This window comes from Cyrtonyx montezumae, unplaced genomic scaffold (genome assembly GCF_038088225.1).
Source record: "Cyrtonyx montezumae isolate F1298 unplaced genomic scaffold, pur_monq_1.0 scaffold_14, whole genome shotgun sequence".
Classification (NCBI taxonomy): Eukaryota; Metazoa; Chordata; class Aves; order Galliformes; family Odontophoridae; genus Cyrtonyx; species Cyrtonyx montezumae.
Window position 1 is genome coordinate 4,611,631 of NW_027071870.1, and position 264,615 is coordinate 4,876,245.

Consider the following 264,615-nt stretch of genomic DNA (forward strand, 5'->3'; position numbering starts at 1 on the left):
AGTGGATGTAAATTATGCTATTGCAAAAAGCACAAGTTAAAACCTAGAAATATACCCATTAACTTTTGTGGATAGAAGTCAATACATGTATTTCAGAATGACCAATCACCATAAGGCACTTTTATTTGCTAACCTCTGGCTTTTTTCTTGACCAGCGGTGGCAAATTACATTTTCAGATGTAATCCTCACTGACAAATCCTTGTATTCCAAAAACATTTTTAAAAGTACTCTTTTTTTTCCCCAAAATGTCGATGTTACAGATACACATGACTAAAAGGGAGAAAACTGGTAACAGTTTTGTCCAAACAAACTGGTATGAAACTTACAGAGAAATTCTTATAAATCTACTTGTTTTCTAGGACAGGGTTTTTTTATTTGACTTTTTATACATTTCAAACATGTAAAGGTATTTAATTTATCTATTTTCATATTCAATGCATACATTGAAATAATAACTGTTAAATAGTATCATTAATTTATTTAAAATATTCTAAATTTCTTTTGTGTTTATTATATACAGTACTGCCAATTGATGCTGGTAAGCATTTCAAAAATAAACATTTCACAATACAACAAATGGTCCAATCCAATCAATTTAGAATCTGAATAGGCATTCACAAATCAGAAGAATTCTACCTGAGCAAATTTCTGCTGACCAGAGCTTATTCGAAGCCACTTCTAAATTGTATCTGTAACTCATCTTGCTGTTCTGCAGTTACTGAAATGAGAAAGAATACACACTAGCACAGTTACTAACAAGACATATGTTGTTAAGTGCCCTTGATCACTTCAGAAGTTATCCTACCAATGTGTACAAATATCTGAAGGGTGAGTGCAAAGAGGGTGGGGCCAGGTTCCGTTCAGTGGTGCCCAGTGCGGGGACAAGAGGCAGTGAGCACAGATCAGAACACGAGGTTCCCCACAAACCCTAGGAGCATTTCTGTGTGTGTAGGTGCCGGAGCACTGGCACAGGTACCCAGGAGCTGTGTGTGGGGTCTCCCTTGGAGATCTGCAGAAACCACCTGGACGTGGCATGGGCACCTGCTCTGGGCAGCCCTGCTGCAGCAGGGGACAGGCCACCTGTACTCAAAGGTCTCTGCCAACATCAGCCACGCTGTGGCTGTGATTCTGTTACTGCGGTAAGATCCTGTTTTCCTTGCAGGTTATATTATTCTCTGGATTAGGACTGGAAGAAGGAGAAAGAAAGAAAAGATTAGCCCACTGCTTTTGTGTTATTCAGTTTCATTCTCACTGGGTGCTCAAGAATGGATTCACCTTTAAGTGTTACTGTCACCTGGAACAATCCACACTGTATCTGATAAGGTAAGAAGGGATTTCTGGTAGATTTAAAGGGCATAATTAGGCAGAAGTGTGACTACTCAGATGTATTTTCACATGTAACTACTTGTTAAATATTCCCTTTAGGAAAGGGAGGCAGAGTCCAAAGTGCATACACTTTACTCCGCAGAATAGATAAGGCAACGAGAGAAAAAAAAAAAACACAAGGGAAAGCTGTTCATCATTTCTGTTTTGCATAAGAAGAACAAAGTCCACCCACGCTGCTTGTCCTAGTCATATTAATCTGTCGATTTTTGAATGATCTTTCAGAGAACTTGAAGCAAACTGAGAACAACTTGCATGGTGAGTCAGTGCACTTCTATTTAAACCTGAGATATTTTATTAAATTCACTAACATCTAAAACTCCAGATAGCTTCATTCCTTTCTAGTAAATATATATTTTCTCTTTTTTTTTTTTTAATTTATACTGAATTACAGAAAATATAATGCTTCTAGCATTCATGTGAGATTAAATGAAAGATCCACAGCTTTCAAGTAGGTAAAACAAAAAAAGTAAGCATTTGTAAGCAAACTCAAAACATCTCTGCTTCTTTCAACAGCTCTATACTTACCCATTGCTAGGATTCACCTGTGAAGTGTGATATTAATAATTTTATTCATTTCAATAAGTATATTTTTCTGTCAAAAAAGTGGTCATTGAGATTCCTGTCCTTTGCTTAATACTTGTATGTTTTTCAGTATTATTTTACAGATACCTATCCTAAATAAATTTAAAATGCATTCTGAAGGTGAAAAGCAGAAGTTTACTGTAGATGGAAATAAATATGAGATGGCTACCTCCATTCAGGATCAAGATCCAGAAGGCCAAAAGTAAATATTCTTAAACACTGTAAACATGTTCTTTACGGAAGCATATAAGATTACTTAGTTAATATTTTATGGAATTTCATATTTTAATTTATTTTATTTTAATGAGATAGCCTAATAGCAGAAAGCCCAGCTTACAATTAACATTTGTTGACATATTCACTTGGTGCAGAAGGATGAAGAAAGTTCTTTTTTTACTAAAGACAAATTGTCCACAGGACTGAATACTATTTATTGAAAAGCAATTCCAAAATATGACTAATTTGATGTTAGAATACACATTTGCATATGACATCATCAGACTAAAAAGATATTAAAATTCAAAATATGTCAGGGATCTGAAGTTTTACATACTTTTAATTAATTCCACTCTCCTTGTGTGAGAAAATCTAATTCTATAAGTTATCTTCCATTTTCCTGTTTTGAAATCTATATATTGCTTTAGTTCAAAGCTTCCCCACTCTGACAGTGGAACCACCAGCTCCTGTTGGGGTTATTGTAACCTTGAGATGGGATAACTGTGAAGGACTTGATTTGAATTTATAGTAGTCAGGAGCTAATGGGCTGATGCTATTTATGTACCTGGAGGTTTAAATACAATTCTTAATAAATCACATTTTTTTTTATACAGGCTTGTTTCCCACACAATTATTTCTTAATTATATTTTAACAGAATAGTATTAATATATTGCATTAATATTTTTTGGAAATACTGTTGGTTTTAAAATGCACTAAAAATATCACGTCTCTTAAGGGAGGGAAAGAAGAAGAAAGTGGAAAAGCCTAAAATGGTCAGCCCGTTAGCGCTGGTAAGATTTACGCTATACCTATATATGGGTACATGTATTTACCCACATGCACATTTTAAAGTTCAATATTTTAAATGCTTTAAATAATGTTGGAGTACTACATATATGGTCTTGTCTGTTACCAAATACTATGATACTACAGAGTATTGAATATACTATGGCAACTAAGCCGTTCTTTTGGTGGATGTAGTTGTATTAAAGAAATTATCTTACTACTGTTATGTATGCTTAGAAGCCTTCCCTGAATAGGTCATCATGCTAAATTTGTTCTCGATTTCTTCTTATATTAATATTTCCATGTTTCCTTGTTTCTTCCAACACAATGAAAATGGAGTCCTTATATCTAAGACTACATATGTCATACTGTCCTCTAAATTACCTAAGTCACACCCTAATCACACATATCTCCCTATTACTCATTAGGCTGTCACCAGAGTTGGTAGTAAAGGGTACCACCGTGGCACGCATTGAATTTAAGATTAAAAATTGCATAATCCAAGTACTTTAAGTTGCTGAAAGCTTGTTTTCTTTATATTTCAAAATAATTTGTTAATGTTCAATCAAATAAATCCCAGATACTCTACTAGTAAACTGAAATATTCTACATTTTGCAGATGTAGTGGGCATACTAAACAAGAATCATATAAAAATGAATAGTAATAAAACTACAGCCCAAGGTTTTGGCCCGTGATCCAGTTTTGTTTTGCTGTATCAGCTTGCACTTGTACAATTACAGTAACACTGTAATTTAAATCAATTCAAACACTGGAATGTGCTGCCTAGGGCGGTGGTGAGGTCACCAACCCTGGAGGTATTCAACGAACATTTACAAGTTGTGTTGAGGGACATGGTTTAATGAGAACTATTGATGATGGTTGGACTGGATGATCTTATAGGTCTCTTCCAACCTTGGTGACTCTATGATTCTATGATTCTAATACAATTAGTATAGTGCAGAATCCGCCCAATGGCTTTCCATCTGTTATCCAGCGGGACCTGGGAAGAATTTTTCTCTGCTATCCAGAGAGACCTGTACAGGCTGGAGGGGTGGGCCCATGCCAACCACATAAAGTTTAACAAAGACAAGTACAAAGCCCTGCGTCTGGATTGGGGCAATCTGAAGTACAGATACAAGTTGGGTAGAGAATGGCTTGAGAGCTGCCCTGAGGAGAAGGATTTGGGAGTGTTGATTGATGAGAGATTCAACATGAGTCAGCAGCGTGTGCTTGCAGCCCAGAAGGCCAACCGTATACAGGACTGCATCAAGAGAAATGTAACCAACAGGTCAAGGGTGGTGATTCTGCCCCTCTTCTCCCATGAGACTCCACCAGGAGCACTGCATCCTCTTCTGGGGCCCCCAACACAAGAAGGACATAGAGTTGTTGAGCAGGACTAGAGGAGGGCCACAAGGATGGCACCTTCCCTATGAGGACAGGCTGGGAAAGTTGGAGCTCTTCAGCCTAGAGGAGAGAAGGCTCCAAGGTGATCTTATGGCAGCTTTCCAGTACCTGAAGGGGGCCTGCAGGAAAGTTTAGGAGGGACTTTTTATAAAGGCAGATAGTGACAGGATGAGGGGAAATTGTTTTAAACTGGAAGTAGGTAGATTTAGACTAGATATCAGGAACAAATTATTTACTGTGAGGTTGGTGAGACACTGGAACAGGCTGCCCAGTGACGTTGTGAATGCCCCCTCCCTGAAACCATTCAGGGCCAGGCTGCATGGGGCTGTGAACAATCTGGTCTAGAGGGAGGTGTCCCTGTTTATAGCAGGGGTGTTGGAACTGGATGTTCTTAAAGGTCCTTTCCAACTCAAACTATTCTAAGATTCTATAAAAGAAGAGATGTTGAATTAAGTAGAAAGAGGTATTTAGCAATTCAGTAAGATTTGATAATATGTATGGTACATTAGGAATATTTTTTCTAACTCTATGTGATTAATTTATGATAAAAAATAATCGTTGCCTTAATTACCGCAATGCTATTACATTTTTCTATATTCTGAACTTCAAATAACATAATTCAAGAGAACAAATTGCATTGTTTTTATGTTACCTCTATTCCCTCCATTGATAATTTGATATGATGATAAATGTAAATTGTACAGATATCTAGATTGGAAAGCTCATTATATAGAAGTTCTTATATTAGAATAATTTATTTCTATACATCTAAGTCATTTTATAAATTTAACTGAAAAGTGGATAAAGTTGCAGCTCTGTGAAAACTAGGTATACATGTATTCATAGCTTTCTCTTGACTTTCATGATTTTGTAGTCATTACATTGTGTTAACATTTGAATACCCCAGTGAAAATTAATTTCTCTGCTTGTTCACAGTTTCGATACTCCAGTTGCACAGATAAATTATTAATGGTATTTGGCTCTCTCTTGGCAATAGCCCATGGAAGCAGTCTCCCAATTGCAATGATAATTTTTGGTGACATGACTGATAGCTTTGTTACTTCTGGTGACAGAAATTTTACAGGTAAAAATATGTCCTGTGCAGAGAACAATGACTCATATTTAGAAAACAACTAGGGAAATCTGAGCATGCTAACATACTGTGCTGTCAATTAGTAACTGTTCTGTTTGATCCAACAGAAAACATACTATCATAAATGAAAATATTCATTTTTTTCTTGTTTCAGTTTGGTCAGTAGCCTTCTTTGCTAAATCAGAAGAACAAAATCAAACACAGAGTGGTAGGCATGTACTGAATGATACCAAAGTGAGGAGTGATACTGACACTTTGGTATCAACTCACACTTGCATCAGATTGTCCCCTGAAATCAAATGTTAGATGTTGAACTTGTGAACAGGCTTGTTGCCTGGAATATTCCATAAAAAAATATTAACCATTTAAATATATCTCAATGGTGATACAGAAAAATCACATAATTATCTTCTGTCCCACATCAATTTTTATTATTCTTCTTTAAGACAGAAATTTGGGCTTATGAAACCTTTTGTTTTTGGCATTATACAAATGCCTTCTGTTTTCAGAGGAAAAAAAAGAGAAAAAAAAAAGAAAAAAAAAAACCTAAGAAGGTAATGAATATTGCTGAAAATAATGTGGGGAAACAAATTTGTTTAAACTTGTTCTATCAAAATTATTTACTCTTCTTTCCTTTCTAAGGAAACCTTTCTGGACTGAATTCCTCTGAAGAGTTTCTTAACAAGCTGGAAGAAGATATGACAAGGTAATTAGAAATTGACATTTCCTCTTTTATTTTTTTGACAGAGGTGCACATTTCTTGCTAAATTGTTCTTCTCCCATATATATATTGCATACTTGAAACATCATAAAAGCAATGGTTTTTTGGAATAATGTATACAACTGCAGATTTGCATATGAGACTACTGAAGACACTGGGAGGTTTTGTAAACATTCACAACAATTCACAAAAAATTCCCTGTCCCTTTTATTCTCCTTCATCCCATTCCTTTTTCACTGGTGCTCTATGCCTAAGCATTTGCTTCCTTCCTCTTTCCCTTCCTCTGAATTTATAAGCATTATAAAGTGTTATCAGCATTATAAGTGTTTTTTATGCTGAAAAATTAATTGATAATCATCCATCAATTTCTTCAGCTATATTGATTCTCTGATAAAAAGCAGAATCAAAATTGACAGATAGTTTCTTGCCAAAGCACCAAGTTTGGCTAAAATATCTGAGCTACAGAAAACACAGGCTTGGATTAAATGCAGCTTTAAACCTAGCATTTGAGAGCTGTCAATAGCAAAAGACAATTATCAGTATGTGCTTCTGCTACAAAAGAGGGATACTGAAAATTAATAGAGAAAACAAGCAGAAACTTCAGCTGCTAATGGGTGCACTTTGTTCAGGGTATTTACTAAGTGCTGTTAGAGGACTTGGTTTATGAAGGATGTCTAAAGTTTATATGCATTTTCTTGTACCACTTCAACTTCTTTTCTTTTGATTGAAGTTTGCTCCCATTAGGTGATGAAAAACATTTGAGATTTCAGGAAGCCAGTCTAATGTGGCCTTCAAGGCAATTGTTTTTTCAAATGAAAATATCTTAATCTCTGAACTCATATCATGTCTCACTTAAAAGGAATAGGAACCCTCCCTTCACCTTCAGCAACTATTGTCTAGGAGTCGAAACAGATTAAAGAACAGAGTACAGGAGAACAGAACTGACAAAAAGAAAGTGTAAATGTGAGTATAGAGTTCAGTAACTAAAGGTTGAGAACTACCTGTTCTCATGGCCCTAAGAGTTGGTCTGTATGAGGGAATGACTTGTTAGCATCCTGCATGTAACTGTGTCATTTAAACAGTAAGTCTGAAAGAAAGTATGCGTGCTCTCACAGCAGCCCGAACTTCTATTCAGAACGTAATTGTAGAACAAGGGCTCACAGAATTATAGAACTGTAAGGGTTGGAAGAGACCTTTGGAGATCACCCAGCTCAACTCTCTGCTAAAGCAGGTTCCCTACTGCAGGTCACCCAGGAAAGTAACCAGGAGGGTTTTGGACGTCTTCAGAGAAGGAGACTCCAAAACATCTCTGAGCTGCCTGTTCCAGACATTAATTCCTCACGTTAAGAGTTCTCTTTCATGGGGCCCTTGTGCTCATGCCCCTTTGATGGTGGTTTACACCACCAAAGAGATCCTGGCCCCATCTACTTGACCCCTGCCCTTTAGATATTTATAAGAATTGATAGGATCCCCCCTCCGTTTTCTCCAGGCTGAACAGTCCCATATCTCTCAGCCCTTCCTCATCAGGGAGACGCTCCCAATCATCTTTGCAGCCCTCCACTGGACTCTCTCTAGAAGTTCCCTGTTTTTCTTGAACTGAGGAGCCCAGAACTGGACCCAGCGCTCCAGGTGCGGCCTCACCAGGGCAGAGCAAAGCAGGTGAGGATCGCCTCCCTCAACCTGCTGGCCATGCTCTTTTTAATGCACCCTAGGATGCTATCGGCCTTCTTGGCTGCAAGGCTCATGGCCATCCTGTTGTCCAGCAGAACACACAGGTCCTTCTCCGCCAAGCTCTTCTCCAGCAGGTCATCCTTTCATCTGTACTGGTGCATGCAGTTATTCCTCCCCAAGTTTAGGACTCTGCATATGCTCTTGTATGGCTTTTTAACAGCATAGGTATAGGTTCACTTTTCTGAGGTCTCTGAACTTTCCAAATCATGTTCATTAGTTTGAAGAAGCAGCTGTTTGTACCCACCTTCAGTGTCTCTAAGTATGCCTGTCAGCAGGTATAGTAACAATAAACACTGTTTACAAGATCAAAGTTCATACACAGGTGTATTCAACTGTATATGCATATTTGGTTATGGTTTCTACTCAGATAATAGTTCTGTTTCTCAAAAGAAAATGAACAATCAATGTACAATGCAGGAGCACTTTCTGGTTAGTGAGTTTCAGCAGCAAAGTTATAGAATGTATTTCATTAGCGTGAAAGTTGTAAAGATATCAATCCCTTTTCTAACAATGTATCATGAAACAAAGTCTAAACATAAAACCATCCTATGATGTGATATAACATCATAAAGTAATCACCTGAAGTAATTACTGCTGAGTTTTCCTGCAGTATCCTTGATATCATTATTAAGGTAGTTTCTATGAAGAAGATCAAGGTCAATATTCAACTAATCAACCTTTACATGGATTAGATATTAACCCATTTTATTAATCAGTTTAGATACAGTTCATTTCATAATGATTGCAGTTCCAAAGTCCCTGACTAAAACATACAGCATTTTAGCCACTGGAAGAACTATACTAAAATCTGAGAAGTTTCAGTTATAAAGCCTTGTTTTCCTTCTCTGAGCAGAGCATTCTCACACAGACTACTATAAGTAGCTCCTGACAAATCTTATGCTACAGTTCTAGAGAATCAGAATGGCTAACCTGCTACTTGTGAGTGAAATCCAAAAGGTTTTAAAGCTTTTTTTTTTTCCCCCACCATCATTCTCTTCTATGTAGATGCAGTTTTTTATAAATATGTTATATGCACCATAAATATTTAGCGATTATCTTTGATCATACGTTCAGGGATCAGTTCAGTTACATTCAGCTACACTCAGTTATATTCAATTACATAGCCCTGTCAAAAAGGATCCGGGGATACTGGTGGATGGCAGCTGGACATGAGCCAGCACTGTGCCCTTGCAGTCCAGAAAGCCATCTGTATCCTGGGCTGCATCAAAAGCAGCGTGCCCAGCAGGTCTGGGAGCTGATCCTGCCCCTTTACTCTGTGCTGTGAGACTTCACCTGGAGTACTGCATCCACATCTGGAGTCCTCAGTACAGGAGAGATATGGTCCTGTTGGAATGCATGAGAGGAGGGCCACAAAAATGATCCATGGGATGGAACACCTCTCTTATGAGGACAGGCTGAGAAAGCTGGGGCTGTCCAGCCTGGAAAACAGAAGGATCCGGAGAGACCTGAGAGCTGCCTTTCAGTACCTAAAAAGGGGCTCTAAAAAAGAGGGGGACACACTCATTAATTAGGTCCATTGTGACGGGACAAGAGGAGACAGTTTCAAACTAAAAGAGGGGAAGTTTAGTTTGGATGTAAGGGAGAAGTTTGTTACAATGGGTCTGGTGAGGCACTGGCACAGGTTGCCCAGAGAGCTGGTAGATGCCTCATCCCTGTGAGACATTCAAGGTCAGGCTGGACAGGGCACTGAGCACCTGGTCTAGCTGTAGGCATCCCTGCTCACTGCAGATGAGGTCCCTTCCAACTCAAACAATTCTATGATTCTATGTCTTCCCTGGTTTTCTTCTGGTTTAAGTTCACCAGAAGCTGGTTCTACACCAGTTCTGGTTCAAATCAGATCTGATTTGATTCTATTTGAACCTTTGAAAATTGTGGATCAAAATCATCTTCACTTTGAGAAATTTAGTGGCTCACATGTTCCTTTGTTTTCATACGATACTTTGCTCATAGCATAGAACTGAATTCACTTAGAAGTAAAATATTTGTTACAATATTTTTACTGGCATTTGCTTGAAATAGATGTATTCTCAAATGGGAAAATATCTGTAGCATGCATGCATATATATATATTTATAAACAAGCATGTTGTATTATATAAATGCATGAGAATATAACATACAAGTCTATATAGGTAGGCCTGTATGTATTAAATAAAAAAATGCCATGGTGTTTATGGAAATGACATGACACATGTAATCAGAAAGGACATTGCATCTGAAATACGGTCCTAAAATCACCTTCTGAGATCATTTTAATTTTATATACTATACTGCCAAGAAGAAAAGGTAATTCCTGTCTAACAGCAGCATAATTTGTCTTATTATGTCTTGGAAAACCAGTATTAATTACTACGCATAGAAATCTATGACAGTTTAAAAAGAAGTATGAATTCTGATATAAACACATAAACTCTAATTCAGGTCTAAACCAGAAGCTAAATACAAGTCACCAAGGTAAACACAGACTAGCAAGGTAATTATTTATTTCTTCCTGCAGATATGCATACTACTATTCTGCAATAGCAGCTGCTGTTCTTGTTGCTGCTTATGTCCAGACCTCATTCTGGACACTGGCAGCAGGCCGACAAGTTAAAAAAATTAGAGAAAAATTTTTTCATGCGATTATGAGACAAGAAATTGGATGGTTTGATGTAAATGATGCGGGAGAACTTAACACTCGTCTCATAGAGTAAGTACACTATATTATCTGCAATGTTATTTTACCTTAATATGCTTGTAAGGATTGTAAGAATTTTCTGGTTTTGATTTTTTAAATTTATTTCTTTATGACTCTCATACAAATTATCTCATGGAAGGATCTGCATAGTGTGCAATTAACCTCATGAAAAGAAGAGATGAAGTTCTGTGCACACTGGGAGCTGAGCAAGCTGATGACGAGCCCCAGTAGTGTGAACAGCTTTAATTGCTTGACAAGCTATTCCTCCCTCCTTGTTTACAGGAATGTTTTAACTGCTCCTCCAGACATCCCACAGTTTCCAAATAGATCCAAAATTAGAGATTAAAAAAGTGAGAGTAACATTGCACTGTAAGCAAATTTTTGCCTTCTCAGAGGTGAATGGGTTTATAGCATTACATTCTCACATAAAACAAAAATTTCCTATGACCACATTATATACTGCTCTATCTTTAAGCAAACTGTTGGCAACTCACTGAACAATAAAGGCTTTTTTTCTACACAGATGCCCATGTAAAGAAATTGAAAACTTTTCTGTGCTTTATACATTTACCTTTATGTCTGAATGTAATTTGTTTTTCAGTGATGTCAGCAAGATTAATGAAGGAATAGGTGACAAAATTGGATTGCTTATTCAATCAGAAACTACATTTTTAACAGGATTTATTGTTGGTCTCATAAGAGGATGGAAATTAACCCTTGTAATACTTGCAGTCAGTCCTGTCTTAGGACTTTCAGCAGCCCTCTGGGCAAAGGTAGGTTGATACATGTTCAATGTTAGGTTTTAAGCAGGGTAGATAATTGCATGATTCTACATATCTGTATTTGTACAGTTGAAGTGTACTGCTTAGAACAATTACAGTGGCTTTAGAGAACATCTATGAACATAATCTGGATTGTGTATAAATGCCCTCGGGTTGTTTGAATTTTTTACCTCTGGTGAATTGTGTGACTGTGTGGTGATTGGCTTTAATTTGAAGCAGTTCTTGCCAATATAGCATATTTTATACAGAAAATGAGGCAAATCATACCAGTTAAATACACATCTCTAACTGTTAAGAATACATTTCTTCTGTATAAAGGAATAATTGCACTTCCTGGATAATACTCAAATAAATTACACCAAGCTGTGATCACTTAAATGACAGAAGTAACATGGGATTGGAGTGACTTAAATTTGCAGTTCAGACTTCTTCAGTTTGTATAGTCCTTCTGTTAAATTTCAAAGATGATATAATCTTATTTGTCTCAAGCATGTTAGGGAAGATGTCAGAGTAGAGAGGCATTTGCCACGTGTATTCTAGCTGACAGTTGTTTCAGACTATGACCAAATAGTATAAGTCTTAAGCCCTCTGGCTAAATTAGCCAATGATGAGAATGGGCTGAGGAGACCTGCATGAGGAGAACCCCACCAGCTCAGCATAAGTGGTCATCTACTCTCTTGCAATTGATGAAAGATTGGAAAATCCAGCCCAAAGATGATGAATTATCTGACTGAATTCGTAACGTAATTAAGAATGTCGATGTTGAACACTCCTGTGCTTGTACACAGTCAAAAGGCTTCACAATGGCTTTTATCAGTTAAGTGCTTGAGTTCATTCTGCTTCTCTTAAGTCATTCTTAAGAATATTTGATCCTGTATTAGATTCTCACTGCATTCACTGACAAAGAGCAAGCTGCATATGCAAAAGCAGGAGCTGTTGCAGAGGAAGTTCTGGGTGCAGTCCGTACTGTAATAGCTTTTGGAGGACAAGAAAAAGAAATTAAAAGGTAAGAACAATGCTCGCTTTCTTTGCACTTCCTGCACTTCTAGGGCCTTGGACTAGAAATTGTTTGTTACTGACTTCTATGTGTCAACTGACAATTCAATACTTTTCAAGAAACTGACAAATTAAGTTGAGATATTGTCTCTACTCTGGAAACTGCACAAGCTACTTCAAACAGCAAGTGACAGCTTTAAACAAAAGAAGTCCTGCTATGAGAAACAATGATGGCATCTTTGTTAATCTGGTTACTCCGTAGGGGTCTTTCAAACAATATTTCTATTTCCACTTCACTGCAGAAAAACATTGTTATGATATGTCTTAACCTTCTTAAACTAATAATGATAATCTCAAAACCTGTCACAAAGGGTTCAGAGTTCACTCAACTCTGGGTTATTTAAGGAACTCACATGCAATTTCTGAGTGCAATATCCTTTTTTATTTTTTGCCTGCCAGATCAACTGATGTTGGCATTTTTTTTATTATTATCTTAGTTATCCCTATGCCTGACTACCCGGCTTGCCTTTTTACCTCCTCAGGATTATATATTATACACTGCATACCTTGTGATACCTACAACAAATTCACCCACAGATTTTGGTGCTGCGTGCCATGGTTGATTCCTGACTGCATCTCAAACTCCTTGTTTTTTTTTCAGATATCATAAAAATTTAGAAGATGCTAAACGTATTGGAATAAGAAAGGCTATTACATCTAATATTTCTATGGGTGCTGCTTTCTTACTGATATATGCATCATATGCACTGGCCTTCTGGTATGGAACTACATTGGTCCTAACCGATGACTACACTATTGGCAATGTTCTTACAGTGAGTATTTATCAGTAACTTCCCAATTCTATTCAGAAATATTTCACTTTAGTGTATTTTGGGAACTTAATTGGGTTTATTCTTCCTACCAAAAAATATTCTTGTAAAAATGTCTACATTTTTTGTGATGGTATTTCAAATCAAACCAAATAAAACATATTGCTTTAATTTGTTTCTACATCTTTTCTGACTTCTATAACTATATGCTGATATAGAAACAGCTCAATTAGAAACTGAAGCATGGTATCCTTCCTAGCTGCTGTTTATTTTCAGATTTGTGGGTCTGAATACGATTTCAGGATGCAGAAAGAATTTTTTTTTTAAGTGAGGTGTGGTCTGATCTTGATACTATTCTTGTATTTTGCTCCATAAGCCTCTGGAATCTCTTCTCACAATTTTTAGAAAGCATTGAGAAGTAATATAAGACTAGAATATATGTCTCCATCTTACAACCAAGGGAAGAAAAGCATGATTCATTCATCATAACTTAAGCTCATCTCTTGATGTGGCAACCATTCTATTTTTGTATGAGATATCAAAGTAATGTGGCAAAAAATACAATTTCTTCAACCACAAGGAAGACCAGCCAGGACATTTCTTGAAAGCTACCTGCTTTTTTGTTTGTTAGCTTGTTTTGCTTATGTTTATTCGGATTTGATTAAAAAAAAAAAAAATCTGATATGAGATATTGGCTCTTTGGAACCTTTGCCAAGAAAGACTATTTTTTTAAGGGCAGACTGGCATACAGAACATTTCAATCACGTTCAGACAATTACTCATGTTCTTTTTTGTGCAGTAGGTAGTCAAGCTTTGCTGAAATCTTTGCCAAAGAATGTTTGAATGCTAGAAGTTTATGTGTGTTCAAGGGGTGGCTGAACTAAATATGTGAAGTGAAATTCGTTGAAGGTTATTAAATATGGAAGACCAAAGTGCTTCAGGAAATCCTCTGAATACAGTTAAGAGTCCATCAAAACAGCAGGGAGAAGTAGAACAGCACTCTGCTCTGTTCTTACATGCCTTATTTTAGGTATCACATCTGTGAATGACCACTGTTGGGAAAAAGTAATGGATGTGATGAACCTTTGGTTTAATGTAATAATAACATTGGTGTTGTTATAACCTCTCTTTGAAGTGTGCCTTTTGAAATTAGCAAAAAGCTAGTATGTTTCTCCAAGCAGATAATATATTTCTACTTCTGTTCTTTTTTGTTTATTTGTTTGCCTTGTTTTATTCTTCTTGGTTGCTTGCATTTACTCTTTAATTCCAACAGGAGGAATGTTCATTTGTGGTGGGAAAGGAAAAATAAACCCTGTCGCTGAATGCAGAATGTACTTTGCAGATCAGTTTTGTTCCATTAAAATCTATATCCACCTTGAAGCAGAAATATACTTGTAGGTGTTTGGATAATATATGCTTGGATATATTAAAGAATTTATTATAAATCCTGAAAAATCAAGTGTCCATATATGGACACTTTTTTGTGGCATAAATTTCAAAAGTTTCATTCTCAGTCATCAGTTCATTTGCAACATTCACATTGGGCAGGATTATGGTTTTCATCTGACTCTTAAAAAAGTCTTTTGTTACTCTCTATTTAAGAGAGAGCCTTTCTTTTTTCCTTTAATTCTAGATTACTTAAACTGTCCCAAAGTTATCTAATATAAATAAATAAATGGAATTCTCTGCTTAAATAGGTCTTGATGTATGTCACCATAAACATTTCTTTCAGGTCTTTTTCTCTGTATTGATTGGAGCTTTCAGTATTGGACAGACTGCTCCAAGCATAGAGGCGTTTGCTAACGCAAGAGGAGCAGCCTATGCAATCTTCAATATCATAGACAATGTGAGTATCCTACTGTTGTTCAGAGACCTTTCTTTTTAAACTGTAAGCTCTATTTATGGACATTAAAGTGAGTAAAATAAGAAGTAATTCAAATACTTAACCTGATTTGTTTGGAAAACATATTTGAATATCAACACAGGTAAAGTTACCAAGCTACAAAAAAATTGATGCTGCCATTAATTCTAAACCTCAGTTCCATCTGGGTGGCTTATTTAAGGAAGGATAATAAATATATTTTTATTTAAATTCTGAGCAGAAAGGGGTAGAAAATGAATCTTTCCTATATTCAAATCATTGACAATATTTATGGTAAGTTTTTAATTGCTAAAAAGGCTAATTTTATTGCTGCTACATCTTTAGTAATTGACTGCAATAGTTAAATTCTAATTCCAGCCCATTGCAACAGTGCTAAAATAATCATCTATTTTCTCATAAGTAGAAATATTCTTATAAAAGCATATAGAATTCAAAATTATTAGTCATTTCCACTTTGCTTTTTTAGACTCTTGTTTCAAAGACACGGTACTGGATCACAGGATCAGTTAATGTTGAGGATATCCTGTAATGTTTTTATCAGGACGGTGACAGATAGAGATGTGATTACAACCAATGCAGGTATATGAGATAGGCTTCAAGGATAGTAGTGGCACCACCAGCAGCAAGAGTGTCTGCAAATCTATAAAACTATCTGGTAACCTGAATTTGTGCTTTCAGAGTCTGAAATCAGGAATGCTGTGATTTTACGAGCTAATGAAGATGGGTAACATGCAATTACACGTTTTTAATTGTTAAGACATGCTTTGAGTTGTAGACCTACCCCTTGATAACAGTGGAAATAGTAGCAATTAAGAACTTTGTTCTACTTAACAGTCAGTGAAGCAGTTCTTTCTCACAAACATGGTTTCAGCAAAGAGCAAAGCTCTCAATGAGCAGAGTATGAGCAGCTCATCAGAGATGATCTGCACAGGTTAATCAGACAGTGGAACAAATCTTGAAGTACAGCTAGCAATGGATACACTCTTAAAGACAATATATTAAACTCACATAAAATGTTAAAAGGAGAAATTATAAAAAATATTTTTGTATTAAAAATTCAGCAATGTAGTAGTGAGGCACTTCATGCAATTTACATGCTTCAAAAGTCTCCTTTAAGTCAGTTTAAAATTCTATTTAATATCTCTATAGAACAATTATACATTCTAGGACTTTGTTATGAGCAACAAAATAGTCATTAGGAAATGAACGTTTCCTCTGCTTATTTTTCTTTCACGCAGGAACCTCAAATTGACAGTTATTCAGATGCAGGCCACAAACCAGACCACGTTAAAGGGAACTTGGAATTCCAAAATGTTTTCTTCAATTACCCATCCAGACCAGATGTTGAGGTATTGTAAATGAAACTTAAAATGTGGATAATATGCTAAGAAACAAAAAGTGAAGTAAATGAAATTTTCTTGAAAATGTTTCCAGGTTGATTCTAAGTAATGTAAAAATACTATGTCATCACAATGACTTAACCTAGGATTTTTTGCATCTTAGCAAACGCTGTCATAAATTCAGAGACAGACATCTAAATGAATTCTGAAAATACCTTAATAATGAGTGTCATTGCACTCTGTAACTATTTCCCTCTCTTCCTTAAAAGAAAGTCACAGATCTGGGGATTGGGATGTTTCTTACTTTGGGTAGGCCAAAAGAAAAGACACACTTTTATTGACAAGCCATTCTTACTCATAAATGTAAGAAGAAGAAAAAAAAATAAGAAAAAAAAAGACACTGGCTTTTCCTGTTAACAATAAGATGAATTTAAGTGCTTGTTTGTTCTTCACATAGAAATATGAATGGAAAGGTACCTATTGATCTCAAGGGATTATGTTCTAAGTTTATACAAGTAAGACATGAACAGAGGAATTTCTCCCCTCTGGTTTCAGACAAAATTATAGAATGTTAAGGCTACAGCAAGCTATTAAAAAGTACCATATAAATTAATTATAGTAAAAAAGAAAAAGAATTTCAAGTAATTCTGAGGAGTTCATTTCTGCTTGAGCTACCTGATGGTAAAGTTAACTCTTCTTTGCAACAGGATTAAGTACAGCAAAACAACTGTCAGGCATGAAGACTGCAAGATACTTCCTACCTCATTAGACAGATTTTTCACCTATCCATAATCCCTTCTATGTTTTTATTTAGAAGCAGCCTAAATGGATTTTATTTTAGTATAGGAAAAAAGATCAGATCAATCATACAGTGAAATCAGTTGTAATACAAACATTTTAGAGCAATTTCTACTGCTACTTTAATCACATTAGATTTGCTTGAGTTCTATGTTAGGTCTGTAGACTCAATGTTTTATAGCTTTTTGGCCAGAAGTTTAAAGAAGACTGTTTCATGTATTTTTAACCATTATTACTTATGTAGGACTTCTTGTTTTGATCTAGTATTATTATAGCAAAGTAAGACATACTAGAAGTTATTTATCTGTTCTTCTTGTCCTCAAAGAATGGGATATATTTAACTTGAGAAGCACAAATATTGGTAGAGGGAGAAGAGGCAGGGGTAGTACTGAGGGTAGAAAATTAGGAAGAGATGCTGACGAGGACACAGGGCTGCCGTGTACTGGGAACTTCATATGTGTCAAAGCATGTTTGTACATTCAGAATAAAAAAATGCACTTAGCCCTAATGTGGGTGCTGTCTGTCAGATCTGAATCGCTAATTCTTCCAGAAGACTAGCAGAAAATACTCTTTTCTCCATTTCAATAAATATTTCCAGCCACATTAGTTATATAAAGTAGTGAAAGCTGTGCTAACTTCTTTACACCTGTTGTCTGTATGAAGTAAAAGTAAAAATAAAAATATTATTTTGTAAGATATTCACACTATTCAGATGAGCATGTTAATGTTTGTATCTTCCATGCCTGTGAAATGAATATTTTATGGTACATGAAAGTTATACAATGTGCAATGAAATTTCACAATTGTAGAGAAACCCTTCCAGAAATTATAATCCACAGGGGAAAAAACAAGACAACTTCAAATTTAGCAAAACGACTTTCCCTCCAGGACAATGTGGAGTGTATTCTATCAGTTTTAAGCTGTGTCATTTACTGTACCGTGGCACCATACATATAGGCTATATGCAGCACTGAATGAAAAACTGAGGCAACATAATCTGGAAATATTGTTTCACACTACTATATTTTCGATGCATCTAGTAATCATATTATTATAATTTTGTCATATAAGTTGGTTCATTATATGGTTGACTGCAAAGTGTGTTGTACAGTGTATTTACATTGGTTTAGATGTGTTGTAAATATGAAGTAAAATTAGCTCAACTCATCAGTTATACAAAATTTAGACTCAAATGATTTTAAATTTTACATTGTGCTATATACTTCTGTAAATACGAGGGATTTTTCCTGAAGCTTTTAGAGTTTCTGCAAGCTTATACTGATGTTTTGCTTTCGCAACTTTTCTTACATGCACAGATTCTGAAAGGCTTGAATCTCAAGGTTAACTGTGGCCAGACAGTAGCCCTGGTTGGTGGCAGCGGCTGTGGGAAAAGTACAACTGTTCAGCTCATCCAGAGATTTTACGACCCCAAGGAAGGCACGGTATGACACCTCAAGTGAGCAGACTGCTCTGTATGTCCTAGTTGCTGGAAGTCAGCTTCTGGTGTCCCCCAAGGGTTGGTATTGGGGCCCATCTTGTTTAATATCTTTATTGATGACCTAGACAAAGGGATTGAGTGTACCCTCAGTAAGTTTGCAGATGACACAAAGTTGGGAGGATGCGTCAATCTGCTGGAGGGTAGGGAGGCCCTTCAGGAGGATCTGGATAGGCTGAATAGAGGTCAATGGGATGAGGTTCAATAAGACCAAGTGCCGGGTCCTGCACTTTGGCCACAATAACCCCATGCAGTGCCATAGGCTTGGGGCAGAATGGCTTGAAGAATGACGAGAGGAAAAGGACCTGGGGGTATTGGTTGATGCTCGGCTCAACATGAGCCGGCAGTGTGCCCAGGTGGCCAAGAAGGCCAATGGCATCCTGGCCTGTATTAGAAATAGTGTAGCCAGCAGGAGCAGGGAGGTGATTATCCCCCTGTACTCAGCTCTGGTACAGCCGCACCTCGAGTACTGTGTTCAGTTTTGGGCCCCTCACTACAAGAAGCACATTGAGGCCCTGAAGCGTATTCAGAGAAGGGCAACAAAACTGGTGAGGGGTCTGGAGCACAAGTCTTATGAGGAGCGGCTGAGGGAGATGGGATTGTTTAGTCTGGAGAAGAGGAGGCTCAGAGGAGACCTTATTGCACTCTACCACTTCCTGAAGGGGGGTTGTGGTGAGGAGGGGGTGGGCCTCTTCTCCCTGATAAATAATGACAGGACGAGAGGGAATGGCCACAAGTTGCGCCGGGGAAGATTTAGATTAGACCTGAGGAAACATTTTTTTTCTGAAAGAGTGGTCAGGCACTGGAATGGCCTGCCTAGGGAGGTGGTTGAGGCACCATCCCTAGCGCTGTTCAAGAAGTGTTTAGATGAGGTGCTAAGGGATTTGATTTAGTAGTTCAGTGGGTAGGGATGGTGATAGGAGGATGGTTGGACTAGATGATCTTGTAGGTCCTTTCCAACCTAATGTATGTATGAATCTATGGTCTCATTGCCCTTGTTCAAATGACATGGTCAAGTTTCCTCTGAAAAAGACAGGCGCTGGGCTGCAGAGAGAGTTCTTGAAAAAAACACTTAGTGAACAGTGCTTGTCTGCTTCCTCTTCTTTAGATTACCATTGATGGGCAGGATCTTAAGAGCCTAAATGTCAGATATCTGCGGGAGATTATTGGCGTGGTGAACCAGGAGCCCGTGCTGTTTGCTACAACTATTGCAGAAAATATCCGTTATGGCCGTGAGGACGTCACCATGGAAGAAATTGAAAGAGCTACCAAGGAAGCCAATGCTTATGATTTCATCATGAAGTTCCCCAAGGTAAGTGAGCCAGCTGTCCTGATGAAACAACTGCCCTTCAACCTACTCGCTTACTGAAGAGTTTCTTAGAAGGTCATCTCCTGAATAGAGGAAGCTGTTCCCAGAGCTGTGAATACACAGAGCTCTGCAGAGCTTCCTCACAACTTCTGAGAATAATGTTAATTTTAAAGTACTAAATAATGTCTGGATGAGCATTTGGGAAACCACGTGAGTTCTAGGGACACAAACAGGCAGGTATATTTAAGCGGGTGCTTACCGTGCAGCATTTTAGAGGAAAGAGAAGATGCTGCTGGAGCTACTAACACAGATGTGCCTTTTCTGTACACTGCCTTTCTTTGGTGAAAGGACTGTGCCATAGCATTGCGGAAATGTGTGTGGTTGTGTTGCAGAAGTTTGAAACTGTGGTTGGAGAAAGAGGGGCACAGATGAGTGGAGGCCAGAAGCAAAGAATAGCAATTGCCCGTGCTCTGGTTCGCAACCCTAAAATTCTCCTGCTTGATGAGGCAACGTCGGCTTTGGATACTGAGAGTGAATCCGTTGTTCAGGCAGCACTGGACAAGGTCAGTATTGATGGGAGATAAAGCAGGTGAGGAGGAGTCTAAGATGTACTTTTTTCAGGCTTTTATTGAAAGTATCACAAGATGACCCTTAAAATGCAAAAGGTAAACATTGATTTTGCAAATGCTCTCTGTGCAGGTAATTTTTGGGGTTTCTACGTAACAGAGAGGAATCTTGTTTCAAATGAGAGGTTAGAATGATATTTTCTGCGTTATTAATCTTACATTAAAAAATTCTTCATGTAAATGCTATCCCCTGCAATTATCAGTCCTACAGATAGCCATATAATTGTCAGTCACCTACTTAACTAATTTGTCTTAAAGCCTGACAGAGAGAATAAGATCTATTAGCTACTGCTACTGTTTGTAGCAGTGACCCAGCAGGACACATTCCAAGAAAACATTTCCTTCTGTTAATATGAATACCTCTAGATGCTGATTCTGTTCTCATGGTAGAGCATGAGATAGATGATCCCTCATGCAACACAAGAGTTTCTATGTTCATTCTGGGGCCAGTCCACCAAATGTTGTTTTAATTTTAATTTTAACCAGACAGATTCCATTTCAGCTGCTGTTCTGTAATGTTTTCTTCTGGTGCTACTTGGAATAATAGTTCTGGGAAGAGAGAGACAATTTCTGGAAAATTAGTGGCAGAAATATGCTTAACATATAAGTTACTCATGTAAGTTACTTATCTTTCCTTGGTCATCTTAATTCATAAAAATGGATCCTTCTAAGCCTTTGCAGAAGTCCTAGGGTTGTAAGACACTTTTTGAAACCTGCTTTTTCAAAATGCTTTAAAACTTTTTTTTTTTTGGAACCATTTTAATTAGGTCTTATTCAACCTCAACATGAACATGAACTCTTTCGAACACATTTAGAAATATTTATTTAAAATATTGTTATTTCTAGGCAAGAGAAGGACGGACCACAGTTGTAGTAGCTCATCGCCTGTCAACAGTCCGAAATGCAGATCTTATCGCTGTGTTTGAAAGTGGAGTCATCACAGAACAAGGGAATCATTCTCAACTGCTTGAAAAAAAGGGTATCTACTACAAACTTGTTAATATGCAGGTACTTTTTTCCCTGCTTTTGCCTCATTTACTTTTTTTGTGTTTTGTGCCCATAGTTACTATATGCTCTCAGAAGTATTCTGTAGGAATTCTGCAGCCTGCTTTTTCAAGAGTAAAAATACTGGAGAGATGAAACCACTGGATTTGATGTCAGAGCTATTTAAACCCGGGATAGTACATTTTAAAGCCTTTCAGGGACTGAAACTTAAAAGGCTACTCTATACTCACCTGTTAGAAAGCTAATGTCAGAAGCTCATCATAAAATGTAAAATATGGCAGCAGAGTACTAGAGAGATAGAGTATGCATATTTAAAGTATTTGATTATAATCCTTTATGCTGAAGATCTTCTTAACAAGTAAAAAAAACAGGAATAAAAGGAAAAAAATTGAGCTATGATGCATGCAAAAGTAGGTACACTTACAATGTTACGTAGCTGGAAACAAAGCAATTAGAAATTAGAAATGAAACATAAATATCAGAAATGTATTAAGTGAAGAAAAAGTCATTTAATACATCTCAATGTCATGTTATAATTAGGTTATACCTGAGATTTTCCATAGCTTTCTGTGTCATGGTGTCTTAAAGCATAACCACCACACCCACTGAGGAAACTGAAATAAATATCTCACTTTGTCATACTAAAAAGGGTAAACAAGGCCGAGTAAAACATTTCTTCATATCTAGGAGAAAGCATTTGTTCACCTCAGATTCGAAGTAATTTTATGTTCTGGCCCATGTGATAATGAGAAAAAGGTAGGAAATGTAAAATGGACTGAAAATAAAAACATTTTCTATAAATTGAAATTAATATAAAAATATAGAAAGAAAGAAAGAAAGATAGAAAGAAAGAAAGAAAGAAAGAAAGAAAGAAAGAAAGAAAGAAAGAAAGAAAGAAAGAAAGAAAGAAAGAAAGAAAGAAAGAAAGAAAGAAAGAAAAGAAAGAAGAGAAAGAAAGAAAGAGAGAAAGAAAGAGAGAAAGAGAGAAAGAAAGAGAGAAAGAAAGAGAGAAAGAAAGAGAGAAAGAGAGAAAGAAAGAGAGAGAGAAAGAAAGAGAGAGAAAGAAAGAGAGAGAGAGAGAAAGAAAGAAAAAAATGTAGTTTTTATTAATAGCACAAGAAGAAGTAAGAAATAAAAAATCTATTAAAAAAAAAAAGGAATACAAGCTGAGTGCAAATTTTAATCCAGTTGTTATAAAATTCTTTAATGATGGATAGATACTTATTCCTCCTGCCAAAGAGGCTGCATAAAATACCACCAAAACTTCTTTAGTTTATTCAAATTTTTTCAATCAAAATCTCTTTTTTACTTTCTTCATCCTGGGTTTCCCTGTTAATTTTAAAGTCAAGAACTGGTCATAGTGTCCTGCATTGACAAGGAGGCAATTTTCCTCACTTCATGGATGAACAGTGTGTCCCTGAAATCCCAAGATAAACGCAAACAGTTCACAGAACTCAAAACATTGTTAGGAATTCATATTTTCAGTTTCCTTATCTCCACTTAGCATAAATATTTTCTCAAGAGGCTGTGTACTCATATATTAATCTAGATCTGAAGATGGAGATCTTCTCAAATATAATTCACTATTTCTTATCTGTTTGTAACATGATGTATTATTCTGGCCATATCTCTTTCCACAGAATTGTGACTTCAGTTTGCTTGATTTTCTCATAATTTTGGAAGCTCAAAATACAAGATTCATGATTAATCTTAGCATTATGTTCTTCCTTGATTTAGGCAATAGAAACTGAAGATCCATCCTCAGAGAAAGGTGAGAATGCGGAGAATGTCAAAAAAAGTGGACCTGAATCAAATCTGGATGAATCCTTAAAGAAAGGTCTGAGAAGAGGATCAACTCAGAGAAGCATGAAAAACCCAGGAGAACCTAATGGTACTGATGGGAAAGGTAGTTCACCTGTAAGTATCTTTGCAGAACTGGTAGTAAATGTCAATTCCTTTCAACAGTGTATTAAAATTTATTTCATACTAGAAAGGTGCAAAAAGAAACAAGTATTGGATAGCCGTTAGTGAAACAAATTAGAAATCTTCTAAATTATTCTATTTATTCTAATTCCAAATAGTCTTTAACTAGTAATATTTTTAACTTGTTTTGTTATCATCACCATTAAAAATTATATAAATAAAAATGGACTTCTATAGTCTATAACTAAGCTAATTTTATTCCTGAAAACCGATTTCCCATACAACAAGTAGATGTATTTTTACAGCATACAAACTTTGTCAATATAACTTAAAAATTCATTTTTGGGTTAGAAACAGTACTTTTGCTGCAATCAATCTTTCAGCACATCTGGAATATCAGATGATTATTAGATAAATATCCACAAGTACTTTGGCATCTGTTATAAACTACTCAATGGAGAGCTACTTGAATTAATCTAGTTATGGGTTACACATTGTGAGCAGTGCACCACTGCATTAACGCCACCACTAAACAAAACCAAATGATCAATGAAAGTGGCATAATTAAGCGAAAATATTATAACAGAAATAACAGTTATGTTCTAACAATTCCTTATTATAGTAACATTACAAATATAAAGGTATCGTCAGTTAGTTATTTATGCTATTAAGAAGTATACACTTTGACTTTCCCTCAGTTGATCGTGGGAGCAGGAATTTGAATGCTAATTGCTAATTTTTCTCCATATTTCTCCACATGGATACATATATTTCCTAACAATTTTCCCATTTTTTTAAGGCTGAAGAATTACCTCCAGTTTCATTTCTGGAAGTTATGAAGTTGAACAAAAAGGAATGGCCGTACTTTGTAGCTGGAACTTTCAGTGCAATTGTCAATGGAGCTTTACAACCTGCATTTGCAGTCATATTTTCAGAAATAATAGGGGTAAGTTCAAATAAAATACATAAAAATCTGTGTAGCTCATTAAATTTATTTTCAACAAGGTCTTAATCACTGGATTATGAAACTGAGGAGTGGATGAAGCTCTGTTACAGAAAACTTAACATCTATATGAGATTTACAAAATACTAAAAATCTTGTTTTCTTCTATCCACAAGCACATTTAACATTTACTCAAGTTTTCTGTGAATGCAACTGGCTGTCAAATATAGGTATTGAGTAGCATTGGAGTATTTTGGATTATTTTTTGTTTAAACAGTTTGTGTTTCAAATATTATTTTATTTTATATTATTTTATAGATTTTTTCAGAAACTGATAAAAACATTTTGAGAGAAAAGAGCAACTTATATTCACTGCTGTTTTTAGCAATTGGGATCATTTCCTTTTTTACTTTCTTCGTTCAGGTATGTATTATTATAAATTTATTCATAACAAATATTATTATAATTTTTAACTTTATCATAATATGTGTGTCATGATTTCTGAATATATTTGTATAGTTTTATCTATTACATGAGCCTACGGAATTAAATGGTGAAGTGTACTTAGAAGAGCAGCATAAACATTCTATACAAATGTTTATGGAACCATCTTGCTTGCAAAAAGACCTTGAGAGTAGAGGACTGAGTTGTAGATATGATAGATCTGCTTAACCTAGAAGTGTTCAGATGATGTTTGGAATGGAATGGAATGGAATGGAATGGAATGGAATGGAATGGAATGGAATGGAATGGAATGGAATGGAATGGAATGGAATATGTGTGCTGTGAACCTACTACAGTTTATGAACATGAAACCTGCTTTTACATGCTTTGAGAGACCACAACAGCAATATTTTGTTTTTCGATATTGTAGATACAGCATATTTAAAACACTGATTGAGTAAATGCAAATGGTCTGGTATGTTAAGCACTGTAATTCTTCTCAAATAGGGTTTTGCATTTGGTAAAGCTGGAGAAATTCTTACAATGAGGCTTCGATTCATGGCATTTAAAGCAATGCTGAGACAGGTAAAGAAAACAAATATTTTAATTTCCTTTTTTTTTTAGGATATTATATAAGTACTGTAGCCTACCCATATTCCATTTTACTCTACCATATAATGACTTGTATACAGAGAAGACTATTTCCATTAGTTTAGAAATGTAATTCAGTTAGTTACATGGGGTTAAGTAAAGTATCTGTAAAGAAAGTGCCTTAAATCAGTTTAAGAACTTTTCTGTGTACTTTGTGCAAAGCCTTAGACTCACAGTCAAGTTACAATGGCTTAATGTTAGCATCGCCCAAATCCTACTATATTTTCATGTGTGTGCATTTCTTTCTTGGTGTCCTTTCTACCCTGTGCATCTTACTATGAACCTTTGTTCCTTCAAAGGTTACTTCAAATTTTGAAAAACTATGAATTATTGGTCAGCCTCACTGAAAACCTAAAGAAAGAGCAATATTACAATTGGGTCTTGCTGTTTACAGAAGTCTGTGCTACATCACCAGATCTCCATATGATTAGTATTACACACTGATGCTGAAATTAGATATTTGATCTCATGGTGAATAAGATATAAACTATGTAACTAACCCCAACAAACGACTTTGATCAGGTACACCAAAGTTGGTTGTGGTGTTTGTTTTGCTTGTTTTGTTTTTATGTATTTTGTTTCACAGCTTCCAAATAAGCCTTTCCAAAACGAGAGAAACAAAGCAATCAATCAGGAGTTTTTACCTTTAAAATGCTTAACATTTAGTCCCAGACAGCTTTGCAGTTGGTAAGGAATATGACTTTAGGGTCATATGCCTCAAGAAGCTGCAGTTTCAACAGCAGTGGGAGACTGAATATTTTGGTTTTGAGAATCCCACAGGTTGCTCTCCTTCCTCCTCCATAATGGCAGCATACACATCAGGTCATCTATAGCCACACACTTCATTCAATGTCCACTGAAGGAATTAGACTTAAATGTGCAAAAATGATGTACTGCCAGACACACAGTATTCTAACACTGAGTTCACTTGTATTAGGAAAACTTCACTTTTATGTTTATATTAAACACACCAAAATTGGTCCTAAGAAAAATGCTTCTTATTATAGGACATGGCCTGGTTTGATGATCCTAAAAACAGCACTGGAGCGCTGACAACAAGACTTGCTAATGATGCCTCACAAGTGAAAGGGGTAAGTAAAATTTATCTGGGAATTTCTCATACTTGATTTAGTGTGTAGTAAAGTTGCAGCAGGAATTTTATTGGTTTGTCAACAGTCTGGACTTCAACAGCATCAAATATTTTCTATTAGTGGTAAAATATTAACTTGTGCTCTATTGTGATTTTCATTATTAAACAAATTCATCAGGATTTGCTTTATCAAAGAAGTCTGTTTAGAGACATTTTATTTACCTAAAGATATGTATATAAATGTGTTTGGTTTGACAGGCCTCCATTTTTTTAATTTGCACAATATCAGTTAAACATTAAATTTTCTACTTCGTTGGGTTCTGTGTGATGATATATAAGCTCTCTCTCTATATATATATATATGCACGATCTAAAAAGTGTGACATATTTTAATGCTTAGCTGTAGATGTAAATACCTGATATGCTTAATATCTGTTTAGCTTGATAAGCCAAATAAGAAACTGCAGTGCAAATTAAAGTCATCAGAATATGGGAAGAGAATAATCAATTGTGAACCAGACAACTTGTTACAAAATAATTTAAGAATCTCCCATTTTGAAAGTTGCAAACCTGCAGTAGGAGGTTCTAAATATCTTTGGAGAGATATAAGTAATACAGGCGAAAATGCTTTTCTGATCTAAAATGCTGTTCTTTTAGCAAAAATTTTTTTCTTTCCCCAGGCAACTGGTGTCAGATTGGCATTAATTGCCCAAAACATAGCTAACCTGGGAACTGGAATCATTATATCTTTAGTTTATGGCTGGCAGTTGACCCTGTTACTTCTAGCTGTTGTGCCAATCATTGCAGTGGCAGGAATGATTGAAATGAAGATGTTGGCTGGGCATGCAAAAAAAGATAAAATAGAACTGGAAGCGGCAGGAAAGGTGGGTCTAGAGAATTTTGTCTATTTCTATGTAATACAAGTCATGTTTCTCAAGCCATTCATAATGGATATATATGTACGAGTGTCCCCTATCAAGGTAAGCAAGCACTAGGGCACAGCCATTTTATTCCACTACTAGAATGTTTAAAATTAGTTTTGTTCATAGTAAAAAGGGTTCTACTTGGAAAATTTGCTGAATTTGAATTACTAACAAAAATATGTGACTACTCCTTTGAGTATCGGTGCAATATAACTAAGAAAAATCTGTCCTTTCTTTGTAATCATTAACACTGTGTATTACGTTCAAACCGTTGTTACTTATTTAAGTGCAAATTTTCAAACAGTGGCACAAGCATTACCCAGGCTATAAAATAATTATATATTAAACAAAGATAATGGTACCACGGTTTAAAAATCTTTGGTGGTAGTTTATGGAACAAAAAATGCTTTTACATCTGAGTTTTAGATAAGCTAGATAAAAATAGTGAGGAACTGTTTTTATTTGCTTTTTTTGTTTCAAGCTGCAGGCATCTGAAATACAGGGTGAGTTATGAAAAACCTGGTGCCCAGAAATATATCACTTTTCAGAACAGAATTTCATTCTTTTACAGTACAATAACATTTTAGATGTGCTTATCTCTTTATCTGAAGCTTCTCTCTTGCTTTTTACATGCATTCTGTTCAGAAATCTTTTTGCAGAATGAGGACTTTGCTGACTTCTAGGCACAACCTGGTGTAGAGAAGGTTCAGGGAACTTGCTCCAGAGAAGCAGTGTACCAAAGGGCTTTATGAAAACTATGAGCCATATAATACATCAAGTGCAATAACAATAATATTTAAAATAAATGCATATCTATTCCTTACTTTCTACAATTACACTGAAAAATAATGCTAAAATTGATCTTGAAGCTTTCAAGTGTTAAAAATATTACCAGCGTGTTAGGAAAGTTTTTCCTCCTCAGCTTCAAATGTCTAGGTGCAAAGAATATGAGGACTTATTACCTGTATGGGGAAAAGCCAAGCATAACTTCAATATAACATAATATAAAAATATAACACCACAGAGTAAACTTCTTCATTTATAATCTAACTCTACAAGAAAATAAAAACGCAAGCAGATGTACCTGGTAGTCTACAATTCTAGGCAGGCTACATCTAATGGTTACTACAGATTTAAACTTTGTGTTATCTGAAGTACTCAAGTGTTGTACTTAATACTCAGTTCTGGTTATTAAGATGAGAATTTCACTCATTCTTAAGGCTTTTGCCTAGACGTACTTTCTTTTATTTTTTTTCCCTTGACATTATTTTATAGTCTTAAACTGAAAGCATAAATCATGAAATGTCTATTTCAGTAAAATTTGTTTTGAGTGCCCAGCTAGATTGTTCTATCTACTACAGGTGACGCTGCTAGTTTACCAAAATTACTACACCCCTGCTGCCATTCTCCCTATCCACTTGCTTATGTACACATTCTTGTACCTACAGCTCTGTGAGTTATAAACAGACATCTGCTGTGAATTTGTACATTATCTATGCTGACTAGAGAGATCTGCTACCTACTCATCCTCAGAAATGAGCCTACTGGGCAACTGAAAAAAACAGAGATACATGGATATAACACCATTTGAGATTCATTAGCATATGGAAGGCATCTATCCGCATAGGACTGTCAGATATAATGCAGTATGCATGGGAATCACTCCCCTCCCAGCAACAGCAGTTGGGGCCAACTGGAATGCCCAACACACTACATACTGTACTGGACACAATATGTGGGTCATGGACTCAAGCCCAGTGTTCCAAGCAGCAGTAAACAGAGATATAGCACTAACTCTAGTGTCAAACGAAATGTTATTCCAGGTGTTTTCTGTTGTTCCATTGTCCTATGTATGTGTATGGACTGAATTGGCCATGCAGGCTCATAGCTTCACTGTGTGGTCTTATGGGCACTAACATAGATGTAATAGATTACACAAAAGCCTTGAAGTGTTTCTAGATACCTTCATGTGTGCAAATGACCCAACTGTGAAGAACCTGCAAGCTTAAGGAAGGTATTATTGATCAGATGAAAGATTTACTGTTGTGATCTAAGTTAGGCCCTCAACATAAAAATAACCAAGACACTCTAAATGTAGCCCAAACTGAGAAGAACGGAAAATGAATGCTACATCTCCATTTTTCTCATCCAATATCTTCTCTTCAGTTCTTACTGCTGTCCAGAAGTTTTTCACACACTGCTGGGAGGCACTAGGGAAGTTTTATCAGAAAGTTCTGAGTGTCATCCCATCAACTGAAAAGAAAAAACTTATAAGGCTTTCTTTCATCAAAGATCCACGATTTTAAAAACAATTATAAAAAATATCAAGCTGTATTCTAGTAGATACTTACGAAGTTATGGTAAGGAACTGCAACATGATCTTAGCTTCCAATTAAAACCTTTGTGTTTCTATTGCAGATTGCCACAGAAGCCATAGAAAATATTAGAACTGTTGCTAGTTTGACTCGAGAAAAAAAATTTGAGCTCATGTATGGAGAACATCTGCATGTACCATACAGGTATGTTAAAAGTAACTGAAGAACTAAAATAAAAATGTGTAGTTTAATTATAGAATAAAATACACATTTTTACTTGTGCTAACAACTTTTTGTTAGCATGTTGTATTTACTTAATGAAATTCATGATATTAATAAAATGATCAAAGGAGCATGCTTGGGAGTTTGGATCGTGTTCTTTATGCCTAAAGGAAACAGAGTTATGACTTACGAATGGTGTCAATATAATTAAAATATTTTGATTTCTTTTTCCTGATGAAATTCATACTAGCTGGAAATATTCTCTCTGCCTTACTTATAGTTACACAAATAGTTTTATCATCCCAAATCTAATTTCTGCATCAGAAGTGCAGGCTTCATCTTATTTGAGCAAGAAAATTTAACTGCTTACACTGAAAAGAAGCATATTCCCAAGTGTGTAACACTGTAAAATCTGTTATTTGGTTAATCAAAAGTGGTCAGATTTGGCTGACCACAAGACAAATTATGCTCTTTTTTCCTTTTCTTCTTTTGTAGTACAGTAGCACATGTACTGAACTGTAAAGTATTTTAACACTCAAAGTATTACATTGTAAAACAATAAAACTTCTAGAGACGAAACAATTTTGGACATAGACTAATAGGAGATAAAGGTTTACATTACTTAAACATCAGTCCACTTTCATTCCTAGAAGCAACGTCTGAAGTTAATTAATTGCTGGGTTGGTGGGTTGGGTTTTTTTGCTTGTTTGTTTGTTTGGGGTTTTTTTTGCATTCTTCAGTATGACAGCACACTTCTATGAAAACATGCATTCTTTCTTACAGAAATTCTGTGAAGAAGGCACATATATTTGGGTTTTGTTTTTCCCTTTCACAAGCCATGATGTTTTTTACCTATGCTGGCTGTTTCCGCTTTGGTGCCTATCTTGTAGTAAATGGGCATATGGAGTACAAAAGTGTATTCTTGTAAGTATTTTTTTTTAATAATTTTTCAAGACCTTTGAAGACCTCTCATAGCATCCATGCTATAAGAAAATAGACAGATTTTATTTATTCTTTACTTAACTATAATGAAAACATACTACAGAGGATATTGTCGCCTTGATACAGGCTTGATTTCTTCTTTTCTTTAATAGTTTAAAAATAAATCACTAACACTCAGGAGTTATTGAACCATAGAGGGGAAACCACAGGAATAGTAGAACTGTACTAGTTTTGCTGCTCATTAACCACTTTTCACCTCACCTCAGTTGAAATTTAATAGCTAACCAGTACTATAATTAAATAAATTGGCGTTAATAAGTAACAAAAACATTGATTTTGAATCAAGGTTTGCTTCTCTCACTTCATTAGAAGAGAACAAAAACAAATTTCTGTAACTAAACGAGTAATAAAAGCAGTAATAGGTGGTTACTGTTTTGTTCTTTTTTAAATTTAGCCTCCTTCTTTAAATGAAAGTTGACTGCAGCTCCATTTCCTCTGTTCCTTTCTCCATCCTCTGTTGATTTTTATTTCTGATTTATTTTACAGAGTGTTTTCAGCTGTTGTATTTGGTGCTATGGCGCTGGGACAAACCAGCTCTTTTGCACCAGACTATGCCAAAGCCAAGATATCAGCAGCTCACTTGTTTGTGCTGTTTGGTAGAGTACCCCCAATAGACAGTTACTGTGAGGATGGAGAGAAACCTGTAAGTAAGCAACGTATAAAAGTTAATATTATTTATTGGCAATATGGGCAGCACTCTCTTACTTCAAGCTGATTTCTGCTCTCCTTCTGATTACCTCCTTATATTGATCAATTCTTGATACTTTATCCAAACACAACATGGACCAGATTTTCTATTGAGAGCCCAGTTATTGTCCACATTGTGTTAGAGCTTATTTGTTTTGAAAATCTGGTCTTACATAAGAACTTGTGTGTAATTCAAATGGCAGAATTAAAAGCATATACTTATATATGCTTTTATTTCAGTGCTAAATTTTGGTTTTATCTCTTCATGAAGATTCAGACTACAAAGCTAAAGCCAGCATGCAGAAAGTGCAAAACCCCACTAATTTCAGTGGACAAAAGATGATTTAAACAATTCTATTTGAATTATTTGTTATCCGTAAAACTGACTTAAAGATGTAACAGTGATACTATTTCAATTATAGGCAACATTTGAAGGAAACACAAGGATCAAAGATGTGAAATTTAACTATCCAAACCGACCAGAGGTCAAAATCCTGCAAGGCTTGAATTTAAAAGTAGAAAAAGGACAAACTCTGGCCCTTGTTGGTAGCAGTGGGTGTGGAAAGAGCACTGTTGTTCAGCTCCTTGAGAGATTCTATGATCCGCTCAGTGGAGAAATTGTAAGTATTTTTGTGAGAATATACAAAAATTTTAAGTGAGGATGTGTTTATTTTGTTTCATGTGATGTGATAAAGAATAATAGATAATTATAATCTTTTAAAACCATTTTATTATGGACAAGAAGTAAATTTTCCATGTTTGATGTACAAACACAGTGAAATGACATAAAGAAAAGTCCTTGTTACTCACCTTGTATTGAATTAAAGCAACAAAATCTGTGTGGTCAAAATATGCTTGATCCTCAGCCTAATGATGGCAGTGGAAAGAATGCTTTGAATTCAGAGCAAATTATGTAAGGTTTTAAAACATTATGATAAAAACTCTGAAAAGGTTGTCTAATAAATATGTATGCCACTGCATAATGTAGCAATAGAATTTTCCATCAATGTTTTTTCCTAAAACAGTGAACAATGATGAAAATCATTTTTGCCTATCAGAAATACCTGTCAGAGTATGCTCAGTTACTGAGTGCTAGGTGTTCATATATGCTTTCAATCATTTTGATTTAAATTTGGGACTAGAATTTATGGCACTACTTATTCAGCAAATTTGAATAATAATTATTATTATAATTTACTGCCATTTTATCTTTGACATTAATGTGCTCAGAGATACCATATTTCCTGTTATATTTTTATTCAGATTGAAAAGAATGATATAGCTTTGAATTTCATCTACTCAGATAGAAAAACTCTGTTGTCATTTATCTAACAGACAATGATAGCAACCCATAGCAAAATTTTTGTCACAGAGTTGTCAGGAAAGGCAACAAAAGACATCTTCAGGAATCCAGCAGTAAATCTGTTCACTGCCAGGCATTACAGTATCATTACATTTATTACTGCTTCCATGGTTTAGAAATGTATGAACAAATTAATCCAAATCCTCTTTTTATTTGTAATGGAATATTACTGTCTCTCTGTTCCTTTGGTGGGAATGTATATGCAAAAATGGAAGACTTATTTTGCTGTGGAAGAAAAAAATGAAAGAATTTAACTTAAAGTTCTACGAAGGAGCTCCAATATCTTCTTGATGGAAGCAAAGAAAATATCGAATCGAGAAAACAGAAGGGACCTGCCTCACTTGTATATAATAGTCATTAAATATTTTGGAACCCTGGGGAGAAGTTGGGGAAAGGATTATGTGAACTTGCAATCTGGTATCTCTAAGGAAAGCTCCAATTGCACCATTTTTGTAAATCCACTGTAAATCTCAAACACACGTCCATTCATTGTATATTCATGTGATTTACATTTAAAGTGTTTAATTTCTCAGGTGTTTGATGACAAAGATTCGAAGTCACTAAATATCCAGTGGCTGAGATCTCACATTGGTATTGTCTCACAAGAGCCAACCCTGTTTGACTTCACCATTGCTGAAAACATTGCGTATGGGGACAACAGTCGGGAGGTGCCACATGAGGAAATTGTTAGCGCAGCAAAAGCAGCCAACATTCATTCCTTTATTGAGTCTCTGCCTGACGTAAGTTATATTTTTTTCTCCCATTCAGAACTGCATGTGACCTACTGTGCTGTTGAAATTTGTATATATACAGCTGACTTCACATCACCAAGCTGCTTTTTGCACTGAAGTATATACAACTGTACAGACTTTCAGTTTTTTACAGCTCACTTTTGGTTTCTAATGACTCTTAAGATATACTGTTTCCTAAACTGTGTGAAGAAATTTTGCAATATATACTGATGTCTCATAAATTTTAGTGCTTTTTGCAACAAAATATATACTACATTGCAGACTACTTTGATCAACACATGAATTTGTCCAGGGGTCTGACTGATCTTCCTTAACTGAGATACCTAAATAAGCAACAGAACAGCCCAAATCTATAGTATATGTATAGAGACAGCATATAAATATCTCTATCTATTAACAGCATATGGCCTGAAACTCATATATATATTAGGCATTGCTGTGTTTTTCTTTAGGATGAATAAATGTTGATTAGATTAACTGATTGGTTAGGAGGATCATTTGGTGTTTAAGGTCAGAAGTTTATTCCCAGTCGTAGACTTTCACTGAGCTACAATAACTCAATCTCTGGATTAAGAACAGTGTTTCTTCCAAAAATAAAGGGTCATTGCTCTAAGAAGACTTGAAGTGCAAGATCTGTAGTGGTGGATAGAACTTCTGGTCATCTTTTTTAAGAAAGATATTGGCATGCAATAAACAGCTTGTAGATGATTGGTGCCAGGACCAATAAGCTTAAATAAATTCAGGACTGATTTGCATTCATATACTGAAATTAATGTGTTCTTTTTAGAAATACAACACTCGTGTAGGAGATAAGGGAACACAGATTTCTGGTGGTCAGAAACAACGTATTGCTATTGCTCGAGCTCTTGTACGAAAGCCCCAGATTCTGCTGCTGGATGAAGCTACGTCTGCCTTAGACACAGAAAGTGAAAAGGTAACTCGGTTGTGAGCCTGGAGCAAAAGCTAAATACATTTGTTTGTACTCAGATTACTGATTTTATCCCCACAGATTAAAGCTTAAAGCAGGAAATATGGTGTTTTGTGCAAGTTATATATTTCTACTAGTAAAAGACAAATACTAAGGTCCACCTTTGCCCCAGAAACACTTCTTTGTATCCTATATGGCAGTAGGCAGATTGAAGTAGCAGCGAAGAAGGCTCTTCTCTGCCTGGAATTTTTCAGGTTTCAATTGGAAACTGTTTGCCAAAATTGGATTAGTAGAAAATTCAGAAATTGAACCGTTTCAAGAAATCATCTGTAATAACAGTTTTCATTCCTTGCCAACACAGGCTAAATTTAAATCAAGAAGTTGAAGTTACAGCTTTTCCCTTTCTCTCAATAATATATTATAGTTTATTCCAGACAGCAACTGAAGTAATACAACTTCCTGAATAGTTGTCCCATCACTGCCTCCAAGGCCATAGAAATGTCACCTTACTCCTTGCTGCTCCACAGATAACACAAGTATGACCACACTCCACCACAAGGGGAAAGAGCAGCTGATCCTAATCTGCCTTTTGGTTTCTTCATTGCACAGGTGGTCCAAGAAGCACTGGATAAAGCCAGAGAAGGTCGCACCTGCATCGTGATAGCTCACCGCCTGTCCACAATCCAGAATGCTGACAAGATTGCCGTGATCCAGAACGGCAAGGTCATAGAGCAAGGGACTCATCAGCAGCTCCTGGCTGAAAAAGGCTTCTACTATTCACTGGTCAATGTTCAAAGTGGGTCATGCAACATGTAAAGTAAAGGCAGTACTTCTCTCTGAAGTGTCACTCTAATTATTTCAATACTACATAACATTATTGGTCAGTCTTGATACTGTTTTTTTTTCCTCCAAAACAAAAGACTTTTTATAAATGCTATGGAAACAAGAAATAACAATCTACAAGTTTCTCACTACTAGTTTTCATTATTCAAACTACTTTACTATGTGCCTATTACACCCATAAAAGTAGAAGCATGCTAAACCAAATTTAATTTATATTAGCTGGCTTTGCACTCAAGCAAAATCACATTATTCAGGCACATCTGGTAAACAGTACGTAAACATGACTGTACTCATTAAAACCAGTGTTGCTATTGCTAGGAACAAGCTTTAAGCCTTGTCTTCACAGTGTCTTATGCTGACTGTGTAGGGACCCAGTTATAGCCTACTAGGCTTGTTATCAACTTAGGAGAACTTGCAGACCAGCTGGACCTTGATGCCAGATGTCTCTTGTAGTGGAACTTTAGCCTGGGACAACTGCAAAGGTCTTAGAAATACGGGTACAGATAGAAAACAAAGGCCCCAGAACTATTAAGAATTATCTCACTCATGGTCACTTACTCATCATGGAAGAAATGTGACTGTAAGAGCTGGGAAAGACAGCTTTAAATACATTACAGAAAAGAAGCAGCAGATAAAAAATTACAATTGCACAGCATCAGCTCTGCGGTTTTGTATATTAATTGCTAATTTATTATATGGATTTTAAGAGTTAACTGCTTTGAATATGTAGTAATAGCAATTAAGAACTTACCATTAGCAATGTGTATTGTTAATGAATATCTCTGAAGTAAAGCTCTATTTTAAAGTTTAATCTGGCCTGATTAATCAGTCTTCTGCGTTTATGTCAGCAATTTCTAATTCCCTGAGATTTATATGTATAATCTGCCTACCTACATGAGATAGTTACACACACACACATATAAAGGTGTCAACAGACAGGTAAGATGGTCATTGTACTAACAACACTCTTCAGAATGATGATTAATGGATCCCTCTTCAGTCACGAATCTCTTTTCTTCTGTGCCTGTCTGCTTAAACACCGATTTGAGTTCCAAACTTGTTTGTTTCCTGAAAAATAACTCCTTGTCCATGAGAAAGGCTATTAGTCTGCATCATAGTATATCAAATATTTCAAACATTTGCAAGAATGGTACTGGTATTTCTTGACTGGTATTTCTTTTACTTTGAAGATTCAAGTGGAAACATTATAGATCGCTGTTTTTAGACTAAATGTTGCATTTTAATATTTTATTTTTAAAAGTAGGCTTTTTATTTTTGTAATGATAGAGTTTCTAATGTTTGGATTAGTGTTTACAGAATCACACTACAGATGCAGGCACCTCAGGATGTTATTTTGCCTAAGCCCTTGCTCAAGCAGGGTCACCCTGAGTGTTGCCCAGCGCCATTTCCAATGAGGAAAATCCACAGCCTTTCTTGGCAGTCTGTGGTGGTGCCTCAGCACCTGCAAGGCACAGAAGTACTGTTCAGGGGGAACCTCCTGTATTCCAGTTTGTGCCCACTGCCTCTTGTCATGAAATGCATGTGCCTTCCATCTAAGAATCTCTCATCAATACAGAATTTCTAAAAGATCATTCAAACTTTCTCTAGAATTCCTTATGAAAAAAGAAAAGATAGGAGGAATTTCTGTGTCTGAACTTTCACACCATCCTCCTTTGAGTCCGTGATGGAAGGTGTTCTCCTGACTATCAACAAAACTATTAATCATTTTTTCTCTCTGTAGCTGTATCTTTAATTTGCCACATGATGGCCTCATATGCTCAGACAACAACTACTTTAAAATTGTTTTAGATTTTCTTCTTTTTTTCTTCACATATGTTTTGTTCAGCTCTACATAGACAGTGTTTGTATTGAACCCGAAGAGCAATATTCTTATGATCTATTGGTTATGGGCCAGGATTCCCATCCTATTCTATTCCCACACTTTACTATCCTCTTTTCTATCAATTTGTAGTCCTGGAATTATTATCACTAAAGCCAGAGTTCTTAAGATCTACGATAGTGCTAAACTAAGACTATAGAAGTTAACTGCTCTTTCAAGCTTGTATTATGTTAAGCATTCCTACTGAAGGTGAGCAACGAGGACAGAGGAAGTTTATCTTAGCATTTAAGGGAGAGGGTTTTAATTTTTAATTTTTTTTTTTTTGTATGAAATGATTACATGTAAGCTGCTGATCCATATTTGGGTACTGCTGGGGCAGTCATCAATACTTTGCCGTAAATTTCCTTTGTGACATTGGGCAAAACTTTCAGGCAAGAGCAGCAATGGTTTGTGAGGCATTGTGCTTCTAGTGATGACACAGCAGGCACATAAATCATTTTCCAGCATAAGAACACATTCAAGTATCAAGCATCAGCCTATTTCTGTCATTGTCTCTCCACTACAAAAGTTGACCGACAAACATCAAACAAAATGTGAATCTTGTCCTCTGCAGCAGTCCTTGTGGTAATGTGATTTGAGATATAGAATTTGGGTGCCATTTTCCTGATTGAATTATTTCTTTAAAAAGCTTTATTTTCAACACCATTCTCATCCTACATTGACTTTCAGACAACCTATTTTTAAAGAACAGCTATAAAAATGTATAAAATTGGGTATTAATAAATGCTACAGTTACACTGAAGCATAGTTTTCCCTTCCAAAACACTACCATCATAGGCATTTTAACATGAGAAAATTCTTTTTTTATTCTGAGGGCAGTTAAGCACTAGAACAGAGGGTGTAGAGTCACCATGTCTTTAGATATTCAGAACCAGACTACACATGGCATTAAGAAACCTCCCAACCTCTACCATTCTCGGTCTCTGCAGGAAATGTTAGAGTGAACCAATTAATAGATCCACTCCATATGGCAGTTTCCAGAATATCAAAACAACTCAATTCATCACAAGAGGAAAACAGTTAGAAGAATAATGCTAGAAAATTACTTTCTCAACTTTTTACCAAAAAAGTATCCTGAACCTTAAATATGACGAAAGGAGTGAGAAATAATTTACCACGTCTCAGATCAAAGTCTCATCAAGAGATTGCATTTACCCATTGTGCTTTATTTAAGATGAAGTTGATTGATCTACTGAAAGTTATTACTCAATTTTCCATAGTAATAGAATAAATAACATACAAATATTTTGCTTAACTGTGCTAATATACATATTATATATTTAATGATTTATATATATATTCCATATTTAATAAAGTAATAGTATTTATGCATTCCAAATATTGTTCAATATTCTCCATTTAGTAGGACTAACAACTTTTAGTTCAAACAAAAAAATCTGTGCTGGTTCCCCACAGAAAAGCAGTAGAATTTCACTCGTGACACTCATGAAATGTTATAAATTTAAATTAAAATGTCTCTTTCTGTTTAATTTATTTTACCCTTAAACAACTCAGTTCCAAAATGCAGAGACTAATCTATAATTTTCTACTTTGTCACTTTGGTTTGAATCAGTGATGTGGTTGCGAAGTGCATTCTTTCATCATCTCCAAATATTGTGCATTAGTTCCACTCTGAAACCTTGTGTCATATGTGAACTTGTCTCCTTTCAAAGGAAAAAAAAAAAAGAGAGAGAGAAAGAGAGAGAGATTCCACATACTGTTTGCCCCACCTTTCCATGAAGATACTGGGTTTCAGATCAGTGCTACAGCAAGGTCTACCAGACCAGATCTGCCAGCAGCAGTTTCTTAAGCAGAATTCCCTCATAACATTGGAGAGGTTACTGTGCTGTGTGCAGGCTGGGTGCTAAATTCCCCTTCCCACTTGCTGTTCACCACTAGTCCTCACCAGATGCTATACTACTCTTCATTCCTTTAAATGTCTCCTGGTTTGAAGTCCTTTTCTTTACCTGTCCATCTCCTATTGCCTTTTCCCTTCATCCCACCTCCCGACTGCTTTATTATTTTTATTTGTTCTACTTATTTGTTATTTGGAGGGCTTTTTCTCCTTCATGCTCCGACTTCCACCATCTTGACAGTTTCCCTTCAATTCCTCCAAAAATTTAGAGAGGAACAACCCAGAACCATGCAGAAATGACTTTCCTAGTGAGCTGCTGCCATGAATGGTCCACAGGTTCCTCAAGCAATAAGGGTAAACCAGCATCCAAATCTTCAGGTTGCTCACATGCCACCTGCAATCAGATAACCACTGAGCTGCAACACAAAAAAAAAAATTCAAGAAAATGCAGAGGGTGCTCTTGGTGAGCCAGGATAGCCATGGGCCTCGGAGGGAGGGGCTGCAGCTGTGTGCTCGCTGCAGAGCTCGAGGACCTTTTGTGAGGTGTGTCTCCCCCCGCAGGCCTGGGGAGCATCTGCACGAGAGTGCGCTGTGCTGCTGGTGGAATCGCAGCGCTGGCACGGGAGAGGTGAAGGGCATCACTGAGTCAAAGGGCTATTGTACTTTCTAAACTGTAGAAGAAAAACCAATACAATTAACGAATAGCTACAGGAATGGGTAGTTAAGGGGCAGAGGGTTTACGTGGCACAGTTCTGGAAGCAGAGGCGGCTGCTGTCAGGAAAAGCCCCCCCATGCTGGTCCCAGCCAAATCCAGCTGGCTCCAACAGCTGTGCTGAAAGACACAGCTGAGACTCTCAGCTAATCTGGTGCCTCTGGGAGAGGACGTGTTGTTAAGAAAGGGCAACATGCTATAAAAACAGGGAGTAGCCATTTTTAAGCTTTCCTAGCTCAATCATCACAGTGATTCTCATTTGGTTGGATGGTTTCACCCTCAGGGTGAAGGTGGGGTCCAGTGTCCAGTGTGCTGGCCTGCACCACAGCCAGCCTGGGTGGCTTGGTAACCTTACAAGGAGTGAAGTATACATTCACACAGAGACCTCCTTTGGAAGGATTTAAGTGCACAAACTCCCTCACAGCCCTAACTGGCCCCAGGGGAAATCCTGGCACACATCCATTATCCTGTACTGACCCAAAACTCACTAGTTTCACATAAAATGAGCAAAGTCCAACCTCAGTACAGTCCTAGCCAAGCTAGATCTACTGACTGCTAAATAACCTTACAGAACAGGTGAAAACATTAGGATCTGCCCTCCTGGTAAGTCAGTACATTTATTTTGATTGAGACAGATGATCAATGTCTGATAATGAATATTTTAAAAGTGAGCAAAAATCTCCAGTGAAATTTCATTCTCCTTTAAAATGCATTCTACTGTTTATTTTGTATTAATTATGCTAACCTGCAGAAATGTACGTGCTTTGAAATGAGATACTTCCAAGGATTATGCAGAGGATGCCACCGGGGTCCTGCTTAAAATCTGAAGACAGGCTAGTTTCAAGCAGTGCATCAGGGCATATATTTTCAATTTGTTTTCTTTACATCCTCTTAAATAAATATTACTGGTAGTTTTTCCTGAGGTACTTTGTTTCTTGTGCAGATTAAAATGGGTTCTGAAGAAGAAATAAAGCATTACATAAATGGAAAGGATGATAATATTGCTGTATCATATCGGAATTGTGGATCTGAAGGCAAATGGTAAGTACAATCGTTGAATGAAAAATGTTCTACTGTTTTACCTTTACATGCATAGGCTTAAATTTTGTAGTTAAAGAACACAAAAATAAACAGTTTTCTTTGGAAAAGTCTTTTCTTTCCATTATTCTCTTTAGAGAACATAGATAAGCGTAGATGTAAAAGTGCGTAAATGCCTATACCTAAATATAGGTAAATATATCTAACTATATCTGAATGTAGATGAACTATTAACAGATAAATCCAGCTGACAGGTCAGAAGAAGTCTAACTGAGCAGTGGAAAGCTTTGGTTCTACCTTGATGCTATGATTAAGATTTTTCATTGGAGTTGTTGAAAATTTGGTTGCTACAGTCATTCTTCTGCAAAAAAGCAGTGGCAACTGTATCTGTCTAATTTTGTCAAAAGATTGAGCCAAAATACTGAGAAAACTGAATGAGAGTAGTTAAAGAACAGTTCCCTGAAAATAGTGTAACTTTCTTTACAAGAATTAAAGGCTAAATCAGGTCAGATGTCCTTCATGCTCTCCTCTCTATCCTATTCATCCCTTTCAAAAACAAACAAACAAAAAAATGTAGTGGAAAATGGAATCCATGATTTTAAGAACTGCATGACGTTGTATTTTACTGTTTGTCATGGTATGCAGTAGAAGTCCCTTAATCTCCACATGCCTCATAGGAGAGGATTTAAGATGGTTTGAGCAGCACTTCCAGCCATCAGAAACACATCTTTGAATATGGTCACTTTAAAAAGTGACTCCTCCCAGTTAGGATTGATGAGAGTTTATGAAACTTGACTGGTACAGTGCTTTTCACATCCTTTAAAGTAACTTGCATCCATTATAGTAGAAGGTTGATAAGTATTTGATCGGACATTGAACTTTGTAGTCAAGAGAATCCTCATTGCGAAAGGGGAAAAGAGTGACGGTTTACCTACCTTTGAAATGAGCTGCATGAGCTTAGTTGTATCTGGAGAACAAGGGCTATTTGGAGGCAAAACTCAGGTTATTCAGATAAGAGCACTCTCGTGCCACTGTTCTGATGGTTTGAAGACTCGTTTTGAAGCTCATCTTCCTCTTTTGCTAAAGGAGAGATATTTAATTTTGATTTAGACAAGAAGTTTTAAAACTGTAATGAATTGTCCTGAATTTGTCCTTGCATAGAAGTACAGTATTCTGACATATTAGCATTCACCAATTTGCATTCTTTGGAATGACAGAATAAAGCTTACTGTTATCACTGCTGGTTATACTGTACCAAAAAGCTGTGAAAATGTCAGGTAAAAAAAAATATCTTTTGTTCTCTGTTTGAAATTTAAAAAAGCAAACAAACAAAGAATGAAACAAAAAAAACAACAACAAAAAAAAAACCCAACAGCAACAACAACAAAATATACCCACAACTAGAAACTTTATTTCTCTCTGCAAATGAGGTAGTAAATACAACCACAAAATTGTACGGTATTTTAGCAGTATCTAATGATAGTCTTAAGCATTACTGCTTGAACAAACTACCTGTTTGTATTGACAATCACACAGCCCGTTTTATTGAGCCTTCCAGTTGTTGTTGGGAATACCCTAGTTGGGAGGAATACAATTTAATCCCAAAGTGCCAACAATGAGTAGAACAGTTTCCTTTATCTACGTGTAGGTAAATACCAATTATCTTCACGTTTCGATCTAAAACTGAAGCCATTCATAACAGCAATCCAATGAATACAGGTCTAATATGCCCAAAAAATAAGAGCAAACAATAAACAAATTAATGAAAACATGCTGATCAACCCATGATTTTCCCTTTAATAGGCTTAGGAGAAGATTAGTGCTTTAACTAATCTTTGAATTTTTCAAGTGGAAGCAAAACTTCTGCATCATTTCAACACTCTGGTTGATGTTGATCTTGCAGCCCTGTAATACGTGTTAATAACTCACAAGGTGTCTTGTGATAAGACATGACACTACCCTGCAAACTAAAAGTAATTTATCTGAAATTCTATCTGTTCAGTGCTTCTTCATAGTACAAGTTACCTGACCACTACAAAGCACTGACATCACTCTGACATCACCTCCACCTTCTCTAGGTTTGTTTCCTTTTCCCCTCCTTGCAGTCCACTACTCGTTTTAATGGAGTAGTTTCTTCCAAGATCAATTCTGCACATCTCATTTATGATGAGATGGACCAGCCAGTTCTCCTGCAGTGTAGCGGTCTGAAATCAAAGTACTGAGTTACGTATCAGTGGACTTTGACAGAAATCAGAAGTAACGTTGGGTTTGTTTTCAAAAGCTACTTAAAAACATTTCTAATAGCCACCACTAGGCTCTAGCCTAGTCTAGAAAGACTCAACAGACAGCTTTTAATAATCAGAGATCTTACCATTCTCTTCTTTAGGAAAGGAGTGTATAGGAGGAATAGGAGTGAAATTGCAGAGTGTGCATTAGAAGTGTTGCTACATTATCAGAGTCCTACTCTAGGTTTAGCTACAGTCATTCCTAATACTCTCTATAAAAGTGGTGATTTTAATCAAAAGTCTCACATAGGCAGCCTGGAAACCATTGGATATTTACCCAGGTAGACACTGTGTTAATATGATATGAAACCTGAAGGCTCCTTGAGAACATTTTTGACACTGTTCAGAGAAATGTACTAAAAGAACATTGAAAATTCTGATTTTATATTCCTCTATCTCCTCCCTACGTCTGAACACAATTAAGAGATGTGAGTTGTATAAACAATGCATGAGGCTTGCTTTGATGTTTTCAGTGCCCTTCCTTCTTAAAATACAATCATGATTTTTTAGCAGTGAGGACAAGAGGAAACCTGAAAAAATGAATATGGTCAGTCCATTAACGGTGGTAAGTTTAATGCTATTTGTGTATTTAGCAATCCCAGTCCACCATAACAGCTCCATAACAGTTGAAATTTTATATTTTTTTGTCTCACTCTACTTATGCTGAAAAGTTATACTAAACAGCACCTTGCTGCTCATGGCACAGAATTCTGCAATGGGAAGGGAAAAGGGAAGAGCAAGTAAAAAGGCGATATAGTGTGAGATGGAGTGAACAGGCTTAAGCCCTCTCAAAGCTGAAAATATTTGCTATCATAGCTACACCCAACATGTGCAGACAGAGCAGTATTTGCAGATAAGGGGGGAGGGGTTGTAACATATACTTGAAATGTGATTGTTTGGAAGCACAGAGAAAAAGAAAATGAAAGCTCCAACCATACAGGTAATGTATGCCAGAAAAAATGTCTCCAAAACTAGATGTATTTTCATAAGAGGAAAGAAGGAAGCTTCTATATTCAAGTCACTCTTTCTCAGCTGATTCTGATTTATCATTATTATACATTATATATAACAATTAGTCTTATCTGAGCCACTCCTTCACTCAAATCCAATATTTACATCCAGCAAGAAACAGGAGGGTCGCAGCAGATTTTACAATATAATTGCATCCATTTTTAAACAGTTGACTCAGAAGCAGGCTATTTTAATTCCTATAATCTCTTTGTTTACATACAGGCCACAGTATTTTTGCATTTTATGTAGTTAGAACAATCAGAGAGGAATTCAGTCTTGAAGGCACCTCAGGAGGTTTCCTGGCCCAATGTCCTTCCCCAGGCAGGCTAACCATCACAATGAGAGCAGGCTGCTCCAGGTCTTGTCCAGGCAAGTCTGGAGAATCCCCAGCAGTGACAATTCCAAAACTAAGTCCTGGGGCTTAACAATTTTTTGAAGTTCTCATTACACTCCACAGTAATTGTTAATATTATAGCTTTGCTTAGAACAATACTCCCCGCCTTCCTGAGGACTTTAAAATGCATGAGTTATCTGAATTAGCTTGGAAAGGAAAAGATTGGACAATTTCAGTACTTCACTCTCAATGATAACTGCAATAAGATTTAACAGGCCCATTTGATTTCATTGTTAACCATAACTACTGGTAGACTTGGGATTTAGTAAGGTTTAAGTCGAATCTGCATCTATCAGAACGTGAGGTAGCCTTAGGAAAAATATTTGTTTTGTATTGGAACAATTTCTCTTGGAAGCCATTATTTTATTCTTAAAACAACTATTGAGTTTTTGGTTTATGCGACGATTTTATTATTCTATATATTAAACTTTTGTGATTTTATTTTGACACATCCTTTCAGCATCGTTAACGCGGTGTTGTCATTCAGCACTTGCTGTAATTAGAGAAGTTTTCAGCACATTATTTCCACTTTCAGTTTCGATACTCTGACTGGCAGGATAAATTCCTGATGGCACTGGGCACGACCATGGCAGTACTCCACGGAGCAAGTCTACCCCTTATGATGATTGTCTTTGGTGACATGACAGACACTTTTATATCCTCAGAAAACATCACTTATCCAGGTAAAAGCTCCTAGATGGTGATGTTTTAAGAATGGAAAGTAGTTGTAAAGTAGTTGAATTTAGCTAGTGTTTTTACTGTGTATTATATTTGAGGTAAAATTTTCACTTCTGGATTCAGAAAACTCTTAGTAATGTATTACATATCTTAAACTCCCCTAATCATGTTCAGGCACTAAGCAGCTGCCAGCTCTTAATCTTCATTCAGTGTTGTGTGGATAGGATTTTAGAGAAGGAAATAATTATAATCTCTTTTAATAAAAAGAACTAACAAGCGTTTCTCTATTTTTTTTTTCTTTAGCAAATTTTTCTTTATTTAACAGCACATCAGTGAATCTTTCTATGGAATTTTTTTCTCATCTTCTTTTGGGAGAGTTGGAAGAAGAGATGACCAGGTAATAGGAAAGTTTTCATTCACTTTGTGGCTAATCTTTCACTGAAGATCTTAAGCAATTGTCCTCTAAAGATTATACTATCTAATCTCACTGTAAATACTTCATACAAGTGAAGGAATTTTTTTGTCTTTAGGCAGCATCATTGCATGAGTCAGGAGAATCTTGTAGTTTCCCACTAATCCAAATCTGTGCCAGATGGCTCCTGAAAACCTACAGCTTTTAAGAATAGAGAGAAGTTTATTCTTCCTTTTCTCACATCGGGACTGCTTGTTCTCCCATGCCAGTTCTCATGACCTCCCTCAATGTGTGCTCCTGCTCACAGGTCCCTCAGCCATGGAAACTGTGGATACTGCTTTTACATAACTTCATTAGCTAATGAAGTTCAGAGCCAGTAGAAAGAGAAAACAAGTTTCTTGTAACTCAAAGAACTTGCTCATTTTCTTCCCCTCTCAACATCAAAAGCTCATGATAACTTATTAGGCAAGTCATTTATTGGCTCCATGTTCCCACTTCATGTTAAGAATATACACAATATTGTGCATCACACAACACATGAATTGGCAGTTTGTTTTTGTAATGATAAGAAATGAAATTGTGAGACATCTCTTAAGTACTTTGTTTTTCTACAAGAAATGAAAAGAAAATGAGATGACCATGAAGTCATGCATGGTGGAGTTTCCATTCATTTATATTTTTTTCAAATTTCATTTAATCTTTGCCACTGCAAGCACAGTGGTCTATCCAGCTGAAGGTCAATCAAATAATGAATTCAACTTGAGAGGGTAAGCCAAGTATCCTTTTGTACCCTTTCCTTCTGTAAGGTGAAAAAATGGACAATGACGATAAGAGAGAATAAATTTGAAACTGATATAATAAATATTTTTATGTAATTCCCAGTAAACATGCAGAACTCAGAACTCAGAAATACAAATTGGGTGAAGAACTCACCAGTTTTGAGGTTTACAGTTGGATGGAGTCGTTGCTTTCTGTCTTCCCCCTATGCCCTCTTTTTATTTTCATTCTTTGCACTTTTCAGGTTTTTCTCCTGTTTCCACTTCAGTTGTCCTTTCTTTTTTTCTTTTTAAAACTCTGTTCATAGTACTTTTTTATGAAGTTCTTAAATTTAATAAAAATTTTGTAATGATAATGTAAAAATTAATAAATGCTTCTTTTTAAATGGGGGAAAGAAACTTGGTCTTTTTGTTCAACCTCAGAGTATGGTGTTTGTTTTGAGAAATCAGCCATGACAGCCTGCTCCTTGTAGGCAATGTATAACGACAGATGGCAGTTTCTACTCTTGTTGCACAAACCTCAGTATGCAGGATAAAAACTAGGAATTTTGGATCCCAAATTATATAGCTAAATTCTGGAATTGGAATCAAAATGTAAATACTGTACATAAGTTTCATACAGAAAGGTTGGCAACATTGAAGGCATAACTTCCTCTGCAGTTGTCATTGAATAAGTAGTTCACTATATGGTGTGTTTCTATTTTATTTTATTTTATTTTATTTATGTTACAAAATAACCATAAATTATAGGGATTTATTCAAACAACCTTTTTTCTCCCAGATTTGCTGTTTTTTGTAGCTTCTCTATTATGCTGCAAAAATTAAGAGCAATGCTCAACACTCAATTATTTTTAAGCTATTCATTAATGAAATTAAATATTTTTCATTAAACTGAAATATTTTTCAGTTTAAATTTATTTTATTTAATTGCAGTAATGATTAAAATGTCTTTGGCAGGTCTTTGTAACAGAGAAGTGTAGAAAGTATTTCCTCTTTCTTTTCCTTTTCTTTTCTTTTTTTGGATGTGTGGATCCTTATTTTGTTTTCCTCACACAAACTGTATACATTTTCCATCATGTAAGCATTTTTAAAATCCCGCCCTTAATTTCATTTATTATTTATTATAATTTCATGTTGGAAGCATTTCTAGGAGTAACTGTGTCATTCTAAACCCATTTTTTCATTGATTTTTTTAAATATATATAAATTTATGTCTTCATGGACATTGAGCCACTAATTTTTACATTAAGAACTTTGTGTTGATTTGTGAATGCTGTATAATAAGTAGCAGAATACAAACACTGAAATGTGATTCTGAAAGAACTTCAAAAATATTCTGAAGAAAAAATGGCAGACAGTTGTTATGGTCTTCAATTTTGTTTTGAATGCACATATAAAGAACTGAATTACAAACTACCTCTAGGAACCCTGTTTGAAGCAGAATTAATTCAGCTTTAAATCTCTTTTTTGTTTTCTTTCAGATATGCATATTATTATTCTGGATTAGGAGCTGGTGTTCTTTTTGCTGCCTACATCCAGGTTTCATTTTGGACACTAGCTGCTGGAAGGCAAATAAAAAGAATCAGACAAGAATTTTTTCATGCTGTAATGAGACAAGAGATTGGATGGTTTGATGTAAATGATGTGTGTGAACTGAACACAAGAATTGTAGAGTAAGTATTAAATATCAGTTAATCGCTGAGTATTTAACTATCACAAATCTGCTGTAATAGCTCCTTCAAAACAATGTTATTTTATCTTATTAAACACCTCTGTAAGCCATACTGTCACGTATGTAGATCCTGGGCTCATTTAGATGTATCCTGAGAAACAGAGATGTTGGAGAATGCTGCTCCATGATCTCTGTGGCCACAAACTTGGAGCTATGTTGAACCACAGGAGTTAGAAACATGAAATACTGACAGTGTGCTGTATCCAGAGAATTCATCTATACGATGTCCACACTTCCTTATTTGTTTGAATATCATTTGTTTTTTCAGTGACATCTCCAAGATTAATGAAGGAATAGGGGAAAAAATAGCAATGTTCTTTCAGGCAGTGGCTACTTTTTTCACTGGATTTATAGTTGGTTTTACAAAAGGCTGGAAATTAACACTCGTGATCCTGGCACTCAGCCCTGTTTTGGGATTCTCCTCAGCTCTCTGGGCAAAGGTAGGCAAAAAGTGGGAATTTTCCTAAAAACATCAAGGCTGTAAATCCTATGGCCGCGTTTGAATTTGGAAGTAAAAATATAATCTGGCTCCTAGTCTGACCTTGCCTACATGCAGAAGGCTGTAGATAGGGGCTCTTGACTCTGTTATAGCTGAGGAAGTGCAGTACCTCTGCCATGGACACTGATTTGCTGCTGTAAACTTTATATAAATATCACGTATTCTCATATGAAAGGGTAAATAACCTGTACCTTCGCCTTCTTCACTGTATTTTCATGCAAACGATGCCAAAATACCGAAGTAATGACAGTCAATATAAATAAATATACAAATGAGATAAGATTGCACAACTGAAGTCATTTCAGGCAAATTCTGGTATGAAACTGCAGTAAATTAGTTTTCTGTGATAACAGCTGTCCGTGGGCGCTGACACTAAGGTGAGGAGGACATTGCTTTTGGGGTCAGGCAGGCAGCCAGCACAACATGAACCCTGCTCCAGTCACCTCTGTGCCATCTGCTCAGCTTCCAATAATTTAGTGAAAGCAGTACACGAGAAGTAAATGCAAACCACTGTGAGAGAGAAACAGATGTCTATAGAACTGTTTCTGCTTTTGATCTAGAATTTTCAAAGAGACATCAGGGTGTTAAGTACCACCTGGCTGTTGAATTGCTGTGATACTGGGCAGCCTTGCCCTTAGAGCTTCAGTGAAAACTGTCACTCTATTTAAAATGTGCAATCTTTTATAAGTCTTTATAAATACAACAAACTAGAAAGGAAATTCAGTACAAAATAATTAAGTATCCACAAACACTTGAACAAAGTTCAAGCACATTCTGTTTTTCTTTGAGCAGGAGAGTTAAATTCTTTTTCTTCTACACAGATAATTTCCACATTCACTAACAAAGAGCTAACTGCGTATGCAAAAGCAGGAGCTGTGGCAGAGGAAGTTCTGGCAGCAATTCAGACCGTGGTAGCATTTGGAGGACAGAGAAAAGAAACTGAAAGGTGAGGGAAAAGTTCCCTTTTGTTGGCTGTTTTATAATGGTGTCTAAAGAGGTTTTGTCTTTGCTGCTGAAATTTTTCTCTCTTTTTTTTTTAATCATTTCTAAAGAACATCATAAGATAATGCAGAGATGCACTCCCTTTCCCTAAAAACACATGGTATTTCAGACTTCATACACTTATAGTGAGAGTTGTAAGCAAAAAGGACAGACATGTGACATGAAAAGGCAAGTATAATGCCAAGGTCACAAACCAAGGGCACAAACCAAAAGCAAGTAGGTGTATTTATTTATATTGTACCATGGAACATCATGCTTGCCTTCTTTTTTATCTTTTATCTAAAGATAACCACCATGACCACCAAAGTTGGCAGAAGTTTTTGAAATGCAAAGTTCAGTATCATTTGTGTAATCCACAGAAAATGTACACCATCCCTTCCCTGACTTTCTTTTCCCCTCTGTTCCAGCTGTCACTGCTCCCTGGTCAGGCAGCTAAAGGAAGTCCCTTGGGTGTCTGTGCCTGGTTTTCCAGTTCACCCCAGCATTTTTTCTGTTACCCAGTGCTGTTCATCACCGTTACACCTCTCAGCACCTCTTTGTCCTGCTTGTCCTTAAAGCACTTTCTATCATGCATCGTTCATTTCCATCTCTCATTTCCATGAGTGCAAGCACCATCCCAATAATCTCCTTTACACGCATTCTCCAAAGAGATATTGTCAGAAAATAATCCCATTTTCTCCACAACACCAGCTCTCCTTTCTTTACGATATACTTTAACACTTATGCAACTATTTTCTTTGTAACATCAGAAATATTATCTGGCATTTGGAAAACTGCAAAATCACAAGTTGACAGCTATTTAGCATTTTGACACAACCATTTCAAGTCATCCAGGACTTGGTCCAGCTTTAGCTGATCAGCTCAGTCTGCCATAGCATGATGGGCAGTAAATACATTTTCTTGTACAGGCAACATGAGCTTTCTCAGGATTTGATTACTGTTTACTAAAATATTTCATTTAGCTTTGATGTATGCTTTGGGGGTTTTATGAGTATACACAGTGAAAGAGTAATTCCCTGCACGTTCTGCTTTTTTACTTTATCTTTCAGATATCAAAAAAATTTAGAAGATGCCAAACGTATCGGTATCCAGAAAGCTATTTCAGCCAATATTTCCATGGGCATTTCTTTCTTTTTGATATATGGATCATATGCACTGGCCTTCTGGTATGGGACCATTTTGATACTCTCTGATGACTATACAATTGGAAAAGTCTTTACAGTAAGTATTTAACAGCAATTTAACAATAGTTATGAAAAATACTGAACTGAACCTGTGTAAAAGTCTTTACATTTTGACTCTGGATGATATTAGCTATCCAGACTGCATTTTTCACTTTCTCAGCCCTCCTAACAAAATAAATAAAATTACAGCTCTACATATATTTCTCTAAGTTGATAGCAACATAAAAATCCCCCACCACAAAGTGCTTGTTAAAAGTCAGCCTGGGTCAATAATAATTAGAAGTTGTTATTTTTATATTCACTGGATCTTTGCTAGGGGACTGAGGTTTGACATGCAGGAGTCTAGGACCATGCCAGGAGGTGGCAATCATGAGAGGAAGACCAGGCAGGCTTCAGGTACCATTTCCTTTGTAACTAATTCAGTGCTCAGATGCAGCTCACTGACCTGCAGTCATCACCTTCACTGATATCAGAGTGGACCTTTTTTGGAAAGGTTGGAATACAACAATGTGGCTGAAGTTTTAACCTCCATCAAAGCCTGTTTGCTAACAAGTTTACATCTGTGTTATCTCAGCAGCTCCATCACAGTCAACTACCAGGTGCTCTGAGAAGCATTTCGAGGAGCACTAACACTCTGCAGAAACTAGCTGGGAAAGGGCTTTGTTCTCACACAAGCAACTAAAGAGCAGAGGTTATTACTGGTCCTTGGAGGGACTTACTCTGGAACACTAGCAACTTATGCTGTAATGCAAGCTTGGTTTATTACTTAAATCTGATTAAGATAAAATGTAAATAAGCTTTTATTGCAAACATCTGAAGTGAGTGGTATAGTCACATGTGTTCAGAAAGACAAAAAAACCCCACAAAAAGTCAAACCTAAGGTTGAAAGATTACATCAGAAATTAGAGTATGTTGGTGTGGCAAACAATCTTAGTTTCACATAAAGAATTTTCCGGTTTCTTCAAATATTTTCTCCTATTCTTGCTTGTAGCACAATAGCGTGGATTATGATGTCTTTACCAATGCTTTTCTGTTACATGAACACAGATATTTCTTCTATGTTTAATCAAAAAGTAGTTGGTGGCTAATTTTTGTTCGGGTGGCATTGAACATTTTTTGTTGCTGCTCTGAGGAAGAATCGTAGCTGTCAGAAGCTTGGGATGTTTTCCCTATGGGCCAGTTGCGAAAGAGGGAAATTTCAGACTTTCTCTAAACACTCTTTTTTTTTTCTTCCCATGAATGTTCACTTTTTGTTTAAACGATTGCCATTTGTTTAATTCTCACTTTGATTCTACACTTTCTCATATCACACAGCACGCATGAAACTGCTTGAAGCAATGACAGCAAATGTTCTGAGGTAAATGAAGCTGTCTAAACAGAGCTATGAATTCCTGATGTATTATGTCTACTTTTTTCCTTTATTTATTTATTTTATCTTTAGGTTTTTTTTTCTATATTAGTTGGAGCTTTTAGTGTTGGACAGGCTGCACCAAGTATGGAATCATTTGCCAATGCAAGAGGAGCTGCCTATGCAATATTTAATATTATAGACAATGTAAGTATGTTTGCCATGGATGCCATTGTCATTTGAAAACGACTGAATATCAGGCTTCTCTTTTGAATAATAAATTAACAAGCTCAAAGAACTGTGTAGGCAAACACAGAATCACACAATGTCATAGCATTTAAAAATTGTACCTAACAGAGTTGTGTATGTGGGACAAGTGTCTAAGTACTAGGATGTGAGCCTGTAAATGAGCAAGATAAAAACTTCTGCCTGTTATAGTTTTAATTGGTAGTTCATAAATTCAAGTTAGAGAAGAAATTGTTATGATATTCATGCTAACTCAAGTAACTACTTGAGATAATGGTGACAAGAGCACCATGACTACAGATAATTGATGTGAATTACAACCATTAACTTACAAGGCTTCCGGTCCATACTGTGGCTGTCAGGGACTACAGACATTTTGGTACTATCAAACCACAGTGACAGTAGTGCTATTTTACAAGTAATTTGCCAAGTTGCTTGCAGATTCACCAGTGACCTGCACTGGTAACTTCATGAGTCAATCAAGCTGTTATTTTCAGTCTCCTGCTTTACAGTGAGGTTTGCTGTGAATGCCTTTACAAATGGTAACGTTAACTTCAGAGATTTCACAGCCTTGTATCATGCTAAAATGTTATCAGGAATCTAATATGTGTTTTCCTTTCTTTTTCTCTTTTCTTGCCTTGTTATCTACACAGGAACCTCAAATTGACAGTTCGTCCAATGCTGGCTATAAACCAGACCACGTTAAGGGGAATTTGGAGTTCCAAAATGTTTACTTCAGTTATCCTGCTAGGCCGGATATTAAGGTACTATGCATGGAAGCTATACAGATTTCATTTAAGATAACTTCATTGTCTCTTATAAAAGATTTCACATCCACTTTTTATCTTGCATGCTTACACGTAAGTAAATACCATAAAGATATTTTATTCTTCTCGTTTTATTAGAGGGAAGCATTTGGCCCAAAACTGAAATTCATGTTTCTATTTGAAACTTCACACTTTGGACCAGACTTACCTTACTCCCACAGCAAGCTTCCCTGTAAATGTCTCACTATGTAATGTGTTTATTTCCATGCAAAAGCTTTAAAACAAAGACTGAGTTCTAAGATATCTTGAAGGTTTAAACAAAGTTGTCTCTATTCATACTTGCTCATTATCATGTCACTGGAATCTCAAAATTCAAAATATTCTTGACAAAAATTGGAACTTTTCAGAAATTTTAGTATTACTGAAATAGAGGAGTGCTTGCTTTGCCTTATTCATTTGAAATAAGAAGACACACTGGCTCACACTGGCTCCTTCTGGGTTACTCATAATTAAATAATTTGAAGTTTTATGCTAATATGAAAAAAAATCTTTGCTTTTCATTGGCAACTGAAGAAGAAATATCCAAGAAAATATCTCCTTTTGCCTCATTGCACAGAGTTTTAGAGTTCTATCACTATCGAAGTTTTAGAGAAAGCTACAGGTAGAGCTCCCACAGGCTAACAGCAGTGTAGGTGGGAAGGAAAAGTTCTTTCTTTGTGATAGTTGGCATCTTCATCACCTCCCTGAGGCTGAGCAGCGGAGGGAGGAGAAAGTACATCTGCATGGCAAGCAGACCTTCACTTTTATAACTGATGTGAAATGTTGCATTTTGAAGATAGCAACAGAAGGAAAAATATCTTAATAGTGCAGAAAAACAACGTAGTCCACAGTTTCACATGCAATTTTTCCCTTTCCTTGCTAGAGCTCTTCTACAAAATTTCCCAGATTTTTTTTATAATCAGCATTCAAACTCCATGGAATTATCTACTTCACAGATCTTTTACAAAACAATTAAACATCTCCAATGGTATTACTTCTAATATCTTGATAATAGGAAGCTTAAGAATTCTATTGGTGCAGGCTGCTGCCATTTTTAAATGTTGACTGAGCCTGTTCAAACTTAGGCAATCATCACATTACAGCAAATGTTATGACTGCAGACATAAAAGGGCTTTATCAGTACTGCAGTTGCTGATAGAACATCGATGTGCCACAATAAGAGAAAAATTACAAAAAAAAATGTTTAATGACGTATCAGTGGAATAGAGCATGATTCAAAATGAAAAATACAGGGATATCCCTACCCGATTCTGTAAATGAGAAGAATGTTTCACTGGAGTCTTTTAAAGTTTCTGCAAGTTTACACTGATGATTTTACATCTTGTTTTGCTTTTGCAACTTTTCTTACATGCACAGATTCTGAAAGGCTTGAATCTCAAGGTTAACTGTGGCCAGACAGTAGCCCTGGTTGGTGGCAGCGGCTGTGGGAAAAGTACAACTGTTCAGCTCATCCAGAGATTTTATGACCCCAAGGAAGGCACGGTATGACACCTCAAGTGAGCAGACTGCTCTGTGTGTCCCAGTTGCTGGAAGTCAGCTTCTGGTCTTATTGCCCTTGTTCAAATGACATGGTCAAGTTTCCTCTGAAAAAGACAGGCGCTGGGCTGCAGAGAGAGTTCTTGACAAAAAAACTTAGTAAACGGTGCTTGTCTGCTTCCTCTTCTTTAGATTACCATTGATGGGCAGGATCTTAAGAGCCTAAATGTCAGATATCTGCGGGAGATTATTGGCGTGGTGAACCAGGAGCCCGTGCTGTTTGCTACAACTATTGCAGAAAATATCCGTTATGGCCGTGAGGACGTCACCATGGAAGAAATTGAAAGAGCTACCAAGGAAGCCAATGCTTATGATTTCATCATGAAGCTCCCCAAGGTAAGCGAGCCAGCTGTCCTGATGAAACAACTGCCCTTCAACCTACTCGCTTACTGAAGAGTTTCTTAGAAGGTCATCTCCTGAATAGAGGAAGCTGTTCCCAGAGCTGTGAATACGCAGAGCTCTGCAGAGCTTCCTCACAACTTCTGAGAATAATGTTAATTTTAAAGTACTAAATAATGTCTGGATGAGCATTTGAGAAACCACGTGAGTTCTAGGGACACAAACAGGCAGGTATATTTAAGCGGGTGCTTACCGTGCAGCATTTTAGAGGAAAGAGAAGATGCTGCTGGAGCTACTATCACAGATGTGCCTTTTCTGTACACTGCCTTTCTTTGGTGAAAGGACCGTGCCATAGCATTGCGGAAACGTGTGTGGTTGTGTTGCAGAAGTTTGAAACTGTGGTTGGAGAAAGAGGGGCACAGATGAGTGGAGGCCAGAAGCAAAGAATAGCAATTGCCCGTGCTCTGGTTCGCAACCCTAAAATTCTTCTGCTTGATGAGGCAACGTCGGCTTTGGATACTGAGAGTGAATCCGTTGTTCAGGCAGCACTGGACAAGGTCAGTATTGCTTATTTATTTAGAGCTGCAAGAAATAGTGATACCTAAAAGGCCTAAAGTAAACCTAGACTTGCAAATATTCCCTGCTCATTCAAAGATGGGGAAGCAGTTTACAAGTGACCATGGAATTAAGTTAGTTATATTAAGAGCTGGACTGAACTTCTGCAGGCTTTCCCATACAAACTTTAGTCTTTGGAAGAGCTCAGTGCAGACTACAATTCCCAAGCAGGGATCCATATGAGCTGTGTTCTTGTTATAGCAGTGTAATTCAAAACCAGCTTGGCTGTGTTTTCAAGAGTGGCTGCTCTATGTTGGCGGCCGTCTAGACATACCTTTTAAGATACCTAGAGAACTGAAAAAAAATAGCCAATCCTGTATTTCTTGTCTGCTCTACACAACTCTGTGAACTCCACCTGTTCCTCAGGCTGAATCAGGCACACATCATCACTTTTTTTTTTTTTACTCCCTCTATTTCTCATAAATCTCTGCTTATCATCCTCTGGGAAACACAAATTAATAACATTGCATACACATTTCCAGCACTGACCACATTTTCTGTGGACTGTATCTTTAGAAAGCATTTCATCTTCATATGCTCTTTTGCCTCTGTGAATGTGCCTTGCTTTACCCACTCTGCACGGTCATGTCTGTGAGAATCAGAGTCCATGTTCCCATCTACAAACAAATTTAGTCTGTTAATTTCTACTTGAACACCAAACTGCCACTAGCTGCAGTAACTGAGGCTCTGTCCACTAGTCCTAGTTCCTGATAATTCACAAACCATGCCCTATAAAGTGAATCCCAGAGACAGTAAGGCAGAGAACTGCTGATTATGACACATTTGATGGGATCCCAACTGATTGCTGCAATATAAGACTTATACAGCTAGTTTAAACAAGTTGCATAGCCTCTAACTTCTCCAACCTATCTTTAAAATGTCATATGATGAGATGACACTCCCTGTTGATGTGTCTGGCAGAACATACCAGAAAAACTTGCTCAAACTAGACGAGCTCTGAGATTGCTAATGTTAAGCAAGAGGAAGCCAAGATGTTGTGTGCCCAGTATGTAGTTGTCCTCCTGTTACCTACATTTTTTTTCTCTCTCTGTGGTGAACACATACCCCTGTGAAGGGTTTACATCAGATGTAAAGTAGACTACTTTTCCCTACAAGCTTCACTAAGCCTCTGCTGAATTTCCATTTACCGTTTACATGGATGGAGCATTCTGCTTTTAATGATTAAAGTCAATAGCTTGATTTTCTTCTACATTTTGATGTGATTTTACTTTTTTTAATATTGCCTTAGTAATAACAAATCCTCCAGGCTGCCAAGAAAAGGCATATCATTTGTTACAGAATGGTTTAAATGGGTGTAATTTCCAGTTTTTAAATCACATAGCAATATTAAGTAATCTGATTTAGTTTGAAATTCTTTCAAGAATATTCCACCCGTAACAGTTTTCACTTTTATTTCCTAACTATAAAATTCCTACTAAACCACTATCTTGATATTTCAAAGAGCCAAGTAAAGATTTTTAATCTGAATTATTTAAAGATTGGATTAACTCACTGTGTTATTAGATATTAATACCAATTTATCTCAGAGTACACTATCAAAATGTGCTGGAAAAATACCTTGTCATGTCTAACTAGATACTTATGGGATTTATGTTATTATTAATGAATGGTCAAAAAGATGTAAAAATCATGTGGTAATAGAAGTATGATTTTAAGAAAAATGTTAGATTAATATTTCCAACTAAGCAAACATAATTTACAGAATCAGAGAATTGTTTGTGTTGAAAGGGACCTTTAAAGTTCATCTAGTCCAACTCCTCTGTAATGAACAAGGACACCTACAGCTAGACTGGGTTGCCCAGAGCCTGTCCAGCCCGACCTTGAGTGTCTCCAGGGATGGAGTATCTACTACTTCTCTGGGCAACCTGTTCCAAGAGCAATTAAAATTTCTTTGTAAGTGACAAATTTGTAATACCTGTGATATACTCTGAAATACAAATGTTACTAACACACTAAGTATTTGTTTTTTCTTTTTCAGTAAAACTGGATACCTAACCTGGAAGAATATTGAATGAGAAATTAAAAATAAAATAAAATAATTTTAAAAACTTTTGATGTTAATGTTTAGAAGATTAGAGAGTAACAGTCCGGCAGGCAAAACCAGAGTACTTTAATTTATATTTAATAAAGATTTTATATTAAATATGTTTTACAGTATTTTATTTGTTACATTTCTGCTTTAGATTACCTCAGAACTGAAAAGTAGTCTGAAATTCAGTATTTCTCAAATTAAAATTCTGATCTTTATTAGAACACCATTTTCATGGCAAATTCATTTCAGTTACAATATTTTGTTTAGCCTTGATATGAAGTGAGGAAATATTAAACATACCTGACAATACTAATGTGGAGCCATCATTATGTCTGCAGATCAGGAAGGGCCGGACTATACTTGTTATTGCTCATCGTTTGTCAACAGTTCGAAACGCAGATCTTATAGCTGCATTTGAACATGGCATCATCACTGAACAAGGGACTCATGATGAACTGATGGAACAGAAGGGAGTTTACTACAAACTTGTTAATATGCAGGTAGCTTTTTCATTATTTTTTTTCTTAGCTTTCATTATGTTGTGTTGTGCTGCTGAATTGCTCTCAAAAGTGCATCCAACATTGCAGTGTTTTCTCAGTAGAAAAACTCAGGGAAAAAAACCTTTTCTGATGAATACTAAACTTCATAAGAGAAAAAAGAATTGAAGGAAAAATATGCAAGTTCAATTCAAAGCTCTGAAATACAGTAATTATGAACAGAAAATTTTTTAAGAAGTATGATATTAAAAATAGAGTACATGAGAAATTTAAATTGAAGACTGTGGTAACAAAAACAAAGTTCTGGAGCATATAACTCTTCTGATTCCTTTTCCAACTTATAGAATCATGAAATAACTCAGGTTAATGGATCTTGGTATCTTGTCTAGTCCAAATTCTGAACACAGGAAGGAATTTGAGGTCCAGGGTTGTCAGGGCCATGTCCTGTTGGATTTGGAATCCCTCCAAAGGCACTCTCCACACATCACTGATCCAGTGCCTCATTACTCTCATTGTGAAAATACAGACTCTTACACAAGTACTTTTCCAAATCACCAGCATTTTAGTTATTCAGGCTCCTGCAGCTCATTCAGATATGATCTATCTAGAATGTTTCCATTTTCTCTCAAACTGTCTTCTGAACATCTCAGTTTCTATCAGGTCTTAACTTTGGATTAGCTTGTAGTCTTCATGTGTCCTTCATCAAGCTGATGACTCTTCTCTTATTGACTTTGATTCTCTTTTACTTTAAGGCCCTTTCGTATTCTTGTATTTTAAATAGGCTTTCCCACACGTTTCTTCAGCTATACCTAACCTAGCTTTCCTATGTGTTGTCAGAACAGTTTAACATGACAACAAATGAGAAAAAAATCTCTATGGCTAATTTTTTTTTCCTTTTAAGTGTTAGCATAATGAAGTTTTTTTCCACTGAGTATAGAGAGGACTTAATAAAACTTACAAACCAGAAGCAAACACTGAAGATTGCACAGTTCCCACCAAATCTTCCATTTACCTAACAGAAAACTGTTGCTGTTTTTATTTAGAACTGATTATCATTTGAAAGTACAGGATAATATGGCCATAAATGATTTTTAGTGTCATACTGTGTTTCATTTCAGACATCAGAAACTGAAGATCAGTTACAGGAAGAAGAAGGTAATGCACCAAGTGTCTCGGAAGAGGCACTGAGTGGATCAGTACTGACTGGACAGAAAAGACAGTCCACTCGGAAAAGCATAAAAAGGTTCAGAATACAGAATGATGAGCTTGATGTAAAAGCTGTTCAGCTTGTGAGTGTCTCTGTATTCTTACCTGCATATGTTTTCCATAACTAATGGGACAAGAAAGAAACGTGATCCCACTCAACAGGGAGTGACTTTTAATAAAATCTATTGAAAACCACAACCTACACACCTAGTTGGCAGAATCACATAAGAAGAGGGTTTTATGGAAACACCCTTTTCCCCTGAAGCTAAAATCTATTCTACTGTGATACTAAAACAGTTTGATTGAACAATATTATGAAAGAAATTTACTTTAGTGTGGGAATAGCTTAAGTGGCAAGTTAGTTTATTTAGCTGTAGAACAAAACCAGAAACAGGTTATCAGTCTATATAGAGAATAATTATTATTTTTGTCTAAGTATCTTGTCTAAAATGTCTACAGCAGCGAATAAGTTAAAAAAATGAAGATATAGTTACCATTTTGGCTGAAGACCTAAAACTACAAAACATTATGTTCAGCAGTAAGGAGCAATGTATTCAACACTCAATACCATCAAATGGAAAAAGTGGTCTAAATTCCTAGTTTCTTTTTCAGGATAGTCTCACAAAGGGTAGGTGGAGTTTGTAACTAAGCCTTTCTGAGAAAGGCTCAAATCCTTGTTGCTGGAAGAAATGAGAGAACTTACTTATTAATTCATTGATCTTTTCCTTCTTTTTCATGTCATTAGTATTGATTACTGAGTTAACAGAATTTCTGCAATTCATTAATTTTTAAAGATCAAACAGTTCGGGTTTTCCCTAAATAAAATATGGGATAGAGAGCAGATTAAAAGTACCATACATAACCCTCATTTCTCTCTTAAAGTATTATATTTATTCTGATGCAATCTTTTTTGTTCCAGGATAAAAACATACCTCCATCTTCATTTTTTAAAATCATGAAATTGAATAAAACTGAATGGCCTTACTTTGCTATTGGAACTCTATGTGCAATTATCAATGGGGCCTTACAACCCATATTTTCAGTCATGATTTCAGATGTTATAGGGGTAAGTATAAAATAAAGAAGTAAAACTTTATCTGTTGTATCTTTTGTTGTTCATTGTTTTTATAAACCTTGAACTGGTTTAGCACAATCAAATTAAATGCTACATTTTTTTTAGTTTGTCTGTAAAGGTGAGGAGTGGGTGAAAGTCCCTGTTATGGAGAATGCTGAATTTCTGCTCAAAGACTCACTGAATGAAACATCTCTGTCTGTCTTTGAGCAGATCAGTTTTCCAACACTGAGGTGAGGAGAAGTTCTCCCGTGATCTCTCTGAAACTGCTTCAACCTCATTACCTTCAAAGAAGGCGCTCTCATTGGCCCCATTAACATGAGCAGTGCAAGAATGGAAGGTGATCCTAGTGCTCCCTTCCCTACCTGTGCCCACCGTAGCATTTTAGAAGGTACAGTGTGAATAAAAGCAATGCAAAAGCAAAAGGATGAAGTGGATGTAAGATAGACTTTCCATTATAGAAAGAATTTCTGTAAGCCTGAACGTATGCTGTTGGAAAATGAAATCATATTGTCAAACATAGGGCAGTTTATTTGCACTGGTGGGAATTTTTGAACATTTTCTGTACAAACACATTATTCTGTTGGAAATGTATTGATGTTGCTACAAGGCAGGATATTATTATTGATTTAACAGTGCAGGACAAGTGAGTGGAAGAGTACAAGCATTTGTTTCATGTGCAGTTTCACACATGCCATATACCACTCACATTTGATGACCATGTTTAAGTTTTGACTGTTTTCAGATGAGGCTCTCAATCTTGTTTTCTCATATCTTTCACTGTTTCACCACAAAATACCAAAAAAAGGAAAGAAAATGAAAACACAGGAGACATCTGCCTTTACTAGAACGTTTTTATAGCCATTTTAGCTGTAGTGGAATTGGAATGACCTATCTTAGGGTTTTTATTGTACTTGAATGTGAGGTGTTACCATCTGAAGAACTGTTTGAGAAGAGTGTTACACTAGTGTTGTACTTCAGTTTTTAATGCAAATAGTAGCAGGAAACATCCTTGAGAGAAGGGAAGCATGCTATGCAGTTGTGGTGTTCAAGGGCGAGGGATAGACGACCACCTCCAAGTAAAAAGAAAGAAAGAATTAAATTCCTTCTGTCCTAAGTTATTCATTTACTCTTAAAGCTTTTAATAATACTTAAAAGTGTGATAGGGCTTATGACAAATCCATATTGGAAACTTAAAATATTTGGGGTTTTTTTTGCTTTCTATAACACATGGTAAACTGGAGTCACTTTGAGCAAAGAGTATCCTCCAAGAGCTATATAAATGGAGACCTTGAAGATCTCAAATTTTATAAAACTTTTTTTTTTTAATTAACCTGGGGCTATTATCTTTATTGCTCTGAAAACATGGTTAAACCAAAACTGTATGTTCTTACATCACAGACTGAATATTTTACCATATATAAAGGTATAAGGATAGTATGAGCATACTACACCCTTAATATGTATTTTCTCACTGAGTAAATGAAGCACACAGAAGCTGTAATGCAAAACTATTTCTCTGAAGAAAACTGTATTCAAACCTAAAGCTGACAACAGAAATCTGTTTATCTACATAGAAAAAATAATGGTTTTGTAAAATATAGCACAAAACAGACTTCCACTAATTAGTCATTGCATAGTAATCTTCAGTCGCTGAATATAGAAACAGTCTTTTAAAGTCTTAAGACATGCATCAGCTTTTTGCAGGTGTAAATTCCAATAGTAATTTATGGATGTGGGTTTGTTCACTGACAGATGTTACTGATTCCTCTTGTGAAAAATACAAGCAAACATTTCATTCACGAGAACATGTATAATCACTTCACAGCTATGATCTTCAAAGGAAAATGCCTTAGCTCATCAATAAATTGATTTGTTTTTCCTTTAAGTGTACATCAAGAATACAGCATTCACGTGAAAATAACAAGAAATCATCACACACAAATTTAATAAATAATTATTTTCAAAATTTTCTCTTATAGATGTTTGTGGAAGAAGGAAAGGCTGCTATCAGAGAGACAAATAGCACTTATGCATTGCTCTTTTTAGGTTTTGGACTAATTTCATTTGTCACGTTTTTTCTTCAGGTAAGATTTTGATATCATAGTTGCATGATATTTCATATGCTGTATCACAACCGTGTTAAGCTCTCTGTGCCTTAGCATTGAGCAGTACATGAGAAAAATGGTGATGAACTTTCACTACCATGTGTAATCAAAAGGTTGTAAGAGTTTTAAAGCTGTAAGGGTTTTAAATATGCTCTGTGGTATAGCCTGATCTCTACCTCCTCAGTGAAGGAAATATTGGCTGTGAGGCCTACCTTTTGCACAGCCTTTGAAGGAAAATAGACAGTACAGAGAGTACCGGTAATACAGGTAGCAATTTGGCAGCACAGGCCTAGATCAGATGTAGGGCAGCATTTCTGTTTTGAGTAAATGTTTGCTTCATCACCTGCCCCACACTCTGTGCAGCAGCGCTGTAGGCATCTGGGTTGGTTGTGCTGAAGCAGCCCCCTGTGTAGATACATGAACTGCACTCAGCCCCTTCCACTTCTGAGAAAACTTGCACCAAAAGTCTCTGGTTAAAAACCACATAATAAGCTTAGTGTAAGATTTACAGCTCTGTACCAAGAAAGTTAAATATTTCATATTGCCCATCTAGAAGTGCATCCTTCCATTGTACCAGATCAAATCTTTTTTATTGTATTGTCTGAAACAAACTCTAAATTCACATTTGCACACTGTTTTTCTAAGGGTATGTGTGTTTACCAGTGCCTGGAATTATGTGTTGTGGGAAAACTGCCATATTCATAGGTAAATCAAGTCATCTGTTACGTGAATTGATGGATATCTCAATTTACATGCACAAATCCCTTTAACTGTTGCTCAATGACTTGTGTCAACCTTGCCTAAAGATCTGTACAAGTCTGAACACCATCTTTCCACTTTCTTCCCCAGTGCCCTTGAGGCACTTCTCCCTTCAAGCAGAGCTAAACTCAATACTCCTACTTCTCTGGTACACTGGAAAGAGAAAAAAAAAACATGGTGGAGTAGCTGTTATGGTTATTTCTGCCTGTATCCCCTCTCTCAGTTCCATGTGGTCTGATCCTGCATGACCCTAGCCTAGGAGGGACAGATTTGCCAGCACAACTCTTGGCACTCCAAGTTCTGCTGAGGTCAGTGAGTGTCTGTAGGCTCAGAGCTCTCCCTGGATAGTAATCAGTAGCACTACAATTTTTTGACTGTAAGCTCTTAGAAAGCAGCAGAACTCCTTGTATTTGTGCAGTGCTCAAAACAACTGTAGGGTTTTACTGGTTTTGCCACTGAGCCTGTCACCAGCTTCAGTTTCAAATCAGGTGTGAATTCCTGCAATTAAATCATTGTTTACTAGGGTTTGAAATCTGTTATGTGATATATACTTGTTTCTTAAAAAAAAAAAAAACAAACCAAAAAGCGCAACAGATTATATTCTGTAATTGATTCTGTATTCTAATTACATTCTGTACCCTTTTAGGTTCCAAATTTAGCTTTAAAATTCTTTGGTTACTTCAGTTGTAGCTAGAATATCTTTATTTAGTGACATTCTTTTTCATAATGTATGCAGATAGTCAATTTACTGTCTGAGAAAGACAAAAACTGCAATTAGGTAATTTTTTAAAAGAGACTTTCTCTCATGCAGGGTTTCACATTTGGCAAAGCTGGAGAAATCCTTACAATGAGGCTTCGGTCCATGGCATTTAGAGCAATTCTGAGACAGGTAAATGTATATTTACCAGGCATGATATATTTAGCTTTCTAAAGCTTTAGAAAAGCTTGTTTGTTTACATTCCATAACTGGGTATTTAAGTAGACACGCAGAGATCATATCCATAAAGATTTCACAATATTTTTTTTTTAATTCAGTTTAGAAACTGACTGGATTACATCTTCATAACAGGTCCAAGTAGATATTGTTTTAAATTTTTTAATTGATGTGACTAATGAAGGCCATCTTAAAACCAGCGTGAGAAAGTTCAATTTGATGGTAGTGTTTATTTAGTGTATTTAATTAAAAAAAAAATACACTTTGGATTGAGGTCCAGAGAAAGCAGACTGTACTTTAAGAGGCCAAATTTGAAACAGATCTGTCTTCAGACCTGCTACTGGGTAGGATCACTATATAATGCTTCTGAATGCCACAAGACCTGGATATCTCACAAGCTGCACACCCTGCACTGGTGGCTTCTCTTAGACAGCAGTCACACAGCCACTGATAACCCTGGCAATGAGCAGAGGTAGAAGAAGGTCTCTGCTGTCACTGGAAGTACATTCAGTAGCAGAATGAATCTCTTAAATATAACCAGCCTCAAACCCAAGTACAGTAGTCTGTAGTAGCTCCGCATTCAGTGTAGTGGCAAGGTATTGTGGTTTTGTGCTGATGGGCAGTTTGGCATCACCACATGGCTCTCTCACTTCCCCAAAAAGACAGGGAGAGAAAAAACAGTGGAAAAAAAGCTCATGGGCTGAGATAAGAACAGGGAGGTCCCTCATCAGTTACTATCACAGGCAAAACAGACTCTGCATAAGGAGATTAACATAATCTACTGCCTATTACTAACAGAACAGAACACTGATAAACTAAAAGCCCCGTTCCCCCATCCACCCTTTTCTGTCTCTTGCCCCCGAGCAGTGCAGGGAAACTGGGGCACCTGCTGGGCTCTGCTAACAGGGGCCATCCCTGCAGCCTCCTCACTACCAAAACCTTGCCATAGAAGCCCAATGCACAAGGACCCTATCTGTGTGCACAGTCAGCCTTATCACCAGCTTTTCATGGTCAGCCTGAGTTGCTTCTATGAGCTACAGCAATGCAGTGCTCTGCTGCACTATTTGTAACATACTGATGCAAACTGGTAAGCTCTAAACGTGAGGCAAAGACTGCACTGGGACCTACAGTGCAAGCCTGACATCACTTCCAGGTTGCAGTTCAGCACATCTAGTTCTAACTCAGGTATTTTTGCCCATCCTTTGCTCCCACTACCACCCTTAATCATTTATGTTCTGAATAACAATTTAAGTTCAGAAAGTATTTTGATGAAATATTGGTATTTTTTATATTGTCAGTCCACAGTGAAAATTCAAGTCTGCTCTGGAATTCTTTTAAATTTTACTCTCAGCTAACCCAACTGTAGGTGAACATGATCTTTTAGACAGTAGAAAGCAGAACACACTCTCTTGCCTTTCACACACTACAGTAAGTGGCATATTCCAGCCATGTTTATCTGATACATCAGTAAGTCTGGAACCAAAGAGATGTGCAAACAGGTAACTCCACTGCTCCTTCAGTCTGTACAGCCAAGTGAAGTCTCTCCTGTTCTCCACAAAGGGTCATTATCTCCTTGAGAAGTTCCCAGCACCAACTTGAGCAGTGTCAGCTTTCAATAGTACCTTTCACCAAGAGTCCAGATGCTCCTGCTTTTTAGTTTATATGGAGGTGGCCTATAATCCCCCCCCAAAGAGTGAGATACCTCATTGGAAATCACATCCCAGGAGATACTTTTGACTAGCCCAATGGGAAAGTGATGAACTGAACAGATCCCTAGAGAAAGGGCCTGAAAGTCTCTAAAGGTAACAAAAATGTTTTCACAGTGAGGAGTCAAGTAATCACATAGGTGCTATCCCCACTCTAGTGTGAAAATAGTGTCCCCCTGAAGTCAAGGGACAGGCATTGCAGCAGTGGGACCAGGGAGGAATTTGTATATTGTCACTAACACCCAATACATGCTCCGTGTCATGCAACAGCAAAGCAGCCATCTGTCTATGTGAGCCTACAGCCAGATTGAAGCTATTTATTTTACAACTTTTTTTTCTTATTGTATTTAAGAAAACAGTGTTTACCTTACCATAGTAAAAATTAATACTTCCCCCCAATGAAATCCCCAAGAAATTCAAATGTGGCATGTTTCTTAATGGCTAAGTATTATACTAATTAGGAAATATATAAGCTCTTACAGTAACCCTATGAACAGTTATTGCACAGAAATACAATACAGTTGCTAAGAATCATGTATATATAATATAAATAATATAAATAATATAATATAATATAATATAATATAATATAATATAATATAATATAATATAATATAATATAATATAATATAATATAATATAATATAATATAATATAATATAATATAATACATTGTTTCAGTATGATTTTGGGGTTTTATATTTGGCAAATCTGGAGGAAAGTTAGAGCGAATATTTTATTTTTGCTTTATGGATTTAAATAAGCCAAAGGCTTTGCATTTAATTCAGACATTATAGTTTTCAAGTGAGTGCTTTAAAGTCACTGATCCCTCTGAGAATTAATCTCAATTGCTAATAAGATACAAATATATATGACTGATAATCTCCTAGTACTGTATTATCTATCTAGATTTGTCTATCCAGACAGCGCATCAATGCTCAGGCTTTCAAAACACTTCAAAGCAGACTTAGAGATTTCACAGTAGTCATAACCAACAGAAAACTTAGATGTATTTTTAGCTATGTAACAGGAAAAAAAATATTTTTTGTTAGTAGTCTTTGCAGATGTCTGTTACATGTCTAAATAATTTTCCTCCAAATGGCAATCTCCTTGGTATTCCTGTTTAGTGAACATCTGATCATAAGAAATACATTAAATTCACAAGCAACGATATCTTGTAAAAATTAGTATATTATGAAATAATGAACAAATGTTTATGCTATTACAAGAAGCATATACAGATCGTTAGCTTAGCTTTGAGCTTTGGGATCCCATAACTTTATTGAGCCTAGAGGTCGATTGAATTTATAGTTGCACCTGAAGTACTAGAATACCCTATCACATGTATCATACAGTCGTAAGCCTAAGTGATTAAGTTATCTTAAGTAGCCTAATTAGGTGATGTAGAGATGTAAATTTTTAACATCATAATAAGTGTATTTCATATCATAGGAGATCAGCTGGTTTGATGAACCTAAAAATAGCACTGGAGAATTAATTACGAGACTTGCTAATGATGCCTCACAAGTGAAAGGAGTAAGTAACATGCACTGGCATTTTTCATACCTGATTTAGCATGGAGTAATTTACAGACTGGATTCAGTTGATAGAAACCCTGCACGCTATTCTCTGGGAACTCTTATTTATTTAGAGTGTTTGGGATATTTCAGGCAACCAAAACTGGTGTCCCAGTTCATTGCAGGAGAGTTCCAACTATAAGGATTCTATGAGTCCATATTTGGCATCACACATCATTTTAATATAATAGCAACAGTTAAGGTAGATAGATAGATATCTTTTCAGTATGATAATGTAGTAAGGATTTAGCTCATACTAGTGTTCAGTGCTGTTATCACCAGTGTAAATGAGCCATCCATGGCATTCATTTTTTTTTAATTTATCCAACCTGCTTAGATGTCTGAATGGCATCATGTTTCCATACTAAATGTCCAGCTCGAGAAAATGCATAAAAATACACCTCTAAATGAGGATTTTTGTCACTGCATCATTCTGTTTGTTCACGCTGAAAGTTTAAAAGTATAAAAAATTATAAACGTATATTTTATAAAAGTATATATTATAAAAGTATATATTATATATTATATAAGTATATATTATAAAAGTATATATTATAAAAGTTAAAAGTATAAAAAATGATCATTTCAGACTCCATATACAAAATGTCTGAGAGTTTTGAAATATCATTGTTTTTTCTTGATCAAAAAAAAACCTGAAAGTGAGGGCTGTAAGACTGAGTGAAGAGATAAAAACAGGAGCAAGGAGAGGACAGAGGACTTGTGGGAATGATCTGTGTACTTGAATAGTTTTCAAAAAGATAAGATAAATCATTCCATTTTGCAAAATATTTAAACAAATTAAGTACATTCAGATGTCTTCTGTTAAATAAATCATAACGCCTAATTGACAGATATTTTGTCTGGTTTCAAAATTAAGCCATTGTAACGATTTTGTTCTTTTTCAGGCTACAGGTTCCAGACTGGCATTAGTTGCTCAAAACATCGCTAACCTTGGGACTGGGATTGTTTTGTCATTGATCTATGGTTGGCAGCTGACTCTTCTGCTTTTAGCCATTGTGCCAATTATCGCTATTACAGGAATGATTCAAATGAAGATGCTTGCTGGACATGCAAAAAAAGATAAAAAGGAACTAGAAAGCTTAGGAAAGGTGGGTTCAACTGCATTTTTAATCTATTTTTATGTTGTGTTATATAGTGATAATTATAGGGACATTGGTGTTGCATCAATAATATACTCTTTCTCAAAGTCACTCTGCACTGTTGTGCTGACAAAATTGTGATATAGAAAATATGAAGCTGAAAATTGAAAACAAGAGTTAAATGTTAAGTGCAATTTGAATTTTAACAAGCAAGGTATTGCAAAGGAATATCCCATTGAATTCAGTGCAATTATTGCATGAAGAGAAGGCTGTGAGACCTCATTGCAACCTTTCAGTATTTAAAAAGGGATTATAAACAAGAGGAGAATCAATTTTTTACATGGGTAGACAGTGATAGCACAAGGGGGAATGGTTTTAAGCTCAAGGAGGGAAGGTTTAGATTGGATGTCCGGGGGAAGTTCTTCACGGAGTGAAGAGGTGCTGGCACAGGCTGCCCAGAAAGGCTGTGGATGCCCCATCCTTGGGGAGTGTTCAAGACCAGGTTGGATGGAGCCCTGGACAACCTGCTCTGATACTTGGAGGCTGGTGGCAGGGACCTTAGGACTTGATGATCCATGGGGTCCCTTCCAATCCAAGCCATTGTAAGATTCTATTATCTGGAAACAGACACAATACATTGATAGCAATTTTAACCATTAGTTAGCTTTTTGTTAATTTTTATCTAGTTCATGATGTGATTTTATGCACAGCCGAAAAAAACAAGCAATAATTATAGTATATATTGATTACAACCAAAATAATTATTTTTAAAAAGATTCTTTAAGAATAACATTGATTTCAAGGCCATATACATATGTATTTCATTTGCACTTTTGCTGAAAATTACAATATACGGTTGAGGGAAAAGAAAAGAGAAGATAATGCAGGATTCATAAATAAAACTTTGAAAAACCTGTGAGATGATAAAGAAATCTTATCAGACTCAAAGCATATTTAAACTGGCTGAGCATAATTTCAGTCAATACCTTCTATAAAACAGTTATTATCAGAAATACAGACGTGAAGATAGTATTGTGTTAATCTTTATAAGGGAGCCATTTACTATTTACGTGCAAATGGGTTAGATATCTCCATGTAATTTAATTATTTCAGTATCTTATCACTGATGTTACACAATCTGTTGGGTTTCTGACTTACAGATGGTCTAAACATTTATTTTATTTAATATGTAGAAGTAATGTTGTAGAAGAAAGGGTTTGCTAAGTGCATTAAGTACAATTAAAATGGAGTTCAGCTCTTGTATTGCGAGTTGCAAGGCTTTTCCTTTTTGTTACTGAGTCAAAGATTGAATTGATATTTGCTTCCAAGTTATTATTTATCTTTGCAGTAGGTGCTGTTAATTCACAAGCCTAGAGATATTCTGTTACACATTGAAATACAAAGCTAAAATGTGTTTATTTTTAAAATAATATATACATTAAAAAACAAAAACAAACAAACAAAAGCACTGATTCTTTTCTTGATAGGACAATCAAAGAGAAATTCAAAATGATGTCACTGATTATTCATAAAGTCTTGCCAAACAAGTTACCTTATGCTTTCTTACGCACTGGAATATATTAAAGTTATTTCATAGTCAAGTCAATTACAGCTGCCTATTGTTGTTGCATGCCAACTGCCTTAGAGGCTATTTGTAAGAACTGTTACATGATTGTTAGGCAATGACCTGAATACCTGCCTTTGACAGACTGTATAATTTTTTTCATCTCCACAGTTTCTGGCAAAATTTAAAGCATATTCATTCCCACAGCAAATCAGCAAAATGTGTCAATTTAAATATGTCAAGAAAATGAGAAGGAAAAGAAGTACCAAGCATCTATTTTAGCTCTAGGTAAAAATCTGCTCTTCTCTTTAGAAGAGAGGTTCCTTCTGAAAAAAAACTTTAAGGAAGAAATGGCATCCTAACACATCAGAGATAGAAATAAACTACTTTCAGTGTTAGGTGGTAAAGAAGCAATGTTCATTCTTTCCTCATCAGCATCAAAGGTATTCATACATGTATAATGGAACCATTTATACAAAAGAAGAGAATATGAAATGGAGTTAGGGTTGAGGTTATATTAGGTTTAGAGTGAAGGTTAGGGTTGAGTTAGTGTTGGTTTAAAGCTAGGGTTGAATTAGGGTTGGGTTAGGACTGGGATTGAGTTAGTTTTAGGGTTAGGGTAGAGAGCTTCTGCAGAGGCAGTGGGATTTTAAAGTGTACAAATCTAAGACTGGAAATAGTAGAAAAAGATGAGCTTAAGTCCTAGATGACTTTCTAGAGAGAAGATAAGCATTGTTTATGGGCTTTTTGTTTGTTTGTTTGTTTAATTTCTTGTGAAATCAGTACATTGGAACTAAATTATGAGCTGGAGTTAGTGTAGTGCTCCATGATTATACTTCACAAAAACATTTGCCAATACATCTTACATTTTGAATTTTTATGTTCTGGATTGTTTACCAAGCCTGAGTCAATATGAAAACTTTTGCTGATGATATTAATAAACTGCAAGTGAATCCCCTCTGTACTAGGGGTGTATTAAGAAAATGAAGATTTGAACTTCCACTTGTATTCAGTGAAGTTCAGCTACATAACATCATTAATCATTTTGGAAATTTCTACCCCTATTATTTATCTTTTGTATGGCAAAATGGGAAGATTTTCAGATATAAAATTAATAGGAATGAGCTTCCAAGCTGTCTTATGGGCCATAAAATGCGTATTTATATTTTTTATGAATCTGCAGTAGATTTGATTTTCTCCCGTAGGAGTTTTGAAAGACTTTTGGTGTTGCAAAAATGCTGGGAATGCAACCTGGGAAAGGCTGTTTCTTTTAAAATTTGTGGCCAAATCTATTTCAAGGTGATGCAGGCTTGTTCATTTTAGCCAGACTGGGTACTAACAGCAATTAAATCTGGATAGCAGTTGAGTAAGCCTGCTGCAAAATACGCTCCCATTGCTGTCTTGTGATAAAACGAACGCTGTCTCAACTTCACTGCTATAATACACGTTTATTGGATTTTATTTATCAGAAGCATATCTACAAATATTGCAGTCATGCACTTTCAGCAGTATTGTAGATATGGTCTGTCACTTTTATCACAGTCATTCTAAATTCTGTTTATCAGATTAGACTGAAAAGTTTCCATATAACCCTGTTTTTCTGATAATGCAGATTGCTTCTGAAGCCATAGAAAATATTCGAACTGTTGTTGCTTTGACTCGGGAAAGAAAATTTGAGTATATGTATGGACAAAATTTGCAAGTGTCATACAGGTAATAAAAAGCTCCTTGGAAATAAGTTATTAAAGTATATCTTTTTAAAACAAACATAAATCTCAATCAGCTGAATCACATTTATTTTCTAACACGTCATAAAGTCTAATTCCAAACAGAGCTTGAACATGGAAAATACAAATTATCTTCCTGCTTAAGTTAGTGGTCTTTGATTAAATGACAATTTTCTTGAACCCTGATACTACTAGCTGCCGTAATTCTTAAAATGAAAACCTGTAATATTTCTAATGATAATGAGGCCTTCATGCTGAGTAAACACATTAGAAACACATAACAATCCAGAAGTCAGGTTTTGCCTGTATGTTTGGGTAAGATCCCTGTTAAAATCAGTGGGATTTTCCCAGGAGGGAACCAGAATGGCATAGCTGCACAGCAGTTCAATTATTTGCACACTCTGATATTTTATCAAAGTGCTGTTGCAGATCATGTGAAACTTCCTGAATGCCATAGCCTATTTAAAGACTTTTGGTTCAGTGTATTCTGTTGAAGTAGTTTCTACTCTGTAGAAATTCTAAAGTTCTCGATTTTTCTCATCTGTTAGTTAGGTGAATCTTTAAATTGCACCTGTATTATAATTTTTTACATAATTTCAGTGAATGCATGCAGTGAAAACAATACCAATTGTGCATGTTCAAAATATTGAGTAATTTCTTCTTCTGTACCAATATGGTCATGAGTTTCTGCAGGCAGAAAGAAAACAGAAATGATAATGTTTTAGGTTAGGACTGAGAGCTGCAGATATTTTATTCTAAGCTAATAAAGACTTGTGGATTCCTCTGAGTTCTATGACACTTTTTATGTTCTTGGTTGCTGCAACTGAATTTACAATAAAATTCTGATAATATTTTTTGCCGTTTCAGAAATTCTGTAAGGAAAGCACATGTCTTTGGACTTACTTTTGCCTTTACACAAGCTGTTATGTACTTCACTTACGCTGGATGTTTTAGGTTTGGTGCATATCTAGTGAAAAATGGACATATGCGGTTTAAAGATGTGCTTTTGTAAGTATATCTTCTTCAGGTTCTTTTGGGTCCATGTGAGAAAATATGTTTGAATTTCCTATAGGTATAATGAAATCATTCCATATACAACTGAAAAAAAACCAACAGCTAAATACTTTCATCCTTACACTCCCTCTCCTTTCTCTCATTGCAACAAATCCAAAGTGTGTCACTTTTAGAATGCATACATTTTTTGTTGTGATCAGGTTACACAGAAAGGAAAAATGATGTTAGGCAAGGCAAAGCTGTCCCTCGTTTTCATGACCAAGTTTTCTTTAACAACAGAACCATGTGTCCTAGCTGTAAGGAGCGTAGGTGGACAAAATTTAAAGATAAGTGGAGTGAGTAATGGGTGAAGCAGTAGTGAGGAAATTATGAGCCCTGGGGCAAGAGAGGTGGAGAGCAGGAGAAAGATTCAACAAACACCCATTCTAAAAGATGCCCAGATAGAGTCTGAAAAGCGTCTTCAAATGATAGTAGTGAACTGGTGCTAATGCTTCTATCAACTGGCACCTTTCCACCCTTTTTCCTCCCTCCCTATCTCCAACATCTAACCAAGTCTTCCTTCAACTCCCTGCAGATGAAATTCCTATCTGTATTTGTCAATAGTCACGTTGTCTCCCATGCTTTGTTTTAGCACTTGCCACACTCTTGGCTGGCAAAAATTATTACTGAAGCTAAACGTTCATCTTACGCTGATTACTGCAACACTTTCTCAAGCTAAACCTTCATCTTGTCCTGATTACAGCAACACTTTCTCATGTACAAGTGTTAGCCTCCCTTTCACTATACACTTAAGTGAATTCCTTCTTGTGTACCTATTTTCGTACTGCTCACTGCTTCGTCCAGATATTATGTGTGCATCCTTTTCCCCTTCACCTTTTGTTCCTGAACACAAGGACTGGATTGCATAAGACTGAACCCTTCAATGGAAATGCTGAATGACAAATTTCTCTGTAAATCTCCACAGCTAATAACTACAGATTTACAGATTAAGAAACTGAACTGCAAGGAACAACACATCCTACTACATCTCATCCACTGAGAATAGAAATAGAAATCCAAACATAAGTTTCTAATAAATCCAGTTGAGTGGGAAAGAACAGGAAGCTACTGTCCTCCCTACAAATAAATTATGGATTTGCGAAAATCCAGTGAAGGAAAAATTCTCTAAGTTTGCAGTAAACAGCTTTTACTCTCTCTCAACCTTATTAAGGAAGTAGTTACATAGAAGTAGTTATTAAGGAGCAGTTATTTATCTGAAATCCCTCCTCTGGCCATACAAGCCTATTGTGCCTGTGCCATAACAGTATCAACATATTTTTATCCTGTTTATTTTTACAGAGTGTTTTCAGCTATTGTATTTGGTGCAATGGCATTAGGACAAAGCACTTCTTTCGCTCCAGACTATGCCAAAGCCAAGATGTCAGCTGCTCACTTGTTTGTGCTGTTTGAAAGAGTACCATTAATAGATAGCTACAGCGAGGAAGGGGAGAAACCTGTAAGTAAACATTATATGCACATTATATCATGCACAACTAATTTATTTTAAGCCTGCTTTTTTTTTCCTGTCCTTCACATAAAAGCTACTGAGAACAAGTACAGAGTGAGCTCATTTGCATCTGAGTCATTCAACCAAATTGGGATTTAGTTTTTGCTATATCATCGCCTACCATCCCCTCAGCGTCAGCTGCCTCTTGAAGAAGCATGTTTCAAATGCATCGAAAATACTTAATGTAACTGAGACAGTTTTTCAAGCCTTTCTTGTCTGAAGCTACTTGAGCATGGATCTTGAACCTATGAACAGACCCCCAATATTTACAACTGATTTTTGAGGTCTAACTAATTTGAAAACTGTCCATAATAGATTGTCATGTATTTTGATGAACAATTTTGTATGAACATATGGATATATGTGGCCTTTCATGTAATGAAGACAATAGAATGCATCAGAAATCAATCACGTATGTGTCATAAAAACAAGGTAATATATATATATACACATACGAGAGCTGCTCTTAAAATAATGCTTCCTATTTCATGGCACTGGCCCATGGTGTCAAAGGCAGATGCGGTGGTATGGCAGTAGAGGTTGAACCTTCCTGCCAGTATCCTGTTACATGTTGTTGCCATGTGACAGATGGCAGCAGAGGGGCAATCTGACAAAATGGAGCATGAGAACAGCTGGGCTGAGCTCAATGGGATGAGGTTCAATAAGACCAAGTGCTGGGTCCTGCACTTTGGCCACAATAACCCCATGCAATGCTATAGGCTTGGGGCAGAATGGCTTGAAGAATGTCGAGAGGAAAAGGACCTGGGGGTGTTGGTTGATGCTCGGCTTAACATGAGCCGGCAGTGTGCCCAGGTGGCCAAGAAGGCCAACAGCATCCTGGCCTGTATTAGAAATAGTGTAGCCAGCAGGAGCAGGGAGGTGATCATACCCCTGTACTCAGCTCTGGTACGGCCGCACCTCGAGTACTGTGTTCAGTTTTGGGCCCCTCACTACAAGAAGGACATTGAGGCCCTGGAGCGTGTTCAGAGAAGGGCAACAAAACTGGTGAGGGGTCTGGAGCACAAGTCTTATGAGGAGCGGCTGAGGGAGCTGGGATTGTTCAGTCTGGAGAAGAGGAGGCTCAGAGGAGACCTTATTGCACTCTACCACTTCCTGAAGGGGGGTTGTGGTGAGGAGGGGGTGGGCCTCTTCTCCCTGATAAATAACAACAGGACGAGAGGGAATGGCCACAAGTTGTGCCGGGGAAGATTTAGATTAGACCTGAGGAAACATTTTTTCTCTGAAAGAGTGGTCAGGCACTGGAATGGCCTGCCTAGGGAGGTGGTTGAGGCACCATCCCTAGCGCTGTTCAAGAAGCGTTTAGATGAGGTGCTAAGGGATTTGATTTAGTAGTTGGGTAAGGATAGTGATAGGAGGACTGGTTGGATGGTTGGACTAGATGATCTTGTAGGTCCTTTCCAACCTTATGAACCTATGAACCTATGGAAGTGAATATGAAGCAAAAATGTGGAATTGAGTTCCTCTGTGCAGGAAAAAAATCCACTCATTGACATTCTTTGACTCATGCTAAATGCCTATGGAGATCAAACAGTGGATGTGAGCGCAGTGAGGCGGTGGGTGGTACATTTCAGCAGTGTCAACTGCAATGAGAAAGACAAACTGTGTTCCAGATGGCCACGCAGCTTTTTACGAGCACAGTATGCAGGCTCTTCTTCATCACTGGTGAAAATGCAGAGCTAATGGTGGTGACTGTGTTGAAAAATAGCATTCTGTAGCTGAGAATTTGTTCTATCAAATAATGTTATTGTGCTTTGTATCTGTTGTAGTTTCCATGGAAATAATTAAAATAAATAGGAGATGTTACTTTTGAAGTGACCTACTGTAGCAGAAATGCTGTCATGGCTTGAAGCAGTGATTGAGCACCTGGTGGGAAGGCAGGGCCAACCCAGGGCAGCTCAGGTGCATGCAGTGCACTTGAGTAACCGGAAGGGGATCCACTCCTTCCCAGACCTCAATTAAGGGTTGGCAGTAGAGGCAAGGGGATTTCTCTGTGGAGATCTCTGCTTACCCGAGGCCTTCTGAAGGTAAGCAGCTTCTTTCCTTTGTTTCTGTGCCTCACTGCAGTTGCATTTGAGCAAACTCTCACTTGCTGCAACCTAAAACCTTATAAAGTGCTATTTTTCGATATAGTTACCACCATTAGCTAGCTGTTTTTTGCCAGCAATGAGGAAAAATCTGAATGCTGTGCTCTTAATAATCTGCACCAGTGGAGGTGACTCATTGTTTTACAGCTGCTGTGATGGCATTGTTGCTAAGAAAATGTTCCCTATGGATGGTGTGCATTGTCTCAGATGCAAGTCAGTAGGCACTCAATCTAGACTGTGTGGTGAGTGTTGTAGGGACACTCCAGCCAAGTGTGCTCCACTGTCTTCAAATGGGTATGGGGCCTGAAATTATTATCTTGTAAGAGAAAGGCTGCCTTCTTCTCTGGCCTGACTCTGGGACTTGAAGCCTTCAAGTGTCACAGTGTAGTGGTCAGAGTTGATGCTCTGTCCTGGCTCCAGAAAATCCAGTAGGATCACCCCTTTCTTATCCCAGAAAAAACACTGCACATCACTTTACTCACTGAGCGTTGCATCTTGAACTACTACTTCAATGGGGAATTCACATGTTGCCATCCCACGGACTGCATTTTTGGCTCTGCCTTATTGCGATGACCCAGTGCCTCATCACTGGTTCTGCCACACACAGAATTGTAGGGGTTGGAAGGGACCTCTAGAGATCATCTAGTCCAACCTCCCTGCCAAAGCAGCTCCCTGAGGTTGCTCAGATAGGTGCCTAGGTGGATCTTGAACATCCCCAGAGGTGGCATAATCCAGGAAACTGTCACCTTCAGCCTTGTAATGGTTCAATAGGTCCTGACAAACTTGCATATAATGTTCATTTTGCTCCTGTGCGAGCACCTGGCACAAACTTTATGATATTCCAACACTGCCACCATTGTTTCCATCACATTGAAGCTGATATTCACTGTTGGTCTCTGGAAATATTCAGCAAGCATTGATGAATGTCAATGGGTGATTTTTTTTTCCGCAATTAAGTTCCACATCTTTGCTTTATATGGCAGGTGCCATTTTGTCAGCCTGCCCCTCTGCTGCCAGGAGTCACATGGCAACAAAATGTAATAGAACATTGGTAAGAAGGTTCAACTTCTATTGCCATGCCACCAGCATCTACCTCTGACATCGCTGGCCAACATAAAGAAATAGGAAGCATTACTTTCCAAGCAGCCTTCATATGCATACATACGTATGTATCTATATATACATACACACTTGCCTCTATATACAGACATGTTTTAGGGGGACTAGCCATGATGTCTCATGAAATATAAATTTAAGCTGAAATGTTGATCAGTCACTTGCATGAGTATGTGTTTTCTTTTTATGTATGATCATTTATACCAACTAAGTTACTTCTTGTGTGGGCAACATCCACATCACAAATACCTGTTTTATAGTAAATTAACTGGAAGTAAATCTTTAAGTGGAATGATTATGCTTGTGGCATAGGATTTTAATTAAAATATACTTGTAGAGTATCTAGAGAAGCATTCGTATTTTTCTAACAGCTGTTCACTGCATGTTAATTTCTAGGGAGAAAAAAAAAGGGTCTGATTCATTGGAAAAATGGCCATTGATCTCTAAAATGCCCACTGTTCTCTTAGAAATGCTTTTCTTTGACTTGTATTATCTGTTACACAGTAGTTTTTACATCCACTAGATTGTCCTAAAAACATTTCATCTAATCCTACCATTTTGCTCAGAAAATCTTTGGTGGAAACATCTCATTCAAAGACGTGGCATTTAAGTACCCAAGCCGCCCAGAGGTTGAAGTGCTCCAAGGCTTGAACATTGAAGTAGAAAAAGGACAAACTCTGGCCCTTGTTGGTAGCAGTGGCTGTGGAAAGAGCACTGTTGTTCAGCTGCTTGAGAGATTCTATGATCCGCTCAGTGGAGAAGTGGTAAGTGTTCCCTGTTAATGTTAAAACATAATACATGTTTAATGAATTCTACTAATGTAATTTATTTGATATTTTTTCTTCTAAATCTCCTTAAGTATTTGCTAGTATAACTACTCACTTTTGTTGACATTTCTACATTATTTTTTAATTTTATTTTTAAGTAAAGGCAAGAACACGTGGATTTTCAATATTCTGTATTCAGTCATGGTGAAAGCGTGCTGTTTTGAGTTACTCAGAATAGGTCCAGTAGGGGAAAGCTGTCACATTGGCCTGACAGGAGACAGAACCAGTACCATGGCAGTTCAGTTTTGTTCTAATTGCTAGAAATCACTGGAAATATTTTTAGATAGATCAGTGCAGGTTATGATGTGTAACATCGGCCCCTTCTTTATGTTGTATCTGAGCACTATTTGCTGAAGAGATTTCCTTGTTCCTTTGTTTTTAATGCCGAGCGTGTGCTTTAACAAACAGAAAGGAAAAGGATACAAATGTACATTTGTAAGGGCTTAGGCCTGTTCTAAATGTAAAGGGCATTAAGCAGACTCTCTCACCTCATTTCTGTTCTGTTCTGTAGAAATCTATGATCACCACCCTTACCATAGCATACACATGTCTTGACAACTGATCCATTCTGAAGGCAGCACTGCTGACAAAATCCATTTTAATCTGTGACTGACAGCTTATTTTCAAGATTCATGAAACCATCTCAAATAAACACACTCTGGGTCTTCTACTTATCCATTCCAACCTCAGGGAGAGGCTGCACAGATGTGCATGGCATCTGCTGTGGCTGGAAAGAGCAGATCTTACACTTTCCCAACTCTTTACTGCCTCATAATTACGTTTGAAAAACAAAACAAAAAAAGGTAATTAAGACACTCTGGGTAGACACACACAGGTCCTGAAAGAGTTGTTAAAAATTTCTGGGTTTATTGGTACTATACCTATACAATAATTATACTCATATCCTTCTACTGCTATTAATAGCATGCAAGTCACCTCAGTGCACCATGATTTCTTGTAGTCCAGGAAGCTGTGGCTGCAAAGTTGCTCACAAACACAGCCCTTCTTCTCCTGAATGTGAGACAGGGATGCTAATGTCAGATCTGGGTAGCTCTAGCTACAGGAAGAGGAATAGTGTAAGACAAGCCCTGCTTTCAGCTCAGGGTCAAGTTCCAGACTAATTAGTTCATCGATGTAGTGCCACAGCTAGGTTTTTTTCCTGCAGCAGCAATTTCTCTAACAGCAGCACTTAGGTTAGACACTGAACTTTATCACATTATCATATATCAGGTACAAACTGAGTAAAGAGAAAATGGAGGGGAAAAAATAAATCTGCAAGGTCCGTTCTTGGGTCTTGAAGCATCTGACTCATTAGTTCCCCTTTAGATGGGAATCATAATGATAAAGCAGAAATACGGATTGATGTTTTGTACAGAATAAGTCATCCCTCTAACAGAGACAGTTAAGCATAGAACTGTGGCTACTGATGTCCAGATAAGTGCAATACGTGAAGAGAAGGGGCTCCAATGCAGATACTTCTGAGTTTCACACATTTCTCATTTTACACAAGCTAATGGTGGTAGAAGACTTCTCCCTGAGGCATAAAGATGATATTCAGTTATGGGATTAGGTCCATTACAGTCCCCCATTAAAGTCATTTGAGAAGCCAGGACATCTGACTTCTGGATTAGGAAAACAGAGATGGGAAAAAGCTGCTAATAAAGGGAGTAGAAACACTAGGTGGTATGGATTTTCTTTCTGTTTCTGAAATAGATATTTCTGTCTGTCACCACTGCACTACCAAATGTCTGTAGCAGTGATAGCAAGTTTGCAGATAAAGTAGATCCGTGCCAGCTCTTGTAGATGGGGTGACAAACAAGTAGGGAGCAGTGAAATGGCTTCGTGTAGCTGGAGTTTGTCTCGGTTTGTAGAGACTTGTGATGAGATTCTACTGATGGCAAATGTAGATAAGCTGTAACATTCATCTGCCCATCTCTGCTGCTGCATGGGAGTGTGTAAGAAAACAGACTGAGGGCATGAAATGCCCTGGCTGCTAAAGGCCACAATGTTGCTAGATAAAAAATCAAAATATGTGTTTAACAATAATAATAATAAAGCTACAGATAAAGTACTGTGATCGTAGTATCTTCTTTCTGACCTTTTAGCTTCTGGATGGCCAAAATACAAAGACGCTAAACATCCAATGGCTGAGAGCTCAGATCGGTATTGTCTCACAAGAGCCAACCCTGTTCGACTGCACCATTGCTGAAAACATTGCGTATGGGGACAACAGTCGGGAGGTGCCACATGAGGAAATTGTTAGCGCAGCAAAAGCAGCCAACATTCATTCCTTCATTGAATCACTACCAAAGGTAATTAGGCCTTCATTATCAACTTGCAAATGGGGGGAAGAAGAGCCTACATCTGTGTTTTTCTAAGGAAATACCTGGTAAATATATTTTGTTTTTTCACCATTTGCTGAATTTGAGATTCACATTTGTTTGGTTTGTATTTGAGATCTAGGCAGTGCCAGTTGTTGTAGGCATCAGCAGCACTGGAATTGAGTAATGCCTGAATTGGAGGGGCCTTCATCTCTGCGGGAGCAGTGTCAGTTAAATAATAGCCTAGTTGGTATTGGTACTTGGGCAAGTTTTAGATGCACTGTGTGGGATAGTGGAAGACATAGAAAGAAGTGCTGGAAAAGGAGATGGTGCTTTCCTCCAGTTAAGTGAAATTGATAGGAAAATGCTAAGGCAGCCCCAGAGCTCTGCTCCAACCCTCCTTTTTCCAACAGACACTTCACTGGCCAGGTGTATAAAGTCACTCCCAGAGCTGGCTTGTGAAACCAGGCAGAAAGACATCATCTTCTAACCACTTTGTTCTCTTGCTTTACTGTTTATACTATTTCCCCATTGTTACACCTGCTCTGATAAGTCAAGTGTTGGGTATGGTGGGTCTTTTTGCCACCCTGAAGGGAAAAGCAGTTTTGGTTGTAATAATGATGGGGAAAGATCCCAGATGCTGACCTGTTGGCGTCCCAGTGAGAACTGCTGCAGGCATGCAGGCAGAGCACCTTCCAGCTGCTGCTCAATAGGATGAAGTCAATGCCTGTCTATCTCCTTACTTGTGTGGAAAACACAGAGATATATATGAAGCAATGAGTTCCCACAGGTTTAGTAGACATGGGTTTTCCCTGCAAGCTCTTGATGCAAGATGTACATTTGTTTACATAGTGGACAGTCAAGAACATCGACAAATGGGGGCTGCTCACCCTCACCTGCCCCATGACTTGGGAAGCAACTGCCTAGAATTGTCCCTGTGTGGAAATGCAGCTGAGGTGTCATCCTAACAGGATCAAGTCCACATTTACGCTTCGTTTCTTTATTTAGAAATACAACACGTGTGTGGGAGACAAAGGAGCCCAGCTGTCTGGCGGACAGAAGCAGCGCATCGCCATTGCCCGAGCTCTGGTTCGGCAGCCCCGCATCCTGCTGCTGGACGAGGCCACCTCTGCACTGGATACAGAGAGCGAAAAGGTACGTTGGCTCTGCGAGCAGGAACTGCTATGTGCAAGCTGGCTGGGCATCTTGGGCTGGGATTTGCTCACCCCTGTGTTAGAGCTCCAACTGGTAGAGTTTTGTATTTTTTTCTTTATGCACATATCAAGCCAAAATGTGCCTCATGAATAACAGGCATTTGGGTAGCTGCTGTAAGCAGCCTCCGCTGGGCTGCAGTTGGAGGACTTCCAGAATGTCAGGCAAGCATGGGACCATGGCATAGCCTGGTCTCAGGGAGGGGCAGAGAAACTCCCCCACGCGGACTGCCTGACCTCTCCCCTGCAGCTTTCAGTAGTACCTCAGCTTCTCACTGCATTTCGGGCACAGACCAACTGCACAATGAAGAGAAGCATGAGACAATGATATAAGGCAGGGGGCAAGGAAAAATGAGACAGGAATTTGAGAAGGTGTACATAACCTTTAGAAATAATACATTACCAACACAGCAAAAATATTTTTCTTATATAAATACGCTGCCTGTCCTCTGTTGCCCACCCCGCCTGTACAAACAGGGAATTCAGCAGTCAGCAGGTGTAAATTTTTCATTGCAGGATAAATTTAAACTTGGAAGCTCAGAAGTCACTTCCTCCAAGGCCATAGAAATGTCACCTTACTATTCGCTGCACTACAGATAACCCAATAGGTGCCCCCAGACTGCACCACAGGGGGAAAGAGCAGCTGTACTTGATTCCAGTTTGCTTTTTTGTCTGTTCATTGCACAGGTGGTCCAAGAAGCACTGGATAAAGCCAGAGAAGGCCGCACCTGCATCGTGATAGCTCACCGCCTGTCCACAATCCAGAATGCTGACAAGATTGCCGTGATCCAGAACGGCAAGGTCATAGAGCAAGGGACTCATCAGCAGCTCCTGGCTGAAAAAGGCTTCTACTATTCACTGGTCAATGTTCAAAGTGGGCCTCGCACCGTATGACAATGGGCAGCATCTGTGGCTAAAGCACAGCTGTACAGCTGGTTCAGTATTTTATATGAAACTATTTAGGGTATTTCAGTACTTTCCGTTTTGTTAAAATCCTGTAAATAGCTTCCTTAAATCCCACAACTAATAAAGAAAATGTGCCTCAGTTATTTAAGAACCTAATGTTCTTTGATTGTTCTTCTGTCAACACCAAAATTCACAGCTGTTCCAATTAAAAGTTATCGTGTGATTAGGAGAAGCCCAGCAAAGAGCAGCCCCCCAGGTGCTGACAGCCCACTCTGTCTCATAGCAGTATGAGCAGAGCACTGCTGCCACTCAGCTCTGCTGTTTATACAGAGAGGGGTTGAGGGCAGAGGTATGCACAGATGCTCCCTAGCATGAATGGAAACACACTGCCCAGGTCCATGGCAGGAGGCTCTTAAATAGGGCACTAGTGAACAAAGGGGTGAAAAAGTTATTGCTGTTCAGGACTCAGTTTTCTCTATGGGATCATTGCAACTATACGTTGAAGCAGCGTTCTTCTCTCCCTCTACCCTCCAGAAAGTGAGAACTATGACAGTGAAATAGATGCCAATAGGCAACCAAAAGAACCTTAAAAAAGATTCCACACAGAAAATGAATAGCAATATGCAGAAACACAGCAGCACCCATCCACACATCAAATACAACACTGATTTTTTGACTAATTTTATTTCTTGAGAGAAGAAAGTTAAAAGCTGCCCAAGCAGAAGAATAAAAAATCCTGAGAATCTCAAACTGCAGTCAGTGCTTTCTGTTATTGTGTATTACTAGTGTGAAGCAGCAGAGAAATTCACAGCTCACAAGATGATGTAAACTCCAAAGCATTTTGAATTAATTTGCTACTCTCTGTCTTTATTACTGTGATTCAAAATACTTCACATTGTAGTGCTCATGTTATAAACGCAGTGGGAACATCCCAATACAGAGATGCAACATTTACTGTATGCAATCTGGGTAGCAAAAAGGAAAGGATTTAGAAAACAGCATATAGAAGGGCTGCCCCCATGCGGCCGTTCATAAACCACTACAGACAGCAGCACGGCCACCTAAGACAATAGTGTGGTTACTCCCAAGCACACAGTTAAGTGCTGCACTGGCACAAACGGTGCCATTAGACTACAAAGTGTATTCTATATGCTACTACTGAGATCATAAAGGTAAATCTCCCAGAAGTTCTCCATGTCCAACACTGTGTTACTCAGAAGTGTGTTTGCATTGTTGAGGCATATCATATTGCATAGTTCTGCATTCAGCAGATACTACCTCTTGCATTGCTGTTGCAGATGGCTACATTGATCAGTGTAGAGCCCACCAAAAGAGGAAGACTTCATGCAGATTATTACAAGTCTTAGCTTGAATACAATAGTTCTCTTACACAGAGTTTCATTTATAAGTACTACAACTAACTTGGGAACTTGCAAAGGCTCTTTTGTATCATCAGCAGTTTTATAACTGAGCTGTAACTGTTAACTGCAGCATGTCCTGAAAACACTGGAATAAAGTTCTGCACAGCACTTCAGCACAGGTCTCCGGGCACGACTTCCAGGAAGAACACAAAACAACAATCCTGTCAACACAGAAAGCAGTGAAGTTATCACTCTTAATTGTCACGGGCTTGGACACGTTACATAAGCTGTTCTGAGATGTCAAATCATCAACAAGCTCTGAATCAGAAACTAGCAGATAAACATGCTGTCTCCACACTCAGAAGATACAGAGATTCAGATCCCTGGGGCCTTCAGTAGTGACAGTGTTTGCAGATCCTGAAACAGGGTATCTACACATACAGTGACATCACTCTGAAAATACTTCTAATTTCTTCTCTGCAACTAATTCAAGGTTTAAGTACTTTCTATTTACCCATTAAATCTCAATTAAACCTTTATTTTAACAGAGCAATAGTGAAAGTGCATTGGTTTGTATGCTCAAACTGAACCCAACCTGCTATGAAATCTGCAGTTAGCTTTAGACACAAGCCATCCAAAATAACCAAGCATGAAAAAAAACAAAGTAGGTTATCTCAGTGCACTGCATTTGAAGTGATTTACTTAATTTGCTGAACAAGCAGTAATTGTTGCCCATAAGGTAAACAAGCCAAAGTTTGTTTTGTTGGTTTTTTTTTTTTTACAAACATCGCTGCAGTCAATCATCACTAAGAAGAATGCTTATTTTAAAGGTATCTCCTGCAGTTCCTCTTCTCGACTTCCTCACTCTCTGCTTTCTGCTCCTTGTCAGTATCTTCTCACTTCACCTCCACCATCTGTCCCTCCTTCCACTTCTGCCTTCCAGAATCTCAGTGCCTCTTTTCTCCTTTATCTCACTTCTCAACCTTTTCTGTTCATCTTTTCCTAACCCCATTCTAGTTGCTTGCTGCCTTTCCCATCATGACACAGTCAGAACCATGTCCAAAATGAACTGCTGTCCTTACCTGTCATCTCTGATTGCATAAAAAAAGCCGTAGCCGTGATGCACCATAGGGAGCGCGCATCCACTAAACCTGGTGTATCCGGTCAGACTAGTTGAAAGAACAAAGTTCCCACCTCCTCCACTGTAAAACATCACAAAAGTGAATTTTATCGTGCAGATCAAGAAATCATCACACTTCAGGACAGTGTAACCAAGCAAGTCTTTGGTATCAAGGGATACAACTGCCCCACAGGACAAGGCCACCAGCTACCTGGCTGTGAAGGCAGGGTCCACAAAGAGTTCTGGCACTGGCAGTCCCTGCTCCTGTGCTATGAGAAGGAGACCCAGGAGATGACGATCAAATCCTGTCAGAAGAAATGCAAGTTCTGCATCATTAACAGCAGCATTGCTTGGTTTTCTGCTTTTTCAGTTCTGAAGCTCGAAAAGCAGCTGAAGGACAGATAAAGTGACAGAGACCAATTTTAAAAAAAATAGATTCATACTGCAGAATACAAAAGCACTTCCCAAAAGCACGGCCTAAGATGCAGTCATCACTTTGAGCTCGCACCACTGAGCCCAAATGCAACGAGCTACGTGGTACAAACCGAGCACATACACAGCAGAAAGCAAAACCCAAGAAAGCTGTTTCTGCAGACAGGAGGAGTTTTGCATAGTGAAAGTGGCTCTCTGGCAGAAAACAGTACATTAATATTTAAAGTGAACAGGTCTTTAGGGCAGAAGGAAGGCACGAGGCCCAGTCTTTAGCTACTCTCAAACTGTTTAAATCTAAAATGCTGATGGGCAGTTTTTAATGCAGTTGAAAACAAGAAGATAGAAAACATGAGTGCACTGTTCCCTTTTCACCCACAAGGAAATAAATGATTTGTTATTCCCAAGTACCTCTTCCGTTCTCACAATCTTTCCTCATTCTATTGTGCTTCGCAAATGCCACGTGCATCAGCCGCAGGCGTTCATAGCTCTGAACAAAGGAGGGGGAAATGAGTTAAGAAACAAGAGAAAAAACATTCCAGATGAGTAACACGTCAGCAGACACAGATCAGCAAGTTCTTCCCTTTCACAGTTTCTAGCAATAGAAGAAAACAGAGGAATTGAAAGGTACATCAGAACCAAATTCCCTTCTCACAACCACTTACTCGTTTGTTCCCTGCATCTCTGTTCTGCTATCTGGGTCACTTCTGTATGGAACAATATTCCAAACCTCACACTCTCCCCCACACAAGCTGAAGCAATGCAAAGCAAACATTGTGAACTACAGAAATGTAACCCAAAATTCTCCTACAGTACCACTTATTTAGGAAACACGTGAGCTTTTCACAGCTCTGGCTGTCAGCATGGAAAAAAAACAAAAAAATAACCAGTGTGAATCATATCTTGTCTCTCTAATTGAAACACACACAGATGCCAACTGCATTCCCTACTTTCCTCTGCTGATTGAATGTTTACTTCCACGACAGTAGTCCTGCCTGTCATTGTGTGATTTTTATGCCTGTATTAAATAGAAACTTACACGTTAAAGAGAGAGAGAACAGAACACAGATGTATGTTTTGGTAAAAGAGGCCTAGGGAAACACTTTAGATACCCAAGGGCTTGTACTTATCTTGCTAGTACTTTAACAACTCCTTTATCCTCATGAGGTGGCAGCACTGAATGTGAACCACAGCCACTCCATTTGGACAGAAGCCTTGCTACTGAGCTCACTGCAGGCAGCAGAAAACATGACATACATGGATTTTCATCCAAAGTACCTAAATTCATGGGGGCTTGTTTACTTTAAAATTCAACTTCTGAGCATCTTGATTTCAATGCCATTGAAGATATTTAATGCTTTTTAAAGACCCCAACAATGTTATTACACACGGAAATACCACAACAGCACTAAGAAGACAGCACAGAATCATTAAGGTTGGAAAAGACTTGTAAGATCATCAAGTCCAACCATCAACCCCTCACCCATTCCCACCATCCCAAGTCCCTCCCCAGGCAGCGTGTTCCAATGCACTGCCATCACTCTTCCTGAGAAGAAATTTTCATTCACACATAGATTATTTCTGTTATATTCCTGTATGTTTCTCAGTACAGAATAATAGAACAATATAGAACTGCTGAATTTCCTTACAAACATGTAGCTCTTTGTTTCAGAGCCCTCTTCTTGCTTCATTCCTCAGACTCTAAGAAATGTGCAGTGAGGACAACAGAGCAAGTTTTTGTACAGCTTTCACTTGGCAAGAGCAGCATGAAATTTGCTGCCAGCAAGGGACTGTGGGGCATTTGCTGGGAAAAGGTCCCTGGCAGAGCTGCTCAGGCAAACTCTGGAACACATCCCTGTCGCCAATGGGACAACAAGCAGATTTTATTCTTGCTCCCAGACTCAATTAGATTAACATTTCCCCATTTCACTTGATATTAAAACAAGAGAACCTCTCCACAGCAGAATATAGCTGTTCCAAGGTAGTTACTTTCTGAGGTATAAAAATCAGAGTGAATATCACTCAAGACAGACCTGAAACTGAAGCGTAAAATAGAACAGAAAAAACAATATCTAAACAAGCCCATTTGTGACAGCTCACCTCTGTCACAACGACCACAGTCAGACCTCAAGCAACCTCAGCATTCCAAATCTGTCACGCTGGAAACAAGCCAGCCCTCATTAATGGGACCGTAATAAAACAAATGGTTAGCAATTAAGATGACAGGCCTTCTACATATACTACGATGTAGGTAGGGGGTCCATACTTACACTAGCAGAGTGATCCAACATGGATTTGCACCACTGCACTGCTTCCATGGTACACGGTCTTATGGTCTCTGTGCGGCCGTGATAGAAACGCCTGGTCATGGCGGTTTCGTAACAGCAGCCCGGGCTAAGAAGAAAAAGAAAGGAAGAGGATCTCATTAACTTAACAAAACTACTCGCTCTCTCTCCAAGGAAAAAGAAAGAAACAAAAAAGAAAAACACGTTCTGTGAAATATCCTATCCATCCAGCTCAGTTACAAGCATCAGTAGGACCCTAGTTTATTTATTTATTTTAATTGTGTGTGTCTGAAAAGGAACCACAAAGGAGCCAGAGGAGCTCTGCAAGCTTTTATATGAGACAGATGACTGAGGAAGTGCCAGTGCTGTATTTCCACCTTAAAAAATTTGGGTCATCATGCCTATTTTCTGCTAAGTGCAGATGTAGCTTAATTATATTAGAGCTGGTACCCTCTATGCAAAATTCAGTCTCACCACATATTTCTATCAAAGGAATCATCCAATCCTTCAAAGATTAAGTGATACTTTAAATAAGTGTCCTCAGTCCTATCCCACCATTTAATACACAATTTCACTGCAACATACCACCATGCTTCAAACAAACTTATGAGGGTTTTTTTAGTCAAATCATTTACTCCAGCATTTAGCAAATGACATCTGGCTTCCTGAGATACTGGCACCTGCAGTGATTAAGCAGCATATGATCATGATGAAACTCTCTTCTGCAGCAAACAATACTTGCCAGTAATGACTTGTACAAGGCGCCATCTAGAATAGTTAGCAGAGCAATTTGGAAACTCCAGTACAAGGAAGAATGCTGTCTCTTCCCAATCATACAAATTAAAATATCACAAAAATGCTGAGCCAAGCTTCTGCAGAGTCACTTTCTATTATTTTGCCTTGACTTTCTAATTGTGCTGAAGTGAGACTTGAGGCTTTTCACAAGTTTGGAAGACCAATATTTTTAATCATTTGCTGCAGGTAAAGATTTCTTCTCCACCTGAACAACTGCTCAGCATTGAAGAGTCCTGACCCACTCAAGTTTGGTATTTAACCTACTATTCACATAGTGCAGCACAAATCCGTGTTTTCATGGGTTGCTGTCTGCCACAGTTATGTACACACGTGATCCCATGGGTCACAAAGACAGTTGTTAGAAGTCAAGAGCAAAAGCCCCTTCAACTTCAGCAGCAAAAAAGAAGGCCCTATACAGCATTTGAAGTAAGCAAAACCTTACTTCGTTCTTTTTATCACTAGAGTGAGTTACACAGAGGCACTGCAAGGCCACCGTGTTGTATCTTCAGATCTATGCCTTTATTCAATAATCTACTTTTTCATCCCTAATCTGTGTAATGAGCTTTTCTTACCGGCCGTGACACTTGTAATAAGCCAGCTGAAGGGCAAGCTGCACAAATGTATCAGGATGAAGCTTCCTCTTCTTAATCAATGCTTTGCCAAAGGATGTAAAGGCATAACATGCTAGTTGCAGGTCAGATACCTGGCAAACCACAGGAGGAAAAAAAACACACAAATCAAGCAACTTCGAATATCACAGCTCAGTTTGCTCCACAAGACATTCAGTGTAAAACAAGGGCACAAACGTAACCATGGTTAAATCACAATTCACCAACTCATCAATAACATATTCACTCATTCTCTGGAATGAAGAATTAACAATGAACAAATGCAATGAAAAAAAATCAGTGACAATTAGGAGAAGCAGCAAGAAATCCCACCTTCTCATAATACATTTCTTTAGTTTGTCCAATTTCATCTATAATTTTTTGGTCTACTGTGAATACAAGTTCCTCTGGCCATGGAATATCCCTCACTTTATCTGATCCCTGGGAGCAGGCAAAGAAAGAAAGAAAACAGTTATCCATTAAAAAAAAACAACACAAAATACATTAACTGGTATAGCTGGAAGTTTAAAGAACACATACCTTCCATTTTCCCTCATTTTCAATAATCTTTTGTTCGGCAGAAGATAACATGGTGATTAAAGCCATGGCATCAAAAGGAGAATGCTGTAATCAACCAGGACAAGGCAGTACATTATTTGCATGACTGCAAGAGGATCAATTTTTTTTATTTTTAATCCCTGTCCTACTTATTCCCCCCCCCAGACTAAGAGCACTGCTGCACAGCGTTGTACTTGTTTTTCCAGTTCTACAACACTTCTGCAACAACTAATGCCAGTTCTCTCACTGTTCTGACTGCTCTGCAGCTAGACAGCCACTACAGCATTGCTACAGAGAAGCAGATTTTACGCAGGATGTAGGCTCTCCCATGTACTTAAGTATAAAAATAATTCAAGTTTAAAACCATACTGTCCAACAGGAAGAGCTCATTTTAAGCCTCTGTGCAATTTTATTATCTGTTTTTACTTTGGAACTCCCTCATTAAATAGTTTGTAAGATTACGATTTCAGAACTCATGCCCTTAATTCAAGTACAGTGCAATATCCAACACTGTAAAAACAAACTGGCTTTGGAAACCTGCCAGGCAAAATGCAAGACTACACTAAAAAGGAACTCATTAAGCATTTAACACTCTGAAAGAGAGAGCTTAAGTAAATACTCAAAAAGGTTATTATGTGAAATTTTTTTTCTCAAACTTACATCACAGAATGCACTCGAGGTTCCATTGGAGAAGAATATGCTATTGTAGGACTTATCTCCCCAGCGCACAGTTGGATCACCTGCCAGTCCCAGCCTCGTGATCTAAAGCAAAAAGTACACTCTGTGGGTTTCCAAAACCACCACACACATTGCCAACCTTTAGTACCTGAACCAAATCTTCACTAACATGGTGAAGAAACATCACAGAAAGAGCACGTGCACAAAAAGAAAAAATACAGAGCAGGTAGGAATGATCAAAAATCCTCAGCTACCTCTGTGTAGTCCTCAGGAGTGGCATGGGGACTAGCATCATCCAGGCTGACCACAAACAAACTTTGCTGAATTTTTTCAAGATGAGCGAGGTTCTTTGGATCCAGGCTAATTAAATACTCTCGTATCTAGAAAGCAAGAAATAACAGAGCTAAGTGAAATGATGTCTTTCCAGTGATCACATTGCTTTTATGAAGGAAAAAAAACTCAAAGTATTCCAACCTCTGCCCATTTCGTCCTTTCATTGCTTGTTAAGGCTGGCAGTCCTGGTCCATCTGGTTCACTGTGGCATCTATTCTGGATGTATGTAAGTTGCCTTTAAGAAGATTTCAAAAACTAAAGTTAACAAACAATATACAGAGGTTGGATCAAAATCACCCTTTTTCTTTTTTTTTTTTTTTTTTGTTCCACACTCACAAGCTGATGTGAAATGTAAGGAATACAAGCCAGATACTAAAGGCAGCTGGAAGCCTGCTTTGTTTTCAGTCACTAATGGTTAGCTCCAATTGTAGCCACCAGCTTAGTACAGACCTACATGCAACCAATTATGACCTTAAAGTGCAATAGATGTACTTAAAATTGGATTTAAGACTTCAACAGTGTAGATCAAACTTTCCTGAGCAGCAAATGTCAGCAGTACTGCAGCTTTGCAGCCTTCATAAAACCAGCTGGATACAACGGCAACACTGAACAAAAAGTCAGAAGCTTATAGCAGACCAGAAACTACTGCATACCTTGAATGGAGAGACTCAGTTACACAACAGTGCTTCTCTTCCTACCTTTTCCTTGCACTGTCCATTTGAGAAACTAAGATAATGTAGCCCAGCTGTTAACCATCAATTAACCAAATAACCATCAATCGTGATCATCCTGTACTTCTGTACAAGAATATAATCCAAAAGGGTTAAATGAAGCTGTCTCAGCAGGAATCAACACATACACATGTGATCACAGAGCTAACTTTTAGTTTGCAAATTCTTTTTTTCCCCCCACCATACTGTTCCAGGTAAACATCTGTAACTTGAATAGTTTCTTTATGACTGAAGACACTCATCTAGCCTGTCCTTAGTTCTGGCACTCTTTCCCATTAAGTGCCACTATTGAAAGCTATTAAAGAGCAAGACTTTCTCTCTGCTCCTCTGCAGCAGCTTAGAACTACAACTTAAAGACACAGTCATTCCTCCCCTGGTGAAAAGACAAGAAATGCAAGCAATATATAGCTGCTCTGCTCTCCAGTAAACAAAGCCAGTCTATACTAAGATTTCTGATGCTGCTGAACTCAACAACAGGAAATCCAGCCCCCCCACTCTGTTAGGACTGCAGTGTAATCAGGACAGCGGTAGTATAAAGCAGCAACAAGACCAAGGAGGACTGGTCCTCAAACAAATGATGTTACTTATAATCCTGATAATTCCTTGGTCAAGAAGCTTCACACATACATGACATATCCTCCTGAAACATCTTCACTGAGGCCTTTTGCATGATGTTCTATGGGGGTACTACAGAAGTATATCACCATGATTCATGGCAAGAAGACACCATCTGCTAACCCAAAATCTACCAAAATCTTGCTCTTCAGCTGCAGGCTCTCTCAGCCCTACTTCCTTAGGGTGAGAGGGAAAGAAAAAGAGACTGCCTTTAGTACATGCTCAAACAGAACACAGTATTTGAAACAAAGTAGTTTGAAAACCTGGAAATCTCTGGAGGAGTCAGCATGTTGCCTTCATGTATAGCATCAAATGCAAACACTCGGCCTCGACACAGGACTACTAAGTGAGATGGGCATTCACCTTCAGCCACTGAAACAAAGCAGAACAAAACATGAAAATCCAGTGCTAGGGAGAAAATGAGTGACATATAAACTGCTCAGCAAGTCCTACAGATTCTTTTTTTTTTTTTTTTTCCAAAATGAGGGAGACTTCATAGAGTTAAAAAGGGGAATGCATTAGGAAGCTAGTGACTGACTGCATAATCTTACTACAATTCTGAAGTTTTAAGGACTCAAAATCTATACAAGTACATAACCTTCACTGTTATTAACTAGTTTAAGTCACTGTTATTACTTAGCAGTAAATCTAATTCACCCATGCATTTTTTGTCAGCAGAAACACCCTCTGCTGAAACAAGTGTTAGTTACTGAAAGCTGATTTAAGCATTTTTCTCTTGCATTAAGTTTTGTTCTGTTTAAAAAACAGGCAGTGTAAGAAGTAGGCAGGAAGCATCATGAACTTTTCTGAAACTGAGCCACTGTACTCTGCCACAAGACAAAGAAGAAACATACACTACTTTGTCCACAAATATTTAACTGAACCATGAGGCCTTTATGCATCACGTTTGTGGCTCTATTAAAAGTACATAATATAACTCAGTATGTATCTGATCAAGGACATTACAGAACAGGGAATTCACCATTTAATATAAACCTCATTTTCACAGATCACAAACATTAAACCCAACATAATAAAAGTCAGAAGAGATTACATCAGTTTGGGGATATTTTTGATCCTCCTAAATGTAGCTGTTCAAGAAGCATTTAGATGAAGTACTAAGGGACTTGATTTAGTAGTTCAGTGGTTAGGGATAGTGATAGGAGGATGGTTGGACTAGAGGATCTTGTAGGTCCTTTCCAACCTAATGAACCTATGAACCTAAGCTGTCTAAAGCAAGAGGTAGAATAAAGTCTGGAAGTTAATCAAGAATTGTATCTGACCTCCCACTGCAGTTGAGGGCCATACTCAACACACCAAAATCTATGAGCTCTCATGTTCTCATTAAGGTTTCTGCTGCAAGGCAAACCAAACAACTCTCTACACACCACTGATCAAAGTCACTTGGGATCATTTTAGTGTGGTCTTTGACTGCAACCTGACATTACCTGACAAACCCTAAGCATCCTAAATCTTACTTTACGCGTTTATAGATTGTGTCAGTTCCCTCTGTAGCCAAGGGAGAGACACAAATCTCTCTCCAGACAGCAATTCCTCTGCTTCTCTTATATACCTGAATATCTGGAAAACCCAAATCCTTTCCTAGAGGTATATGTATTATTCCATGAACCACACAGAACAATGGTAACTAATTGGACTAAGAGTTTCCCCTGGAGGCAGACAATCTACATGGAAATGGATTTCACCTGCTGTGTATGACAAAAAATAACATATGCAATACAGTTAAATAAAGCTCTTGTACTATTTTAAGGGGGAAAAAAAAGGGATGTGAATTACTTGTGTATCCCCAAGATCCTACCTCTGTTCATTAAGTGTGATCATTGCATTGAATTTCCACAGTTTGAATGTTTTTTCTACTTTTGGTATTTGAGTCTTCAAACGGTAACCCTAAGAAAAGCCCACAAAACTTGCCTTCAACTTTGCATTTTCTCTATACTTTCTGTGGCACATAGACTTCCTTACAGATTTCCTGTGGAGCTTCTATCAAATAACTCAATTGCTGAGTCTTGTAGGAATTCATATCTCCCATGATCAGAGCAGCACACCTGAACACCTCTAGAGTCATCAGATGGTCAGAGGGTGTTATGACTTCAGTTAGCTGGTTGCCGACACTGCAGTACATACCAATGGAGGACTAATAAGAACATTACACTTATAGTCCACCTCTTGACCATGCAACCAAGATGTCAGAAACTTATGAGAACAGCTTCAAGAATTTCCAGAGTACTGAAAATAAGACCTGACTAAGTCAAGAAACACTCTGTAATAGAAAAATACCTAAGAATTATTCCAACAGAATATTCAGGAACACACTCCAGAAAAGCAATCTAAAGTAAAAGACCATTACAAATGATGCTGAAGTTCCAAATAATGTATCTAATCCACTCACATTTGTAACACACGGAATTTTTCTTTTTCCATTTCTTAACGTGCTCACACTTCTAACATGCATCAGGTTGGTAGCATACAAACTGAGGCAGAATCTTTTTAACCTTATTTAGAAAGGACTAAATATTGTACCAAGTAAAAGTAACCAGTGGATTAGATTGGTTCCTTATATAAGCACTCAACAAGCAGCACCTGATTTAGTTTTTGAAGAAGCATTTGATGGCTAAATTGACTGCTTGGTTAGCACCACAATACAAACTCATTTGCTTACATTAACCCACAATCTGCATTTACTTACCAGTCTTAAAATAGTTGCAGAGTGAGTCTCTGGTAAGGCCAGGAACCTTGCAAGTGTTAAAGAGCATTCGAAATTGGCTCATGTCCAGAACAGCATTCCCAGATCTCTCTATAGGCACTTTCTCTCTAAAAGACATGCACCAAATTATGCACAATGGATGATAATTATTCAAGTAAACCAAAGTAAGACAAGCCGATGTCTTACTGCGAAGAACTTAGGCCAATAAACATATTTCCACTACCGAAGTACACATAGATCATTATTATTTAGAAACAATGATTTCTTCTTAAAAGTCTTACGCTCGTAGTAGCTCCCAGTACTTCAGGGTGTGCCATATATTTATGCATGCTCTCTCTATCTGAGTGCCTTCTTTGGGTGGCCAGTAGTGTTCAATATAGGGACCAGGGCCTCCCATGTTACAGTTTATCTGTGTTGATATGCGAAGATCAAGATAAGCCACATTCAGCCACCACTCCTCCAGCTGGAAATGAAAAATGTTTAGTCAGAATAATTTTCAGACATTAATTCTCTAATAATCACTGCCTGATCTGTGCAATTTTTGTTTATTTTTTAATATTTTGAGCAGTAGCTCCTACATAATAGGGCAGTAGTTCTAATAATAATAGGCAGGACAGTAGTTCAAAAAGTAATGCTGATGCTAATGTCACACCTAGCTCTTCTTTTCAAGCACTTGAAATAAAATTCAATATAAAGTAAAAAAAGTAAATAACATTTTAGTAAGGGAACTTATCCACCCCATGTTGAAAAAAAAATCACACACACATAAGCATGTTCACATCTGTAGGACAAGTGGCAGACACAGGGAAGACCCTGAGATTAAAAAAAATCATAGCTAAGTGCTTCTCAAAATTAAATGCCAACCACCAACTCATTTGTTCTCCAAAGAGATACTGATACCTTCCATCCGAGCAAGGCAGATATGGTAACACACATACCAAACTAAGGAATAAGGTGAATTTTTTGCTTCAGTAAGGATTTCTTACATATCTAAATACGCACCCAATTCCTTCTGGTTTTAGCTCTTTCCAATAATTTCTGATGCAATTCTCTGCCAATCCCATTTTCAAATCTTTTAACAATCTCCTCGGTTCTTTGATATTCTTCTTGATTTAGAAATGGTTTCACTGTAAAAAGGGAACGTGTTTAAAAAACAACTGCATACTGAGATTTATTCCACAATTCAGATATCCAAAGGCAGAGGAATAGATGAAAATACTCAAAATGTACTTGTCTAAAACATACATTTTTGAGGGACAAGGAGTGGACACAACACCTTGTAAAAGCTAGAAATAAATCACAGTGTGTTCTAATACTGACATATGTTCGTATTTTTAAATAAATTCAGGCATTGGTAAATGGAATAATTGCTGAAAATCTGAAATGTTTAACAGATAACTAAATCCAATATGTTTTAAACTCTAGCTGGAAATACTATAAAGTTCTGTACTTCCACCAGCTGAATTCAACGGGAACGTATGAGAATGTTTGTCACCTTACTGCACCAACTATAAGCTACCTACTTTTATATTCAAGCCTATTCACAGACTACAAGCACTGTACTCATCGATTCTCCTATAACAATGGCAGTGCTACCCAGTTTTTATGTTTTAAAATTCCTTGTAAACAATTGCAGAATTTGTCATGATAAAAAGATTTTTAAGAGGCTTTTTGATGAAGGCAATGATACCAATGCCCAGCAGCAAGCACTGCTGACGTCAGTTTGTATACAGGAGCATCTCACCATTTTCTTAAAAATAATATGTTATACACTAGATTATTTATATACTTAGATTGGCAAGTCACTGGCCAACAGAATGGGGGTGTGGCAGTTCTGCTCACTCAATGCCTAAACAGTGAGGTCTGATTCATATTTGAGGCTGCTGGACACTACTGCCAGTTACTTCCTTGTCTGTCTTGCTAGTGATAAACTTACCATTAACGAGAAATGAGGAAGGATAGAGTTACTAAAAACTAAACAAATACCTGCACCATCTCTAATTAGCTCTGGGGAGAAACAAGTGAGTATCAGCAGGGCAAGGTCCCACTGCTACATCCCAACAGATATGACTGCTTGCCTCCAACCACTTTTTTCTTCTGCACAGAACCATGAAGCTGAAGTTTGAAGGGAACTTAGGAGACCACCTAGAAGAACACCCCAGCTCAGCTGGGTCAGCTACAGCAGGCTACTCAGGGCTTTACTGGAGTCTGAAAATCCCCACAGATGGAGACTCTACAGCCTCCCCAATAGAAATCTACTCCAGTGCTCAACCATCCTCACAGTAAAATAAGTTTTCCTATGTTTAAATGGAGTGTCTTGAATTCTAGTTTGTGCCCACTGCCTCTTGCTCTCTCACTGAGCACCACTGCAAAGAATCTGGCTCTGTCTTCCTTACCCACCACCAGCAGGTATTTATACACTTTGCAGAGTCCTTCAGGCATCCTCTCCAGGCTGATCAATAACATCACAGATAAATGAACCCTTAATCACCTTCATGGCCCTACACCATGCTTGCTCCTTCATTTGCATGTCTCAATTATCCTAGTGAGCCCACAAATGGACACTGCACTCAGTTCCAACATAAAATGGCTTGGGTTGGAAGGGATCTCTAAAGACAACCAAGCGCAAACCCCATGCCAGGAACAGGAACACCTTATACTAGGTCAGGCAGACCAAAGTCCCAGAAGCATTGAAAGTCAGCTGGTATAAGGATACAGGACTCGCCTATATCTGGTATGTGTGCTGTGGATCGTAAACCTTTGACCCCAGCAGCTGAGTCTTAAGTTCACCTGACTGTTCACTATCTAAGCCATACGTTACCAGTTAACCTATGAAGCCACTAAAGCTTTAGGTGTACCAAAAGCAATTTATGTTGACATATGACAATTATGTTCTTACACTGTATACCCCCAACCCCTCATCCAGTAGTCTGTAACAACCATACTAGGGCTGGAGGTCTTTCTGCTCTGGGTTGGCTCCCATCATCGTTTCTAGGCATGCTGATTTCTCCTATTCTCAGAGCAGCTGAATCTGCACAATGGAGTCTTTCTTATATTTCAGTTTGAGCTTGCTTCTACCCACTCAGAAGTTCAACAGCCTACATGCACCCTTAGGCTTTGGCAAATTTAGCTTCCTGTGCTAAGAAAGCTCTATACAAGATTTCTATATACAAGTAGCATACCAAATTGCACAACAGTCATCTCATCATAAAAGGAAAAAGGAAATCATGCTTATCAACCTGATAACCTCTTCATTAATCCACGCTGACTACTCCCAGTCACCTCCTTGTCCTTCATATGTTTGGAAGTGTTTTCGGGATTATTTGCTACCTTCCAGGGATGATGGTGAGGGTGACTGATCTGCAGTTCCCCATGTCCTCCTTCTTGAGCAGTGGTGGCACTTGCTTTTTTCCAGTCCTCAGGATCACTCTCCAGTTAAAATGATCCTCCAAAGATGATCCAGTATCTCAGTGACAAAGGACAGCTCCCTCAGCAATCACAAACACGTTCCATCAAATCCCTTTAAGTTATTCATGCCCAATTTCTTTTAGTATCCCCTCTGCTGATTCTCCTCCACCAAGGCTAAGTCTTCCTTTCTTCTTTTCAAAATAATTTCATTTTTATGGTCATCTTAAAAGGAATTTCAGTATTATGCATTACCTATCTTAAGGAGAAAAGCAAAGACCCTTTTCAGCTACATCCTGGCCTTCTTATGCCAGTCAACAACAGTACAATGAAAGTCTTATTGATATTTTATCGGTTCCATGGAAAAGTAATAACATGGACAGCTTAGGTGCTATTTGAGGGGTAACCAAGATGCCTAGGGGACAGGGGGACATGATGATCAGATGAGGCCAAGAACCAAGTCTGTTCAGCTTACAAAGAGAATGCAAATGGAAATGCAAAGCAAAAGAAAACAAGACTCATCCCAGATACACAGGAATAGAACGAGAGAAAAATGGACTCAAGCTGCAATACAGGAAACTTCTGACAAGAAAAATATGAGGATTTATTTGTTGATGGTGGGGTTTGTTTGCTTGTTTTTGTTTCTCCTCCTTCCCCAGTAATTGAGGGTGATCAAACAGACTGCACAGGGAGATTGTGGAATCCCCAGTATTGCAGGTATTCAAAACACTGCTAAGCAACAGCTGAGCAAACTGTTAACAATCTTTTCACAGTGATCTGATCTAGATTAACCCTTCCAACTTAAACGACTCTATGATCACGGACCCCTTTCCATTTAAAAGCAATTCAATCAAATGTAGAAAGGAAAGGCAATAGAAGGAAGGAACAAAACTCAGGCCTTCACTCAGTAGACTTCAGTGAAAAATCTGTCATCGCTTTCTCTGGACACATTTATCTTGTCCTCACTTCTGAATAGACATCAGCTCCACCCATGGACAGTAAACATCCCAAGAAAGACTGCTTCAGTTGGATAGTTAAGGAATCTTTATAGAAGGCTGAGGCTTAGGGTTTTCACACTCTTGAACCGAGTCAAAGCTTCTTGAGTCAAAACTTCACCTGAGCTGAAAGGCTAAATAATGTGGTTACATCCAACTTCTTTCCTTTCTTCAAAAGGAAGTTAATCATTCCAAATCCAAAGCAGAGAGAGCTACTGTAAAGCTCTGAATAAGGCACCATCTGAGATCCAGCCTTTCCAGTTGACTGGCTTTAAACAGATAAAGTGCTTTACCACCAGGCACTGACTCATGTTAAGTGCCCAGGGTCCTCCTCCGACCAACACAGGACAAGCGTTCCCAAGACATGATTCAGAGCACTGTAAAGGGTCATTTGGACGTTCCAAATCCTTCTGAAGAAGCCTGCGCTCCTCCTGTTGAACTCCAGTGAGGTTTCTCTCCACCCAACTCTCCAGTCTGTCCAGGTCTTGCTGAATGGCGGCACAGTCTTCTGGTGTGTCAGCCACTCCTCCCAGTTTTGTATCATCAACAAGCTTGCTGAGAGTGCACTCTATCCCTTCAAGATCATAGAGGAAGACAAAATTGGACCCCACACTGACTCCTTGGGAACACCAATAGCTACAGGCCTTCCACTAGACTCTGTGCCACTGATCACAACCCTTCTGAGCTCTTGTCAGTCAGCCAGATCTCAATACACCTCACTGTTCACTAATCCATTCCACGCTTCCCAGGCTTTCCTATGAAGAAGTTACAGCAGACAGTACTGAAAGAACACCAAACTAACTTTTGTTCAACTTGAACAGGAACTAAAGATGATCAATTACAGGGATCAAAAATACAGAATGGCTTAAGTACAAGGACCAGTAAGTAGATAACTTCAGCATGGTAAAAAAAATTTCAGTTGAGGAAAAATGTGGTAAGTTATTTACAAAAACACTGATCAGAAGCAGAAAACAAAAGCAAACAAATTCAGTCAGGTATCACCATTCCAGGAGAGAGCTATTTATTAACTTGGAAAGCCAGACAGATTTACAGAATTAAGCTCTGAAGGGTAATTCTATTATTGCACATTCACTACTATTACAGCACAATTTAAGTTAATCCGTGTTACAACAAAACAAAAGCATTTTGTTGAGACATAACTCTCACCCCTCTAAAAACACCATTTCAACATTCTGGATAAAGAAGTTATGTCATTAGGAACAATGAAGAAAACCTATAAATTGTTCCATTGATGGGAGATATTTTAATATGCATAGGAAAAGCACAGGATGAACTTAGGGATTTGTGTTTTGCGAAAAGGAAACTATGGTGTAACAAGTTTCAGCTGGGGACAGAACTTCAGGTTTTCCTGGTACCATCCCTCTATTCCACGTTGGATGGTAACATATAGCAGACAAGCAAAAAGCTCAATGGCTCCTGAGTTCTGAAAATGGTTAAAGGAGCATAGGAAAGAAATCTGAAGACAGTGGGGACCTTCATCCTCCCCAGTTTATCAAATTTCTCTTACACTATTTTCTTTAGACTTGTCAAAACAGACATTTCCCCAACTTAAAGTATCAAGAAAATACCTACTGATGCTTTTTCCTATTGCTCTACAATTAATAGCATTAAGAAAAAAAAATTAATTACAAAAAAAGGAGTATGAAATCACTTTTTTAAACAAAGATCCTGTGCAAACACAGTCAGTACACGAGCCAAGTAAGTCATTATGCAAAACAAAACCTGTATGGGCCAGAATATTTTTTTATTAGACACAGCTATGGGGAAAAAAAAAAAGCCCTCAGGAGGGGGAAAAAAGGCAAAACAATAAAAAGTAACCATCCTATATACTCAATTCCCTTCCATGCTGAAGACAAAGGGTAGAGGAGGGAGCTTTTATACAAGCTGCTCTGGGCACTCAGTTTCCTGTTTTGAACCTGGTAAAGCTTTTGTGCTCCAAACATGACTAGACTCCACGCCCCTCCTCAACCTTCAGTCATGACAGTTGATACAAGCTGCATGTCAATGTTACTTGGAAAATATCCTCTGACCAGCCTGGTTCCAGGCACACACACCACGCCACTGTTAAGACATTACCTGAGTCAAGGTATTTACTTAAAGATTCATCCAGAAGAGGTACTGGCAGTGGAGGCAGGGAATCTTGGTATTGAAATGTTCGCTCTTCAGAGGACTCAAGCACTTGCTTTTCCATGTTGCAGACCTGCAGCGCGGTATTAACGATGTCACAGATTAATAACATGTCACCTCATTATTCTTTTCTTTCTCTTTCCTACATCACAAAAATCTCTACGGACAACACCCAGACTGAGGATTCTCCTGGCCAGCAGCCTCGGAAGCGCACACACAGAGGGCTACCAATCACTTCTGTCTTAGTTAATGTCATTAGCAAACTCAAAGGACACCTTTCCTTCTGGAGCCGCCAGCAGCTCGCCCCTGACCCACCCAGCTACACCCAGAGCCCATGGGGAACACCAAAACCCCTCGCGTACCTCCACCCCACCGAGCAGCCGTTACGCGGCCGAGCCCCCGCTGCCCCGGACGGGATGAGCCCAGGCGAGGCCCGAGGCCGCTGCCGTCGCACTACGGCGATATTTACATGGGCTCGGGGCCCTTCCCGAGGAGGCACGGAGCCAACCCGGCCCCGCGCTGCTCCCCCTCCGGCACCGCTCACCTCCCCCAGCCGCCGCCGCCGTCTGCGGCCGAGCGCCTTTACCTCTGTCCCACTACCAAGCGGGCCCGGAAGCCGGGCGGGGCGGGGCGGGGCGGAGCGGGGCGGGATGGCCGTGCGCAGGCGGCCGGGGATGGGGGCCCGGCGGGGCTGCACGGGGAGCGGCCTCGCGGAGCCGGGGGGGCTCGGCTAGGGCTGCTGAGCACGGGGGAGGGAGGGTGAAAGGAGAAAGCAGTTTCTGCTTAGCTTGGGGAATGTACGTCCTGCGTGTGGGGTCCCTCAGGGAGCCATGCGTGGTCCTGTCCTGAGGTCAGACCCCAAGGGCTAACGCACGGGGTTCCAGTGGGACCTGCGGAGAGCTCAGGCCAGTCCTCAGTGGTTCTGCTGCTGTGTGAGTGGTCAGCCAGGGACAGTGTGCGGGGAGAGCTTTGGGGCTAAGGTTCCATGAGCAGCTCTGCAGGAGTGGGGGTGAACGTGAGCAAGCAGGGTGAGAATCACAGAATTGTAGGGATTGGAAGGGACCTCAGGAGATCATCGAATCCAACCCCCTGCCAAAGCAGGTTCCCTACACCAGGTCGCACAGGTAGGCGTCCAGGTGGGTCTTGAATATCTCCAGAGAAAACGATTCCACACCCTCCCTGTGCAGCTGTGCCAGTGCTCCGTCACCCTCACCGTAAAGTTCTTGTGCACATTCGTGCGGAACCTCCTGTGCTGCAGTTTCTGTCCGTTCCCCCTTGTCCTGTCTCCACACACTGCTGAAAAGGGTCTGGCCTCACCACTTTGTCCCCCACACCTCAGATATTTATAAAACTGGATCAGGTCCCCTCTCAGTCTTCTTTTCTCAAGGCTGAACAGATCCAGTTCACTTAGCCTTTCTTCTTAGGGGAGATCCTCCAGGCCCTTCACCATCTTTGTGGCCCTGCGCTGGACTGTTTCCAAGAGATCACTGTCTTTTTTTATACTGGGGAGCCCAGAACTGGACACAGTATTCCAGATGAGGCCTCACCAGGGCAGAGTAAAGGGGGAGGATCACTTCCCTTGACCTGCTCACCACGCTCTTTTTAAGAATCACAGGATGCCATTGGCACCAGGGCACACTGCTGGCTCATTGTCAACCTGTCATCCACCAGGACACCCAGGTTCCTCTCTGCAGAGCTCCACTCTAGCAGCTCATCCCCCAGCCTGTACTGGTGCATGCAGTTATTCCTCCCTAGGCGCAAGACTCTCCACTTGCTTTTGTTAAACCTCATCCAGTTTCTTACACTGCCCAACTCTCCAGCCTGTCCAGGTCTTGCTGAATGGCAGCACAGCCTTCAGGCATGTCGGACATTCCTCCCAGCTTCATATTGTCAGCAAACTTGCTGAGGGTGGCCACTATCCCCTCATCAAGGTCATTGATGAAGATGTTGAACAAGACCGGACCCAGCACGGACCCCTGGGGGACACCACTAAGTACAGGCCTCCAACCAGACTCTGCACCACCAACGATGACCCGCTGTGCTCTGCCAGTCAGCCAGTTCTCAACCCACTCCAACCCCCACTCAGGGTGGGGATTAGAGCAGTCCTCACTTCTGGGAGCAAATGCTGCAGCACACTTGTGCTCAGCAGCTAACACAGGGCCTCCCAGTCCTGCTTGGCTATGGTTAATGAGGTTTCTGCTTCAAGTCCCCTGCAGGACTGCCCTTTGGCATGCCAGAAGTGCTGCTGCCACCCACATGTGGAGGTGAGCTTCGAGCAGCAGGGAGCCGTGTCTCAGTACAGATGTACCACACTCGTCCTCTGTCCTTGGGGGACATTGCTGCCTGGAAGAGCTGCTGAGACCCTGAGGCTTCAAAGAACGCCTCTCAGCAATCAATAAAAAAGCTGTTGGACATGTCATTGCCATCGGGGACAGGAGGCTGAGGTGCACGTTAGGCTATCTGTATCACTCAAGAGGCATGCTAGGTTATCTGCATCATTCAAGAGGCAGGAGATAGGATCTTGTTCTTCAAAACAAAATGAACTATTTAACAAGAAGTATTATAGTATGCAATAGCTATTTTTAAGTAGACTTAAGGCTTAGTTGAGATTTCACTTCACAGTTGTGGATTGAACTTGGAACAAGGCAAAGTCAGCATGTGATAGAAAACATTGCATGTTGTTTTTGCAATCCTTGATAATTATACTATCTCTTGATCATTCTTGCCACTGAAGCATTAGTAATTGTGAAATGAGAAAGACCACTGTTTCATAAACTGAATCTCAAATGGCAAATTTTTGAAATGCTGCTTTAAATCCTATAGTTGTAGCAATGGGAATTGCTGTGCTGTTATTTGAGTTGGGACCTAGCCAAAAATTTTCCATCCACGCATTTTAGATAACACCAAGATATGCTAATATTCTGTTCAGACTGTAGAGATGAAAACAAGGAGAATTTTGTTTTCTGCGTTGTTCTTCAATATTGTACTTGCACGGGAGCACACCTAGCATGGGTGCTGTGAAAGCAAAGTGGGAAAACAGGAATTGTTATCTGCTAAATTGCTGCTTAATCCTACTCTTCTGCTGTGCCTCAGAAAAGGATTGTCGTCTCAAACTGCATTTATCTAGAGCAGGAATATTTAAGGACAGAAAATGTCATAATAGGGATCACATCCCCTTTATTTGCTTTCATCGTGGCTTTAGTGTTTCTGAGCAAAGTCACTGTGGTTTCCAACAGTGATTGTAACCTGTTGGCAAGGAGCTCTGCCACAGTATCCACCCAGCAGGAGGCCTTGTCCTCTGAGTCCTATGAGGCCCCTCCAGCCACAGCAAGCGATGCAGCCACACAGATTGAGCTCCTGGGGGAACGTGCGGCCATCCAAGTATTGAGCTGCAGGATGTGCCTGGACTTAATGATCCTTATGGGTCCCTTCCAGCTCAGGATATTCTGTGACTCTACATTCAATTGTAAAATATTTTCTGTGAGATAAGCTGCTGTGCTCAGAGTAAAATTTCAGCACTTCTCTAATGTCTTATCACTCACAGCCTATCTGAGCAGGACTTTGTTCCCTGATTTCTTTCCTTCTGTGTATGGTGCTTTCATCTGCAGCAGTGGCACCTTCCTGCTGCTTTCCTACTGCTGTACACCTTTGCTGCCAAAATGGCTTCCCATTGCCAATCTCAATACCCTCCTTCACTCAGTCACTTTCCTCAGTCACCTTTTCCTTTGTGAAATTACCAGTAAAGCAGCTACTTGTTGTTTAGCACATGTGAAAGTAGCTAGGATCAGTGACCTACTAGAATAGCATTGGTATGTTAAACATCCCCAAAAATTCATCAATAAATTCTATGAAGGTCTGCATTAGTTGTGCCATGAGCACATCAGCTGCAAGTCTTCCACAAGTAAGTGTATACTTTCTTATATTTTTTCAAGACTGAGTGAGGCTGTTTTTGACAGAAAAGAATTTCAATTGGTAAAGATGTGTACTTTTTGTTATCAGTCTTTGGATGCTAGCAACTGATTAACCTGTGTAGTCTGCTTAAAGTATAGGTCAGAGAGATAATGTACTGGGAAAAACGTACCAAAAATTTGAGGATATGCATAGTTGTCAGTTTATAGTGTCTAGGTGTAATAATGAAATATTACTCTTGTCTTAATCTTCCAGGTTTCCTGAGCCCAGGAGCTACCGAGATGTGGTTTCATACAGATTTTGTCTTGAAGTTTAATCATTTTGGTGTCTCCTGTGTGCAACAGCACGCCATTCATTTTGCCTGAGTAGAAAAACTTCTAGGGATAGTCCCACAAATCCTGTAATGAATATTACTGTTACAGAGTGCATTCTCTCTCATTGGACATATCTTTCCATGCCTATTGCTGGCTAAAAAGCGTAAGTACCTCGGAAAATAAATATTTTAAATTTTATTAAAGGTGATGTGAATGGTGAATGTGAATAAGCCTATATCTGATGTAGTTACATGTAAAGCTGTGGAACTGTTAGATCTACTTCTTTTTGTCTTGGTGTTAGGTCAGTGTGAGTCTTTTATTGTTTCATGTGTTTTCCGTTGTATTTTTCAGTTCGTGTTTGTCCACATAAGATGATGAGTAGCGCAAATGTAAAATCTCATCATGGTCTGAAAAGCCTGTGTCTCAAAAGTGTGATTAAAAAACAGTGTAAAATGTCTGTGTATGCAAGACCATGTCTGTGTCCATTTTGGAGTCCCGTGCACAAGTAGGCTACTGACATCCTGACAGGGGCTCCTGCCCTTGTGGCTGGAATGGGTGATGTGCAAGCAGAGGCTGAGAGTGCTAAATGAGGATTTAATTAATACTTTCACCTGCTTAATGGAAAGGTTCAAAAAATGAAGTGATATGCTCTTCTTTGGGGGCACCCAGCAAAAGCACAAGCAACAAAAGACACGAGCTGCAACGGGAATGAAAAATGGAAAGGAAAATGCCTTCACTGTTAGCCCTAGTCACACACTGGAACTAGGTTACCCAGGGAGGCTGTAGGGTCTCTGTCTTAGGAGATATTCAGAACTTAACCAGATATGGCTCCAAATGACTTAACCTAACTTTAAAATTGAGTCACAGTTCAAAGATGGCCCTGCTTTGTTTGGGGCTTTGGACTATGTGATTCCTAGAGATCTCTTCCAGCCTAAATTATTCTCTGATTATCTGCCTGCTCTTTTATTTTATACAGCTTTTTATACACCTAAAATTTTCAACATATTCAAAGTGTAAAGAGAATAATAAATATACATTCCTCCAGGGAATATTTTCTTAAAACAAAATTCAGAGTTTTTTCACACTGAACCATTTCTTTGTTGATAGCTCCATTTATATATATATATATTTTAAATACGTATTTAAAATATACGTATATTATACAAAATATATATACGTGTTTTCACTATGAACAAAAGCGTATTTTGGCTGCCCTTAATTGTTCAGATTATATACCTAACTTAAAATGTGTGGTTAAGAAAAGCTACAATCCAGGAAAATCTTGATTATTCAGAGGAATTCTTATATATTCTTATGTATCTTGGTGCAGTTGACTCCCTAGAGGGAAGGGATGCAATCCAGAGGGTCCTGGACAGGCCTGAGAGTTGGGCCCACGTCAACCTCATAAAGTTCAACCTTGCCAAGTGCAAGGTTCTTCACCTGGGTTGGGGAAATCCCAAGCATAAGTACAGGCTCGGCAGAGAATGGCTTGAGAGCAGCCCTGAGGAGAAGGATTTGGGGGTGCCGGTTTATGAAAGACTCAGCATGAGTCAGCAGCCTGTGCTTGCAGCCTAGAAGGCCAACCGTATCCTAGGTTACATCAGGAGAAGCATGACCAGCAGGTTGAGGGAGGTGATTCTGCCCTTCTCATGAGACCCCACCTGGAGTACTGTGCCCAGTTCTGGGGCTGCCAGCACAGGAAGGACGTGGAGCTGTTGGATAAGGTCCAGAGGGGGGGACAGAAAGATTACAAAACTTGAGCCTTCTCCGAGCCTCCCCTATGAGGATGGGCTGAAACAGTCAGCACTCTCCAGCCTGGAGAACAGAAAGCTCCAGGGGGACCTTATAGCGACCTTCCAGTTTCTGAAGGGGGTCTTCAGGAAAGCTGAGGAGGGACTTTTTGTAAGGGCAGGTTGTGACAGGATGAGGGGAAGTGGTTTTAAACTGGAAAATGGTACATTTCAACTAGATATTAGGAATACATTCTTTGTTGTGAGGGTGGTGAGATGCTGGAACAGGTTGCGCGGAGAGGTTGTGGATGCCTCCTCCCTGGAGGCATTCGAGGCCAGGCTGGATTGGGTTTTGAGTAATCTGGTCTAGAGAGAGGTGTCCCTGCCTATAGGGATTGGAATTGGGTTTTGAGTAATCTGGTCTAGAGAGAGGTGTCCCTGCCTTCCGGGGTTGGAACTAGATGATCTTAAAGATCATTTCCAGCCCAAACCATTCTATGATTCTGTCTTCCGTGAAACAATCTAAATCAGATCTTAGGTAAAGACCAAAAGATGGGAGCACTTGAAAGATAAAGACAATTTAGAAATAAACTATTATTTTTTTAGAACTCCTGCCTTCCCTAACTAGATTTCACATGAAATGAACATGAAATGCCTACATTTCACATGAATTCAGATTCATCTGAATGCCCCAACTTATGAACTTATGAAAAGATCATCTGTTCATGTAATAAGTCTTATTGTGTGTGGCTGTTTTTATTTTATTTTTTTCAGAGTTACAATGAAATCAACTGAAGGTGTCTTGTAACCAGTAACGCAGACTCTGCAAGGTTGTGTTTTTTAGTTTTTGTTTTGTTTTGTTTTTGTTTTGTTTTAAGTAAGAGTTGTAAAATAATTCTTAAGGGCAAATGACTCCATTAGGTTACCACAGACATATCTTTCACATCCAAATTTGGGAAGTATATATGTAATCTCGGCACACATCTTTCCAGCTGGCTTAAGTAGATCAGTTTGCAAAAAAAAAATGTCATGAATCCTTGTCCCTTTCCTCATATCAACAAGAGGATGGTGAAATTGTATGGGATCTGCTGACTGATTTATCTGAAAACTCTCCTACAAGTTAAGTATTAGTTTTTGGCTTGATAAACTGCTCTTACTACTTTGCTAACATAGTTGTTAGTGTTGACAAAAAGATTGGGATAGAAAACTGCTTTGGGAAGTTGAGAAGGGAAAGATTGCTTTTGTCATCAGCAAGATCAAAACATCTGTGAATTCATGCCTACAGCGTTCATTACTTTGTTTAAATATTTCTTGCCCAGTAATCCCTTTGGCCCATACGGCTGGTTTACGTATATCAGAACTGGAAGGTAAGAGGGCAATGAGGCCTTTTTTATGATACTGGGAAAGCTGTAGGTGGTGCCATGGAGCAGTAATCCTAACAGCAACTGGTAATGAAGGTAACACCTGAATAAATAAACTTTTTTCAAAGAAAAAAAAAGCATCAGATAAAAAAATATATATATCCAAAGTTCTTAGCACAAGCCCCTCAGCACATACGCTCTCCCTCTGACTGTGGTTGATAGGTGCAACAACACTGCCTATAGGAAGATGGAGACAGTTGCAAGCCATCACCCTCTCACCTGAGCAGAGCCCAGAAAGGGGAACGTTGTGCTTGGTAAACTCTAATGGCAACCCACTGCAGATGTTAACTGTTGCTCTGCTCAGTCAATATTTCTTTGTTGTGAGATTGCTCAAGCACTGTATGCTAACTGATATTAGGAGAAAATTAATTTTCTTAAGCGGGTGCAGCTAGTATCCAAGCCATGTACATACTTTTTGTACTTTTTGCTATTTTTTTAACACTTTCTTCGAAGTCATGTTTCTTCTTTCAATTTCCAGTGAAATGACTGCATTCCCTCCTTATTTGTAAAGGAATAGATTGCTGAACTACTGGACAAAAAGGCTAGGAATGAACCAAGGCTGCACTGGTGTCGTGGTTCTTACCACCATCCCGTAATTTTGTTTCTTTTACTGCTCTCCATGCAAGGTCTTGTTTCCATTCTGGTGTTGCATTCATTTTGTAGTTGATATATAGTTCAAGCATGATGCTTACATTGCCAAATGCACATTTGTTGTCCTAATTATAGATGCTGACAATCACATGTCTTTTCTCCTCCATCAACAAATTATCAAGGGATATCAATTTGTCATCTATGATTTTTTCCTTGATAATCCATACGTAGAATATATAACTTTATGCTATGATAAAAACAAACTATTATGACTTATTTATTTATAACCTTTTTCAACAAACATAATCCCAGTCTTGACAATTTCTGTTGGCCAACAGTGAATAGCTTCATCAAGTTAGCTGAAGGATGGAACACCTCTCCTACAAGGACAGGTTGAGAGAGCTGGGACAGTGCAGCCTGGAGAAGAGAAGGCTCTGGGAGGATCTGAGAGCAGCCTTTTGGTATCTAAAGGGGAGCTGTAAGAAGGAAGGGAACAGACTCTTTAGTAGGGTCTACTGTGATAGGACAAGGGGAAATGGTTTCAAACTAGAAGGGGAGGTGATTGGATATAAGAAGAAAGTTTTTTACAATAATGGTGGTGAGGCATTGGTACAGGTTGGCCAAAGTAATGGCCATTCAAGGTCAAAATGACATTCAAGGTCAGGCTGGATGGGGTTCTGAGCACTCTGATCTAACTATGGATGTCCCTGTTCATTTCAGGGGAATTGAACTAGATGACCTTTGAAGGTTCCTTCCAACTCAAATGATTTTGTGATTTTTTACTTCAGTGTCCAAAAGCTGAAGCTGTAATCTGCTGTGGTGAGGGCGCTGCTGCATTAAAAGTGGACGTATATCTCATGACCTTTGTCCAGGCTCTTGGTTGTGATTTTTGTTGTCAATAAATGCAGTCTGATACCTTTGTCAATCTGTGCATCTTTTCCTGACCAGCTGATATGTTCCTTATTGCACCGCATGTATCCACTGATTTATGTTTATTCTTTTATCTACTGCTACCACTGCTCTGGCCACTTTAGACAAAATCCCATCCTCCAGAGTTTATCAGTTACTACTTAGAGAAGTGCAGTAGGTGGTTCCTTGACATCTGCTTATACTTGCAATACTAATAGTTTTGCTGCTGTAGCACTGTGGAATTTTCTGGCTTTCTTGGAACCTCCAAGAATAAACATGAATATGTTGCAAATGTTTGTTAACACCAGTCCTACAGAGCCAGTTGTGCTATGCTGTGGAGGGTTAGCAGCCTACACATGAGAACTATGTGAAGACCAGGTTATGGTCCTGGTAAATACACTTCTATCAGGAATTTTTTATCCTCTTATAGAAGAACTTTCATGCTATTAATATGCCCGAGAGCATTCAGCCATGGTTTCCTCATTCCATTTCCTAACGATTTGTTATCAGATTGCATATTTGTTCCATGTAGTGATGGAATTACTACCTTCTGGGGTGTGCAGTCTGTTCTTTTTCTGTATGAGGCTCAGCTTTTTATGTCTGGAAGGGCTATTTTAGCAAAGGCTTATGGTACAACTTCTGGTTATCTTTTGCAAGTCTCTCCCTGTAACTTCAATTGCTTCATTTGTTTACTGTACGTTAGAACTAACGTCTTGATTATGATTTTTAAGCATTAGTATCAGGTCTGCTGTCTTTTTAATTCTTAGTTCATCTCTGTCAGTGATTTCCTTCTGTCATGGATTTCTCTGATTGCCCTTAGAAGAAATATTCAGGGTACAGTTGCTCAGCAAGTGCCTGGCTTAGATGTTTGTAGGTTTCCTCTGCTTCAGGCCCTTTCTGTCCATCCTAAAATGTGGTCTTTGACGCTTTTTAGGATTTTCTAGATTGTTGGCAGCTGACTGTATTTCTCATTCAGTCTCATCTCTAAAATGTTATTCAGTTTACAGTGGAGCACTTCAGCCCTCAAACTGGTGTGCATATCATTCAAACCCTGAGGTATCTACCAAAGGATTTGACAAAAATTTTCAGGAGTGTCACAGGTTGCACCTAAAGGAGATTCTTTTTTCTGACTTCAGGTTGGTGTTGAGTTCTTAAAAAATGTCTTTGTCTTCTCTTATGAGTGGAATGGAGTCCACAATGCCAATCCTCTTTCTTTTTTTTTTTTTTTGTACTGAGGATAACTCCGGTTTATAGGACTACAATTTCTTTTTTTTTTTTTTTTCTTACAAGGAGCAGAACACCCAAGGACCAAAATATTAGTTTTATTATTCTTTAGCTTTCTTACTGATAGTTTGCAATGCCTTAATACCTTGTAGCACTTGATAACTTTTCTCTCATTCATTATTGCTGCCTGGAAGGAAGTGCTGCAGTCAGTTTTTGTATCTTGTTCTACAGTAGTGGAGCTTGATAATGTTTGGATCTCTGCCTTGAACATTTACATTTTCTGTACTGATTGAAAGCATTTCTATAGAATAAGGTTTGTCCCCAAGCTGTTAACTAGTTTTCTGACACTGAAGACCAAAATTAGCTTTTTAAGATGTGTGATGTATATGAGACAACAGTATGTGGAACTTTTAAGCTTGTCTCATCACACATGCCACATGTTACTCTAAGAGGATGTGGCTGATTTGCAGTGTTCTACATCAGATGGACTTCTCAGGAGGGATGTAAGATTGTGCTTGGACTGGGAGAATCATAGCACCTTTGTGTAGAAGTTTAAAGACTGTGGGCTGAGAGGTAGAGAGTGAGAGTGCACCTTCTGCCCAGGTTTCTTTATCTGAACATTCATTGCTTAAATTTGGATCTTACAAGACCTGGTTTCTGGAACTCAGGCACTGTTTTCCTGGTTTTAGTGTTCACTGCAAAGAGGGTGTGCAGACAAGTCTCCAGACAGCTGGGGTCCTGCCACGATACCTTCCTGTATCTGTGAGTGAGCACAGAGCAGGGAGAGGTGGAGAGAGGTAGAGAGGTGGAACTGCTCTGCACAGAGCAGTTCTGGTGGAGTTTTGTTCTTTCTTGGAAGTACCACTGTGAATTTTGTTCAGAGCACCAGTGACACACTTCTAGCACTTACTTTGATACTTCAGATAGTGGTAGGTGACCACACATTCATCTCCTCCTGGGCTAACAACAAAAACATAGAGTCATAGAATCAAAGTTTGGAAAAGACCAGTAAGATAATCTGGTCCAGCCATCAACACATCAGCAGTTGCTGCCATCATCACCCATCCATATTTTCATCACTGCCACTGCTCTGTGCCCAGACTTCATCAGTTTCATTTCCTTGTATTTCCCATAGCCAGTCCTGTATACAGACTGAACATTTTTTGTGTGACTTCCACACATAATATTGCAGTGCAAGACTGGAAAGTCAGCTTTCTATGGGTCCTAGCCCCTTCAGATTTCCTGGTTTCTCTATTTTGAGTACTCCTTTATTTTATTTTCTCTCTTGGTTACCAGATCTTAGTGGTCTGGCTTTCCTGCATAGACTACATTCTGAATACAGTAATGAAAAGGGCTTTGTATTTGTTAAACTAAACTGGCCCTCTGTTAGCAGAACTATTCTTTCAGCGTTGCAGCTAGCTGGCTTTCTTTGCTTGTCTGCAGAAGCAGCCCTACGTCAAGCTGATGGCAGCGTGGTGCTAAAAGGCTTCACCTACATTTTATACTACCACTTTAATAACCTGAATTACCACCTTAACACAGCCAGTTTTTCTGCTCTTATCTGGAAAGCTATTTCCGAATGTGATGGGTTAAAATCCTATTTCAAGGTACAGTTAATTCATGGATATTCTGTACTCATTCAAAGTGCCCTCACTTCTCTTTCATAAGCTCTCCATTCTAGCCATGTCCTGCTTCTGATCCAGTTTGAAGTCACCTTTCTTGAAGAGGTTGACCATTATGATAAGCAGAATTCCAGGGGGGATTATTCAGTACTCTGTCTGGTGTCACTCATCTTTCTCATGTACTTTCCTGCTAGTACATCTCTGAAGTCTTCCATTTTACAAATTCTGCTTTTCAGACCATGTTTCTTCTGCATACTAAAGAGTAATAAAGTGACATTTTTTGTTTATGTAAGGTCGTCTCGGTACTGTCCTAGAGAAGAGGTTTACTGCAGCTCTTCCTTAGGTAGAATGCCAACTGCTTAATTGCATGTCTCTTCATGAGTACTTCTAAAAGCAAAAGATTTAAGTTTATCCTTTGAAGTAGAGTGACAAGAAAGTGACTTATAGTTGGAGTAAAGATGCTAAAATGGCAGAAGTTTGTTAAAATAATAATTTTTGATAGTATGTGATGATTTGCAGTGGAGAAAGCAAATTAAATGGCTCATAGTACACATAATCCAATGTATTTCACAATGGGCTATACCAAGAGCCAACCTATAATGAGCAACATACGTTACTTAGTTCTTTAAATCTTATGTGTGCAACCAAGAAACAGTGCTCCTCTGTTGCTTTACTGCAGACATCTGTATGTGATAATTTTAGTTTTCAAAATGAGATGTGTTAAATTACTATCAGCAAACTGTAACTGCCCCAGCAATGGTTTTATTTCATGACAAAGATCATATGGTTTGGTCTTCAGGATTATAACTTCTGTGTAAAAATTATGCTTGCTTTCATCATTTCTGATAGACTCGTACTTACCAGTTGTCTTGGAAGTGCTTCACCCACTTACAGTCATCCTGACTTACTGTTAGGGCCCTTTGTATTACTGTTGTTGTCCAAATGAGACTGAAAATCACCATTAGAGCAGCAGCTATAAAATCCTTAGGGAGGAGGAACTTCTGGACTTCTGGAGCTGACAAATTTGGTTCTGTAAAGACCCCATTTTCAGGGATGAAGATGAAAGAAAAAAATAATTTTGGTTGAGAGCAGCATCTCTGGGAAATCCTTCAGTTGTGAAAATATTAATTTTTGTTTCAAAAAAGAAAATTCTTTGATACTGAGAAAAAAAGGTTAGAAGGTAAGCAAGGCCAACTAGTATGTACAACTTGTAATTCATTGTTTTTAAGGATATGTTGTGCTACTTGCTTAATGCTGTGCTTTCAGAATCTTACTCTTAACATATTGTATTTTCAGCCTTGGTTAGAAAACAATCATTTCCAGTAATATTTTATGACTCTAGGAGCATCATTAGTGAACTTGATGTTTTTAACCGCCGGCTTTCAGGACATTAACATTATGTGTCGATTTTATAATTGCCACCATGTGAGGTTGGGGTAAAGAAAGCACATTAGGAGCTTTACTTTAAACTGTAAGTTGTAAGCAGATACATCTGCTAGCATCATGTGGAGAAGCCCTGTTGGGCATAACAGCACAGGTCAGGACTAGTCAGACAATATAAGCTGCTTTAAACTGTGCACCTTCCAAACATAGGTGTGCCGCATCTTACCTCATATTAATTGCAACACAGAAGTGCTATGAAAGAACCTTAGTGGCTGTTGGCATTTTGACTTCTGCCATCTGGAAGTTTGCAGAGCCCGTGATCAGCATTCACTGCCAAGCCCTCGCCTCCCCCACGCCTGTTCCCATGGATACGGCTGCAGCCGGGAGAGGAGAGATGGGAAAGGCTTTCTGGTTATCATTTGCATGAGGTCTTTTGTCCTGATTGAGGGTTCCCAGGACGCCAGGAAATCAGCAGTGAATGGAAGGCTGCAGACCTCATCTGGGGAAGCCCAGCTGACCGGCTGGGCCAGCAGGTACACTTTTCAACCAACAGCACACGTTTCTCAGTCTCCTAGAGAAATATAGGAAAATGGAGAATAATCAACAGAGTGATAGAAGCACAGAAAAGCTCGGGTTGGAAGGGACCCTAAAACCCACCCAGTCCCACTGCCCTGCCATGGGCATGGCTGCCCCTCACCAGCTTGGGCTGCCCAGGGCCCATCCAACCCAGCCTTAAGGGATGGGGCACCCACAGCTCTCTGCGAGCAATAGTGTGTAAACTACAGAGTAATCCAGCTTATGTATCTTAAGCTAAGGATCACAACACAGTTTGGCACTCTGGGTTGTTAGTTTTGGCCAGTGCTCTGGAATATCCTTACTTTTATTACTATTGCTGTTATTTTTGTTAGAGCAACACTAAAAAGAAGAAAATATGGCAATATTCCTAGTGCTACAATGCAGTTACAAAATATATTGAGATTTTTAGGATGCTGATAGCATCTTCAGGAGTGAAACATGAGAGATGACACAAAACCATCCCATGTAACTAGTGTGTTCATGTTTCCAGCTTGTTGAAATTATAACTGGCCCACTAAACAAATGTAGATTTTTATTTAAATCAGGCGATGACATTCACATTTTCAGACCCTTACAAAACTTCCCAGCAGTGGTTTGAGTGCTGAATAAACCTGAACACAGTTTTCCTAAATGGCTGGCTTTTCTTGGTTGCTTTGTAAAGGCTTTTTCTTCAGTTAGGATGTGGACTGCCAGCAGTAAAGTTGCTAAAACTTCTATGCTGTCATTGGTGTGCTAACCTATGCTGCATAAATTGCTGGGATTGATGTGAACATCCTTCTTACACCGCTTGATGTCACGCCCAGATGTCCCAGTCTCTTTTTGGGATGTTCTGTGCTTCAGTCCCTGCCTTTTTTCCTGTACACGGGCTCCTCCCATTAAGAAAAAATACATAAAGCAACTCTTCCACCTGGATCATATTCCTTCCTCACTTGCAGGACTGGCTTCACCTCCCATCTGCTGATACGTAAAGTTTGATTCTTTCTTCTCGTTACGCAGCACTGATTCAGCTCTTGGACTGTCATTTCTTGGCACTTGCAGTGGTGATTTTTCAGGTATTTTGCTTCTAAAGTAAGTTGGACTATAACAAGATAAACCTGTATGAATAGAAAGTGTGAAAGATTCTCAGTGACTGGTAATTGTATCATGAAATAGTTTAAGGACTTGACTAAATGCGCTTCTTTCTCATGCCTGCAATTTTGGTGTCACTTATAGAATCGGTTTGAGAAGGAATTCTTCTATTCCTACTTGTCTGTTAAGTTAGAAAGCTTCCAAAATGTTTCAGTTTCTGTCTTTGTGAGGAAGAAGTGTCCGTGTAAATGGGACTGGTGGTACTGATGCTGAGTGAATCTACCTGAGGAATTACGGCTTCTGCTGTGCTGGTTCCACCATACCTCACTGACTTTAAAACTCACATCTTCTGCCACTTGACTTTTGATCCAAGTTGGCTTGGCTTGGTTTTCTTAGAATTTCTTTGAAATAATTCTTAACAGATGTTGATGTTAATGTTAATTTAAATGTGCCCAAAAATTAAAAAAAAAAAAAAAAAAAAGGCTACAGCAACATCACAACAGATTATCTTCTTTCTTCTTTGCTTTAAAACTGGTGGGAATTGCCAACTCCAATACTGCCTACTCTGATCTGGTTGCACTCCTCATACTTTTGTGAGCAGGTAAAGAAGAAGACATGTAGGCTTATTTTAAGAACAGTCATCTTCTCTTGTGTATACTGAGCTGTGTTCACAATGAGAAATAATACCTGTGATGACTTCATGCATTTTGGAAATAATGTTGCCCTTTTTTTGCTACTTATTTTTATCTACTACTACTTTTACAGTCTTTTTCACAGGAACCTGTGAGTTCCTTCTACTGCAGATTTTCTATAAATTCTGTTTCACTGTCATTTCTAAGCAATATATCTGTCTCTGGTATTTCTGTGTGACAGAACAGAACCTGGCATGCAGTAAGCAGCGGGATGTCACCTCAGTGCTCATGTCCACCAGTCTTATCTGCAATAATAAAGGAAAGGAATATCAAGAAAGAAAAAGAACAGTTGAGAATAACTCCTCTGATAGTGAAGACAGTATCTGCTGCTTCAGAACAACGCAGTTGGCATCTTTGGTGCTATTTCTCCTCTCAGTGAGAATGACAGTAGTTACAGATCTTGCTTCAGTGTTACTTCTGTCTATCAGTAATCAAAAGCACTAAAGCTGCTATGCTGAAGCTGAGTGTGGTTCTGGTAACTCCACCATCTCAAAAAAAATACAACAAAATTAGAAAACAGGAAAGGGCAATGATCGTGGTCATGAATGTGGAAGCACTGCCATATGAAGAATACCAAAGCATGTCAAGCTTGCTGAGCAAGAGTGGAGAGAATGTGTCAGACCTCAGAAATCTCTGCTTAGCGGCAGATTCTGAGGGATGCTCATTCGCAGTCCTTGTACAACTACTCTGAGGGCACCAAAAGTTGTAGGGATCAGATTCAGAACAGAAAAGATCATTCTTCATGCAACGGAATATGGTGCAATTCACTGCAAGAGGATGTTGTGGATGCTAACTACATGAATAGAAGGGCAGATTGGATAAGTACACTAATGAGAAATTCATAGATGTTTTCTGTATATAAAGAAACTACATCCAGCTGTTCCCTGAAGATCCATTTTTACTGATTTTGTAGATAGAATACTGAACTATGTGATCATTGTGCTTTCTGTCTTATATTTTGGGATAGCTTCTAAAAGCCTGTGTTTTTGAAGAGCCATCCTGAAACCCCAGATCAATTTCTTTTGCTGCTTGCGATACTCTTTGTGGCCAATGACTCAAATAGAAGAAAATACTGCCAAAGGTGTTGCCCAATGCTATTCCACCATCTCTATAAAAGCATTCTATAAAACTGGTTCTATAAAACTGGTTTTCATTGTTGCATGAAGATTATCTCATATCTAACTTAGTGTTGTCACAGGACAAGCAGCTCTGATGAGAGAGGAAACATCAGCCCATTGTTATAAGTTAAACTTAATGCTGTTTAATTTTCCTTTAACTGAAGAGCCTTGCTCTAGAATAATGTGAGGTTTTTATATTGGTTACTTTTGTTTTGTTTTGTTTTGTTTTTTGTTTTGTTTTCCCAGGCATGGAGAAGGCGATCGTTCGTCCATTTAAAAGACCAAACGCTCTCTGTAGGCTGATTTGCTTTCCTTGGGCTGGAGGTGCAACTTCTCACTTTGCTCAATGGGGCAAACTCTTCAGCAGCTCAATTGAAGGTTTGTCATTAGTTAAAGCAGAAGAAAGCTGGGCAGTCTGAATTGCAGTTACCACTTTTTTTTTTTAACAGAATATTGTGTTCTTGAGAGCACTGCCATCTTTCTTCCTTATATCTGGAAAGGAATTCCACTGGGAATTCACCTTTCCATTAGGATTCTGGGTTTACTAGGCTTCTGTACCACCTCGTACCTTACACTTGACTAAGTTAAAAAGTTATATGCTCAGAGCTAGATTTCAGAAGACCATGCATTATGCTTGCTGCCTCAGAAACTGCTGGTAGGATTCAGAGGCAGCAACACAGTGGGGTATTGTTAACTGTCTTAAAACAAGGCATCAGTAGTGCCTTGTAGAAGAACACTGAGAATCTAAGATGTACCTTTTGAAACTGGGAGGTGGCACAGAACTGATTTCTGTGATCCAGAGCATTTGCATTATTCTGCACTCCTTGCATCAAATTTGAAGTTTAAACAGTGGATTTATAACAGCAACATTACATTTAGTTACAGTGTGAAGCAATTGTCATTGCTGCCAGGCTGTATCAGTGCTAAAATGATCCAATACTGAACTACTTGATGAGGAACCAACGCCTCATCCCGGACCTTCCACAAAGAAAAGAGGAAGTATTTAGCATTAACAGAGGGCATTGCCACTGCAGTTATACTGGTCCTCAAATCGCTTGCACGCTTCCTGCAAATTGTTGCATAAGTCACATCTAGCTTTCCTAGAAATAAATAAATAAATAAATAAAAACTTAAAAAGTAAAGGCTTTTGTTCAGAAGGAAATGCTTCCAATAGAGTTAGTGAGGAGAAGGCCTAGGAACAGCTGCAGGTCCTGATGGGTAAGATGGGATAGCAGCGCGATCTTTCGGATGTTTAGTTGTACTAAAAAAAAAAAAGGATTAGAAACATGATCATTTTTGTCTTGCTATCTATGGTGCTATGCAGTGACTTACTCTGTCTCTTGTAAAATACTTTGTGTCTTACCCATTACTTTCAGAATTTTCAGGAAACCAGCATTTTTTATTGATCTATTCATTCCTTGTTTTCTTTAAGCAGTGAGAGAAAAGTCCAGAATTTTGGAAGGAATGCAATAAAAAGATACACTATGCTCATCGATCTGTATGATGATTTTGCATTTTACTGTGTGCAGCCCTGGAGAGCCTTCCGAGGGGAAAGCAGGGACTGTATGATTCTAAAAGATGGCTAACTTTGTAATGCTGCCCTTGAAAGGATATTCTTTATTGATTTACTTTTATTGAAATTGGTGAATTTTTGGTTGTTATTAGTACTAATAGCAATAAAATTGCTTTGAAACCTCAGCTGAGATCATGACCTTGTCGTCATTTTAAGTGAATTTCTGACTCAAGGCATTTATAGATAATTTCAATGGGAGGGGCAACATTTGTGAGTAAAGGAAGGATGGAGTCTTCATCTGTCTTTAATCGTGGGATTAAATGATAACAGTAGGAATAGCGAACTCAATGTACCGACCGTAAGGATTAATTTACATCACTTGTTTATTTTCAGAACTGATGAGAAAACTGAATGAAAATGTACTGTCTGCACTCGAAATGGCTGTAATTCTTTTCCATCTCTTCTGTAGTGTCCGTTGTAAGGCTTCCCGGAAGAGAAAGTCGCGTTAAGGAGCCTTTTGCAAAAGACATGACAGCCGTCGTTAACGACATCACTAGTGCTTTGCTGAAAGATCTGCAAGAAAAACCATTTGCATTCTTTGGTCACAGGTGACGTTATACACATTTTCAGCTACCCCGGTGAAAGAACTTTGTGTAGTTATGCGGCTCTCTTCACAAAACCCACTGGCAGACACATTTCTGCAAAGGTTTTGTCAAGCCATACTAAAAGATGCTGCTGATCCCAACGAAAATTATATATTTTAAATTACTTCTATATGAAGTCAGGCACAATGTCTTCTGAAAATGGCAGTGCTGTGATTTATTTATTTTTACACTAATAAATTATAATTGTTTAGTGTTAACATTTGCGTCAGCGTTTACTCCTTAATGAATGCATGAGGTGAAACAGTTGTTAAATGAACATGCTCCAAAGATCACTTAGTTCTAATTGTTCAACGTAACTCTCTTTACTGCAAATTTGGGAGACTACTACAGTAAATGTAGGCAAAAAAGATCTGATTTGTAGAACTAGCCTGTACTGAAATGCATCTTGAGTTAATTAGATAATTTCACTATAATTCACATCATAATTACAGAACCGTAACATTCACTATATTTACAATTGCTGTCACTGTTAAAGATAGCCAGTTAGCACTAACATTCAATTTAGGTTAACATTCTCTTGATTTTACTTATACTTTTTACTTTATTTTCTCTTTTTGCTGCAGTTTTGGAGCTTACATTAGCTATGCAGTTGCGGTACACTTGAAAGAAAAGCATGGACTAGAGCCGATCCATCTTTTTTTATCAGGGGCATATGCCCCACATGTAAGTTACAAAATCATTATCAGTGCAAAGGAGAACAGCATATTTGCTTGCATGAGTAAAACACTTGTGGTATCCTTTTACAGTATTGTATATACCAAGTGCTTTAAAACAAAGCAAGCTTCAGACCATATGCAGAAAAAATGTTCTGATTTCTTTGAGGAAATCTTTCTGAGGTGGATGGAGAATTCCATTGGAGTATTTACCACAGCTAACCTTAACCAAAAGAGAACAATCTCCTTGATCTTCTCAATACTCTATTATTTACTATGGTCTTTGGCTTCATAGTAGAAAAAAGCAGCAAAAATAAAATGTGAAGTTACACTCCTTTGTAAGTGAAGTAACTGTCTTACCTGAATTCTTCTCAACCTCCCACACCAGATCTCAGTGTGTTTGCCCAGTTATTCTTTCCCCTTTTAATCCTTTTTTGCTTTCGTCATTTGCCCTCAGTACCTTCTGCTTCTGATTTTCTGGTTGTTCTGGTGGTTCTCCAAGTCCTTCTCAGTAAAGCAACAGTGACTGGGCTTTATCCCAGCCGCCCTGCATTCAGTTGTTTGTGGTTTCCATTCTTCTCTTCCCGGGGCTTCTTAACAAGTGTGCTTGAGTATGAGCTAGTGTTTCATGGCATTAACTGATTCCTGAACATTTCCATAACCACTAGGTCACTCCAGTCGTACATTAGTGGGCACTGTGCCCACGAGCTGGGCTTTTCTTTCTCTTCACTGTTTCATTCCTTGTATTTCAATAGCGAGAGTCAAACTTCAAACAAAATCAAATTCATTGTGATGTGTCTGGTATTCTCAGTGTTTTTCTCACCTACCATCAGTTAGCAAACACTGTCACCTAACCTGCTCCAAGAAGTGTTCTCTGCTAATGTTAAGCTGATCAGCCACCGAGTACTGGTGATAGATAATCTTCCTACTTTTTTACTATAGCAATTCTTAGTGAAAATATTATTTGAAGGGGTGTGTACTATGGTGTATTATTCATTGCACCTGATCTTTTTGTCTGGTGCTCACAGTCTGAAGCATTTCTTCTGATGGGAAAAGTAAATGAAGCAAAAGATGAAGACATTCTTGAACACGTCAAATTCTTAGGAGGAACTCCTTCTGAGTTTCTGAAAAATGAAGACATCAAGAAGCACTTGATACTTACTGTAAGAGAAGATGTTAGCATTCTTCAGACATACTCGTAAGTTCTATAGTTTTGTATTACATTCCTACTTAAAAAGCTTTAATTCTGCCTGATCCTTTCAGGTAGGCTATTTTTTTATTCCTCCGCAATTTGCTCTAGTTTCTGCTATTAAAATATATGAAACAGTAGACAGGTTTCTCCTTAGCGTGCCTTTCCTTTCTCTGTGGTACTTCTGCCATAAATGAAAACACTACTCAGTGAAACTGCTGCTACTGTTATTGCAGTAGTGAATATGTCATGGTAGAACTGCAGTTCTACGCAGCATCCAAAGTTAGTAGCCACAAAGTGGAACGGTTTCACATCCTTTATTGTTTTCTGAGGCTAACGAGCTCAGCTAACGATGCTTCAGGATCACACTGTTCAGCCTCCTGATCCATGGACCATTAACCTAACCAGATGAAAAGAATCCTTCTTCTAGGAACCAAGAGGAAACTTCTGTCCCACCTACATCCTACAGCTAGCTCACCTAGTGGAGCGGTTAAGCTTTCTCATCCTGGCAAAGAGAAGGACCCATTTTGGCCCTAGGAACCTGACACTGATAAGGCTCTGCAATATTAGAACTTTATTACAAACAGAAAGCATACTTTTTATTGTCAGGGAAGATTTTTGTTGCAGGTTGAAGCTCTTTTTTCCTAACTGTTGGGTCATTTTTTCTTAAACTTGAGACATAAATGCAGTAGCGTGAGGAGTTAAGAATCTTACAAACACATTAAATTCCATTTCCTGATGTTCTGCACAATTTAACCCATAAAGTTTATGTTGTTTCTGAGTAGAAGGATATAACTATTCTGTATGTAGAGACAAAAACCCAAATATAGGTAATTTATGGACAGGGAAAGTTATGGTAATAAAACTTTATTATGTTCACAGTTTTGAGAAGGTAGAAAGGAAAACCATCTTCTCTTGTGATGTCACCTGCTTTGATGGCTCTGAAGAAACAGTGCATGAGGCAGAAGGTACTTTGCTTAAATGTTTTTCCTTTTCTGGTTAGGTTAGGAATTTCCTTGCTGTAGCAAATCACTTAACGAGCAGAGTTGCAGAAAGCAGTTGATAAGGGATTTAAAACAATTACTAACCAATAATTTTGTAGTTGTTACATAAAATGACCGCAACATTTCTCTGACACTTTCAATATTTCTTTCAGCCTGGCTCAATATAACCAGAGGAGATACTTCCATTTACAGTCTTCCTGGAGGTCACTTTTATCTGCTGGACCCTTCTAATGAAATTTTCTTGATAAAACACATAACCAAGTGTATAGAAAATGCTGCTCTATGAGTATTACCCTCTATTTTAATAGCAGGTGTAAGATTAGTCCACGGCACTTAATAATTAAGTCATTTTTTTCTGCTGAATTACACTGTTATGCCTAAAAGTTACTCAGTTCCTCCAGAAGATCTTCGTTGTAATTCTTCAAAAGGGTTTAAAGAGTTGTTCTGATTTTTGAAAATAAACTTTTAGCTTTGTGTCTTAGAAATAAAACACTTTTTGCCTTTTCCCTCTCTTCTCATTCAGCACGTGCATAACTCTTCACTTCATTCAACATCAGCTGCAAAAAATGTCAACTACTATGAGCCACTTTACCTTTAGAGCTTCTCTGTGTGTACTGTAAAAAATACCGAATATAATTTGATACCCCAAAAAATCCACAGTTCTTACAGAAGCATTTATTTAATAGGCTCAGATTTATTTAGATTAAGATACAGGCTACAGATATAGTACGTGTGTGAACACAGTGAGGTGGCTCACGTGTAAGTTATCTTACTGTTAGTTTACACAACAACCAGTTAGTACTGGGATTTCCTCAGCAGAGTTAGTTCATTAACCACTGAGAGTTACTTATTAGTGTGATCTCCAAGCTTTCTAAATCCCATATTTTTCTATCACTGCTTTTGCTTTAGAAATATAGGCATTCATGGCGTCCTCCTTCGATATACCTGCAAAGAAACATAGGAGTCATTATATTTTCTCATTTGCCATCCTATTGAAGTCAATGCATGAGGTAAATTTAATTGCTGTAACACCTCTCTTCATGTTCCACGCCTCCCATTTGGCTTTGCCTTTCATATCTAGCATTCCTGGACATTCTGCCAAAACAAATGCAGAATTCATTCATTAATTACCATGCAGATTTAAAAAACATTTTCTTGTTTTCAAGATATGGGGTAAATCTGATATATATATATGAACAGAAATACCAATATTAATATCTCCAACAGTAGCTTGTTTGTAGAACCCATATAGTTCCTTCAGTTCTTCATCAGTCGGTCTTGCTTTCAATTTTCTTACATCTTCTGCAGCCCCATCAAAGTCAGCCTAATGCAAGAAGAACACAAAGTATTAGTTTGCCTCTGAAAATTAGTTTGCCTCTGAAAGGGTGCGCTTAAAACATTTATCATAGCAAGCAAGGTAGTTCATTAGATGGTTTCTATTACTCATACGTTTAGTGGTAAGTCTAGGATTTTCTCATGAACAAGGTTTAATAAAACCTTTAATAAAGCACTGGCAGCACAGGGGCAGAATTCAGGCGTTCAAGGCCTAAGATTTTGGTTAGCCCTGCAGAGGTCAGGCAGAGGGATCTGATGGTCTTGCAGGTCCCTTCCAACTGAACCACTTAATTCCAAAACAAGTATTTCACTCTTAGTCCCAACACCAGTAGATGTGACATACCTGGCCCCACGGACCAGCGACTTACACCACTACCACCACCTCTGTATTACCCATACAGTACCAACAACAGCACCACTCCTGCTCAGCTCAGCCACCAGCAAGATGAAGAATTGGCATCAATATCAATACACAGCCAAGTTGCCACAAGTGACTGAAGATTATGCAAGTTTTATCTTCATCTTTACACTGCGGCCACTGCAGTGTGTAAGCCCCTGCCAGGACAGGCTTAGAAGGACTGTGCAATTTGGTGGGAACCTCCTGTATGCCTCGAGTTGTTTTCTGAACTAAGGTCAGATAAAAGAATGAGCTAGAAGCATTAGACCTGTGCAGGCAAAAGACAAATTAAAAAACCAACCCACAATACGGATGCCATTGTTAGCTTCTTACTTTTCTGTACTTTTATTCTACTTGGATGTATATGAAATATGACCAGCTAGCGTTTCGAAAACATGCAGCACACATCTTAAACAGCAATAAGTGTATGGAAATGAAATTTCAATGTCAAAAATTCTTTTCTTCTCCCTCAATCCAATCATTGTGCATGGATTTTGCTGAGGATTTGCTTGCTTACACAACATGCTTAGGAGCGGCCTTTAAAATATAATATCCCTTAATCATGTGCTGATGGAATTCCCCTCTAAAACTCAAATCAAAAGCAGGAATGTATCTATAATTTATATATACATATGTGGACGTAAATGCACACACACACACATTAAAGATGAGCTCAGAAATTATCAGACTGTTATCATAAACAGTGATAGCAAAGAAAGAAGCCAGAAAAATCTCTTCATTCTCAGCAGATTTTAGCAGTTTGCAAAACTCAGAGATGCTTCCTCAACGCAGTTTGAGTCGGTGATCATAAGGGCTGCGGGCAGCAGCAGCCCTTTGAGATCTGAGCATCCCTTTGAGTACCGTTTAGAGCTGAGGCGGCATGGGTACAACGCATCCATAAGGTCTGAAACCCAAGCGGGCAGGGTTCCGTGCTCCAGACACCGACTTTTGGGCGATCGCATCACCGCGTGCAGCACATCCATCGGGGCTAACGCGTTCATTTCCTAGCGTGAATTTGGCGGCGTCCCGCTGCGGGCTTGGCAGCTCCGGCCCTCGGAAGGAGCTGGGTCAGAAGGAACAACGAACCCTCTGTGCCGCCCCACGGATCTGCAGCTCAAAGCGCTGAGCTACGGCCAATGCCCCCGCGCCTGGGCCTCTCACATACACACACAGGCAGGCATGGCAGCGAGGGCAGGACAAAGGGATGGAAGGTCTTATGGAGAAAGGAAAGCCCGATAGAGAATAACGGCCAAGCCCGCCCGGGTAAGGCGCGCATCCACACGTGCCGCACTGCTGGAAAGGAGGAAACGTCCTCAGGAGCCGCTGTGCGTGCACAGAGGGAGGCAGAAGCTCTCCTACCTCGAAACGCAGCTGCCCGAAGATGCGCACGCCCTAAGAACTCCCTCCAAAGCTCCGCACGCTGCCCAGCCCAAAGCCGAGCCCCGTGCCGCGGGGTCACCGCTCACCTGCAGGGCCATGGAGCGGCGAGGACGCGCGGTCCGGCGGTGCTGAGGCCGCGAGTGATGCCGCCCCGCGGGTCCCGCTGCCGTCACGGGGCCGAGCCGCTAATGCTGCTGCTGGGGGCGGCCCTGCCCGCGGGACCGGGCGGGATTGGAGGTTCTCTCCCAGCCAAAGCCATTCTCTTAAGGGACAGCGCAATCGGCTCCGTAACGCCTCGGCTGCCCCCGCCCGGCGGTGCCGGAGCACGGCGGCGGATGGGGCGGGGCGGGTTCGTGCTGCTGCCGCGCGCGGGCGCGTTCCCCCCCGTCCCGTTTTCATGGCGTTGTGATTTAGATGCGGTCTCGTCGTTCTCGGCGGGAGCCCTCCACGGAGCGTTTGGAAAGCGGAGCTTTCGAATGGAGGTAAGCGTTGGAAGTGCTCGGCGTTGTTGATCTGTGCTGGCAGCTGTGGGTCGTGAAACCGACAGGCGCGGAAGAAGTTGGGTTTTGCTTTCCTTTTTGCATCTTCGCTTTAATTCCTGTGCCTGCACGCTTGTTTTCCTCAGTGGCGTCCATTTTGAAGAGGCACATGCGGGGCTTTCTCGCCGTGTTCTGTCTGACACGCGAGTTTCCTGCAGCCCGTGCCTGATAGCTGCTGCAGGAGGTCACGGGGTTCTGCTGGGCACGCCTGTTCTTTACTGGTTTCCGCCATGATGGCGAGAGGGATAGCAGGCAGCAGCTCTGAAAAGGCCTGGCAGAACAAGTCTGCAGCTCTCACAGACTTAGGGTGACTGTCGTGGCGGTGCAGAGTCCAGCAGGAGGCCTGCACTTAGTGGGGATCCTTACCTCAGGGATCGGTGCTGGGTCTGGTCCTGTTCAACATCTTCATCACTGACCTCGGTGAGGGGATAGAGTCCACCCTCAGCAAGTTTGCTGATGACACAAAGCTGGGAGGAATGTCTGACATGCTGGAAGGCTGTGCTGCCATTCAGTGAGACCTGGACAGGCTGGAGAGTTGGGCAGAAAGACACTGGATGAGGTTTAACAAGAGCAAGTGTGGAGTCTTGCACCTAGGGAGGAATAACTGCATGCACTGGCACAGGTTGGGGGATGACCGGCTGGAGAGGAGCTCTGAGGAGAGGGACCTGGGTGTCCTGGTGGATGACATGTTGGCCATGAGCCAGCAGTGTGCCCTGGTGCCAATGGCATCCTGTGATTCTTAAAGTGCGTGGCCAGCAGGTCGAGGGTGGTGATCCTCCCCCTCTACTCTGCCCTGGTGAGGCCTCATCTGGAGTATTGTGTCCAGTTCTGGGCTCCCCAGTACAAAAAAGACCAGGATCTCCTTGAAAGAGTCCAGTGGAGGGCTACAAAGATGATAAAGGGCGTGGAACACCTCCCTTATGAGGAGAGGCTGAGATACCTGGATCTGTTCAGCCTTGAGAAAAGAAGACTGAGGGGATCTGATCCACATCTATAAATATCTAAAGAGAGGGAGGCCAAGGGACGAGGCTGGACTCTTCTCAGCAGTGTGTAGCAATAGGACGAGGGGAAATGGCCACAATCTGAAGCATAGGAAGTTCTGCACAAATGTGTGTGGGAACTTCTTCACAGTGCAGTGACGGAGCAGTGGCACAGCTGCACAGAGAGGTGGTGGAGTCTCCTTCTCTGGAGATGTTCAAGACCCACCTGGACACCTACCTGTGCAACCCGGGCTAGGGAGCTGCTTTGGCAGGGGGGTTGGACTCGATGGTCTCTAGACCCTTCCAGCCCCTACAGCTCTGTGATTCTGAGAGTGCTGAGGCATCAGCGTGGCCCTGGCTCTCCAGGCAGCCTTGTGGTGTTGGATGCAGAGGACAAGGTGGGACAAAGGTCCTGCAGGGCATTTTGTAGGCTCTTCTGAGAGTACTAGGAGAGTATCCCCATGTTTTAGTTTAAATGGTAAAGCAGTTTAGCAAGGAGATGAATGGTAACCCAAGCACGAGTACAGAGACTTAGCAGTGAGTGAGCTGGTAATCAGAGCATGCCTTCACTTGGACTGGGTATATCAGAACTGGAACAGTTATCCTTAATTTGCTCCAGTTAGATTTTTTCATAACCCTAAAGGCACAGCCTAGTTGATGCAAAAGAACCCGTTTGAACTTTCCCTGGCCTGCAGAGGATGGCTTTCCTTCACGGAGAACGTAATTAAGGGGCTCTGCTGCCTTCTGTCATAGCTTCTAAATGGAGACAAATGTAAGACATGGATAAGTATGAAAAGGCAAAAGAAAATTAAAAACATCATCCTAATTGAATCGAGGAACTTGGAGCTTGTTTCATGTTGCAATTCTGAAGCCTTTTCATGTCAGAGTAGTTCTAAAACACAACGGTGCAGCAGTGAAAACTGGTCTTAGAGAACTTGCACCTTTTTTTTCTTAATTTCCTTTTTTTTTTTTTTTTTTTAAATAATCTGTGGAACCTAGTGCTATTTTCATTCTGCTTCAGCTTCAGAAGGGTTTCCCATCAGTGGTGTTGCCTTGCTGGAAAAATGCAAGTAAGCTGTGCCTTGCTGAAGGGTTATTAAGGATTAGCACTGAGCTGGTGTGCAGATGATTGCTGCCAGCGTCACTTTTGAGCTGAGATCTTTCTCTTCCCCATTCCCAAGAGGAACTTTTAGTACTAAGTCCACAGTGAACAGTGTGGGATTTGAACTACTCTTTGCGTTTTTCTTCCTTCCACAGCTAGGTGGCGAAACAGAACAGAGCCTCGGGACGCCTGTAATTCCAAAAGGGACTGCGTCGCTTCGTAAAGCAAAGAAAACCACTGTAAAAACATGTCTAGATAACCCCTTCGTCATTCAGTGGAAAACCATAGATGGAGATGGTATGCATTTCATATTACAGACCTTGGAAGAAAAGATTAAATGTATTGGACTTAAAAAGATTGAGACTCCAAGAAAGAAAAAACGTTCCACTGCAAAAAACTCAACGGAAAGCAGGTGTGATGCTTCCAGCAATGAACTCCCTGCAGAAGAAGAAACAGAAGGCCGTCGACAGGCACCAGGATGGACAGACATGGGCATCAGAAGACAGCTTGCTATTGGAATTAATGAAGTTACAAAAGCCTTGGAGAAGAACGAACTGCTTCTCTTGCTGGTGTGCAAATCTGCAAAACCTGCCATGATCACATCCCATCTTATTCAGCTGAGTGCAAGTCGAGCCACGCCAGCAGGCCAGGTTCCCCGTCTCAGTGAAACGGTAGCGCCGCTTCTTGGCTTAACATCCATTTTAGCACTCGGCTTTAAAAGGCAGTCCGATCAGTTTACCGACGTAATAGAAGCAATAATTCCAAAGATACCCGCTTTGGAAGTGCCATGGTTTCAGTACCAACCTGAAGGATGTGTGAAGTCAGATGCTGATGAAGCTGAGCAGCCTGCAGAGACGCCGGAGGAGGAGCTCTCAAGCCAGAAGCGGAAGCGGAAGGAAAGCAATCAGCTCCATCTTTCACATGTAATATTGCAGCCTTTGAAAATCAAGAAGGTTGTTCCGAATCCAAATAAGATAAAGAAACCACCTCGCAGGAAGAAAAAAGCTTTTTCAGCATAACTGGTTTTAGTTCAGTTCATCAGATGACAGTGATTTTTAATGTACAGCTGTAACTGAACTACTTTGTTAAGCTTTAGCAGCATAAAGCAGGTGAACTCAAGGCTAACTCATCTACGACGCATCCAGGTGAAGTTCCTTCTGCTTCAATAAAGAATACGGCTCAAACTTGGCTGTGAGTCTCTATCTGGAGATAAGCATTTCATTGGCAGTTGGAGATCACAAAGTTGAAATGGTTAATGAATGTCACAAAATGATCTGAGGCAAAACAAGCACATCTTTAGAATTAATATAAAGTGCTAAGCAAATTTTTTTTTAAACACATGAACATGCTTCAGACAGAACTGATGTTAATGTAATTACACGTTAAAAAAAAATCAATACCAAAATCAAAAGTTTATTTAAACAAGGTCCATGCCAGTATAAGTTTTAAAGCTGGTTCAATGCTTGTTTCAAGTAAACAGCTGTAACAGCACAGGTAGACTTCCCCTCGGAGCTTTTGTCCTTTCCTCTGCTGAACGCTAAGCTTGTTTTGGTCAAGAATGTATGCAGGCTTGGACTCAACTCTACCTGCTGCCAGATACGCTGAAAGAAAAATGTTCTTTCATACACAGAACAAAATACTGCTGCATTTTTGAAAAACAAACTTCTATATGCGAACTATTAATGCACATATCCCATGAGAAAACAAACTAATCTACACTCAGTTTCTAAATGGAGTCTAAAATTATTCTCCAGGAAGTTCAGATATGCCATGTACCGCTGAATGTGAAGTAGCAGATGGCAGCTACAGTCACTACAACAGACTAAAAACTTGAGTTTCCTTTACTTTTACTGATGACTATGAGCAGTTTCTCAATGAAACTGTTTTTGTAGGAGGGAAATAAATAGTGTTGCAATTCAAACTGCAATCAAAATGGATAGTGCAGGAATGTATTAACTATTAAAACTAACAGTCGATACTGTGGTACTGTAGAAGAGCTGAGAACTCTGTTGTTCCTCAGATGGAATTTACATTGTGTAGGTTTCAGGGCTCTGCTAACTTAGTCTTCTGGTGCTATCAGCTGGTTCATCAGTGTTTTGGATTCACTGAGATGGTACCAACTACGAAAGGAGGCAGTAGCAATGGTTCTATAGTCACAATGCTCCTTGTAAACAAAGCAGACATTTAATGCCAAAGTTTTGCCCTTCCTTGCTGAGGGTGGCAAGGAGAAAGGTGATTTTTTTGTTTTGCCTTGCTTCATAGTCCTTCACTGAGGTCATTTACTTTGGCTTTTTAGACACATAAAATTGTGAAGGCATGCTAGAACCTAGCATTTTAATTCCCATGCTGCCTAACTGTAACATTTAGCTCCTAGTCTGTAAAGAAAGCATGAGGATTAGGCTTTGGTAAAGAACACAAACACAGCAATCGCTTATCAAGCACCTTGCTGCCTGTCCAGGTCTACAGCTCTCCCAAAGGATTTGAACCCCCCCCCCACAGATGCAAAGTTACTTAAGAAATTACAGATGTTTCTAAAGACTTAAGGAAAATAGAGTGAGCCTTTCCACTGCCTTCAATTTTGCCAATTTTGTGATACCATCTGTTAGTTTTTGCAGTCTTACCTGGTAACCATCCCTGTCAAGCCTAACGCACATGCAGGGTCAACACCTGGAACAACACAGGAGCCTCTGCCAGAGCTGACAGCAGCACCCACACTTAGGAAGCAAGGGTGAGTTGCCACAATTTCCCCTCCTGAGTAATGGCCAGGACACCTTTGAGACACATTCTCTTGAAGCTGTGATACTTCAGCAAAGCACTTACGGTAAGGAGCATGGCTAGCCAAAAGGGTTGAGCGCTTGGCAGGGACAGACCTTTTTGGATTAAACAACTATTAAGCAACGGTTTTGTGAAAAGGATTCTTCAGGAACTGTCCCAGCTTAGCCTCAGCTGCTCCCTTTCCTCCTCCTCTCTGTCCCTGCAGTTTTTCAGTTGTAGCTACAGCACTGCAAAGCTTCTGGAGGAGCGTGGCTCTGCCTCCTTTCCTGCAGTCAAGCATGCAGCTGGAGCCAGAAGACAACTCTGTACCCCACAGATTCATTGTGTTGTGGAGAAGATGGCAAAAGGGAAGAGTGGCCACGCTCCTTCCATCCTAGGCAGGCACCTGAGACCAGGGGAGAAAACCAGGTTCAGTTCTGTCTTTGGCCAAGGCATACTTGGTCTCACCACAGCCTAACAGCATTTCCAACCAATAGGACTGGGAGGATTTGCCTCATGATTTCACAGAACAGAGGAGTAAAGAAAAATAACCATCGACCATTTTTTCCACCTGTAAAATGAGCACATCATCCTGCCTGTGCCATCCACCTGAGGAGCAGCAGCCCACCGGGCCATGCCAGTCCTCACCAGGACACAGGGCCACACTGCTGGGCTGAGCGGGAAGAGCCGCCTGCAGCCGCAGCACGCTGCCACCGCCTGGGAGTAAAGAACTTCAGTCTTTGATGAAGTCAAGATCATATCCTTCCCGTTGCTTCTAAACCATCAGTTATATTTTCAGGCACTTAATTCTGCTGAGGCCGCAAACAGGGAGTCACAACTCCACCTACACAGTCTTCCTGTGACTGCTATTAGCAGGCAGGTATTAGAAAAGCCAAAGTTGTAAAGTCTGACTCCACTGCTAGAAGTCCAAAAGATCCCCTTCAGAGCCCTTGCATTCACCAGGCCCAAGCTGCTGCACGTGCAGGGACCAGACAGGCCACCATCAATCCCTTCCTTGGTGCAAAGGAAGCAAACGCTTTAAGCACACAGCTACAATGCAGGAAGGGAAACCATCACTGTTTCAAGGGCAGAACCTTCTTACTGTTCAACAATAAAAAGAAACCAAACCACAAACCATCCACACAGGGGAAATGGAGGGAGGACAGAATCCCCCGCTGCTATTTGGAGGCGGCTAGGGCTAGCAGTTACGAAGAACAGACAAACTTAACGTCGTCTAAATTGATGTTTTCAGGTACAGAATTCAACTTCCAGCAGAACCTGCTGTCAGAATTACAGGCATGTTTAAAAGGAAAGCTCAAACATTTGCATTTCATGAGATATTTGAGTCACATTCAAAAGATGCTCACAGCACAGAGGCTTCACTACCACAGTTTGGCACTTTCAGCTAGAACAGTTTCTTACTGCAGATTTTCTTGGTGCTCACATTACTGCAGTGTCCGCTATCGTATCTAACTATGATGCTATGCTGGAATGCATATAAAGTGCTTCAGAAGCCATTCTGGTTGCTGAGCGTTGGGGAGGGAGTTAACAACAGCTTACCCAACAACAAGATCAGCCCCCAGGAAGCAGGGTACATGAGGCTTCCAAGGACTGAGGGTAGAGCTTTTCTCTTCTGCTTACCAGCCACATAGAAAGCAAAACTTCTTGTTCCACAGTCAGGATAAAAACACTACCAGGAACTATTCATGAATACGTATTTACACAAGATACTTTTCATTAGAATTACAGACTTCATAGGAAATCAAAGTAGACAAAGGAATATGTGCAATTTTGCAGAAGCATTGAAAACATTCAAACTATAAATATCCTGATAGCACTACTAAAATTCTTAGTTTTACACACAGGCTGATGTTACTCTACTGAGGAAAAACTAAGGTTTTGTGCCACAACTGTAAATTAAGTACAGTAATGTATTTTCACTCCGGCAACACAGGTAACACCTGCACTGAACAGTGCGATACTGTTAAATCAATCCACTGATCTATTGAAGATCAAAATACAAATCTGTATTTTTATTGATTTGGCAGCGTTGCTTATGGAGAAACAAATGCACCAGTTAAACCAGTACATTGTCATACTGCTCCAGTTACAAAAAAACACCCAGGACTTTCATAGAGCTACAAACGTATCGTACTTCATGATTTTTCCCCAAATGATGATATCCACGTGAAGTAAATATAGCAAAGATACTCAAGTTTGTATCCTTCATTCTGTTACACTGACAAACGTACACCACCACTTAATAAATAGAAATGCAGCAGTTCATCCACATAATAGCAAATATTTTTGTACCCTAATCCACCACTGAAGTTCAGTTTGTACAAAACAGTCTTTTCTACAGAGTGGAAAAAAAATACCTTCTTCTCATCAAGGTGCAAGCTAAGCTTTGAAACTTAAATGCATGTGCTTTTATTCTTTTCATGGACAATAAAAGTTTCAAGGACCTTCTGATTTATCTGAAAATGCATAAATTTGGTCACATGTGGATTTCTTCATCGTTCAGGTCTAATGGACTATTTCAGTATCACTGACGTTGTGCTTTTACTCCTCTTGAACAATATCATTCCAAGAGTTATGGAGATCAAATTAATTCATAGGATGACCTCAGAGTTCTAGAAACGTGTCCTCATTGTAATACAAGACCAACCTAAAGAAGGATAAAAATGTAGCACTTTAGTTTACATGCAGCAATAAATCTAGGCATTATTCGTTCTCTCCACTGCGATTATGGATCTTAAGCGTGCCCAATTAAAACAGCTATTTTAAAACTCTTCTCATTTTGGCCAACGTAGATTAAAGCATTACTATACCTAGTAGAGTTCAGAAGCTCCTTTTTAAATCCTTTACCTTTTCAGATTCCATGCCAGGACACCTCCAGTTGTACAAATAATACTGCAGATTTCCATCTCCAATTCCAAACTTGAGTTTTTCCAGGAACGTTTTGTTTTCCATTAAGTCTAGTGCATTGAACACATCAAATCCTTTCTGGCAATAGCAAAACATTTTAAAAGTTTTAATGTTTCAAATGACACTTTCCACAGTTGGCACAACAATATCCATGAGACTAATCAAATTAAGTTGGTGAAAAAAGATACATGAGTAAATCTTTCCTTTTAATTAGACATGCATGGAAATTTTCCCAATGGAAAGAAATGCACAACTTTGCTTGAAGATTATCTCAAAAAATGAAGGAATGTTAAAGCTACTTTCAGGGCTGAAGGCCTGAAGAGTTCCTACTGCATTACCCTTTACGTATCTTTATGAACACAAGCATTTTTTACTGCATCACATACAGTGCTTTGATGCATGTGGGCTATTCTAGTTTAACACTGAGTTGAGCCCAGTCCATCCATGCTCATCCAAGCATCCTGCTCACCCTCTCCTAGGGGGTGGGGAGGAAACAGCAAAAAGACTTGAGAATCAAGAGAAGAACACCATAATAAAGAAAACTACACACATAAGCAAAGCAAGAAGTACTCATTCAGTACTTCCCATCACCAAGGAGATGCCCCATTGCTTTCTTGAAAGCAGGGTCTCAGCACACAAAACGGCTGCTTGAGAAACACCATAAACCAAAGCATACACCTTCCTCCTGCCTTCTGCTTTTACTGCTGAGCACAATGTCATAGTGTCTGGAATATTCCCCTGGACGGTCTGTGGTAACTGCCCTGCCTGTGTCCCCTCCCAGTCTCCCACCCCCAACCTCCTCATAGTGGGGATGTAGGGGAGAGGAAAAGTTTTCATGCTGTGGAAGTACGTGTACACAAAAAGCTGTGCTTAGGAATGCATTTATCATTTCTCTTCTCCTGCCTCTCCTCTCCTCATCTGAAAGTCCAAGTGCCAGACCTGCAAATGTACAAAGGCACTTAATGAACGTAGACAGGCCCAACAGGTACTTCGGAAACCCACGAGCAGCTTAACCTCAGTATTTGTACTGCATGATGACCATTTAAAGAAAAGACTCATGCAACATATTCTAAGAGAAACACAGGCATGGGAAGGTAACACTGGCTGCATGGTTACACTATTCCACAGTTCCTGACCCAATCATCAGTGGCCAACTGTATGGTCAGCCACTCAACTCCCCATGCCACACTTCACAACTGGAGACCAACCTTTCTATCTTCACTTTGACTTTTAGAAACAAGCAGTATGTTTAGGCACTCCTGAAAACTATGCTAACATACATCTTCATATTTTTCAGTACCTCTGAAAGCCTGTCTCTAAACTCTGTTTGGTATTACAGTGGAACCTGAGCACTGCGGTTCTGTGCTGCCTGTGACAACACAGGAGATCTCTCTTTGTCAAATAGTTACCTGACTCAGTACTGTTTACAGCTCAAACAAGCCTCAGCAAGCAGTTAATGTCATAGACAATAGCCCAGCTGCAGTGTTGCATGGCTGAGAGACACAAGATGAAGACCGTGCAGCTGTTTTCATGCTGCCTGAAGTCTGAACAGATAAAGCCTTTGCAGACCACAAGAGGCATAATAAAGGATCAGTGCAGAAATCCCCATGCCACATTCGGAGCACAGACAGGCAATGGCTCTGAACAGGGTCAGCTGGAACACAGCAAACACTTGCACTGAGCCATCATCTGCCAGATGTAACATCACAAGCAGTGTGGCAGCAGCACCTCAGCTGGCAGAGGCGAGTTTCTAGCAGAAGTAGAAATCATGCCATGCTCTGCACTGTGCTGGGAACTGCTGCTGCAATGGATACCATGGACTGGATGTGCAGCGCTGTTAACTGCCAGCTCTAAACAGGTCTCTGAGAATCCACTCAAGAGTGCTGGGACCTACACCCCCTGCACAGCTCTGTCCACTGAATACAGTGCCGTGGTGTTTGTGCCATACTGCCATGGAATCCTGATGGTTAAGGGCTGAGCATTTGCTTTTAATCAGACAGCACTAAACCCTTACAGTTCCTGTGTTTAAAAATTTCTCTAGTCCTCCCTTCCATTTAACTAAGTCATCTATCAGTTATTCCACCTACAAAACAGTGCTTAAGAATCACATGACATCATCTATGTAACTTCACATGCAGCAGTTCTTAACAAGATAAAAGTTGGAGCACAGACTTTTTCATTGTGTAGAAATAAAAAGAACACTATTTAATGTATTTAATAGAACTTGTTAATTCATCCAAGGTAAAATATTTTAGTGACATTTTCCATTCTTCTGGTACTGAATGAATATGCTCACCAGTGTGCTCTTGGATACTTACACAGTCAAAGGTATTGCAAATGCTTTGATCTTCATGCTCTTGCTAACATTACACAAGGTAAAATGGAAAAGTAAACACAGTGTTTTATACTAGTCTCATCATATGCACTCTGAGCTGTAGACATTAAAAGAAAACAGAATACAATAGGAGTGCATAAATTACTGACAGTTTTTACCTTGCCATTACTCCTAAGAATACTTTCATGGAAGTATTGGAAGGAAAAATACTTACCAACTTAGCTATTATGAGTGCATCATTCATTAAATCCAAGAGGGGGGTCTCTGTATGAATATTGTAAAAGGAATAGGCAGCTTTCAGGCTTTTATGAACAGGATGGTGCATCACTGTTGAAGGTAATGTGTAGAAACTCAGGAAATCTGTTAAAACCCCATTTGTGCCCTAAAAAATACAAACAAAAACCCAAAACAGTGCATTAATAAATAACCACTCCCTTACTGAGTGCACAGCACAGCACGATTTTGTACATCATACTATTATCCTATAACAGACTGCCTTGGCTAAGAATGGAAGAAACAGAATTATTGACAAGGATGTATTGATACATCGAAGTGAGACTGCGGCCAGAAGTGGTCACTTCAGAAAAGGACACCAACATTCAGATTCTTCTACTCTGTTACATCAGTAACATTTTGACAAACAACAGTCAAAGCATTTCAGTTTGTTTCCCAAGTTTATCTTTCCACAAAGATAACAAAACACACTTCCCATTAAAAAAAAAAAAAATTATAGAAAACTTCTCCCAATTGAACCAATTTTTAAAAGATTTTTTTAATCTGATGAAGTTCACATTGAGGAATCGCTTTTTCAACTTTCTGCTAATAGAAAATAATTCCTTTGCTTGGATATAAAGCATATTTAGATAAGCTCTGGTGATTATTAATCAGCAAGCCCAATCCATTTGCTAGACAACAGTGTTAAATTACACTGAAATTCTAGTACGACCAGTAGTCATCAAAAAGGTGATCAGAGAAAAATCCGAAATATCCTACAGAAACTTGCTTAACATTTAATGAACATAATGACGTTTAACCATTTTCAAGAGTGCATGCAATAGGAAATCATTAACACATGGGCTATAATTGACATGCTCAGCACAAAGAGTATTACTCAGATTTTCACTGTTTCTATTCTGACTGTGTTTCACGATTCCTCTAAGAAGATAAGGCAAAGGAGGCACACAGCTCTGGTACTTATGGACTCTTCTGTAGTTTCCGGGCTTGAATTCACCAACAAAGACAAAAAACAACCCAGAGGAAGAAAGGGTGGTGAGGAGAACAAAAGAGGAGCAATGAATCAAATTAAACCATGGAGAAGTCCAGTGAACACTAGACCCACTGCAAAGTAAGTTGCAAAGTAACTCTGGACAAAGATGACTGATGAGCAACACCTCTTATTTCCAGCAGCAGTAAGTTTCTAAATGAAATTCACACTGCAGTGTGGAAATGCTGACAACTGCTACTTGAAGCTTCTGTGAAAATGTCCTAAGTTGAATAAATTCAGCGCTGACCATTTTAAATAACCTCATCACTTCAAACCAAGTACTTCACTGACTGAAGATGATGCCCACGCCAGTACGGAGTCAAGGGGAAAACCCTATCTTCCTCCACTAGCTCAATCACAGTTACCTCCAACCACCCCCTGAGGACTTCCAATCCAAACAGCAGCCTATTCCTGTACTGCTTATTCTGTCACAGGTGTTGTCACCATAATTCAGGCTGAGGGGAGGAAGCAACAGATGATCACTTAGGAACCAGAGAACTGATCTCCTAGCTGACAGCAATCCACCAGAGCACTAACACACAAACACACACACAAAATAATAAATATCCATACAGAAGCTCTTTTAAATATATATATATATATTTTACTGAAGCAGACTATAAAAAAAACAACACAATTCCCAACAGTCTAGCAGGTGTCTCTAAAAATTGGTTTTAAAGAAGTAAAAATGTTGGACAGGCAGATTGCAGGAACATATCCAACACCTGTGGGAATGAAGCTGAATTCAAACCAAACCCTTTTATCAGTCATCAAAACAGTTTCCTGGAAAAGCAGATTTGAAGACCATTACTTACTATTGGGCGATTACTGCCACATCTCTACAGAAGTAACTGGGATCAGGGAGGCATGCAGGGTGTGGGAAAGTTGCTTTTTAAAATGTGTAAAGGTTCTTTGATATAATATTTCCAAGACAATGATATTTTGAGACTTCAAAATCCTTCTTTAGAAAACGGAAAGAGTGCTGCAGTTTATCACATTCAAACAAGCATTTCCTAACTACAAGGATGCAATATGAGGAACAAATCTTGGAGTCACAACACCAAACCTCAACTGCATTTCAAAATAACTGGATGCTGATGAAAATTTTTCACAAGCAGCATTCACACGCATGTTCTTGAGGTAGTTGGGGAATGTTTTACCTCTACAACAAAAGTGTCAATAATATGCTCCCGAGGCAGGAACCAGTGGGCCACCTCTTCTTCATCCATCACAGGAGCAAGATTAAACTGCTTCAAGTAAGTGTTGATTAATTCTTGTACTGCTTTAGTATCTTTTTGTTCCATTGGTCTCAAACCTGAAGTCTTCGTCGCCTTATTTTAAGAAAGAAAAATAAATGTTAAGACGTTGAAAGGAAAACTGCATATGCAGCAAGGCCTGGAAATAGGCTGCATAGCCATTCCACGTGCTCTAATGCATTTATCATTAGCCTACTTTACCCTAGCCACCTAATTCATTATGCTATTTTACAAACCACTTTCAATCAGAATTCCCCCTCTTCTAATTACTGAGACAGTCTGGAGCACTTCCATCTTTACAGCAACTTCATTTCTCCAGAGAAGGAGATGCTACTGCCAACAGTCCAGGCTTCACACATTTGTATTCCATTTTTTTTTCCCAGGTCAGTCTTTTATTTCTTGTCCTCTTCTAAACTACATAGGGCTCAGGCACAGAAACAAAATGTAAAGCAACTTACATAACAGAAGCTAATCTGAAGACAGCAACCCTTGTCATTCAAATGTAAAAATATTAGTCATGCTATAAACCGAGGTTAAATGCTAGTGTTTAATTAGAAATATTTTAACACAAAATTCCACCTGTTCTTAATGCTTGTAAACTTGCCTGCCAACTCACATTTCTAAATACACCCAACCACAGTCTACAAGGAAAGTTTCTCACAACTTCAAGCTTTCTAAAATTAAAAAAAAAAAGAAAGTTATGGTATTTTAATTTTATTGCAGTTTTCTTGAGTGTAAACACTGGAAGAGAAAAAATTGCTTTCCGGTACTATGTGATAAATGAATGTTTAAACAAGCAAAGGTGGATGAAGACTTCTCTCCCCAGTTTTTATTAGTTTTCTTCACTATTTCTTTTCAGGGAGAGAAAGGCTCATCCTCCTCCAGAGCTTGTTTATCCTGCTTCATCTGTCTGAGCCACATACTTGGGCATGTACCACATTAATCACAGCAAAGTCAATTGCAAGAGCAGCCAGGTAGTGACTTGATTACTGGAAGCCTGAAATTAGTGCAGCTGATTATGCCCTGCACAAAAAGGAGTTATTGTGGGGGAGGTCTTCATTCACATGCTCTGGGATTCAGCAGCTGCAAGAAAAATTGTGGCATATTTTGCCACAGTTCTGTACCGTGTTTAGTCTTCCTGCTTTCCTGAGCAGCCTGGGACAGTGGAGTGACTCCACAACAGCACCTCCTCTAGAATGCTAAGTGCTCTGAATCCATAAGGAGAATGACCCCATTATATGTTGTATTTTGTTCATAACCTCCTTATGAACAACAACTTGAAAAATTAATCGCTGCTCCCCCCAGGCCTTTGACTTCTAAAGCTATACACTGGAGCATGAAGGGATGAAAAGCAGTTGGGCTGGAACTTCTTTACAGGTGCTTAGAATGGCCAACCTGAGTGACTATTTATAGCTGCAGAAGTGAACACACAGAACAGGGCTAAAATGCATTTCTCTGCTCCACACATTGAGCTGCCTTGGGCATAGTCCCGTGTAAATATTCTAGCTCAGGAGCCCAGTCAGAAAAAGATACACTAACACACTCCTGTCCTTATTCAAAACACAGCCAAATTTTCTCCCTGTCAGAATACTCCTTGCTTAAGAGATTAAACACTTCTCCACCTCCACCTATTCTTTAATGTACCTGTAGATATATTCACAAATAGTCTTCAGTGAGGGTGATACTTTAAGGATGGAATTACAGTGTTTCCTCTATTATTTCTGAAAAGCTTTTCAGTTCACACTGTTTTTGTGATTAGGATTGATTAATTCCTATTAAAGGGAGATGAGCTCCCAGTGGCAATGATATTTCAAGGACTCTATGAAAAAGAGGTTAGAATGCAAGGAACACTGGCATTGAGGGACATTAAAACAGTGGTTAGGAATTCAGAAAGCTTTTATTTTAGACAGTTTGGCCTGAATGAAGCAATTTGTCTGACATAACTGTTTATAATAACAGCCTGAGTCTGAAGATGTGGATTTGCAAAATCACTTAGACCTTTCCACAGGAAAAGAAACTCTACAGAACCCAAAGCACAAAAACTGAGCAACAGACATTAGCAAAAATGTCAAGGCTAGGTTGGATGGGGCCCTAGGCAACCTAATCTAGTGTCAGATTTAGTAGCTGTCAATCCTGCTCATACCAAGGGGGTCGGTACCAGATGATCTCTAAGGTCCCTTCCAACCCAAGCCATTCTGTGCTTCTATGAAAAAGATTACATCTTCATTTTCCATAGCAGAATCTCCCAAGTTCTATATAAAAGTAAATGAATAACTGAGCCATAAGGAGTCCTAAGGCACTTTGTGTAAGGCTGACTGTACTTACACTTTGCTGAACGATCCTCATCTTATTTGTTAAGCTGTTCTTACCCTGTATTGCTTCCAAGAGAAACAGTACCAGTGTTGCTACTGAAACCTACATCTGAAATTGTCTATGGGACTTTTTAGACTTTTTAAAAACGTCTTCAGGTCTGATGAAAGCTATATTTAGTTCTCCAAAATTAAAACCTAATTAATAGGGTTATTAATTCTTCAGCTCTGAAAACGGCTGCCCTGCACGCAAGGGAGAACCCACACGTGCAGGCACAGGTAGCACGTGGGCAGCACAGGAAATGAGTCCCACTGACAGCAGCAGGAGTTGAGATCAAGCCGTGGCACGTGCTTCATACTGAGGAGTGCTTAGTGTATTACTCATGGACCAGTAACAACGCAGCCTGCAGCGTCAAGCTAAATATAAACAGAAACAATTCTCCAGAGACAGATAAATCATTACAAAGTGCAATATAAAGTAAAAAAAAAAAGTCTTTTTTTTTTTGTTTTAAACCCAAAGGGAGTTTGTTTACATAAAAAGGTTTACTTGATATGGCACTGGTCCAAAGGATAGTCTGCAAATCCCTCCAGATAGAAAGGTAGCTTTTACAAACGAAGGAATTGCTTTCAATCACAGAGCTTAGGCTAGCTTCCATAGGCTGTTACAGCAATGAGATTTTTTTAGTAGTTCATCTCAGACTACTTACAGAGACTTGCCCTGTCAAGGAAATGCAACTGAAGGCTTTTTGCCAGCCTCGCTATTAGCAGCAAATACGGAAAAAATATTTTTAACTGACCTAGCTAAGCCAGAACACTTTTTCTCTGGCCACAGAATGCAAATAACAGCACACAACATTTGAGACAGCTTTTGCTGAGTCTGCTTGTCGCAGAAGAACAACTTTCTCTGACAGACAAGAAGGAGCTGTGAATTAGAGTGGAACCAACCAATCCCACTGTACTCAACCAAGATTCTAGAGGACTTTTTCTAAGAATTTTAAGATGTCAGCTGTTAATTTTCTACTCCAGTAATTTTTTTTAATCAGATTAATTATACCTAGAATCATCTTACACATCTTCAACTCAATCCCACAGGTCTATAAAGTCAAGTGTATATTCTGTGTATATTTACTTTTTTTAAAGACTTTTGAGTTCACTTTTATGTTTTCTCCCTACACAAACCTACACTTCTAGGAATAGTCTCTTCTGTTTAGCATAGTCCCTATTCCTACTTAATAAAAAAGATTCTACTCTTCTATGTTCTGCACACACAAAAGCCTGAGCTGTCAGAGACAGATGGAAGGTTATTTTGGGCCTCCCAATAACTGTGGGGATTCTCTAGAAGACATACTGCTTACATCAGGAAGTCTGTAGAGCTTCATGGTTCTTTGTAGAGTCATATTTCTACTCAAATGTGAAAATTTCACCTCCACCAACTTTCTGGGATTCAGCGATCGATGCCAATACCTGGAGACAAAATTTGTGAGATTAGTTAGTGTTTTCAGTGTCAGCTTCACTTGTATCTGTTTCTCTAATTTTTTGCTCTTCTCCTTTACAAATTTATTTCCTAGGCAGCCTGCACTGACCTGATGTCTGTAGGAGGCTTGAACAACAAACAAACAAACATCAACAAAAAGTGAAAAGCTATACCTAAGCAATAGCTGTTAAACAAGCTTGCAATCACTGTGTTTTGGATCTAATCTCCTTAAGTAATGCGTAGCCCCAGGGCTAAACATTCTAGTATCTGCCATATGCCTGCCAATCTCTCCATGCTTACATGGTAGCATTTATGTTATTGAATAGTTTTCAAAGCTTAAGAACAGAGGTTCCCACTGCTCACATCTCTGAGCAGTCTGGTGAAGGGACTCTTCCCTGCAGACCATCATGCAACAGAACATCCCTGGTTACTCTAACACAACATGGCTTTCCTTTCATCCTTACCTACAGAGGCTACAGGATCTTTGGCATTGATACGTACAAACAAAATTTAAATCAAAAGGCTCACACATGACTATTCTGTTCTCAGGATACCATTAAAACAGAACTTTTCTCAGCAGAAATAAAAGCAATGAAATCATATTTTACAACTTACAACTATTTTCATGTGATAGTTTTCCCATCTTTATTCAAATTCCTTTCTCTGGGAAAGATTGGAAAAAGCAGATCACACAATTCCCAGAAAGGCTCTGCCATCTCTGGCAAAGAACCAGGTCAACAGGGATGCGTCCCAGCAGGGAAACAGGCCACTTGAAAAACACAGGTATACAATGCTGCCATTGCTAGCATGGCTTTCACCAGAAGGTCAACAGAAACACTATTAATCTATTTGGGGCACAATAAACAAACTCAGTATCAGATTTCAGTCTGAGGATATTTTATCCAAAGTTCCAAAGCAGGAAAAAAAAAAAAAAAGAAACTAATCAGAAAACCACATACATATACTGGTGCTTTTAGGTTAGAATCAAATCCACAGCATTCAATTTCTTCAAATTTTAGAAATATATATTTAATATACCTGCACTAGGTTTATGTGGTGAGGTTTTGGTAGTGAGGTAGCTGCAGGGGGGGGGGTCTCTGAGCAGAGCCCAGCAGCTGTCCTGTGACAGCTAGGACCCACAGCTGCCACAGCTGAACCACGAGTGACACAGGTTGTGCCTCTGGGAGAGTAGATTTAAGAGAAAAATTGCACAACAGCAGCTGGGAGAGAGGAGTGGGAAAATGAGAGAGAACAGCTCTGCAACCAGCAAGGACAGAGACAGAATTGACTGCTGTCCCCATTCCGTGTTCCCTTGCATTTCCTGGGGGGAAGAAGTAGAGGAGGGATGGATGGATGGGGGAGAGTGTCTGCAGCTGGCCTGTAGTTCTCACTGCTCTAGTCTATCAGTGGGCAATAATTACATTAATCTCCTTATGCTGAGTCTGCATTGTCTATGACAGTAACTGGTGAGGGACTGCCCTGCCTTTATTTCAATCCATGTGTTTTTTTTCCATCTTCTCTCCCCTTCCTGTCGTTTTGGGGAGGGAGGGTGAGAAAGCAGCATGGTAAGGCAGAGCTACCTACAGAGCAAAATTACCACAACGGCCAATTACACAGCACGCACTTATATGACTACTACAGGAACCAATGCTATTATGAACATCACCTAGGTTACCTGCAAGTGGCCACAGGTTTGGGGAGCACCACTCCAGCAGTGTAAACAGCCTGAAAAATCCCTTCCAGGTTTACTCTTCTGGTTATTTCCCGAATCAGTACAGGTGCCACCCGTTTAGATCTCAGTTTCTTATGGACACACAGAAAATTGATTTCTACCATTTTCTTCACACTAAAAGGACATTATAGAGTGAAAATGAATGAAAAAAAATACTATTGACAAAAACGAACAGTGCATGCTGCATATTTTCAATTACATAATGTTAGTTTTCCGTGTCATAACAGAAGAATTTGATGTAAAGATAGATCAGCCTGTGTCAAATTGCATCTGCAACAAACATTCATCTGATACAGTGACAGAAGTGGAAAACTGTAAGATATGCAATGCAGCATCTAAGGTGCCTGCAATACTCCATTCCCGATCATCAATGAGCCTCTCTGTAAGTTCTCCATGGTAATAGATGCCAGCTCTAAGATATGTAACATGCCCTTTTAAATTTTTTTTTGTACAAATATAAAAGTAATGGTGAGTTTTACCTGTCATAAATACGAATATTTGCAGGGATGGCACTTATGAATCCTACCAGCTTTTTGTTTGAAGACACTCTAACCCCACAGTGCCACTGTGGTAACCAGCCTGGAGGACGTAGAGCCCTAGAATTGATGACAGGAATAATTACAAATTACTGCCTAAGAAGATGTAATAAAAACACCCTTCTGTGCACTCCAGCCAGAGCAGAATGTAGCATTTGCCACTCACCACAGAAGAAATTCAGGGGAATAATCGAACCTAAACATATTATCATCATCTTCTACATAATTCTCATTCAACAGTGTGTATAACTCCTTCAGCTGAAAACAAAAAGCAGAAAAACAAAAGGTTTATCCACACACAATCAGAGTACATTTCAGTGATTTCAGGTACGTATAATAAACGTAGTACTTACAACTTCAGCATTGCTAAGATCCAATGTATCCCACATAAAACCTTGTGGCAAAGAATATGGCTCTAGACGGACATTGTCCTTATCTGGCTCAATTGCACCATGCGAAGTTACGACTTCGTCTTTTGAAGGAGGAAAAAAGCAAGGGAGGAGAAGAAGAAAATAAAGAGAACAGTTACACTGCTAGCTTCCCCATTAATTCTGTGTTCATATGAACTACTACTTCATTACAATATCTCCAGCCAGCCACAGAACTACTCCATCCAGTATTTCATAATACAGGACACCAGTTTATCAGCACATGCATGGCACGTGGCCAGCTATGAAATCCATGGTTTCATCATGAGAAATATGTACTGACAGCTAATGAGTGACGGATCCTGTTTACAGCTGCCTAGCACAGGCCTGAGCTCAGCAGTACTACTTGGGACCAGCAGCACTGCAAAGCCCACAGCTTGTAAGGAACACCAGAAAAATAGGAAACACGTCTTAAAATCCTACCTGAAATAGTATTTCTCCCACCCTAATGTACAGCTCTAGTTCATCAGTATATAACAATTGGCTATAACCAAAAATTGACCCTCCTCAATGGAGTGGCACCTGCCAAACATGGTCTGTATTTTTCCCAAATGATGTCCAATCCTGACAAATCATTATGGCTCTCTGTCCCATCTGGAAGCTCAGAACTAACAGCACCTTTATATAAACTTTGGAAGTATCAGCTGTCTCACTATACAGCAGACTTGACCAAATAGGATGTAGTAATGGAGCTATTGCTAACAGCTTTAACTGTAAGGCGGGTGGATTCTGAAGTTAATTTAATGCAAAGACTCCTACAGCTACTTCTTGAACCAACAGTTTCTTTTTACATCTGAACATAACCTGTGTATCAAACAATGAAGACCTCCCACTACATTCATTCAGCAGATAACGCAAAATAAAAATAAAAATTCAACAACAGAATCAAGAAGCAATTCAGAAAAACTGCTAAGAAAACCTCTGCCAGCTGAATTCAGCAAAGTGTATTTCTATTCAGCAGCCCTAACAAACCATCTTTAGAGCCATTCTGTTTGTCCTTTTAGGCTGGCAGGAGACAATCATCTCTACAGAGCTCCTTCAGGGAGTACTGAGCATTCCAAACTGAACTCCTGGAAATGCTGTGTAGACATCTGAACTGGCTCTGAAAATGCTTAGTGATGGCAGGAGTGTTTCTTGATTTACACATCAGCTTTTCTTGGTGAGGCTGTTCCTTGGCGAGGCTGTTCTTCCACCAAAGCAGCACTACTGCTAACAAATGCTATTAGTTTACAGACATATCTGAATGAAGTTTGTACAGAGGAGAATCCAGGCAGGTCAGTTCAGTCCAGTGGAGATCTCACTGCTCTGGACTTTTCCATGCAAGGAAGTCAGAGAAAACGTGATCACCAGGGACTGAACTACAGATCTGGATTAATGTGAAACACTGCCCTTCAGACAGACAGAAAGAAGTGCTCCTGTGCTTTCCACTCTTAACTTACTTCCAATTATTCTACACCAGCCTCCAGTGCCATGGAGACAAACATTCAGAACGGAACAATGACAGCTACTGCTTTATTTGTGGGGTCCCCAAGTTTCTCAGGCACTGTAGAGCTAGACAGCTTAAAAAAGTGAAAAGAGAAAATGATACAGAAATAAGTCAGGAAAAAAAAAAAGCCAATTAGAGAGGCAGCAGCTGTCTTCTCCAAGAGAGACTACGATTTACCAACCATGTGCAAACAGGGATCAGATCAATATAAAAAAAAAGTAATCTGACTCATTCCTTACAAAGTGAAAGGCAAGAAGTCACCTCACCATTTCACTTGGTGCCAAGAACAAAGAAGGGGCTCAGAAAATACCTCTTCAAGGTAGTGTATGCTCTGGAATAAACAGGTGAACAAAGAACAGTGGAAGAGTTCAGGCATGAGAGAAGCGTCATTAACCACTTAAATCTGCATGGAAACACTGTAGCCTGCACCAGGAGAGTCATCATCACTGTGACTCTGTACATTCATCTGTGTCCCCCTCCAAAAAAACCCAAAAAACAAAACAACAATAACAACAAAAAAAAAACCCAGGAAAATAAATAGAGTAAAAGTTTACTCCCATCACCACTTGATAGATTTTTTTATTTGCTCTGAAGTGTTCTGTTTGTGTTCTTTTGTCTAAGAGTTCAGACCTAAAATATACAAAGGAATGCTACTGCAGTAGAGTGGAGAACATCAGAATGAGATTCATTAACTCTGTGTTTTGTTGCATGTTATTTTGAAAGGCAAGTACTCACCTAGAGAATATCAGCAATTCCAACACAAAAGATTAAGGAACTCCACCACATGCAGTCTAATTTAACACCCATTTTAGAGAAGCACACAACTGGTATTTGCTCTTTCAAGATCACGTGCCCAGGCCCAATTCAACTTACTAAGTTTCGGAACAGGTTGCGTATCCCAAAACTGGTATTTACGTTTGGTAGCCTCATCAATGTTCTTTGCTGGACCTTGGCATGCAGAGAGCAGCTCCATCGCTCTCTGGATATCTTGAAGCTTCTGCATTGGAATGGCTGGGTTCTGCATGTGGAGACAAACAGAAGAGGTACCATTACTTGGGATGTGCTGTTTACTTTAGACCACTGTATAACTATGTGCATTTATCTCATTCTTATGTATTATTTCATAAGCTCTTCTTATCACAATCACTTTTGGTATTATCTTCAGCAGCAGGAGGAGGGAAGGGTAAGTGGGAAGGAGACATGCAGCTTCACAAAATACTTAGCAATTTTGAGTAGCGTTTGCATTTAGCTGAGAAAATTCAGTGTTGGAAACATATAACTGCAGCATTAAGCCAGGATACTATTACCACAATAAAATGCTAATTAGATCCCTCTCCCAGTGGTAAAATAGAATGAACAGCAAAAAGCAGATCAGCTTAGATATCTAACAATCTAAAGGCACTACACAGTGATATTTGAGGTTATACCTCATCTATATACTACAAAACATTACTTAAGTTCAGTATGGCTCAATATTTCAGTTGCTGTTTATATTAACATCCACTTTACAACCTTAGTTGTATTGGATCTACCTTCTCTTAGCTTACAAATTTTATAGTAGGCAGCTTACTGCATCGTATCTTACATAAAAGTTCACCATTTTGCCACTAATGCCCGCTGTGCAACGCTCACAACCTAAGGCAACTTTACCTTATAGAAGCAGACGTAAAATAAATTAATCTTCCATTTAAAAGCGGAAAAATCTTAACAGAGAGTTATCTGAAAAACATAAAAATCTAAGGCTTAGCATTTCTGAACTGAGCTCCTAAAACCTGGCTTCTGAGCATTCTGAGTACGTGTAACTAGAATGAGAATTCTACCTGCACATGAAACTGCAGAGGAATAATGTAAAGGAACTCACCCCTCTCTCCCTCCCTCCTTCTTTCTCTTTCTAGGATCATCTCCCAAGTGACAAGTTGAGCATACTAGCAGCATGCTTATGCTCAGGTTTTCCTAGACTTTGCAGTGGAATAAATACACCTGATGGAATAGTCTCAAATGGATTGGAAAATGTTACATACTTCTGGATAGAGATTTCAAGCCTGACGTTTTCTTGCTGAATATCAATCCTATTTCAGTATTTCGCTTTCTAACCATGATTTGTGTGTTGAAAAACCACCATAAGCCACATGTAATAATGAACTTAAAGCTTCACAAGGATGGGCAACTGCCTTCAGTGTCCTCACTCACAGAAGGAGTAGCTCTGCAAAGGCCTGTAGCTCATTCAGGCTATCATTTTTCTACACATTGTAAAAATGTGCGCTCTCTAAACATTACGCAATTTCTTTCACTAATTTAAGCATGGCTAAATTTGGCCTGTGAGCACGCTTTAACACCCATCATCTGAGCAATTGTGAACTAGCATATTTACACACTTCCAAGTAGTTCTACTAACTAGATCAGTGCCAGTGAAGCTTACGAATTCTACTCCCTTCTTAGATCCAAGTTATAGTGACATAGATTACTTTCATTAACTAAAAATCAATTTGACAACTCCTGCTGGCGTGGTACAAACACTTCTAATTCTGCTAAGAAAATTCAGAACCCTTATCAGTAGATTAAGTAATCATACATCGATGCTGACATACAAGAATTTATTATGTTTTAGATCTTTTTTTAATTCCAAATTTTTTTTATAGATAAGAAAACAGATGATCTACATAAGTTACTAATTTCTAAAAAAAAAAATAAATGTTCACTAGCACATGGAAAGTAGAAGGCCATGTTTTGCTACTAAGCACAACATGATTGGGACATTTGGAGAAATCTCCTCTCAGTTCTTAGAGGTTGAGAGGAAATCCTTTTGGTTTCCTTTAGTGGAAGGCAAGAAATGTCTACACGGAGCTTCAAAATGAATGAGAAAGAGTGACTCTGTTTAACTACAGCATAAAGGAAGCACAAAAGGTAGTGTAGTGCAATGGAGCTGAGGCAGTGCAGTTTCTACCCCAGTTTTGGTGACAGAACCTAACCTAAGATCTTCTGTGTCTTGGCCTTATGGCAGAGCCCAAGTCTCCCACTACCCAGAGCAGGAGAATGAGTTAGGGACCTCTCAGCACGAGTCACTTAGCACAAGCCTGTGAGGACTGTATTCCTTCCGATATTTAGAAGGGGATTATAAACAGGACAGGAATCAGTTTTTTACATGGGTAACAGGACAAGGGGAAATGGTTTTAAGCTCAAGGAGGGAAGGTTTAGTTTGGATGTCAGGGAGAAGTTCTTCACAGAGTGGAGAGGTGCTAGCACAGGCTGCCCACAGATGCTGTGGATGTCCCCCATCTGTGGAGGTGTTCAAGACCAGATTGGATGGAGTCCTGGGCAACCTGCTCTAGTAACAGATCTGGAGGCTGGTGGCCCTGCCTGTGGCAGGGGGCTTGGAACCTGATGGTCCATGGGGTCCTTTCCAATCCAAGCCATTGTATGACTCTATATGATATGCAGGATACACCTGAGAGTGCTTGAGAGCTGACAGGTGTTACTGCAAGATCACTCTATATAAAGCTTGATAGATTACAGCAATTCTGGACTTTTTCTGTGACTGGAAAAAAGGAAATATCACATTCATCTTCAAGAGGATTTTGAGAAATCAGGGGTGGATACTGCTTAATGATCTTGACACAGTATGCATTCTCCTCAAGTTCACAGATGATACCTCGCTGGGGAGAACAGTTGAGGTGCTGGACTACAGAGCTGCCATTCCAAGGGACCTCAACAAGCTGAAAGCAGTGATGTCATTAACAAAGGTAAATGGAGACAGTGAAAGCCCACACAACAGGAAAGGCTAGCAATGACTGGTTAGGATGAAGCTTTGCAAAACCTGGGAGGCCCTGGTGTGCAGAACTGAATGTGAACCAACAGTCTGCTCTCACAGCAGTGAAAGCCAACTGTATACTGGTTTGTACCAGCAAGAGTCTTTCCTTTCTCTCTCACCTTTGAGACCATAAACACAGTTTTGGGTTTCCTATCACAGGGAAACCATGTCAGCATAGTGCAGAGGGTTCAACAGAAGACCACCAAAATAGCTAGAGGGCAGAACCACATGACATGCATGCCTCAAGAAGGCAGATGACAAAAGGCTAAGGGAGTGAGAGATCTTATTTCTGCCTAACAAGAGGATATAAAGAGGACCCAGTCAAGTCTTTGCAGAGGGGCTTAAGGACAGAACAAGAAATAATGGACACGAGTTGAAAAAGATCAAGTTCCATTTTAGATACAAGGATTATTAATAGTAATAATATTCTAACCACACGAGTGGTCAAACACTGGAAGAGGCTGCCCACAGAAGCTGCAGAATCTCCATTCTTGGAGTCCATACAAACCCATCTATACCTGAACAACCTCACCTAATTAGATCTGCACTAAGCAGGAGGTTAGGCTGAAGATCTCCAGAGGTCCTTTCCATGCTATGTTAATTTTATGACTGAATGCTGTGCAGGTCATTGGTGACTACAACAGTCACTGACAGTATCAGAGATCTGGCCAGTTCACTTGTGCCAGTGTGGGAATTTTACATCCCTGGGGCTAGTACTGACAACAGATTCCACAAAGTCTCATGAGGTGGGCAGCAAAATGTCCTACAGGTCAACTTGAGCACACAGCTAGCAAGCATTTGTTGCTGTGGTTACACTCATGCCAGTGCTCAAGAGGTCCAGCATCACAAATGAGAGAGGGAGAAGCCAAGGAGACTCACTGTTCTGCTTTTCTCATCTGAGTGGTACACAGCTTACAAGTTCAGCTCACCTCAAAATTCTTTTTTAAAAGTAATTGTCAGTGAGTTCAGAAGCCATGCTGAGTATTACACAAGGATCTTGCATTTGTTCTCCTTGAGAGCAAGTGTACAACGTCCCTTTCCTCTGAAATCTATTGCAGAGCATCTTTCAACGAACAGCAAACAAATGCTAAACGCCTTCTTCCATACTTCACATAGTACAAAGAATACAAAACCTAAATACCACTAGAGTACTTGAGAAAATGTATTTCTCCACACTAACAGATGAGCAGCCTAAGATGCTCTTGAAAACAATCTAAAACCCCAAAGCTGTCCAAGACAGAAACCTGTTTACTAATGAGGCTGTACACCTGAAACAATGAACAGAAAGGGAAACAAACCAACACTGGTCTATTTGCAAGTACAAAAATGAGGAAGCTCTATAAGGGCAATAAAATAGCTTAGCTACACTACAGCCTGAGAGAAAAACTTAAATAAAGGCATCCCTTGTGTGCCTACAAAACAAAACATTAATATTGCTAACAGACTGGCTAAACTCGTTGTGTTACTGAAATATCACTAAGTGCATCACTGTAACAAGCTAAGTTCCCACGTTTGCAAAATACAGTGTGTGCTACAGGAACCGTGTGCAAAACTACAAGGTGCTGAGGACTGGTACCCTGTAGATCAAATGAAGCAGACTCCTTTTAATGCAACAACAGATTTGGACAGCAGGGCATCTAGGAACTCTCATGATACTGCAACAATTTATTATACCTTAATATTAAAACCAGTCCCACTCCCACTATGAAAGAATGTAACATTACTTGAGCTTGCAATCTTCTTGCATTAGCAATTCATACCACATACTTCAGAGGAAAGCAACATCAAAACACGTAGTGAGAAAAGAAACTATAAGATCGTTCTACATATATCTATAAACATCCCATGTGGCAAATGTAACCGTACAAAGCAATGGGTGTGACAAGTGATGATCCAGAGGGACAACACAAAAGGCCCACAAAGGCTGCACATCCCCTTGAGTAATCCTGCATTCTTACTTACAGTGGAGACTTTTCAGGCAGCAAAAAGTTTCTTCAGTCTGTACCTCCATGTTAAGAGTTCACTGCGTTTTATGCATGATATACTGCTGCTTTGCCCAAATGAGACAGGTTAACAAAGCAGGTTCAAACCTCGATGAGATTTTGCCTGAAGACTGGACTGGTTTGGTTGAACACTGGATTTTATTTATCTGTGTATATGTGTGTGGGTAGAAAGCTACGAAGCAGCACAGGCAGCATACAGTCAGCATGAACTCACTTGTCCAGCCCTCCACCTGCTGATGCTTGCCACAAGTTAATACTATGCTGTGCGTGCAACTGCAACTGCACTAAACCATGTCAGGTGGCATTAAACTGAACTCAACTTACCAAACGCAAAATGAGCTTAAAAGCATTACCAGTGCAGGTTAAGACTCTCTGCTAAAAAGCCTGAATTCTGACTGCCTTTAAAGAATACAGTGATTAAAAACTGCTGTGGTTCCAACTCTGGCTAACTTCACACAGTCAGCCAACACCAGGACTTACACCTCGCTTCTCAAGAGAGCTGCCTAGTCCAGATGCGTTAGGGCAGTACCACCAGCTCTCTTTTACAAAAAGCAACACATAAATTACAAAGCTGAAACAAAAAGCACACACAAACTGAAACAGGACAAGGCTCTCACTTTTGAAGGCTGCTGAATTTTAATCTCTTGAGAGTCAGATGCAGAATCTGATTTGGTGCCTCCAGAATTTGGCTTCTCCTTTTTTCTCTTCTGTTTCTTTTTCTTCTTCTTCGCTCCCAAATCCCCTCCAGGACTTCTGCCAGAAATTCAGAGAATGTGCAATGAGAAAAATCAATAACAACAGACTTAAAATTCATAAAGATTAAATATGGAAAAATCAGCATCATTATAAGAAAAATCTAACAGTAGTTTGAATCCGCAGCCAAGGCAGGGGAAAGGAGGTGGGGGGGAACCAAGAGTGCATTCACAAAGAGCTTTCTGCAAGCACCTCATTTGTTTTACACTCAGAGCCCAGCACAAGCAAGTATTTCGACACAGCAGTGTGAAATTGTGCTACTGTCAGAGCCACAGCTCAAACGTGAAATGACCACTCTCACACGTAGGCAGGAGGCCCACAAGCATAATGAACTGGTTACTCAGAAAGAAGCATTTTGCACAGAAAATTGAACCAAAGACTTCAAGCAAGAAAGGTGCCTTGGGGCGTTGCATACAGCAGAGCAAGAGTTCTCTGACTCTTCTACATGTGGTTGCTGGAGGGACAGATAAAAACCCCCTGACCCTGTAACCACACATTCCATCTGCCCTGCTCCAAGCACAGGGTGGGGTGGGATTTCCTGGGGAGAAAGAGGTGTAGAAACAAATTCAGCTGAGCTTGGAGGACCATGGGAAAGTGCAGGAATCAAGGAAGGCATCCTCCTCCAAAACTGGCTAATGAGTGATGGCCCAATATTTACTCTCCCTGATGTACAGACATCAAGGACAGCAGAATTAGGTTTGGATTGGATTCTTCTCATTCTTTTGTCAGGAAATTTTATTTCTAATTGAAGCAGTGATGAAAGTCTTGCTGAAATCTTATTAAGAATCACCACAAAACGATCCAAATATTTGTGCTTAAAAACAGTCAGTACAACAAAGCATACACTGTGCAAGCAGATTCTGACATATTTGGACTATCGATAACACAACTTCTATCTTCCTAAAGGAGGTTCTAATTTAGCAACTAATTGAGATATAGAATCAAGATTAGATTAGAATATGCAAAGAGTGGGAGGTGTTGGGAACTCTCAGACAGAAAGCAAAGGAGGGAATGAGTCAATTAACACAAAGCCTATTCAGGTTTATCTCCCAGCAAAGCTATGAGCATATTATGCAGCTCAATACAGACGTTAGAGTTTTGGGGCGAGGGTGTTTTTCAGTGGAAAAGAAAAAAGTTGAGGAAACTATTCTGGAGAAAAAAACAAAAAGTTAAAGAAAAAACAACAAAAAAAAGTTGTGACACTGGGAAACCAACAGGAAAAACTTAGAAGAACATTAATAAAATTGTTCAGGCCAATATGTTTGCAGTGGCCATGGTTTCACCATGAATGCCCATAAGACCATACTCAGCAGCTAAAGCTCATCAGAGCTCAAGTCAGTGTGAAAGTACCAAATTTTCAATTTGGAAGCCAAAAGCCTGCAGTTCATCAAGGATTTAACCAAAGAGAGACTTTGTGGCATCACTGCTTTTCTCAAAGAAAGATCAAGGCTGACAAGAGCCTACCATTCCCAGTTACACCAGACTAAGTCACTCTCCCACTGAGGTAAGAGTTGGAACCTCTGAACTTGAGATCAGCCCACAGGAGTTGCTCAGAGGACTGTGATGTAACAGAGCAACACAGAAGGGAGAATCTGGAGTATTCACCAGAGCTTTGCAGACAGAGCAGTGAAGTACATCAAGCAGAGAGCTTTCTGTGCACAGTGATGACACTGCTGGATCACTTAGATGATTCTATTAGCAGTTCCTAAACTCCAAGTGTAAACCTTTATGAAGGCCTGTATACCAAACTCACATTTGTGTGCAATCTAAACAAAAAACAGACCTAGATAATAGAATCAAAGAATTGAATGGTTGGAAGGGACCTCTAGGATCACCACCTTCCCACCTGCTGCCACAGGCAGGGCTGCCAGCCACCAGATCAGCACTAGATCAGATTGCCCAGGGCCCCATCCAACCTGGCCTTAAGCACCTCAAGGGACAGGGCATCCAGAACCCCTCTGGGCAGCGTGTTGTAACATCCCACCACTCAGTAAAAAAAATACCCCAACATTTAATTTAAATCTCCTTTAGTTTAAAACGATTCCCCCTTGTCTCATCACTATCTACCCATGTAAAAAGTTCATTTCCCTCATGTTTATAAACTCTCTTTAAATGCCTGGCAATAGGTTATAAATACAAGACAATGAAAAAAACAGACAAGACTTATCCAGGACTTCAATGTCTCTGGAAACACTGAAGCAAACAACAGAGCAAGTGAGATTTCCACCTTTGCTAAGGTGCATTTAACAAGCTACTGCTTTGTTTTCTTGAACTTAAACTTTTCCTAAACTTTCCCCTTTTCCAGTAGCATAACAAACACCAGGGAGACATCACCCCATGTCCCTGAGCTGACCCCACACCAAGTCACTGCCCCAGTCCCCGCTCCCCAGCAGCTCATCCTGCAGCAGGAGCTGCCCACTCGCACCCACCGGGCTCCTTTTCACTCCGGGGTCAACGTGCTATTTAGTTTGCTGAAAGGACTAGTGACTATTAACATAAAAATAAATAAATAAATACAAATAAGAAGTTTGGCAGCTGTATAGAAAAAAAAGCAGCTTTGTCAAAGCATAATTAATGTTACCCCAGTTCAACTGCACTTTTACCAGGATAATCGCAGTTTGTTCCTTGACCAGCTCAAGGCTTTCTCCACATAGAAATGCATATATGTTTTTAATTTGATAAAGAGAAAAGCCAGGAACAAGCTGCTACGAAGGCTGGACAGTATTTGAAACTACTCATATCTTAACTCTGCTTGGGGTTGGGGAGGGTGATCAGGGAGAAGTATTTGAAACCTCTTTGAATAATCTCCCCCCTCTTCTTTCTCCTACCATCTCCACACCTTCACAAGTCCCTGCCCTCAGCTACTGGCCTTCGCATGCAGAACTTTCTCAGTAGTGCCTCTCACAACATAAACATCTGCACCCCTTGTTTGACAGGTTACCGGGTCTATTCAGGGCTATTATTTTTATGCAATCTGCTGCTTAGGGTTGGTCTTATCACAGTCATAGCCCACACAAAGTTAAAACTGAACGCAACGCAAATCCCTGTGCCCTTCACCTCACTGAGCATGCATGCAGCTGAAGTTTGGCAGCAGGCAGCGTGCAGAAACTTGGGTCAAACCAACAGGATCATCCAGCACGAGCTGCAACCAGAGACACCAAATAAACTGGGGCAAAAACAGCGCATCTCCACACTGGTGGTCTTCCTCAGCCTCAGCCCTGGAAAGGACTGAAAGGTCTTAAAGCTGGGAAAGAAGAGGTGAGAAGGGAGGAGCCTTGTTGCTCAATATTCAGTAATTACACTGGACATAACGGCACAAAGGAAACAAGATTATTAGCGGAGACTCCTATTAACAGCTTTTCTTTAAATTAAACATTCTAATGTGCTAAGATCTGAGTTCTCATCTGCTCAGGCATGCCTGTAAGAGGTGAAACACACCTCACTCTTAAAAGCTGGAAAAAATGACTCCCACAGCTCAACAGAAGCTGACCTTCAGATGTGAAACTGCTCTTGCTTAACCAGCACAGGTAGGAGGATGAGGACCTGCATCTCACTGTGACGCTGCCTGGAGCAGCCCAGCCCCAGTGGGAACACTGCTCCTGGGCAGAGGTGTGCCTGCCCCACAAGCACGCTGCTGACAGGAGGGGGGCTGCACCCTGAGGGGTACCCCAGACCTGGTCTGTGGTATTTCAACTGCATCCAGCATGTTGGTCTGATGAAGGAGAAAGCAGAGAGGCCAAGTAATGTGTGATCCAACTGCAGCCAAGGGAAAAGAAGCATCAAGAGACTGCCTTCTGCCCCAAAAGCGCTAGTGGTTTGGCCTTGCTGCAGGAGCAGGCTGCAGGAAAGTTCCTCAGGCCCACATTTTCATGATTTTGTTACACATATAAGCCCGTGATCCCACCCACATACCTTTCCACTTATGTGCACACATCTGGTGTTTTGCATAGATGTGAAGAAAAAACTGTGCCTCTCTCAACGTGCTGGTTTTTAACCAAACCCTGTGGGGCGAGGTAGGGAACGCTGCGCAGAGCTCTGAGCAGAACGGGCAGCGCTCAGATGGAGCAAGTGGGGCCGGCAGAGCCACAGCAGCCAGGTGCTCACACTGCTCTGGCCCTCTGCTTTCATTCAACAACATCCTTCCTTCCCACTGAATATTCCTCAGTGCTGTTTTAATTGTCTTTCTGGACACTGAATCCTGCTTTAGCAGAAACAGCTCACTGTAATATCAGCATCTGCTTTCAGTTACACGGAGTGGCAATTTTAAGCTAACAATTTCTCAAATCTAAAACTAAACCTCTGTTTTGGCTGCTTATTTTGAAGCTGTGAAGGCCCAGGTCCGTACGGTTGAGGTTTTTGTCTCCTTCACCGTATTTTCTGTCTCCCTATGAATAAGTGAGGTCGCAAAAACTGTGTTTCTGAAGGTGTTGCACAGATCTTTTTGATCATAAAAACCAGATCAGGCAAGATTTCAACACATTTCAAAGTAGCATTACTTATACCAGGGCTGTCCTTGGTTCATACAGAAAATGGAGGCCTGGAAGCAAAGAGCTTTCCCCCTCCTGTATTAGGCCACTGCCACTTCAACAGCATAAGACCAGAGAGGGCTATTCCACGTCCTTCAAATTCCACACCCTTCACATTCCACACTTAGCTCTCCCATTCCTGACAGTCCTTCTGGTCTAACACTTCAGTTGTGCACATTTTGGTGCTTGGAAATGCAGGTTTCTTCAGCATGAAAACCCAGCAGCAGTGCAGAGCCCACAGGCACTCCCCACAGCTCTGCAGGCCTCCTGTCTGCAAGGCTGTGCGCCAAGATTTGAGTCTCACATGTTAAAACCAAATACTGCCTCCAGGCCTTAAAAATATACTATAACGTATCTGTATCTAAAAGTAGAGCTGTTTAGAAGGCTGCCCTTTAATGATAACTGAAGGAGTATACTACTAAAACATCCAAAGTAAATCATTTGTTCAGAGGAGGTGGGGTCTAAAGGTCATATTTTTCCTCATCTGCTTACGAAATCTTCTTTTCTGTCATAGAGCAGAAGCAGCTTCATAGAATGAAGGGAGAGGCCTCGCCAACCAGGCTCAGCAGGTGCATTAAAAGGTATTTCTCCACACACACACACTAACAAAGCTGCCTTGTAAACAACATTTTATTATGAAGCAGAACAAGTACAGCATAACGCATCAAGCAGGAGCTAACTGCAGACAGAACAGCAATGAGTCACACAACATACATAATCCTGCAGCTAAAAATCAGGACCAGAAACAGACAAAGACATTTGCACAGCTGAGAGCCAAAATGGGTATTTTCTGCTGCAAAGTCATGCTTACATACATACATACATATATATATATGCACAATACCTATTTGTGGGCAGTATTGCAATGACATGTTACGAGATAGTTTGACAGTAACTTCATTTACAAAGTGATCCTACCAGAGACCGGCACACAACACATACTGACTGTTATATATATAAAAAAATAAGTACAGGTAAAGACTGCATGAGATTAAATATTGATCAGCATCAACGACGACCATTCAGCACATAGCAGAGCCAGTTTTAAGTTGCAAGACTGCCCATACACTGCTTACCTATACAAAGCCTAACCTACAAACTCCACGTAAACTTCAAAGCTACCTCTAAAATGCAAACACTGCAATATGGAAAATACAAGGAACAATACAGGCTCCTAGAGCCATGGGTTAGCTTCCCTACTGGAGTGCAGGTCTTAAGGCATAGCTGCGTTTGCTGTAATGTAACATTTTTCTTTGCATTTGATGGAACTTGTTGGAATTCTTCAGCCTGCAGAAAGGTGTAGCAAACAAGGTTCTCAAAGACCTCATGAAAACAAAATGCAGTCATTCAAAAGTCAATATTAGACTTCATGCATCAAAAACACCACAGAAAACTGATACTCATACTTAGAGGCTTTTCTCTATGGCAGTGGTCTACCTCATATTCCACTAAATTGCGTACTGAAATAGGAAGTGAAAGCTCCCAAGTAAAGATGGATTAAGAAGCTTCTTTGAAATACTCCTTAAAGCACCTCTGGGATGTTCCAGAACGAGTTTTGGAGAAGACACTGCACAAATCCACAGCTGGACAAGGCGTCCCAGTGAGCTCGGTGGGGTACAGCAAGCACCCTGCGTCCACACTGCCAACACACAGACCCAGCAGCACACAGGGAAGTTTTCCCCTCGCTGCCTTTTAAAGCAGCCAGCCCTCCTCCACTCCAGGGCTCCCAGCCTCCTCTCGCCATAGGTAAGCTGCAGAGCCGCTTGTTGCCAAGCAAACCTCGGGCAGGAGATGACAAACAGCTTACATCTTCAAGCATCAGTCACCCCCAGGAACGCTCTCAACCAAACGAATCAGAAATTCGCGAGGAAGGTGTTCACGTAGCGGTATAGAAACTAACCCTATTTCTATTCCCGGTTGCGACAAAGGAGCATTTTCTTTACCACCCGGAGGCAAGAAGGCACGTCTAAACGAAGCCAGTTTTTAAACGCATCTCCTCCCATAAGCTGCAACGCGAGCCAGGCCCGTGGCACAGGATGCCCAGGTGGAAGCACGCCAGGGATGCACACGGTGCACGGCCCTGGGCCGCTGCAGGCGGTCCGAGGGGAGACGAGTCACGGCGGGCAGGCTGAAAACACCCGCTCCGCTCCACACAAGGCGCGGATTTCCAGCCGCTATTCCGATTCGGACAATAGAGGACGCCGAGCAGGAGGAGGGAGCGCACGGCAGAGGGACGCGGAGCCGCCCCGCAGCGCGGCTGTGCCGTGCCCGCTGCGCACCGACACACGCGGGGAGCCGGGAGCGGCGCGGCCGGGGCGGCTTCCACGGCCCGGAGCCCGAGACGGAGCCGCTCCGTCCCGAAAAAGCGCTGCACACAAATACAACGGAACGCGATTCCCTCCCGAGGCGGGGAACGCAGGCGGGCCAGCTTCCAACTCCACCGCCCGGCCGGCGCTCCGGGGCGGTCGCCGAACCCTCCCCGGCCGAGGCCCCTCCGCTCCCCGTGCCCGCCGCCCCCACGCTTCCTCCCGCGGCGGACGCGGCCCGGCCCGGCGGGGTCCTCCCTCCCTCCCTTCCACCCGCAGCCGGCGCGGGCTCAGGCGGAGCGCGGGCCGCCCATCGGAGGCCGCCCGCCGGCTGACAGCCGCCAGCCCCGCGCGGAGCACGGCTCTCCCCGCGCCGCGAACGGCCGCCGCGGCCCCGCCGAGCCCGCCCCGCCTCCAGCTGAGGGACGGAGCGACGGAGAACGGCAGCGCCGTGCCCGCGGCGCGCCCCTACCCCTTGGCGTGCTCGGCCTCCTCCTCATTGTCGCCGTCTATGCCGCAGGTGTCCTGGTCATCCAGCTCCAGGCTCTGCTGGCTGGCCGCGGACTCGCTGTCCTCCGCCATCACGGGGGAAGGAGGGAGGGACGGCAGGAGGCGGGGGAGCCTATGAAAGGAGCCGGGGCGCACGGGCAGATGCAGTCCGGAGGAGCTCCCTCTAGCTGCTGTCCTCCCCCGTGCCGGCGGTGGAGGCGGAGGCCGCGGGGTTTGGGGGCCGCTCCCCGCCTCCCGCGGCTGCCCGGGGCTGAGCCCCGCTGCCCCCGCTTCCCCGCACCCGCCGTGCGCCGCCTCCGCTCCGTCGCCGTTCGATGCCCCGCGGGCCCACCCCGAGCGGGGCCGTCCCCGGGGCCCGGCCGTGCCCCTCCGGCAGGGAGCAGCAGGCCTCGGCGGCGCGGAGCGGCTTCTGGCAGCGCCGCGCGCTCCGTTCTGCCGGCCGTGTTTTGACGCGGGGCTGCTGCTGGAGGTACCGCAGGGCCTTGCCACCGGCCCCCGCAGCGCCGCGGTTTCCTCCAGTGGGGTCTGTGCGACGCTGAAGGACACCCAGCACGAGTCGCTCTGGCTGATGTTACGAGCTTTCACGCCCGGCCCTGGGAGCGGCTTCACGGCAGAGCTGCGGGGGGACACGGCCGTGATGATGTTATCACGGGGCAGCGCTGGTGTGGGAGGGCACGGCAGGCTGCCGTGTGAGGAAGTCGTGCCGCTTCCAGGGCTCTTCTTTTCTACAGATTGCACGCTGGAAAAATTGGGAGTTGGGAGTCGTTAACAGTTCAAAACTAGGGAAACTGAAATAAAGAGAACCTTGCATTAGTGGTTTGAACTCTCACCGCTGCCAGGGTCGTGTCGAGATTTCTGGATGGAGTTCAGAATTTCTGAGAGCTTGGTTTGGCCGGCTGCCAAGCCGTGCATTAAAACCTAAGAATAATAACGCCCCAGTTGCAGTTTCTCCTTATCTCTGCCACCCCCTCGAAAGTCGTTTAATGTGAAGAAGATCCTACTTCATTTTTGCCGTTGCGATTGCTCTGCTGGGTATCGCGGATGCCACGTGAAGTAACGCAGCTCGCTGGCCTGGCAGAAGACAGTTACACAGCCATGCAGCTGTTCCCTCTGTGACACTGCAGATCTGCACGTGTTGAGCACCCGCTGAGGGCCGCTCTGTCCCGCTGTGGTTGGTCCTTACAGCGTGCAGGCTGCCACAGGAACTTGTAATTCAAATCCGTAATGTTCTCAAGGAGTCGAAGACAGAAAATACCACGATAAAAGAAATCAAAGGCTCAGATCATCCTGTCTGCTGTGCTTCGTACATGAGTTGTCTCCTAACCTGCAGAGGCACTGATGCTGCAGGTGGGTATGTCCCCACGTAGCTATATGGGGGCCTAGCTGTACGCTTCACCAGACAAAGCAGATCTTCAAAGGCTAGCAGATGTGTTTTATCTGAAATGTACCAGGTAAAGTGTTTGTTAAGATGTGAATTTACTGCTTCTCATTGATAAAAAGACCTCTCCCTAGAGGTACCAGAGAGGAAAAACCCTTTTATTTTAGGAAGACTTAAAAAACAACAAAGGATCAAACAACCAGGGTTACTGTGCAGAAAAGCTAAAAAATCAGTAACAAAGGAAAACAGATTTCTTAATCGGGAGGTGAACTTCAGTCAACAGCATATCACAAAAGTGAGTTTCTGTTTGCAGAAACACAGCCAAAACACACAGCCAAAATATCCAGTTGCTTATGGCAGCAGATTGGAAGGAAGGATGAGAGAAAGGTCGACACAAGCATCACAGCTGTGGCCCTGCCTTGCTGCTCCCACCACTGCCAGGTAACAGCAGTGTGTAGGGGACCCTCTGCACTGCTAGCAGTTTTCCCCATCTTTCCAGCTCCTACCTCTTTCCTCTGCTTTCCATTACAGATACAGCCACGAGCTTGTCTTGAGTACACAAAATTAACCTTTGCCTACAATTCTGAGAGGCTTTCAGCCAGCTTAAATGTGAGCGTATGAATATAGATCCACAAATAGACTGGGGTGATGAAGCATGTGACTCCCAAAGCAAAAATCCAGCGCTGAGAACACGGCTTCACAAACACCCAAATACTTGGAGCTGACAGGAATTCAAAGCCTCGCTGGGCTACTGAGTGAAGAGCCACCTCAACTTACCTGCAAGAAGGACCAAGGTTTGGGAAGTCCAGGCTGCAGCAGCTGTACAGGGCTCTGTCAGATCTTGCCAGTCGGATTAACAGCAGCTCAGACAGGCTAGGATGTGGTTTGTGGTAGAGCTTGGATGTTACCAGGCCCCGAGTCACTTCTGTGGATTTCATCATCTGTTTGTTTTTTGTTTTTATTCTTCAATATGCTGTTAGAATATGAAAACAGTAGGTAGCATCCTGGTACCGGTGTCTGTGGAAATAAAATCCTGTCAGCAATACTGCTCTGCTTTTAGGCCAGCACTAGGTGTTGCTATTGTAGGTATGACACTGGAAACTCGTGTTCAGAAGTTTCACCAAGCTCAGATAAAAGCATGAGGAAGAGACAATTGTTCCAGGAAAAGCCCCAGCCAGCTGCAAGGTCTTACCCAGAAGTAGCAGATCAGATGAGTTCAGTTTCAACATAGCTTGAAAGGAAAGATGGCCAGGGATTCTTTAGCAGGAAGTGCAGTGATAGGACAAGAGAGAAGAGCTTTAAAACAAAAGAGAGGACATTTGGGTTAGAGACTGTGAAGAAATTCTTCACTCACAGGGCAGTGAGGCAGTGGCACTGCTGCCCAGAGCTCTGTTTGCCCCATCCCTGGGAGTGCTCAAGGCCGGGCTTAATGAGCCCTGGGTCATCCTGAGCTGGTGGGGGCAGCACTTCACAAATGCACTAAAAGCACATCTGTATACTTGTTGCCCTGCCTGTTTCCCTGTGCTGCTGGGAGACAAGTGCTCTCACAGTGGCCCATCTCCCTCCTGTACATTCACCCGTGTTCTGTAACACAGCTCATACCATGCCTCTTCCATGTTAGCCCTTGAGCAATGAAGCACCTACTGGTGCCTACACAGCACTGAACAGGGGTCAGACATATACGTGCACAGTGAAAACATATTATAGCATTTAAAATGTGTACCATCAACAGAAAAGTTCATGCTGCAGGGCGTAAGTGATAAGGATGGAAAGACTTTTATCCCATGGGAGTTATTATCACTGGTAGGGATCTCTTTGTCAGTTTTCTGATGCATCTGTTTTTGATGATGGTGGGAGCAGAATACAAGGCTCAGATCACAGGTTTAGACCGGTTCCAGTGCTGCCATTCCTCTGGTGCTGTGCTCTCTATCCTTAAAGGATTAAAAAATAAATACATAAACTTGCAATGGTTTACATGCAAAAATACCTCTAACTGCCATCGGCTCTTGATGATTATTACAGATTGATACATCTTCTCAAACTGCGAATGAGAATTCGTGGTGACAGATGTATTGACAAGGATGGAGTTGACACTGCTCAGGAGCTCTGACCACTCATCGACAATTACTTCTGCACACCCAGTCTCCAAATCAATCCAATTTACCCCCATCCGCTCCCAGATCAGTCCTTCTGTCAACCTCTTGCAGTTCCCCCCATCCAGACTCCTGCTGTTCCTCTCTTTGCAGGGAGGCTGCAGGTACAGCCGAGGTGCTTTCCCTGGCTCTGAGCAGTGGCAGTGACAGAAACACAAACAACTCTTCATTTCCTGACCATTCCAGCCTAAGTTTCCCAAAGTGAAAGCTTTCAGAATTTCCTGTCATTCCAATAGCTGTTTATCCCAAAGCAGAAGGAGACTCTTGGTTATGACACATGAATTTTTCCTGATAGAGTGGAGAGGCTACAGCCTCACTGTGACTCTCAGAGCACCTGTGAAAGCCTACAACTATTAGGATTTTCCTACACATCTGGTTTGCCCTGGGGTACTCAACAGTTTTAGACACCTCATAACAGAGATTAGAAGATGGGACGGGAGCCTTGATGAACACTGGAATAGGTTTTGAAGTTCAGAGCCATAGAAGGAGACCTAGAAGTCTTGCTATCCCCAACCCTCAAACCAGCGGGGTTCCTGTCAGATGCTTCGGTATTGTTACCTGTTTGCTTTACCATAAACCAACAGACACTTCTGTTTGGAAAGGAGCTCTCCCAGTCTTGGGAAACTGCAGCCTAAAGACAAACGTACCTTGGGTGAGAACTGTGATGAGAAGCAGAACGCTCCTGGGGGTGTCACCCTGCTCGGGATGTGGACACTTCTGGGCATTTCCCGCATGACAGCTGACAGAAAATCATTTTCAATATCCTTCAGGTTGCTCAGGCTAGAAGCATCCCATTCATTTACAAATCAGATAAAGGGATAACGGTAACCGAGGTTCCTCGCACCTCCTGGGTGGTCAGCAGCACATTAGCAGTGTTGTTCAGGATGGGCACCTTCTGCTTGGGGAACTGCATTGAATTAAGAGATGTCTCATGGACACGGAATTTTCTCTGTGAAGAAAATAAGAAATCAGGCTCCATTATAATTCTTCAATTTCTATGCAACAGTTTTTTGGATATTTTTCAGTGAGATTTTCCCTGTGAGAATTTTACAGCTTTTACAACATAAAGAAACATTTCCACCTAATGTTCTACCAATTGCAGAGTAAATTGCTTAAAGACATTAGAGAGGCTTTAGGAACAAAGAAAATCTAGGCATTGTGTCTAGACTAGTAGGCGAATGTGAGTAAATCTCATCAAAGTCAGGGGCATAAGCACAGCACCACCTCAGCATCAAGTATGGCTTTGACTGCAATCTCAGGCCACAGGGACAATTAAACTAATTAATACAAACCTTGATGAGCTCTTGTGCTGGTTTTTCCAGTCAGCCTAGATGAGCAACATTTCCTCTGGCACTGCTTGATCTCCAAATGCTTAAGGTTGCATTTAAGCCAACTTTTATATTAAATGCATTTATGTATGTACACATGCACGTGCATGCACACACGCACATTTATTTAGGCAGACCTGGCTGATTTCAAGGGATAAAGCACCAATCCAGCTCTCACGAGGCAATTAACCCTCATATGTGGGAACCTGGCTGTGCTTCCCTCATTGTTTTTGGACAGAGGATTAGGAGGCATTACCATCAAGGTAAAGCTGTGGCACAGAGAGAGGCAGAGAGCTTTCTCAAGCTCACCCTCACCAACACCTAAAACTAACATCACTGAAATGTCATGAGGGCGTCACAGTTTGAGTTGGCCCCACAGCATGGCACGAAGCTGAGAATGGGCTGAAGGCAGAGAAGCCCACACACAGAGCATCTCTCCCCTCCAGGGGCAGGGGATGCTGGCTGGGAGGCCTTGCCCTGATCGTGTGCGTAAGGGCAACGCGTGGGCAAATCTACTGCACTGGTTTCTTTTCATGGAGATTTTCCTGTTGGAAGAGTTTGTGATGTGCTTGTGGGGCATATATTGCTGCTGCCAGACCCATAGCCCCTGGCACAAAAGTAAGATGATGACAGGCTTGTCCCCAGGAAGAGAAGCTCAGGAGGCAACACCTCTGGGAGCGTGCCTGAGAAAGCCTCCTGCAGGCTGGGAAGAAGGCAGTCCTGAGGCAATAACAGTGTGGCTTTTACAAACTCCTTACAATTCCTCAAGCACCAAAAAACCTTTAAAAACAATGCTTAAAAAAGGAGCTCATTGAAGTAATTTCTCCCAGCTTTGATGCTCGACATCTCTTGCAGCAGGACCGGGCAATCCTTTTAAAGTGGGATTTCTCATCCCACAGCAGTACTTCAAGCAGCATTTCTCACCTTCCTAATGTACAACTGGCACAACCATTCCTCATTTGGGTTAGTTTAGCAGTCTGCATCTCTGGTTATTTGAACTGTAAACAACGTATCTCCTCTGTAGCTCCCTATTGCCATCACACTTTTCTCTCCAGTGCCTGTAAGCTTCCAGGGCAGAAGAGTAATTTAAGGATGAAGTAGACTGGCACTGCTTATTCCTAGAAGAAATGCACATAAACAAGAAATGCTCCAGTTAAGTGATAAGAGATCAGGTTCCACACTTAGCAAGAGGACCAGGAGGAGTGCTGCTCAAAAGAACAAGACACTCTGTTTCCACTGTCAAACAGAAGACAGACCCAGGTGTCGTTTATCAGCTGGAATGACACGAGTAAGAAACAAATGCTCCTCTAGTCTGAAAATGGCCCTTGGCTGCTGCTTACTCTCCTACCCAGTGAGTCCAGCTCCAAGTGGTGTGCTGCCTAGCAATGAACATACCAGACACCAGTAAGGTTGGTGAGGAACCCACCAGATCACCACTGGTTCTAACAGGGAGATCAGTTAAGAGTAGCAACAACGACGCTCTTACTTTCCTCAGCTTCTGAAACAATCAGTAGTTACAGTTGTTTTATTTTTAATCTAAATCCAATGCGGCAATAATGAGCTGAGAGAAAACGAGCACAGTTACACTTTAACACACTACACCAGTGCTGATGCATTTTCACCAGCATGTTCCAGAGATGTCACAGGAGGAGAAGCACTGCAGGTACGCTGCGGGAAAGGGCTCTCAAGTCAACTGAGTCTCTGCACTTGGACCCACAGTTCCAAGCAACAAGTGAGAGTGCTGTGCCAGCTGCCTGCTGCTGTTATTGAAGTTATAACCGTGCTTATATCGAAGCCATAAACTGGGCTTCATACACAGCCGTAAAAATACTGCACGTATTTATCTCCAAAATTACTCCCACAAATGCCTCCCAGCTCTGGCTTGTCGCTCAGCAGCTCACCGCCAGGTGGCACAGAGGTGCTCCGACTTGGAAGGATTTCAAATGCTCGGAGACACAAACGACAGCACGGATTCAGAATCTGCTGCCCCTGTGTTTCAGAAAACCAAAGCGCCAGCTTCTTGTCTTATGCTGCCCAGGGCACACTGGAGGATGTCACCATGCCACACGGCCCAGCTCCACTGACAGTTCATGAGGTACAGCTTTAACCCTCAGATAAATTCTCAATGGTTAAGGAAAAAAAAAAGGTCATTTTGGATTAACTGGGGCTTCCTAGAGAAAGAATAATCTGCTTGGACTGAGATCACCTGGAACTGAAGCTGCCATCTTCACATTTTTGCAAAGTATCTGTCTCAGTATGTGTTTGAAACTCCAAACGAGGAACTTGTCACCGGGCTTCAGCATCAGACAAGGTGTGTACAATGGAAGCACTGATCTCACGTTTCCCATGCTTTATATTCTGCACAATCAAATTCAAACTGCCATACAGCTGGAGATAATACAGTAATTAAAAGAAAAACGCTATCTGTAAGAAGACTTTCCAAGTATCCACACTGGGTTCGTTCATATACATTTGCCATAGTAGGACCACAAATTATCAAACCATCAAAAAATGTTTTTGAACATAAGACCAACACGATTAAAGAAACAAACCACTGCAATTTAATAGCAACAATTTCACTTTACAACATAATAAAGGTGGAAACTTTGCAAAGGAATCTGTAAAAAGAGAATGTAATTAAAAATTACAGATTTAGGATAACAGAAAGTTGAAAATTAAATAGCACAGTAATTGTAGTAGGTTGGAATTGTAACCGACTGTTTCTTTGATACAGCATTCTGATTAGTGACTGTATTACCAGCGCTGACTGAAATCCGATGCACACCATTCCTTTCAAGCAGGATTCTGCTGTTCCACGACCTGGCACACACAGACAGAGTTACCCACACCACAGAGCCCGTTCACGTGCGGTCAGTAGCAGTTCCTACAGAGAACAGGACAGCCTGGAGTGCACGTAACCTCCAGAAGGTAACGTCCTGCTGAAACGATGATTTCAATATTTAATGCACCCCACAATACAAATGTTTTAGATTTCCTCCAGACGTATGCTACTGTCAGACAGGAAACAGAGGCGACGTGGTCTTGGGGATGGAGAGGAGCGCTGGACTGGGACCTATGAGATCTGGTTGAGCCTAGACTACCAGATTCATACGTTCAGTAAAACGGAAATCACAACACTGGCTTTGACATCTAGAGAAGAAAGAATCAAGGCTTATTAAAAATTAAATAGGAACTATACAACACTTTCTCTAATCACCTTAGAGATTATATAATAATTAACTTTATTAAGTGTGGCTGCTGGTAATGCTGAGTAAAAATAATCGAATGAAACATGACTGAATGTAAATGAAGGACTCCTCGTGAGCAGAAGTACTTCCAATTCTTTGAACCCCATTCATGCCGAAGCTGGAAGCGCCCAGTAAATGCAGGCAACCCACGGACATCTCAGAACGAAAACTGGTCCCACGTGAAGCAGACCCCACACACAGTCTGGTGATACCGGGACTTAGTGTCCAAAGTCCGCACTGACATGTAAGCAAATATTGAAGTAATTATCAAGATGGAAGATGCTTTTCTGAATGGAGGTCTGCATTTCAGCATTAGCTGAAGCTCATTAGAAGTGCTTAAGAAAGCTTAAATGTTAGTACGTCACATAAGCGTAAGGGAAACCAAAGTGTTGTGTTCATTAAATAATAGAAAAATAATGTAATGACCATAAACAGAGGAAAAAATGCACAAGGATTTCTTTTTGCAGTTTATTTTCCATTATAATTTTTGGATAACCAAGCAGCTCTGCATGGAGAAAGCACAGAAGAGTAATTCTGGCACTTTAGGATAGTACTTTTTTTTTTTTCTTCTTCAAAAAGTTTTCTAGACACATTCAGTCCACTTGCTCAGCCTACAGTCCATTTTATGAGCACCATTAGCTCATACGATTCCAGAGGAAGCTAACCATATATACAGTCAATGAAACTATCTTCTTGGCTACCCTGGGCCCTTTAAAATGTCTTCCTAAGTCTACCCTGGCTAAACAGAATCCACAATATACATGATAGCTACAGAATACACTGTACTGAAATGAGAAATGCTCAGCACAAAATGGGGCTCTTGGCATGCAGCTTAAAATAAAAGGTACAAGTTCCCAAGTTTATAAAATCCCAAACGGGGTCAATTGAAAGGAGTTAGCAAAAGAAGGGACTGTTCAGTGTTACTGTAAAAAAGGCACTTTGAGTAAATGGGACCAGAATTGGAGGAATCTTAGTCGACACAAAGTTCAGTTTGGTTTCATAAAAAGGCTTCAATGCTAAGGGATGCTACTCAAGTTTCCTGCAGTTTTACATTAAAATAAATTGCTGAGTAGTTCATAGTAAAGGACATAAAACGTTTACAACCGACTTGTAAAATTAAGAAAAGCATAGTATAAGCAAAATATTACTAAAAGCAGCAATGCATAGCCTTTCATTGAGATAATGCACCATTTTGGACACCGTGTGCCAAACTCTTGTTTTTAAGATACTTTCAGTAGCATTATCAGCATAAAGTTGGCCTACAAAACAAAAGCTTTACCAGCTCCCATTCTTAAGGAGATTGAGGTCATAAACCAACCCAAACGATTTGTCAGTATTTTCAACATCCTGGATGACCAACATCAAGTATATGAAATAACAATCACGCTCTTTGTTCAGCTATCTCACTGGAGGCAGCCGTTAAATCAGAGGAATGTTTTTAATTCTAACATTTACACAGTAATGCGTTTCAGTTCTTTCAAATGTTGCTCAACAAAGTTTTATTTTAATCTTTTCTCTCCACAACAAAAGAAAAAAAAAGAAAAAAAAGGAAAAGGAAAAAAAAAAATCAAGCACTTCCACAGAAAGAATATTTGGCAATTTTATACTCCACTGAACGGTGGATTTTCACAATAGCTTACTTCAGGTTGAAAGTCATTAGTGGTCTTTCCTCTCGTTTCTGCCAAGGACTCTTCTTATCTTCACCTTGGTCGTCTTCCTCATCCTCCTCATCCTCCTCATCTCGACCTGACCTTCCATGCTCAGGACTAGTTAATGGCTCTGGTTTGGTATCCACAGTTCTCGTTTCCTCCTGCAGGCTGGGCAGCTGCACGCCGCTCCTCTTACTCGTGCCCTCCAGTAGGCATCGCAGAGCATTGTCCTCAGGGCTACAAACCGCCGTCCCGCACTCGCTGCCGCTTTGGTCCATGTCATCCAGATACACAAGTTGCGTGTAAGCTGTGCTATCCGAAACCTTGCGCTCTCTCTGCTGGTGCTCTTGCACTGGTGGGTGACTCTGTGGTGCAGACAGATGATCTCTTCCCTTTCGTGCAGATTTTGGTTCGTTCATGTCAACGCCAGAGTCCAAACTGGCATCGTTACTCCCATTCCTCCCAGCTCTTTGGAGATCGATGTACGAATGTCTAACGTGAGCGTTTGAGCGTCCGTCCAGAGAAACAAACCACGCTCGAGGATGAGGCAATGGCTTCCCCCCTCCTAATTCCATCAAAGCCTTTTCTGTAAGGAGCTGCACTTCGCTATTCATTTGAGCCAGGGACGCATCGTTAAGCGAGGCAGGGATGGAAATAGATTCAGACATGGAAGCGTTTTGTTGACTCCACTCGGCCGCACCTGCATCTTGCAAATGTTGTTGAGATATTGCTTGTGATGTTAACTGCTGGGGCTGCAACTGTTGGGGGGGGTGTGGAAAAAGCCGTGCATGAGGATTGGGAAGCTCAGCCTGAAGTCTTTCTAGATCAATGGGCTGGTCAGCTGGGACAACCAGCGGCTGGCTAACGAAAGAGTGCTCTGGTAGTTTCATGTAATGACCTGGGATCACCAACGCAGGCAAAACTTTTCTGTAAACACTGTCATTAACTTGGTCAACAGAATTGCAGCAGATTAACTGACCCGGTCGAGGGAAAGACGTAGGCCTTTCAAGGTGATCGACTGAACGAGACATCATACATTCAGTAGGTCTGCAGTCCAGCAGCTCTTTTTCAGGAGCTGGAGGCGTGGGGTACATTTGTTCCTGAATATTGTATTTACTTCCAGTAGCAATATGGTTCATAGATACTTGAATTTCTCTCTCTTGCTTTTCAAATAAAGGCTGAGATAGCATTGCATTGTAACTTCTCCTGTATTCATCTTTGACAGGGGACTCGTAGCCTTCAGCTGTTTCTGTGGATTTTCTTGTCTTTAAAGGAAAACTATCTGCTGATTTGTGGTAGTCTTTTCTCAGAGACCCACTGGGAGTCAGGTCATTCAAGGAAATTCTGCTTTTGTCTTTCTCCTTGTCAGAGAGCAGTTCCTCCCGGGAGCTGAACTCCTGGGAAGTGCTGAAGGAGTGTTTGAGCATTGGTGTATGCATATCTGCTTCTCCACTAGGTGACACCATCTCCATGTGGACAGCACTGATTAATTCCTTCGCACCTGAGTTTTCAGTGTGTCCATTGCTAGCAACAGAGAGCCCGCTGGGAAATTCTGACTCACGGCGTGAAAATATTAAGTTTATATGGGACATAGAGGTTGCTTGATCCTTCTTAGAAGTGTCCAGTGCTGTGGGAAGTTGCAGTTTCTTATGATGCTGACGCGGTCTTAAACATTTTCTTCTATAAAAGCCAGTAAAAAAAGAATTACACAGTTAGGACTGTAGTGTGCAGAAACAAGTACAGCAAGTGTGTGTTAAGGGGAGGGTTTTAGGCAGTGATTAGCAGTGGGGGGAATTGAGCTTTTATTACATAACCTAACAATTAAAACCTTAGCAGCAAAGATATAATTACAGAGTAACTCATGTCAGTCAGCAAACCATCTCGAACACCAATTACAAATTGGAGCAATGTCTGCACGAGGCATACACAAAATCACTCCTTAACGTGCTGATCAAAGCTTAACATTCTTTTTAATATAGGACTGATTTAAAAAGGTCAGTTGGCAAGTGCAGAACAGGTATTATTGCAGAGATCTTGGACCAATACCTGTTTTTTAAAGGAAGTTGTAGAAAACACAGGTATAGGTGTGCACACTTGGCTTTCAGATTCCTTTAGCTACCATGCTACCAGAGATGGGGACTGTATGTAACCAGGAACACATGACATTTGATTTCAATATTTCTTTTCAGAAATGCTTGCTTTCTTTTCTTATTCCAAGTGCACAAGTTTTAACACATAAGCTTTTAATGTCATGAGCACAAACAGAGCTTAATTTCCAACATGACCTAAGTAATCAGGATGGGGATCTTACCTGCAGTAATACAAAAGGAGACACAGCAAGACTAGAAGTATGAGAGCCATCCCTCCTAAAATTGCCAAAAGAAACATGGTGTGATAGCTGGTAATGTCGTGTGTTACAACGGGACCTGGAGGGCCAGAAAAGAGAATTTAGATGTGTAACAGCCTGCGAACAAGAAGAGGAACAATACAAACAGAGAGGAACATCTTCCCTGCTTATCAGGATGCTAAGTGAGCAATGCTGCTGCCCATAGCACTGGTGCCTATCGAGCAGACCACCTCTGAAGAAGGGAGCATGTTGTGGAGAAAGCATGTGCTGGTTTTCATGACTGCAAGTCCATATAGATCGTTCTGTGGAAAAGCAGTCAGTTTCAATGGGAGCATGCATCAGTGAATGTTGCCTTCCAGGTCCTGATGCTGACACAGTGCACTAAAGCTCTCATCCCTGGAGAGAAGTCATCACTGCATCTTCCAGCGCTGCGATGCACACAGCAACACTGTAGCTAACAACTTCTCTCCAAAACAATTTGTGTTGCTGTGCACTAACCAGTACGTAGGTTGCAGTAAAGGATTCACTGAAGATGTGTGGGTGTTCTTTAGCCTAGACCAAGCCAAGCCAAGCAGATCTTCAGTAGCTTAAAAAAGCAGGGCACTAGCAAACCAGTGTTGTAACTCTGAGTTTCAGTAAAGCTTAGAAAATGTTTAACATACAAAGAAACGCGTGGACAGCATCTCTTCACAATTACACAAGTGTAACTCTGTTGGTTTGTAAAATCCTTCTCATGATTTTGAAATAAAGGCCCAAATTTCCATCTGCAGGTAAGGAGGTACAGCACCAGCTGACAAGAGTAACGTACGTGTACTGTGAAGGACAGCCAAAGTGAGCAACATTAAGGTTCTAAATCATGAGGTTTCTAAAACCTCATTTGTGGATCTTGAGTGGTCTGTAGAGCCGCTGCTAGGAACACAAAGCTCATTTTGGTCCATTTTTTTCAGACAAGAAATCCAAATAGATTCAACAAGGAGACTAAATAAGTGAAAATACATTAGCCTGATTAAAAGAACATTGACTAGATTACAGTTGGAAAATCTAAATATTTATACGTTCTATCCCACTCTTACCTTTACATAATTGATTGATACGGTGGCTTCAGGAGTTTAAGTAAAAGGAGAAGAGAAAAATCATTTGAATGTTTCATGAAGTTGCATTTATTGCAACAAAGTGTTAGGAGCTCTGATCTATCCCTCAGAAAGAAGAAAATGTAGAATACGAGCAGAAATTCTGCCATACAAGGTAAACTACAAAGACAACTGTAGGCCTCCTCCTGTTAGGAGTTACAGGCTGCCCCCTGACTAAAGAATTAGGGGCTGGTAACTTCCTTCCAGTCTGTGGCATTTGGCTCAGAGTGACTAACTTTTCTTTATGTACAGTTATTTTGTAAAATTCCGTTAAGTTCAATATGGTAGTGCAGTGCAGAGAAGGATAAACTATCTAACCTCTGATCTGCAACATATCAGCTGAATATTCCAGCAGTTTCATTTAATATAATCTTAAATTTAACACAGCAGAAGTCCCAAATCCTCTACATACCATGAATTGACTACATGGAATATACAAGCAGACTTTAAAAATGAAGGGTTTGTTTTGTTGGTTAGATATAGTTTACATAGCTTGCACAGCCAAGACAAGAATGTTTTCATTTCCACTGTATTTGGTTTTCATCCAGAAAACCTAATGCAGGCAATCTCTAAGAAGAGTATTTTGTTGCATTGATTTATACAGAGGTATCTCTGATTTCTGGTGGCTGAAGACGGGTACTAAGCAACCAGAGGTTGCCACAGACAGGAAAAGGGAAGAGCAAGCTACAACATTAATTATCTCCATGGGCACAGGGTTACATGTTAGTACACAGTTCAAAAGTTCTAATGTTAAGCAAAGATGCCTGCAGATGGCAACCAGTATTGCCCATCTACCAGTGTTGCTCTGCTAATGCACTTCCTGCAGCTCCTACCCTATGTTTTTCATGGTATAAATTAACTAGTCACCAAGATGATGCAAAACCTAAGGCATGGCCATCTTCAGTATATTAAAAAGAATTACTATCAATTCATTGGTAAACTTCTAACCTGGGATGATGTTGGCTTTGGGAATCCATTACTTTGAGTTTCTGTACAGAAACTGCATAATGCCTGTTTTTCTGCCTGCTGGATACCAATGCACTGATGTTACAGCTCCCCTCGTTTTCTAGCAATGGCTCTACCAAGCAGTAGTGACAAACACATCAAGGTGGGAACACTTGAAAAAGTTTCCCATTGAAATGAGTCAGAGATTAGAATACTCAAAACAACTCTGGAGCACAATGTTTGCCCCCCACATTCCCCAACGGACTTTAGCCCTTTACTTTCAGATTTCTGTTTTCTAATAATCCATTACCGATCAAGCTGTGGCATCTCAGATGAGGCCACTCTGAAAAAGGTAAACATTATATATAAATAAATAATTATTCAACGTTGGGCATCCCAATGAAATTCAATTCCATCTTACCTGGGATAGTAGGTGACATAGCTGCAACCCAGTAGCCCAGCTGAGGGGCAATGTAAGTCCAAGTCAGCTGATTTCCTTCCTGTTGCACAAGTCCCAAACTACTCTTCAGCCATGTCCCTGTAAGTATAAAGGTTGTTGAAAGGCATTGCATATATGTCCATACCTTCCTCTGCAAACAAGTGGAAAAGCAAATAGTAACCAACAGACGCGCTTTAGGAATTTGTGTGCATTGCTGTTTAGTGGGAGATCACAGCTTTCTGTCACTGGCATTTGAAGACTCCCTCAAACAACATTACCTGTGGCTTTTTCAGAAGGTCTGTACACAAAAAAGCTCTTGAAATTAAATAAAATTCAAAGTTTCCAAAAAGATTTATGGAATATTACTATTATTACTTTCCACTTCTTTAAAGAATGATTATATATAAACAGCACATTTAAAAACTATGCCAAGAGACTGCATATCTCTTAGACCACACACTTTTCTATCTTGTACACTAGCAGGAGATTAAGAGATGGAAAGACTAAAGAAAAATCCTCCCCAAAATGCCAGTTTTCCTGTATTGGAAACAGGTTTATGCACGGCACTTCCAGTAAATGTAAAAATAAATTGCATCACTGATTCGGTGATGTTAGTCATTCAAAGCATGTATACATTGGAGAATACTGTTTGCTTGGAAGCAGATGATGAGTTTTCTAAAATATGTTTCTCAAAGGAATACAATAGATTTTTTAGAATTAGCAAACGATTAAACATCATGATTAATACAGCAGACAGTTTTAAAGTAGTGTGTTCCAGTTAACAAAACTCTTAAATAAGCCAGACTGATCAAACGTACTAATTGAGATAATTTATGTTCCAGTAATAGAGCTACAAAAAAACTTGATGACAAAATCAGCCATTTTGTACTTGATTTAAGACCTCTAATTCTGGGGCAATCAGAGACAAACTCACTTTGGGCACTGGCACAGGCTGCCCAGGGCAGCAGGCACTGCCCCAAGTGCCAGAACTGATGGAGCATTTGGACAGCACTCTCAGTCACTGAGAGGTTGGAATTTTGGGTGGTCCCGTGTGGAGCTGGGGGTTGGACTAAATCCTTGTGGGTCCCATCCTACTTTGAATTCTCTAAGGTTCTGTGATATTAAATGTCCATTGTAGCTTGTAGACTGCTGCCACCTTTTTTTCTCTTTGAAAGTAGCATAGGATTGCTAACACTGTGCACTGCTGAGAGTTAAAGAATCAGACTGCAGATAACAGACCAGTTACCCACATGGGTCTGCGTGGCAAGTTATCCCAGCTGCAAGAAAACAGGAGTGAACATAGGAAAGTTCTGAGGCATTTCCCAAAGCTGCAGCCCTGGCTTGGCATCACCAGTGAGTCCTGCAATCACGGTATTAATGCAACTGCGATAAGGAGGTTCTCAGCATGCTTTGATGGCCACTACCACTACAGCTAATGTGCTTGCAGAGCAGGAACCAATGCCTCAGCATTTCTGTAGAATCAGTTCTGTACTTGTGTCTGAAGGCGGTGCATCTACCTTACTCAGCTTCAATGCTGTAAAGAAGAGCTGCATCTTGTATCCATGACAGCCATTCCTTTCAATAGTATCCTGCCTGGAGCTCCTGAGCTTTTCATCAGGTGTCACTCAGGCAAGTGGCACAAGCATTAGATGTGTGTCATCCATACATTTAGCAGTGAATGCAAACACTCGGAGGAATAGTATATGTATTTTTACTACCACCAAGACCCCATGATTTCCTCTGTTTCTTGGATTACCATCTGTGCAAAGCCCATACATATGAGCTTTTCTGATTCTTTCTTCTCCACTATTGATTTGTTCTATTAAGTATACCTTTCAAGTCCACCATCTTTGGCTAATAATAAACTCATGTGAACGTACCGAAAGGCTGTTAGAAAAATACACATTTAAGAGGATTTCTTGATCTATGTGACTGTCATTGCCACATAGTGATTCTGTATTTGTGGCCAGCAGGACAAAGAAATTACTGAGCATTTCCTGCTTTTCAAGTACTGTTTTCAGTCTGTACACAGTAATAACGATCTGTTATTCCATCCACAAAGTCCTGCAAGACAAGTCATGCTGATTCACAGAGACCAAAACCTGTGTGCATAGATTTACTTATACAGCATCCACAGACGTCGTACCAGAACACCCTGATGCAGCTGTTACTTCACCAAGAACAAAACTGAATTATCCACAGTTGTTTGTGGAGATTTATGGAAAAACAAGGGACATGTTCTTCCCCCGGATGGCCAATTTCCCTGCAGATTTTCTACCAATGCATTTTTCAGAATGTGTCACATCACCAGTGCAGTGACGGAGCAGTGGCACAGCTGCACAGAGAGGTGGTGGAGTCTCCTTCTCTGGAGATGTTCAAGACCCGCCTGGACACCTACCTGTGCAACCTGGGCTAGGGAGCTGCTCTGGCAGGGGGTTGGACTCAATGGTCTCTGGAGGTCCCTTCCAACACCTGCAATTCTGTGATTCTGTGAACAGCCCTGAGCCACAAGCTGAAAAATCGCCCATAGGGTCACTTCTACCTCATGCTTAAATGCCATTTGGGAAGAAAACTCCAAACTTCAACTTCACTTTTATTATTTTCTTCCCCTGTAAATTCTATGGAGCAAATAATCCAGACTAAAATACTGACAAACTGATACTCCAGACACAGAAAACAAGCACCAGCTACACAAATGCATCGCTAGCAGAATCATTAAGAGTTTCAAAAGTGCTAACTGAAAAAGGAATAGAATGACCCAGCTGATGAACTTCCTCCATTTCTTTTACAGTCTCTAAACGCTTTTGATTCACACACAAACCAAACACATACATATGTGACACTGCAAAGTCCACTATCTTTGTAGTCCGTTTTTACAGTTACCTCTTTCAGCAGAAGCTATTACCGATTTCTTCACTAGGGGGAACTGCTGTCCAGCTTGCCTTACATCACGCAGCGTGCCAACGAACAGAATCCCTGTGATGCCTCTTTAAAAGTCTTTTGCTCAGTAATACCCTGCTTGCATAATGCAGCGATCAAGGAGCTATCACAGGCTGCACTCTTATCGCGGGGAGCAGAGCTCAGCTGCCATCCTGCCAAAGCAGCAGCAGCTCGGATTGCTCATATTTTAGAAACAAAAGGAATCCCAGAATTTGCAAAGGAAACAAAAACAAAGTCGACTGCACAAGGTCAGCTGGGTTTCATGTTTGTCTTCTGCTCACTTTGATCACTTGTTTTTGCTAATCACTGGATAAGGAAATGTAATGTGAAAAAACACATTCCTTCCCTCTGCTACCTGTACCTAAACTTTAAAAACCTAAGAGATACACCCAGTATTGGCCATCCTCAGACAAGAGGTACGAGGTTTCTGCTGACCATACCCTACAGGTTAGTATGTGAGGACAGTCATAAGAGATTTTGTAAATGGCACTGACACAAGTTCCTTCACCAGGACAATGCCAAGCGTGGGCTCCTGGGGACACCACTAGGCAATTTCATCACCTGTGTTTCTTAATACTTTCCTTGTACACTGGTTTGCTGGTAAGCTTGCCTCATGCTTCTGCCATCTCTCACCTACAGTGCACTAATAAAGGAGCATCCTCTCACATGGTAGGATGAGGAAAAGGAGGAACTTCATCCTTCACAACAGCAGCAGCTGAACAGGTTTGAATGGAAGCAGCTGAAACAAAGTGCTGTATTGTTTCTTGTATGATCAAATAGCTGAAAGCCAACACAGTATTATTGGAGGGAAACGACTTTCAGTTTTCTGCAGTATGCTGCAGGCCCCTCAGGGCCTTTCCAGGCCTCTCTCATATTTCATCCTTTACAGGTTCTAATATCCCGGTCACTTTTCAGCTATCAGTAAACACCAAGCAGTGTTCTTGTACCTCTCCACATGTAATACCTCACCATAATGGCTAACGCTGTGCCTTCTACCTAGACAAAAGCCATCACACTGTACTGCTATAGCTATGCTTGTAGCATTTCAAGCTGCTCTGAGGAAGCAACTGCTCACTGCTGCACAGTGACAAGAATGAATTTCTTATTGCATCCTGGGTTCTTTCTTGTGGTAGGAAACCCAATCTTCTCCTCCAGAAGTCCTCCGCACCCTCCTGTGCTTCCTGGTACGCAAGAATGAAGATGGAGAGGCAGAGAATGAAGAACTTCCATTTTGTCCTCTCCTACCCACTGGTTTGCAAAGACAGTTGTATTCATCTCTTCTGTATGGGTAGGACTAGGGTTGCACAAGAGCTAAGCAGAAACATTTAGGAGGGAAGAGAGGTTTTATCTCCCTGCACAGCCAAGCATTAGGATAATTTAATTCATTATATCCCATACCATCTACTTCCTTTTCCCCCACAGGTCAGAACAACAGATTAGCTCTGCTGCTTGCTCAGTTAAATACCATTTGTAGCAGTGGTTAAGTAGTAAGCAATACGTGATTATAAACAAACACCAGCACAAATGACTGGATGTAATGGAACTGATGGTTTTTGTTCAAGATCGATTCTGAAGTTCCAAAGAAAACATACCAATGTATGTTTGGAGCAGAAAGAGCAAGTTCAGTATGGTTCATCAGCGCTGCGTGACTTGGGCCAATTTGCCATCAATTCTTAAAGAGTGTCTGGTGCTTCATGGAAAATTTCTATATATAGACACATTCCTCCTTATAGATCGTTTTTACATTTCTCTTCCACTTTTTCCTCTATTACTGCTCAGTGCAGCCAACACGCTGATCCAGGATTCAAGTCAGGGGAGCTGTCTGCTGGCTCAAACTCATGGTAGGGGGAGAACAGAGAAGTTGGGTTTTTGGGTTTTAACTCTTCCCTCCCAACAAAAAATAAAACATCTAGTGTTACTGACACCTTGGAGTGAATGTTGTCATTTAACAAATTTGTTCTTAAAAACCTTTCAGAACAGCTACCAGCACTCCTTCCTACATTTAACTTAAAAGGAAAGTAAGAAAACTACTACCATCATTAACATTACAAAGAATATAAAAAATGTGAGGACTTTAAGAGAAATACAGAGCAAAAAGTAATCAAATAAAGCTGAGATCCATCTGGCTGAAAAAATACCCTAATATCAGAGACAGCTTGAAAAAAAGCAAGAGAAATAGGTTCTGCCAGAGAAAAGCAACTTTGCAGCAACTTCAATTCTTCTATTTGGCTCAGACCACTTTCCAATGGCAGCAAGAGGTTCCTATCCAGAGTAACTTTAGCATCAAAAGGTTTTTATATTAGTTCTGCATTTCAACACACATTCTGCACAAAAAACGCCTTTTTCTAATTTAATTTAGCTAACTTCCAAATAAGATTGAAAAACAGCACTTTCAGGGGCAGCTGCTGCAGAAAATCCATTACAGAAAAGCTCTTCTGGACTATTTCTTTACACAATCAGGCCACAGCACGTACGTCCAGTCTGCCCAGAAAAGAGATGTCCATTGTCTTCGAAGACTCTATTCAATGTGACATTTTGCTGGCTCCTGACAGCACAAACGGGTCTGCTTTTGTAGTCTAGATGCACGATGCCTCTGAACAAGACACTACTTTCATAGATTAAAAGCTCGACCCTATTATTTTACATTAATCTGTAGTGAAATCCATGGAAACATACGGCCCTCTGGCTTCCATGTGTGTGACTGTGCACGTAGATAATCACACACTGCTCCATCTCAAGTAAATGGCAAACTTCCTATTGGCTTACGTGGCGCAGGACCGTGCTTAATGTAGGCAGAACTGCCACACGAGGCCATCTGCTCTAGAGAGATGCATGTGACTCCCATTAAAGTCAAGAATAAAGGAGACAAATGCCCCTCTTAGCTGTGTGTGCTGACTTCAAGGGGAGTTTGCACACTGGCATCTGAGCACAGAACTCAGCCCTCTGGGGGAATGTGTAGCATTGCTTGCTTCATATTAAACTTACTAAGCCAACTGGCTCAGAGCCTTCCAGATCATTACTGCTGACTTCTCCTTACTCTGATCGTGTGCTCTTCCTATCAATGATCAAAACGATTCTGGTAAATGACAGTGTGTGCTGCAGTCAGCAGTTCCTCCTAAGGACAGTTGTAAAGTCCAAGTAACACCAGTGTTTAAATTTACAGTAGCTATGGTTTCTTTTCCATAAATTACTTTTCCATGTGAGCATTTGCTAGGAGGCTCTTCCACTGACAGAATACTGATAGCTTTTTGTTTCCTTTGAACACCTTGGTGACAGGATCAGCCAATCACACTGAAATGTACTGCGCAGGGAAGCAAAACAGTGCCCCTTACAGCACAAATTATTTCCTTCCAATAGGTTTGACAAGTAAGAGGATTTAATTAGCCAGAGAACAAATTAAGCATAATCCCATTATATAAATGCATTTTTATTCACAAGATTATCTTCCATGGATAAAAGATTTTTGGAAAGAAAACACAGATGCTTTTAACAGTTCTATTTAACTATTCTAAATATTTTTTAATGAGAAGTGGTTTTCTTTCAGCACAGATCCCTTCTGTGCTGTCTGTGCTGTCTGGTAGGAACGCCCTCCTTAAGCAGAGAATCATGGTGAAAGGGAGGTGTATGTGCCAAAAGGAACCAACCAGGTTATTATCACACTGACTGTGGGACTGCAAAGCACATTCAGAGCACACTACCAGTGTTTCCAGAAGTAATTGATTTAGACACTTCCAATGGCAATGTTATTATGGAGAGTTAATCAAGGTCGAGTTTGGGAAAACAATTTCTTGAAGTATGATCTGATGTTCATAAATGGCAGCTTTTCATTCTGCCAGCTGAAAGCTGCTTATCACGTTTCGTTTTTCCAGCAGAAGATCACCTCTCATCTGCATCTGCATAGCAAGTTTAACTACAAAAGGACTGGATTTCTTGGTTTTACTTTTGTTCTTTTTCCAAGAAGCTAAAAATCACGGAAATAGACTGAACATTTCATTCTTGACTATTGGAAGAGATTACTCTCCTCCTCTCCCTCCCCCAGTGCACATGAGCTTAAAAATTCTTAGTATTTAAGTTAATATTACAATTTTGTTTTAGGAGTTGCTAGGCAACATCAAAAAATAAATGTCCCTGCTCTAAGCTCATACCTTTATTATTCTTCCCCTGCTACAGAATTTGTAACTCTAGCCTTCCATGGCTCAGTCCTGCCACTGATTTAGCAGCACCATCTTTATTTGGTGTACTGTAAAGAAAACACACACTTTTAACATATCTGGCAGATTACTGCAAAGTCTAACAGTTCAATTTGTTAACTAATGGCTGAGAAGCTTTGTAGTTTATGCAGCCTCTACTCATTTTTCCATTAAATCACCTGTCAAGTATTTAACAGGAGAACATGCAGTTTTTGTTATTTAGTAACTCTAGTTGTGTCTGGGTGGAAGGCAGGGCACACTGCACAGAGAATTGCTTGAATGGTTTTGGTCCCCGCGATATTTCCTTCCAGAATGACAGAACAGAAGTGACTTACTAAATAGAATTACTTCCATACATAATTATTGCTTAACAATCGTACTCTAAAAGGAAAAGCTTGGTTACGCTTGCTGGACCACCATCCTGGGCCAACAGTGTACCTGAAAGACACTGCCTTCAATTCTCACTTTCTCACATTAATCACCTTCAGTCAGCTATGGACAAAATTACCAGAACAAGTAATCAATAAGGATGAGTCAATTCAAAGCACTGCATGCTTTTTCCTTCACTCAGCCCGCACATCACACTCACGTTCTCAGGATGGCAGTGGAAGCAGAAGCACGCTGAGATTTGGTTTGCCACCCCTAGGCTGCAGAGGAAGGCTGCCCCACGTATTCCAGTCCCACTTGATGTTCTCTCCTGCTCTATGCACTCCTGCCTCTATTTCAATTCCTCTCCATCTCAAGATTGCTTACTTGTGCAACTGCTGTTCTCCACTTATTGAATTTTGATGTCTGTCCTGTCCCACCTTCTACTGCCTGACTTCTATAGGTGGAGCTACAGGGCCATCTATACGAAACAACATATAGTCCATTACAAAAACCTGTTCCCAGAAGCAATGCTATTTACTTCGTTTTATTTCTTTGACAACATAAAGGCTGATTATTTGTACATATCAGATTTTGGCACCAAACTGATTCTTTCAATATCTGCTTCATCACCACAAAACGCCATACCACATCTGCTATGCTCCCAGTTCCTATTTGCCACCACTCATACAACTCAGACTGTACAAGAGGTGAGAAGAGGATCAAACAATCCATTGGCATCACTTGTATGTTTAAGAACACAACATTCATTTTACAAACAATGTACACATCAACAAACTCAACTGCTTCCTCTGATATGCTGCACCTCTCCAAAAGGCTCAGGACAGTGAGAACATAGCTCAGTGAGCAATGCTGTGAAGCACTGGGGGAAGAGCTTTTCCTTTCACTGCTGAGCTCTCTCTACTACTCTGTAATTACATCTGCACCTATTATGTAGGCATCATGTATGGTGTAAAGCTGGGTTTGGTAGCTGCCATTTCTATGGCAACACATCAGATACAACATTCTTTGAAAGCAGTTAGTTAAAAATCTGTATTCCTCAGTGGATTTCGTTTTTAAGAATGATCTAACCTTGACAGTTCAGAGAGAGAGAATTCAAAATCAGGTTGTCAGGGAACCTGACACTACACAAACACCATAAACGCCTACTTTGTGAAGGCTTGGTTTTCTCCCTGCAGTTTGAAAATGGATCTCTGTTATCAGTGAATATGATCTAGAACCAAACATTCTGGATTTGGTTATAATGCTTGCTTAAATTCTGACTTTTTTGGACAGGGAACACGTTCACTGTGTTCATACACTACTGCATTTTTTGGTGGGGCTCGGGACAACACAAAAGACGATTACAGTAACAGTTATCCATATTTCTCACATGTAGCTAAGCCAGCAGAACCCAGTGAGAGCACATGAAGTCCCAGATGGCATAAGTAGCTGTGTGCAGTCCAAACAAAGTCCACCCGAGCCCAGTTCAGAGTCTGTTCATATCCCACCAAGCAACAGACTGCACAATTTTTTGTCAAATTATCCTATGTCTGTTGTGCAGTACAGAGATGTGGTGGCAAGCAGAAGTTAACTCAATCTACAACAAAATGAGAGAAGTTTTACTTTTAAGCTATAAAAATGTAAGTCATTCTGTTCTTTGGGAGAACTCCTATTATTACCAATGGGAAATTTAAATCAGACATCTATGAGCCTCCTTAATTGCAAATATTAGATCAGTAAATGTAGAGATGCTTACATTTTCTGCCTGACAGTAGCTGCTCTTCTTCCTATCAGTGCTATGAACAAAAGGCAAGCATCACTTCACCTACTAGAAATGCAACAAAACCGTATTCCAGTCAAAAGGTACTGACAGTGTTTATACATATGTATATTCCTGGAACTTCTTTTGAGCATAGAAGCATCACCTTTGTTTTGCTGAGGAACAAGCAGGAAATTGTGACTCTACAAAAATCAATGGGAATTTTACCACTGAAAGCAGTACGTCACCCAGAAAACTAAGTATTAGACTTTCCAATGTATTTAGACATCTATTACGACATTAAATGCAGTCAGAAACCACTGACAAAGCAGAGCAAGAGTACATAAAGTACTGTTCTTTATAAAGCTATAGTAAGAGCTCCCCAGGACACTCTTTTTCCATGTTCTGTAATCACTTTACATAAAACGTGGTTAAGCTTTCAGGCACTGGGGAAAACCTCCTCCTCTGTGAGGAAGCTAACAACTTACACACAACGAGGTCAAGATGTACACCAAGAGTTCAGGGAGGAGCAGGAACAGAGCAACAGCATTCTGAACTTCCTTTACACATCAGTACACAAAAAGGAACACATTTTAAGGAGGGAGGAGACAAAGGATGGAGGTTTAACCCCTTCACACCTAGAGTCCTTTGCATCCACCGTTGAAAACGCTGTTGAAAATACTGTCTTGTTTCGTGGTGGGATTAAGAAATGAACAGAAGCATTGGTATTGCCCCTGAAGAACAATAAACCCAATTTCTTCATTACACACACTGCAATATTTTGTAATATTTTAAAGTCCTTCCTATAGCTCCAAACATGCATCTAGTAGTCTACAGGCAATATAAAGCCTCCATACTACATAGCATGAAATGGAGAACTTAAAACGAAGAATGCTGGTCTTATAATATTGCTCACAGTTTCACACGAAGAAGGGGCACCTCACTGTAAAACAAAAACTGTTCATATGGTGACAGAGGAGAATACAGCTGAACCACTGCTGCGTTACCCAGCCCAGCTGGTGGGAACTGGAAAACATGCAGGAGGCACAAACTTTCATTCCTCCTGGGGTCTGCAGTATTCATTCCAGTACTCACGAATGGACAAGGCTAGAAGGAAGTGCTGGAGAACAATTTTATGTCCCGGAACAAAGAGATTAATGCAATTGTTGTAAATCCCACTGACGTCAAGGCAAACATACAGGGACAAAGTAACCATTCTAACTATCTGTTTATGGAGAATGAAAAAAAGAAAGTTTTTCAAACCCTTCAGATTTTGAGGGAGATAAGACAGCACTCAGAAAATGAAAAACAAAAGCCTCACTGAGCAATTCTGATGATGAAAAGAAGAATCTGCATCTCCTCTGTTCAAAACTTTGTGTGAATGATGAAATTAAAGCACTCTTCCAGAGCTGCATGAAATACAAGAGAGAGAGAGAGAGAGAGGGATATTTCACAGAGCAGGAAGATGAAGCTGTATTTTAGTGTATGTCTTCACATCAGTGCACCTACGCTTGTCATTGCCAACACTAACAGTTGCAGCAGAGAAAAGTGTCGCAGTACCTCCAACACGAGACTGGATGGATGCATTTATTTATCCTAAGACTTCTCTGTAGCATAGTTAGTTGCCGTTTATGCCATTAATTATTCAAAAAGGTACTGCTGCTTTAATTTGCCTGCTACGCACACAAGGCTATAAGTTTGTTTTGTAATGGAACACCTCATTTGGAATAGCATAAAGTAGATACAGCAGCTTGTCTTATTTTGATGTCAGCCTGCTTTTTCTGGCTGTTTCACCAGTGTCAGTGGAGACGCCCCTCAGCCTCAAGCCCTTCTCTCTCCAGCTCTTTCTCAAAAAGATAAACTCTGGGAATGGTAATTCAGATTGTTTAAGAGAAACATCCTAAGAAGCTATTAATTATGTTCAGCTGCTGTAATATGAAAATTGCACAGTTTCTGCAGAAACTATGAAAACCTCTGTGCTTCCAATCAGACACCACTGCGTTTATACCATCAGCATAACGTATGCTAGTTTAAGAATTCAGACATGTTTCTATTACTTCTGTCCCTTTTCCAATCCCTTTCCCTAAAAGTGAAAAAATATTCTGCTTTTTAGAGCAGAAATTATACTTGATACAGTAATGATGACAACCACATGGATTCTGAACAAAAACAATGGCTTGCACGAACAAACGCCCACTGTACAGCAACTACGCCAGAGAGAAGCACTGCATTATTGTCTGCTAATACATTCATGGTTTTCCATCTCTGGCGTTTACTCAATTTTCAGATACAAGTGTGAAAATTTAAGCCGTTGAAAAGCTATTAAGAAGAGACCACAATTTAATTAGCTTTGAAAAAAACACTCCTGAAATGAAAGACAAAAATCAGAATAATAGGGTAGGAGGGCCTATCCTGACAAGGCACAGAGCTGGCAGTGCAAAAGGGTTACACCAACTTACTTGCCTGGTAAGTGTTTCTCCAGCATGAGGCCATCCCAGTTACAATCCAACCTCTTCCCTTCAAACTCCAAGCACAACAGGCACAGAGAATGACTGGATACCCCCCTGTCCGTGCTACATAAGGCTAGTTGGACAGCCCTTAGGGTGCTAATGCAACCCATACAAGATAGAGTAGCTGCTCCACTTATTAAATTAGTCTGTTCTAATTTAAATTGGTTGGGATGCGGCCAAAATTCTGCTAGAACTGGCATGCTGCAATCAGGGCTTAAATAAGTCTTTGTTCATCATCTTTGGTTGTGTGGAAAGATGCTTACTTCAGCTGAAGTGTGAGCTGGAGCCTAAGGATAATGTCTTCAGTACCTTCCTCTCTACGACTTTGTGAAGTTAAGTGGCCAGACAAAGAACTTGTTTTGTTCAGTAGTCCTCATGCCTTCTCCTCCCAACAACATAAATGCTCCGTCAGTTTGTCACGAACTTGTGTCCAGACCAGGAGCCTCAAGCTGAAGCAGTAATTAATTAACCCATATTGATTTACATTACATAATATACACTGCATACAGTAGGGTAACTAGCTCTTTACGTGTAACAGTAAAATACATCCTCCATAGTAAGAGAAAGATTTTGTGGCCCACCGCAGGGGCATGGAAATTTGTCTGTAAATGAGAAAGCTCAGTAATCAAAATCAGAGTGTTTTGACCAGCAGTGAGTAACTTGCAGTGAGGCAGGCTTCAGATCTAACCCAGCTGGCAGGAAGGATTAGGGATGGACTGTTTCTTGTGGAGAAAGTAAACATGAGCCATTCTTACCAGTCTTGTCTTTAACAAGGGAAAACAAAATACTTTATAGCATCACAAATCAAAATCAGTGTCAAGCAGAAGGTAAGTGAAACTCACTGTGAGGGCACCACAAGAAAACCAACATTTCCGCTCTTATGGGAAACTCTGAATCCATTTATCACACACTTTTTCTACCACTCAATTTTGTACTGTATTTAAAACGACTCTTTATTAAATCCTACTGCTTAAATCCTACTAATACAACCAATTCCTGACAAGAGATTTATCAGGCATGCTATGTGAAAAAAAATCACCTATTTCAGCAAACAGAGGCAGGAAGGAAGCAAAAACATTATTTCCCCTTTCACCCCTCTCTTCCCCCCCTCCCCTCGCCTTCCTCCAGCACAATGGTTTCAGGCTGGTTGTTCCACTTCTGGATGTGATCACAAACTGGCTCAAAACCTGTGCTTTGCAGGGACAAAGCCCCATGGATTGTCTGCACAGCCCCTCATATCTGTTTCCTTTTTCTTCCTCTCTGCCTCACGTCCTCTGCCTTTCTCACCTTCCACTCTTCTTTCTTGACTCCTTTTTCTTAACAATCATCTGGTACATGCTTCAGGGGGCACAGTGAAATAACTGAATTGGAATCACCAGGACAAGACTTAAATGCCTGCTCCTTCACACTCTGAAGGTATAAAGAAGGCTAACATGGCATACCAGCTAGAAATGGAAAGACACACCTCTAACAACAAAGAAAAAGAGACTAAAACAACAGATTTCTGGAGAAATCCTGCTCACAGTGGCAAAAGTTATCCTGCAATACAAAACCTGGAGGGCACTTCACAGATTATACAAATTAGGCATTTTGTCCTACTGAAGTATTTTAAATCACCTACGTATACTTTCCTGATGGTATGAGTCAGTCTCAGAGTGATTTAGAAAAGAAGTCATTATTATGTTTCCTATCTGTCAGGCAGGAAACTGAGCTACAGGGACAAGAGATGGACAAAAGGTCAAATAGCTGACTGCTGGCAAAGATAAGGCTAGATGCCATTTCTCCAGACTTCCATTTCAACACTGCCACTGATACATCTCTCTGCTTCTCAGTCTCTGCCTGAAATCAATTTCCTCATGATAAGTTTTATGAAAAACATTTAATAATTGCAAAATGTTACACTTAAGAATGTTTTTTGTCATAAGTGGCACAGAATGCTACTCAAGTGTATTTGAGCAAATACTACATATTGCTTGAATAACACAACTCCATCTTCTTCTAGACAGAAAGCCTATTTTTTGTACACTCCAGTGAAGACTTTAATATGAAACATAACATAAGACAATAAATACAGTGAGACATTAGTTACTAGTTTTGGATAAATGAAGCCACCTAGGGAATCATAATTAAATGTGACCTACCAAATTTTTGGTCAAACCTCCATGCTGGAACATGTGCATTGTGCTTCAAATTGCTGTTTGTTGGCAGAGGCACTGTGACATAGATGGGGCCGTTCACTGGAACTGGAGTACCATCACTGTTCAGAAGATGAACACTGACAGCAGCGACGGGGGTGAGGTCATACCTAGTGCTGTTTCCTGTAGCAAAAGAATGAGTAAGAATTATGACTACAGATTTTCTCAAAATTTAAGACATATCCACGTGGTTCAGCATCACAACATCAAGCTGACATATTTCTCAAGGGAAAGTAGCATTAACCTCCCTAACATTACAAAATTCACAACTGCCAAGATGCATATACTTGATCATTTTGCAAAATCAAGTGAAAAATACAGAAGATAGAAAAATTACAATGCAAAATCTCCCGAATTTATTTTTGTATTTTCATTTCCTGTATCACAGCAATAATTACAGCAAAAAAAAAAAATAATCTCAGCGCCTTATTTGTATAAACCTACACTGTAACACTCAAACATGGAAGGACACTGCAAATATGACTGGTCATGTTTTAGAATGCCACAATATATTTTGTTTGGCCTTCCACTGACATAAACGAAGATAAATGGATTATTAGATGTCAACGGTTTACGGGCAGGTTCGGCCCGGTTCCGTGACAATTGGTGCGGGGGACACCAATCTCTTCTGAGACAGGTACACCCAGAACTATCAACAATCCACAGAGCTGGAGCATTAACTCTTTAACTCCCAATAAACCACATGATGTTATGATGTAGAATATCAATAATACAACAAAAATCATAAAACCATAACATTCCACCCCTTATTCAACATCATTACATCATGCTTAATATATATACATAAAAACACAATGATTAACAAGCATTAAATACAAACACATACAATATACATATATACATAGTAATAGAATTACTGAGGGCGCTCTCCCCACATCAAATTCCCTTGTGGTACACATTGAACATCCCCATTCTTCTGCATCACCCACCAGGTAGACCCAGGTCCCTGAGCATAAACAGTTCCATGGAGAGGTTTGCCCTCTCCAGAAGCTGGAAGAACCCAAACCGCTTTTCCCAACATGTTCTTCACATGTACTACAGGGACCTTATCTCCTTCTACAGTAGGTAGAGAGCTGGATTGGGCAGGACCATCGCGATTGATGGATCCTCTGGTGTTGACCAACCAGGTGGCTTCTGACAAATTCTTCTCCCAGTGCTTAAATGTTCCGCCACCCATTGCTTTCAACATTGTTTTTAACAACCCATTGTACCTTTCAATTTTACCAGAAGCTGGTGCATGATAGGGGATATGATAAATCCACTCAATGCCATGATCTTTGGCCCAAGTATTTACAGGAGAGTTTTTGAAATGAGTTCCATTATCGGACTCAATTCTTTCTGGAGTGCCATGTCGCCATAGGACTTGTTTCTCGAGCCCTAAGATGGTGTTTCGGGCGGTAGCATGGGGTACTGCATATGTTTCAAGCCACCCATGGTTGCCTCTACCACGGTGAGCACATAACGCTTAGCACTGTGAGATTGTGGCAAGGTGATATCAACCTGCCACAACTCCCCGTATTTATACTTTTGCCATCGCCCTTCCTCCCAAAGAGGTTTCATCCTCTTGGCTTGTTTAATTTTGGCGCATGTATCACAGTCATGGATAACCTGTGCAATGGCATCCATAGTTAAGTCCACCCCTCGGTCTCTAGCCCATTTATATGTTGCATCTCTTCCTTGATGGCCAGAGGTCTCACGGGCCCATCGAGCTAAAAATAATTCACTTTTGTGCTGCCAGTCCAAGTCTACTTGAGCCACCTTAACTTTGGCAGCTCGATCTACCTGATGGTTATTTTGCTGCTCTTCAGTTGCCCGGCTCTTAGGAACATGAGCATCACATGGCACACCTTTACAACCATATTCTTTATTCGGGCAGCAATGTCTTTCCACAGTTCAGCAGCCCAAATAGGTTTACCCCTCCATTGCCAAACATTTTGTTCCCATTGCTGTAACCACCCCCATAAAGCATTTGCCACCATCCATGAGTCAGTGTAAAGATAAAGCACTGGCCACCTCTCTCGTTCAGCAATATCTAAGGCCAGCTGGACAGCCTTTACCTCTGCAAATTGACTTGATTCTCCTTCTCCTTCAGTGGCCTCTGCAACTCATCATGTGGGGCTCCACGCAGCAGATTTCCATCTGCGGTGCTTACCCACAATGCGACACGATCCATCTGTGAACAGGGCGTATCTCTTTTCATTGTCTGGTAGTTCATTATATGGTGGGGCTTCTTTAGCACGTGACACCTCCTCTGCTGGTGTTGTTCCAAACTTTTTACCTTCAGGCCAGTCCATGATCACCTCCAGGATTCCTGGATGACTGAGGTTCCCCATCTGAGCTCGCTGTGTAATCAGTGCAGTCCACTTACTCCAAGTGGCATCAGTAGCATGATGGGTAGAGGGAGCTGTCCCTTTGAACATCCTCAAACATGCCAGCTCAGCACTGGCAGTCGAGGTGCCAGGAGGAGCTGCGTTTCAGCACCGATTACTTTGGAAGCAGCTCGAACCCCCTCGTACGCGGCTAAGATCAGACCTCGTGATCAACTGCTTTGAAATCGGCACAGCCGGAGCTGCAGTGGCTGATTGAGGTACAGGGCGGGTTTTCGGGAGGTTCCTGTCTCTCGGGAACCGAGTGAGAGCGGCCAGACCCTTAGGCTGTTCTCCCGAGAGGCTAACGAGGCGTTAACGAGGCGTAGGCATTGCCAGGGTTTCAGCGCCCTCGCCCACATCCCTCAGCTGAATAGGGCTCAGGGAGGGCAGCGAAGTGTCACTACCCACTGTTTGTTTGTGTTTATTTTATATATATATACACTTTAATTATTATTATTATTTATTTATTTTTAAGTTATTACAATTCGAACAGCTCGAACCCCCTCGTACGCGGCTAAGATCTCCTTCTCAGCTGGAGTGTAGCACTCCTCAGACCCCCTGTACGCCCGACTCCAGAATCCAAGGGGTCGGCCTTGGGTCTCTCCAGGAGCTCTTTGCCACAAACTCCAAGTGGGACCTTCCTTTCCAGCAGCAGTATAGAGGATGTTCTTTACATCCTGTCCCGTCTGCACTGGCCCCAGGGCCACGGCACGGGCTATCTCCTGCTTAATTTGCTCAAAAGCCTGCTGCTGCTCAGGGCCCCACACAAAATCATTCTTCTTCCACGTCACCCAATAGAGAGGGCTCACCATGAGACTGTAGTTTGGAACATGCATTCTCCAAAAGCCCACCACACCCAAAAAAGCTTGGGCCTCTGTCTTACTTGCGGGTGGAGACATGGCTGTGATTTTGTTAATCACATCTGTAGGGATGTGATGACGTCCATCTTGCCATTTTATACCTAGGAACTGAATTTCCTGTGCAGGCCCTTTCACTTTGCTTTGCTTGGATAGCAAAGCCAGCTTGCAGAAGGATCTGGATTATTCTCTCTCCTTTCTCAAAAACTTACCCTGCTGTATTGCCCCACACAATGATATCATCAATGTATTGCAGATGCTCAGGAGCACCGCCCTGTTCCAATGAAGTTTGGACCAACCCATGACAAATGGTTGGACTGTGCTTCCACCCCTGGGGCAAACGGTTCCAGGTGTACTGAACGCCCCTCCAGGTGAAGGCAAACTGTGGCCTGCATTCTGTGGCCAATGGAATTGAGGAGAAGGCATTAGCAACGTCAATGTCAATGTTTTTGTAGCAATCGGTACCTGTTGCTCCTCCACTTGGAGCAACCCCATAACAGACGGATCTTCTGATAGGCCAGGCAAAGCAGACAGCTGCTTAACGTTGTCTGCATCCACAGCAGCTATTCCAAAGGCCCATCGATACCCTTTGGGATCCTTAAAATATCCCCTTTTGAGGTAATCAATACCAAGTATACATGGAGCCCCTGTGCCAGTCAAAATAGAATGTTTTTGCCAGTCTTTACCAGTGAGGCTTATTTCAGCCTCCAACATGGTTAACTGTTGGGAACCCCCAGTCACCCCAGAAATATAGATTAAGTCTGTCCCTTGGTGACTTGAGGGCATTAGAGTGCACTGTGCACCAGTGTCCACCAGGGCCTTATATTTTTGTGGTTCTGATGTGCCAGGCCATCGAATCCACACAGTCCAACACACTCTATTATCCCTTTCCCTCCCCTGGCTGGGGGGCAGGGGCTATTGTGGCTGATAGGTACCTCGCTCAGTTCTGAAGGAGTACCGCTCAGACAGGAGGGTGTCTCGCTTGGACTGGAAGGCGTCTCTTTCAGGTTGGAGGGTGTCCATGCTGGATTGGAGAGCTTCTTGTTGAGACTGGAGGGTGTCTTTCTCAGTCTGGAGGGCGTCTCTCTCAGATTGGAGAGCTTCTTGTTGAGACTGGAGGGCATCTCTCTTGGTCTGGAGGGCGTTTCTCTCGGATTGGAGAGCATCTAGATTGGAGAGTCTGATTGTCAGCTAAAAGACTCTCTTTCTGGATCAGGAGACTGTCCCTTTCGGCTCGGAGACTCTCGCTCTATTTCAAAAACTCTATGTCTCCCTGGGATAGTATTGAATAAGGCCCGGTAAGCATAAGCCAGACCCAAAATAATTTGGGCCTCCTCAGATCTGTTTGAGCCGCAACATCCCTGTCTCAAATATCTGCTTAACTTCTCAGGATCTTGCAGGTGTTCAGGAGAAAAGTTCCATGACACCGGTGATGCCCATTTCTCTAAAGTCTCTCCTAAGTCCCTCCAAACTCCCTGCCAGTCAGTATTCTCTGGCTCTAGGGAGGGTTTTCTCAAAATATTATAAATACAAATACTGAGTAAAAGTACGTTCACAGGGAGACTGACACCACAATCATAACAAGCATTGGATGGGCATTCAGAAAACGCATAATGAATTCAAAGGAGAGGCCAGGAGTCTGTTTAAAAATCACAAGTTCCATAGAGTTAGCAACTTCATCTGGAGTTACTCCCTCCGGAACTGAATGCCACATCGTATACAAAAGCCAGGAAGGTATTTCCATCAGTGTTTTTAGTTTATCATACAAAGACCAAGCTCCATGGATCAGACTGGCAAACTTAATTAAGTCTCAGTACGTTCTGAGCATTACAAGGGAAAAACAATGAAATGCAGTCCCTTTAAGAGCAGCTTAAAAAGAGAAAGCATTTTTTTTTTTTTTTTTTTTTTTTTCTTCACTAAAACTAGCTGGCAGCGCCCAAAAAGTTTACAAATATCCCAGGACAACTGGCAGTACGCCCATACTTCAAGGTCGTGTTTTGCCGTACAGGACCTGCAGTACAGATAAGCTTCCTAACAAAGCTCTCTCTGAGAGCAAAGAGAGATTCGTTCTAAAAGTATGTCTCTGCCCAGCTAAGGCAGCTGGTCGTGCCCCACGTTGGGGGCCAAAAATGTCAACGGTTTACGGGCAGGTTCGGCCCGGTTCAGTGACGATTGGTGCGGGGGACCCACGGACCCACGCCCCAGGAAAGGGGAAGGGGGAAAGGGAAAAGGGAGATGGGCCTAGGAACAAAACAGCGGCAACGATCTGAGGAGGAAAGCTAATTTATTAAATAGATATCGGAAAGCAAAATAACACAATATAATGCAATATAATTGGAATTAAAGCTAATAAATCAAGTAAAATGAGCAAGAGAGAGTGCTCGATAAACCGAAGGCCTTACGCTAACGCTGAAGGCGGACGGCAGCGAGCACCCACTGCTGAGTCGATCCCAAAGGAAAGAGAGTGTCCCGTGACCGCAGACAGTTTTTATCTTTCCCTCTGAGCGGAAACACGTAAGAACACAAAGCATCGCAAAGTCCTCTGGGGAATGCAGTTCTTCTTCTCTTCTGAGACAGGCATACCTGGAACTATCGATGATCCACGGAGCTGGAGCATTAACTCTTTAACTCTAAATGCACTACATGATGTTATGATGTGGAATACCAGTACCAAAAATCATAAAACCATGACATTAGAACATGTACTATTATCCTATGTATGCAAGATAATAATTATTATTTTTGTTTAAACTGTATGCTAGTGGACATTACTTCCCAACACACGATTTAAAGCAATGTTATAACCCTTCTGCTATGTAATCAAATGAATTGATGACAGGAAGAAATAAGGAAAATATACGTACGTATTCAGGGAAAAAAAAAAGCTTCTCATACTGTTTAAAACCAAAACCTGGAGCTCATAGCAATAATACTGAAGACAAGGACCTTCCAGTCCTGCAATGGCTTGAGCCCACCTGGGATTACACCCTGCCTGTAATCCTGTTGCTTTATACCAGTGCAAACTTCCTGTAAAAGCACATTTTTACCCAACAGTCATTTGTCCATCAGCCACACCAAGTCACAACAAGGAGTCCTCAGGAACACACAGCATCTCAGTGCCAGTCCTCATCTGGCCAAACACATTCTGGACATCAGTGAGAAGGTACTAAGACCTTTATGACACCTTGTAACAGACAGCTTGTAGGAATGCCCTTACCAAATTGGATGTTTCCCAGTGACAGCCAGCTCACCCAAGCTAAGACACCATTGGGAAGAGACAGAAGGAGCAGAGGTGGCAAAAAGAAAAAAAAGACAGAACTTCTCAAAAGACCCAAGAATTTTAAATTCTTTGATTTTTTTTTCTAGAGATACAAAGCTGAAGACATGGGAAATAACCACAAGTAACTCCACATGTGGCTTATTTACTACAACATCTACTCTGACATGCCTTTCCCACATTTCAAGGACAGTGTTCTACAGCCAACAGGCCAAGGCTGGATGGAAACACATCCAAGGGCACAGATCTGCTTTGATCTCCTATAAACTGAGGGGGAGGGACCACGGCTTCCAGAGGGCCTGAACTGCTGAGAAAACAGGAGCATGAAGATGGCTGTACAAGAGAGCCACAGAGGTAAAAGGAAAAAAAAACAAACAGAAAATAAGATTTGAGAATTCAAATACAGAACAGGAGAAAGATGCCAGCCTACCTAAGCATGGATATTGTGAGCTCCAACAGTGCATGGTATCTCACCCTGACAGCCATACAACATGAAGCAGAGAAGAGGGAATTGGTAGAAATCTTGACTGCTTTCTAGCATTCACACACTCCTAATGACAAAAGCATAACTTCAGATTTAGAAATCTTTCTACTAATATCTACAACTAGGTTGTATTTTATACTGTACTTCCTTCTAGATAACAGAAGTTTTGAATTTTGCTTTTGTTCCTCTCTTTATAAAGCATACCTGCCTAATATCTGTAAAAATGAATATCCAGCCCCAAAAATACATCCTGATGGTGAAACAGTGCTTGCATTTTTTTTTACTTAAGGAGCACTGACACTTTGCTGAGTACTGGGCTGAAGTTACATTAGGAGATGAAGTTTCTGAAATCCACGGATCTCTGGCAAGTAGGAAAAAGATCCTTCAGTTTGCCAACTTGTACAGAGTGTAGATGTTCATTAAAAAGATAAATTTGTCCCCATTCAGTTGTGAAGGTAAATTAAAATCAATGCTTATGAAACTCTCACATGCTGTAAAACTGACGAGGACATGCACAGATTAAATGGGAATGGACTTCAATAAATGTCAGCTTTCATTTATTTGTTGCCATTTTTGACTTCTGGTGACCTGTAAAGAGCTCTAAAAAACATCAGAGGAAAATCCACTGTGACTCAGACGTAACACCCTACAAACCCAGCAGGAATAATGGTAATTAGCCTGCTTTGTCAATTGCTGTGTGGAAGGTTTTGCTCAGACTGGTCAGGAGGATATTTTGTGAAACCACCCTACTGCTCTCAGCCGGTGACCACTACACACAAGATAACACTATCTCATCACTACTTTGAGCAAAATTATTTGAACGCTTATGTTTGGAATTTTTACTGGCCCATGTTATTACTTCAGCATCCATTCAGGTTATGTAAAAATCTGCTGAACTCATAGAGAATATGTTTTAGTTAGAACAACTGTGAAGTCACTCCAAATAAATACCAGCCAGAGAACCAAGCTGGTTTAAACAAATGAGAGGACCGCTCTCAAAGTCTTCAGACCTATAAATATACTGTGAAAGAACACAAGAAAGAACAAGCGGGTAGAGTTCTAACAGTTTTCTATTCTACAGTTTTTCACATTTTTCTTCTTTCTTTGGAACAGGAAATTTAAAATCCCCAACAGATGATCTCATCTTTTATTCCTTCATAAGTTTTTTTGGGTAACATCTTCACCATGTCACTCAGAGATGAAGTCAATCCAAGGTGAGGACTTGGCAGTTAAATGTTTTCATAGCTGGAGAATCTCCTACTAAAAACAAAGGACTTATACTGTAGTGAATATATATATATAAATATATTCATAGATTATAGTATTCCATAGTAGATTCTACAGTATTCAGAAGACAAGACTCTTTAGAGTCTATTAGAACCCATTTATTTCCTACTCATTTTGGTCTTCTGACACAATAAAGGTCAAATCAAAGGCATCCATGCTCAGAAAGAGAAGATCCCTTCATAGTCTGTATATACAGACTAAAAACATAAGGGTGCATTAAGCTGTTTTGTAGGAGGCCAGGTGGTTAAAACAGGAGGAAGATGGTGCCCTAGTTGTACAGTTCCTGCAAAAATCAGTCTTGCCAAAACGTCACTGAATAAATGCAAGTGTGGGAAGCTGGTCTGCATGTCACTGAGAAAAGAATGGGGACACAGGAATTCTCCACACATTAACAACAGTTTGCTCAGTGTGTTTAGAGATAAAAGGAAAGGAGGTGAGGAAGTAGACAGAGAGACGAATGTGACAAGTATGTCCCTTCCTTTTAGAAAGAGATATTAGATGGTGTCTGAGTACAGACAGGCAGAGAAAACAGAAGGTTGAAGATGAGAATGAGGAAATGACAGGTTGAAGGGATGAGATGTACTCACTGAAGCAGACAGAAGGATTGGAATAAGATAGGAGACACATTTCTAATTGTAATAGAAAATGAGATATTCAGATATGTACAGAGGGAAGGGGAAGTTTGTTTTGCTTGGGTTTTTTTTTTCCTCCCCCTGAGGGAAAACTAGGAAGCTCAGTCACATACCCTTTACTCGCATGACCTAGCATTCAAAGTCACCTAGATCAAAACATCACAAGTAAACGTATCCTGAGAAACAGCAGGGAGGGACCTCAAGGGGCTATTTAGCCTGCTTCAAAGCAGGCTCAGCTATGCCTATGCCATCCTGACAGGTGATTGTCGAATGCAGTCCAACAGCCTCAAGCATTTGATTCCATAGTTTAAACAACCCAAATCACAGCAAGGTTTTCCTAACAGAAATTGCTTTTGCTGTACTGGAAGTCCACTAATTTCTTTCTAACTCAATGCGGCCACAGAGAACACACTGTTCTTCCTTTCACAGCAGTTGAAGCATTTCAAGCCTTCTATGCCCAATTCATCTGTTTTTCTTTAGCCTACACAACAGCAATTATTACAGTCAAGACTAAATGAGAAGTGCAAAGCAGAATTACAAGCAGTTGCAATCAGATAAATGTATTGTGGCTCTGAATTTAATACAGTATGTACTCTCCTTTTGGTGCTATAAGAATTAGCACCTTTTTGGCTGAAGCTAGATTCAGAAGCATTTTAAAAGGCACTGAAACAACACCTAGCTGAAACAACATTATCAAATCCTTGATATTTAGGATTTTTAGCTCTTTTTTATATAGAGATTGAAGAAGAAATTTTATCACATTCTTTATTTAAATTCTCTTTTTCTCCTTCACATTAATCTATTTCATATGTGTAAATGCAAAATGACAAATTTGGAGACTTAGCTCAAAAATACAAGTGTAACAAATTTATCTATCCTTCCAAGGCCAGGGAACCTTCATCTGCATTCTTCAGTCATTCCATTTAGAAGACACCTTGTTCTCTGTATTAATTTAAACACCGACTCCTGTAACTGCAATTATCAGTAGGAAAAATGGCTGATGTCAGTACTGTATGAATTCTGTTGCATCAAAACTCCTCATTAGAACAGCATTTGGACAAAGCAGTTGAACCGGAATGCCATTCAAATTTTAAAGAATGTTTACTGTGACAGGAGATGGAAAAAGATACATGGACAAAAGTTAGTTGGACCGATAAGAAATCAGAACAGAACTGAAGTGATGGGTTACCTGTTCCATTTCCATCCAGTCCCTGCAAATAAGGGAAACTGTCCACTTCCCAGGGTGAACTGGCTGCAGTCAGATATGCTGTCAAATCACTGTAACTAGTGTTCTCTGGTAATTTCACAGATCTTCTCTGAAAGTGAACTTGTGGCTGAGTCCGTGCACCTAAAAAGAAGTTAAAAATGACATTATATTCAAAGTGGGCAGAATATTTAAGAGTTCCTACCTATGGAAGCGCATTAAGAGTTTTTTTTTTTTTTTTTCCCATTTTCCAAGTAAAAATAGCTTGAGAAGGAAGACACCCAAAGGCTACAGTGCACATGGAGGAAAAGCAGTACTTTTATGCTTACTGTATATTGTATACTGTATTATGTATATTTATTTTTAGGATTCTTCTCCTAGAATCTCTGAGTAAAACTGTTAAGGACGATAATGTCAGAAGCTTTTCTAAGGATGCTTTTTCCTTGGATCACCTCAGATTTAATTTCATGCTTATTTTAATGAACGTCACTGAAACTAAAAATTCAGAGGTGTCGTGTGAGAAAGCTTGGAGAAGTATCCAGTTCACCTTCTTTGTTTACATTTTATCTCTCTTGAAATAGCAAGATAAGTTTAGTTTATGCTCTTTGAAGTGAAGTTCTGTAAAATGACAATTTTATTTGCAGTCCCAATTAACTTATGTAAGTATCCCACTTCAGTTTTACATAGCTTTGGCTATATACTAGATAACAACCACTTTTTATTCAAACCACTGGATAAAAACATTCTCTTGACAAAGTCTGGGTGAAAATAGTTTCCATATTTTTCCATACAAAAAACACATCTAAAGAGAAACAGATTACTTAGCATGCAATTTCTCATTTTTCCTTCATCTGGTACAGCTTTAGCAGCTTTTCCAAGGCTGCTAGGTGTTAATTGCAGGGTCAATTAACAGAATTTAGGACTGCTTCATTTTAGGTCTCATTTGAATCCTGAGTTATAAAGTCAAAGGACTTTTCCAATTGATGCTTACCATTAATACTGTTTAGCAACACACAGCAAGACTCCATCTGCAAACTTGTGTGTGCTACATGCAAATCAGTTTTTAAATCAGAAGCTATTATGTTGTCCAGAGCTCACTTTAAACACTCAAAGAACACTCCCCCAAAGCATGAAATCAAAAAGCTAAAAGGTTTTTTCTCCTTTCTTTGCATTTGACAATGTGGTTCAAATATGTCAATTCAAAACCAGTTTTGATTCTTTTCCCTTATTAGTCCGAGATAGCAGCTTTAAGTTGTAAGTTTGCTGAGACAAAGATGAAAGAGCTTGACTCAACTCCTGGAATTTGCAATTGCCAATGTCATTAGCCAAGTGATTTGCATCTTTTCTTGAATTATTTTCCAGCAGGAGTTCTAGCTATAAGAAAGAAACTCAACTTTGTGTTGGTCAGCCAAAAATGTCTAGTTGGCAGCAAGTATCTCCAAAGAGATCATCATTATTTAGCTGTCATTTCTTTGGTAATTCTGCAAGAATAAGCTGTAAGACCTTTAAAAAAAATCTGAAACTTGGAAATATTTACAGAAGGATCTTAAGACTCGCAGAATTCTTAAATGTTTAAGATAAGTCATTGAAAAACACACCTGTGAAGGGGGAAGAAATCTCTCATAGCCAATGTCTAGGTTTAAATGCAAAACAACAAAACTCTAAACGAATTGACTGAAGTGGACTCTGGGAAGACTCATCTCCCTCCTGCTTCACAATATCATTACAGTTTGCTGCACCTAGGGACATAACTGTTCTAACACAAAGATCACTGTCGGCACTGCTCTGCAGGTTCATAAGACCCACACCAATAAGCATCCACAGTAACAAAAGAGAAAAAAAATGCAACGAAGAAAATAATATCACCATCTGTTCCATGTAAATTTAGGATTTTCTGCTGTCTAAATAACTGATTAAGACAAATGATTTGAGTTGCCAAAAATGGGCATTGTATTTCTGAAGATACAAGTATCTAAGCATTCAAAACAAAATAACTGTTGTTGAATCCTTTAACACAGTAATTTGTGGGCAGGCTCTTGAGTTTTCTATTAAAAACTGGTTAATCTGTAGCAGCGGGAGAGCAGTGAGCTCTCCCATTGTAACTACACAGGGTGAAGAACTCCAAAGCAAGCCTCCATTTCTTGAATTCTACAGACACTGCATAATGTTCACATGGCTAAGTCTCAAAGCTGGCAGGAAACTTCCTCAAGACTAAATTTTGAAGTAAATTTTAAGGTGTACTCAGAAATAGCTTTCTGTGTAGATAGCCTGTGCTTACAAATACAAAGAATTAGTACATAGTAACTACTTAATTCTTATCCTAGATTAACAAGCTCTTTGATGTTGAAATGTCCCAAGGAATCTGGTTCCCTTCTATGAAGCCAAGTCCAGGACATCAGACAAGCCACTCACCCTCTGCATCTTGTTCTTCCTTTCTCTAAAAATTGGAACAAAGATATTCACCTCTCAGTGCCTCCCAGATGTGTAATGTGTTAATTAGTAGGTGTTTAGAGATCTAGATATTACAGTGAAGACTACAAAAGCAGTGCTTTCTTTACACCAGGAATGCTGCTTTCCCCTCCAGGGTACTGCTACAGCAACACCACTCTGTTCCACCCCCCAGCTGCCTTCTCCCTCCACACTGCTAGAAGATGCACCAATGCACTCCTGTAGCACAGGACATAGGGCACGTTAGGTCTTATGACTGGGAACAGACTTGTTGAAGGAATCAGAAGTGGTAAAACACACTTGTGCCGACCAGATTTTTGCAACAGAGCATTTTTCAGCAAGTCAATGCTTACAATGAGGAACAGGTCAATATTACAGCTTTTATTACTGAAGATAATAAAAGCTTACTTTTCTTGTAAGTTTTGACTTACGAGAAAAAAATCACACCCGAACAGACTTCACTATAAAAACAGCATGTGAGACTCTTCCACTCATGAGTGCTGTAAGGGAAAGGACTGCGAGCACTGATGATATCTGCTTTAGACATCCTCTTGCCAACACATCAACCACAATTTTAAAGCTGTCACTTCCCATTTTCCAATGCACATCTCAAGGACTTCCTATCAGGCATCCCCTACCACGCTGGATGTGCGACACTTGGCACCACACCAGTAGCTGAGCTTCAGTCTACATGAAGTAATACCAGAAATACAATCAATTAATGCCCTGATTGCTCATATTTCAGATACAGATAGATAGAGGGCACCAATCTAATTCCCACATACTGAATGCAGAAGTTCAGCTCTTCGCTGTGCTGGTATTACATAACTTAAATGACCCAGGGCTGGCAAGCTCTATCTCCTGCAATTACAGACAGGATGCAGCAGAGGATTGTAAGGCCATCATGAAAATGAGGTTGGCTGCATCAACACAAGCTTCTCAATTGCATAATAAGTTGCTTACACGATTTAATTATTCAAAAACAACCAGTAGCTTACTGTACTAGACATGCCTTTCTTTTCCTTTGATTGGTGCTTCAAACACCAGTGTTCCCAGTCTGTTCCTAGTATAATAAGTTCTGTTTTGCTCTCATTTCTGCACTAAGGTGACTCCTGATCAACTCTTTTGCAGCAGCTTGAAGTGACCAGGAAACAAACTGGAGAAGTTATAGAGAAAAACTGGGTCACAAGGACTTTGGATCAAGATTAGAGAAACTTCATTCAAACACTGCTACAATGTCTAGGCTTTCATTTTGGTTTCATTGTAAAACAATTCCCAGGAAAAAGAGTGTGGATTGGTACCATGCAATAGTTTTTACTGAGTAAAAATGGGAGTTCAAATTCCAATTCTTAGAGTACTCTGAGTAACATCCTCTTCCTTTATTTTCTTTCCCTATTATATCATCATAATCAGTTATGTTATTCTAATAAGCATACCTTAGATCAACTTATGAAAGGAACCAAGATTACACAGAAAACATAAGAGAATCACTTGGCAGATAATTTTCCCTCCAGCACTTACATGTCCCTGCTTGCTTTTTGTCCCTGATTTTTTTGTTTAAGAAAGGAGATTATAAAAATGGATATTTATAAGTGTGTTGTGTAATATTAGCACATGTGCATGAGAATTGAGTATTTCCTCAATCTTGTTAGAATACTGTTAGCAAACAATGTTTTATAGTTTGCCCAGTGGAATCCTTTATGATACAACACAGCTCACTGTCCATCTAATTTATTCCATTATTTAATGACACCTCTCAAGTGGCAGGAATATATGTACCACAGCTGTATTGCTCCCTAGCCCTTCCTGAGCATTCCAGCAGCTATGTAATTGTTTAGTGCTTTTTCAACTTCAGTCATATCTAGTGCTCTCATTAATGAAAAGCTTCTTGTGTCTGGATGGCTTCTATTCATAAAAATTGATGTCAGGAAGTCGTAATTGTATTATACTACTTCAGACAAAATAAGGTTATCTCTTTAGTATTACTGAAGGTACTATTCCCCTGTTTATTAACTATCTGCTAGTTTAAGATTATAGTACACAGAATGCACATGAATAAGATAGTTTATGCCCAATCTGGAGTGCTCACAGGAAGGATGTCCCTTTGTTTTGGCTCATTAAGGTATCTTTAAAAAGTTCTGTTCTGTTGCTAACAGACTTCCCTCGGCATATCAGGTCAGTTGTGCTAAGCGAGGTAGATCCCCAACAAACTAGATGAACATTTGGATGACTTACTGTGTAACTCAGAAGATGCACTGTGCTCATCTGACTGACACTACAGTTTCTTTTACTTCTGTGTTTGGCCTTGTGAATAAGGAATCCAGATTTTATTCTACTAATACAGTGAGTTTCATCATAATATGTGGAATTGCAGTCAGTCTACTAAGGGATTCACAGGAAGTAATTAAGGAAAGCAAGTTTATGTATTAGCAGTACATATATGAGGTATTTCCAATTTCTCTTTGCCTCTAGCATTCACAGCAGGAGACAAGAAAAATTAAAATCAGAGAAAATTCTTAGACAATAAGAACACCAGAAAATGTTTACTGCAAGGATGATTAGATGAAGTTAGATGATCTAACTTCTAGTAGATAACAAAAGAAATTTAATCTCTAGTTCTCAAATGGCACACTGAAGTTCAAGCCTGTTTATTACCAAGTATCTTCAATTCCCTAGCCACAGCAATTAGGGATGAATTTTGCTATTATCGATTCAGTAAAACCATCCCACAGAAGAGCTTATTCCTTAGGGAACTCATAAGAATTCCACATAAAATACTAGTCTCACACACGCTATAGTTCAAAAAATACCAGGTTGGCACCTATTTTGTTTGAAATATCATTTAAGTTTTAATTCCAACTTCCAAAAATCAGCATACCTTGAAATCCTGAGACTATCTGGACTACATCATCATAGACCATTAGAGTAGCTGAGCGTTCAGGAAGAAGTCCAAGACTCAGTGAAGAGAAGACTGTGGAAGAGAAGTGGTTTAAGTGAGATATATCTAACAAACAAAACTCAAGAACAACAGAACACACTATTTTATTTTGCAAAAACAGGCAACCCGAAGTAAAAATCATATTATATATGAGAGAAACTGTGCATTTACTAATCATGCACTGCAGCACGAAGTACAGACGGGTACAGTGGAAAGCATGGTTTCAGGTTATATTTCCCAGCTCCACAAAAAGACTTATCATTACATAAAGATGAGTGAAACACCAACTGGGTCTGACTGAATTAATTTTTCTGTGAAACTGTATACTTCTTACATGAGAAAAGATTTAATGAAACTTAACTTATAAATACTTCGAGATGCTTACATAAGAAGTCATAAGGAAATGCGAAGTATGGTGAATAAGTCTGAATAATTGGCTTTAAAATACAGCACATACTTATTGAGTCACTAGCTACATTGCAGAACCTCTACATATAGCAGAATCAGTGTCATTCTAGCAGGTGGTATGAAAAGGGACAGATAGATGGCATTTGCTGCAAGAGACATCTGTGAGCCACCGGATACAGACAATCCTTAGAAGCTGGATGGGTGGGTGTTGGTATGTTGGGAGGATATATATGTATAAATGCCCAGAGAGTGAAAATTAAGATACAAATTCATTCCAAACTTTCCAAATGCAGAAGACCGTAATTATATACAGACTTAGCCTCTGACAACATCTGATTCCCGCACCCCATGAAAATGCTAAGAACTAGATCTCCCTGTGCGTGGCTTTCAAAGACAGAAGGAGAGGAGGGTGCCCCAAACCTGTCAGTGTTCAAGAGGCATTTGGACAGTGCCCTCATTAATACCTACTGGTTAGCCCTGAAGTTGCCAGGCAGATGGACTCTGATATGTGTAGGGCCTTTCCACCTGAACTATTCTAGCACAGATGTTAGAAACAAAAGACAGACCAAACTGTTATTGCAATTACAGCTGAGAACTTTCTTTCAAATGCTCTGCATGTGAAACATCTACACAACTTAAGTAAGGATGCCTAGTGTAAGTAGCACCAAGGCCACAAGTACAAAATGTGTTTGTCTTTACTTCAGTAACTTAATTTCTATGAAGAAAGCTAATACAACTTAGACACCTTGAGGAGCTCAATACAATAAACTACGCCAACGCTTCATGTATACACCCCACTACAACACATAGATAATTCCTAAACTTCCCATGTGTTTTTCTGCATAATCTTCTCTCAGCATGACAAAGACAGGAAGTCATAGTTTTTAAGGCCAGGATAACAGTGACGATCCACTCTTACCCATGTAAAAACAGCCCCTCCTGAATTAATTACTGCTTGAGATTCAATAGCTGCACTTAGTTTTTCTACAGTATGTTCTTCAGTTTATCTAGTGGTTTGGTTTTTTTTAAGTGTCCAGTGGTAAAGGATGCATCACAACACCAGTGTTGTAGCAACTAATTGCAATGGCTGATAAACTGCATGTCTTTTTTACCTATTGAAATTAATTGATCATCTTTTCATTCAAGTCCTGCTTACACACCTCCTGTTCTCTGTGCAGGTGCTGATGGACTACAACAAATCACCCCTGGACTTTTCCTATGCTGAACCAAATAAATCAGACAAGTGTAAGTCTTTCCCTGTATGCCATATTTTTCAATCCATAATCACTCTTGATACACCTCTGCAGTTTTAAACATTCCCCTTGAATTGTGAATCCAGAATTACACACGTATTTACCAGAGTGGCTGCACCAAGAGCAAGTGCTGAGATAGTATGCTCCACCTTCTTAGTCTTTATTTTTTCTTATTTTATAGATTATTCTCTCTTCTTGCAGTGCTTTATCACAATCTTATTGTCAACCACACATCTACTACATCTTACATGTCTTCTGCACAGTCACTGCTTCTCAGATGAGGTCTCCTCCCTCAGAAACATGGCAAGCATTCTCTGATCCTAGGACCACCTTTCCCCGTGGTTTGTGTTGGCTGACACTACCACCTAGTCTGAACTGGGATAGCTCAGTAATAATAATAATTTCCCTCTCCCCCAAACATCTGCTTATATATGGACTGATAGTTGCAATTTTATTTTCTTTCAAATTATTTACAAAGAAAAATCTATGTGCAGCCAAGAACAGATAGAGGAGCATGTCTTCCATCAGGAACACTTCAACAACTCAAGTGATGTTAAATTAATGAACTGTTAATAAGTGGAGTCATGGCTCTGCTGATAAATAGTTTAATGGAGAGATCTTAATCTTTTCCTCCTACCATTTATCATTACGTAATTAAATAATCCTCCTGCTTAAGTGGTAAAGAGCTACTAATTGTTTGACTTTTTGGTTGATATGAGAAAAGTTTATTCCTGCTGAACTAGGAGGACAACCCTTGACGTTAGGTTCTTAAAGCTACCATGAGATCAGTGGCTGCACGTCTTTCAGCGTAAGATCATAATTGATGTATATTGCCTATGATGAAGAACTGCGATCTCTCAGGAAAGTCCTATTATAGTGCTTTAAACATTACCATCCTACTGCTTTCAAAGCCACTCCCACTTGTGGTTATCATTTCCACATTGAAGTGGTGGAAATAAATCTCTGTTACCACAGCATACAGATGGCATGTGAGCTTAAACCACTGGCGTGGGTGGAACGCTGCTCAGAATGGCATATCTGGTCTGTGGGACGATGACTACAAGTCCTGGTTTTTTTCAGGAAATGAAGATCCTAATGTAAGTGTGTAAACTGCAAAATCAAGATCCAAATATGCTGACTGTTCCCCATCATTGAGCCCAGATTAAAACCAGCAACAACAAAAATTTCTGTTCCCAAACTACACTGTGCTACTTAAAAGCATCGCAGGGGTGCATTTAAATATAAAATAGTAAGTATGTTTTTTTACAATATACAAAATATACACAATATTTACAATATACAAAATAGCAGCCTAACTATTTGGGGTCTGAATTTTCATGTCACATTTATTTTAAAGAGTAATTCAAAGAACAAACCCATTAAATCAACATGAGGGGTATCAAGTTGTAACTTGTTGTTTCTTTAATCAAAAGAAGGATTAAGTTTAGGGTACAGAAAGGATTCTACTACCAATTAAATCAATGGCAAATGATCTGCCACTTTCAATGAGAGAAGATTAAAGGTGAAAGGAATCTATTTTCTGAGTAAAGCTCAGATTTCAGCTGTAGAAAGATTTTGTAGAAACCGTACGTAAGTACAGCTCTTCAATCTTCAGTTACTTACCAAAACAATCCCAACTTGAATCCCTTTCCTGAAAATCAGTATTTAAGAAAAAGCAACAAGCAAAAACAACAAACTTCAGGCAGAGGAAGAATATGCTGTGTTCGAAAGATCTATGGTGTGAGTGGGGAAGATACGATACACAGGGCAAGAAAAGGCTACTGCATGCTCTAACCATATATGACTGTGTGCTATGAGCATGTTAAACACACTAGGAAGGTGCACTGCCTTTTATTTAAACAGAAAAAAAAATCATTAAGAAAGTTTTTAAACAGAGTAAGGTTGGAAGGGATCTCTGGAAGTCACCTGCTTCAACTATACATAGGGTTGTCCACTTCTGTCCTGACTATCTTTAAAGATGGACAAAATTTTGAGCCATTCAGAAAAGAAATATCATTTAAGTATTATTACATTTGCCCATTGATGAAATTAACCATGTTAATTTTGTTAGAAAGAATATTTACATCTGGATAACATAACTGCAGATTTCATCTGTCCTATGGCACATGGCCAAGAACTGAAAGTCTGGGGCTGTTTTGTAAACTACAGCCTTCAGCACAACAGTTGTTGCTATACCTTGGGAGATAGTCTTAGTATGGAGAAGAGGTGGCTCAGGGGAGACCTCATTGCTCTCTATAACTCCCTTCTTGTAGTGAGTTGGGGGTTGGCCTCTTCTCTCATGTAACTAGTGCCAGGAGGAGAGGGAATAGCTTCAAGTTGGCCAGGGGAGATTCAGACTGGATGTTAGGAAATACTTCTCCGAAAGAGTGGTCAGGCGCTGGAACGTGCTGCCCAGGGAGGTGGTAGAGTCACTGACCCTGGAGGTATTCAAGGAACATTCAGACACTGTGCTGAAGAACATGGTTTAGTGATAACTACTGGTGGATGGTTGGACAGGATGATCTTGTAGGTCTTTTCCAACCTAGGTGACTCTGTGATCCTATAGAAAGAACTAGTCCCTCACAGCTGTTGAAACAGAACACTTAAAAACAGAGTTCCCATTATGAAAAAGATCTGGAGTAGATTTATATGCTCTGTGAAGCTGTAAGAGCACCAACAGTTGTCTGAAAACAGACCTATCAAAGACAGGTAGGAGAGTGGATCACTGCACAGCCCTGATGCCACAAGTTTATCTGAGGAAGGAACCTCACATTTCTGCAACTCACGGATGTTCTTCCTCCCACCCAGGACTGCAAGCATTAAAATAAATCTTACAAAATTATAACTTCTTTTAGATGCAAAGTCTTACCTCAGAACAAAAATAAAGATCTCTTACCAGGCAATCTTACAGGTTTCCATGGTGCAGAATTTGGCACATAGGCATGTTTACTAGCAGTCACTATCAGCTGATTGCCCAATTTATATTGAAACTTGAGGAAGGCAGTGCCATCTGCTCCTGAGGTTCCAGATGCAATGGAGATCTGGTTGGTAAAAATCTCAATGAAAGCTTCTGTTACTGGCTGATGTGTGCTGGCATCGCTCACGTGGACCTTCAGCGTTACTTCTGTAATGACAAATATAGTGATCATAAGCAAAGCAGCTTCTGCAGGAATCAAAACTTAGAACATGACATCACAGTAACAATCACCAAGACAAGGAGCTCACTGCTAACCTCTAAAACTTTGGTGACAGTATGGCAAAGAAATACTCAGCCATGTGCTGCCATGAGGAGTGAGCAGAGCCCATGGGAATGAGGGCTGTGATCCAGTCAGAGATTCTGAACCTTCCAGCTGGCACTGGGCTTCTCTGCTGATGTCTAACTACAGCAGTGAAATCCTACAGGATCAGGGCCTTATTCTCAAAACAGTGCACAACCAGGTTGGATGCAGAGTGCTAGCAATGGGCAAGAGAGAAAGCACCTCTCCTGCCTCCCTGTTCACTTGCCTTCATTCCAAAGGGGCAAATACATCATAGCACCTAATGCCAGAAGTGGCAAGCAGATATCACAAGTGAATTATCATCCCCATGCACAACTGGAGAGTATAAGTGGTAAAAAAGTTATTGCTAAGCCAGTCAGGAAGTATCATACATAATGCAAACACATAGTCAGAAGCCAGCACAATGAACTACATTTTACTAGAGTAATGTGCCCTTTTCCCAGAAACTAATTACTTGTTTAAATGTTTCCAGATGCACAATATTTGTCCACTTTAAGACACTCATACGATTAAACCATACATAATATCACGAAGCTTTTCTTATATAAAGTGAAGTGGTTTGTGCAAGATGGTCCCTCAGAAAGGGACCCTCTATATCGAAGACATTTTCCTGTCCCTTCAACAGTTCCTCTGTTTTATGCTGTAAAGCAGCAGCTGTTGCCTCCCCAATAGCTATGACTTGGACGCAGTGTTGTGCTGAAAAGACCCAGCAATGCTCTAATGGCCTCAAACCAAACCACTCCTTGGATGGCTTCCTTTAGGGTTGCTCTGTTCTCCTAAATGAGTATCTATCTCTCTTCATTTCTCTCCCACCCTCCCAACACTCTTGACCTTGCATTCACCTTTGGAAATTATCTTGTTCTTGCAAGAACTCTCCTCCCTGCTTGATCTCACAAGGTGCTGGACAATATTTTGCAAAATCCCCAGTTTTTGCGTAGTGGAAATGAAGCCACTAACAAACAAGATGTTCACACTCCATGCACAACTTCATGATCTGCCCAGAAACAAGAGCATGACCTCATTTCCAAATGCATTTAGAAACACATTCGTTTTTATGGAACAGTACTGGAAATAAAGTTCTATTACATTAATACTGCATATTAGGGTATTAAGAAATTATTTTCACATAAGATAGCAAGAGGTAACATCAAGAAGAAAAATAAAGAGTTCAACAAAAGCTAGATTGTGATTTTTAGTAGTGAAATGACACAGCTGAGTAAGCTAAGAAACATAACACAGCAATATAAAACATAAAAAAGGACATCATGACCTAATACAACCCTTTGAAATATCAGCACCTCTATCCTAAGGGCATTTTACTTATAAAGATATTGGGTCTTTTAATAAACAGAGACCTTCAGTCTAAATCCTAGAGTACAACAGCATAAATATCAGGCAGTCCTGAACAAAAACCCCATTACAGAAATTCATCACCATCACAGCCCTTGCCTTAGAACTTGGCAATGGATGATGCCAGTTTGGTGTGGATCAGCATGAAATACATTTTAGCTATTAAAGATTCTGGACTTGTTCCCAGTTTTGTATTTAATAGTCAAAGAAATCAACATAAATTGAAAAAACAATATACATACACTGGTGCACATGTACAGAATGCCCCCTTAGAAAACTTGCTTGACTTCCAAAAAACTTGTGGAATTTTGTGCACATGAAAGGAAGCCACAATAATAAAAGGAGGAATTCATGTGTAGCTATGTGTTTATAAATTGTACATGTATTTACAAACGTTAAGACAAAAAAGCAATATAAGATTTTATTTTCAGAACTTGTAGGAACAATATACTTAGATCTAAAGCCAGATAGCTACTGTGTTAATACTTCCCAGAACAGATGTGGCTAAGAATAATGGGCCATGTATTCAAAGAAAAGCAAGGGAGTAAGACAAGCTGAATAACATGGTTAACAATCTCAGTAACATGTAAGTGGGCCCTTCCTAAAACAAGGAAACAACCATATGTAACAAGGAACCAGGGAGCTATACTGATCTTTCTGTTAATCAGTAATCAAGGAAGAAGATTAGAAAGTAACGCAAGTATCAAACCAATTTGATTCCCTATAGACATGCAAAATTCTAGAATAGGATCTGTTAGTAAAATTGATCAGGTGATGAAGAGTGATAGCCAGCCATGAGTAACTCCAGAGCAAATTCATTTCTCCTTCATCCTGTAGCTTGTTATATAAAAGCTTCAGCCTGCAACCATCTCTTTCTGCTAAAGAAAGACAGGAGTCTCCAAAACACTGTTTCCAACCCTACTTTTCTTTCATGCATTATCTTCACTGACATACACATGAAATTCACTTAATTTAAGGTTTTCTCCCACACAGCAGCTCCTTTTTCTTATCTAATGCAGCAGTGAAGCCATGAATGCTGAACCTGCATTATCACAGTGATTCCCATCGCAACAGAATGACCACAGGCTTTAAACCAAGAAGAAATTGTTGAAGAAAACTCACTCTAAAACACTGACATTGATAAGAACTATCTATAAAGAAAGATTACAAACATCTATGGTAAATTTCAGAACTGTGATGAAGCAGGTTTTTTTGTTTTTTTTTTTTTTAAGAAAATTAGGTACAAAGAAGAAAAAGATGGGAACAGAATAAGGACAGCAAATGATCCAAGATTACCCAGACCTCAGATTAGTATGGAGGTCTTAGACTGAAATATTATTTACAGTAAAATAAGTATTTAGTTAGAAAAAGCTGTTCAGAAGGTTCAATATTAGCTTAGAAATAATGTAGTAGGAGTGACTAGGACATTGGGATGTTATAGGACAGGACCTCCCCTGCTCTGAGATTGATTAATGATGCACAAAAAAATAAAGTCTTTAAAAAATATCTGGCAGATTTTTCAGCTGGTGCTCTCTACAAAACAGTAGGGATAAAACGTTTGAGTTTTACAGAACACCATAGCGAAGAGCTCCAACAGAGTTAAAGACACATGGATCCAGAGAAGGACACATACAGTAAGTGGGAAACGTAAGGGAGGCAGGGACCTGAAACTACCGCAGAAGATAAATTCAAAACATGAACTACTTCAAAAGAGTGAGCTTAATTCTTCTGCAGCACCATATAACCACAAAGTGGTTTGGTTTGGAAGGACCTTAAAGTCCATCCAGTTCCAACCTGCATGCCAAGGCAGGGACACCTCCTGGGGCTGCCCAGGTCCCCATCCAACCTGGCCCAAATCACCCCCAAGGATGGGGCACTCACAGATCTCTGGGCAGCAGTGGCAGTGCCTTTTAAAAATTCCATACTTAAATCTAACCTAAACCTACAATTTTTTAGTTTAAAGCAGTTACCCCTTGTACTGCCACCACACTCTCTTGAAGAGTCACTTCATCAGTACCCTTTAGGTACTGAAAGGTCACTATAAAGTCTCCCTAGTGCCTTCTTGTCCCTAGGTTAAATCACCCAATTTTCTCAGCTTCATAACAAGAGGTGCTCCAGCCTCTGACCATCTTCATGGCCCTCCTCTGGTCTCACTCTGAAAGTCCCATATCCTTCTTATGCTGGGGGTCCCAGAGCTGGATGCCATTCTCCAGGAGGGGGCTCATGAGAGTGGTGAGAGAGAACTGTGGTAGTGCTATGCATTCTGTTATTTACTAAAGCTGAATTATTCAGTCCTTAATTTCTGAAATAGCTGTGCTTTTTGGTGGTAATGACAATTTGGAAGTAGGAGGCATATGGCCACTGCTCTTGCTGTTGCTTTGCCACACAACTAAGCAGAGATAGCTGAGGTAACAGATGCCAGGCTGGTGAATTCACAACTCTGACCACTGTCATGCCCCAAACACATTCACATCAGGTATGCCTGAGCTGATACCTCTAATACACCCAGATCCTGATCAGTATGGTGTGAAAGGGACTTTCTTGGACCTGACCTGTCATGCCTGTGGTGCTCCCAGGCTACTGGCTCCCAGTACCACTTTGGCTTGCACAGGAAGAACCAGCAATCATCTGCCACCACCACTGTACATATGTACTACCATTATATTCTTACAGCAGTGTTTCATGTCCAAGTCAAGAGCTGGTTGTGTTCGCTGCTCACTTCCACTTGTCTGAATGGGCAAAAAGAATGTGTGTCCCTGCCTAACACTGAAGGCAGAAATGGGCCACCCACAGCCACTAAATAAATCGAGCCACCTGGAAAACCACGCAACCCTATATTTGAGAATATATTTGAGAATTGTTTCTAAACAAAGTGGGAAAAGCAGGCAAGTGGGAATACAGCAAATACAGGGTTAAATCCCATGAAGAGATCAAGGCTGCTGTTTGTATATGGTCAAGCAAGTAACTCTAGCCTAAACTCCTCATATTTCTTTGTCTTCCCTCAGCAATCACATTCCATTTGTTTTTCAAATGAGAACAAACCAAAACTACCAGTTATGGTGAAGACGGCTGCTGAAGAGTAACTCTGTTTTCCTAGGACTAAATTTATTGTCAGCTACATAAAGAAAACCAGCAACTCCAAGGTTATCATTTGGGAAAGTGAAATAAAAGTCCAAAAAACCCTTTCCATGTTAGTATTGTAATGCAGAATCCCATCTGTCCACTTAATCTGATTTCTGAGATTTTACTAAGTCTAAACTTTCTCTGAGCAATCCTTCCTGTGCCATCTGCTTTATGAACCACACTGACTCCCCTGAAACATAAGCAACCTTAAGGTAACTGCTTCTGCCGTCACAAACCCACTTCATGGATTCCCAACCCCTCTTTATATTGCTGTGAACACAGCTTGGGGTTGAAATAAGTAATTAAGAACAGATATCAAAACTCCTAAAAAGTGGGAAAAAAAAAACCTCCTAAAAAGTTGAAAACAACTCCTGTTGTTTTTCAAATAAGCCAATAACACTGTACAGGAAGAAAAACTTCCAGTGATAGCACAGCGTCAAATCTCAAAATAAAAAATAAATGAAATAATAAAATAAATAAATGAAATAAACAGAATAAGTGATGACAATGACTGAGAAATAAAGATTACCATCTTATTTAGGTCCCAATCTCGCAGTCTGGTTTCTGCACACACTCTCCTCTGTCAGGCAGGCTCCCTCTGATGTCTGCTGGACAGATGATCTCTTTTGGGAACAGGCTGACATGGGCAGCCGTTAGCACTTATCTTTTTCTCTGGAGGTCCCCTATCCGTTGACAATGTCAGGATATTACCAGAAAAAGATATTTAAGTTATCTAGGTTTTGATTGGAGAAGGAAAACTTCCTGCTCACTTGAAAAAAAAACCAACAAAAAACAACACTACAAACTTTATTTTAAATTGTGTTCTCCGCTCAGTTGGAGCTTGCTGGCAGCGTGCCTGTTTTTGAATCCTACATGCCAAGTGGATAAGCCTTTCTGCTTCTTAACCTCTTGCCTATGTGCAAGGTCGCCCCCTCAGCTAAACAATAGGATTTTAATTTATCTAAAGGAAACCATTTTCCTAGAAGTGTTCCACATCCCCTAGCCACAGATGCCAACTTGAGCATTTATACAGCTTATCTTTTTAATGTTTTTCATCAAGAAGTCTCTACTGAAAAATGAACATCAAAAATAGTAGCAAAGTACATTCATACAAGAAAAAAAGAAATGTGTGTACAGCATCCCTCCAGAAACAGAGATACTGGTCTTAGCTGGCATGGTCCCCTGAAAGCATGTTTACGTGTACCCCCTCAAACAGTGAGGTGGGCACACCTGTGGGATGGTTGCCACGTACTCAGAAGAGGGTCTAGTCCTGCAGAGAATTTAGAGAACATGGCATGGCAGAGCTTTCCCTTCTGCACTAGTTTGTGGTGATTCTTTTTAGCACAGCAACCTGAATTTGCTGAACGCTGTTCTGCTTTACAGGTCATGGAGGACTATCAGTACAGACCTCTGCAAATACTGAGTACTTGTAGTGCAAGATTTGGTTATAGTTGTCAAATGGAAGAAATTTTCCCCCCAGATACACAACTGATTGACCTTATTTTGTTTTCCCTTCCATCACTCTACTTCAGAAACAGCAGAGCCTTGCTGTACTGAGAGCTGCAGAGCCCATTCTCACAGCTGGAGCAAACAGGCCCCTCCATGAGATCCCTGATGGATGCACCTTGCTCACCCCATCTCAGCAGACAGTTAGGAGCTGGGGTGACCACTTGCTTGCAGGTCTCACCTGAGGCTTTGTAGCCCTGCTCTGCAGCAGTCTGATTCATGTGTATTTTCATCTAACATTCCATGCCACTACAAGTGCCTCGGGCATCGCTGGCACTGCTGCTTATTCCTCCAGTGAGCAGGAATTTAAATCCAGAGGACTGAAACAGTTTAGCCTAACTAAAATAACTGAACTCTATGCTCAATATTCAAATAAAACACAGTGGTCTGATATGAAGATCAGGCAGGTGTCCTACTGTCTCTTCAGTTTTAAAAATCTATTAAATGAAATATTCCAATACTAAAATTGATAAATACATTCATTTTTCTCAAAATACATTATCTACCAGTGATAATGCACACATGTAAATAGAATTGTCACAAAAGAAACTGTGGTATAAGAACTAGAGCACTTTACACCATCTCCCATGACAACCAGGCTGCTACACAAACACGTACTCAAGGGGGAGGGAGGGGCAGCTAAAGGATAATAAAATAAAGACATTCATCACACGAGTGTCCAGCATTTGAAAGAGGATTTGCATATCCTGACCTGCTAGAGCCAAGAGTATTACCACTAAAATTAATTTCTTGGCAAAAAAAAAAAAGTAGGAATTTGCTTTAATTAAAAAAAAAAGTGAGGGCTATACGCATAATGCCCAGATGAGACTCTGATATCCTATTGTTAAGTGATTAAAAGAAGTATTTATAATTAACTTGAAACTCACACGGCTATGAAACTCATGAATAGCAATAGTTGCATTAACAGGTCTGCCTTTGATCTCTACAGGAACCATGCATGACACAAACTAATTTCATTTCCAAACCCTGCATTTCAGACATGGAATTATATAAAGATACTGTCATGCAGCGCAGATGGAAGTTGAGTTTCAAAGCTTTATCTTGCCACACACATAATGCATTCTTTACAAGACCTGAAAAAGTAATCCCAGCATAAAAACCTCTCTTTTTTTCCTAATAGAGTGCTTTGAATCTCTGTTTGGAGATCAACATGGAATGAAAAGTTCACGCACCGATATTTTTCATTTGCTCAGCATTAGAATTCTCCCCTGATTCAAACAAGCCCGCAGCTGATTTTGCAGCATCAGCTCTGAGACATTTTAAGGATAACAACACATTGAGCTCAACTGCTGCACAGCTCCCGGAGATTTTAAGCCACAGTCCAACCTACTATATCATCCCCAGCCTGGGGGGGGGGGGGGGGGCTGAAAGGGCAGGCTCATACATGGCTGTGCTGAATGGGTGCACTATGTTTCCTTACAACAGCTTTTTTCCAATTCTATAAATAACAACTGATGAGAACAATTTAAAGCAGATGTATTTCATGTTTAATTAAACCTGTGTATGTGTAATGGGGCAGGGAGAGGACAAGAGCTTTTTTATTTCTGATCTTAGATTTAATCTCTATTTATTTCCTATCCTTGTTGTGAAAGCAAAGCTAGACATCATTTTGAAAGAGCGCATTTTAGTTTTTTGCTGGTTTGTTTTTAACAAAGCACTACCATCTCCAACACATCCAGCTGAAGGGACTCTACCTACCAACAGAGTAAGCTGTTCCACGAGAGCACTCCACTGATGTCAGCTAATAAATGTATAGAGGCAAATTCCTGCCTTAAAATTTTATTACAATTTTATCTAGGCACTTGCACATTCTCTTCTTTTCAAGTAACTAAACAGTCAATTTATATGCACTTCACTCCTTGAAGAGGTTACCCCCAGCTGGCACAGGCAGATGAAACAGAGGTGAAGCCACACATCCTAACTACCTATTGCTCCAGCCTAGCTGCTCTGAACCCAAAGGGCTCTGCGGTCGAGGGCCAATGTATGGCAGAGCAAACTCTCCTGCCTCCACAGCGTGCTCTTCCTCTTTCTGTTGTATTGCTCTGCTGTCCCTTGGATCCGTCACTGTGCCAATGTCATTTACTAATCCAGCACAGCACCAGCCTAACAAAATGAATTACTCGCTGCCAGGTTATCAAATCAAACTGTTGAAGCAAAGTGGCTGCAAGTGCCAAAGTCAACAGACCGGGCAGATGCAGAGGTAGAAAGGCACCAGATCTCCCAGCCAAGTGTAATAGTAGGGCAGAAAGGAAAGGGACCACCTCTACTGGCTCCTCCACAATAAGGTGACCTTGGCCGTACCACCAACCACGCTTCCAGAGCTCTCCTCAAACTGCACCTACACAGACCCTTGGAAGAACACATGTCACTGTCCTTATTTATACACCCCCCTTGCATCACTACCTGGCATGAACAGTTCCAGCAGATCTGCATTTCCATTAATCCCAGATAATCAAAAGTCTGTTACCTCAAGACTAAGGTACCTGTACTACAGCAGTAATTCCAGACCCTGTAAGGACAGGCAGCTCACGACAGTGACAGGAAAGGGCTTGAAATGGAGCAGTGAAGCCTTTCCCAAGGTCTCTATGCAGGATTTATGACCTCTCCTGAACACCCAAAAGTCCACAGATGGCCTTTTTGGGAAGGAGCTTGCTGGTGATTCCTTCCAGCCCCCAGAAGTGTGCTTGCAGTCCGTGCCTACATGCCAGTTGCCATAGCTTCTTTGGTTTGCTTCTCACCATAGTAACCAGAATTAATTGCCTCCCTTTGTCTATAATGAAGCTTCTGTATCTTCCAAAAGTATTTATCGTAACTCCATCTTCTTGAGATTTTCCTGATCCATACAATGTTTATATATCTTCACTTGGAACAATCAAAAAAATTAATTTGTGACCTAGGTCTTCTTCTATATAATTAATAATGACCTCTCTTCTCAGAAAGAGAACTTAGACACTGGAGGAGGTTTTCCAGAGAAGTGGTGGAGTCCTTCGAGGTGCTGAAGGAAAAGGCAAATGTAGTACTTAGGGACATGGTTTAGTGGTGCAGTGTTGGTGGTAGGTAGATGGTTGGACTTGATGATCTTAGAGCTCTTTTTCAACTTTAACGATTCTATGACACCAAATAAAACAAGACCCCTACAGTTCCCTTTCTCCTAATACCATAAAGTCCTCTCAGCTTGACACAAAGCCATTAGTCACTGCCTTTTGTTAACTCCTTCATCCAATCTCAATCATGCAGATGAAGCCTTCTTACTTAAGTCAATACATTTTTCAATTAATGTTTCTGAACTGAGCTGCTGCACTGTCTGTAATTAATGTTTCTGAACTGAGCTGCTGCACTGTCTGTATTTTAGTTGTAACAGCTGCATATATACACAGAACGCAACAACTGACTCAGCAATTGAACCTTGTTTCAGTTTAAATTATTGTAATATTGATCTTAATTCTTGGCAGGGGATTAATTTTATGGCTATAACTATTTCATGAGAGAAAAATTACTAATCAGACTAAAACTGTGAATTTTCAAAAATTACTTTCCATTCCCCTATGCCTGAAGTCAATTATGTAAATCAGCAGTTATTGGCTCTTCTGTAAGCTCATGACCTAAGTACAGGCATAGTTACACTTCCAACATTCATTTTCCTTCCAAGCTCATCTTCTACGGAAAACACAAAGCAAAACCAGACAAGAGCTTAATATGCTTCCTCATATTGCTTTCTGTGACTGAAAAGATCACCAGGAGCACCTTGTAATTCTTGCTCACCCTGTAACACTGTGGTGTTCATCACAGTCCCACAGCTACAACTGCACCTAGGAGACAGTCTGACAGGCTGGGGGTGCGTGGTCCAGGCTTTGGGGAACTGACTATGAGGAGCAAAGACCTCTGGGGTGTGGAACAGCCTGCCTGTGATGGACCTGAAGGGGCTGGTACTCTCCCCTGAAAGGTTCTTGGCATTCACTAATCAAAACACTGAAAACCAAAGAACCACAACATAAGTGACCAACCAAACAGATCTATGAATACTGATTTCTCTTGAGAGAGAATCTCAACACAAAACTCCACTGAGACCATTACACACTTATGTAATGGCATAAGGCTCAAGTGGAGATGGGCAAGGGCGACACACTCATGAAGCTCAGGGAATAACTCAGGGTGTGCCTGACCACAGCTGCTGCAAACAAAGCTGACTATATCAACACAAACAGGACTGGAGACTGGCCTTTGTTTCAGATAAACAGCTGTGTCAGTGGAATGGATCGACGGACTGAGTAGATGAAATGTCACTTCTTGAGTTCATTAAAAAGCATACAAATGTCTGCCTCAGTTGGCCAGCCCAGTGTACAAAACCTGAAGAACTAACAAAAGAAATCTGAAGAGAGTACTGTGCTGAGATGGTTTCAACCCATGTTTCCCTCCCCAGAGAACAGGGACACCCAGCATTGTGCCAGGGAGCACACAGACCAGTACGTGGGGTCACACTGGATTAGTGATTGCGCTATCTGCCGCCACCGCTGTACTTTGTTATTTGCTACTAGCAGCTTACATTTGTATTGTGATTGCAGTATATTTTGAATCATAGCTATTTCAAGAATTCTATATAGCTGTAAATACATATAAACACACGTATTATGAAACGCTATACTCTCTCCAGGTGGAGTACCTTGAAGAACCTGGCAGAGGTTTGTCAGCAGTCTGACAAACGCTTGGATGATGCGCTGGTTTATCCATTTTGGCAAGAGGAAGGGGTTACTGCTCATACTTCAGCATAAGCCCACTTCAGATATTCATAGCTGTAAACATCACACTGCTTAAGCTCTCTCTCCCACAGCATGGATTCTCTCAAATTCCTTCACTTTGTGTCTACTGCTTCTTATGGTCCTGTTGCAAAACACACATCTGTTTAAAAGTAACACTATCACTACAGGCTGCTGGCATTTGCAGGTTGACAGAAACATTCTCTTTCCCATTATCAAGCAGATACATGCAACTGAAAACATTCCAGGGGCTCTCTGCTTCCTTGGCACAGACCTCAACAGGAATGTTTTGTAGGCCATTTAAGCTATGCATTAAGCTAGCATTTTAAAGCATTATGCTGGTTTAAACAAACAGCTGTATGGTTGGAAAGAGTTCTACTGTGTACAAGCAATATTTAAAGGGGAAGGAGAAGGAACGAATTTCTAAATAGCCAAATAATACGGACACTAAACTGGTATATGGATGTTGTAACAACACGATGCACTGGGAGAAACTAACAAGCAAATGAAAGAATACAAATAAAAGTATAATAACAGACTTCTGAAAGTGCAAAATATGTTTTATTATGTTGCACCTAAGATGAATATAAAGATGACAGGTTCATGCATGGTTGAAGACCCTTTTGGGTCATCCAGTCCAACATTCCTGCAGTGAACAGGGACACCTACAGCTAGATCAAGTGCTCAGAAGCCAATCCAGCTTGAACTTGACTGTCCCAGGGATGGGGCATTTACCACCTCTCTGGTCAACATGTGCCAGTGCTTTGCTACCCTTACTGTAAAAAACTTCCTCATATCCAATTACAATTTCCCCTCTCTTAGTTTGAAACCACTTCCCCTTCTGTCACAGCAGACACTGCTTAAAGCACCTCTCCTGTTCTTTCTTACAGCTCCCCTTTAGATACTGAAAGGCTGCTCTCAGGTCTCTCTGAAGCCTTTCTCTTCTCCAGCCTGATCAGCCCCAACTCTCTCACCCTGTCCTCAATGTCCTTCCATCCCTTGGATCATTTTTGCAGACCTCCTCTGGACAACATGCTCCAACAGGTCCACACCTCTCCAGTACTGAGGACTCCACATTTGGATGCAGTACTCCAGCTGAGGTCTCACAGTGCAGAGCAGAAAGGCAGGATCACTTCCCTTGCCCTGCTGGGTGCACTTCTTTTGATGCAGCCCAGAATATGGTTGGCTTTCTGGGTTATGAGGGCACAGTGCTGGCTCATGTCCAACTGCCATCCACCAGTACCCCAAGCCCTTTCCAGCAGGACTGTGCTCCCTCCTTACATTCCCCAGCTTGTACTGATGGGGGGGGGGTGCCACGACCCAGGTGCAAGACCTTGCACTTGGATTTGTTGAACCTCAGGAGGTTCACCTGGGCCCCCTGTCCAGACATGATATCAGTGGCTCCTCCCTTGTCCACTGATCAGTTACACCATCATAAAAAGACACCAACTTGGTCAGGCAGGACCCTAGCCCCATGCTGGTTATCACATATCACCTTCCTCTCTTGCATATGTCTTAGCATAGCTTCCAGGAGGATCTTCCCCTGCACAGAGCTGAGACTGACAGGTTCCTGAAGCTAAGGAAATAAGAGGGATATAATCCACGAGGTCTTTTGTTTGCAGCTAATTCTGTTCTCACACTTATAAGGGAACTGCTAAGAAAAGTAAGCGTGCAACAGTTATCCATTATTTTAACAGAACCAGCACATTTAGCCATAAAAGCAATCCCAGTGAGAACTAGGAGTGCCACCCACTTAATAAATATGGAAAATACACATGCAGAGTCCTCACTGCTTCTTCCGAAACGTAACAGCTTTAGGAAATCTAGAAATATAATTTTTAGCTATAAATTCATTATAATTTCAACCTACATACTACTTCATTTGACATCTACTTCCCTGAACTATAGTGTTTAAGTTACTTAAAGTTCAGTTAATTTCTGCACGTGCTGGGATTTGGAAAACTAACATTCCACAGTACAAAAATAAGGTATTGTTTCTTTTTTGCTGAACATAATGTTCTACATCAAAACTATTCTTTTTTTTCCCCCTCCCCTCTTCCCAGTAGACCTTGGGAAAAGCACTGCACAAACAACCAGTGCACGTGTGTATGTATACATACATCCCAGAGCAAGTAGCTTTACAGGAAAGCTGATGTGTTTATTTCAACAACTACTCTAATAACCCCAGTGGCCAGTTGCTCTCTTGAGGTTACAAAATTACTTAGGGGAGCAGTAAAATGTCAGGGGATTGCTATTATTGTTCAAACCCAGACAGAATTCCCAGGCAGCCTCAGACTACAATACCAACACGACGGGATTTCCAGCCATCAGCTGGCAGAGCACAACATTCTGCATTTTAAAGGACTTAAAAATGAAAGATATTAGGAAACCTAGCAACATTCATCCTAAAGGCTGCTGCCAGGATGCTGCCAACCACCCGTAACATCACTGGATGTTACAAAGACAGGACTCTGGGTCCACGGCTCCCGGCTCTAGCTAGTTACCTGACAATACAGAAGAGCAAAACAGTGGCACTGATTCTAACAAGGTGCAACAAAATTATACAGGCACATAAACATCAATTTCCATAGGTGTGAGTGCAACACAACAAGGACAAAAAAACTAAAAACCAATTTCAAATTGCCTTAAGTGGCAATGCAAATCAGCACTTCTGTATACACAAGCTTTTCTCCAAGGGCTGGTTTAAACTAACGCCGAGAAGCTCAGTGTGAGCGTGAGCGATTCTCAACTTTGGACCATCCAATCATTTGGCCCATTTGAGTGAACAGTTAAATAAAGGGCAGTAAGCAACTATTGTTAATACCTAATATTACTAAAGAAAAACCTTAATACTTGAACTTCAGTTCATATTTCTTGCAATTAATATAAAAATTTGGCAGATGTTATTTTGTGGTTATATCCACACACACCACAAAATCCTTAAGATCTTAAGTAGCAAGTAATATGCAAGATAATCACTCAGCTAAGTATAAACACTGTTGCTATACTCATTTAAAATATGATGATTCTTCATGTTACCTGCAGTACCAAAGCCAAGCAAAATACATTTTGTATTTTTTATGGGTATGCTTTTTTATATAAAACACTGCCGTCTCCTTTGGAGGTTGGTTTTGAAATTCTTTTTTTTTTTTTTTTTTGTAGCTGTCATGTTCAGACTGCAGAGAGGGGGTGGAATTGCTTAAAGTCTCTTTTCAACCAAACATCTCAGTGAACATATTCTGTAGAGCCAATGCTGCAATTCCTTTTCAAGAAAGGACTTTTACAAAATCCAATATGTACCTGCAGAGCATAGGGGGTGAGATTTCATGATTCACTTCTTAGGGTGCAGTGCTAAATATGCAATTGGAATGGATGGCTTTGCAGGTCATAAGCTATTTCTGTACCACGTCTATGCTTTTCCATAGATTAGAGGGGTTTCCTGGCAGAATTTCCTGGGGACTGTCCCCTGTATCACCCGTAACAACAGCTACACTGAAAACGTCAAGGCCAGAGCCATGCATCATCTCATTTCTGCTGTCCAGGCTTTGCTGGAGAACGTGGTTGGAGGGTGTGCAAGAGGCAGACACATGCAGGGCATTTTCCTCAGCCCAGGTTCCTGGCACAGGGCAAGGAGCACAAAGCTGGGCCCATACCCAGGGGATTGTGGCCTGGCTTATTCTTCACTCCTGTGCTGTGCTCTTAGCTGGCTTAAAATTACTGAAGAAAATTATAGCAGTTCTGCTAAGTTAAATTATGGAGACATTTCACATTTGTCTCCCTCTGCAATAACTTGAGGCAACCCTTCCCAAATTTCACACAAGGCTGTGTCAAATAGGGCAAACAGGTTTCAGAAAATAATCATGTAAAGAACATAGAAATTTCATTATATATATTTAAGATTGTTCAATTTCCTACAGCTTCTTTGCTATTTTGCTTCCAAAACGTGTCTTACTGAAAATGCACATCCTTTTTAGGTTGCTTACTTCAGTGGCAGCTCAGTTCTACAGTTATCAAACATTTTCCCAAATCAATCTAAGCCAAAGTTAGAAGAAGCCCAAAAAAATCACACAGCACAGCATTCTGAATATTTGGGGAGTGCTGTTATCACAGAGTTCTGAGCAGTGGGGAGGGCATCTGGCATACCTGTGCTGGGCCTCGAGTCCTACCCCCAGGGCGAGGAAACAGCGGTTCTAGAAGACTCACAACAAAAGCAGCATCTTCCTCTCATTTTGTGTAGGCAGCCCTAATTATCCTTGCATATCATTCATCTGCAACAGTTAACAGATGGGTAACTTGACCTACTCTCTCTGAAGGAAAGCAATCACCCATCCATGGACCTGGTTAGATTTCAAGGCAGTGCTGTTCAGGCTTTGTGCCAGGACTAGAAACAACAAATTAAATCAGGAAATTCACAGATGACATCTGAAAAAGAGCAATCCTCAGAAAGGTAAGCCATAAAGCTTACTAGTGTTATAATGATAATTTTATCATTACTGGAATTTTTTAATATAGTTTAATAGGATTCTTAAAAGAAGAGTGAAAATGATTGCTGAATGATAACTGAAGTCTACTAGAATGACAACCTGGCCTAGGGAGTTGCTTTGGCAGGGTTGGACTAAATGACTTCTAGAAGTCCCTTCCAACCCCTACAATTTTGTGATTCAGTGACAACAAGATTGCTTCTTGGTTTGGGGTTCTTAAGAAGCAAACACAAACTCAAATCAGGAAAAAGAGCTCCAAACTGGAAAAAACAGTACATCAGAGAGTGAAAGTGTAACATAGGCAGGCAGCATCTAGCTTTCACATAAGTTGTAACTTAAATCAAAGCCTATGAATCAATTTATTCTAGCAGTTTGCTGGCTTGCAGAGGATCTCAAAATGTTTAGCAGTCACTGGGACTTTCATCTCCTATTAGATAACAGGAGTGAAAGTCTTCTTGAGAACTGAAAAGCCGCTGGACAGAGTTGGGGTGGGGGGCTTCAGCAGCACAGGCAGAAACACAGCTGCAAGCCTTCTCCTCACTGCTGAGTCTGACAGCTTGGGTGGGGTGAGAGGGGACAAGAAGAGAAGGGAGAAGGTGGACACTCCCTGCAGAAACAGTGCTCACTTCCCTGGGAAGCTCTTAAGGAAGCTCTCCAGGCCCAGGCAGCGTATCACCCTGGTCTAAGCAGAGAGAGCACAGCTGGGGTCCTGCTGGGGGCTGCCCCATCCCTGTACCCAGACCCCCCACATCACCGACCTCAGCCAGAGTTGCTCCTCATTGACCACATTCACCTCAGAGCCCACAGCATCTGCTCTGGGCCAGAACACCTTGGCCTTTTGACTTCCCTTTCCCTTCCTCCTTGAGATCATTTGCTACATTTTATATATTACCGCAGCTGGCAGCTTAAGATCCTCCTACACACGTACAGTTTGTACATGCAAAATGTTATCTCTCTCTGGATATGGGAGGACAAAACCCGCAGCTAAGCACTTAGGGCTGCAGCCTTTGATTCGGGCAGGACCAAGTTGCCATTTCTCAGCTGCCCCAATGTGGGGCCACATACAAGGCCACCCAACGTGCAGCTCTGCTGGGCAGCAGGCATGCACCTTCTGTCCTGCTCCATCCTTTGGTCTCTTACCTCCTAGGTGCCACTCTCACTCTGCCACCATAAAGATGTCAGCTAGGGGGCATAGAGCTGAGGTGGAGATACATAAAAAAAGCTCTGCCTTCTCCCTTCTCACCAGTCAAGATAGGCTGTAAGAGACATAAATGCTTCCCTGCCCACACATTGCAACACGATGCTGCTCAGGGGCTGAGGGAACATTACAACCTCTCCTCCCACCCCCATAGGACCAGGGTGACTCACAGAAGCGCTGATTCCAGCTCATGCAGTCATCAAAACCAGCAGCAGGGTACTGGGGTGAGGGCAGGAACACGAACAACAAGACCCAAACTCTGCAGCAACACAACCTCTGGTCTTCTGCTGCAAGATCTACGGAAACTCCTCGGCTCTCAGGTCTGGATGCTGTGACAGATCCCAGTCCCATGCTGGTAGGAGACCCTGCAGCATGCCACCCCTCTGAACCCCGCAGCTTGCTTCCTGCATGATCATATTTTGCAACAGCTGTCACCGCTTTGGGTCCTGCCCCAGCCAAAACTAAAGGCCAGGCACCTTTCCCTCTGAAGCTTTGGTATAGCTTGTGTGAGAGCACTCAGCACCTTGCAAGCAAGTTCCAGTGAGAAAGACATGTAGCATTAACGTGGCTCTTGCAAACTCTGGAGTAAGCTATGCATTCTGCAGCTAAGTGCTAGAAAATTATCTGCACATTGCTTTATATGTAAAATAAATCATCAAGTGGAACAGTGGTAGAGAACATCCATACATCTTTGAATCACAATGACAATTGGATTTGAAGCAAAATCCAAAGTGAAAACTAGTAAAAAAATTAATATGCTTTAAATACACAATGCCTATGTCATAACTGCTCTGTCCTTAAGTTTATACATCTTCACATTTTTATAATGATGACTATAGATTAGAGACAATATTTTTACATTCATTTCTTCATTGGACATTAATTACTTGCTTTTACACTGAAATTTTCTGCTAAAGAGCTTTATTTGAAGTTATGGTTGCTGCAGAAGACTGTTGGACACTGTCACTTCCAGGTTAAGCTACCTGCAGAACTGCAAGCTTTAGGTTGTCCTGAAAATGAATCTTCCTGAGTAGACTTTATGATTCCAGAGGCTGTAGGGATTCATGCTCCTATGTGGCCAGCACACAGTTTTGAGAAAAAGCCAAGCAACATGTTGATTTAAGGCTAGGTCCCTATTTTTGAAGGCTCAGTTCTGTGTATATCTAGCAAGCTAGTTCTCAATTGTTCTTATGGTTAGACATGAAGAAAACAATTTTTAATATGAATCCAATTTCTCTTCAGAGTGTCAGAGACCATATGGAATACTAAAGTTTTTACCAGACAGTTGTTTGGTTCTGCTCTCATGTCAACTGTCAGAATGCTTTAAATGAGGACTCCAGAAGGCATATTTCTAAGGTACAAGCATATGGACAATAACAACAAGCCCAATAGCACTAGATGTGTGAGCAGAATTGCATATTATACCCAAGTTCTGCAGACTTGTAGACTTGATTTTCAAGTATTTTGGCTTTTGTTTTAATGAGATTTTTGAGATTCAAAGACATCATTAGTGATGATAGCTTATAAATAAGTGGAGAGACACTGAGTCTTACAGTTGCTATACTAAGATTTAATCAACCAGTGCTTATAAGCAAAGCATACCTGATAAACTCACAGTTTACAAAAGAGCTTCAGGAAAAACACACAAAATGGGGTATCTAAGCATACTCTTATTTATACCTGATCTGAAGAATCCTACACTAACATTTACAATTCAGGTCTACTAAAAACAAGACTTCCTCAATTACAGAACTTAGTCTTAAAGGAATTCCAACAACAACAACAACCACCAAAGCACAGACCACAACCACTTGATGCATAATAAAACTTAATTCCAAGAATATTACTTGAATAGTAGAATTAATGTAAGAAAAACAGCTGCAGAATCCACCAGCTCACCTGACCCCTCCAATTACCAGCTTGGGTTTTGCTCAGACACAGCGACACTCAGGTTAGAAGGGAAGTCAAGTTTTATAAAGAAGAAATGATGAATACTCTAGGGCTGAGGGAACAGCACACCAGTAGAGGTGGAAGGGATTTCTCAGCCCTCACCACTCCTCCTGCTGTGGAGCCTGGCTGTCCGACAGACCTGCACAATGTGCTGTTCCTCACACTGCTCTGCTTAGGAAGCCTCACAGAGTTACCTCACAGAGTTACAGTGTCACACGTGGGACCAACAGGGCCAGGTGACTGCAAAGGAACAGACCTATTAACCTCCTCTTCCCACACCCTTTTTTCCCCCCTCTTTTTGATAAAGGACATGACATTTTGTGAACTGCGTGGTGACCACATGAAAGTATTTTTTCCATTGTACTGCAGGGAACACTGCCTCCCCAGCAAATATGCTCACAATGGCTCTTTTCTTTAAGTCAGATCTAGCAGCCGGGTGAGTGGGCTGGGATGACAGCCTCTCTGCGAGCACAGGCAGGGCTCTGGAGACACGCTAATCGCTGACTTGATTCACACTGCACAGCCCATCCTAGGCCTATTTCCAAAGCCAGCTCTCAGCCTGGTGTGCTGCTACAGCGACCCAGGAACCATTGCACCTCTTCTCCTCTGCCACCTTCTGTGCTCACCAAATGACTAAGAAGCCGTCTGAGGCCTTCCCTGCGCTCAGCCCAAACATGAAACATCCACCAAACACTCACACCTCAGTTAAGTCCATTTCTACAGTAATCTTTCAGGCTCATTTTGATCAGTGGTTGGGCAATCTAATTTGCAGGCAAGGATATGCTGCTATTTCAAGTGAAAAAAAAAAAAAAAAGGTAAGGATATCAAGAGAATAATAAAGGAGTTTGCCTGCATCTCTCAAACAGAAAGAAACATTTCCTTATGCAGATGTGTTTGGTGGGTCGGCCTCAGCAGGACACTGAATCAGGCAAAGGAAACAGCCATCCTGAAGCCAAGGCCATGCCAGGCAAGGAAAATATTTCTGACTTCTTTGCTCCCTGGAGGTCACTGCTTCCTCAGCATGGCTTCAGACTGACCAGAGCATCTACAAACCTAAACAGAGCCTCAGTAGAAATCAAGGGTTCATATGTGGCTGTGGGCTAGCTTCATCCTGGGGAGGTGCTGCCTCTGCATTTCAAATGAAAGAATTCGTGAAGGGCAAGGAAAAGCTGTGCAGATCACAGAGATCTAATAATGTTTTGCTTTTTCACTTGCAGTAGACTTGCAGCTTTTTGACAAGTCTACAAGGATACAAAGTTTTTAACTTTGCATTAGAAACTTCCACAGTCAATACCTGACAGCTAGCGAAACAGACAATAGGTTGCAAAGATTTCTCAGTATATACAATTCAGCCTGTGGGTGGTATTTTTAAGGGCTGCAGTCTCCATTCTGAGAGGTGGCTATTGCACTTCTTGGTTACAGGGAGGAGAAGGAACCAGTTCGCCACAGCAGGACTGCACTGACAGCCCACTATGGCTCGCTGACTGCTTTTGTCATGCTCTGTGCCAGAGGCAGAACGAAACCCGGACACCACAGGAATTCACTGCACTTCATTTATGCACACCTCCACAACGTTGTGGGTGAGACTGCCACATTGCATACCTTAAAATTGTATTTTTCTGTGCAGTAGAAGAAAAGAATGTTTAAAAAGTTGTCACCTATTAAAAGCAAAAAAAAATTATCTGGGAATTTTATCACATCTTCAGCTTAATAAAGATTACAAAGTAGAATTGAAACATCTGAAAATTAGAATATCACCTAATTTCACTGCCTCCTATAAAACTTTGTTTTACGCATTATATCCCCTATTCATTCCATCACTAATAGAAGTGTTGGCTCAGATGCCCAAAGGACAGCAAGGACTGACTTCCCTGCAGTTAAATCAAGAAACCGCAGTTTCCACTTTGTGAGCTTTGTTCCAGGGCTAGAACACTTGATCATATAGTACTAATATACAGCTAAGAAATCCAACACGAAAGGCCTTAATCATACTCTGATTTTTGACAAAGTTAAATTCAGCACCATTCAGTCTGGTGGTTGCTTCAGTAAAAACAGCAAGCAAAATCTCACTGTATCTAACATTTTTTTGGATTGAAAGGTTATTGGTATTTTAGCTCAAAAACCCCTAGAATATTTATACAGTGCCATATGACCATGATATGCTTGAATAAAAACATCAGATCTCAGAATGATTCAGTAACAGGGTAAGGCTGCCTGAACCACCCCATTCCTGCACAGAATGGCCAAGGGTAAGAACAAGTTTGATGCAAAGTCCTCCAGCAGCACAGATAGCAGAACTCTGCAGAGATCCCCCTTGCCAACCAGACGCTGCATGTCAGTGGTTGACAGAGTGCCATAAGCAGGACAATGGTCCAACAGTGCTCTTAGTTGGACTCCCTGCCACTTGGCTTACCTTTTAGGTCTTCTGCTTTGTGCTGACTTCTTTCCTTTGCAGATCTGCAATTACCAGATAAAGCTCTAAAAGCATAAAAATCCTGTTACTGGAGATGTAATGAGGTGTTTTTACATCACCTATTTTAGGCTGCCAGAAGCATTTAAATCCAGTATCTCCAGGGAAGGTCTCCGTCCTCTCCAGTGACAATGCATAAAATGCACTGTTGCAAGCCAGTTAAATGCCCATACTACCTTAATGTTGATACAGAAAAACGTTCCCCATACCACATGCAGCAAAACCATGTAGCAATTAAAAAAAAAAAAAGAGTTTACAGTCAACATTTCTCTCTAAGAAGCACTTGGTAAGCAAAGGGAAAAGGGAAACTGATTAAGAAAGCAGAATTCCCCTAAGTTGACTTGAATTCAGCTATATTCATTTATTTAACAGATGTCATAGATGTCAAACAATGATTTGTCAGTTCTGAACAATTTCACAATACAATATTTAACCCCCACTGGTATTATCTCCTTTTCTTTTCTGATCACTACGAAGTTGCTAGAAAATGTGGTTAACTGGGCTGCTATCAATACTGACACCACTACAGGGGTGAATGCAATGCATACAACCCATACTGTTTTCCAGGAAAACGATCTCCTAATTGACAGGACATACTGAGACAATGAAATTAAGTGGTATTCTAGTTTTCAGATGTTCCAAATCCAGCTTGCCTAGAATGTTCACTAGGTCACTCCACAAGCATACTGATGCAAACAAGTCTGCTTGCAAGATTGAGATTCCTGCATTTTACATCATCTTAGTTACAGCTAAAGAACAGCATTAAGATTTCACTTGAGCCATACACAGCCCCATACCTTGCAACTGTATGTTCTCTGCCCGCTGTACGTTAGGTTTAAAAGAGAACACAAAGAAGATGCTGTTTGATCTTATACAACAAGAAACACTCCTCACACAAACTGCACTGCAATAAATTATCTCATTCTAAACCGTCTTGAAAGGGGGATCTTGCTGAAAGATGTCCTTTGAGAAAATACAAGAGAATATTACGGAAGAGACATAACACTCCAGCAGGCTGGAAACTAGTTTAAAAAGCAATCTGTTTTTCCTTCCGTGCTCAACACAGAAAACCATCATCAACAAAACACTTTTTTTTTTTTTAGTCAATTGATGTCCATTTATCCTTGGAGTGCTTTCATTCCTGATGTCTCCTCAAGATCTTTCTAATGATGACTGCATTTGCACCTGAATTTCAGCTGACATTTGAGTTACCTTAAACATTAAATGCCAGCTAAACGTATAAGCACCCGGCCTAACAGTTCCTATATATGATTATAATGGATTTATCCTCTTAATTACAGTTAATCCCCCCCCAAAAGCCCAACCACTCGCAGAAGCCAGAGCTGTAACACTGCGTTCGTTTACCAAAGTGTCAGAAACAAAGCACAGTAGTGGGCAAGCTTTCAAAACACAAATTCTTCTGCTGTGAGAGCTCTCCTGTTTTCAATCTGTTACAGTCAAACGTGCACGCTCATTAAAAGCATGTTTTGCACAAACAGGGCTTAAAGAGCACTTAAACGTGCACTTTCAAGTAAAGCTAATATGGCTGACTACAAGTCAACACGATATAGCCAAGCAAGAAGGCAGTGTGGGGATGCAAAAGGAACACCATTTACCTGCCAACAGCAACATAATAATCAAACCCACACTGTTTAATCTTTTTCTTTCCCCAAGTATTGCATATAATCTTTCACATTTAGTCTACTTAAATTGGCTCAGGTCTCTCCTTCGTTTTATAAGTGCCTTTTAAAAAAATGATTATTATTTTTTAAAGCTGTTAGGTGATACTACTGTTGCGATGAATGACTGAAACTTCCACAATTTTGGTAAATATTCAGGAAAATTATTGGATGGATGTCTTTAATTAGACTTTCTCAACTCAGAAAAGGCTCTCTAATGACATTAATGTCTTCAGTGATCTGCATCAATGTTTGCCTGAAGGAACGGGTTTCTTTCCCATGTGTAGAACACGTAAGAAGATTCAACCCCTTATCTTTGAGCAGAGAAAAGGGACGAAAGGATGCACACAGCCTCCTTCTCTTGAGGACAGGAACCTCCTCTTGGCATGCATTGCTGGAAAACAGCCTTGATGTAATTAATCACATGGTAGAAAACCATATAATATTTAGAGGTAGAGTTCCATTACTGTTCCATTTTTTAATCTGCTCATATTTATAATTTTTTTTCCAAGGTATTACTGACAATTAAGTACAAATCCAATTGGCTTTTTAAGCCACTTAACCTGCAACAGACAGAACCCCATATTCCACTGTATAATTACTTCATGGCAATAGTACACAGATGCTGCTCAATTTGGAACCCCAGACCATTGCAGCCTACCGCACAGAAAGGATAATGTTGAGGGCAGCAATAAGGTAGTCCTTCTAAAGGAGGTTTGGTTCAATCTGGTGAGTCTGCAGGTCTCAGTCTGGCATCTGTCTTGCTTTGCAACTTTATCTGTGCTACCTGAATACAGCTATACTGTTCGGATCAGAAGACAACAACTCTGTCAAGATTGAGAACATTCATCACTACTTCACAGAAATTTTACCTTATAGCACTCTCTCAATTCTAATAAACAGTTCTCCAACCTTATAGGAAGTGTTATAAGGAGAGCTTTACATTTTGGATTTGGGATTGATGCCAACCATTACATTTTCCAAGTCCTGGCTTGTACTAAAAAGTATGTGCACAAGGGGAAAAGATGTAAAGGGAAGGACAGAAAGCTGCTATGAATAGTGGTGCACGGTGACCTTCCAGGAGGATCTGGATGAGACTCTGCATCCATCTACGGATCCGTTAACTTTTTTCCAGAAAGATCTATTTCCTCTCTCTCTTCCTATGTTTATAAGCAAACTTTTTTTTTTCCTACCATTATTAATATAGTTCCTGCAAAAAGCAACAAATAGTCAAGTTATTCCTTAGTTTTACCTACTTCTTGGTTCATCTGGCTTGAACTCTAAAAAAGAAGTCTGATTGTTGTCATTTAGTCACATATATATTAAGAACTGACAAGATGGTGCTTAGGGTCACTTCAGTGAATGCAGTACTTCCACCTACAAGAAGCCATAGAGCTGCAGAGATGGGTAGATGAATTACCATCACAACTAAGACTACAGTAACTTCTATCTCACATCCTTGCTTACAGGACAGAGAAGTGTCTGAAAACGTAACCAATGGAAGAAGCCTTTATTAAACAAAAATATATTAATGTTCCTCATGCCTGCTCTTTAGGTTTGTGTTCCTGTTATGAATCTCGACGGTTGCTTCGGTGACTTTAAATATCAACTTTTCCACATCCTGCACACATTCTAGTTATCTTGCCAGCGAAACATGTGTTCATCACATTAGAACAAGATCAAAATGAATGCAACTGCTGAGGTATGAAAGAACTGGAGATCCCAGCTGCAGCCACTGAACCTCAGGAAGGTCGTAACAATGAAACATATGAAAGGGGCTTTTTCTCAAGATAAAAACAACAGCAACAAAAATGACAACCTATCAGATATGAAAAAATGTCCTCCATGCAATTCTGGAAGTGTCTGAAGTCAGCTCCAATAAATCATTACCTTGACAGCAAATGTAACATCTATAAAGGAGCATGAATTACCATCAACCTTCTCAACTAACAGATTTGGTCTTAACTGGCCAGTCATCTCATACGTGCAAACGTTTAATAAAATTGACTTAAAATATTAAAAATGAATTAACTATTAATTATTGAACTATTCATTTTATTCACAAAAAATACGACTGTACTGCACTCAAACATTTGCCAGTTATTCCCCTACTACAGTGCAGGGTAGAATGTCTAACAGGAAGCAAGGCAAATAACTCACTCTTCCACTCACCTCCATTTGTGTGTTTGAGATGGGTTTTAGCCTTATCTGCCCAGGGTTATCCAGACTCAGTGGGTAGGTATAGCTCACCTGACAGATTCTTCATGACAGAATTCAGTCACTGCTCTGACTAAAAACAATCGAAGTCAAGAAATGATGTTGAACCAGCACAATGTTCCTTCAGGCAGGTTTCTGATGTTGTTGTTTGTTTGCTTGTTTTCAAGTAACAGCAAATCTTTCTTAACAGATCAGGGACTACTGAATGATATTACGGGAGTGGTCCTGTTGCATTATCTTTTGTTAGGCTGTTAGTTACTGCAATGTACTAGTGCGACAACTGCAATAATTACACTGGTTAAATTACAATTAAACCTTTATATCAGCACTCCCGAAGGCTGCGCTTCTTTATGCATTTAGACACAGCTTAATCCACGCTCAGCCCCCAAATAAACCATTATTATAAAGTAATTAACAATCTTTCACTGTGGCTTGGATTTAGATGAATCAGACACATTTTTACAAAACATTCAGGAAAAAAATGGAAATAGGATTTTCCACAGCAGAGGAGATCAGACCACTAGTGAATCTAACATGGTATTTGCCTTTGGCACTGCCTTGATACTGTGGATCAGCAAGAAAGAGACTTAAGATGGCCTAAAAAAGAATAAATAAATAATAAGAATAAAAAATAAGAGTTGTATAACCTATGTATGGAAGAGCAAAGCACAAGCATTTGAGCATTGCCTTAACATCAACTCAGATAATAAATAATGACATTTTCCAAGAGTTAATTCACTGTTCAATGTCATAGTTCTGCAAGCAGTCCAAAGAATAATTAAGAACAATGCCAAAATATTCTTCAGAAGTGTTGCAAGTGAGAACAGATCTGGAAATACAACAGACAATGGTATCTCCACAGTCAGGGCACCGCCTGTCAAGCTCTTATATTGTATTTTAAAGGAATTTTAAAATAATTCATGGGAAAAGTTTCCAGTGGGCACAAGATGTTCTACAGAAGCAATTCCAGAAGTGAATTTGAGGGAAGCCTCTGCAGGCCTTCAATTCCCTTCACTTCCCCATCTCATGGGCTGCTGCACTGATCCTGAAAGGTGATGGGGTTGGGGTTCTGAACATTCAGCTGTACCCTTATTTTCACATACGCAGGGATATCAGAGCGTTCACTTTTCTTGCTTGATTTTGTATTTCTGGGTTTGAGAAAAGTTCCCTAAAATATATGTCATTTAAGACATTTTGTTCTTAATAAGAAACTTCCCACAAGGGAGCTATGTTGATATCCAGGAAATAATCCCTCATCTATTTCAACTAAACACAATTTTCCCAGGCAAAGGGCAGCTCAGTCTAGGCTGATTTGGTTCAAACCCCTGCCCTTGTAGATAGACACAGCAGTTGTGGGACAGTACTATATGTTCTGTTGTGCTCCAAAGTCTGAAGCAAAGAATGGGGGGGGAGGGGGGAGGAAAGGAAGAAATCCACCTCAAGAAAAGTATCAAGGAAAAGATCAACTTGCAGGCACACTACAGAGGGCTGTGAGTATCACACTGGAGCAGTAAGCAAGACACAAGATGAGGCAACACAGCAGAAAAAAACCTTGGGATCCACTTCTGCAATTTCACTCAGGATCACTTTTCACCTAACAATCAATCCTGGCAAACCAAATGTTGAAACAGAACATTCTTTGGAAGAATAATAATTAAAATACTGAAAACAGATAGTGATTTGCAGTAAACTTGGAGAATTTTAGCTGTGTGGGGTACTTCCTGAAGAAGGATATTCCATAACCCAAAGTATTCTTGCAAAATACCACAAGAACAGTTCCCATCAAGAGCCATGTTAGAAGAAGCTGAGCTAAAAAACCTGATTGATTTGAAAATGTGGAAGTGAAATAAAGGCAAAGGATCATGGTGAGTAGATGAGATTTCCCAGAAGAAAGCACATTTCACAGGGAAAGACTGACACTCACTATTCATGACATCATGGTTTTCTATAGATAGAAACTAGAGACTGCAGTTGCTCTCCTGTGAAATGCAGCAATGCAGCCTTCCCAAGTGCAATAGCCAGCTCCAGCATCACAAACCGCAGTGAGCAAATGAGTATAGAAAGCTTACTGAAGGAAGTCTGACCACTTTCTGTCAAAAGCAATGTGATTTGTATACCAAAAGAACCAATCACTATAAAAGCACTGTACATTTTGCACTAGAGTCTATTTTTTTCTACAACTACTACCTCAGAATCTTCATATAACACCAAACCACAGTGTGTGCTGAGGAACAACCTTCCTTCCTTACAACTCATCCCATCAGCTCAGTTAGGCAACATCTGCAGCAGTCCCATCTTTGTGGAGTAATGGCCAGAATATGGGCACTTAACAGCCATGTAACTTTTCCCAAAGTTAGGAGCTGCATTTACAAACTTGGTCTGGTTTTCTCATTCCTTATGCTATCCAAAGGTGGGTTCTGTATTAACCAAAACCACCACAAGTGAAAATTCTCTGATATTTAATATTCATTCAAACCAATGCTGATACTCAGAAGCATTTTTCCTGTCTCTTATCTGCACATTAATAATTTTATTATTAAATTACACGTGCACTGAGAATAAAACTGCAATTATTTTCAACAGAATACAAGTTCTCATTCTGTAAACGAGGACAAAAAATAATTTCGCTTAAGAAGAGAGTAAACTGTACAGAAATTATGCAGGTATGCTAACATTCAATCCTTAATACACTGTAATATGAAGACTAAATGGAGCACAAACCTCAAGATGTTACAGTCACTTTTAAAACTTTTTTCGCTGGTTTTGTTTTTTACTTTTTTTTATTTAAAGACTGTGTAACCTCAGGCCATTTTTATAAAATGGAATAGTGGAAAAGTCCTTTTAAGAAAGCAACAAAAATGGAAAGGCAAAAGCATCTTTGCTGGACCTTTACTGCAATGCCACATCTTCAGTGTTTTTATTTTTTTTCTTTCTTTCATTTTATTCTTAGTAGGAATATTTTAAATTAGAATGAAGCACACAAAGGAATCCTGTGGGTAGCCAAATCTAGACCTTTGCTACCACAAGAAACATACATAAGGGTCAAGATTTTCAAGTTCCATTTCAAAGGTAATTACACATCTGCCCCCATGCAGTAGGATGCTGTGACCCCATTCCTCAGTGGCTATTTCTGTTACCACCACAGTTTTACTGTGGTCAAATTCCTAGGTGTTATCCTTGCCTTAAACAGGTCTCATCTTCATTTTCATTTCACTAAGATAAATTCCTTGGCTTATTTTGTTTTTTGTTCTTTGCTAAGTAAGACACATCCTAGTTTGATTTATCAACTTAGCAAGTATTTCCAAATGTTTAAACTCATCTTTTCCGAATAGGAAAAAGATCTGAAGCCAAAACTTCAGTGAAGGTGCTGCCAATATCTTTACAGTAGTAATATCACCCTTTCTTCTGAGAACAACTCACCCACTACATTCTGCAGCCACATCTGCTTTTTCCATTGCGGAATCACCACAAGGCCCATAAAGCACTGCTATCGACCAATATTCCTGTGTCTTCTACTTCCTCTGCAACTAACAACTGATGAGCCTCCAACTTAGACATACTGGTCCCAAAATACACAACTCCGTGCTGTAATATATAGTTGTCTCACACTATAAAGGTCATAAAATTAAAACTTTATATGTGTTATTATTAGACCTAGGAATTGAGAAAGCATTCAGCAAAATATTCAATACCTACTCAAAAGGCCAGTGTGTTAGGTCACCAGGAACACCTCCACAATGCCAAATAGAAAGCAGAATCCTTATGAAACACTACTACCAGCTTTGTTGCTACAGATACAGTAAGGTTTGGTCTTTATCGGCCTAATATTGAGTAGGGTAATATTACTGCCCATATTAAATTTATCTGCAATTTAACGTATTAAAAGATTCAAAAAACCTTTTTCACAAGAGTCTGTCAAAACTTCAGCTTGATAGAAAATAGCTGGAAAACTGTCAGAAATGCTCAATGCTAAGCCATTAGTGAAATGACAAACGAAATGTAAGATGTTCTCTCTATCAAAAAGAAAAAAAATACAGATTCATATTTGTCAGGATTGCTAGCAGTCTGATGTTTATTCACACACATGGGTTACTGCACCATGCAACCGCTTTTTTCAAGGCCAGTAACGTATATATTCAGTGAATGATATGGATATGACAGTGTATATTTACTCTTGTTTAATATTAATATTGCTATGCTCATTTTATGACTGCCACTAACAAAGTGACAACAAAGCAAGCTCTTCTGATGATCAACTTTATTAAGATAATTTCAACTCCAAGAGAAGTACAACTGTTTCTACACACAGTTAACTCCACAGAATGGCAAGGAGAGTAAGGTAAGCACTGCTTACCCTGCTTGGGTACTCAAGCACCTCCCATTAACCAGAACCTTATCCAAAATTTTGGGAGACAGCGGAGCAGGTCAAATGGAAACGACCTGTTGACAGCGGGGTGAGGCCTGCAGAAAACCAGCCCAAACAAGAAAACTTGAATTCATCTTCTACACACCCTCCACCTTCTCCCTCTTCCTTGTTTGTTTTTTTGTTTTTGTTTTTGTTGTTGTTGTTGTTTGTTTTTGTGGTGAGTACTGAGACACAGCATCAGATCACAGAAAGCTGAAAGTCAAAAATCATACACTGCCATACACTGAGATGCTGATATATATACAGTGATTGACACAAGCAATCTGTATTAAATGGAAATTAGTTAACTATATCATGAGGGAAAAAAATTGTGACTGAGCAAGTTCATCTGCAGTTCACAGCTAGGTATCAACAAACATAGCAGAGACTGGAAACAAAGTTTAATAATCCATTTATTATCTCCAGTCATCACACACTGATGTTTAGATGACTACTCAGGGCTTAAAGCGCCTGTTTCCTCCTTTCTGGGAAAAGAGAAAAAAGCCTGAATGCAATGGAGCTGTGCCAAGTGGCACAAACAGACCTGAAGGGAATAAACACAGCCACATGCAGCTCTGGGAGGCTCAGAGCACAGGCAAGCTACAGCTACTTTCCTCTACAGGTAAATAGCATCAGCTTCATATTATCAAAAAGAATAAGGCAACCTTTGAAGGGGACAAACTTATCATGGATAGAGAAGTACAGGTGCATGACACAATGTAGACACAAGCATCAATAGCTGCTGAAGATGCTCATACCCAAGCTGTCTAGCACCATCTCTCACATCAGAGTACTATTGCTCTTACACTTGAAGAATTCCAGAGAACTATTTGAGCACATCCAAACCAGTGCAGAGGTGGCCAGCTGGTGACTGAACCCACTACAACTGCTGATTGACGAGGAAAAGACATGGAAATTGAAGTCACCTGAACTGTATAGTAGCAATCACTCAGTAAATGCTGTAGAAAAATGATGTTACATCTGTGTTAGAATGTTACATCTGGAAGGATAGTATGATCACTTGATTGTGAGAAACAGTATAAGGAGTATGTTATAAAACTGCTTATCAGAAATGGATTAGATGCTCACAGACATGGCCCTGCAAACAGTACTACCACAATTCCCTGCATCTTAAATTCTATACAGCCAAAGCCATGTACGGACAGATGCAGTGTTAAAAACACTGTGCATGAAACATTTTGCATCACAGACAACCATTAAACACCCAAAGTTTCTACCAGCCCACCTTGTATCTTAATTACTGACAGCGCTTTGAAAATAGTAAACCTACACTCAAAGCAACCTGGCAGACTACCACTGCTTCTTGGCCCTAGTATGGAATTAATAATCGCGTGGAAACAAGCAAGGCATGATTTCCAAGACAGATATCTTTTATGGAGGAATAATTAGCAAGAGCTTGGTAATTTTTCTTATGCGGAAGTTTTTTTTTCACCCTTTCAGTTCTTATCAGCAGCAGCACCTTCCAACTGCGTTTAACTTGGAAAAAGCTCCTTTGAATGTGGCATAATTACATGTCACAGTTTTTCCTCGTATTCTACTTCACTGTCAAGGCAACAAGGCCAGTTTCCTTTCAGTGGTGCCCAGTGCCAGGACAAGAGGCAGTGGGCACAGATCAGAACACAGGAGGTCCCTCCCACACCCCAGGAGCACTTCTGTGCTGTGTAGGTGCTGGAGCACTGGCACAGGAGCTGTGTGTGGGGTCTCCCTGGGAGATCTTCAGAAACCATGGCATGGTGCACCTTCTCTCTGTGCAGCTCTGCTGCAGCAGGGGATGTGCTTCATGGGCCCAGAGGGCCCCTCCAAACCCAACCACTGTCACTGGCATCCTTGTCTTCCCCAGCGATACTTTCCTGCTTTCCTCGATTTGATGGATGTAGACATTTTTTTCCCCTTTCATTGTATATCAATAATAACTAAATTAAAGCCAGAGCATCTGTACTGAGGTATGCACAAGCCAGAAAATATCCAAATCAATGCAGCTTGCACAAATAAGACTAGATGAGGAAAGCATGAGGTATCACCAGGCTTATACTAGCTTAATACTGCAGTGCCATTAATTTTTCCTGAACACTGACCAGATAGGAATTAAGCACTTCATCTTCCAAACACTCTGTACCTGCGTTTTCTCCATCTCTTTTGGCAACAACCCTATGAGTTCAATCTTTGATTTGTAAAGCATTCTTTCATTTTATTTCTTTGCACAAGAGCTAATTTCATCAAATCAGCCAGCAGGTTCAAGCTGTTAGGCCACTCACAAACTGAGGTGTTTCAGTCAGCTCCCAGTTGTCAGGCATGCAAGCACGAAAGAGGAGAAATCAATTGCAGATATTTGCTTCCCATATTCTGCAGGTAATAACCACTCTGCACCAGGCTGAGAGCAAAGAAGAGTCTGCACTATTAAAACTAAGAGGGAGGAAAAAAGAGAAAGAGAAAAAAACACGACAGCGATCCAAAAACCAAAGACAGACTACTGCTGGTGCCTGTAGCAGCTTTCAGAAAGTCAAATAAACACAGACAACTAGCAAGGAAATCTCAAGTTTATGTAATACACAAAATCTTGAGACTGTTACTGAAAGTAATGAAGTGCTCCAAAGACTACAAATGGTCCCCAAGGAAATAATTCTAAAATAATAATAATAAAAAAATTAACCAGAAATCACAAATTGCATTTGTTCTGGCATATGACCTGTATATTTCTTGGAATTAAGTATCTTTCTTTTTATTAAAAACATCCATGTCTGTTCATGCTGGGTTTAAAACAGGAACAGATGATATTTGCTAGATTAACACCCTTGCTATCATATTTTAACTCTTTAAAAAATGAGACAATAAAAATTTTACATCTGATTCTCAGAGTTCATGATGTAGTCCAAATCTTTTCATAAAAATATTATCTGTGCTTGTCATTTGGTATAAAAATAGACAGCAAGTAAAGAGTTAAAGCTGTTTGGCAGCTGTTACTTTAAACACTTTGGGCTTTATAATTTGCAGAGCGTGTCAGTTCCTCCATCCTGGAATAACTTTTTTTGAAAGCACCCAAGCAGAGGAGTGTCACAGCAGGCTCATCTACCGTGAGTACAGCAGTCAGAGACAGGATAGAGCAGGGGAGCTCACCTCTGAATCTGTCAATTGTAATAAAAGATGGCATACCTAGAAGATGATATGGACCAAACAGAACTCAACCTATATAGAAGTGATACTCGAGGGTGTGCAGAGCAGCATGACTTCCTACAGGGAGAAAGTATGTGGAGAGGAGGGACAAGGACTGAGCTGACCAGCCCTCCACAGTGAGAGGGCAAATGAGTGTAATGCCTCGAGTGCTCCCATTTCTTGCTCAGAAGATAAGGACCAATGTGTGGTACTAAAACCAAGCCACAGTAAAACCAAAGCATGCAGAAAACACTGATCTAACTAATCTCTGATTAGCTGCCGGAACTGAAGGACATGTGGCACACTGAGTTTGAAGAGAACACCTACAACTACATCTCTTGCATGATGTCAACCTTTGGCAAGTGAGGACGGACACATCCACCTCACATACAAGTCAAGATGGATAAATTCACGTCTTCCTCGTTTGCAACAAGCATTCAAAGTCAGCAAGACACACACATACCTTTCACATATCCTCATCTGTTTACCTCTTTCAACTACTGCCATTCTCATATGAACTTTTTTCTCATTTCTACCTTACTTTCTTTGCCACAGTGTGCCGCTTGCAGCACTAAGAGGGACTGCAATGCTCAGTTTCTGCTGTTTATCTCTCTATGCAATGGAAAGAGGCAAACAAGTGCAACAACATGACAGGTTACAGCTCAGCGGAAGCCCAGGCATAAGCTGGGGCCATCACACACTACAGCTGTTTGCAGCTATTACAGGACCCTAGCAAGAAGTTACAGTAGCAGTAGGCAGTGCTAGACCAGCATCTGCCAGCTGCAAGCACGCAGTGCAACAATGAGACATTTGTTCCCAACTCACACAGCAAGGCAAAAACAACTGTACAGCAGCCACCATTCTCCTGAGCAGAAGCCAGTAAGATGACTTTTTAATTTTTTTTTTTTAATTTCTCCCAATGAGTTTAGAAAATTCTCCAAAGAGCCATTCTTTCATTTTAATTACTGCATAGCTCCATGTAACATGGCAGCAGAGCTCTCCACAAAGCAGCCACGGGGCTGCAGTATGTGGGACAATCCTGCAGCACAGCCCCCTGCTGCCCTGCCCCACCAGCCCTGCATACACACAGGAGCTGCAGTGTGGGATCTTACATGAGCAGGAGGCCAGCACAACAGCTCTGGATGCAGCATGTCCAAAAGACAACACTCAGGTTCAGCCAAAGCCACAACAGGTAGCAGCCATGAGATGTTGCTATGGCTGTCATCTAACCTGACTTCCCTTAAACAGGACTTAACAGAGACAACTGCTCCAGCTACAGTGACAACCATGCACATCCCTGGGTGCAAAGATCCCCACAAACAGCCTCATCCCACCAATACACTCAGCAACTCTCTGCAGGAACCACTGAGCAACCCAAACCTGCTCAGTCACTTCAGACAGGGATGGGAACCTAGGGGCAGAGCACAGAGCAGAAGCTGCATCAGCTGTCCTCAGAGCAGCCCAAGACATGGGCTGCAACACTGCCAAGGATGGCACACTGATGAGCAAGCACCCAGGTAAAGTAACTGCGGCAACACAGTTTGAAATGCTGCTCAGAGAAGCTCAAGCAAATCTGACAGTATCTCTGATCTCCAGTATCTCTGGAGTTGCGAGGATGGACTGCCTCCAGCAACAAGAATCAGGAAACAAGTTGGTAACAGCCTCTCCACTGCAGGGAGGTACACTGCCCATACCAAAGGAGCTCAGAAACAAGGAGCACCTGCACTTCTACAGGTATCTGTTTCCACCGGTGTACTTTGCAGAATAAGTCATGATTCTGTCACCCACACTGTGGATATTAGAACCACAGAACTCCCATTTTCTTGTAACAAGGCAACGTGGCTTTAAGTGAATGTCTTACATAGTCATCAATGCCATATGATCTTGGAAATACATTTTTTTTTCCCTTTGGTCACCATGTATCCACACTAAAATCACTTGCTACCTAGCACATGGCACCACTGAGCTTGGAACAGAAAATAAACAAAAGAAATTCAGTGGCTCTGTGCAAATATCCAGTTCAAGATGTAGTCAGTTTTTAGGATACCTCATCTCCCTCTCGGATCCTGCTTACCTTAGTTAAGACAAAACAATACAAAACAAGCCATGTTTCTTTTTTTTACTGCTAAGCATATCTGTTTTTCAGAAGGTAGAATTTATATGCAGCACTGGAAACACTATGGCAGAGTAAAGGATGAACCTTCTTGAGTTACTAGAGTGAGAAGGGAAAAAAATCTAAGTAATGTAGGCTTATAAAAAGATAAAAATTGAATGAAAACATGTTAAAAACATTGAAAAGTCTAACATTAACATGAGAAAGCTGGAAATTTCTAAGAGTTGATAATATGCAAATACCACAAAAACTGCAGGATTAGATGATGAGAAGCCAGTACTGCTTGATAAGAGGCCCCAACACACTGTTTAAAATGCTACAACACTGAAGTACACATCCTCATACTCACAATTAACTCACATGCCATATATCTTCTAGTAAGGATTTATTTCATGAACACTGAGAGAACAAATACATCTGCAGATGTTTGCAAGCCAAAGCTGCTTCGAGCACAGCAAGAGAGCAGAAAAGAAAGGCGGCAACTCCTGATGACAACTCCTGGCATTATAAAATAGCCACAGCAATCCAAAGACCAAATTTAAGCCAAGTATCCTGGACAACACATTAATTTTGTAAAACAATGATCATTTGAAAAAGACAACCACTAAAGTTGTTCAAAGAACAGAGTATCATACCACGAACATGGAACTGAAAATGGGGGAAAATGCATTATATTTTTACTACTATGAGGTAAGGTTTGATTTGTACCATATGGCCTTGTAAGACAGGCATGTGTGCACGTCTCCACATGTGTGCACAAACACCAAGATCTCCAATCCACAACTGTACCCATTCCAGTTCTTCAGCAGAAGCAAAGAGAAGACAGGAAGACTTGAGCAAACACAAAATTCATACTTTTTCAGACATGCAGAGGAAAGCTAATCATGATTCACTGGGTTTGTCTCAGAAGTCTGAGAATTAATACAAACTGACATAAAGCATGTTTATATTTCTTCTCCTCTCTGCAATGCTTAAAAATAAGTAAAACCTTAAAACCTAACCATCATTTATTATACTGGTGTCGCATAATTCATGATAAGAAAAGGATCAATGGACACATCATTACGTTCTTTTCCTCTCCACTCTTCTGTTTAACGTGGTACAAAACACACAGCATTTTATTTGCCCCTTGGGCAAAAAGGCCCAGTTAACACAATGTATGGCTGCCCCATAAAACTGCATCTGAAGCCATCAGTCTGAGTTTAAAATAAAGAAGCTTAATCTAAATATTATACTAGGACCACAGACAGCATTACTTACAAGTTCAATTGGTTTCCAGCACACTTCTCTTAAATCAATGTTCTTTTGCACTGCCTCACCCTGAGACAAAACAATTGCTTCTTACAGTATTTTCTGCACTGTTAAAAAAATCAGTGCTTGTCTGTAGTTACAACACCTTGAATTTGAGGTGTTTTATCTCCCTGCTGCTTAAGAATATGAAACGAGACTGATGTTATCAGCAACATCAAACTTGCAAGTATGTTTGAAACACAGATTTGTTTACATGACTGCTTCTGAAAATGTAGGTTGTTTTCTGGCAGATTGCAATAAAATTAAAAATAAAGGTCGGCTCAATAGAAAGGAACACAAGGAAAAGGAGGGAGGTTCCTTAGTGCTCATACCTGGAACCATCCAAATTTCATTTCCTATACAGAAAGTTTTACCTGCCCATCTATAATCTTTGTGCTTTTTTTTTTTCCTTACTCTTACTACATAGATTCAGAAGCCAAGCTTGCCATCCACCTGGGGGACAAGTGACTTTGTGTCTATGTACAAAAAATATCCACAAATTCAAATAGAAACAGTGACTGAGGTGGCTGCTGGCTGCCTCCCCAACAGGTAGAAAGGCAGTCCTGGCTGCAGGAGCACAGCTCTGCTGCCACAGACCCCTAGCCATGCTCCATCTTTGGGATTTGCCCTTACATTCATGCAACTTTGACAAAGAAAAATAAGAAATGACAAGAAAAGGGTGATTAAATTTGAAAACAAATTCATGATGTTTTTGCAGCAACTGCCATGACTGAATACCAGTATGTTCATTACAAGTACACAAGGCAGGAATTAAGACCTTCGAGTCAGACTCTCACATGATGTGCATTTACTACTCAGCCTTCACCTGGACAGTATGCCACCTCTGACCCTGTGCTTTCTCTGTTCTCAACTTAACTTCTGCCCAAGAGATGTATCTTCCCTATCCTGTGGACAGAGAGTAAGCTCTCGAAGCAACAAGTTTTCCTTCTGTTTCAAAGACTTGTCTCTTTATAAATAGAATCCTTTTTTTCCCCTTCACTCAAGACGCAATAAGAGAAACTTATAGAAAGTGCTACTCCTCTCCACAAACACATGCATCTCCTTCGAGGCCTTTGGGCTGCCCAAAGCTCTTCTGCATTTTAAAAAGATTTGGACTAACAAAGGCCAAAATGACAGACCAAAAAGTAAGCCTTCAAACTGATGCTGTCAAGTAATATCTATGGTCAGCCCCCTTTCTACAAAAGCTCTTTCCCAGTGGATTATTTAGAATACAACCTTATTAACTGCTTATCTGTGTAACAGTAGACAGAATGGCATAAAGTAACAGAAACAATGAAATTTCTGCCTATCAGCATCATGGTCACTGCACTCACTCTTCCACCAATTCAGTATGTAATTTATTCACCAGTTTTCTAAAGCACAGTTTTGTATGAACTGAAGAAATATCACCTGAGAAGGAGTTTGGCACGATGTCAGCTGTAAGAATTTGAGCTTCGAAGTTTCCCACCATGCAGCTAGGCTGGAGATAAGGGAAGAAGATAGCACTTGATCATTCTGAGCAGCCAACTGATGTGAGACTCCTAAGACTTGAATGCATCAGATACTAAAAAGCATCTTTGTTTATGCGCAATCACCCGTGGTAAATAGATTCTCCATTGCTCCAACCAAATCTACTGAGCTATTACTTATTTATAAGTTTGATCTTGAGAGTTTACATATATTCTTTATTTTTTCTTTACCACAGAAAAATTGCTTGAAGTTTGGACTGCCCACTTAAATTATGCATTGAGGGAATATACACAATATTACCTTGCACAAGAAAAAACCATTACCTTCCCAGAACATCACCAAAACAACGGCTCAGCTGTTACCCAGCCCTCACCTCTTGAGGCCCAAAGATGTTTCTGTACACAAGGTTAACGTGTGACATGACACAGCTGAGTAAATCAACTTAGCAGATATCTTCAGAAAAGGGACTGAAGTGATCTCTCTACAACAGTAAAACGTGCTTTCAAAGCACAGAATTAATGAAAGATTAACTACACACAGGTAAAATTACTAATTAAAACAAGATCTCCAGCAAGATTCTGAATGCAGCTAAGAAGTGCCAAGAGTAGATAACTATTCATATCTGATCTAAAGAAGGAAGTCCGTATCTAATCAAACGTCTGGAAAAGCTAAGAGTTTTCAATGTGAACTTCAGTACATCAGGTTCTCTTCTTTCAACAACTGATTTTTAAAAGTGCTTTCACCAACGCAATATTCCAAAGCCAGCTGCAATTATAACAAAATAGCTTGCAGCAATAGGAACATTTGAAATGCATCCCATTAGAAGTTCTTGCTCCCACTGCTTCGGGCTGCTTGAAGCAAGTGTATTTTTTAATTTCCACACAGGCTGCTAACAACAATATTTACATCGGGTGAGTCCAGTGCCATAATTCCCCTCTAAAAAGTTTTAACTAGCAATACAGTCAAGAATGAAATAACTATTCTGGTAAGAACAAAAGAAATCTTATCTTTTGGAAAAAAAATGAGCTTCTTCATGTTAAAGCTTTAACAGCGGGGGAAAATAAGTAACATTTCCCCCACACAGGCACCCCTCAAAACAACAAAAATACAGCTCTGGTTTCAAACATCTGTGTTCCTGGCTCCTGTAAGTCATACATCATGAACCCAGAGACTGCCTGAAACTTAAGTTATTTACCACGAGCTTGACTGCAGCACCAGACGCTGAAACGAGCTGAGCTGCAAGAATACTCTGGGTACTCACAGGAAAGCTACAACAGCAAGTATATTGCTGTGTTTCACAGTGTCTGTCAACATTATTACCACAAGTAGCTTTTTAAACTACTGTAATATTTGTCCAGGTCAGCATGCCACTCAGCAGGTTTCCAAACTTGCCAGGAGCACAATTTACAGCATAGAGAGCAACTCCTGCTCTGTCTGGAGCCGATGCCAGCCATTCTGCAAACACAACGCAGGGCCAGACGTGTCCATCACCAGGCTGTCCAGCAGCTTGTCCCCACCTTCCTGCCCCCAGGGTTCCCAAGCCCATTCATTTCCCTAGTATCGCCTGTCCAGCTCAAACATAAACAAGGAACTGCCACAACACTCCCAGCAGACCTTCCTGCCATGACACAGCCACGGCCCTCCAGCCTTTTGAGATAGCAGAGGGCCATGCAGGGACAGAAGGGTGGGATAAGAAATGAAGCCTTCTTATCTCTCAGCAGACGCCCTAAACTAGGAGACATCAGACCAAGAGTGTAATAACTAAGGAAAGCAGGATAATTGTCTGGAGGAAGGTGGGAATTGCTCGAGCTGACTGACAGCTGAGTGAGGGATCAGACACTGCCAGGCGTCAGGCACTAGTTATGGCAAATCGTGTACTTACAGTGTGCTGATAAAAATTACTCCATCAGAATGCGATGTTAAGTGCCCAGTCCTGCCCTCTGCATTTATTCAGCCTGTAAATTGGCTAGTGTGTTATCATGGCTTCCCAAGCCATTAGGAACAGGCTGAGAGCAGAGCAGAGATGACTTGGGCACTAATCCATATGTTATTCTGCAAAGAGCAGAAAAAAAACAGTGAGTGCTACACATCACGGTGCACACTGTCTTACACTGTGGTTGAACCTGCTCAAATCCCATGCCAAGTATGAAGCAGAGCAGTCCAGGCAGCCAATCACATCTCCAACCAGGGACTGAGATGGCTGCAGCTGAGAACACCTCAGCATCTGCAAGTACAGGTCCAGGGCTGCCAGCATTTGCTGCTCAGAGCTCTAAGGCAGTTTTTACCATTTCATTTTGGGCAGACTAATTTAAGAAATTCTTTATACCTTTTCTCTGAGCAATGAGGCAGTATAACATTTTCAACAGCTGCCTCCTTCAAGTAGTAACTTCTAAAACAGCTCACTTGCTGTACGATGCGCCCTACATTTCATGTGCAGTTCCACAATCCATTTAATCCCACATCAACTGGCACTGTTGCCACAAAGCATCCATTTTCATTCACCAATTCCTCAGAATCCTCTCCTGCATGCCAACAATGTTTGTGCAACTCCCTGTGAATCCAGCTTGGGAAGCAATCCAGGTGAAAGCAGAGCTGGTAAGTACACAAGTCTTCAGTGGGTCACTTCCTCCATGTGATTTACCACACAGCTATACAAATGCCAGTGAGAGAGAAAAGAGACAAAGGTGAGAGCAACAATACAGCCTAACCCTGAATAAATCAACTCTTGGGAACACAAAACTAATTAAATCTGTGGGAAAACCAACACGTAGACAAGCCCAAACAACTCTGCAACTCTCCTCGTTTCCAAACCCTTCCTTTAGCTTATTTACCCTTGGGAAGAAAACATTTAGACTCATAAATGTAACACTACAAAGACAAGTGCTTTAGAAATTTAAATAGAGCATTAAGACTTGAATGAGTTGTTTTCTGAGAAATGCATGATAACCCAACCAGGTCACCCAAGGGTGTGCACTCGTTTAGTAGAAGCTACATGGTATGCACTCAGTAGCTCTGAGGCTGACAGTAGCACTGTCCCGATGAAACCTCCAGTGGTGGTATCTAGGGGAGGATCCATTGGGCTAAATGGCAGTGTAAACAGTACTGCCCAGACCATAGAGCCAGGGGATGCTGCAAAATAATTCATCTGACTAAACGTGCTTACTCTCGGTAACAAGAACTACACTCAGCTCCATTAGCCAAACAGCTCAGTTGTGTGTCTGTAAGCAACACAGATAACCAGCTGAGATGTAGACATTTGAACAGTGCCGGATGCATTCTACCCTAGATGCACATCTTCTGCATGGGAAGTGTTACACGCAAGTGACACATAAGCACAGACTTAGAGGTAAGATGCTCAGATCTTAACCTCTGATTTTGTGTGACTGTCCAACAGATATGGTGCAGAACAAAAGGGCTGGACAAAAATGCTGATAAATTTCCTCCTTGCAGAAGTCTAAATGCAGCAACTACCTTGATGATTACTATTATTCTATAAATCAAGGAAGCCTTGCAACATCACTTGAGAAACTCACGTTGTCATATCAGTATATATCTGTGCTTTCAAGGCATGAAAGACAACACAAGTTTTTCCAGTAATGACAATCACAAAGGTAGGATGAAACAACACTGAGTTCCCAGCATTGCTATCACCTCTGGTAAAGACTCCAAAAAGAAAAGCCTCTGTTTTTTGCATTTATTTGTCTGCTTGTTCTCTTCTTGCCTTGTTTTAAGCAAAGCATGACTACCCTACATCTGTATCTCTTACCTACCTTAGCCTCTACAGACTGTCAAAATAAATGCCTTTTCATTCCACAACCTCACTCACATCTACCACACAGTACAATAGCTCTCAGCACTTTCGCAGGTAGGACTTCCTTGAGAAAAATCAAAGCATTTTGCACTTCATGGGACTCAGCTCCGTCATTACCTCCTGCCAAAAGGATGCTGCTACTTCCTTCCTTCCTTCCCCTAGCTTCTCCATGCCCCCGCTTCCTCCTTTCTGCTCTGCAGCTCCTCAGAGCCTGGTTCCCTGTGCTGAGGGTGGCCCCCGTGGAGTCGTCCCTTGTCCAAAAGAGTTTATAGGGTCCCTCCCAGCTGTTAAATGCTTTTGCCTCCCTGTCTGAAAACATTCAGTGCAGCAGCCGAGCTGTTTTCCACTGGTGTGCATCTAGGCTCCAACTCACAGTGACAGGAAGCCTTTCTCTCCTGGTGCACAAGGCATACAGATAATGGGGGAAGACAGGATTTCACTCTGCTACGCTTCCATGGTATGGTACAGTGACAGCCCGTGGAGCTGCAAAAACTCAGTAGGAACAATTAAAAGAACTTCTGTGTTGGTATCCAGAGGGAGATTTGTGCCTTGCCTGCACAGAGACTGCTTCTACCCAAAACACACTTTACATTAACAGCAGCTCTGTTTAAACATACCCAATCCCCCATGCAGTTGAACATGGGAACCAAATTTACAGACTATACTTTACATAACTGAAATTTTACTTCGGATCACCTCCAAATCCACTGCTTTTCAAATAAACAAAATGGTGAAATGGGTGCATCTGAACCAGAACATTTTACATTATCAAAACACCAGCATTTCATACAGAACGAGAAATGGAGCTTTAAGCAGAATATATTTAAATGCTACTTTCAAGGTCTTAGACGTGCTGTATGTCAAATAGGATACTGTGCTGATATTTTAAAGTGAAAGATTCAATGCATTTATTAAAAGCAACAAGAAATGACAGTATGTTCACATGTATCTTTCCAGTTTCCAGTAAAACTAAAGATGCACTCACAGAAAGCATGTGTATTAGGCTTATTACCCGTTCAGCCAGGTACTACATTAGCTGAAGACTTAATGTAAACCAGCTTATAGGAAAATGTTCCTGGAATTTCTGAAGCAAAAAGCCCACTCACTATTTCCTCTCTTTGGTATTTCCTAAACTAAAATGTTTTTTGTATGCATGGTAGGTTCCAAAAAAGCATTGTTACAGGTAGGTTGGTTTGATTCTTTCCCTCACAGAAACTTGTCAGAACAGACAAAGAACTACCCCCACTACAAAGTACACTGACATAAAAAAAATAGCATTACTCAGTTGTTCTAGGAAATATAACTCTCTTTATGCAGGCTTCTTGTTGTCTTCCTTTGTGCTGCCTGACAGGTATAAGGTAAAACCACCCAGAGCTGTGGGCAGGCAGAATACCAACACTCAGTTCTGACAAAAGCTGCTGTTCTTCATACCCAGGGGCAGAACCGATCCATACTGGCACAAAGGGAAATCCATTCTACAAAAAGTGCAGTACAAGGTAATCATCAGTGTCAAGAAAAAGAAGTACCTACACTGTCACCAATAGCAGGGGCTCCACGGGCTTTAGGAAGGCTGTGTCCATGCTGACAGAGGAAGGTGTGCCTGAGTAGCAATACTATGGATAAACAGTGAGTATCCTCCAAGTTTCCCAGGTAATCCAGTAGCAGCTAATGACTGCTGTGTTTAAGGAAGCATACCCATTACTTTGTAGTTTTAATTCTGCTTTTAAGGAACTTCTAATGGTTATTTTCATTATGATGGATTTAATCTTCTCTTTTGCTAGTGCCTTAGTAAACAACTTCTTAGAGAATGTTATCATCAAGGCGATACCCAAGGAAACGAAGGCACTAGAAGCAGCTCGTGGCAATGGTCTCCGCAGACCCGAGCCATGCACCAAGTCCCCCTCCCATGTGTTTTGCTCTCAGGTCTCTGCAGGCACCAACACTGCTGGCAGTCATCGCCTGCTCATGGGAGCAAAGAGGCACCTGAAGTTTGTACTGGCAGTAGGCAGTGACACTCCTACCCTGAAATGTACCAAAGCCACTGAAGATTTCTCAAGTTTCCCAACAAGCCTAGAAGTCAGTTATCCTTCCATCCCCACACATACATACAGATATTCAGGCTGCTGTTAAAATACCAGGCATAAGGTCAAGCTGCATTTCATTGCTCCTGTAGAGTGTGGACTGCTATTTGAGACCATTCATTTGCCAGAAGCTGGCACAGCAGCAGTCCCTAAAAATGTCATGGTCCTCGTTCTGGTCACATTAATTAAGAGGAGACAGTGGGAGGTTCAAAGAAAGAGAACCAATAGACAAGAGAAGGGGGGGAGGGAAGGAGGGAGCATGTTGCTTTATGTTAGGTTAACACCTGGCAATTAGCTCATCTTAAGGCACAAGCAGACAAGTGACCACAGGGAAGCAGCATGCGAGTTTGCCATCCCCTGACAAGCACATCCACTGCACTCTGAGCTGCATGCAAGCAGAATCATGTACTGCAAGGTACTGCAGACCAGAAAGGTGAGGATGAATACGAACGTCCCCAAGAAAGGCTGCAGTTTTACTACACTCACTCACAGAGGTGATTGCTCATTTGTCCCAGCTCTAGACATGCCATTTATAGGCAGTAGTAGTTTAAGGTAAACATGAAAAAGAATCTATTTCTCCTCATCTGATAATTGATAAAACCAAGCAATACTTCCCCTTCATCAAGATTTTACAACCTATCTAACACTAAGAAAACATTTTGCACTTCCACTAAAACAAAGCAGCATCTTCTGTACCTCTTTAGAGCGATCTACTTTCCACTCTGGTTGAATCCATTTGTGGTCTCAATGAAACAGACATTTGCACATGAAGGACATTAGTAATTTACAGCTGACTGAGAAGAGATGGCACAGCAGTGCAAGATGAAAAAGATGATGACTTTATTTCCGCATCACCTAAACTTTATCACCGTGGCCAAAACTGGAAACTCAGCACAACCGTCTTAGAAAGAATCCAAGAACGCGAGGGTCTCCACACAGCTGTTACTGAGCTGTCCAGAAAAGCAGCCTTCATAAAATGTCCAGCTGAAGCATTGTGAAATCAGCTTTCACAGCCTCAAGTCATGTAATGGCTGACTGCAAGCAGGCAAAACCAAACAGTAGCACTCAAGCATCAATTTCCCCATTGTCCAAGCACAGAGGGAGAAGGTAGCGCAGATTCTAAGCGGTGACAGCTCAACCTCTATTCATCACCACACCAGGAAAAAAACACCTGCTGCTCTACCTTACCTTGTGGTTACAAAGGTGGGACAGCCTGGGCATAGGCATCTACTGGTAGAACAGTCCTTGAACTGGATGCTATCTATTACTCAAACGCTTTATTTCAAAACTCCTTGGCTTTGAATAACTAATAAAACAAAGACCAACAAAGACAAACTGAAACCAATACCTGTTGCATCAGACAAAAACCATACAGGACTTCTGTACTATGACATTGTATTCCAGCATTTTTGGTAAAAAGATCCTTCCTAGAATCTATGAAGGAGTGAAATTAAACTCCTTCTCCAATTAGACTGCTTTTGCTTAAATTCTGCCTGGGTTAGCATTACCTCCTCATACAGCTCTTGAATTCCTGCCTTGCCAGGGCTCCCAAAGTTGGACAGTTTCTGTTCACATGAACAGAATGCACTGAGCTGTTTTTCTGCACTCAGGCAAATGACCAATTCATCATAACACAGCCTAAATGGCAGTGTGGGGTTCTCCGTACCTTTTTGTTTGTGGGTTGTTGTTGTTTTTTTTGCTGTTTTAATTTAAAATAAAGATTTCTATATATCCATTTTAGCAAACATTCAAACCCTTTTCAGCTTTGGGACACATGACACACAATAACTAAGACAAACAAACACAATTTAGACCTTACTTGAAACATGGATCAGGGCATAGGGATCTGAGAGAAGTTAGAGAAGTCTTATCACTCCTTAAATGTACCATCCTGGAATTCTAACTTCACTGTCAAGGTGCTGAATTTCAACGATGACAATAATGAACAATTTATCTGCATCTACTTTAGTGTATACATTAAGAAAAGAAGCTCTTTCACTCACAGAAACTCACAGGTTACCTCTGTAACCTTCAGAGGTTACAATACATCTGCATAATGAACTTAATAAGGTAACAGCCTGCCAAAGTCATTCAATTTTCTAAACAGGTACTAAGTGCAGAACTTAATTACCAGTACTTTCCATATTCACAAGTTATGTAATAGGCCTGCCCGAGCAGAATTTCAGGCAGGAATTGCCTGAATGTAAGGCTGAGAGCAGCAAGAAAAAAAATACCAGATGCAAAGAGTGGCAGCTCACCTTCTGTCCTTAACCAGAACAACAGCCACAGGCCCCACACGCAAACAGCTCCAAGTCCAACACATTATGTGGCCTTGTTGACGCAAGCAGGGAAAATCTTAACTGGGTCTGATCTAACCTACTCCATCACAAGGAGGGCTGTACCCCAATCTCTTGTAATCTGCCCAATATTTAATGTTGCAGTTGAAGCAATTAATCAACAATGGTATCTTCTGGTTTTCTCACCTCCATGTTCACTCCAATCCCTCGATGTACTAGTCCCCCCCTGGAAGCAAGGAGTAGGAAGGAGCATTCTTTGCATACACCCCTAAACTTTGGCAACAGTGCCCTTCACCTGTAGCTGTAGTTATCACCATAGTGCTAAAAGGGCAGGCCAGAAAAAACAGTTGGTTTAAGCTGTATAAGCATTTAGCACTTACTGTGCTCAGCATACAAACAAGGAATGTGACTGGTGCTACAACCCCATCCCCCAAGTGTTCACACCTTACTACAGTTCCTCATTTCACTTTTTTTTTTTTTTTTTTAAGAGCCCCAATAAGGAGCTGGTAACTGTTGATCACACCCGAACAGAATACACTTCAGCACCGGATCAGCTCAGTGTAACCATAATCAACATACACATCCAAAGCTCATAATCAGAATTTGGAAAATAACCCTACCTATGAAAAACCCAGATGTTCTTACACTGAAGATAAAATTAGACCATTCCATCCAGATATAAATGTTCTCAACTCACTGACATAGCTGCTATTACTTAAATAACCAGCCATCAGTTCTGATAGGGATGTAGCAGCTATAAAGACAAGCCTTTCCAGATACCATGAATTGAGCTTGACAGCAGAAGACAGAATCAGCAGGGCAGCTGAACGGCACTAATTTTGCTTATACTTTACCATTTTGACCACAAATACAAAAGACTTCCTATATGATACATAAATTACTGTAGAGCTTGGTATCTGAAGTGCTAGTGTCAAAGAATGTACACAGTTCTGTTTCTCCCTGGCATGCCTACCACTAACGCTGCCCTGAGCCTGACGGCCCTTGAATCATAATTCAGAGCTTCTAATTCCATAAATGCTGATGTCTTTAAAAAATGGTTGAATAGGACATCAGACTGCCAAGTGCAGTAGGTTTTGCTACAAGATATCAATGCCTTCTGAATACTATATAGAAGAACACAGGTCCACCTACATCTTACCTCTCACATCACAAATTCAGCTGCGCCAGAGTCAGAGGTTACTCTAAACATATGCCTCCTCCTGTTGCAAACGTTGCTCACTGGTTCTTAATGACACATGGGACAGGCAAGTTTAAGACACAGAAGATGAGCATACCCTTCACGCAGTGTCCTTCCCTCCCAACACAGTGGGAATAAAGCTGCTAACCCACCACCCCAAAGGCTAAGCTTCCACCCCAGATGACAGCCATAGCTACTGGACCAACAGGAGCAACAAGGCTCGCGCTGACCATGCTGGAGACGTTTCCCTCAACACCACAGGGTACCGTTAGACAGACATGTCTTCTGCTTCCCGACACAACTGCAGTTCTGCCGGGCACAGCGCTGCCACTGGGCCCCCGATTCAGATTTCCCCCCACAAGAGCTGAGGCGAGTGGATGCGGGCAGCGATCAGCATCTCCCCATCCCACCACGAGCTGCGGGGCACAGGGCAGGTGCACCTCTCCGCGAAGGCACGCTGTGCCCAACGTACCTGAGCGGATCGGGGCAGAGCAGCGTGCCGGGGCTCAGACCGGGCCCAGGAGGGCCGCAAGTTCCTCAAGGCCAGGGGAGCCAAGTCTGGTGGGGGCTCGGGGGCTGCCGCCGGGGCGAGGCGAGACCGGAGGGGCTGCGAGCGCCGGGGCTCGCCCTGCCAGCCGCCCAGGCCCGCGGGCAGCCCGCCGCGCCGAACAAAAGGCCCGGCCGAGGCTCGGGGACGTCCCGCCAGCCCTGGGGGCGAGCCCGCAGCCCCGGGCCCGATGCCGCCGCGGCGGGATGGATGCCGGGGGAGACGGACGCGGTGCAACGGCTCCGGCGGTGCCGGGGGAGCGGGGGCGGCACAAAGGGGCCGGCGGCAGCCCCTGCCCCGCCGCTAACAAAGCTCCCGGCACGGGGGGCGCCGCGGGGCTGCCATCCCGGCGGGGCCGGGGCCGCCGCGCCCCGCGACCGGAGGGGCTCCTCCAGCGCCGCGCCCCCCACCCCATCCCGTCTCCCCCCTCCCCCCCTTCGCCCGCACGACACAGCCCCCCGGGGCCGCTGCACAAAGCGGGCCGGTCCCGCCGCCCCCCTCCCCGCACCGACCTTGAGCCGCCTCGGGCGCCCCTAAGGTTTTGGTCACCGCCTTCCACACGTTGCAGCCCAACAGGCAGAGAAGAAGCGCCGCCGACCTGCTCATTTCCACCCGCCGCCGCCAGCCGCCGCCACGGAGGGAAACGCCGCCGAAGCCGCTGCCCGGAGGAGGAGGAGGAGGAGGAGGAGAAAGAGCCGCATCAGGGGCCGGCCCGCTCCGCGCCTCCCTCCATGTTGCCGCGCGCTGCCCCTCCTGCTTTCTCCGCCCGCCGCATTGTCGCCCCGCCGCGGCTCCACGGTCCGCGCTGTCCCCCTGGGGCCGAACGGGAGGGGAGGTGGGAGCGCCCCGCTCCGCGCCGGGCGCGATTATTTCATTTGATTTTTTTCCTCCTCCTTTTTTTTCCGCCTCCCCTCCCGCGGGGGCAGCCGGGCTCCGCCGCCCGCTCCTTAACCCTTCGCGCAGCCCGGCGCCGCAGCGTCCCCTGCCGGCCGCGCCTCGCAGCGCCCTCTGAACACCGCACTCCTCACCCCGCTGCCAGCCTCCACCTCCTCCATCCCCGAGGCCGGGCCCCGCAGCTCTACAGCCCGGGGCAGCCCGCCCGCCCGCTACCTGCTGCCCGCTTACCTGCCCGGTGAGTGGCGACAGTTGCCTGGCGCGCAACGCCGCCGCGTTCAATCGGCAACTGCAAAATGGCCTCCTCGGCGGCGCTGCCCCCGCCGCACCCCTGCCGTACGGCGAACCTATCTACTCACGCTGCTCTCAGAATGAACTGGAAACAAATAGTCAAAAACGGGCTGTTGAAAAGATGAGAGAGGAAGGAAGGGCGAGCGGCTGCAGAGCAGATGCCAGAGGCCGACGTTGAGATTCTGCTCCCGTTGGGGCACAGCCTCGCAGAGTCCCGGGGACGCGGCCCTGCGGATCACGGCTGTGCCTCTGCAGCCTTTTCCTCACCGGTTTGCACTGCACCGCCTCTCAGAGCATCCTTCTGATCCAGGAGACAGAAGGCACTGCTGCGGCACTCGCCTCTCCCTCCCCGGCTCTGCAGAGTGTTGTGCTTCCTTGGGGAGCCAGGGCAGAGCTCCTCGTGTTTCCTCACCCCTGTCAGGGACAGCTATTGTGGAAGGGCTTTACACAGCTGTGCAAAGCAAAGCCCCGGCCCCCCAGCTCGTGGCTTTCCCATGATCTGGGTCCCAGTGCTGCCCATGCTTCAGTTTGTCTGTATGCCTAAAGTCTGTGTACCCAGAAGTATGATCCCTTGCCAGAGCATCTTGTGGCTTCAGGTTATACTTGTAAATTCTAATTTTAAATAAAATCTACCATAAAAATATGCTATGCATTTATTTCTAGAAACCAATACAGTTACTTTCTACTTCAGTATTTAACCAGAGTAGCCACGCCACAAGCTGAAGGCTGTTCCTTTTCTAAATTTTGTGCAACTTGTGTCTCAGACATGATAAAGCTGACTTGGCAGTGCTCAGATATATTCCATTTTGTTTTATAGAAACTCCAATTGATCATAATGCATTTTACCCTGATTTTATTGTTAAGCTGTTCAAATACGTCTTTTTAGATTTGGAAAATATAGACATTGCAATCTTTTTTTTCTTTCTTTCTGATAATTTGAAAGATTTAGTTGTAGAACTTGGTCCTATGAGAAAAGTAGGTACAGAAAGGCAATTTCATTCAAAGAAAAAAACAAATGAGCACATTCAGGTCATCTGACCTAATTCCAGTTTATCATAAAACAAAGACTTCATAATCTCACATCCAGACTGAACAGTTACAGGCGAAGTCTCAATATAGCCCGAAGTATTTAAAAGAGAAACTAGATGAAAGCTTGGGGACTATTAATTACCGTGACACATTCCTTCATAATGAAAGAACTTTGGCTACATGGGAAAAAATTGCACCTGATCTACCACCTTTGGAGCCCCACGGAGTTAAATTAGCAACAATAAGATGAGCTTGTTGCTTGAGAGTTATGCATAGGATATCTCTGTCACTGAGGAAAGCTAGGCCAGGTTGTTACAATGAACTGATCTACTATTTTCATAGTAAACAGATAGTGGTTGACTACTCCAAACAAAACTGTTATTGTCATATGAAAATAATGCTTGTTTAAATTTTAAGTAAACCCAAAATCACCTCAAAGAAGGTGTTATTCCACCCACCACAAATCCACCATCCTTTGTTTCTGTTAGCCATTTCAATGCATCACTACAGCCGTGCATCGAAACAAAATGAACAATATAGGAGTGCTTTTCCAGTTCTGATTAATATGTCTGGTTAGTTGTAGTAATGGAAGCAGCTTTTAAATATAACAAAATACAAAAACAAAAAAAAAGCTTTGCTTTCTGTAGAGCAGGACGTAGCAAGATTCAAGTTTTTGCAAGAGCAAGCTAAAGGAGGGTGGAAAGTACTTCATCTTTAGTTCTTGTTGAGAGGGAAAGAATTCTATAAAGCAACAAGACACCTGGATATTTATTATTAGGGTTCATTCATATTTTGATAACAATTTTGCCTTCAAATGTTGGTATTGAATACTTTTCTACGTAACAATTGGGGCTTGAAAAGAGATGGGATATTGCACAAAGAAATAGGATATTGCCCTTAGTTCTGTCCAGGATTTACATTTATGAAAACAAAAAGCCCTTTACACCGGACTTGCTCATCTTTCACAAAAACAGAAATTTCACTTTTTGGTAGGAAACAAATGGTCTGTTTCAAGATTCAGTTTTGGCTGCATTTGTTCACTTGGCCCATTATGCAGTGAATTTACATTTCAAGAAAAGGAAGTTTCCTGTTTCACAGTAAAAGTTACAAGTATATGAAAGGTTAACTTTGTTTTTCAGTCCTTGCCTTCTTCCTGCGAAGAAGAAAGACAACTTGAAGCCACTCACCAGAGCACTTTCCCCTCTCTTGTGACTGTAAGTTGAGAACTATCACTCATCGGAATTGGAGAACTCATTGGAATTATTGACTGCTTTTGCCTTACTGTGTTACGATTTCCTGCCTGACTTGAGTAACCTACCTTAAAGTCACAGAAGTTGGACCAGAGGAGGTTCAGGCTGGATATTAAAAAAAGTTTCTGCTCAGAAAGAGTGGCAATGCATTGGAACAGGCTTTACTGGGCAGTGGTGGAATCATCATTCCTGGAGGTTTTCAAGAAAACAGTAGGCGTGGCACTGAGAGGCATGGCTAGTGGGCATAGTGGGGATGGGTTGATGGTTGGACAAGAAGATCTTAGTGATCTTTTCCAACCCTAATGGTTCTATGTTTCTATAAAGTCAGCTTCACTAGACCAGTGGTCTCATAGTTTTGGGGTTCTTTTTACCTGGGAATCCAGCTTGCCTATCTGAATTACATGGCTAAGAAATGTCACTGTATGCTGCCATTTCACTGAAGCCAATTAGGTACAAAAGCTTTTCAGCAAGTGTTTATTCAGTTTATTTTTAAATGATATATAAGTTAATACCTAGATACTGATATTACAATATCCCACTTAACGATAATGTATCCGAGGATGAAAAACAGTGTTTTCACTGTATTCTCATAAGTAATTTGACCTACTGAGATGAGAAGCAGATACCTGATCCTAATTAGACTATGCAGATTTTAAAAACACAGGCTGCGTATTCAATACCACATAGTGCCTGTGTTAGCTCTCTTTCTTGGAGCCCAAATAAACTTACAGACTATGCTGTTCACACTGGACTTGTCTCTTTTCCAAATAAGTTAAATTTACTTTTATATATATATATATATATACACATATATATGATCACTCTTATAAATAAATACACCCATTCGTGTCATGAGACTGAGCTAGTCTTCCAAATCTTAAGTGTCCTTTCACCCTTGTTTCAATGGGCACTGAAGTGCCTAATACTGACATACTGATAATGCCATTGATTTCTGAATGAACGCTCACTGTGACACATGGGACAGCTCATGTCTTAGAGCTCAATTCAACTCCTCTTCATACTTAAGCAAATACCCATTATGCTCCAGTCACATCTTTATGCTAGTTTATTTATTCTTTTTTTTTCCAGTACCTGTTGTCTAGACATCTCCAGAAGAAAAAAATGAGCCAATTGACTGCAGCTTGAGTAAATAATGCAGGAGAGATCTAAATAACATTAAAATACAATAAAATGCCCTGAGCCAGGTTCACTAAGAGCTTAGCTCTTAGCTCTAATTCTGGTTGTTTCTATTCAGAAAGGATATTTGAGCTCTAGCACTGACAGTGCAGTGGGGTGAGATGGCTGAACCTACTGCAGGGAAAGAAAATTTCTCCTTTCTACAGCACTGTGTATTCCTCCAGTCCAAGCTGAAGCTACACATTATACATTTTCACATTGTACAGACAAACACATTCCCAAACAGTTGACCATTTAAGTCTAGCATACTACTGTACTCATATGATTGCTTATTACTGAGGCTCTCAGTGCCAGGCATTAGAAGACAGAAATACTCAAAGAGTGCCTCAAGGAGTATATGTTTCACTCTGAGGTTAGGCTTGGAGTTAACATTTTCAGTACTCTACGCTAAGTAGCTTCAGAGGTGCTTTGGAATGGCATGTTGAATATGCTTATATAAAAGGCAAGGTGATTAGTTATCTTCTGCTCTCTCACATCTTCTAGTACATTTTTTCAGGTGGCTATGTCTGAGTAATGCTCAGACAGCTAGTAACAAATCTATACTGTATTAACTGTTAAATGTTTTCCATATATCAAGTAAGTTCAGTGATCCAAAAAGTGCAAATATTTGTCATAAATGCAAGAAAGGCTATTTAGCCTTTCTTGACAGTAGTACCAGTCTGTGCATTTGTGAATGGCTTTGAAGTGCTTTTATCATTTCTAGCAGAGTTGTTGTTTACCAGTGTGCAAGTTATTTTACATATGTAAGAACACACAAAACTAAATCCTTAAAAAAAAAAAAAGTGAATGTCTGGATACAAAGCCCTGAAAATTATTTTGCAGTGGTCCTGATAAGTGGAGCCAGCTACTGATTACTCATCATTTTCACATGGACCCTCTAGGAGACACCTAGTCTTGGATCTTTCAGAGAGAAAAAAAAGTTTGCTGGCCTTACCACAAATATGGGAGTACAACTGTTATTTTAGTTGCACCCATGTTGAGTGTGGATATAAAAACATAGTTCTATCTTTGGCATAAGGATCTTTTTCCCTGAAGATCTCAGACCATTTCAGTATTGACATACACACACTGTGCTATTTATATGAAAGTCAACAAGTACCTATATGTGCTAGTAAGGTAAAGAAATGTTTGCATAAGCAAAACCTAAGTGTTTATTTATATAGGGAAGTCAGTATGAAATACATTCCCATTCCTGACTACACAGTAAATTCCTCAATAGTCAACAGGATGTGATCCAGCTCAAACCTTCAGTGAGCATCAAAACCAAAAGTACATTTTGTTGCCCAAATTATTTACCGAATAAATGAATGCTTGTCCTGTGGGAATCATCATAATAGGAGTGGGCGGAGATTAGAAAAAAAGACCAAAAAGACCTATAAGCATTGCCTGCAAGTCACAAAATAGAGGATGTCTAGGAATTGGTGTGTCTAGAAATTGAAGCAAGAGTTTTAGGAAGCTGAGCTGCAGCAGCTATAAAAGGACCTGAAGGATGACAAAGGAGTCAATGGGCTTTGGGGGAAAGGAAAGGTGAAGGAAAGGATGTTTGGGGTTTGTGGAATATGTGGTAACTATAGGGGGCACCAGCATATGTGAGCTTGTGCACTCCTACAAGCACGGTCTGCTCAGAAGATGAGCTGATCACTGTTGTCCTCATTCTTATCTTCTTTCCCCTTCTTGGCAGGAAGAGTTCAGGGTGAGGTGTGAGGTGCAAAGCAGGCTCAGGGTCAAGAGCAGTGGAAAGGAAGAGCACAACTTGGGTATGAGATGGAAGA

General features: G+C 40.4%; 8 protein-coding genes across 10 annotated transcripts; 4 read left to right on the top strand and 4 right to left on the bottom strand.

Moving 5' to 3' along the window:
• The first annotated feature begins 1,234 nt into the window (after nt 1-1,234).
• LOC136045442 (ATP-dependent translocase ABCB1-like) lies at nt 1,235-36,579 on the top strand. 3 transcript variants are annotated; one of them, XM_065731305.1, is made up of 30 exons: nt 1,235-1,324; nt 1,427-1,642; nt 1,779-1,835; nt 2,040-2,171; nt 2,923-2,977; nt 5,314-5,461; nt 6,113-6,176; nt 10,440-10,631; nt 11,221-11,392; nt 12,283-12,407; nt 13,059-13,230; nt 14,960-15,073; nt 16,348-16,458; nt 18,564-18,689; nt 19,851-20,054; nt 20,444-20,614; nt 21,524-21,685; nt 23,420-23,599; nt 24,405-24,551; nt 24,867-24,971; nt 25,500-25,577; nt 26,651-26,734; nt 27,414-27,617; nt 30,075-30,175; nt 30,977-31,117; nt 31,682-31,838; nt 32,305-32,502; nt 33,779-33,985; nt 34,785-34,931; nt 35,535-36,579. In XM_065731305.1, exons 4-30 carry the CDS (start codon nt 2,077-2,079, stop codon nt 35,739-35,741), a joined length of 3,867 nt encoding a protein of 1,288 aa, XP_065587377.1. In that variant the 5' UTR covers nt 1,235-1,324; nt 1,427-1,642; nt 1,779-1,835; nt 2,040-2,076; the 3' UTR covers nt 35,742-36,579. The 3 variants fall into 3 exon arrangements, with proteins under 3 accessions (XP_065587377.1, XP_065587376.1, XP_065587378.1); XM_065731304.1 differs by lacking the exon at nt 1,779-1,835; XM_065731306.1 differs by lacking the exons at nt 1,235-1,324; nt 1,779-1,835 and having other exon boundaries at nt 1,625-1,650.
• A 4,201-nt stretch (nt 36,580-40,780) lies between these two features.
• Nucleotides 40,781-83,530, top strand: LOC136045441 (phosphatidylcholine translocator ABCB4-like). Its single transcript, XM_065731303.1, has 28 exons — nt 40,781-40,838; nt 41,179-41,276; nt 44,069-44,123; nt 45,499-45,646; nt 45,945-46,038; nt 48,311-48,502; nt 48,830-49,001; nt 49,882-50,006; nt 51,112-51,283; nt 52,688-52,801; nt 53,494-53,604; nt 55,024-55,149; nt 55,336-55,539; nt 55,929-56,099; nt 58,549-58,710; nt 59,826-59,996; nt 60,833-60,979; nt 62,968-63,072; nt 64,664-64,741; nt 67,945-68,028; nt 68,975-69,178; nt 72,346-72,446; nt 73,328-73,468; nt 74,813-74,969; nt 78,808-79,005; nt 81,174-81,380; nt 82,398-82,544; nt 83,288-83,530. Exons 2-28 carry the CDS (start codon nt 41,185-41,187, stop codon nt 83,492-83,494), a joined length of 3,885 nt encoding a protein of 1,294 aa, XP_065587375.1. The 5' UTR covers nt 40,781-40,838; nt 41,179-41,184; the 3' UTR covers nt 83,495-83,530.
• An 815-nt stretch (nt 83,531-84,345) lies between these two features.
• On the bottom strand, nt 84,346-102,621 carry CROT (carnitine O-octanoyltransferase). The gene is made up of 16 exons (XM_065731302.1): nt 102,242-102,621; nt 96,747-96,871; nt 96,026-96,207; nt 95,727-95,851; nt 93,283-93,391; nt 91,815-91,908; nt 91,595-91,720; nt 91,323-91,424; nt 90,645-90,728; nt 90,438-90,545; nt 90,069-90,199; nt 88,687-88,810; nt 86,828-86,906; nt 86,199-86,292; nt 85,950-86,069; nt 84,346-85,088 (listed from the first exon to the last, which is right to left on the bottom strand). Exons 1-16 carry the CDS (start codon nt 102,402-102,404, stop codon nt 84,968-84,970), a joined length of 1,887 nt encoding a protein of 628 aa, XP_065587374.1. The 5' UTR covers nt 102,405-102,621; the 3' UTR covers nt 84,346-84,967.
• A 14,325-nt stretch (nt 102,622-116,946) lies between these two features.
• On the top strand, nt 116,947-124,265 carry OLAH (oleoyl-ACP hydrolase). Its single transcript, XM_065731309.1, has 7 exons — nt 116,947-117,023; nt 119,096-119,227; nt 120,832-120,970; nt 121,591-121,690; nt 122,709-122,878; nt 123,752-123,837; nt 124,026-124,265. The coding sequence occupies exons 2-7, from the start codon at nt 119,098-119,100 to the stop codon at nt 124,157-124,159; spliced, it is 759 nt and encodes a 252-aa protein (XP_065587381.1). The 5' UTR covers nt 116,947-117,023; nt 119,096-119,097; the 3' UTR covers nt 124,160-124,265.
• A 384-nt stretch (nt 124,266-124,649) lies between these two features.
• Nucleotides 124,650-127,108, bottom strand: ACBD7 (acyl-CoA binding domain containing 7). The gene is made up of 4 exons (XM_065731568.1): nt 127,072-127,108; nt 125,080-125,197; nt 124,906-124,968; nt 124,650-124,818 (listed from the first exon to the last, which is right to left on the bottom strand). The coding sequence occupies exons 1-4, from the start codon at nt 127,081-127,083 to the stop codon at nt 124,745-124,747; spliced, it is 267 nt and encodes an 88-aa protein (XP_065587640.1). The 5' UTR covers nt 127,084-127,108; the 3' UTR covers nt 124,650-124,744.
• A 346-nt stretch (nt 127,109-127,454) lies between these two features.
• On the top strand, nt 127,455-130,685 carry RPP38 (ribonuclease P/MRP subunit p38). Its single transcript, XM_065731569.1, has 2 exons — nt 127,455-127,467; nt 129,762-130,685. Exons 1-2 carry the CDS (start codon nt 127,462-127,464, stop codon nt 130,623-130,625), a joined length of 870 nt encoding a protein of 289 aa, XP_065587641.1. The 5' UTR covers nt 127,455-127,461; the 3' UTR covers nt 130,626-130,685.
• A 3,680-nt stretch (nt 130,686-134,365) lies between these two features.
• Nucleotides 134,366-162,197, bottom strand: NMT2 (N-myristoyltransferase 2). The gene is made up of 12 exons (XM_065731307.1): nt 161,977-162,197; nt 154,537-154,672; nt 148,982-149,126; nt 146,548-146,666; nt 146,361-146,452; nt 146,138-146,254; nt 145,602-145,772; nt 143,808-143,916; nt 140,048-140,218; nt 137,838-138,005; nt 135,229-135,366; nt 134,366-135,028 (listed from the first exon to the last, which is right to left on the bottom strand). The coding sequence occupies exons 1-12, from the start codon at nt 162,084-162,086 to the stop codon at nt 135,008-135,010; spliced, it is 1,497 nt and encodes a 498-aa protein (XP_065587379.1). The 5' UTR covers nt 162,087-162,197; the 3' UTR covers nt 134,366-135,007.
• A 9,396-nt stretch (nt 162,198-171,593) lies between these two features.
• On the bottom strand, nt 171,594-258,997 carry FAM171A1 (family with sequence similarity 171 member A1). The gene is made up of 8 exons (XM_065731310.1): nt 258,695-258,997; nt 210,669-210,896; nt 206,052-206,144; nt 200,711-200,869; nt 190,541-190,717; nt 176,614-176,730; nt 174,082-174,196; nt 171,594-173,450 (listed from the first exon to the last, which is right to left on the bottom strand). The coding sequence occupies exons 1-8, from the start codon at nt 258,786-258,788 to the stop codon at nt 171,758-171,760; spliced, it is 2,676 nt and encodes an 891-aa protein (XP_065587382.1). The 5' UTR covers nt 258,789-258,997; the 3' UTR covers nt 171,594-171,757.
• Between the last annotated feature and the right edge of the window lie 5,618 nt (nt 258,998-264,615).

Coding starts and splice junctions, on each gene's coding strand:
- LOC136045442 (XM_065731306.1), top strand. Junction 2,978..5,313: donor TGGTCAGCCCGTTAGCGCTG/GTAAGATTTACG, acceptor GCTTGTTCACAG/TTTCGATACTCCAGTTGCAC. Junction 34,932..35,534: donor TAGACACAGAAAGTGAAAAG/GTAACTCGGTTG, acceptor TTCATTGCACAG/GTGGTCCAAGAAGCACTGGA.
- LOC136045441 (XM_065731303.1), top strand. CDS start 41,185: ATGGGTTCTGAAGAAGAAATAAAGCATTACATAAATGGAAAGGATGAT. Junction 53,605..55,023: donor CTGCTAGGCCGGATATTAAG/GTACTATGCATG, acceptor TTACATGCACAG/ATTCTGAAAGGCTTGAATCT. Junction 55,540..55,928: donor TCATCATGAAGCTCCCCAAG/GTAAGCGAGCCA, acceptor GTTGTGTTGCAG/AAGTTTGAAACTGTGGTTGG.
- CROT (XM_065731302.1), bottom strand. CDS start 102,404: ATGTTATTAATCTGTGACATCGTTAATACCGCGCTGCAGGTCTGCAAC. Junction 95,852..96,025: donor TACTGGGAGCTACTACGAGC/GTAAGACTTTTA, acceptor CATGTCTTTTAG/AGAGAAAGTGCCTATAGAGA. Junction 91,909..93,282: donor ACTCCTCCAGAGATTTCCAG/GTTTTCAAACTA, acceptor ATCTTCTTAAAG/GCAACTTACATACATCCAGA.
- OLAH (XM_065731309.1), top strand. CDS start 119,098: ATGGAGAAGGCGATCGTTCGTCCATTTAAAAGACCAAACGCTCTCTGT. Junction 120,971..121,590: donor TTTGCATTCTTTGGTCACAG/GTGACGTTATAC, acceptor TTTTTGCTGCAG/TTTTGGAGCTTACATTAGCT. Junction 123,838..124,025: donor AACAGTGCATGAGGCAGAAG/GTACTTTGCTTA, acceptor TATTTCTTTCAG/CCTGGCTCAATATAACCAGA.
- ACBD7 (XM_065731568.1), bottom strand. Junction 124,969..125,079: donor TGTTGGAGATATTAATATTG/GTATTTCTGTTC, acceptor TTGTTTTGGCAG/AATGTCCAGGAATGCTAGAT. Junction 124,819..124,905: donor GGCGTGGAACATGAAGAGAG/GTGTTACAGCAA, acceptor GTTTCTTTGCAG/GTATATCGAAGGAGGACGCC.
- NMT2 (XM_065731307.1), bottom strand. CDS start 162,086: ATGGCGGAGGACAGCGAGTCCGCGGCCAGCCAGCAGAGCCTGGAGCTG. Junction 146,255..146,360: donor TCCCCTGAATTTCTTCTGTG/GTGAGTGGCAAA, acceptor CATCAATTCTAG/GGCTCTACGTCCTCCAGGCT. Junction 135,367..137,837: donor CACTCATAATAGCTAAGTTG/GTAAGTATTTTT, acceptor TGCTATTGCCAG/AAAGGATTTGATGTGTTCAA.
- FAM171A1 (XM_065731310.1), bottom strand. CDS start 258,788: ATGAGCAGGTCGGCGGCGCTTCTTCTCTGCCTGTTGGGCTGCAACGTG. Junction 190,718..200,710: donor ACTGGATGGAAATGGAACAG/GTAACCCATCAC, acceptor CTTTTGCTACAG/GAAACAGCACTAGGTATGAC. Junction 173,451..174,081: donor CTCCTTTTGTATTACTGCAG/GTAAGATCCCCA, acceptor TGGCTTTTATAG/AAGAAAATGTTTAAGACCGC.